Below are 263,129 nucleotides of genomic sequence, written 5' to 3' on the forward strand. Positions count from 1 at the left end.
CCATGGACATCACCAAACGCTGGGTTTCCTCCTTCTTAATGCTTTGCCAGGCCTTTACAGCCGCAGCCTTCAGGTCTTGCTTGTTTGTGGGTCTTTCCGTCTTAAGTCTGGATTTGAGCAAGTGAAATGCATGCTCAATTGGGTTAAGATCTGGTGATTGACTTGGCCATTGCAGAATGTTCCACTTTTTTGCACTCATGAACTCCTGGGTAGCTTTGGCTGTATGCTTGGGGTCATTGTCCATCTGTACTATGAAGCGCCGTCCGATCAACTTTGCGGCATTTGGCTGAATCTGGGCTGAAAGTATATCCCGGTACACTTCAGAATTCATCCGGCTACTCTTGTCTGCTGTTATGTCATCAATAAACACAAATGACCCAGTGCCATTGAAAACCATGCATGCCCATGCCATCACGTTGCCTCCACCATGTTTTACAGAGGATGTGGTGTGCCTTGGATCATGTGCCGTTCCCTTTCTTCTCCAAACTTTTTTCTTCCCATCATTCTGGTATAGGTTGATCTTTGTCTCATCTGTCCATAGAATACTTTTCCAGAACTGAGCTGGCTTCATGAGGTGTTTTTCAGCAAATTTAACTCTGGCCTGTCTATTTTTGGAATTGATGAATGGTTTGCATCTAGATGTGAACCCTTTGTATTTACTTTCATGGAGTCTTCTCTTTACTGTTGACTTAGAGACAGATACACCTACTTCACTGAGAGTGTTCTGGACTTCAGTTGATGTTGTGAACGGGTTCTTCTTCACCAAAGAAAGTATGCGGCGATCATCCACCACTGTTGTCATCCGTGGACGCCCAGGCCTTTTTGAGTTCCCAAGCTCATCAGTCAATTCCTTTTTTCTCAGAATGTACCCGACTGTTGATTTTGCTACTCCAAGCATGTCTGCTATCTCTCTGATGGATTTTTTCTTTTTTTTCAGCCTCAGGATGTTCTGCTTCACCTCAATTGAAAGTTCCTTAGACCGCATGTTGTCTGGTCACAGCAACAACTTCCAAATGCAAAACCACACACCTGTAATCAACCCCAGACCTTTTAACTACTTCATTGATTACAGGTTAACGAGGGAGACGCCTTCAGAGTTAATTGCAGCCCTTAGAGTCCCTTGTCCAATTACTTTTGGTCCCTTGAAAAAGAGGAGGCTATGCATTACAGAGCTAGGATTCCTAAACCCTTTCTCCGATTTGGATGTGAAAACTCTCATATTGCAGCTGGGAGTGTGCACTTTCAGCCCATATTATATATATAATTGTATTTCTGAACATGTTTTTGTAAACAGCTAAAATAACAAAACTTGTGTCACTGTCCAAATATTTCTGGCCCTGACTGTAGTTTCTTGTACTCCGTATATTTGGGGTGTGTGCTGCGCACCATTCAGCTTTCTGTAGACAAGTTCCAACATGGTCAGACCCCTGTTTATTTTGACGTCTGATGGCGCGTAGCGAGATTCAGTCAGTAGAGTATGGACCATCCTGATTGGGTGCACCTTGTCGCGCAGGGGGTGGGATTTTACGCTTTTTATTTTATTAAAAAATATAAACAAAGTACCCGTTATTTTTTCCACGTGTTAGTATTTATTTCACTGCAGTGTACCTACGCATTATGTTTTTATTTTAGGTTTTGCTTGTTCATGGACAGAGCATACATGAGCATATTACACTTAAACTAACAATTGTGTTTGACCTTATTAGTAGGGTTTTCTCCAAGAGTTTTCCACAGTTAAAAAGTTGGGAAAAATGGATTAGTGAAGAGCACTGAGTGCAATTCCTTTTTGTATCAATTGAAGAGGTGGAAATTCAGGTTATATTTTGGTAATTGCACAATACAACCTTTACTTCTGTGTACGCTATGTAGTCTATATAAAACATACCCCCTCCATGTACATAGTGTTACTCAGATCTAAAAATATACATTGAAAAATAGCCACAAACTAAAGTCATAATTTAAAGACAACATCGACACCGGTTATCTGACTCTTCAAAGAGTCGAATGTTACCTAGGTCACCCACACACCTATGAACAGATGTAATACTAAAGTCAGCGCAACGCTGCACCAACAGCTAAAAGTCTTGTTGAATGTCACAGAATGCACTGGTGAGACGCTTCATCTTCTCTTCCATGGCTTTCTTACTGTTTGCTGTTTCTTGTAGCAGCTGACGCATTTCTTCCTCTACTTGATAAATCTATAACAAAAGGGTAGGAAAAACATAAGTATGAATATTGAAATGAAGGCCATGTGTGAAAATGTGTACTGCCGGTAGATATAGGGAACAGATCGCGGTAGTATGAAATACATCCTTTAATTCTGAAGTCAAGGACAAACATTTGAGACTGACACTCAGGGTAGGATTCCACTTGCGAGAGACTCGAGCGTATCTCGCATCGCATCTCCCGGCTTGGCTTGCCCCTCTCCCGACAGAAGCGGGTCAGCTGCATCTATTTCTATACAACTGAGACGCTCCCGTTGGGAGAGAGGCAGGCCGTGCCGGGTGATGCAATGCAAGATACGCTCGAGTCTCCCGCAAGTGGAATCCTACCCTCATTTTGGTTTTCCCAAAGCTGGCTGCTTTGGTGTATTAAGATCTTTTAGTTGGATGTTTCGTTGGTTACTGAAATACAATTATTGCCATTTCATAAGTTTTTACTCTTATTGACAAACACATCAGGTTTATCCACAGTCTCAGTATTTACAGGGTTATCCCTTATTTTTCAAGACTTCTGCAATTCACCGACCACTCGATATTGGCTTCTGTGCCAAATCCTGACTGATGACCCATTCTTGTGTAATCAGTATTTATCACAGTTTCTGTAGAGGCAGAGCGCTCTCACTGCTATGCACAGAGTAAATCGGGAGACTGGCAGGAAGTCTGTAGGGTAACGCCTCAGCCAATTGCTGATGAGCAGGAAGTGATGTCATAGGTGGTGTTATTGTATTATCAGGGTGATTTCGGAATTATAAGGGGCATCCGGTGCATTCTGGCAGAGCGAGCCAGGATGGCGTGAAAAATCGCAACATTTTTGCACAATATCGAGTTGCACAGAAGTTCTGTGACTTTTTAAAGCATTTTATGCTACAGAACTAATGTAAACACTTTGATGTACAAAGCATGTGACAAACCAGAGTGAAAGAATTATCACTCCTGGCAGGTTACATACTCTTCATATGAAGAGCGCTGCTTTATATCAGCGCTGGGGTACAAATCCCACCAAAGACAACATCTGCAAGAACTCTGCATGTTTGGCTTGGGTTTTCTTGGGTTTCCTCCCACATTCCAAAGACACTGATAGGCAAGTTAGATTTTGAGCCCCAATGGGGACAGTGATAGTCATGTCTGTAAAGCGCTGGAGAAGATGATAGCGATATATAAGAATGCACAATAAATTAAATATCCATGTTACCTAGGTAATATACTTAGAAATACATAAAGTTTATAACCTGACAAAGTATAAGGTTGACAAACGTAATAACTTCCCCGTTTCACATAAATAAAAAATAATTGCTAAAAGCGATTTACATAGTATTTTGCTATTGGACCTTAAATGTTTTCCTTTGAACCACGAGAAGGTTCGCTCACAGCGGGAGGGCAGAGTTATAATTATTAATCTCAGGGAAAAAGGAAGAAAATTCTTGGCTGCATTTACTCCTTGATGACCAAGCTTGCTTGATCGTTCTTGAACTTGTAATTTTTTTCATCTTCACATTCGAAGAGCCATAATTTTTTTTTCCCTGTTCACATTGCTTTACAAGAGATTTTTTTCTGCGGAAGAAGCCGTAGCTTTTCCATAGCATTATTTTGGGGTATAAGTTTCTAGAAAATCACACCTGCTAAGGTAACCCATCGGTCCCCTAAGATTACAATGCAGGGTGCTGATGGCCAGATAGTAGCGTCCATCCTTCCCCCTAAAAATCGCTTTAGCTGCCGTATTTACTACTAAGGGTGGCATCTAAAGAAGTAAACTGCTGGATTTAGTGATAACGCCAATGTCGGCACTTGCAGCATGTGTGCCCAGCTTGGTATTACAGCCACGCTTCCGCTGGTGTCTTGTGAGGACAGTGAGAAGTAGGCAAGATCATCTAATCATTTTTAAAGGGAATCTGTCAGGTGAGTTTGTAGTACAATACTAATGTTACCGTTAAATAGGGCTTAAGGAGACCTTTCAGGATCAGTAAGTTTTATTGCTCTACCTTATCCTGTTATCTTGCTGTAAGCTCCAGAGAATTCAGTGGCTTCTGCACACTAGTCAAGTGTAAGTAAATTCAATTTGCATATTCACTGCTCCCCACCTCCCAGTGCATTCACTATCACTGCAGAGAGGTGGGAGGGAGTATGGGTGGGGGCAGCAGTGCAAATTCAGTTCAGATTTACTATCACTGATGCCAGCACTGAGCGGTGGGAGGGGGGAGCAGGCTTTTGCGGTTTGTATTTACATACACTTGACTATGTCACACTGAATTCTTGGAAACTTAAGCTGGGTTCACACTAAACGACAGCGACAACGACGTCGCTGTTACGTCACCATTTTCGGTGACGTAACAGCGACCTTGTAAGTCGCTGTTATGATCGCTGCTTAGCTGTCAAACACAGCAGAAGCAGCGATCATAAGGTCGCTGTGCTACATGTTCAGAGAGCAGGGAGCCGCGCTTAGCGCTGGCTCCTTGCTCTCCTGCAGCACACATCGGGTTAATTAACCCGATGTGTGCTGCAGCTACATGTCACAGTTCAGAGAGCAGGGAGCCGCGCTTAGCGCTGGCTCCTTGCTCTCCTGCAGCACACATCGGGTTAATTAACCCGATGTGTGCTGCAGCTACATGTCACAGTTCAGAGAGCAGGGAGCCGCGCTTAGCGCTGGCTCCTTGCTCTCCTGCAGCACACATCGGGTTAATTAACCCGATGTGTGCTGCAGCTACATGTCACAGTTCAGAGAGCAGGGAGCCGCGCGCACTGCTTAGCGCTGGCTCCTTGCTCTCCTTGCTACAGTATACATCGGGTTAATTACCCGATGCATACTGCAGCCACATGTCACAGTGCAGGAGCCGGCACTGGCAGCAAGAGCGGAGGCTGGTAACCAGCGTAAACATCGGGTAACCAGGGAAAGGTCTTCCCTTGGTTACCCGATGTTTACGCTGGTTACAGCTTACCGCAGCTGCCAGTGCCGGCTCCTGCTCGCTTCATTTCGTCGCTCTCTCGCTGTCACACACAGCGATGTGTGTGTCACAGCGGGAGAGTGACGACCAAAAAATGAAGCTGGACATTCAGCAACGACCGGCGACCTCACAGCAGGGGCCAGGTCGTTGCTGGATGTCACACACAGCGACAGCGACGGGACGTCGCTGCAACGTCACAGAAAATGGTGACGTAGCAGCGACGTCGTTGTCGTTGTCGCTGTGTGTGACACCAGCTTTACAAGATAACAGGAAGAGGGAAAGCTATAAATTACTGATCTTCAAAGGTCTCCTTAAATCCCATTTAAGGATAACAGTGTTGTACTGGAAAATCACCTGACAGATTCCCTTTGTTAAATAACAATCTATAGTGTACCAGCACTCTCCAATCTAGAGCATGCACTTCTCTGCATTTATAATCATGAACACTGACCTACATAAGCTGCCAGAATGTGAGAATAGTTAAATGTGAAAAAGGTCATTGACCTCTAATCTTTTGCATCAGCCAGAACCTGTCTTCGAGTACGATCACCAGTAATTTACATGTAAAACTGAAGACTCTGCTTGCATCTCATTAATGGGAACCTGTCGGGTCAATTGTACTCCAGAAACAAATGCTAAAGCTGTATAGGTCCTGATACACCCATGAAAATGATACACATTTTGTAGTAATCTGATGTGCCAGGGCTAACATACCAAACTTTGATGCCACTTGCAAATTAGCCTCAACTATGTTCATGTACTCCAGTGGACTGCCATACCACCAATGCACTTCCAGGCTAAATTTCATGGATCTGCAAAGATTGATTTTGTAGCACAGGCCACTGCATTACTAAAAAAAAAAAAAAAAGAAAAAAAAAAAAAAGAAGGTGTAATTCACTTTGTTACATTGGGACCTATATAGCTGTATCACTAGTTTTATTAGTGAAATCGTACTGACAGGATCCCTTTAAGTAAACATATCCAGTATGTGGAGCAAGAACAGCTACTACCAGTGCATAATGTTCAAATGTAGCCATAAGCCCCTATGCAACCAAATCCCAGCATCTGTAGAGGAAGTTTACAATACAGGGTGTCTGCAAAAAAAAAAAAAAAACAAACAACAAAATCCACAACATATACTGCACAGTATACATTTTTTTCTACCATTTTGGAGAATTAATAATGTACACCAGTGAATGGCTGTGCCTTGGCATGCACTGGAGCTTTTTTTTTTTACAGATGTGTAAGGCCTGGAAATGCTTCCAAAGTAAATACCATAATATAAAAGAACTACACCTTTGCCACTTTTTTTTTTTAATATATTTGTACAATTGTCTCCACAAAGTATAATGTGCCGTGTCACATGACACCCGCAGTCCGTCAAGACGGGATTTGAACAGTTAGGCCGGGACCACACAGGGACTACTGCGATCCTTGCATGACACTCGGCTCACGCTGGCAGCACAGTGGGAACCGAGTGTCATTGCGACTGAGGTCCGATCATTCGATCGGACCTCAGCTGCGGGGGGCGGGCCGGCACTGAGGAGGGGAGGGAGGGATTTCTCTCCTCCGTTGCCAGCTATTGCCATTCTCACCCTGCACTTGCGGTACACCTATGTAATGTGAGTGCAGTGCGATGTTTCTTTCGCCCCATAGACTTCAATGGGTGTGAGAGATAAAGGATCACATTACACCCGCAGCATGCTGCGACTGTTTTCTCGGCCCGATTAGGGCTAAGAAAATAATCGCTCATGGGTGCTGGCACATAGGCTAATATTGGTCCGAGTGGAATGCGATGTTTTATCGCATTCCACTTGCTCAGATATTCGCACCGTGTGTCTTAGGCCTTAACTGGATAAGTTCAAGAAACAGGAGGGAGGGGAAGAAGAGTCTCAGAAGTGGAGATAGAAGCAGAATTCTGTTCTATTAACAAAGTTCCTTATATTTGTGTATGATATTTGTTTATGCACGTTTGATGAAAGACAGTTCAATTTTAGGCTTCACCAAACCAAGATACTATGGACAATTGTAGCTTACAACTTCGTGGGAACATTTTGGGGGGAAGGGGGGGTTGGAGACCGTTTGCTGATTCAGCGTGACTGTACTCCAGTTCCTAAAGCCCCAATGTAAGGGCATGGTTGGAGGAGTTTGGTGTGGAAGAACTTGACTGCCACAAGGTCAGACCTTAATCCCATCAAACTTCGTGAATGAACCGGAATGGAGATTGCAAGCTTGACCTCTCCCCAGCATCAGTATCTGACCTCACAATTGCTCTTCTGGACGAGTGGACAAAAATGTCTACACACCCCAAAATCTTGTAAAACGCCTGCCCAGGAGAGCTGTTATAGGTTCATATAAGAGCTCTCATGGTAAGGCTTTTTACAAGATAAAGGGTCATAAAGGGAGCAATGCCATATTAATGTCTATGAATTTAGGATGGGCATAAAGAAGGGAATTTTGTTTACTTACCGTAAATTCCTTTTCTTCTAGCTCCTATTGGGAGACCCAGACAATTGGGTGTATAGCTACTGCCTCCGGAGGCCACACAAAGTATTACACTTTAAAAAGTGTAACCCCTCCCCTCTGCCTATACACCCTCCCGTGCATCACGGGCCCATCAGTTTTGGTGCCAAAGCAGGAAGGAGGAAACTATATAAATTGGTCTAAGGTAAATTCAAACCGAAGGATGTTCGGAGAACTGAAACCATGAACCAAAAGAACCCTTCAACATGTACAACATGTGTACACAAAAGAACAACAGCCCGAAGGGAACAGGGGCGGGTGCTGGGTCTCCCAATAGGAGCTAGAAGAAAAGGAATTTACGGTAAGTAAACAAAATTCCCTTCTTCTTTGTCGCTCCATTGGGAGATCCAGACAATTGGGATGTCCAAAAGCAGTCCCTGGGTGGGTAAAAGAATACCTCGATAAAAAGAGCCGGAAAAAACGGCCCTCTCTTACAGGTGAGCAACCGCCTCCTGAAGGACTCGCCTACCTAGGCTGGCATCTGCCACAGCATAGGCATGAACCTGATAGTGTTTCGTGAAAGTGTGCAAACTCGACCAGGTAGTGCTGCCACACGTGCTGAGCCGTAGCCTGGTGACGCAATGCCCAGGATGCCCCTGCGGCTCTGGTAGAATGGGCTTTCAGCTCCAAAGGAATCGGAAGCCCAGAAGAACGGTAGGCTTCAAGGATCAGTTCCTTGATCCACCGAGCCAAGGTTGACTTGGAAGCCTGCGACCCCTTACTCTGGCCAGTGACACGGACAAAGAGCGCATCAGAACGGCGCGGGGGCGCAGTGTGCGAAAAGAAGAGCCGGAGTGCTCTCCCGAGATCTAACAAGTGCCATCCTTTTCACAACTGTGAACTGGATGAGAGCCAAAAGAAGGTAAGGAGATATCCTGATTGAGAAGAAAAGGGGGATACCACCTTAAGAAGGCATTCCGGGACCGGACGCAGAACCACCTCATGCTGGCGAAACACCAGGAAGGGGGCTTTGCATGACAGCGCTGCTAGCTCAGACACTCTCCGAAGTGATGTGCCTGCCACTAGGAAGACCACCTTCTGCGAAAGGCGTGATAGATATAACTCTAAGAACGCTAAGAGCCATGACTCAATGGCCACCCAGTCAGGGTGAAGACCGCAGAATTCAGATGGAAAATGGCCCTTGGGACAGCAAGTCTGGTCGGTCCTGGGAGTGCCCACGGTCGACCCACCGTGAGGTGCGGCCAGTCTGGAGCGACGAGGATGGCGCGGCGTCAGTCGGACCCGATCTTGAGTAACACCCTGGGCAGCAGCGCCAGAGGAGGAAATACATAAGGCAGTCGAAATTGCGACCAGTCCTGGACTGATGCGTCCGCCGCCAGCGCTCTGTGCTGGTGGTTGATGTACGCGACCGCCGTGGCGTCGTCCGACTGTATCCGGATCTGCCTGCCGTCCAGCCACCGCTGGAACGACTTTAGGGCTAGCTACACTGCCCTTATCTCCAGAACATTGATCTGAAGGGAGGACTCTGTCAGAGTCCAGGTTCCCTGAGCCCTGTGGTGGCGGAAGACCGCTGTCCACCCTGACAGACTCTCGTCCGTCGTGACCATAGCCCAGGATGGGAGCAGGAAGGATTTTTCTTTCGACCAAGAAGTGGGAAGAAGCCACCCCTGAGGAGAGGCTTTGTCTGCCAGTGAAAGAGAGACGTTCCTGTCTAGGGACGTCGACCTCCTGTCCCATTTGCGGAGAATGTGCCATTGGAGTGGACGCAGATGAAACTGCGCAAAGGGAACTGCCTCCATTGCTGCCACCATCTTCCCTGGGAAGCGCGTGAGGCGCCTCAAGGGGTGAGACTGGGCCCGAAGGAGAAAGTGCACCCCTGTCTGCAGCAAACTCTGTTTGTCCAGCAGTAGCTTCACTATCTCTGAGGGAGAATGAAACTCCATCCCGAGGAAAGTCAGTGATTGGGTCGGTGTCAATTTTTACTTTGGGAAATTGATGATCCACCCGAACCTCTGGAGAGTCTCCAGAGCAATGTTCAGGCTGTGTTGACATGCCACCCGGGAGGGTGCCTTGACTTAGGATCGTCTAAGTAAGGGATCACCGAGTGTCCCTGAGAGTGTAGGCCCATCGCCACTGATGCCATGACCTTGGTGAAGACCCGTGGGACTGTCGCCCGGCAGAGTCACGAGCTGAAAGTGTTCGACCCGGAGGCGAAACACCGGAAGCGTTGATGCTCTGGTGTAATCGGCACATGGAGATAAGCATCCCTGATGTCGATTGATGCTAGGAAGACTCCCTGGGACATCGAAGCGATTACTGAGCGGAGAGATTCCATCCGAAACCGTCTGGTTCTCACGTGTCTGTTGAGCAGAATGAGACCCGGAACGGACCGGAATGATCCGTCCTTTTTTGGTACCCCAAAAAAGTTGGAGTAAAGACCGCGACCACGTTCGTGAAGCGGAACGGGGATCACAACTCCATCTGCAGAAACGAGTCGGAGGACGAGAGCTGAGCTCTATCCTGTAACCGTGAGACGGAATGTCTCTCACCCATCGGTTTTTCATCCAATTGCTCGCCACACAGACGGTCGCCAGAAAATGGCAAACCGGTTAAGAACTTCTTGGACGCAGAGTCTGCCTTCCATTCGCGTAGCCACATGGCCCTGCGGACTGCCACCGAATTGGCGGATGCAACCGCTGTACGGCTCGCAGAGTCCAGGACGGCGTTCATGGCGTAGGACGAAAAAACCGACGCCTGAGAAGTCAAAGACACATCCTGCGGGGCAGAGGTACTTGCGACCTCATTAGTCTCGGACAGACAAGCTGATAGCTTGGAATGCCCCCACGACTGCGAAGGCCGGAGCAAAAGACGCGTCTATGGCTTCATAGATGGATTTCATCATGAGCTCTATTTGCCTGTCAGTGGCATCCTTGAGCGATGAACCATCTGCCACTAATACTACGGATCTAGCCGCCAGTCTGGAGACTGGAGGATCCACCTTGGGACACTGAGCCCAACCCTTAACTACGTCAGGGGGGAAAGGGTAACGTGTGTCATTAAGGCGCTTAGTAAAGCGCTTGTCCGTAAATGCTCTGTGCTTCTGGACAGCATCTCTGAAGTTAGAGTGATCGAAAAAAGGACTCCGGGTACGTTTGGGAAATCTAAACTGGTGTTTCTCCTGCTGTGAAGCCGACTCCTCTATAGGTGGAGTTGGGGGAGAAGGACTAGCACCTGGTAGATGGACGTTATAAGGTCATTTACTATGGCGTCCCCTTCAGGTGTATCCAGATTGAGAGCAACGTCAGGATCAGAGCCCTGAGCTGCGACCTCAGTTTCATCCTCCAGAGAGTCCTCATGCTGAGACCCTGAACCGCGTGATGAAGTCGGGGAAGGTTCCCAGCAAGCCCGCTTAGCCTGTCTGAGGCTGCGGTCCGTGTCGGAGTTCTCACCGTGGGATCTGGGTGCCACCCCAGGAGCCCTTTGCTGTACCGACCGAGAGGGGCCTGGGGGCGATGAACTCACCGTGCCCTAGCCCTGTGTTACCGGTCTGGACTGCCAAGCTTCTAGTATCTTAGCCGACCATCTGTCCATAGACTGAGCCATGGAATGTGAGGCGACTCAGAGAGTTTCTCAGTCAAAAATGTAAACTCTGTCCCTTCCATCTGTGCAGTGGAAACCGGCGGTACCACCTGAGCCGAGGGTCCCACCAGTTCCGGAGGCTCCGGCTGAGTGAGTGCCACAGGGGCCGAGCATTGTCACAATGAGGGTAGGTGGAACCTGCAGGTAACATAGCCGCACAAGAGGTACAGGTTGCAAAATAAGTCTGTGCCTTGGCCCCCTTGCTTTCTGCGGACGACATGCTGTTGTCTCCTCTTGGAGATATAGCCAAAAGCAAATAATGCTGCCGAATAGAGAAAATGTATACAAAAAAGAGAATTTTGTTACTTACCGTAAATTCTTTTTCTTATAGTTCCGTCATGGGAGACCCAGACCATGGGTGTATAGCTACTGCCCCCGGAGGACACACAAAGTTACTACACTCAAAACGTGTAGCTCCTCCCTCCTAGCATATACACCCCCTGCTAGCCAGTCCTAGCCAGTTTAGTGCAAAAGCTGAAGGAGGACATCCACCCACAAGAAGAGACAGAGTAAAATCCGGAAGAACCGGAACCTCTGTCTACAACAATAACAGCCGGTGAAGACACACGGAACAAGAAACCTGCCAACAGGCAATAGGGAGGGTGCTGGGTCTCCCATGACGGAACTATAAGATAAAGAATTTACGGTAAGTAACAAAATTCTTTTTCTTTATCAATCCTATGGGAGACCCAGACCATGGGACGTTCTAAAGCAGTCCATGGGTGGGAATAAACAGACAACTGAGAAGCAGGCAAAACCTAACTTCACAAATGGGCGACAGACGCCGGAAAGATGCGTCTGCCCAAGCCCGCGTCTGCCAAAGCATGAGCATGCCTTGGGTAGTGCTTCGAAAAAGTATGCAGACTAATTCGAGCTGCAGTCTGACAGACCTACTGAGCCGCAGCCTGGTGCCTGAAAGCCCAAAAGGCGCCGACAGGTCTGATCAAATGTGCTCTGATCCCCGGCGGGGAAGGCACTTGAGTACACTTGTAGGTCTCGGAAATGGCCGACCTAAGCCAACGAACCAGGGTCGGCTTAGATGCCGAGAGACCGCTACGCTGACTAGCAGTCAGCACCAGAGAGAGGTGCACCGCCTAATAACGGCGGTGCGAGACACATAGATCCGGAGCGCCCGCACCAGATCCAGGATATGCAACGCTTCCTCAAAGCGATGAACAGGAGCCGGACAAAAGGAAGGCAGGAAAATTGCCCCGGATAAGGTGGAAGCAGTAACCACCTTAGGGAAAAAAGTCCGGAGTCGGACGGAGACCACCTTGTCTTGTTGCAAAAGACCAAAAAGGGGGGTGACTCCAAGAGAGCCAGAACTCTCTGACGGGAAATTATAGCCACTAGAAAGACTACTTTCTGTGAAAGATGAAACAAAGAAACCTCTCTAAGAGGCGCAAAGGGGGGTTTCCGGGAACCGGGAGGACCGGATTAAGGTCCCAGGGCTCCATAGGCCGCCGGAAAGGCGGAATGATGTGAGATGCGCCCTTAAAGGAGCGCACCGGAGCCAGCCGGACGATACGCCGCTGGCACATACTGACAGAGCCGACACCTGTCCCTTAATGAGGGATAGTCCTAGCTGTAGACCGGACTGTGGAAGGGACAGGAGGGTCGGCAAGGCCAAAAAGGTCAAAGGACACTTTGGAGCTCGAGTCATAGCGGAGATGACTTCAGGAAGGATACCAGAAGTCGCCTAGATCCAGGACTCAAGAGCTACGCCGTCAATCTGAGAATCCAGAATTCTGACGGAAAAAACGGACCTTTTGAGAAAGAAGGGAATTTTGTTACTTACCGTAAATTCCTTTTCTTCTAGCTCCTATTGGGAGACCCAGACGATTGGGTGTATAGCACTGCCTCCGGAGGCCACACAAAGCATTACACTAAAAAGTGTAAGGCCCCTCCCCTTCTGGTTATACACCCCCAGTGGGATCACTGGCTCACCAGTTTTAGTGCAAAAGCAAGAAGGAGGAAAGCCAATAACTGGTTTAAACAAATTCACTCCGAAGTAACATCGGAGAACTGAAAACCATTCAACATGAACAACATGTGGACCCGAAAAACAACCAAAAATCCCGAAGGACAACAGGGCGGGTGCTGGGTCTCCCAATAGGAGCTAGAAGAAAAGGAATTTACGGTAAGTAACAAAATTCCCTTCTTCTTCGGCGCTCCATTGGGAGACCCAGACGATTGGGACGTCCAAAAGCTGTCCCTGGGTGGGTAAAGAAATACCTCATGTTAGAGCTGCAAAGACAGCCCTCCCCTACGGGGAGGCAACTGCCGCCTGCAGTACTCTTCTACCTAGGCTGGCGTCCGCCGAAGCATAGGTATGCACCTGATAATGTTTGGTGAAAGTGTGCAGACTCGACCAGGTAGCTGCCTGGCACACCTGTTGAGCCGTAGCCTGGTGTCGTAATGCCCAGGACGCACCCACGGCTCTGGTAGAATGGGCCTTCAGCCCTGATGGAACCGGAAGCCCAGCAGAACGGTAGGCTTCAAGAATTGGTTCCTTGATCCATCGAGCCAGGGTGGATTTGGAAGCCTGCGATCCTTTGCGCTTACCAGCGACAAGGACAAAGAGTGCATCCGAGCGGCGCAGGGGCGCCGTGCGGGAAATGTAGATTCTGAGTGCTCTCACCAGATCCAACAAATGCAAATCCTTTTCATACCGATGAACTGGATGAGGACAAAAGGAAGGTAAGGAGATATCCTGATTGAGATGAAAAGAGGATACCACCTTAGGGAGAAACTCCTGAATCGGGCGCAGCACTACCTTGTCCTGGTGGAAGACCAGGAAAGGAGCCTTGGATGACAGCGCTGCTAGCTCAGACACTCTTCGAAGAGATGTGATCGCTACCAGAAAAGCCACTTTCTGTGATAGTCGAGAAAGTGAAACATCCCTCAGAGGCTCGAAAGGCGGCTTCTGGAGGGCAACTAGTACCCTGTTCAGATCCCATGGATCTAACGGCCGCTTGTACGGGGGTACGATATGACAAACCCCCTGCAGGAACGTGCGCACCTTAGAAAGTCGTGCTAGACGCTTCTGAAAAAAGACGGATAACGCCGAGACTTGCCCTTTAAGGGAGCCGAGCGACAAACCTTTTTCTAACCCAGATTGCAGGAAAGAAAGAAAAGTCGGCAATGCAAATGGCCAGGGAGACACTCCCTGAGCAGAGCACCAGGATAAGAATATCTTCCACGTTCTGTGGTAGATCTTAGCAGACGCGGGCTTCCTAGCCTGTCTCATGGTGGCCACGACCCCTTGGGATAATCCTGAAGACGCTAGGATCCAGGACTCAATGGCCACACAGTCAGGTTCAGGGCCGCAGAATTCCGATGGAAAAATGGCCCTTGGGACAGTAAGTCTGGTCGGTCTGGTAGTGCCCACGGTTGGCCGACCGTGAGATGCCACAGATCCGGGTACCACGACCTCCTCGGCCAGTCTGGAGCGACGAGTATGACGCGGCTGCAATCGGATCTGATCTTGCGTAGCACTCTGGGCAGGAGTGCCAGAGGTGGAAACACATAAGGGAGCCGGAACTGCGACCAATCTTGCACCAAAGCGTCTACCGCCAGAGCACTTTGATCGCGAGACCGCGCCATGAAAGTCGGGACCTTGTTGTTGTGCCGAGACGCCATTAAGTCGACGTCCGGCACCCCCCAGCGGCAACAGATTTCCTGAAACACGTCCGGGTGAAGGGACCACTCCCCTGCGTCCATACCCTGGCGACTGAGGAAGTCTGCTTCCCAGTTTTCCACGCCCGGGATGTGAACCGCGGATATGGTGGATGCTCTGTCCTCCACCCACATCAGAATCCGCCGGACTTCCTGGAAGGCTTGCCGACTGCGTGTCCCTCCCTGGTGGTTGATGTATGCCACCGCTGTGGAGTTGTCCGACTGAATTCGGATCTGCTTTCCTTCCAGCCACTGCTGGAAAGCTAGTAGGGCCAGATACACTGCCCTGATTTCCAGAACATTGATCTGAAGGGTGGACTCCTGCTGAGTCCACGTACCCTGAGCCCTGTGGTGGAGAAAAACTGCTCCCCACCCTGACAGACTCGCGTCTGTCGTGACTACTGCCCAGGATGGGGGTAGGAAGGATCTTCCCTGTGATAATGAGGTGGGAAGAAGCCACCATTGCAGAGAGTCCTTGGCCGTCTGGGAAAGGGAGACTTCCCTGTCCAGGGATGTTGACTTCCCGTCCCATTGGCGGAGAATGTCCCACTGAAGTGGGCGCAGATGAAACTGCGCAAACGGGACTGCCTCCATTGCTGCCACCATCTTCCCCAGGAAGTGCATGAGGCGCCTTAAGGGGTGCGACTGACCTTGAAGGAGAGACTGCACCCCTGTCTGTAGTGACCGCTGCTTGTCCAGCGGAAGCTTCACTATCGCTGAGAGAGTATGAAACTCCATGCCAAGATACGTTAGTGATTGGGTCGGTGCCAGATTGGACTTTGAAAAGTTGATGATCCACCCGAAAGTCTGGAGAGTCTCCAGCGCAACATTCAGGCTGAGTTGGCATGCCTCTTGAGAGGGTGCTTTTACAAGCAGATCGTCTAAGTAAGGGATCACCGAGTGTCCCTGAGAGTGCAAGATTGCTACCACTGCCGCCATGACCTTGGTGAAAACCCGTGGGGCTGTCGCCAGACCAAATGGCAGAGCTACGAATTGAAGATGGTCGTCTCCTATCACGAAACGTAGAAAGCGTTGGTGCTCTGTAGCAATCGGCACGTGGAGATAAGCATCTTTGATGTCTATCGATGCAAGGAAATCTCCTTGAGACATTGAGGCAATGACGGAGCGGAGGGATTCCATCCGGAACCGCCTGGCGTTCACATGCTTGTTGAGCAGCTTTAGGTCCAGAACAGGACGGAATGAGCCGTCCTTTTTTGGCACCACAAAGAGATTGGAGTAAAAACCTTGCCCTTGTTCCGGAAGAGGAACAGGGATCACCACTCCTTCTGCTCTTAGAGAGCCCACCGCCTGCAGAAGGGCATCTGCGCGGTCGGGATGTGGGGAAGTTCTGAAGAACCGAGGCGGAGGACGAGAACTGAACTCTATCCTGTACCCGTGAGACAAAATGTCTGTTACCCACCGGTCCTTGACCTGTGGCAGCCAAATGTCGCAAAAGTGGGAGAGCCTGCCACCGACCGAGGATGCGGAGAGAGGAGGCCGAAAGTCATGAGGCAGCCGGCTTGGAAACTGTTCCTCCGGTTGCTTTCTTGGGGCGTGAGTGAGCCCGCCAGGCATCTGAGCTCCTTTGCTCCTTCTGAGTCCCTTTGGACGAGGAGAATTGGGGCTTGCCCGAGCCTCGAAAGGACCGAAACCTCGACTGCCACTTCCTCTGTTGAGGTTTGCTTGATCTGGGCTGGGGTAAGGAGGAGTCCTTACCCTTGGACTGTTTAATGATCTCAGCCAATTGCTCACCAAACAGTCTGTCTCCAGATAGTGGCAAGCTGGTTAAACATTTCTTGGAAGCAGAATCTGCTTTCCATTCCTTTAACCACAAGGCTCTGCGCAAAACCACAGAGTTGGCAGACGCCATTGAGGTACGGCTCGTAGAGTCCAGGACAGCGTTGATAGCGTAAGTCGCAAACGCAGACATTTGCGAGGTTAGGGACGCTACTCGCGGCACTGCTGGACGTATGATAGAGTCCACCTGTGCCAGACCAGCTGAAATAGCTTGGAGTGCCCACACGGCCGCGAATGCTGGAGCAAACGACGCGCCGATAGCTTCATAGACAGACTTTAACCAAAGGTCCATCTGTCTGTCATTGGCATCTTTAAGTGAAGCCCCATCTTCCACTGCAACTATGGATCTAGCCGCAAGCCTGGAGATTGGGGGGTCCACCTTTGGACACTGGGTCCAGCGTTTGACCACGTCAGGGGGAAAGGGATAACGTGTATCCTTAAGACGTTTGGAGAAACGCTTGTCTGGATAAACATGATGTTTCTGGACTGATTCTCTGAAGTCAGAGTGGTCCAGAAAAGTACTCAATTTACGCTTGGGATACCGAAATGGAACTTCTCCTGCTGTGCAGCTGCCTCCTCTGCTGAAGGGGCTGGGGGAGAAATATCCAACAGTCTATTGATGGCCGCTATAAGGTCATTTACCATAGCGTCACCATCAGGGGTATCTAGATTGAGAGCGGTGTCAGGATTAGATTCCTGATCACCCACCTCTGTCTCCTCATACAGAGCCTCGTCTCGCTGAGACCCTGACCAGTGTGATGACGTCGAGGGTCTTTCCCAGCGAGCCCGCTTAGGCTGCCTGGGACTGTCATCCGAGTCAGAGTCTTCAGCCTGTGATGCCTGGGACCCCCCTGAAGTACGGATTAGTTCCAACTGAGGGGGACCGGGGGGCATAGACACAGCAGTGTCCATGGTCTGAGTAACTGGCCTGGACTGCAAGGTTTCCAGGATTTTTGTCATAGTCACAGACATCTTATCAGCAAAAACTGCAAATTCTGTCCCCGTCACCGGGGCAGGGTTCACAGGCGTCTCTGCCTGGGCCACTACTACCATAGACTCTGGCTGCCGAAGTGGCACAGGGATTGAACATTGCACACAATGGGGGTCATTGGAACCTGCCGGTAGATTAGCCCCACATGCGGCACAAGCAGTGCATACCGCCTGTGCCTTGGCACCCTTGCGTTTTGCGGATGACATGTTGTTGTCTCCTCAGAGCAATGTAGGGTATAAGCCAAGAAGCGACTGTACAGTGCAATATAAATATATATGGTACAGGGAAAAAATGCACCAAATAACACTGTGGCACTAGTGGGGCCAGCACTTATGTGCAGCTTACCGCCCGCATAAACGCGGGTGTGTGGTCGCCAGAGTCCCTTGTCTGAGTCCCCCAGAGCCTGTGTCCGTTCTCCAGCCAGACTGCATGCAGGAATGGCTGCCGGCGTCCTGTGGAGAGGGGCGGGCCCTGGGCGTGTTGAGACCAAGAGCGGGAAACTTGCGTCCCCACTGTGCTCAGTGAGAGGGCTGGAGTATGTAAATAAGACTCCAGCCCTCGGCGCTGACTATAGAACAGCGTCTCTCCCTTTCCCTGATTGACAGGGTGGGGGCGGGAACGAAGCAGAGCTAGGCCGCAAAAGCCGGGGACTGGATTTATGAGCGCTGCCGCCGTAAAAGCGCGGGCAGCGCGAGTCCCCGGCGCACTACAAGTCCCAGCCGCGCCGCCGCTCCCGGAGCGGCCGGCGCGGTAGTTCCCAAGACATACAATCACTCAGCTAAGCTGCAGTGACTCTAACCCGAGCGCGCAGCGCTAATGCCCCCGGCGCACTAGCACACCCAGCAAGCCTGAAGTGTGCGTGGCCTGTGCGGGGACACAGAGTACCTGAACGTTGCAGGGCCTTGTCCCTGACTGTACTCAGCTCCTCCAGCAGGGTCTCTGGGTCTGTGGATGGAGCCCGGCCTCAGGGTTTGGGGGCCGGTAAGATCCCACTTCCACAGAGCCCCTCAGGGGGATGGGGAAGGAAAGCAGCATGTGGGCTCCAGCCTCCGTACCCGCAATGGGTACCTCAACCTTACAAACCGCAAGTGGGGTGAGAAGGGAGCATGCTGGGGACCCTATATGGGCCCTCTTTTCTTCCATCCGATATAGTCAGCAGCTACTGCTGACTAAACAGTGGAGCTATGCGTGGATGTCTGACCTCCTTCGCACAAAGCTTGAAAACTGGTGAGCCAGTGATCCCACTGGGGGTGTATAGCCAGAAGGGGAGGGGCCTTACACTTTTTAGTGTAATGCTTTGTGTGGCCTCCGGAGGCAGTGCTATACACCCAATCGTCTGGGTCTCCCAATGGAGCGCCGAAGAAAGGTCTGGACGGTCCGGAAGATGCCATGGCAATCCAACGGACAGAAGGAGCAGGTCAGAGTACCAAGCCTGCCTGGGTCAGTCTGGAGTATGAGAATGACCCGACGGCCCCCCTTTACTGATCTTGCGCAGGACTCTGGACAAGAGGTAGAGGGTGAAATACGTAAAGAGACGAAGCTGGGATCAAACATGAACCAGTGTGTCTACCGCAAAACCTGAGGATTGTGGACCACGGTTGGACAGCTGAAATAGTCTGCCTCGCAGTTTTCACATCTGGGATGTGGGCCGCGGATATGGTGGACTAGGAGTCCCTTGTCCCCTGAAGAATGTTGAGCCGCCAAGATTGCCAGGCGGCTGAGTGTCCCGCCCTGGAAGCTGATGTAGGAAAACGCTGTCACGTTGTCCGACTGGACTCGAATGTGCCTAGCCGCCAACAGATGGTGAAGGCTTAGAGAGCTAGAAATACAGCTCTGATTTCCAGCACATTGATCCAGAGGACTGATTCGGACAGAGTCCAAGCGCCCTGCGCTCCACGGTGGAGGTATACTGCTCCCAAGGCGGATAGACTAGCATCCTGGTGAGGATCACCCGGGACGGGGCCAGGAAGGAGCGTCCCTGAGACAGAGTGGCCGAAGCCACCACTGAAATGAGCCCCTGGTCAGTGGCGAAGCCACCACCCCGTGGAAGGAGGGAGTTCGCTTGTACAGCGGAAAACATCCAGTCTCAGAGGACGCAGGAGAAACTGGGCAAGGAATCGCTTCCATTGACGCCACCGTCTGAGCAGCACCTGTATATGGTGTCTGATAGAACGACGTCGACCGCCAGCGGAGGGACTACTGATCGACTAAGAGCAGCTTCACAAGTGCCGACAGAGTCTCGAATTGCGTCCCTGAGAACCTCTGGTTCGAAGTCAGAGTGGACTTGGACAGAATGACAAGCCACCCGAATAGGTGAGAGTGGCGAGAGTGAGCGAAGCACTCTGCTAAGAGTCAGCACTGGATGAAGCCCCGACAAGAAGGCCGTCCAGGGCAAAAGATCACTGCCAATCCCTAGGGGTGCAGGACCCTAATCACAGCTGCCCCAATGAGAATACTCGAGGGGCCGTGGCTAACCCCAAGGGAAGAGCCACGAATTGGACCACTCCGATTGTCAAAACGTAGTCAACGCTGGTGTGAAACTGCGATTGACCCCTGCAGATAGGCATCTCTGATGCCGATGGCTGCTAGGGAATCTCCTTGGGTTCTTGATTGATCCGGTGAAAAAACACATGGAACAAGACCGAGACTCCATGTGAAAACGCCACACCTGACTATGCTTGAAAAGCTAAAGATCCAGGTCGGAAGGCACCGCCCTCTTCGGGGACTAGGAGTAGATTTAAACAAAAATCTCAGAACCGTTCCCAGTCGGGAACCGGTACACTTACTCCATTGGCCTGCAAGAAATGCCACGGCCTGTGAGAAGGCGGCGGCCTTGGAGCCGGGAGGAGTTGACAGAAAAAATCTGTTTGGCGGGTGGTACAGAATTCCATCCTGTAGCCATGGGAGATATAATCCCGCCCCCACTGAACAGAGACGTGTTAGAACCATACGTCGCCAAGTGGAGAGAGCCTGCCACCGACCAAGGAGGTTGTTGGCGTGGCTAGATAGCTCGGAGGAAGCTGACTCAGTGGCAGCATCTCCTGCGGTCTTCTGAAGACGCAGCTTCGAGCCATTTGGTTCTATGAACCTAGGCCGAGCTAGAGGACGATCAGATGGAGGAACGGAAACCACCGAAACCTCAACTGATTCCTGCCCTGGACAGGTTCCCTGGTTTAGGTTTGTGGCAAGGAAGAACACTCCCCGCCAAGAGCTTCCTTAATTTCATCCAGTTGGTTCCGAAGAAACTGGTCCCACCAAAGGGGAGCCCAGCAAGGAACCTCTATAGAGGCATCTGCCTTCCATTTCCGAAGCCACAGGAGCCTGCGGATAGCGAGGAAAGTAGCCAAGACCACCGCCGTGCGGTGTCCAGCATGGCAGACCTGGCATAGGATGAAAAGACTGAAGTCTGGAAGTGCAGGCAACCGTTTTGGGCATAGAGTCCCTGTGAGGGAATGCATCTCCTCCAGAGAAGAAGAGAAGGTACAAAAAAACCGCACTGCTGTAAAGCTGAGGAGAACGAAGCTCCTGCCGCCCCCATACCGACTTGGCCAAAAGGACAACCGGGCGGACCGCAAAACCTTAAGTGAGGAGCCATCAGCCACTGACATAACGGTCCGGGCTGAGCCACCTGAGGTGAATGAGCCCACTTCTTGACCACCATTGGTGGACAGGGGAAACACAGTCCTCAGAATCACGCTTCATGGGAAGCGACTGTCAGAGCGGACCCTGGGCTTGGTCACAGGGGCCTGAAAACTGGAGTGGTTAAGGAACACACGTTGTGTTCTCTTAGGTAAAGTAACTCCGGCGGATTGAGGTCCAGTACAAAATTAATGTACCGTGGGATCCTTATAGAGGTGCCGTCAGCCACTGATACAACTATCCGGGCTGAAAGTCTAGACACCGGAGTGGCCACCCTTGGCGAATGAGTACACTCCTTGACCACCTCTGATGGGAGTGGGAAACAGGCAGCAGAACCCCGCTGTGGGGTCTGCAGGACAGGCTGTGGGCTTGGACGCAGCGGGTTGAAAACTGGAGTGGTTAAGGAACACACTCCTCGTCCTGTTAAAGGTATACTGATGCCTTTCTGCCAACGGGGAATACTCCCCTGATACAGGCGGATGGAGGTCCAGTACAAGTATAATGGACGCAATCCAGTCATTCGCCTCTGCGTCACCTACGGACGGATCAATGTACATAAAGTAGCGTCCGAGCCCCTGGTAGAGACATCCTCCTCGTCCAGTGAGTCAGCTCGTAATCGGAGCTGCGGGACGGGGAGGACAGGGGACCCTGCGTCTCCCTGTCAGGAGGACGGGGTCTGAGCCCAGAAGGAGAGTCCCTTGTGAGCTTTGCTGAGCGAGCTGAAGCAGAAAACGCCCTGAGAAGGGGGCTGCATGCTCAGCAGATGCCGGGACAGCCGACCCCTGGAAATAGGATTCCCCCAGGGGTCAGCCACCGAAACCGGAGCAGCTGGAGGGACCACTAATGAGCCTCCAAGCTGAGGGGCCACAGTGGTTATGAGCTCGGTACAGCCGTACGAGACTACCTGCAGTGGAATAATAAAAACAGCCTGCAGCCTCGCTCTGTGAGACATGCTGCAGAGGTGGGGGCTCTGTCTAGAATGGCCCCCAGCATATATAAACGGATAAAATAAGCAGCTGCACAAACCGGAGGTCGTGGCTGCAGATCGTTTAAACAGACATGTCTGTGCCCTCTAGTCCCTCAGCCCCGGCCCCCACCTGTCACAATGTGGAATCTCTGTGCCTATGCAGGCACAGAGAACGCTGAGAAAATGGCGACCGGAGCGAGGAGAGGGGGCGGGGCCTACTCTGAGAGCGGCAAATGAGGTAGCCAGGGGAGGGAATCTTTCCTCAGTGAGGAGTGTCCCTTCCCTTGTGCTGCACAGCCGCTGGGCGGAGCCACACTGTCCCTCTGCCTGACTGACATGCAGAGACAGTGGAAACCGAAACTAGGCCTCAGGCGAAGCCGGGGCCTAGAGTAAAACATGCGGCCGGCGTGCAGGCACCATCGGCGCGGTTCTCCAGTGAAAACTGGAGGACCGGCCGGAAATGTTAACACCAAACAGAAAACACACTCCCCCAATAATAAACAAAGGACCCCTGGAAAGACCACTTTCTGTGGTAATAACGTCTCATATACTTAGCTTGTGAGACGCAGGTGCCAGGTTCCTGGGGGGGTGATAGCTCCGTCCAGCAGGATCCTGCAAAAGGGCTGCGGATGGAGACCGGTCTCCTGCAAAGCAGTGAGAACCGTGTTGGCTCCCACTTCAAGCCAGAGCCCCAGCATGGGATGGTGAAGGAGCGCGGCATGAGAAGGCTCCAGCCTTGGAAAATCAACCTTAACAGCACCGCCGACACAGTGGGGTGAGAAGGGACATGCCGGGAGTCCAGCTGGACCCGCTTTTCTTCCAAATCTTTGATCCAGAAGGAAAAAAATCAAAAATCAAAATCAGAGATGCATGTGTGTGTGATCCTCCTGAAACACAAAGCATTGAACTGGCTAGGACTGGCTAGCAGGGGGTGTATATGCTAGGAGGGAGGAGCTAAACGTTTTGAGTGTAGTAACTTTGTGTGTCCTCCGGGGTCAGTAGCTATACACCCATGGTCTGGGTCTCCCATAGGAACGATAAAGAAAATATATATATATATATATATATATATATATATATATATACAAGGGGGGCCAGCACCTGACAACTGGTGTGGCTTACCAACCGCCCCAAGCGGTGGTGCGTCCACCAGATTCCCTGCCTGGGACTCCCAGAGCTGCAGAGCTCATTCTGAAATCCTCCACCGGCAGAAGAGATTATAACAATGGCTGCCAGCGTTCTGAGGGGAGGAGGGAGCCATGGGAGTGCCTAATAAAGTGCGGTCATCTGGTGCCCCACAGTGCTCAGTGAGGGGGGAGGAGGATACCAAAGCATGCTCCAGCCCTCACTGCCGACGTCCAGTCGGCCGTCCCGCCCCCACCCCTGACTGGCAGGCCCGGGGGCGGGAGTACATGGTACTAGGCCGCAAAAGCCGGGGACTAAAGTTAAAAGCGCGGCCGGCCAACAGGCGCGGTCGGCGCGGTAGTCCCGGCTCACAAACCACACAGCAGCCGCTGCGGCGTCTGTAACACCGACGCTGCCTGCACCGTCCCTAAGGGGACACAGAGTACCTCATGGATGCAGGGCCCTGTCCCTGATGATATCCAGCCTCCTGTCCATCAGATTCCCCCAGGGGCTGCGGAGGGAGCCCGGTCCCAGTGAACGGCGACCGGTTAGGATCCCACTTCTCCCAGAACTGCGGAGCTCGTTCTGAAATCCCCCACCGGCAGCAGTGATTATAACAATGGCTGCCAGCGTTCTGAGGGGAGGATGGAGCCGTGGGCGTGCCTAATAAAGTGCGGGAAACTGGTGCCCCACAGTGCTCAGTGAGGGGGGAGGAGGATACCAAAGTATGCTCCAGCCCTCACTGCCGACGTCCAGTCGGCCGTCCCGCCCTTACCCCTGACTGGCAGGCCCGGGGGCGGGAGTATATGGTACTAGGCCGCAAAAGCCGAGGACTAAAGTTAACAACGCGGCCGGCAAACAGGCGCGGTCGGCGCGGTAGTCCCGGTCTCACAAACCACACAGGAGCCGCTGCGGCGTCTGCAACACAGGCGCTGCATGCCCCGTCCCTCAGGGGACACAGAGTACCTTATGGATGCAGGGCCCTGTCCCTGATGATATCCAGGCTCCTGTCCATCAGATTCCCCCAGGGGCTGCGGATGGAGCTCGGTCCCAGTGAATGGTGACCGGTTAGGATCCCACTTCTCCCAGAGCCTCTAAGGGATGGGGAAGGAAAACGGCATGTGGGCTCCAGCCTCTATACCCGCAATGGGTACCTCAACCTTAACAGCACCGCCGACCAGAGTGGGGTGAGAAGGGAGCATGCCGAGGGCCCTGTGGGGGGCCCTCTTTTCTTCCATCCGATATAATCAGCAGCTGCTGCTGACTAAAATGTGGAGCTTGTGTGCATGTGTGCCTCCTTCAACACAAAGCTAAAAACTGATGGGCCCGTGATGCACGGGAGGGTGTATAGGCAGAGGGGAGGGGTTACACTTTTTAAAGTGTAATACTTTGTGTGGCCTCCGGAGGCAGTAGCTATACACCCAATTGTCTGGGTCTCCCAATGGAGCGACAAAGAAAGCTTCTGTAGATGTAACATGTAGGTGCCTCAATACTTTTGTCCACGTGGTGTACCTTTATACACATATACATGAGATCATACAGTAAACACAAATTGAGACTTAGAAAATTAAGGTAACATCCTCCGTGGATCTGTAATTGCAGGCTCAGTAGTTGTCTCAAAACTGTTCCTGACCTGAAGCCAACAATGGCTGTATACATGATAGTAGAGCCCGATACACTTGCATGTTGTGATTTGCTAAAAATGAGAACAATCACCTAGAAAACATTACTACACCAGACAAGTTCACAGCAACAGGGCATATACACTGTATATACTTACTTTCTCATTGGCTTCTTCTATGTTCTTTTGCTTCTCGCTTGCTACTTTAACGAGCTCGGCCTGGTGACCAGTCAGAATGGACTCCAATTGTCTCCGAAATGCATCATCCACAGAATGAAGCTTCTCCATCAGAACCCTGTGCACACAGAAATCAGTGGTGAAAGGTGCACTGTGCGCACTCTAAGTTCGGACAATTATCTGTGTCATTAGTATGTAGGAAATGTTTGACTGATCAAGGAAGTGAAAACGTGTAACAATCTACTACCTTCTGGATATGAGCTCTTGGGATTGATGGATGCCTGTCACGCGGTGATCAGGTCCAGACTCATTAGGTGTTTCAGCAGCATCAGGCTCTGTTCACACTGCAGAGCCTTGAGAGGCCACTTGATGTCTCCTAGCTGTTCAACCTGAGTTGGTGTAAGCTTTTTCATGTACTCTGTTCCTGAGTCCTAAAGGAGTTAATCCCTGCTGACCTGGAGAACTCTGCTAGGAGCTCAGGTTGCCAATCAAAATCATCTACTTCCTATCTCACTACTCAGCGCCGATTATAGTTTCCGCATTCGCTCCAGCGCTCCCAGTCTTTGTGGTGATCCTGTTTATGGTGATCTTTGTTGCGATATGGTGTGAGTGGTGTGAACATTCTGTTGCGATATGGTGTGAGTGGTGTGAACATTCTGTTGCGATATGGTGTGAGTGGTGTGAACATTTCCCTATTGTATGTTACTTCATTCTCTTTTTCGTTGTTTCCCTGTACACATATTGTCTCTCCTGTGTATTTGAGTGCTGTGTGTACGAGTTTCCGTTCTCCCTTGTCAGTGTCATTTTGTGGGGTTTTGTTATTGTGTTTTCCTGCCCACCCATAGAATGGGGGAGAGGGGGAGTAAAATCAAGGCTCGGACAGGAGTCAGGGTCACGCTGGGGGCTTGGACCTGGCTACCATCAAGCCTACTTCTGACAAAAAAAAAAAGACTGTGCAGGGTCTCGAATCTGAGGGCTAGCCTAGGGGTCCCTGTCCTGTCTTTACATACCTCATGATAATACTCCAATATTAGATGATAGCAGACTTGTCTACACGGGTCCCATATGTCTGCGTCGACATGCAGAAATTCATGGCTTATGCATTGAAACTAAATACATTTTCAATTGCAGCAGGAAAAACTGCAAAAAATCTCTACATTGAACTAAAGAAAGAAAAAACCTGAGAAACAAAAACTTAATTGTGTAATAAACATACAAAGCCGGATATTCTCTCTCTGGCGCCCTGTGAAGCCATGTTGCTGTGGTCCTCTTTTAGAGTATAAATTATATGGATACACGATTGACAGTCATTAAACATCAAACAAGGTTACTAACCATTTTGATAAAAAGGTGGGCTTCACTGCCGCTTTACAAAGTTTCTTTAAAACCAAAATAGCTTTCTACTTACTTATGGTTTTGGAGGCTTTTGTCTCGCTCTTCAATCAGCTTCTTCTCCTTGGCATCAAAATTCTCTTTCATCTGCCTGACTTGTGTTTCAAGCTGGCTTAGTAATTCTGCTTTATCCTGCCACTTCTTATTCATTGCACTATGAATAGAAAGAGCAAATGCCTGAAATGAGCCAAGATTCCACATCAAACAGCACAAGCTACATTTAGTAAAACCTCTGCTCTGCCGGCTGCCTAATCACCTGTAAGCTTTCTTCACATCCAGCAGCTCGGCCTCCTTTTCTTCCAGCTGAAACTTGATTTCTTCTTTTCTCTCAGTCTGCCTCTCCAGCTTTTCTTTCACTTCTTGCAATTGTGTTGCTGTCTCATCGTTTTGCTCTCTTAACGTTTTTTCCGTCTCCAGATTTTCCGCACGTAATTTTCTTATTCGTTCATCCCTTTCCTGCAAGCCCTGACAAAAGAAAATGGAGATCATGTACCAATCAATTTAACCAAGATGGTAGAAGCCTGCAAACCATGTCGTATGAAGAACGGCTAAAAGAACAAGGAATGCTTAGTTTGCAAAAGAGAATGAGAGGAGACTTCATAGCGGTCTACAAATATCTGAAAGGTGGTCACAGTGAAGAGGGAACTACCCTATTCTCATTAGCACAAGAAGTACAAGAAGCAATGGGATGAAACTTAAAGGAAGAAGATTCAGATTAGACATTAGGAAAAAACCTTCTGACAGTGAGAGCAGTCAGAGTGGAACAGGAGACCACGGGAGGTGGTGAGCTCTCGATCAATGGAAATCTTCAAGTGTAACCTGGATAAACATATGGCTGGGATGATTTAAGAAAACCTGCACTGCAGTGTAGGGTTTGACCTTGATGGCCCTTGGGGTCGCTTCCAACTCTACCATTCTATGATTCAATCCATATTCTACATTTTGAAACTTTTTGTCTGGCTCATAAAGGGACGCTGGCAGCAGTACGGTGGACAGGTGGGGTCCAGTACTGATGATTATTTAATAATGATGGGCGGGCAGTACAATGCTCGGCGCTCGGAATAATGATTGAACACTATGATGATCGAACGCTCCTTACTCAGGTTGAGCTGGTGAGACACTCGGACGGCTTCAATCCTAGTAACGAGTATAATGGAAGTTAATGATTGGGCAGTTCAGCCCTCCGCCTACATACAGCAAAACATAGTGGTGATATTATGTGAAGATAGAAAGGGTTAATCCAAGATACCAGAGGAAGGAGAAGCACTGAAGATCAGTAGAATTAGGGCATATGATTTTTATTATTCTACGAGTTTCGGAGTCATTGTAACACCTTCTTCAGGAACAATGTACATTATTGATTTTTGTTCCTGAAGGAGTTACGACTCCGAAATGTGTTAAACAATAAAAATCATATGCCCTTATTCTTCTGATCTTCAGCAATTGTCCTTCTTCTGGCAGTGCAGATTAACCCTTTCTATCGTCCCATAATATCACCATTTATCTTGGGTTCTGCGGGAGCCAGCATGGATTATGTGCTTTGTAGTGGTTGTGTCTCACACATGGAATTGCTAAATTATTTATCTGGCACCGCCAGGTAAGACACCATCTGCACCTTTTTTGTCTTTTCAGTTTCATATTACTATAGCCAGCCATAAACAGAGCATCTCCAGGATGAAGGTGGGGTGAGGAGGGGATGGAGGGCGGATTTTTTTTTTGGACACAATATCCTAAGTGAGAGCCTTTCAGAGACTGCATGATTAACTATGGTGAAATAAGACTAAATTATGGACGAATGACGCTCTTCAATAGAAGCTACCCAAATGAAATGCAATCAATACTGCCCAATAGGTGGTGACCGCGTAGCACAGGGCAGGTCTGGTGCCATCCATACAAACAAAAAAAGAGAATTTTGTTTACTTACCGTAAATTCTTTTTCTTATAGTTCCGTATTGGGAGACCCAGACCATGGGTGTATACCTTCTGCCTCCGGAGGACACGCAAAGTACTACACTAAAAAGTGTAGCTCCTCCCTCTGAGCATATACACCCCCTGGATAACCAAATATAGCCAGTTTAGTGCAAAAGCTGAAGGAGAACAGCCACCCACAAGTAGAGATAGAGCAAGAACCGGAACAACCGGAGCCTCTGTCTACAACAACAGCCGGTGATAACACGCGGAACAAGAAACTGCCAACAGGCAACAGGGAGGGAGCTGGGTCTCCCAATACGGAACTATAAGAAAAAGAATTTACGGTAAGTAAACAAAATTCTCTTTTTCTTTATCGTTCCTATGGGAGACCGAGACCATGGGACGTCTCAAAGCAGTCCATGGGTGGGAATAAACAGAAAACTGAGAAGTAGGCGAAACCTAACTTCACAAATGGGCGACAGCCGCCTGAAGGATGCGTCTGCCCAAGCTCGCATCTGCCGAAGCATGAGCATGCACTTGGTAGTGCTTCGAAAAGGTATGCAGACTGGTCCAAGTGGCAGCCTGACAGACCTGCTGAGCCGTAGCCTGGTGCCTGAAAGCCCAAGAGGCACCGACAGCTCTGGTCGAGTGTGCCTTGATCCCCAGCGGGGGAGGCACCTGAGTACACTGGTAGGCATCGGAAATGGCCGACCTAATCCAACGAGCTAGGGTCGGCTTAGAAGCCGAGAGACCCTTACGCCGACCTGTGGTCAGCACAAAAAGAGAGGTGCACCGCCTAAGAACAGCGGTGCGAGACACATAGATCCGGAGCGCCCGCGCCAGATCCAGAGTATGCAACGCTTTTTCAAAGCGATGAACAGGAGCCGGACAAAAGGAAGGCAGGGAAATGTCCTCGTTAAGGTGGAAAGGAGAAACCACCTTAGGGAGAAAGTCCGGAGTCGGACGGAGAACCACCTTGTCTTGATGAAAAACCAAAAAAGGTGACTCCGAAGAGAGCGCAGCCAAATCAGAGACTCTCCTGAGGGAAGTTATGGCCACTAGAAAGACCACTTTCTGTGAAAGACGAGACAAAGAAACCTCCCTAAGAGGCTCAAAGGGGGGTTTCTGCAAAGCCGTGAGGACCAGATTAAGGTCCCAGGGATCCAAAGGCCGCCGGTAAGGCGGAATGATGTGAGATGCGCCCTGCATGAAGGTGCGCACCTGAACCAGCCGGGCGATACGCCGCTGGAACAACACTGACAGAGCCGAGACCTGTCCCTTGAGGGAATTGAGGGATAGTCCTAGCTGCAGACCGGACTGTAGAAAGAACAGGAGGGTCGGCAAGGAAAAAGGCCAAGGAAGACTTCCGAGCCCGAGTCATAGTGGAGATGACTTCAGGAGGGATACCAGAAGTCGTCAAGATCCAGGACTCAAGAGCCACGCCGTCAATCTGAGAGCCGCAGAATTCTGGCGGAAAAACGGACCTTGTGAGAGAAGGTCTGGACGGTCCGGGAGATACCACGGCACCTCTACGGACAGATGGAGCAGGTCTGGGTACCAAGCTCGCCTGGGCCAGTCTGGAGCAATGAGGATGACCCGACGGCCCTCCATTCTGATCTTGCGCAGGACTCTGGGCAAGAGAGCTAGAGGGGGAAACACGTAAGACAGACGAAACTGGGATCAATCTTGAACCAGCGCGTCCGCTGCAAAGGCCTGAGGATCATGGGAGCGAGCCACGTAAACCGGAACCTTGTTGTTGTGCCGGGATGCCATTAGATCCACTTCCGGAGTGCCCCACTTGCGGCAGATTGACCGAAACACTGCCGGATGCAGAGCCCACTCGCCGCTGTCCACGGTTTGACGGCTGAGATAATCTGCCTCCCAGTTTTCCACGCCTGGGATGTGGACTGCGGATATGGTGGACTTGGAGTCCTCCGTCCACTTAAGGATGCGTTGAACTCCAACATTGCCAGGCGGCTGCGTGTCCCGCCCTGGTGATTGATGTAGGAAACCGCTGTCGCGTTGTCTGACTGGACTCGAATATGCTTGCCCGCCAACAGGTGGTGAAAGGCTAAGAGAGCTAGAAGCACAGCTCTGATTTCCAGCACATTGATCGAGAGGGCTGATTCGGACGGAGTCCAAGTGCCCTGCGCTCTGTGGTGGAGATATACTGCTCCCCAGCCGGATAGACTGGCATCCGTGGTGAGGATCACCCAGGACGGGGCCAGGAAGGAGCGTCCCTGAGACAGAGAGAGGGGCCGAAGCCACCACTGAAGGGAGCCCCTGGTCTGTGGCGACAGAGCCACTAACCTGTGCAAGGAGGAAGTCCGCTTGTCCCAACAGCGGAGAATGTCCAGCTGCAGAGGACGCAGATGGAACTGGGCAAAGGGAACCGCTTCCATTGACGCCACCATCTGACCCAGCACCTGCATTAGGTGCCTGATGGAATGACGGCGGGGCCTCCACAAAGAGCGCACCGCCAGATGGAGGGACTGCTGTTTGACTAAGGGCAGCTTCACAAGTGCAGGCAGAGTCTCGAATTGCATCCCTAGGTACATGAGCTTCTGGGTCGGAGTCAGAGTGGACTTGGGCAGATTGACAAGCCACCCGAATTGGACTAGAGTGGCGAGAGTGAGCGAGACACTCCGCTGACAGTCTGCACTGGATGAAGCCTTGACTAGAAGGTCGTCCAGGTAAGGAATCACTGCCAACCCTTGGAGGTGCAGAACCGCAACCACTGCTGCCATGACCTTGGTGAATACTCGAGGGGCCGTGGCTAACCGGAAGGGGAGAGCCACAAATTGGAAATGTTCCTCTCCGATTGCAAAACGTAGCCAACGCTGGTGTGAAACTGCAATTGGCACATGCAGATAGGCATCTCTGATGTCGATGGATGCCAGGAAATCTCCTTGGGTCATTGAGGCAATGACTGATCGCAGAGACTCCATGCGAAAATGCCGCACCTGAACATGCTTGTTGAGAAGCTTGAGATCCAGGATGGGCCGGAAGGAACCGTCCTCTTTGGGGACTAGGAAGAGATTTGAGTAGAAACCTCTGAACCGTTCCCAGGCGGGAACCGGTACAATTACTCCGTTGGCCTGCAAGGATGCCACGGCCTGAGAGAAGGCGGCGGTCTTGGAGCAGGGGGGAGTTGAGAGAAAAAATCTGTTTGGCGGGCTGGAAGAGAATTCTATCCTGTAGCCGTGGGAGATGATATCCCGCACCCACTGATCGGAGACGTGTTGAAACCACACGTCGCCAAAGTGGGAGAGCCTGCCACCGACCAAGGACGTTGCTGGCGCGGCCAGATAGTCAAGAGGAGGCTGCCTTAGTGGCAGCAGCTCCTGCGGTCTTCTGAGGACGCGGCTTCGTGCGCCAGTTGGGTTTTTGGTCCTTGGCTAAGTTAGTGGACGAGGCCGAGGGCTTAGAGGACGACCAGTTGGAGGAACGAAAGGAACGAAACCTCGACTGGTTCCTGCCCTGGACAGGTTTCCTGGTTTTAGTTTGTGGCAAGGAAGTACTCTTCCCGCCAGTAGCTTCCTTAATAATTTCATCCAGTTGTTCACCGAACAGCCTGGACCCAGCAAATGGGAGCCCAGCAAGGTACTTCTTTGAAGAAGCGTCTGCCTTCCACTCTCGAAGCCACAAGATCCTGCGGATAGCGAGGGAATTAGCCGAAGCCACCGCAGTGCGGTGAGAAGCCTCCAGCATGGCAGACATGGCAAAGGATGAAAAGGCTGAAGCCTGAGAAGTTAAGGCAACCATTTCGGGCATAGAGTCCCTGGTGAGGGAATGCATCTCCTCTAGAGAAGCAGAGATGGCTTTGAGAGCCCACACTGCTGCAAAAGATGGGGAGAACGAGGCCCCTGCCGCCTCATATACAGATTTGGCCAGAAGGTCAACCTGGCGGTCAGTGGAATCTTTAAGAGAGGTGCCATCAGCCACTGATACAACTGTCTGGGCTGAGAGTCTAGACACCGGAGGGTCTACCTTTGGTGAATGAGCCCACTCCTTGACCATCTCTGGTGGAAAGGGAAAACGGTCATCAGAACCACGCTTTGGGAAGCGTTTGTCAGGACAGGCCCTAGGCTTGGTCACAGTGGCCTGAAAACTGGAGTGGTTAAAGAACACACTCCTCGTTCTCTTAGGCAAGGTAAACTGGTGCTTTTCTGCCAGAGAGGGTTGCTCCTCTAAAACTGGCGGATTGAGGTCCAGTACAGAATTAATGGACGCAATCAAATCACTAACATCTGCGTCACCTTCGGACAGATCAATGGGGCACATGGAGGTAGCGTCCGAGCCCCCAGTAAAGGCATCCTCCTCGTCCTGCGAGTCAGCTCGTGAATCAGAGCCGCGGGACGAGGAAGGAGAGGGGACCCTGCGTCTCCTTTTAGGAGGACGGGGTCTGGGACCAGATGAAGAATCCTCTGTGGGCTCTGCTGAGCGAGCCGTAGCAGCAGAGGCGCCCTGAGAAGGGGGCTGATGCATGCTCAGCAGAGTCCGGGACAACTGTCCATTGGAGTCGGCAAAAGACTGGGAGATAGACTTCGAGAAGGATTCTACCCAAGCCGGGGGTTCAGCCACCGGAGCCGGAGCAGCCGGAGGGACCACTGGGGATGAGACTCCAGGCTGAGGCACCACCATGTTAGAGCAGGCATCACAATGTGGATATGTGCTCGCTTCAGGCAGTACGAGCCTACATGCAGTGCATATTGAGTACAGCCTTGCTCCTCGTGTGAGACATGCTGCTGAAGTGGGGGCTCTGAGCCAGAATGACCCCCAGAGAGTATATAAGCAGGTCCACAACCAGAGGTTGTGGCTTACCAGACCATTTGTGTGCCCTCCAGATCCCACAGCCCGGACCCCCAGAGACATGCTGCAGCCAGCGCCGATCGCTGTGAGAACGCTGATAAAATGGCGCCGGAGCGAGGAGAGGGGACGGGGCCTACTCTAAGAGCGGGATCCAGAGGGCCAAGGAGATATACAGGGGAGGGAATATTTACTCAAAGAGGAGTGTCCCTCCCCTGTGCCGAACGGCCGCTGGGCGGAGCAGCACTGTCCCTCTGCATGATTGACAAGCAGGGGCAGTGAAATCGAAACTAGTCCTCAGGCGAAGCCGGGGCCTAAATTTAACGATGCGGCCGGCGTGCAGGCACCATCGGCGCGGTTCTCAGGTGAAAACTGGAGAACCGGCCGGAAATGTCAGAATAGATACACAGCCCACTCTCCACAACAATAAAGTACAAGGGACCCCCCGACAATAACGTCTCAGATACTTAGCTTGTGAGACGCAGGGCCAGGTCCCTGAGGGATGAGTGCTCCGTCCGGCAGGATCCTGAAGGGCTGCGGATGGAGACCGGTCTCCTGCAAGGCAGGGAGAACTGTGCTGGCTCCCACTTCAAGCCAGAGCCCGAGGGATGGTGAAGGAGCGTGGCATGTAAGGCTCCAGCCCTGAAATCAACCTTAACAACACCGCCGACACAGTGGGGTGAGAAGGGACATGCCGGGAGTCCAGGCTTGGACCCGCTTTTCTTCAAACTCTTTCCAAAAATCAAAAATCAGATGAGAATGCATGTGTGGATGTGTGCCTCCTGAACACAAAGCATTGAACTGGCTATATTTGGTTATCCAGGGGGTGTATATGCTTAGAGGGAGGAGCTACACTTTTTAGTGTAGTACTTTGTGTGTCCTCCGGAGGCAGAAGCTATACACCCATGGTCTGGGTCTCCCATAGGAACGATAAAGAAATACTTGTGCACTCACTTCTTTTAGTTTCCGGATGGTTTCAGTTTGATCATCCACCATTTTGCTTTTGATTCTTAGTGCATCGTTATCTCTTTCATTTTGCTTTTTCAATGTCTCTATCTCGGTGGAAAGGACTTCAATTCTTGCTTCCAGCCTTCCTCTGTCCTGGGCCAACGCCACACCTAGGTAAATAGGTTGATATTTTCAAGGGGAATTATCTCTATACAAACTTTCTAATATACTTTCGGTATTCATTTTTTGATATCTTAAGTTATAAGTGAATGTTGGCTCTCAACCGTTGGATCTGGTTGTCAATGACTTCAATTGTATTTAAGAAATAAAAAAATGCATGTCTGAAGGTCGTACATTGACTGGGCAGAAAATTGCAGCCTGCTCCGTCTGTCGAAAAAAATATCCAGACGTACTGTTTTTTTAAGTTAATAGCAAAAGGATTTGCCTGTATAGGCATCGTCTCGCACCCTGTTCTACCAGTATGAGTAGTACCAGGATAAGTCATCAATGTCTGATCGGCCGGGGTCCGACACCTCCCACCCCCACCAATCAGCTGTTCCAAGTCCCGGCAGTGGCAGCTGGAAATGATCAGTTCCGGCGCTGCTCTGTCTTTAGATAGTGGCCGGGTACAGCACATCCGCCTCCCACTCTAATCAGTAGGAGGCACATGTACAGTACCTGGTCTTGCCCACTATCAGAAGATGGAGCAGCGCCGAAACTGAGCATTTACGGCTGCCACCGCCGGGAACAGCTGATCATTGGGATGTGGAGTGTTGGACCCCGGCCTATCAGACATTGATAACCTATCCTAAGGATATGCTATCAATGTAAAAGTAGTAGATATCCCCTTTAAATACATATGCCACTGTTCACATTGCATTTTTCTATCCATTCAGCACATGCACAAAACCCAGATGCACCTGTTTCCACTTGGAGGCGGATACTATTATTGCATATAAATAAAAAAATTGTTCCTTCCCGGCAGACTATACCTCGCCAGGATCCTCAGTTCCTAGTAGTGCAAGTTGGAGGCAAGGTCTGTTCCAGACCCATCTTAGGTTGGGCGCTTTCTTTTGCCTTGTGTCTTTCAGATGGATATCTTATGGGCAACAGAGTGTAATTGCGCACTCCATTTCACTCGCATGGCGATGAACAGTACAGGCGGTAATTGTTCAGTCCATATTCTCTCCCGTCGCTATGGTCAGACCTTTTGTACCTTTTCACAGTTGGTAGTAGGGTACTAGATCGGAGATCTGTAAGTCCGGCATACATACATGTGTTATGATTACCAGCCCTAGTCACAATATGTGTGCACTTTCTATGGCCTGATCTCCCCCTCAATGCTAATGAAGGCCAAATATGTCTAGTTTGAGAAGCAAAGCCTCCGGTCTACAGTACAGCAATTTAGGGCTTCATTCTAAAATAAAAAACGGATTTTTTTGTACTCACCGTAAAATCGTTTTCTCTTAGCCATCATTGGGGGACACAGGACCATAAGTGTTATGCTGCCTATCCGTAGGAGGACACCAAGTAGATGCAAAAGCATAGCTCCGCCTCTGCAGTATACACCCCCTGGCCGGGCCAGGCAACCTCAGTTTTAGTACACAAGCAGTAGGAGAAAAAAAAAACAGTAAAAACTTCTCAACAGAGGAACATGAGAAAAAAAAAAAAAAAAAAAGAGTCATAACCAAATAAGGTACTGAGAGAACCAAGGCCCAACAGGGCAACAGGGTGGGTGCTGTGTCCCCCAATGATGGCTAAGAGAAAACGATTTTACGGTGAGTACACAAAAATCCATTTTTCTCTGACGCCTCATTGGGGGACACAGGACCATGGGACAACCTAAAGCAGTCCATGGGTGGGAAGACAACACAACCCAAGGACTAGGAACCAGTCCCAGACAGCCTGGAGCGCCTACTGAGAGAGGTGCTCTACTGCCGTTTGCAGAATTTTCCTACCCAGATTTGCCTCAGTTGAAACCTGGGTATGGACTCTGTAATGCTTTGAAAACGTATGTAGGCTAGACCAGGTCGCAGCCTTACACACCCGTTCCACTGAAGCCTGATGCCGAATGGCCCACGAAGCGCCAACTGCTCGCGTGGAATGAGCCCACAGCCCACTAGGAATGGGCTTGAGTTGCAAGCGGTAGACTTCCTGGATCGCAGAGCGAATCCAGCGAGCCAGAGTTGCCTTTGAAGCTGCCTGTCCCTTCTTAGGCCCCTCAGGAATGACGAACAAAGAGTCCGTTTTCCTAAAGGGGGCTGTCCTGGACATGTAATATCTCAGAGCTCTGACGAGGTCTAACAAATGTAGAGACCTTTCCACCCTATGAACCGGGTATGGACAAAAGGAAGGCAGAACAATGTCCTCGTTCAAATGAAACGGGGTAAGAACCTTTGGAAGGAAATCCGGAAGGGGGCGCAGAACCACCTTGTCCTGGTGAAAGATCAGAAAAGGCTCGCGGCAAGAGTGCTGCTAGCTCCGAAACCAGTCTGATGGACGTAATTGCCACCAGGAATGTTACCTTCCAGGACAGAAGAGCAAGGGAGGATTCCTTGAGGGGTTCAAAGGGAGACCTCTGGAGACCGTCCAGAACGAGGTTGAGGTCCCATGGTTCCAGTGGCCGTTTGTACGGGGGAACTAGATGGGAAACGCCCTGGAGGAAGGTCTTGACTTGCGGTTTTTGAGCCAGGCGGCATTGGTACAAGATTGAGAGCGCTGAGACCTGCCCTTTATAGGAACTGAGATCAAACCCAGCTTGCAAGCCAGACTGTAGAAAGTCGAGACTTCTGGGGATGGCCAGAGGCATAGGCTGGACGTTACTTTCCCTGCACCATGAAAGGAAGATTTTCCACGTACAGCGGTAAATGCGGGATGAAGCAGGCTTTCGGGCGCTGATCATGGTGGAAATAACCGCGGGGGATATGGCCATGCCGTCAGCTTCAGGGCTCTGGAGTTCTGATGGGAAATGGGCCCTTGAATCAGCAAGTCTGGGGTGTCTGGAAGGCGCCACGGTGCGTCTGTGAGCATTTGTACTAATTCGGCGTACCAGGCGCGCCTGGGCAGTCCGGTGCTATCATTATCTCCGGGACTCCCTCTGCCTTGATCTTCCTGATTACCCACGGCAGCAGGGGTAGAGGTGGAAATATGTAAGGCAGGCGGAAGTGGTGCCACGAGCAGACTAGAGCATCCGCGCCGATGGACTGCGGGTCGCGTGACCTGGCTATGAACGCGGGTACCTTTGCATTCAACCTTGAGGCCATTAGGTCCACGTCTGGTGTGTCCCAGCGAGTGCAGATGTGTAGAAACACATCTGGGTGGAGAGACCATTCTCCGGCGGCCAGGCCTTGGCGACTTAGAAAGTCTGCTGCCCAGTTCTCTACCCCCGGTATGTGTACCGCTGATATCACTGATCCCGACGATTCGGCCCAGCTGAGGATCTTGTGGGCCTCGAGATAAGCCGCTTTGCTGCGGGTGCCCCCCTGCCGATTGATATAGGCTACAGCCGTCGCATTGTCTGATTGGATTCGAATCTGACGACCCGCTAGCAGAGGGCAGAATGCCCTGAGCGCGAGGAAGATCGCGTGGAGTTCCAGGATGTTTATGGGTAGGAAAGACTCCTGGGGCGTCCAACGTCCTTGAGCAGTGTGGTGCCGGTACACTGCTCCCCAGCCTAGGAGGCTGGCGTCTGTGGTCAGGACCAGCCAGTTCACTGGGAGAAAAGATCTCCCCTTCGATAGGGATGAGGACCGAAGCCACCAGCGGAGTGCGTACCTGACTGAAGGCGTCAGGTGAAGATGTCTGTCCAGGGAGAAGGGGCTCTTGTCCCAGGCCGCTAGAAGGGCTAGCTGCAGTGGGCGGAGGTGCAGTTGAGCAAAGGGTACTTCTTCCAAAGCCGCCACCATCCTGCCGAGTAACTTCATGCTGAATCGAATGGAGCGAGACAGAGGACGTAGAAAGCAGCGTACCGCTCGTTGAAGAGCGATCGCCTTGTCCACGGGGAGGTAGATCAAGCCCCGACGGGGGTCCAGGGACATGCCCAAGAAGGTGATGGATCGTGATGGGATCGGGGATGATTTGTCCAGATTCACTAGCCACCCTAGGCGGGATAGTGTGTCCACAGTGATCTGTACGCTAGTTGAGCAGTCGCGGAAGGAGGGGGCCTTGATGAGGAGGTCGTCCAAGTAAGGGAGAACGACTACTCCCCTGGCGTGAAGGACGCTCATGGCGGCTGCCATGACTTTGGTGAAGACCCTTGGTGCGGTGGCATGGCCGGAGGGTAGAGCTACGAATTGAAAGTGGGAGTCCTGAATTGTGAAGCGGAGGAACTTTTGGTGATCTGGGGCGATGGGTATGTGCAGGTACGCGTCCTTGATGTCTATGGAGGCGAGGAATTCCCCTTCGACCATGGATGCAATAATGGACCTTAGGGACTCCATTCTGAATCTCCGTACGTGCACATGTTTGTTTAGGTGTTTGAGGTCCAGGATGGGTCGAACTGACCCATCCTTTTTGGGGGACCACAAAGAGGTTGGAATAAAAACCCCCGAACTTCTCGTCGTCTGGGACAGGTATTATCACTCCTGCTGTTTGGAGCGAGTGGATTGCTGAGAAAAAAGCTTCGCGTCGTTTTCGAGTCTTTGGGGGGTTTGAGAGAAAGAACCGACTCGGGGGTCGGGTCCGAAATTCTATGTGGTAACCGGAAGACACAAGGTCTCGCACCCATTTGTCGTCTGAGGTGGCAGCCCAGATGTGATGAAAGAGCCGCAGTCGACCTCCTACAATGAGTGTGTCTTCCGGGGCGCCGAAGGAGTCATGAGGGGGGAAAACGTCGTGGCCGAGTCTCCCTAGTCCTGGACTGTTTCGGTCTAGGCTGCCATGACGAAGTGGGTTTCGGGGAGAGCTGAGGTCGGTCGGTCCCTGCGTAGTCCGCGGCTGGTGGCGGGGACAGCACGGGATCTCGACCAACCAAATGAGTTCCGAAAGGAGCGGAACGAGGACTGTGGACGTCTGGTGAAGGACGTCCTGGACTTCAGCTGGGGGAGGGAGGTACTCTTTCCTCCCGTGGCGTCAAAAATGAGCTTGTCCAGACGTTCGCCAAACAATCGGTCTGGAAAAAAGGGAAGGCCCGTGAGAGACTTCTTGGAGGCAGAGTCCGCTCGCCATTGTCGGAGCCAGAGAGGTCTACGGATGGCTATGGTATTTGAGGCGGCAAACGCTGCGCAGGTAGCAGTGTCCATGGACGCCTGCATGAGGTACTCCGCCGCAACGGCAATTTGAGCTGTTACCTCTGTGAAGGTATGAGTGAACTGGGATTCCTCAAGCGAAGTGTTAAGGGATTCTGCCCAGACCGAGATCGCCTTTGCGACCCACAGAGCGGCAAAGGAGGGCGAGAGGGAGGAACCCGAAGCCTCAAAAGCAGAGCGGGCAAGGTGCTCCACCTGTCTGTCGGGTCCTTGATGGAGGAACCATCGGGTAAAGACAGGAGCGTCTTTGTGGTAAAGCGGGAGACCGGGGGGTCGACCGAATGCGGATCGGCCCAGCCCTTAGAGGCAGGTGAGGCAAAAGGGTACCGGGACTCCATGAGTTTTCGGTTACCGAAGCGCCTGTCAGGCTTCTCCCTTTGCTTTGTGAGGATATCCTGGAACTCTGGGTGATCAGCGAAAAACTTTTGGGGTTTCCTTGCCCTCTTAAAGGAGACCACATGGTCAGTGGTAGTGGATGGGGGATCCTCCACATGCAGAGTTTGGTTGATTGCTGCTATAAGGGAGTCTATTGCAGTTTGATCATCTGGGGAGGCTGAAACCAAGGAATCCTCTTGGTATAAACAGCATTCTCCCTCCTCCAGCTCTTCAGAAGCCGTGGAGCGTGTGGGAGAGCCTGCCCTGTGTGCTCCCGAGGGAGAGGCCGCTGGAGACACCCGGCCGTGTGCGCTTTTCCTGATCCCTGCAACCGGTGAAGCATGTGCCCGGATTACCTCAGAAGGATCCTCCATAGGGGTATCCTCAGGCTGCGTTCCGTCCAGGGACCCAGAAGGGTGTGGAGGATGACATTGCATAGCCAGCACCTGGATCTGTGACAGTTTTTCCATGGATTGGGGCAGAATCTGTGCCCATTCCGGTGGGCTGGGAGCCCTAGGATCTGGGCTGACTGTTGCGGCGGTGGTGGCAGGGGGGTCTTGGGGGGCTATAGGGGCACAGGACTCACAGAGAGAAGAGGTGTGTTTACGTGGTAGCTCAGCGTGGCAGGCAGTGCAGGCTGAATAATAGACTATGTGGGCCTTAGCACTCTTAGTGCCTTTAGAATTCTGCATGTTCCTAATAGGAGAATGCCAGGAGGGGGAGCAATGCTCAGCAGAGCTACAAGTGAAGCAAGCAGCTCCCCAGAATCAGCCGATGGAGCTGTCCTCAGGAAGGATTAAGCTCTATGAAGATCTTCGCATGCTTTCCTAGGGGGGCGGGACTTATCGTGGCCGCGGGGGGCGGGGCTTAGCGCTAAAAGAGCGCGAAGATGAAGTCAGCTTCTGATAGTTTTCCTCCCTCTCCCTCCAGTCAGCACACAGCTTGTCACTGGTGGTTATCAGCCGGCTTGTCTGCTAGAGCAAATAAACAGATCAGATAAACAGCGTGAGTCCCTGAGCCCTGGGCCCTCCCCCTGCCACCGGGAAATTATCTGCAGGACTTTCTGCAAACAGGAGTGACTTCCCCCCTCCTCCAGCCAGCAAGCTAGAGAAAAGTTAACACTGTGTGTGCAGGAACCTTGGGGCTCTCCTCCCTGCACTCAGCAAGGGACTTTCTCATAATAAATACTGTAAATGTCCTGGGAGCCTTCCCTGCAGCGTCTTTTCCCCTTTTGTCTGGGAAACCAGTCAGGGGGGATCTCACCTTAAAACACGGCTTCCGTCCAGGCAGTGAAAATAGCAGAGTCAGCTAGCTGTGTCCGGTCACACCGGTGCCATATTCAACTCAGAGCCTGCAAAGAGGGGCTGAGTAAATGGTGCCATATTCAACTCAGAGCCTGCAAAGAGGGGCTGAGGAATTGGGCTATAGGGGCACAGGTCTCTACCCTGGGCTTTGGAAAATCGGTGTCTGTGGAACCCGTCGTCCAGCCCATGATCCAGCATCGCAGGAGGGGGTACATGGAGGCGACACTCCACGCTCCCGCCCGTTGATGGTAGTGGGAGATCGGTCCCAAAAAGAAACCGTCGCCCTCAAAAAATAACAAACCTTGAAAGGAAGTGCCTTCTACAGACACTAAGCTAAAACTGAGGTTGCCTGGCCCGGCCAGGGGGTGTATACTGCAGAGGAGGAGCTATGCTTTTGCATCTACTTAGTGTCCTCCTATGGATAGGCAGCATAACACCCATGGTCCTGTGTCCCCCAATGAGGCGTCAGAGAAATGGCTTTTACAGAACAATTGGAGCCATAACACCAACCCCTTTAGGGTGGGCTGACATCATAGTCCGGGACTTATGCTTGGATTCCCTTCAATATTCTAGATTTACGCTGTCTAAATTTGTCTCCATGTGATAGTATAAGCCCAGGCACACGGCTTCACCAGTGATCCCATCTGATCTTTAGAGATTGAAGCCAGACCAGAGTCCATAAACAGATTACTGAAATAGCTTCCACATATACAGAGGCCCTGTTTGTGAGATCCTTTTTAGATAAAATAACAATACAAGTTCTGTCAATGATAGGATTGCATGGTTTCACCTTGCTGCGTTAATTCTTGTCCCCAGATTTTCCTTTCGGCTTTTAAGCCATCGATCAGGGACTCCTGGGCTGTGAGCTGGGATATTAGTTTGGATTTCTCTTGCTTCAGTAACTCAATCTGAACAGTTTTTCGTTTTTCTTCATCTGCCACCATTTCCATGCTGCGTATTCTGCTCTACAGTAAGAGAAGTATCAATATCAGTCAACTGTATAGGTGCTGTGTACATGAAGCGATCAAAGGAACACGGGGGGCATGCAGCTCTGTGCTGTCTACACAGATATCTCTTTACATAACGTATATAGATCATCTACACTGAGCAAAAATATCACAGCAAGCCCTTTGTTTTTGCTTCCATTTTTCATGAGCTGAACTTAAAGAGCTAACACTTTTTTCCATGTACATACTTTTACTCTAAAACATTGTTCACAAATTTTGACTAAATCTGTGTTGGTGAGCGCTTCACCATTACCGAAAATAATCCACCCACCTCACAGGTGTGAAATATAAAGATGCTGATTACACAGCAGGATTATTGCACAGGTGTGCCTTAGACTGGCCACAAAAAAGGCCACTCTAATATGTGCAGTTTTACAATATTGGGCGGTCTGCAGGGGCCACAGGGTTAGAAAGCCAGTCAGTATCTAGTGCGACCATCATTTGCCTCACGCAGTGCAACACATCTACTTCACAGAGTTGATCAGGTTGGTGATTGTGGCCTGTGGGATTGTTGCTCCACTCCTCGTCAACGGCTGTTAAGTTGCTGGATATTGGCAGGAGCATGAACACACTGTCGTATACACGACACTGTGTGCAGAATTATTAGGCAAATGAGTATTTTGATCACATGATAATTTTTATACATGTTGTCCTACGCCAACCTGTATAGGCTTGAGAGCCAACTACCAATTAAGTAAATCAGGTGATGTGCATCTTTGTAATGAGGAGGGGTGCGGTGTAATAAAATCAACACCCTATATAAGGTGTACTTTAAGGGAACCTGTCAGCAGAAATTTTGCACTAAACCTAAAAGATTCCCCCTCTGCAGCTCCTGGGCTGCATTCTAGCAAGGTTCCTGTTATTGTGCCCCCTTTTAGACCAAAATAAATACTTTATAAAGCGGTACCTTTTTGTATGCAAATCTTGTTAATCGTACACGGGGGTGGGCTGTCTGGTGTCCTTTATTCTGCCTCCTGCTGCTTTATGCAGTCCCCCATCGCTCAATTTCATACTTCAGGACGCCGCTCAGTGCGCCCGAGGTCTCGCGCATGTACCATGCCACTCTAGCGGGACTGTGCACAGTGTGACCACTGGTGATGTGTTGCGCAGGCATGAGATTATGGGCGGTGCTGTGATTTTCATCAGCAAGTACCTGCCCATAATCTTGTGCCCGCGCTTTCCTCTCTGCCTCCACCGTTCTGCTCAAGCGCTGGCCAGATGACCCCCACGTCACCTCTATCCCATCTTGGTAAGAGGGGACGTGGATTCATCTGGCCAGCGCTTGCGCAGAACGGTGTAAACAGAGGGGAAAACGCGGGCACGAGATTATGGGCGGGTACTTGCTGATGAAAATCACAGCGCCGCCCATAATCTCACACCTGCGCAACACGTCACCAGCATCAACACTGTGCAGTTCCGCTAGAGTGGCACGGCGCATGCGCGAGACCTCGGGCGCACTGGGCGGCGTCCTGAAGTATGAAATTGAGCGATGGGGGACAGCGTAAAGCAGCAGGAGGCATTGTGCTGTATGATAAAACTGCACATTTAAAGTGGCCATTTATTGTGGCCAGCCTACGGCACACCTGTGCAATAATCATCCTGTCTAATCAGTATCTTGGCCTGCCTCCCCCGTGAATTGGGTGGATTATTTCGTAAAAAACGAGTGCCACTAACACACAATTAGACAAATTTGTGAACAATATTTAAGAGTAAAAGGCCTTCTGTGTACAAAGAAAAAGTCTTAGATCTAGAGTTCAGCGCATGGAAAATGGGAGCAAAAACAAAAGTGTTGTGTTTAGATTTTTGTTCAGTGCAGATTATAAAACACAAATGTAAATTGTTCTAAGCAATTGTGTGATCCACAGCCATCCAAAAGGACCATGCTCTTAGCATGTGTGGCACGCGCTCCTGCATACACTACAGCTCAGTGTCCTCCACACGTTTTGCAGTGATATCTTAGGGTACCTAGGCAGTGACAGCCCCTACACATTTACCATTGGTGAGATCTGGGGGTTAGATAACGAAAAATGACAAAACCCGTCCAAATGATTAAAATTCCCAATCTTTCTGAAATGTGCGGTTAGGAATTTCCTGCCTAAAATAAGAGACCAGTATGTGAAATACTTGAAAGGGAATCTGGTCAGCAGGATTTCTCCCCCCAAAAATAAAAAATAACTTACTTTAAGGGAAGTTATGTTTTCTTGCTTTGCTTTTGTGACGTCGGCTATCCTGGTCTTCTGCTCCTTTACCATGGTGGTGAGCTCCTGAATTAAACTGGCAGATTGCTTCTCTTTCTGGCGGCTGTGAGACAGCGCCTCTTTATGTTCCGCCAGCTCTGACGTCACGGTATCAAAGCCATCTTTGACCTATCACATTGAAAACTACAATTATGTTCTAGAAATGCTGTGTTCATGGTAATTACCAACACATTATAAATTTGCTTTGTATGATAAATTCTCCTTGAAGACGATGTAATTGACATTTCCCCTTACTGTACAGAAAACCATATCCTCGATAACATGAAAACAATTAGAACACTAAAGAAACTACAACATTATATATATATATGTTCAAAAATTAAGGTTTAAATAGCGTTATAAAGGGTCGCTCTAAATAGTATCATGTACAAATATATGGAGGGTCAAAGCAGTGGGCACAAAGAGCAAAAACTTCAATTTAAGAGCTGGACATGTTTTTGCTTAAAAGGGGTATGGTATGCCCACCTTGTATATTTATGGCATATCCATTCCCAAAGGATATGCCATAGATGTATAACAGATGCAGGTGCCATCAGTGGGAAGGCAGTCCATACAAAACCAACTACTGATGTGTGCATCCGGGTCCCAGTTCTCCCAGTCCCATTGTTGTGATCCACATCTACTACAGATTTATGGATAAGCCGTAATAGTACAAGATGGGAATACCCTTATGAATAGTGAATAAATGCAAGGACATTGTGAGGGAATAAGTTGGGACAAACGTTGTGGTCTCATCACAAACAACTGTGCTAATCTGAGTGCAGCCATGTGCTCAGCTCGAGACCCCCAGGAGGTATCTACAAGATTCAGATATCTACAAGATTCAGACACAGAGTATTACATGGTTAAGTTAGCCAAAGTGAGATCCACTCCTTGTGATGAGTGGAGACCCTCCTCTGTGAGACAACCCCTTTATAAAGCGGTTGTATGTCACAGTAAGGAAGTGAGCCCAATTTCCCACCCCCCTTTCACCCCAGTGCTGTGTTTCTCATGCAGACCCTGCTTTTTGTTCACATGATGGTGTTGTGAAGGTAGCCTAGGCTATAGATTGTTTGTTCAAACGTAATAAGATTATCTGTGTATGTAAATAATCAAAATACAGATGTAGTTGTATAATTATCTGTGTGTCTATATGGCAATCGCACAGACGCTATAATATGATTCTAAGCTGTATAGTCAAGAAAGGGTTAAACCAAGGATGAGTGAACAGATGTACAACCAATAAACAGAGAAAGTATTTATGCTTATCAGTGGTTTCACACAAAGAAGGAATGTATCTGTGGGATGAAATGTGTGTACCTACACTCCCTAACCCTCCCTATGCAGCTTCGATGTATGAGAAAAGACAGATTTTGATACTTTTGTACATGTCTGAAGCTTGAAATGCAATACTGAAATCTGAGCTATAGAATACACGAGTTCAGACGCAAGCCTGGGCTCAGAGAACATGTCTTGTGTTCATTATTGAGTCTCATTATATCTGCGCAGATACCTAATTTGGCCCCGTGCCTCTGTGCCCTGAACAAAGACTCCATTAGCAGTCTTACCCAAATTTCTCCCTTGACAGTGTCAAGACTACAGCATGTCACTGCTGCAGTCAATCACTGGGCACAGCGGTTGCTACTCAATGTAGTTGGTACAACACCACTGAGCCCAGTGATTAACTACAAATGCCAAGTGCCATAGTAATGACATTATCGTGGCTGTCAACTCAATCGGAAGTGGAACAGGGGACTTTATTTATTCCTTTTTTTGGGGGGGGGGGGGTGAGGGGGTAAAGTACCTCTGAAACAATAAAAAAATAAACCTGCAAACCCCCCTTTTAATAATATTTTAAATAGTAATCGAGAGATATATTGCATGGACATAAGTATTGGGTCGCGTGTCTTATTGAAACTAGGCTCTTCCTTCAGTCCCATTGCCCCTCTATTTTTAACATCTGGCCCCTCTTCATGCAGTGTGACAGAACGGCTCGTAAAGAGCTCACTGATCCCAGCGTGGGCCTGTCATAGCCGTCACCAACGTAACAAGTCAGTTGATAAAAATTCTTCCATCATAAATATTCCACGATCAATGGGAGTGGTATTATTGAAAAAAAGAGAATTTTGTTACTTACCGTAAATTCTTTTTCTTATAGTTCCGTATTGGGAGACCCAGACCATGGGTGTTTAGCTTCTGCCTCCGGAGGACACACAAAGTACTACACTTAAAAGTGTAGCTCCTCCCTCTGAGCTTATACACTCCCTGGTAGCCAGTCCTAGCCAGTTTAGTGCAAAAGCTGAAGGAGAATAGCCACCCACAAGTAGAACCGAGTAAGAACCGGAACAACCGGAGACTCTGTCCACGACAACAGCCGGTGATAACACACGGAACAAGTAAATTGCCAACAGGCAACAGGGAGGGAGCTGGGTCTCCCAATACGGAACTATAAGAAAAAGAAATTACGGTAAGTAACAAAATTCTCTTTTTCTTTATCGTTCCTTTGGGAGACCCAGACCATGGGACGTTCCAAAGCTGTCCCTGGGTGGGAATAAACAGAAAAAAAGAGAATTTTGGTTACTTACCGTAAATTCTTTTTCTTATAGTTCCGTATTGGGAGACCCAGACATTGGGTGTATAGCTTCTGCCTCCGGAGGACACACAAAGTACTACACTAAAAAAGTGTAGCTCCTCCCTCTGAGCATATACACCCCCTGGATAAGCAAATCTAGCCAGTTTAGTGCAAAAGCTGAAGGAGAATAGCCACCCACAAGTAGAGATAGAGCAAGAACCGGAACAACCGGAGCCTCTGTCTACAACAACAGCCGGTGATAACACGCGGAACAAGAAACTGCCAACAGGCAACAGGGAGGGTGCTGGGTCTCCCAATACGGAACTATAAGAAAAAGAATTTACGGTAAGTAAACAAAATTCTCTTTTTCTTTATCGTTCCTATGGGAGACAAAGACATTGGGACGTCTCAAAGCAGTCCATGGGTGGGAATAAACAGAAAACTGGGAAGTAGGCGGAACCTAACTTCACAAATGGGCGACAGCCGCCTGAAGGATGCGTCTGCCCAAGCTCGCATCTGCCGAAGCATGAGCATGCACTTGGTAGTGCTTTGAAAAGGTATGCAGACCAGTCCAAGTGGCAGCCTGACAGACCTGCTGAGCCGTAGCCTGGTGCCTGAAAGCCCAAGAGGCACCGACAGCTCTGGTCGAGTGTGCCTTGATCCCCAGCGGGGGAGGCACCTGAGTACACTGGTAGGCATCGGAAATGGCCGACCTAATCCAACGAGCTAAGGTCGGTTTAGAAGCCGAGAGACCCTTACGCCGACCGGAGGTTAGCACAAAAAGAGAGGTGCACCGCCTAAGAACAGCGGTGCGAGACACATAGATCCGGAGCGCCCGCACCAGATCCAGAGTATGCAACGCTTTTTCAAAGCGATGAACAGGAGCCGGACAAAAGGGAGGCAGGGAAATGTCCTGGTTAAGGTGGAAAGGAGAAACCACCTTAGGGAGAAAGTCCGGAGTCGGACGGAGAACCACCTTGTCTTGATGAAAAACCAAAAAAGGTGACTCCGAAGAGAGCGCAGCCAAATCAGAGACTCTCCTGAAGGAAGTTATGGCCACTAGAAAGACCACTTTCTGTGAAAGACGAGACAAAGAAACCTCCCTAAGAGGCTCAAAGGGGGGGTTTCTGCAAGGCCGTGAGGACCAGATTGAGGTCCCAGGGATCCAAGGGCCGCCGGTAAGGCGGAATGATGTGAGACGCGCCCTGCATGAAGGTGCGCACCTGAGCCAGCCGGGCGATACGCCGCTGGAACAACACTGACAGAGCCGAGACCTGTCCCTTGAGGGAATTGAGGGATAGTCCTAGCTGCAGACCGGACTGTAGAAAGGACAGGAGGGTCGGCAAGGAAAAAGGCCAAGGAAGACTTCCGAGCCCGAGTCATAGTGGAGATGACTTCAGGAGGAATACCAGAAGTCGTCAAGATCCAGGACTCAAGAGCCACGCCGTCAATCTGAGAGCCGCAGAATTCTGGCAGAAAAACGGACCTTGTGAGAGAAGGTCTGGACGGTCCGGGAGATGCCACGGCACCTCTACGGACAGATGGAGCAGGTCAGGGTACCAAGCTCGCCTGGGCCAGTCCGGAGCAATGAGGATGACCCGAAGGCCCTCCATTCTGATCTTGCGCAGGACTCTGGGCAAGAGAGCTAGAGGGGGAAACACGTAGGACAGACGAAACTGGGACCAATCTTGAACCAGAGCGTCCGCTGCAAAGGCCTGAGGATCGTGGGAGCGAGCCACGTAAACCGGAACCTTGTTGTTGTGCCGGGATGCCATTAGATCCACTTCCGGAGTGCCCCACTTGCGGCAGATTGACCGAAACACTGCCGGATGCAGGGACCACTCGCCACTGTCCACAGTTTGACGGCTGAGATAATCTGCTTCCCAGTTTTCCACGCCTGGGATGTGGACTGCGGATATGGTGGACTTGGAGTCCTCCGTCCACTGAAGGATGCGTTGAACCTCCAACATTGCCAGGCGGCTGCGTGTCCCGCCTTGGTGATTGATGTAGGCAACCGCTGTCGCGTTGTCTGACTGGACTCGGATGTGCTTGCCCGCCAACAGGTGGTGAAAGGCTAAGAGAGCTAGAAGCACAGCTCTGGTTTCCAGCACATTGATCGAGAGGGCTGATTCGGACGGAGTCCAAGTGCCCTGCGCTCTGTTGTGGAGATATACCGCTCCCCAGCCGGATAGACTGGCATCCGTGGTGAGGATCACCCAGGACGGGGCCAGGAAGGAGCGTCCCTGAGACAGAGAGAGGGGCCGAAGCCACCACTGAAGGGAGCCCCTGGTCTATGGCGACAGAGCCACTTACCTGTGCAAGGAGGAAGTCCGCTTGTCCCAACAGCGGAGAATGTCCAGCTGCAGAGGACGCAGATGGAACTGGGCAAAGGGAACCGCCTCCATTGCCACCATCTGACCCAGCACCTGCATTAGGTGCCTGATGGAATGACGGCGGGGCCTCAGCAAAGAGCGCACCGCCAGATGGAGGGACTGCTGTTTGACTAAGGGCAGCTTCACAAGTGCCGGCAGAGTCTCGAATTGCATCCCTAGGTACGTGAGCTTCTGGGTCGGAGTCAGAGTGGATTTGGGCAGATAGACAAGCCACCCGAATTGGACTAGAGTGGCGAGAGTGAGCGAGACACTCCGCTGACAGTCTGCACTGGATGAAGCCTTGACTAGAAGGTCGTCCAGGTAAGGAATCACTGCCAACCCTTGGAGGTGCAGAACCGCAACCACTGCTGCCATGACCTTGGTGAATACTCGAGGGGCCGTGGCTAACCCGAAGGGGAGAGCCACGAATTGGAAATGTTCCTCTCCGATTGCAAAACGTAGCCAACGCTGGTGTGAAACTGCTATTGGCACATGCAGATAGGCATCTCTGATGTCGATGGATGCCAGGAAATCTCCTTGGGTCATTGAGGCAATGACTGATCGCAGAGACTCCATGCGAAAATGCCGCACCTGAACATGCTTGTTGAGAAGCTTGAGATCCAGGATGGGCCGGAAGGAACCGTCCTTTTTGGGGACTAGGAAGAGATTTGAGTAGAAACCTCTGAACCGTTCCCGGGCGGGAACCGGTACAATTACTCCGTTGGCCTGCAAGGATGCCACGGCCTGAGAGAAGGCGGCGGCCTTGGAGCAGGGGGGAGTTGAGAGAAAAAATCTGTTTGGCGGGCTGGAAGAGAATTCTATCCTGTAGCCGTGGGAGACGATATCCCGCACCCACTGATCGGAGACGTGTTGAAACCACACGTCGCCAAAGTGGGAGAGCCTGCCACCGACCAAGGACGTTGCTGGCGCGGCCAGATAGTCAATAGGAGGCTGCCTTAGTGGCAGCAGCTCCTGCGGTCTTCTGAGGACGCGGCTTCGTGCGCCAGTTGGGTTTTTGGTCCTTGGCTGAGTTAGTGGACGAGGCCGAGGGCTTAGAGGACGACCAGTTGGAGGAACGAAAGGAACGAAACCTCGACTGGTTCCTGCCCTGGACAGGTTTCCTGGTTTTAGTTTGTGGCATGGAAGTACTCTTCCCGCCAGTAGCTTCCTTAATTATTTCATCCAGTTGTTCACCGAACAGCCTGGACCCAGCAAAAGGGAGCCCAGCAAGGTACTTCTTTGAAGAAGCGTCTGCCTTCCACTCTCGAAGCCACAAGATCCTGCGGATAGCGAGGGAATTAGCCGAAGCCACCGCAGTGCGGTGAGAAGCCTCCAGCATGGCAGACATGGCATAGGATGAAAAAGCTGAAGCTTGGGAAGTTAAGGCAACCATTTCGGGCATAGATTCCCTGGTGAAGGAATGCATCTCCTCTAGAGAAGCAGAGATGGCTTTGAGAGCCCACACTGCTGCAAAAGATGGGGAGAACGAAGCCCCTGCCGCCTCATATACAGATTTGGCCAGAAGGTCAACCTGGCGATCAGTGGAATCTTTAAGAGAGGTGCCATCAGCCACTGATACAACTGTCTGGGCTGAGAGTCTAGACACCGGAGGGTCTACCTTTGGTGAATGAGCCCACTCCTTGACCACTTCAGGTGGAAAGGGAAAACGGTCATCAGAACCACGCTTTGGGAAGCGTTTGTCAGGACAGGCCCTAGGCTTGGTCACAGTGGCCTGAAAGAAGGGAATTTTGTTTACTTACCGTAAATTCCTTTTCTTCTAGCTCCAATTGGGAGACCCAGACAATTGGGTGTATAGCTACTGCCTCCGGAGGCCACACAAAGTATTACACTTAAAAGTGTAAACCCCTCCCCTCTGCTATACACCCTCCCGTGCATCACGGGCTCCTCAGTTTTGGTGCAAAAGCAGGAAGGAGGAAACTTATAAATTGGTCTAAGGTAAATTCAATCCGAAGGATGTTCGGAGAACTGAAACCATGACCAAGAACAGTTCAATCTGAACAACATGTGTACACAAAAGAACAAACAGCCCGAAGGGAACAGGGGCGGGTGCTGGGTCTCCCAATTGGAGCTAGAAGAAAAGGAATTTACGGTAAGTAAACAAAATTCCCTTCTTCTTTGTCGCTCCATTGGGAGACCCAGACAATTGGGACGTCCAAAAGCAGTCCCTGGGTGGGTAAAAGAATACCTCGGTAAAAGAGCCGTAAAACGGCTCCTTCCTACAGGTGGGCAACCGCCGCCTGAAGGACTCGCCTACCTAAGCTGGCATCTGCCGAGCGTAGGTATGCACTAGATAGTGCTCCGTGAAAGCGTGCAGACTCAACCAGGTAGTCGCCTGACACACCTGCTGAGCCGTAGTCTGGTGCAGCAACGCCCAGGACGCACCCACGGCTCTGGGAGAATGGGCCTTCAGCCTTGAAGGAACCGGAAGCCCAGCAGAACGGTAGGCTTCAAGAATTGGTTCCTTGATCCACCGAGCCAAGTTGACTTGGGAGCTTGCGACCCTTTACTCTGGCCAGCGACAAGGACAAAGAGCGCATCCGAGCGGCGCAGGAGCGCCGTACTAGAAATGTAGAGTCTGAGTGCTCTCACCAGACCTAACAAGTGCAAATCCTTTTCACGTTGGTGAACCGGATGAGAACAAAAGGAAGGTAAGAAGGTATCCTGATTGAGATGAACAGAGGATACCACCTTCGGGAGAAATTCCAGAACCGAGTGCAGAACCAGCTTGTCCTGGTGAAACACCAGGAAGGGGGACTTGCATGACAGCGCTGCTATGTCAGACACTCTGCGGAGTGACGTGACTGCACTAGGAAGACCACCTTCTGCGAAAGGCGTGAAAGAGAATATCCCTCATTGGCTCGAAGGGTGGTTTCTGAAGAGCCGGTATCACCCTGTTCCGATCCCAGGGTTCTAGCCGACGCTTGTAAGGAGGGACTATGTGGCAAACCCCCTGCAGGAATGTGCGTACCTGAGGGAGTTTGGCTAGACGCTTTTGAAAAAAAAAAAAAAACACAGAAAGCGCCGAAACTTGTCCCTTAAGGGAACCGAGAGACAACCCCCTTTTCCATTCCGGATTGAAGGAAGGACAGAAAGTGGGCAAGGCGAATGGCCAGAGAGTAAAACTCTGATCAGAGCACCAGGATAAGAAGATCTTCCACGTCCTGTGGTAGATCTTGGCGGACGTTGGTTTCCTGGCCTGTCTCATAGTGGCAATGACCTCTTGAGATAACCCTGAAGACGCTAGGATCCGGGACACAATGGCCACGCAGTCAGATTGAGGGCCGCCGAATTCAGATGGAAAAAACGGCCCTTGAGACAGCAAGTCTGGCCGGTCTAGTAGTGTCCACGGTTGGCCTACCGTGAGATGCCACAGATCCGGGTACCACGACCTCCTCGGCCAGTCTGGAGCGACGAGGATGGCGCGGTGGCTGTCGGATCTGATCCTGCGTAACACTCTGGGCAGCGGTGCCAGAGGAGGAATACGTGAGGCAGGGAAACTGCGACCAATCCTGCACTAATGCGTCTGCCGCCAGAGCTTTGTGATCTTGAGAACGTGCCATGAATGCCGTGACTTTGTTGTTGTGCCGGGACGCCAATAGGTCGACGTCCGGCTTCCCCCAGCGGCAACAAATCTCTTGAAACACGTCCGGTCGAAGAGACCATTCCCCTGCGTCCATGCCCTGGCGACTGAGAAAGTCTGCTTCCCAGTTTTCTACGCCCGGGATGTGAACTGCGGAGATGGTGGAGGCTGTGGCTTCCACCCACAGCAGAATCCGCCGGACTTGCTGGAAGGCTTGCCGACTGCTTGTGCCGCCTTGGTGGTTGATGTATGCCATCGCCTTGGCGTTGTCCGACTGAATTCGGATCTGCCTGCCTTCCAGCCATGGCTGGAACGCTTTTAGGGCTAGAACACTGCCCTTATCTCCAGAACATTGATCTGGAGGGAAGACTCTGCTGAGTCCATGTACCCTGAGCCCTGTGGCGGAGGAAGACTCCCTGACAGACTCGCGTCCGCCGTGACCACAGGCCAGGATGTGGGCAGGAAGGACTTTTTCCTTTGACAAGAGTGGGAAGAAGCCACCACTGAAGGGAGGCCATGGCTGCCCGAGAAGGAGCAACGTCCTTGTCGAGGGACGTCGATTTGCTGTCCCATTTGCGGAGAAAGTCCCATTAAAGTGGGCGCAGATGAATCAGCGCAAACGGAGCTGCCTCTATTGCTGCCACCAACTTCTCTAGGAAGTGCATGAGGCGCCTCAAAGGGTGTGACTGGGCTCGAAGGAACGATTGCACCCCTGTCTGTAGTGAACGCTGTTTGTCCAGCGGAAGCTTCACTATCGCTGAGAGAGTATGAAACTCCATGCCGAGATATGTCAGTGATTGGGCCGGTGTCAATTTTGACTTTAGGAAAAATTGATGAACCACCCGAATCTCTGGAGAGTCTCTAGAGCCATGTTCAGGCTGTGCTGGCATGCCACCCGAGAGGGGGCCTTGACCAGCAGATTGCCTGAGAGAGTAGGACCGCTACCACAGTTGTCATGACCTTGGTGAAGGCCCGTAGGGCTGTCACCAGGCCGAAAGTTAGTGCCACGAACTGAAGGTGTTCGTTCCCTATGTCGAAGCGCAGGAAGTGCTGATATCCTGATACAATCGGCACGTGGAGATAAGCATCCCTGATGTCGATTGATGCTAGGAAGCCTCCTTGGGCCATCAAAGGCGATGGCAAGCGGAGAGATTCCATCCGGAACCGTCAGGTTCTCTGTCCGTTGAGCAGTGTGAAGTCCAGAACGGGGCGGGGTGATCCGTCCTCTCTGGTACCACGAACAAGCTGGAGTAAAAAAACGCGACTACGTTCTTGAAGGGGAACGAGGATCGCAACAACTCCTGCCTTCGGAGTGTTCACCGCCTGGAAACGTGCATCGGCTCGCTCGGGGGACGGAGATGCTGTGAAGCAACGAGTCGGAGGACGAGAACTGAGCTCTATCCTGTGACCGTAAGACAGAATGTCTCCTACATCGGTCTTGGACATGTGGGGACCACTCCCCTGACCTGGACCGCCATGCAGAAAAGGTTCTCTGTGCCCTGCGGAGGATGAAAATACCCTCGCCTGAGACGTCAAAGACGCTAATTGCGGAGCACAGGATGACCGCATTGATCTGAGACAGAGCAGCTGAGATAGCCTGGAGTGCCCACCCCTGCAAAGGCCGGGGCAACGGACGCGCCTATGGCTTCGTAGATGGATCCCATTAGGAGTTCTATCTGTCTGTCCGTGGCATTCTTGAGCGTGGACCCGCCAGCCACTGCTACTACTGATCTAGCCGCCAGTCCAGAGACTGGAGGGCACCTTATGACACTGAGCCGAAACCTTAACAACGTCAGAGAGGAAGGGACAACGTGTGTTATAAGGCGTTCAGTAAAACGCTTGTCCGGGAAGGTGTGCTTCTGGACAGTATCTGTGCATTAGCTGGACTGGGACTGCGGTTCGTGCTGGAGTTTACCACGTAATAACTAGAGGCCACCCCAGGAACACGCTTCGTCGCAGACAGATAGAGGCCTGGGGCGATCCCGCAGTGCCCGGGCCTGTGTAAGGGGCCGGTCTGGACTGCAAACTCCTAGTCTCTTAGCCGACCATTTGTCCATAGCCTGAGACATGGATAGTGAAAATGACCCAGAGAGTTTCTCAGCAAGGCTGTAACTCTGTCCCTGCCGCCTGGACAGGGAACGCCGGCGAAGTTTTCATCATGCAAACTCTGTCGCTGTCATCTGTGCAGTGCCCGTAATATAGGCGCACAAGAGGTTAAAATAAGCCAGTGTCTTGGCACCCTTACTCTTTAAGAGCAGACAACAGCCTGTCGTCCGCAGAGTAATCAGTGAGGGTATACAGCCAAAAACAAATAATGCTGCCGAACAGTGAAATCATATACCATATAAATAAACACATATAAATAAACACATATATATATATATATATATATATATATATATATATATATATATATATATATATATATATATATATATATATATATATATATATATATATATATATATATATATATATATATATATATATATATATATATATATATATATATACACTGCGGCACCAAAGGGGGGACAACACCCTAGGAAGACCACCTTTGAAAAACTGGTGCCCCCCAGTGCTCAGTGAGGGGGAAGGGGGATAGCAACGTATGCTCCAGCCCTCCCTACGTTATGATGCAGGGCTCTGTCTGCGGGAATCCGGTGGTCTATAGTGATCAGTGAGGGGGGGCGGAGGACAGCGAGGTATGCTCCAGCCCTCACTGTCGGCAACATACCGACCATCCCGCCCTTCTCCCTGACTGGCAGGCTCAGGGGCGGGAGTTTAACACACTAGGCCGCAAAAGCCGGGGACTAAAGTAAAAACCGCGGCTGGCAAACAGGCACGGTCGGCGCGGTAGTCCCGGACAAAAAATACACACCGCAGTCGCAGCTGCGTCTGAGGCCAAGGTGCTTCATGCACCGTGCCAACGGGGACACAGAGTACCTGTAGCTGCAGGGTGTCCCTGACGATACTCCGTCTCCTGTCCGGCAGGGGCTGCGGATGTGGCTTGTAGCCACCAGATTCTCTGCCCCGGGTCTCCCTCAGCTGCAGCCAGAAGTTGCTGAAAAACATGGCTGACGGCGTTCTCTGAGGAGGAGGGAGGCGTGGGCGTAGTCACAAAAAAGTGCGGGAATCTGGTGCCTCAGCGTGTGTAGTGAGGGGGGCGGAGGACAGCTCAATGTACTACAGCCCTCACTGTCGGCGTCATACCGACCGTCCCGCCCTTTTCCCTGCCTGGCAGGTCTGGGGGCGGGAGAATCCCATACTAGGCCGCAAAAGCCAAGGATTAAAGTTGAAATCGCGGCCGGCCGGCAGTGCACGGTCGGCGCGGTAGTCCCGGACCCACACGCACGCCGCAGTCGCTGCAGCGTCTGGGCCAACGGTGCTTTATGCGCCGTCCCAACGGGGACACAGAGCACCTGGAATATGCGGTACTAGGCCGCAGAAGCCGGGGACTAGAGTATAAGCGCGGCCGGCAACAAGCGCAGTCAGCGCGGTAGTCCCGGCGCACTAACACGCCCAGCAGTGCTGCAGCGTGTATGACACAAGCGCTCCATGCGCCGTCCCCAAGGGGACACAGAGTACCTCACAGTAGCAGGGCCATGTCCCTGAGGATACCCAGCTCCTGTCCAGCAGATTCCCAGGGGCTGTGGAGGGAGCACGGTCCCAGTGTCTGGAGACCGATTATGGATCCCACTTCACCCAGAGCCCTGCAGGGATGGGGAAGGAAAACAGCATGTTGGCTCCTGCCTATGTACCCGCAATGGGCACCTCAACCTTAACAACACCGCCGACCAGAGTGGGGTGAGAAGGGAGCATGCTGGGGGCCCTATATGGGCCCACTTTTCTTCCATCCGAAATAGTCAGCAGCTGCTGCTGACTAAGTTGTGGAGCTATGCGTGGATGTGTGCCTCCTTCGCACAAAGCTTAAAAACTGAGGAGCCCGTGATGCACGGGAGGGTGTATAGCAGAGGGGAGGGGTTTACACTTTTAAGTGTAATACTTTGTGTGGCCTCCGGAGGCAGTAGCTATACACCAAATTGTCTGGGTCTCCCAATGAAGCGACAAAGAAAACTGGAGTGGTTAAAGAACACACTCCTTGTCCTCTTAGGCAAGGTAAACTGGTGCTTTTCTGCCAGAGAGGGTTGCTCCTCTGATACTGGCGGATTGAGGTCCAGTACAGAATTAATGGACGCAATCAAATCACTAACATCTGAGTCACTTTCGGACAGATCAATGGGGCACATGGAGGCCGCCTCCGAGCCCCCAGTAACGGCATCCTCCTCGTCCTGCGAGTCAGCTCTTGAATCAGAGCCGCGGGACGAGGAAAGCGAGGGAGCCCTGCGTCTCCACTTAGGAGGACGGGGTCTGGGACCAGATGAAGAATCCTCTGTGAGCTCCGCTGAAAGAGCCCTAGCAGCAGAGGCGCCCTGAGAAGGGGGCTGATGCATGTTCAGCAAAGTCCGGGACAGCTGTCCCATGGAGTCGGCAAAAGACTGGGAGATTGACCTAGAGAAGGATTCTACCCAAGCCGGGGGTTCAGCCACCGGAGCCGGAGCAGCCGGAGGGACCACTGTGGGTGCGATTCCAGGCTGAGGCATTGTCAGGTTAGAGCAGGCATCACAATGTGGATATGTGCTCGGTTCAGGCAGCACGAGCTTACATGCAGTGCATATTGCGTACAGCCTTGCAGCCTTGCTCATAGTGTGAGACATGCTGCTGAAGTGGGGGCTCTGAGCCAGAATGACCCCCAGAGAGTATATAAGCAGGTCCACAACCGGAGGTTGTGGCTTACCAGACCGTTTGTGTGCCCTCCAGATCCCACAGCCCGGACCCCCAGACAGATTAGCAGGGATGCTGCAGCCAGCGCCGATCGCTGAGAGAACGCTGATAAAATGGCGCCGGAGCGAGGAGAGGGGGCGGGACCTGCTCTGAGAGCGGGATCTGGAGGGCCAAGGAGATTTACAGGGGAGGGAACATTTACTCAGAGAGGAGTGTCCCTCCCCTGTGCCGAACGGCCGCTGGGCGGAGCCGCACTGTCCCTCTGCATGAGTGACATGCAAGGGCAGTGAAATGGAAACTAGGCCTCAGGCAAAGCCGGGGCCTAAATTTAAGCGATGCGGCCGGCGCGCAGGCACCATCGGCGCGGTTCTCTAGGTGACAACCAGAGAACCGGCCGGAAATGTCAGAACAGTTACACAGCACACTCTCCCCAACAATAAAGTACAAGGGACCCCCCGAATATAAACGTCTCAGATACTTAGCTTGTGAGACGCAGGGTTTCAAGTCCCTGGGGATGAGTGCTCCGTCCAGCAGGATCCTGAAGGGCTGCGGATGGAGACCGGCCTCCTGCAAAGCAGGGATAACCGTGCTGGCTCCCACTTCAAGCCAGAGCCCGAGGGATGGTGAAGGAGCGCGTCATGTAAGGCTCCAGCCCTGGAATCAACCTTAACAACACCGCCGACACAGTGGGGTGAGAAGGGACATGCCGGGAGTCCAGGCTTGGACCTGCTTTTCTTCAAAAACTTTCCAAAATGAAAAATCAGATGAGAATGCATGTGTGGATGTATGCCTCCTGAACACAAAGCAATGAACTGGCTAGATTTGGTTATCCAGGGGGTGTATATGCTCAGAGGGAGGAGCTACACTTTTTTAGTGTAGTACTTTGTGTGTCCTCCGGAGGAAGAAGCTATACACCCAATGTCTGGGTCTCCCATAGGAACGATAAAGAAAAAAATTATGACTCTTGGAAAAAGAAGAGGGGAAAACAAAAAAAAATGGAAAATCGCCAGGTAATGAAGGGGTTTAAGGTTTAAGTGTCCCAATACGTTTGTTTTGGCCCCCTTCACACGTCTGTGAAATCACGTACGTTTTTCACGGACGTGTCAAAGGTGTGTATTGCCCTCCGTGTGCTGTGTTTATGGCACACGTGGGTTCACTGTGTGTTATCCATGATAACACACGGAGAACGGGAATTTTCTGCTCACCTGTCGCTGGCGTTGCTCTCTGTGGTGCGGATCTCGGTCTCCGGTCCTCCCGACTCCCTGATGCTGCTACTTCTGGCCGCAGTGGAGTGAATATGCAATGAGCATAAGGAGCGGCGGTCGGAAGCAAATGACAGCAGCGGCAGAGACAGAAGGAGAAGGAGAGTATAGAAATTCATTTTAATTCACAGATACGTTGTGTTTTCTCCGGTATGTGTCACACGGATTACATCCATGCGGTCCATGTGACAATCGTGATGCTGGAGAAAAACGGACATGTTTACATGTGGAGCACACGTATGCTCCATACGGACACATGGTCCATGGCAAAACACGCATGTGAGCGCAGACCCATTGATTTTAATGGGTCATCGTGGGCCCGTGTCTCCGGCACTTGAGGAAACTGACCAAACATGTGTATATTACTAAGGTCACAGGACTCCATTTTTTTTTTTTTTGCCATACTTCCGTGAGATGTAACTTTTTTTTATTTTTCAGTCAATATGGTCATGTGAGAGCTCGTTTTTTTTGCGAAACGAGCTGTACTTTTAAATGAAACCATGCGTTTTACCATATACAGTTCTGGAAAACGGCACAAAAATTCTAAATGTGCAAAAATTGCAAAAAAAAGTGCGATAGCACTACGGTTTTTGAGATATTTTATGCACGGTGTTCACTATAAGGTAAAACTGATGTGTTGCTGTGATGCCTGAGGTCGGTACAAGTTCATAGACACCAAACATGAATGGGTTTACTTGTACCTAAGAGGTTAAAAATAAAAAATCAAATGTTTGTCCGAAAAAAGTGGCGTACGTTTTACGCAATATTCCGTGTCCCGTAGCGTTCGCATTTTTTGGGCTCTATGGCTCAGTGATTGCTTATTTTTTTGCGTTTAGAGCTGATGTTTTTAATGGTACCATTTTTGCGCAGATACTACGTTTTCATCGCCTATTATTCCATTTAGCACAAAATTTGTGGCGACCAAAAATCGTAATTTTGGCGTCTGGTAAACGGCATAGCAGCAAAAAAATTCCAATCAGATTAATTGATTTTATATTTTGATAGATCGGGCGTTTCTGAACGCGGCGATACCAAATGTGTGTATATTATTATTTTTTTTTTTACCCTTTAATTTTCAATGAGACGAAAGGGGGGTGATTTGAACTTTTAGGTTTTATTTAATTTTTTAAAACTTTTTTTTTTTTTTTTTAATTTCACTAGGTTCCCTAGGGGACTATATGGATTAGCAATCTGATCGCTCTGCCATATCTTCTGATCACAGCTACACAGCTGTGAATAGCAGATATGCTCCTTTTCTGTCTCACCCAGCTCGGGGCCTGGTGAAACAGTAAGTGAGTCATGTGAGCTACAGGAGTCATCGCATGACCCTGTGCTACTATGACAACCACCGGATGTCACGTGATCGCGTCACGTGACTTCCGGTATCGGCGGTATGTAAACGTTCACCGCAGTCGCGATTATAATGGCGCTGTCACTTTTCGACAGCGCCATTTAAGGGGTTAAACGGCGCGGGCGGATAACGATTTCGCTCGTGCCTAGCAGGCACACATCTCAGCTGTATAAATCAGCTGAGACGTGCGCCGATCTCCAGTCGGCAGCAGCAGGAGATTAACCCTATGACCGCTAGGACGTAATTTTACTGCCCGCGGTCGTTAAGGGGTTAATAGATGTGTCCCATTCAATGACTTGTATACACCATCATCATACGTTTCTATGTACAGATACAACGTGTGTAAGGCACCTAATACATTGGCGTGTGGAGGGCAGGTAAACTGTGACAGACGTCTGAAGTGATCACCTTTCCTTGACTTTATACAAGACGCTGATCAGAGTGGCCAGTATCACAGCCCGTGCAATGAATGATTCCGGCTGTGTGACATTATCCACAGATCCCTCACAAGTCTTACTTTTCAACTTTAGAAATGGCAGTATTCACGGTAAGACCTGCCTGATTTAAGCCAACTAGTCTCAAAAATAGCAGTTAAGTCAATAGGACGATGACTTTAATGGAGACGTATGGATGAAGTGACGGGCAGATAATCATTGCAGCATTTATTGTCTCGTCACAATGTACAGAGATTCATTAGGAAATATGTTCGAACAAAATCCATAGTCACAAGGACGTAATATAGACACAAGATACCTGCATACAATGTCAGCTCTTGTGTCCAGGCATGAAAGAATGGACAGATCATTTTCATGCCGCGCTAGGAAGGATTGTTAAAAAATTCTGTCCCAAAATAAAAGATTCATGGACGTTCCTTTCAGCAGCAAAACATTGTAAGTAAAGTTGTTTAACTTTATATAAGAAAGGAGTAAAAAATACCCTAGATTTGATTTATTTTTATTTTTTTAAGACGTCCTCAAATACCGATCTGATGGTTGTTTGGTGGGTAAACACTTTTTCACTCACTCTGAGCCTATTTTTAAAGAAGGGAATTTTGTTTACTTACCGTAAATTCCTTTTCTTCTAGCTCCTATTGGGAGACCCAGACAATTGGGTGTATAGCTTCTGCCTCCGGAGGCCACACAAAGTATTACACTTTAAAAAGTGTAACCCCTCCCCTCTGCCTATACACCCTCCCGTGCATCACGGGCTCCTCAGTTTTGGTGCAAAAGCAGGAAGGAGGAAACTTATAAATTGGTCTAAGGCAAATTCAATCCGAAGGATGTTCGGAGAACTGAACCATGAAACAAAAGAACAATTCAGCATGAACAACATGTGTACACAAAAGAACAACAGCCCGAAGGGAACAGGGGCGGGTGCTGGGTCTCCCAATAGGAGCTAGAAGAAAAGGAATTTACGGTAAGTAAACAAAATTCCCTTCTTTGTCGCTCCATTGGGAGACCCAGACAATTGGGACGTCCAAAAGCAGTCCCTGGGTGGGTAAAAGAATACCTTGATAAAAAGAGCCGAAAAACGGCCCCCTCTTACAGGTGGGCAACCGCCACCTGAAGGACTCGCCTACCTAGGCTGGCATCTGCCGAAGCATAGGCATGCACCTGATAGTGTTTCGTGAAAGTGTGCAGACTCGACCAGGTAGCCGCCTGACACACCTGATGAGCCGTAGCCTGGTGCCGCAATGCCCAGGATGCACCCACGGCTCTGGTAGAATGGGCTTTTAGCCCTGAAGGAATCGGAAGCCCAGAAGAACGGTAAGCTTCAAGAATCGGTTCCTTGATCCACCGAGCCAAAGTTGACTTGGAAGCCTGCGACCCCTTACGCTGGCCAGCGACAAGGACAAAAAGCGCATCAGTACGGCGCAGGGGCGTCGTGCGAGAAATGTAGAGCCGGAGTGCTCTCACTAGATCTAACAAGTGCAAATCCTTTTCACATTGGTGAACTGGATGAGGGCAAAATGAAGGTAAGGAGATATTCTGATTGAGATGAAAAGGGGATACCACCTTAGGGAGAAATTCCGGGACCGGACGCAGAACCACCTTATCCTGGTGAAAAACCAGGAAGGGGGCTTTGCATGACAGCGCTGCCAACTCCGACACTCTACGGAGCGATGTAACAGCCACTAGAAATGCCACCTTCTGCGAAAGACGTGATAGAGAGACATCCTACAGTGGCTCGAAAGGTGGTTTCTGAAGAGCCTTTAGCACTCTGTTAAGATCCCATGGTTCCAGCGGCCTCTTGTAAGGTGGGACTATGTGGCAAACTCCCTGCAGGAACGTGCGGACCTGCGGAAGCCTGGCTAGACGCTTTTGAAAAAACACGGAAAGCGCCGATACTTGTCCCTTGAGAGAACCGAGAGACAAACCCTTGTCCATTCCTGATTGAAGGAAGGAAAGAAAAGTGGGCAAGGCAAACGGCCAGGGGGTAAAACCCTGATCAGAGCACCAGGATAAGAAGATCCTCCAAGTCCTGTGATAGATCTTGGCGGACGTTGGTTTCCTGGCCTGTCTCATAGTGGCAATGACATCTTGAGATAACCCTGAGGACGCTAGGAGCCAGGACTCAATGGCCACACAGTCAGGTTGAGGGCCGCAGAATTCAGATGGAAAAATGGCCCTTGAGACAGCAAGTCTGGTCGGTCTGGGAGTGCCCACGGTTGACCCACCGTGAGGTGCCACAGATCCGGGTACCACGACCTCCTCGGCCAGTCCGGAGCGACGAGGATGGCGCGGCGGCAGTCGGACCTGATCTTGCGTAACACTCTGGGCAGCAGTGCCAGAGGAGGAAATACATAAGGCAGTCGAAACTGCGACCACTCCTGAACTAATGCGTCCGCCGCCAGAGCTCTGTGATCTTGAGACCGTGCCATGAATGCCGGGACTTTGTTGTTGTGCCGAGACGCCATGAGGTCGACGTCCGGCGTTCCCCAGCGGCAACAGATCTCTTGAAACACGTCCGGGTGAAGAGACCATTCCCCTGCGTCCATGCCCTGGCGACTGAGAAAGTCTGCTTCCCAGTTTTCTACGCCCGGGATGTGAACTGCGGAGATGGTGGAGGCTGTGGCCTCCGCCCACAGCAGAATCCGCCGAACTTCTTGGAAGGCTTGACGACTGCGTGTGCCGCCCTGGTGGTTGATGTACGCGACCGCCGTGGCGTTGTCCGACTGTATGCGGATCTGCCTGCCCTCCGGCCACCGATGGAACGCCTTTAGGGCTACACTGCCCTCATCTCCAGAACATTGATCTGAAGAGAGGACTCTGTCGGATTCCAGGTTCCCTGAGCCCTGTGGTGGAGAAAAACCGCTCCCCACCCTGACAGACTCGTGTCCGTCGTGACCACAGCCCAGGATGGGGGCAGGAAGGATTTTCCCCTCGACAAAGAAGTGGGAAGAAGCCACCACTGAAGAGAGGTTTTGGCTGCCAGTGAAAGAGAGACGATCCTGTCTAGGGACGTCGACCTCCTGTCCCATTTGCGGAGAATGTCCCATTGAAGTGGACGCAGATGAAACTGCGCAAAGGGAACTGCCTCCATAGCTGCCACCATCTTCCCTAGGAAGTGCATGAGGCGCCGCAAGGGGTGTGACTGGGCCCGAAGAAGAGAGTGCACCCCTGTCTGCAGCGAACGCTGTTTGTCCAGCGGAAGCTTGACTATCGCTGAGAGAGTATGAAACTCCATCCCGAGGTAAGTCAGTGATTGGGTCGGTGTCAATTTTGACTTTGGGAAATTGATGATCCACCCGAACCTCTGGAGAGTCTCCAGAGCAATGGTCAGGCTGTGTTGGCATGCCGCCCGGGAGGGAGAATTGACTAGGAGATCGTCTAAGTAAGGGATCACCGAGTGGCCCTGAGAGTGTAGGACCGCCAGCACGGATGCCATGACCTTGGTGAAGACCCGTGGGGCTGTCGCCAGGCCGAAAGGCAGTGCCACAAACTGAAGGTGTTCGTCCCCGATGGCGAAACGCAGGAAGCGTTGATGCTCTGGTGCAATCGGCACATGGAGATAAGCATCCCTGATGTCGATTGATGCTAGGAAGTCTCCTTGGGACATCGAAGCGATGACAGAACGGAGAGATTCCATCCGAAACCGTCTGGTTCTCACGTGTCTGTTGAGCAGTTTGAGGTCCAGAACGGGACGGAATGATCCGTCCTTTTTTGGCACCACGAACAAGTTGGAGTAAAAACCGCGACCACGTTCTTGAAGGGGAACGGGGATCACAACTCCTTCTGTCTTCAGAGTGTTCACTGCCTGAAAAAGTGCATCGGCTCGCTCGGGGGGCGGAGATGTTCTGAAGAAACGAGTCGGAGGACGAGAGCTGAGCTCTATCCTGTAACCGTGAGACAGAATGTCTCTCACCCATCGGTCTTGGACATGTGGCCACCAGGCGTCGCAAAAGCGGGAGAGCCTGCCACCGACCGAGGATGCGGTTTGGGGAGGCCGAAAGTCATGAGGAGGCCGCCTTGGAGACGGTGCCTCCGGCGGTCTTTGGAGGACGTGACTTAGACCGCCATGCATAAGAGTTCCTCTGGCCCTTCTGAGGCCTGTTGGACGTGGAGGATTGGGACTTGGCTGAGGGCCGAAAGGACCGAAACCTCGACTGAATCTTTCGTTGCTGCGGTCTGTTTGGTTTGGACTGGGGTAAGGACGAGTCCTTTCCCTTGGATTGCTTAATAATTTCATCCAATTGCTCGCCAAACAAACGGTCGCCAGAAAATGGCAAACCGGTTAGGAATTTCTTGGAAGCAGAGTTTGCCTTCCATTCGCGTAGCCACATGGCCCTGCGGACTGCCACCGAATTGGCGGACGCTACCGCTGTACGGCTCGCAGAGTCCAGGACGGCATTCATGGCGTAGGATGAAAATACCGATGCCTGAGAAGTCAAAGACGCAACTTGCGGAGCAGAGGTACGTGTGACCGCATTAATCTCAGACAGACAAGCTGAGATAGCCTGGAGTGCCCACACTGCTGCAAAGGCTGGGGCAAAAGACGCGCCTATGGCTTCATAGATGGATTTCATCAGGAGTTCTATCTGCCTGTCAGTGGCATCCTTGAGCGATGAACCATCTGCCACTGATACTACGGATCTAGCCGCCAGTCTAGAGACTGGAGGATCCACCTTGGGACATTGAGCCCAACCCCTAACTACGTCAGCGGGAAAAGGGTAACGTGTGTCATTAAGACGCTTAGAAAAGCGCTTGTCCGGAAATGCTCTGTGCTTCTGGACAGCATCTCTGAAGTTAGGTGGAGTTGGGGGAGAAAGATCTAGCACCTGGTTGATGGACGCTATAAGGTCATTTACTATGGCGTCCCCTTCCGGTGTATCAAGATTGAGAGCAACGTCAGGGTCAGAGCCCTGAGCTGCGACCTCCGCTTCATCCTCCAGAGAGTCCTCAAGCTGAGACCCCGAACAGCGTGATGAAGTCGGGGAAGGTTCCCAGCGAGCCCGCTTAGCCGGTCTGGGACTGCGGTCCGTGTCGGAGTCCTCCCCGTGAGACTCAGGTGTCACCCCAGGAGCACGCTGCTGCGCAGACCAAGAGGGGCCTGGGGGCGATGAACTCACAGTGCCCGAGGCCTGTGTAAGGACCGATCTGGACTGCAAAGCTTCTAGTATCTTAGCAGACCATCTGTCCATAGACTGAGCCATGGATTGTGACAGCGACTCAGAGAGTTTCTCAGCCAAAGCTGCAAACTCTGTCCCTGCCACCTGGACAGTGGAAGCCGGGGGTTCTACCTGAGCCGAGGGTCCCACCAGTGCCCGAGGCTCCGGCTGAGCGAGTGCAACAGGGGCCGAGCATTGCTCACAGTGCGGGTAGGTGGAACCTGCAGGTAACATAGCCGCACAAGAGGTACAGGTTGCAAAATAACCCTGTGTCTTGGCACCCTTGCTCTTTGCGGACGACATGCTGTTGTCTCCTCGGAGAGTGATCACTGAGGGTATATAGCCAAAAGCAAAACAATGCGGCCGAACAGAGAAAATGTATACAAATATATATATATATACACTTCGGCACCCCAGGGGGACCAGCACCGGGTAACCGGTGTGGCTTACCGACCGCCCCAAGCGGTTGTGTGTCCACCAGATTCCCTGCCTTGGGCCTCCCAGAACTGCAGAGCTCGTTCTGAAATCCTCCACCGGCAGAAGTGATTGTAAAAATGGCTGCCGGAGCTCTCAGGGGAGGAGGGAGCCGTGGGCGGCGACTAATAAAGTGCGGGAATCTGGTGCCCCACAGTGATCAGTGAGGGGGGAGGAGGACACCTAAGTATGCTCCAGCCCTCACTGCCGACATCCAGACGACCGTCCCGCCCTTACCCCTGACTGGCAGGCCCGGGGGCGGGAGTTATGGTACTAGGCCGCATGAAGCCGGGGACTAAATTTAATAACGCGGCCGGCAAACAGGCGCGGTCGGCGCGGTAGTCCCGGTCGTCACAAAAAAACAGCAGCCGCTGCAGCGTCTGTGACACAGGCGCTCCATGCACCGTCCCCAAGGGGACACAGAATACCTTTAGTTGCAGGGCCTGTCCCTGATGATACCAAGTCTCCTGTCCGGCAGATTCCCCCAGGGGCTGCGGAGGGAGCCCGGTCCCAGTGAATGGTGACCGGTTAGGATCCCACTTCTCCCAGAGCCTCTAAGGGATGGGGAAGGAAAACGGCATGTGACTCCAGCCTCTGTACCCGCAATGGGTACCTCAACCTTAACAGCACCGCCGACTTAGTGGGGTGAGAAGGGAGCATGCCGGGGGCCCTGTGGGGGCCCTCTTTTCTTCCATCCGATACAATCAGCAGCTGCTGCTGACTAAAATGGGAGCTTGAGTGAATGTGTGCCTCCTTCAACACAAAGCATAAAACTGAGGAGCCCGTGATGCACGGGAGGGTGTATAGGCAGAAGGGAGGGGTTACACTTTTTAAAGTGTAATACTTTGTGTGGCCTCCGGAGGCAGAAGCTATACACCCAATTGTCTGGGTCTCCCAATGGAGCGACAAAGAAAAAGGCAGTACTCCCCTCACTGGTTCTTTCACTAGTCTCTACTTGCTGAAGCAGCGACATGTGACCACTGCAGTCAATCATTAGCTGTAGCGGGTGACTACTGAGGTCCGTGATAGACTACAGTATCTTACGTCCCCAATTCAAGAGGTCACTGCTGAAAGAGGGAGTAGAGACTGCTACAAAACTGGGGAGCAGACAGGCCAGAGCAGAAAACATAGCTGCCCTAGCTCGCGCCGGTGAGCTAAATGCGCAGGCGTGAGATTATGGGCAGCTACAAGCATGGCGCTGGTGAGGTCGGCGCTGTGCATGACCTCACCAGCGCCATGCTTGGTCATAGGCGCGAGCTAGGGCAGCTATGTTTTCTGCTCTGGCCGTGATATGGCAGAGCGAACTGTGCCTGCGCGAGCCGACATAACTGCACAGGCGCGAGATTATAAAATGAGACGAGGAGGATGACGGAGGACATCATCCCATCAATCAAGGAAGGAGGACGGAGATCAGCGGCAGGAGGGGGGACAGGAGCAGAAAATGAGCCCGCCCATCTCATCCACACAGGTAATTAGCATACCTAACGGCCAAGTTTTATAAAGTTATTTTTGGGCTCTGGAAGGGGAGTCAGGGCCAAGGTGCACCTTCATAGAATGCAGCCCAGGAGCTGCAGAAGGGGATTCTTTTAGTTGAATAGGGAAGAATCTGGTGACAGGTTCCCTTTAAGGGGTACTTTGCACACTACGACATCGCAAGCCGATGGTAGCGATGCCGAGCGCGATAGTCCCCGCCCCTGTTGCAGCTGCGATATCTTGTGATAGCTGCCGTAGCGAACATTATCGCTACGGCAGCTTCACACGCACTTACCTGCCCTGCGACGCCGCTCTGGCCGGCAACTCGCCTCCTTCCTAAAGGGGCGGGTCGTGCGGCATCACAGCGACGTCACACGGCAGGCGGCCAATAGAAATAGAGGGGCGGAAATGAGCGGGACGTAAACATCCCGCCCACCTCCGTCCTTCCGCATAGCCGGCGTGAGCCGCAGGACGCAGGTAAGGAGATGTTCCTCGCTCCTGCGGCTTCTCACACAGCGATGTGTGCTGCCGCAGGAACAAGGAACAACATCGTACCTGTCGCTGCCGAGACATTATGGAAATGAACGACACTACACCGATGATACGATTTCGACGCTTTTGCGCTCGTTAAATCGTATCAAAAACGATTCACATACTTCGATGTCGACAGAGACGTCGGATGTGCGTCACTTTCGATTTGACCCCACCGACATCGCAGCTGCGATGTTGTAGTGTGCAAAGTACCCCTAAGACATCTCCACGTTCATCATCCAGAAATACCTCTTTAAATCGTCCTGATTCAATAATGAGAGCAGTTCGAAATTCATCTTCTAGATCCGTATATTGCTGAGACAGCACATTCATTTTCTCCTGAAACTCCTTCATCTGTTGATTATGGAGGCGTTCTGCTCTAGACGCCTCCTTGGCCACAGCTTCTTGGAACTCCGGCCCATGTAACGACACTCTTGTATCAAGCTCCTTTCTAGATGCAGAACACACATTGTGATGTGGAGATAATCCAGAAAATGATAATGTATAAAAGGATTCACGGTCAGCAAAAAATTCATCTGAATCACACCATTAGGAGAAGCTCACGCCATACAGGCCTGGTCAAAAAGAGGACCTGTCACTTACCATAAATAAAATAGGTTAGTATTTCTAACCTGATCTAGTTGCGGTGTTTTTCCTGCATATGGACTTTTTATTTTTAATTCTGCACCTCTCAGTGTCTACACTATGGCCCCTTCACCTTGTATGTATATCGAGACCATATAGATAACTTGGGCATGGGCCTTTAAGAAGACACCTCCAAAGAATAGTTGGGGAAGGGGGGGGGGGGTCACACCCCCTTTGACTGACAAGGCTAAGTTACATATTGGGAGCAAAAAAGAATAGCATGTATCAGGAACGTAGAGGCACAAGAGGAAAATAGCAGAATTAGGGGAACAGAGGCACTTACACCAGGTAAAAAACTACATTTAAGGCAAGTGACACAGCCCCTATAAAAGGGAACCTGTCAGCAGGTTTTTACTACCCCATCTGAGAGAAGCATGATGTAGAGACAGAGACCTTGATTCCAGAGATATTTCCCTAAGGCTAGGTTCACATTTCCGTCAATTTGTATCAGTCACAATCCACGGCTCTGGTAAACAACGGAATCTGTTTGGCGGATTCGTTGTTCCCATATACTTGTATGAGCGGCGGATTGTGACTGATGATGCTGCATTGCATACTCCGCACGACTGATCAGTTGTGGAACGACTGACAGTCGGGCGGCAGGAACGCAGCATGTAGCGTTTTTTGAGCAGCAGAATCCTTTTGATTTCGCTGCGCATGCTCTCTCTTGGCGGCCGAACGATCAGCTGATCGCCCGGTGGCCGTGAGCGATCAGCTGATCGCCCGGCGGCCGGCTTCTATGAGCGATCAGCTGTTCACCCGGCGGCCGGCTGCTGTGAGCGATCAGCTGATCACCCGGCTGCTGTGAGCGATCAGCTGATCACCCGGCTGCTGTGAGCGATCAGCTGATCACCCGGCTGCTGTGAGCGATCAGCTGATCACCCGGCGGATGGCTAATGAGAGCGATCAGCTGATCACCCGGCGGCTGGCTAATGAGAGCGATCAGCTGATCACCCGGCGGCTGGCTAATGAGAGCGATCAGCTGATCGCTCTCTCTCTCACGTTTTACAACGGAGTCCGACAATGAATTCTTATTCTTGTCATCCGTTGTACAACGCATCAGTCACAAGCGTCAAGCAACACGTGACTGATGAAAAACAATGGAAATGTGAACCTAGCCTTATTGAGCTACTTGCTGCAGTTTTTATTAAATCAGCTTTCTCTGCTGTAGATCTACCAGTTCTCTGAATACTGAGCCTTCTATATACCTACCCACACCACTGACTACCAGCTGTGTACACTGTGCATAGGCAGAAAGATGAAAAATCAGTTGTAGAAAGGCTATGCAGAGATCATGAATATAGAGTGCTAATTGGTAGAAGGTTTATTGGTGCTCCAATGATAATCTCCTGCTAATAAAACTGCACAAAGCAGTCCAATAAGTGACACGTCGCTGGACTCAAAGTCTGTTTCTAGATCATGCTACTCATAGATTAAGTGGCAATAACTTAAGAGACTCACTTTTTCAAAAGAAGCTGTATAAATGCAGTTAGCGCCCCTTAGTGGTGGCTAAAGTCAGGCAGAATTAGATAACTTAGCAAGCCAGAAATCAAAGGACGTCACAAACATGCTGTGCAAAAGTCACCGCACCACTGACAGGTACCTGTGTGCTTGTATATGTATAGTTTACAGTGCTGCTGACACTTACAGGTACCTGTGTGCTAGTATATGTATAGTTCACAGTGCTGCTGACAGTCACATGTACCTGTGTGCTTGTATATGTATAGTTCACAGTGTTGCGGACAGTGACATGTACCTGTGTGCTTGTATATGTATAGTTTACAGTGCTGCTGACACTTACAGGTACCTGTGTGATAGTATATGTAGAGTTCACAGTGCTGCTGACAGTCACATGTACCTGTGTGCTAGTATATGTATAGTTCACAGTGTTGCGGACAGTGACATGTACCTGTGTGCTTGTATATGTATAGTTTACAGTGCTGCTGACACTTACAGGTACCTGTGTGCTAGTATATGTATAGTTCACAGTGCTGCTGACAGTCACATGTACCTGTGTGCTTGTATATGTATAGTTCACAGTGTTGCGGACAGTGACATGTACCTGTGTGCTTGTATATGTATAGTTTACAGTGCTGCTGACACTTACAGGTACCTGTGTGCTAGTATATGTATAGTTCACAGTGCTGCTGACAGTCACAAGTACCTGTGTGCTAGTATATGTATAGTTCACAGTGTTGCGGACATTGGCATGTACTTGTGTGCTTGTATATGTATAGTTCACAGTGCTGGTGACAGTAACATGTACCTGTGTGCTTGTATATGTATAGTTCAGAGTGCTGCTGACAGTCACAAGTACCTGTATGCTTGTATATGTATAGTTAACAGTGCTGCTGACAGTCACATGTACCTGTATGCTTGTATATGGATAGTTCACAGTGCTGCTGACAGTCACATGTACCTGTATGCTTGTATATGTATAGTTAACAGTGCTGCTGACAGTCACATGTACCTGTATGCTTGTATATGGATAGTTCACAGTGCTGCTGACAGTCACATGTACCTGTATGCTTGTATATGTATAGTTAACAGTGCTGCTGACAGTCACATGTACCTGTATGCTTGTATATGGATAGTTCACAGTGCTGCTGACAGTCACATGTACCTGTATGCTTGTATATGGATAGTTCACAGTGCTGCTGACAGTCACATGTACCTATGTGCTTGCTCCCTGGAGGTTAGCAGCTCATGGAGTTGCTGGATTTTTTCTTTGTGCTGACGTGCATTAGATCGTAGTAACTCGTTTTCCCTCTGGGAGGCAGACACTTTACGTTCAGCTTCTTGCATGCGTTTCATCTGTTCTCAAGAGGAAATATAAAAATTTAATTTATGTGATTTATTAAAAAAAATATACAGTAGAAAGCATTCTCCAGTAATTAATAGAATATAAAGTGGACCAAGAATAAAGCAACTCAATGGAAGCTATCTCAGGAGATGACCTATTAGTTAAACCACCTTTTTGTGTTAAATGCATTTCCTTGGGCAATGGTTTTCTTTTCCATCATCACAATTTGTACTGAAAAAAATTAAATCTTGCAATTTTCACAGCAACCACTGGGACTTTATTTTTTTTTTTTTTTTTTTTAGACTCCACCTTACAAATGCTCAGATCCTGACCCTATGCTTTGTATTGAAGCATCTAATGAGCATGTGAAAAGATTATTGTGAAGAGAAGGGGCAGAGTCCGCTGTGATATCACCTATTGTGAATAGTGGACTAAGTGTTATCAGCTGTGCAGGGGTGTTAACCGTCACTGTAATCCTGTCTCTGATGATAAGGAGGCTGTTGAAAATTCTTCCTAAAAAGGACAGGAAGTAGGAGTCTATCTTTTTTTGAAAGATCTTGATACATAAATTCCTAATTTTTGCCATTTTTATTTCATAACACAAAAGTCTGATTTAAGGTGTATGGTCATCTTAAAGTTGTTTCCTACTATCTGAACAATAAAGCTCCAGATGCCCTAAAAAATAAAGGAAAAAAATGACTAACTTCCTGGACTACAAATACAGTGGAACCTTGGTTTACGAGAACAATCCATTCTGGGAGTGTGCTTGTAAACCACGTTACTCATCTAGCAAAGCAAAATTTCCCATAGGAAATAAAGAGAATTTTGTTTACTTACCGTAAATTCTTTTTCTTATAGTTCCGTCTTGGGAGACCCAGACCATGGGTGTTTAGCTTCTGCCTCCGGAGGACACACAAAGTACTACACTTAAAAGTGTAGCTCCTCCCTCTGAGCTTATATACCCCCTGGTGAGCCAGTCCCAGCCAGTTTAGTGCAAAAGCTGAAGGAGAATAGCCACCCACAAGTAGAACAGAGCAAGAGCCGGAACAACCGGAAACTCTGTCCACGACAACAGCCGGTGAAAACACGCGGAACAAGGAAATTGCCAACAGGCAACAGGGAGGGTGCTGGGTCTCCCAAGACGGAACTATAAGAAAAAGAATTTACGGTAAGTAAACAAAATTCTCTTTCTTTATCGTTCCTTTGGGAGACCCAGACCTTGGGACGTTCCAAAGCAGTCCCTGGGTGGGAAATAAACAGAAAAACTAAGAAGTAGGCAAAAAAAAACTTCACAAATGGGCGACCGCCGCCTGAAGGATGCGTCTGCCCAAGCTCGCATCTGCCGAAGCATGAGCATGCACTTGGTAGTGCTTCGAGAAGGTATGCAGGCTAGCCCAAGTGGCAGCCTGACAGACTTGTTGAGCTGTAGCCTGGTGCCTAAAAGCCCAAGAGGCACCGACAGCTCTGGTCGAGTGTGCTTTGATCCCCGGCGGGGGAGGCGCCTGCGTACTCTGGTAGGCGTCCGAAATGGTCGACCTAATCCAACGGGCTAAGGTCAGCTTAGAAGCAGGGAGGCCCTTGCGCCGACCTGTGGTTAGCACAAAAAGAGAGGTGCACCGCCTAAGCGCAGCGGTGCGAGACACATAGATCCGGAGAGCACGCACCAGATATAGAGTATGTAGAGCTTTTTCAAAGCGATGAACAGGGGCCGGACAGAAGGAAGGTAAAGTAAAGTAATGTCCTGGTTAAGGTGGAAGGGAGAGACCACCTTAGGAAGAAAGTCCGGAGTCGGACGGAGAACCACCTTGTCTTGATGAAAAACTAAAAAGGGAGACTCCGAGGAGAGCGCAGCCAAATCAGAGACTCTCCTGAGAGAGGTTATGGCAACCGCCACTTTCTGTGAAAGACGATACAAAGAAACCTCCCTAAGAGGCTCAAAGGGGGGTTTCTGTAAGACCGTGAGCACCAAGTTAAGGTCCCAGGGGTCCAAGGGCCGCCGGTAAGGCGGAATGATGTGAGACGCGCCATGCATGAAGGTGCGGACCTGAGCCAGCCGAGCGAGACGCCGCTGGAACAGAACTGACAGAGCCGAAACTTGTCCCTTGAGGGAGTTGAGGGACAGTCCTAGCTGCAGAGCGGACTGTAGAAAAGACAGAAGAGTCGGCAAGGAGAATGGCCAAGGAGGATGGCCGGTAGACCGACACCAGGACAGGAAAATTTTCCAAGTCCTGTGATAGATCTTAGCGGAGGAAGACTTGCGCGCCCGAGTCATAGTGGAGATGACTTCAGGGGGAATACCAGAAGCCGTCAAAATCCAGGACTCAAGAGCCACGCCGTCAATTTGAGTGCCGCAGAATTCGGGCGGAAAAACGGACCTTACGAGAGTAGGTCTGGACGGTCCGGGAGATGCCACGGCATCTCTACGGACAGATAGAGCAGGTCCGGATACCAAGCTCGCCTGGGCCAGTCCGGTGCAATGAGGATGACCCGACGACCCTCCATTCTGATCTTGCACAGAACTCTGGGCAAGAGAGCTAGAGGGGGAAACACGTAGGACAGACGAAACTGGGACCAGTCCTGAACCAGAGCGTCCGCGGCAAAGGCCTGAGGATCGTGGGAGCGAGCCACGTAAACAGGAACTTTGTTGTTGTGACGGGATGCCATTAGGTCCACGTCCGGAGTGCCCCATTTGCGGCAGATCGACTGAAATACTGCCGGGTGCAGGGACCACTCGCCACCGTCCATGCTTTGACGGCTGAGGTAATCTGCCTCCCAGTTGTCCACGCCTGGGATGTGGACTGCGGATATGGTGGACCTGGAGTCTTCCGCCCATTGAAGGATGCATTGTACCTCCATCATTGCCAGGTAGCTGCGTGTCCCGCCTTGATGATTGATGTAGGCAACCGCTGTCGCGTTGTCTGACTGGACTCGAATGTGCCTGCCCGGGAGCAGGTGGTGAAATGCTAGGAGAGCTAGAAGCACAGCTCTGGTTTCCAGCACATTGATTGAAAGGGCTGACTCGGACGGAGTCCAAGTGCCCTGTGCTCTGTGGTGGAGACACACCGCTCCCCAGCCGGAGAGACTGGCATCCGTGGTGAGAATCACCCAGGACGGAGCCAGAAAGGAGCGCCCTTGGGACAGGGACAGGGGCCGAAGCCACCACTGAAGACAGCTCCTGGGGGCGTGGCCTGGACGGCAGTGTGAAGAGACGTGTTTGTGGAGCTCTCCTGCAAACTCCCTTGATAAATCCCTGAATACTGCTGTTATCACTGCCTCAGCCGGCTGTCAGGAAGATAAGGTGGTGAGGACTTATCTGGAGTGAGTCTGGTGGATGCAGAGAGGTGCCATGGTCCGTCACAGGCAAAAAGATAATGGAGGCGGGAAAGTCCCCAGCTCTCAGGATGGTGCCATGATAAGGCAGGAAGCTGAGAAAGTTAATGCAGCCTGTCAGGAGAGGATGCAGATCGCTGCAAGGCTGGAGAAATTTGCCCGGACTTCAGAGAAATCACATCAGCATACAGATAACAGAGGTGAGGAGGGAGAAGACAATGCCAGCTCTGATGAGATGGGGGATGGTGAAAAGCAGCAAGATAAGACAGGAGAAGTGGAGAAAGCACATAGTGCACAGGAGACTCCAGAAAACCCCACTTTAAAGGACGTTTTTGCAGTGGTGTCTTTTTGTAAAGAGGCTCTGACTTCCCTGAGGAAGCAAGTTAAGGGATTACAGGCAGAGGTTGCTGACATTAAGAAAGACCTCAAGAAAGCCGATCTGAGAACAACGGCTGTAGAGGAGAGAGTGGGGATAACAGAGGATCATATTACAAAACTACAAAAGTCTGAAAAAACATCTGCACAGCAGATAGCTGAAATCATGGCAAAAAATGATGATTTAGAGAACCGCTCTAGAAGAAATAACATCCGAATTGTCGGCATCCCTGAGAAAGCGGAAGGAAGAAACCCCACTGAATATGTAGAAGACTGGCTCAGGGGGAAAATGGGTGCTAATGTCTTATCCAAGCTCTATGCCGTGGAACGTGCACACAGAGTCCCGATGCAGCCACAAACAGCAGGCAGGGGCCCTCGCACTATGCTAGCCAAGCTCCTCAACTACAGGGACAGGGACACTATACTGCGAAAGGCAAGAGACATGGAGGATCTTATGATTGACGGCCAGAGAATTTCCATATACCCGGACTACTCCATTTCTGTTCAAAAGCTACGTATGACTTTTACAGGAGTAAAGAGGCGCCTGCGAGAGATGGGGGTGCAATACTCAATGATGTTCCCGGCAAAGCTAAGAGTGACGGCGTTGGAGCGGGTGCACTTTTTTACAACTCCAGAGGAAGCCATGCAGTGGTTGGACGCAAACGAAAAGCGGATCCGTTTGAAGGAATGAGCTGACTGTCTGAATCTGCAGTGTGTTGGAGAAGGCCGGCTGAGGCTCTACAACATCCTTAGGAACTTACAGGGGACCCTTCTTGTTTTTTCTTTTTTTTTTTTTTTCTCCTTCCCTTTGGGATTGAGGTAGTATGCAGGGGGAATGCGAAGGGTTTGATGTGAGCTTTGCAGGACATGGGGACTGCCTAATTTGGCGCGGTGGTGGTATTTACAATTTGAGATTCCAGTTTAATTACTGTTCGCCATTTTACTGTTATATTGGTTGAGTGGAATATGATTATACATAGAAAGGGGGGGAGTGGAGAATTGTTGGAAAAGGGACGAGTTTTAAAATGTGTCTAAGAGGGGAAGGCGAGGGAGGTAGGGGGGAATTTAGTAGGGATTATGGACCAGGTTTGGAAAACCCGATGCTTCACGGGAGTACTCGAAAACAGGAAGTGGTGGGGAGTAGGAGGGGAGGGGAGCAGGGGGGGAGGGGGGAAAGGGGTAGGGTAGAGGCAGCATGGGGAGATACTACAAGGTTTGATGGTTTTACTGGGTGGGATAATGGGGGATAGAATTAAGGTGTTGAGTTGGAATATTAGAGGGTTATCAGATAGGTCTAGGAGAGCGGCAATAATTAAATATGTTCAAGACCAGAACCCGTCAGTAATATGTCTACTAGAAACGCATCTAACAAAGGAGACAACACATGTTTTAAATAGGAGATGGGTGCAGAAGGCCTATCACTCCACCTTTTCCAACTATGCAAGGGGTGTATCACTGCTGATCCATAACTCTGTGCAATATGAAGAGATAGAAGTGTATGTGGATAAAGAGGGACAGTGTGTGGCCGTCAAGTGTAAAATATTTGGCAGACTCATGTGTATAGCTGCAATAAAGAGAATTTTGTTTACTTACCGTAAATTCTTTTTCTTATAGTTCCGACATGGGAGACCCAGACCATGGGGTGTATGCTACTGCCCCCCGGAGGACACACAAAGTTACTACACTCAAAAACGTGTAGCTCCTCCCTCCTAGCATATACACCCCCTGCCAGCCAGATCTAGCCAGTTTAGTGCAAAAGCTGAAGGAGGACATCCACCCACAAGAAGAGACGGAGTAAAAACCGGCAGAACCGGAACCTCTGTCTACAACAATAACAGCCGGTGAAGACACACGGAACAAGAAACCTGCCAACAGGCAATAGGGAGGGTGCTGGGTCTCCCATGTCGGAACTATAAGAAAAAGAATTTACGGTAAGTAAACAAAATTCTCTTTTTCTTTATCGTTCCTCTATGGGAGACCCAGACCATGGGACGTTCCAAAGCAGTCCATGGGTGGGAATAAACAGACACTGAGAAGCAGGCAAACCTAACTTCACAAATGGGCGACAGACGCCGGAAAAATGCGTCTGCCCAAGCCCGCGTCTGCCAAAGCATGAGCATGCCTTGGGTAGTGCTTCGAAAAAGTATGCAGACTAATTCGAGCTGGAGTCTGACAGACCTACTGAGCCGTAACCTGGTGCCTGAAAGCCCAAAAAGGCGCCGACAGGTCTGATCAAATGTGCTCTGATCCCCGGCGGGGAAGGCACTTGAGTACACTTGTAGGTCTCGGAAATGGCCGACCTAAGCCAACGAACCAGGGTCGGCATAGATGCCGAGAGACCGCTACGCTGACGAACAGTCAGCACCAGAGAGGTGCACCGCCTAATAACGGCGGTGCGAGACACATAGATCCGGAGCGGCCGCACCAGATCCAGGATATGCAGCGCTTCCTTAAGCGATGAATAGGAGCCGGACAAAAGGAAGGCAGGAAAATTGCCCCGAATAAGGTGGGAGCAGTAACCGCCTTAGGGAAAAAGTCCGGAGTCGGATGAAGACCACCTTGTCTTGATGCAAGAGACCAAAAAAAGGGGGTGACTCCGAGGGAGTGCAGCCAGAACTCTCTGGCGGGAAATTATAGCCACTAGAAAGAGTACTTTCTGTGAAAGACACAACAAAGAAACCTCCCGAAGATGGCGCAAAAGGGGGGTTTCCGGGAACCGGGAGGACCGGATTAAGGTCCGAGGTCTCCATAGGCCGCCGGAAGGCGGAATGATGTGGGATGCGCCCTTAAAGGAGCGCACCGGAGCCAGCCGGACGATTCGCCGCTGGCACATACTGACAGAGCCGAGACCTGTCCCTTAAAGAGGGATAGTCCTAGCTGTAGACCGGACTGTGGAAGGGACAGGAGGGTCGGCAAGGCCAAAAAAAAAAAAAAAAGTCAAAGGACACTTTGGAGCTCGAGTCATAATGGAGATGACTTCAGGAAGGATATCAGAAGTCGCTAAGATCCAGGACTCAAGAGCTACGCCGTCATTCTGAGAATCCAGAATTCTGACGGGGAAAAAACGGACCTTTTGAGAAAAGGTCTGAACGGTCCGGAAGATGCGAAGGCAACCCAACGGACAGAAGGAGCAGGTCAGAGTACGAAGCCTGCTTGGGTCAATCTGGAGAATGACCCGACGGCCCCCGTTACCGATCTTGCGCAGGACTCTGGACAAGAGGTAGGGGGGGGAATTCGTAAAGAGACAAAGCTGGGATCAAACATGAACCAGTGTGGCTACCGCAAAACCTGAGGATTGTGGACCACGGTAGGACAGCTGAAATAGCCTGCCTCGTAGTTTTCACATCTAGCATGTGGACTGCGGATACGGTGGACTAGGAGTCCCTTGTCCACTGAAGGATGTTGAGCCGCCATGATTGCCAGGCGGCTGAGTGTCCCGCCTTGGAAGCTGGTGTAGGAAAACGCTGTCACGTTGTCCGACTGGACTCGAATGTGCCTAGCCGCCCACAGATGGTGAAGGCTTAGAGGGCAAGAAATACAGCCCTGATTTCCAGCACATTGATCCAGAGGGCTGATTCGGACAGAGTCCAAGCGCCCTGCGCTCCACGGTGGAGATATACTGTTCCCAAGGCGGATAGGCTAGCATCCTGGTGAGGATCACCCGGAACGGACCAGAAAAAGGAGCGCCCCTGAGACAGAGTGGCCGAAGCCACCACTGAAACGAGCCCCTGGTCAGTGGCGAAGCCACCACCCCGTGGGAGGAGTGAGTTCGCTAGTACCGCGGAAAATATCCAGTCTCAGAGGACGCAGGAAAAGCTGGGCAAGGAACCGCTTCCATTGACGCCCTGAGAACCTCTGGTTCGAGGTCAGAGTGGACTTGGACAGAAAGACAAGCCACCCGATAGGTCAGAGTGGCGAGAGTGAACGAAGCACTCTGCTAAGAGTCAGCACTGGATGAAAACCCAACAAGAAAACCGTCCAGGGCCAAAGATCACTGCCAAACCCTAGGGGGGCAGGACCCTGATCACAGCTGCCCCAATGAGGATACTCGAGGAGCCTTGGCTGACCCCAAGGGAAGAGCCACGAATTGGACCACTCCGATTGTCAAAACGCAGTCAACGCTGGTGTGAAACTGCGATTGACTCCTGCCGATAGGCATCTCTGATGCCGATGGTTGCTAGGGAATCTCCATGGGGTCTTGATTGATCCGGTGAAGAAAACACACGGAACAAAACCAAGACTCAATGAGAAAACGCCACACCTGGCTATGCTTGAAAGCTAAAGATCCAGGTCGGAAGCACCGCCCTCTTCGGGGACTAGGAATAGATTTAAGCAAAAATCTCAGAACCGTTCCCAGACGGGAACCGGTACAATTACTCCATTGGCCTGCCAGAAATGCCACGGCCTGTGAGAAGGCGGCGGCCTTGGAGCAGGGAGGAGATGACAGAGAAAAACTGTTTGGCGGGTGGACAGAAGTCCATCCTGTAGCCAAGGGAGATAAAGTCTCGCCCCAACTGAACGGAGACGTGTTAGAACCCTACGTCGCCAGTGGAGAGAGCCTGCCACCGACCAAGGAGGTTGTTGGCGTGGCTAAATAGCTCGGAGGAAGCTGACTCAGTGACAGCATCTCCTGCGGCCTTCTGAAGACGCAGCTTCGAGCTATTTGGTTCTATGGACCTAGGCTGAGCTAGAGGACGATCAGACGGAGGAACGGAAACCACCGAAACCTCAACTGATTCCTGTCCTGGACAGGTGCCCTGGTTTAGGTTTGTGGCAAGGAAGAACACTTCCCGCCAAGAGCTTCCTTAATTTCACTCAGTTGGTCCCGAGGAAACTGGTCTCACCAAGTGGGAGCCCAGCAGGGAACCTCCATGGAGGCATCTGCCTTCCAAATCCGAAGCCACAGGAGCCTGCGGATAGCGAGGAAGGGAGCCCAGATCACCGCCGTGCGGCGTCCAGCATGGCAGACCTGGTATAGGATGAAAGAACTGAAGTCTGTAAGTTCAGGCAACCGTTTTGGCATAGAGTCCCTGTGGGAGGATGCATCTCCTCCAGAGAAGCAGAGAAGGTACAACAAAACCGCACTGCTGTAAGCTGAGGGGAACAAAGCTCCTGCCGTCCCCATACCGACTTGGCCCAAAGGACAACCGGGCGGACCGCAGAACCGTAAGTGAGGAGCCATCAGGCACTGACATAACGGCCCGGGCTGAGCCACCTGAGGTGAATGAGCCCACTACTTGACCACCGTGAAATCCAGTCCTCAGAATCACGCTTCATGGGAAGCGATCAGAGCGGACCCTGGCTGGTCCCAGGGGCCTGAAAACTGGAGAGGTTAAGGAACACACGTTGTGTTCACCTAGATAAGGTAACACCGGCGGATTGAGGTCCAGTACAAAATTAATGTACCGTAGGATCCATATAGAGGTGCCGTCCGCCACTGATACAACTATCCGGGCTGAAAGTCTAGACACCGGAGTGGCTACCCTTGGCGGATGAGTACACTCCTTGACCACCTCAGATGGGAGGGGGAGACAGGCAGCAGAACTCCGCTGTGGAGTCTGCAGGATAGCTGTGGGCTTGGACGCAGCGGGCTGAAAACTGGAGTGGTGAAAGAACACACTCCTCGTCATGTTTAAAGCATACTGATGCATTTCTGCCAGCGGGGAACACTTCCCTGATCAGGCGGATGGAGGTCCAGTACAAGAATAATGGACGTAATCTAATCATTCGCACCTGCGTCACCTACGGACGGATCGTCCGAGCCCGTGGTAGAGACATCCTCCTCGTCCAGCGAGTCAGCTCGTAATCGGAGCTGCGGGACGGGGAGGACAGGGGACCCTGCGTCTCCCTGTCAGGAGGACGGGGTCTGAGTCCAGAAGGAGAGTCCCTTGTGAGCTTTGCTGAGCGAAGCAGAAAACGCCCTGAGAAGGGGGCTGCATGCTCAGCAGATGCCGGGACAGCCGACCCCTGGAGATTCCTACGGGGGTCAGCCACCGAACCGGAGCAGCTGGAGGGACCATTATTGAGCTCCCATGTATAGCCGTACGAGACTACCTGCAGGGGATAATAAAAACAGCCTGCAGTCTCGCTCTGTGACATGCTGCAGAGGTGGGGGCTCTGTCTGGAATGGCTAGAATACCCAAGACAGAGGTTCAGCCTGGGGAGAATCCCGGCTGAGGCAACTTGCCACTATCCACCACATAAGAACCGTTACAGTGTGTCGGTTCAGGCATATAAGGTTACATGCAGAACATGTAGAGCTTTGCTGCTAGAGTGAGACATGCTGCTGAGGAGGAGATTCTATGATAAAGAATTAGCTCCTTCATGCCCTGAGAGTGAATAAAAGTGCACAACCAGAGGTTGTGACTTATCAGGCCGCTATATGTGTGCCCTCCAGATTCCAAGCCTGGACCCCTAGCCAGATATTCCCTCCCTCTGCTGCAGAGCAGCCAGCGCCGTCCAGTGTACTAAGACGCTGAGAAAATGGCGCCAGAGCGAGGGGGGGGGGGCGGGGGTTAACCCAGAAGCGGGAATCGGAGGGCGAAGGAGATGTACAGGGGAGGGAATCACCTCCTCAGATAGGAGTGTCCTCCCCTGTGCAGAGCGGCCGGCGGGCGGCTCTGCAGCGTCCCCCTGCATGTCTGACATGCAGGGGAACGAAACGAAACTAGGCCGCGGCTGAAGCCGGGGCCTAGAGTTATACATGCGGCCGAGAATCAGGCAACATCGGCGCGGTTCCCAGTAAAAACCGTGGAACCGGCCGGAAGCACAGTAAAAGCAGCATTATCAAACATCACTGTCCCCCACATTAAAAGTGCCCCACATTGCAGAAAGGACCCTCTGAATAACGTCTCTATACTTAGCTTTGAGACGCAGGGTCCAGTCCCTGGTGGGGTGGGGGTCCAGTGCTCCTTCCAGCAGGGTCCTGCACAAGGGCTGCGGATGGAGGCCGGTCTCCTGCAAGGCAGAGAGAACCGTGTTGGCTCCAACTTCAAGCCAGAGCCACTAGGGATGGTGAAGGAGCGCGGCATGAAGGGCTCCTGCCCTGAATCAACCTTAACAGCACTGCCGCCAGGGGAGTGTGAAGGGACATGCCGGGAGTCCAGTGGACCCGCTTTTCTTCCAAATCTTTTGAAGAAAAAAAAAAAAAAAAAAAAAGAAAATGAAAAATCAAAGAGAAAGCATGTGTGTGCCTCCTGACACAAAGCAAAAAACTGGCTAGATCTGGCTGGCAGGGGGTGTATATGCTAGGAGGGAGGAGCTACACGTTTTTGAGTGTAGTAACTTTGTGTGTCCTCCGGGGGGCAGTAGCATACACCCCATGGTCTGGGTCTCCCATAAAGGAACGATAAAGAAATATATACCACCTCCATATAAGTGCACCAAACTAAGGGAGATAAGGGAGTTCTCTGAGAAGGGGGGAGTAATCCCTTTTTTACTGGTGGGGGACTTCAATAATGTGATAGATCTGTACTGGGATAGGAGTAGTAGACCTCCAGGTATCCAGGATAGTTGTATGACTTCGTTTGGCACTCTTATTGGGGAACTTGGAATGGTGGATGCCTGGCGAGTGAGGAATGGGAGGGTATCCTGCTTCTCTTGTTATTCGGCTTCACATAACACTCTGTCCCGCATTGACATGGCTCTAGCTAGTGATCTGATGGATGCAATGATAAGCGACGTGCAATATCTGACAAGAGTGATTTCGGATCATAGCCCAATTCTAGTGTCCATACGACGGGGGACCCTGACAGGGGGAAGGAGGGGAGAGTGGAAGCTTCATCCAGCATGGATCCGTCATATTAATATGGGGAATATAGAACGGGATCTTGGGGATTTCTTTATCCACAACGAGGGTAGCACTGGGCCGCTGGTGGTATGGGATGCGATGAAGGCATACCTCAGGGGACTCCTGTTCAGGGATATCTGTAAACGTAAAACACAGACGAGGCAGGATGAGAAAGATAGGCTGGAGGCCTTAGATAAGGCAGAGCTGGAAGCAATCCGGAGTACTACTACGGACGCGAAGCAAAATCTTAGGCAGGCGCATGAACAGGTTAATAAGATGCTTTTGGAGAAGGCGGTAAGGAAGCAGGCATTCCAAAAATTGCATTTTTATGAGGAGGGGGAAAAAGTTGGTCATCTATTATCGGTCATAGCTGCAGCTCAAAGGAGTAGTTCATTTGTGCATGATATGGACACAGTGGAGGGGACACAGGTCACTGAGGTTGAGGAGATCCTTGGGGTCTTTAAAGGTTTCTATCGCACGCTATATTCTTCTATTGGAGAGATGAGGGTGGAAGAGGTGGACTCATTTCTTGAGCGAGGTGAGCTTCCGGTGTTGTCTGTGGCGGATAGAGATAAACTGGAGTCACCTATTACTATTGATGAACTGGAGGGCGCTCTGCATGGCATGAGCAATGACAAGGCACCGGGAGCAGACGGGCTACCAGTTGAAATTTATAAACAGAAGAAATCCTATTACCCAAACTATTGAAAGTCTTTGAGGTGGCGGAGGGGGAAGGTGTATTGCCTGAATATATGAGAGAAGCAATAATAGTAGTAATTCCTAAGGAGGATAAAAATCCGAGGCTTCCAGACTCATATAGACCCATCTCGTTATTAACAGCGGACGTGAAGCTTCTGGCTAAGGTGTTGTCAAACCGGCTGACTGGAGTTATATCTAACCTAATCCATATGGACCAATCAGGGTTCATGGCCAATAGGTCGACAGCTGCTAATATCAGGAGATTGTACCTTAATCTACAGTTGCCGCCTGACAACCCTGGCCGGAGGGTGATCGCTTCGCTAGATGCCCAGAAAGCGTTCGATAGTGTTGAGTGGGGGTATCTGTGGAAAGTGTTGCAGCATATGGGTTTTGGCCCACGGTTTGTAAAGTGGGTGCAGCTGTTGTATAATAGGCCTACTGCTAAAGTTAGAGTTAACGGTATGACCTCCTCAGCGTTTGAGTTGCACCGGGGAACGAGGCAGGGCTGCCCACTATCGCCGCTCCTATTTGCTATTGCAATAGAGCCTCTGGCGGCGGCCATTAGGAAAACAAAGGAGATCCATGGATTTAAGTATGGGCATTTAGAGGAGAAAATAGCTCTTTATGCTGACGATTTATTACTTTTCTTGGGGGATCCATCAGCCTCATTGGATCATGCCATGCAGATAATAGAGAAATTTGGAGAAGTTTCGGGACTGACCATTAATTGGTCTAAATCGAGCCTCTTTAAGGTGGATGGGGAAGTAGCCTGGACAAATGAGGATACTGGGGCTAACAAATTGAAGAATGTGGACGAATTTAAATATCTAGGTATCCAGATATCTCTGCCAGTAGAAAAATACATACAGGTGAACTTATGGCCACTCCTTAAAAAATTGAGAACCAAGGTGGATGCCTGGAACAAGCTACATTTGTCAGTTGTTGGAAGGGTTAATTTACTAAAGATGGTAGTAATGCCTAAACTCCTATACATACTGCACAATGCCCCTGTTTGTATTTCAAGGAAAAGATTTAAAGGGATAAACTCGCTGTTTAGGGACCTGGTGTGGGGTAAAAAGCAGCCTAGGGTGCGATTAGAGACTTTACAAAGGCCGAAGGATGAGGGGGGTCTAGCAATCCCAAATCCGAAATTGTATTATATAGCGGCGCAATGTCAACACCTCAGGGGTTGGTCTGATCGAGAGAAAGATGGGGGCATTAAAGAAGTACTGGAATACATAGTGGGTAGAAGTCCATTGGTAATGGGACTAGAGGATGGTGCGGTGGGGCTCCTGGGTAGAACATCTCCTACAATGGCACTTATAAATAAGACCTGGGATAGGCTGAAAAGGGTGAGAGGGGTGACCCGGTTAACTAAGTTTACACCTATCTGGGATAACAGTAATCTCCCGGAGATTCAGAAAATGGGGAATATTGAGGAGTGGAGACGCAAGGGTGTGATATACATGCATCAGATATTGGACGGAGGAATTGTGAAATCGTTCCCGCAGTTACAGAGTGAGTTTCAGTTACCGGCGTCCGGCTGGCTCCACTACAGACAATTAAAACATGCGATTGCAGCCCAAGCGGCTAAACAAAGTGTGGCCATACAGACTGACCTGGTACTGGAGTATGTGTGTAAGGGCGGAGGAAGCACTAAAGGGATCATTTCTGGCACGTATAAAGATATACTACATACCTTTCTTTTAGAATACCCAATTAAAACTAAATCTAAATGGGAGGAGGAAGTTGGGCCGATAACGGAGGAGGTGTGGGAGAGTATCCTGGAGTATGTCCCTAAACTTTCCATGAGCGAACCGGCCAGACTGTCTCACCTATACGTGATTCACCGGGTATATAGGTCTCCCTTACTGATGTTTAAAATGGGGTTGAAAAGGAATTCGGAGTGTCCAAGGTGTCAGGGATCTGACGCAGGTATTTTTCACATGATGTGGTCTTGTCCGAGACTGGTCTCCTTTTGGACTAAGGTTATCCACAAGATAGGAAGAACATATGGGTGTGTCCTCCCCAGGGAACCAGTGCTATGCCTATTGGGATATGTTGAGGAGCTTGGGGTGGAAAATACTATGAAAATTGTCATTGCTAGGCTGCTGTATGCGGCAAGAAGAAGGGAATTTTGTTACTTACCGTAAATTCCTTTTCTTCTAGCTCCTATTGGGAGACCCAGACGATTGGGTGTATAGCACTGCCTCCGGAGGCCACACAAAGCATTACACTAAAAAGTGTAAGGCCCCTCCCCTTCTGGCTATACACCCCCAGTGGGATCACTGGCTCACCAGTTTTAGTGCAAAAGCAAGAAGGAGGAAAGCCAATAACTGGTTTAAACAAATTCACTCCGAAGTAACATCGGAGAACTGAAAACCATTCAACATGAACAACATGTGTACCCGAAAAACAACCAAAAATCCCGAAGGACAACAGGGCGGGTGCTGGGTCTCCCAATAGGAGCTAGAAGAAAAGGAATTTACGGTAAGTAACAAAATTCCCTTCTTCTTCGGCGCTCCATTGGGAGACCCAGACGATTGGGACGTCCAAAAGCTGTCCCTGGGTGGGTAAAGAATACCTCATGTTAGAGCTGCGAAGACAGCCCTCCCCTACGGGGAGGCAACTGCCGCCTGCAGGACTCTTCTACCTAGGCTGGCGTCCGCCGAAGCATAGGTATGCACCTGATAATGTTTGGTGAAAGTGTGCAGACTCGACCAGGTAGCTGCCTGGCACACCTGTTGAGCCGTAGCCTGGTGACGCAATGCCCAGGACGCACCCACGGCTCTGGTAGAATGGGCCTTCAGCCCTGATGGAACCGGAAGCCCAGCAGAACGGTAGGCCTCAAGAATTGGTTCTTTGATCCATCGAGCCAGGGTGGCCTTAGAAGCCTGCGACCCCTTGCGCTTACCAGCGACAAGGACAAAGAGTGCATCCGAACGGCGCAGGGGCGCCGTGCGGGAAATGTAGATTCTGAGTGCTCGCACCAGATCTAACAAATGTAAATCCTTCTCATACCGATGAACTGCATGAGGACAAAAAGAAGGCAAAGAGATATCCTGATTAAGATGAAAAGAGGATACCACCTTCGGGAGAAACTCCTGAATGGGGCGCAGCACTACCTTGTCCTGGTGGAAGACCAGGAAGGGAGCCTTGGATGACAGCGCTGCTAGCTCAGACACTCTCCGAAGAGATGTGATCGCTACCAGAAAAGCCACTTTCTGTGACAGTCTAGAAAGTGAAACCTCCCTCAGAGGCTCGAAGGGCGGCTTCTGGAGGGCAACTAGCACCTTGTTCAGATCCCATGGATCTAACGGTCGCTTGTAAGGGGGTACGATATGACAAACCCCCTGCAGGAACGTGCGCACCTTAGAGAGTCGTGCTAGACGCTTCTGAAAAAAGACGGATAGCGCCGAGACTTGCCCTTTAAGGGAGCCGAGCGACAAACCTTTTTCTAACCCAGATTGCAGGAAAGAAAGAAAGGTAGGCAATGCAAATGGCCAGGGAGACACTCCCTGAGCAGAGCACCAGGATAAGAATATCCTCCACGTTCTGTGGTAGATCTTAGCGGACGTGTGCTTCCTAGCCTGTCTCATGGTGGCAACGACCCCTTGGGATAATCCTGAAGACGCTAGGATCCAGGACTCAATGGCCACACAGTCAGGTTCAGGGCCGCAGAATTCCGATGGAAAAACGGCCCTTGGGACAGTAAGTCTGGTCGGTCTGGTAGTGCCCACGGTTGGCCGACCGTGAGATGCCACAGATCCGGATACCACGCCCTCCTTGGCCAGTCTGGGGCGACAAGTATGACGCGGCTGCAGTCGGATCTGATCTTGCGTAGCACTCTGGGCAAGAGTGCCAGAGGTGGAAACACATAAGGGAGCCGGAACTGCGACCAATCTTGCACTAAGGCGTCTGCCGCCAGAGCTCTGTGATCGCGAGACCGTGCCATGAAGGTTGGGACCTTGTTGTTGTGCCGGGACGCCATTAGGTCGACGTCCGGCCTTCCCCAGCGGCGACAGATTTCCTGAAACACGTCCGGGTGAAGGGACCATTCCCCTGCGTCCATGCCCTGGCGACTGAGGAAGTCTGCTTCCCAGTTTTCTACGCCGGGGATGTGAACTGCGGATATGGTGGAGGCCGTGGCTTCCACCCACATCAGAATCCGCCGGACTTCCTGGAAGGCTTGCCGACTGCGTGTCCCCCCTTGGTGGTTGATGTATGCCACCGCTGTGGAGTTGTCCGACTGAATTCGGATCTGCTTTCCTTCCAGCCACTGCTGGAAGGCTAGTAGGGCAAGATACACTGCTCTGATCTCCAGAACATTGATCTGAAGGGTGGACTCCTGCTGAGTCCACGTACCCTGAGCCCTGTGGTGGAGAAAAACTGCTCCCCACCCTGACAGACTCGCGTCTGTCGTGACCACCGCCCAGGACGGTGGTAGGAAGGATCTTCCCTGTGATAATGAGGTGGGAAGAAGCCACCACTGCAGAGAGTCTTTGGCCGTCTGGGAAAGGGAGACTTTCCTGTCCAGGGATGTTGACTTCCCGTCCCATTGGCGGAGAATGTCCCATTGAAGTGGGCGCAGATGAAACTGCGCAAACGGAACCGCCTCCATTGCCGCCACCATCTTCCCGAGGAAGTGCATGAGGCGTCTTAAGGAGTGCGACTGACTTTGAAGGAGAGCCTGCACCCCAGTCTGTAGTGACCTCTGCTTGTCCAGCGGAAGCTTCACTATCGCTGAGAGAGTATGAAACTCCATGCCAAGATACGTTAGTGATTGGGTCGGTGACAGATTTGACTTTGAGAAGTTGATGATCCACCCGAACGTCTGGAGAGTCTCCAGTGCAACATTCAGGCTGAGTTGGCATGCCTCCTGAGAGGGTGCCTTGACAAGTAGATCGTCCAAGTAAGGGATCACAGAGTGTCCCTGAGAGTGCAAGACTGCTACCACTGCCGCCATGACCTTGGTGAACACCCGTGGGGCTGTCGCCAGACCAAATGGCAGAGCTACGAACTGAAGATGGTCGTCTCCTATCACGAAGCGTAGAAAGCGTTGGTGCTCTGTAGCAATCGGCACGTGGAGATAAGCATCTTTGATGTCTATTGATGCTAGGAAATCTCCTTGAGACATTGAGGCAATGACTGAGCGGAGGGATTCCATCCGGAACCGCCTGGCGTTCACATGCTTGTTGAGCAGCTTTAGGTCCAGAACAGGACGGAATGAGCCGTCCTTTTTTGGCACCACAAAGAGATTGGAGTAAAAACCTTGTCCTTGTTCCTGAAGAGGAACAGGGACCACCACTCCTTCTGCTCTTAGAGAATTCACCGCCTGTAGAAGGGCATCTGCTCGGTCGGGATGTGGGGAAGTTCTGAAGAACCGAGGCGGAGGACGAGAACTGAACTCTATCCTGTACCCGTGAGACAAAATGTCTGTTACCCACCGGTCTTTGACCTGTGGCAGCCAAATGTCGCAAAAGCGGGAGAGCCTGCCACCGACCGAGGATGCGGAGGGAGGCGGCCGAAAGTCATGAGGCAGCCGCCTTGGAAGCGGTACCTCCGGTTGCTTTCTTGGGGCGTGAGTGAGCCCGCCAGGAATCGGAGCTCCTTTGCTCTTTCTGAGTCCCTTTGGACGAGGAGAATTGGGGCTTGCCCGAGCCTCGAAAGGACCGAAACTTTGACTGCCACTTCCTCTGTTGAGGTTTGCTTGATCTGGGCTGGGGTAAGGAAGAGTCCTTACCTTTGGACTGTTTAATGATTTCCGCCAATTGCTCACCAAACAGTCTGTCTCCAGATAATGGCAAGCTGGTTAAACATTTTTTAGAAGCAGAATCTGCTTTCCATTCTTTTAACCACAAGGCTCTGCGCAAAACTACAGAGTTGGCGGATGCCATTGCGGTACGGCTCGTAGAGTCCAGTACCGCATTAATAGCGTAGGTCGCAAACGCAGTCATTTGCGTAGTTAAGGACGCCACTTGCGGCACTGCTGGACGTATGAAAGAGTCCACCTGTGCCAAACCAGCTGAAATAGCTTGGAGCGCCCACACGGCCGCGAATGCTGGAGCAAACGACGCGCCAATAGCTTCATAGACAGATTTCAACCAAAGGTCCATCTGTCTGTCATTGGCATCTTTAAGTGAAGCCCCATCCTCCACTGCAACTATGGATCTAGCTGCAAGCCTGGATATTGGAGGGTCCACTTTTGGACACTGGGTCCAGCGTTTGACCACGTCAGGGGGAAAGGGATAACGTGTATCCTTAAGACGTTTGGAAAAACGCTTGTCCGGATAAGCATGGTGTTTCTGGATTGATGCTCTGAAGTCAGAGTGGTCCAGAAAAGTGCTCAATTTACGCTTGGGATACAGGAAATGGAATTTCTCCTGCTGGGCAGCTGCCTCCTCTGCTGAAGGGGCTGGGGGAGAAATATCCAACAGCCTATTGATGGCCGCTATAAGGTCATTTACCATGGCGTCACCATCCGGCGTATCCAAATTGAGTGCGGTGTCAGGACTAGACTCCTGATCACCCACCTCTGTCTCATCATATAGAGACCCTTCTCGCTGAGACCCTGACCCGCGTGATGACGTGGAGGGTCTCTCCCAGCGAGCTCGCTTAGGTGGTCTGGGACTGTCATCGGAGTCAGAGCCCTCAGCCTGTGATGCCTGGGACCCCCTTGAAGTACGGATTAGTTCCAACTGAGGGGGACCGGGGAACATAGGCACAGCAGTGTCCATGGTCTGAGCAACTGGCCTGGACTGCAAGGTCTCCAGGATTTTTGTCATAGTCACAGACATTTTATCAGCAAAGACTGCAAATTCTGTCCCCATCACCGGGGCAGGGTTCACAGGCGTCTCTGCCTGGGCTACCACCACCATAGGCTCTGGCTGACGAAGTGCCACTGGGACTGAACATTTCGTTGGAGCCTGCTGGTAGATTAGCCCCACATGCTGTACAAGCAGTGTATACAGCCCGTGCCTTGGCACCCTTGCGTTTTGTGGATGACATGTTGTTGTCTTCCCAGAGCAATATAGGGTATACAGCCAAGAAGCGACCGTACAGTGCAGTATATATATATATATATCTGGTACAGGAAAAAGTACACCAATACACACTGTGGCACTAGTGGGGCCAGCACTAATGTGCTGCTTACCGCCCGCTAAACGCGGGTGTGTGGTCGCCAGAAATCCCTAGTCTGGGTCTCCCAGAGCCTGTGTCCGTCCTCCAGCCAGACTGCATGCAGGAATGGCTGCCGGCGTCCTGTGGAGGGGGGGGCGGGCCCTGGGCGTGCCAGACCAAAAGCGGGAAACCTGCGTCCCACTGTGCCTAGTGAGAGGGCTGGAGCATGTAAATAAGGCTCCAGCCCTCGGCGCTGAGTAATCGTACAGCGTCTCTCCCCTTCCCTGATTGACAGGGAGGGGGCGGGAACGAAGCGGAGCTAGGCCGCAAAAGCCGGGGACTAAATTTATAAGCGCCGCCGCCGTAAAAGCGCGGTCGGCGCTAAGTCCCCGGCGCACTACAAGTCCCAGCCACGCCGCCGCTCCGAGAGTGGCCGGCGCGGTAGTTCCCAGCACATGAAGTCACACAGCTAAGCTGCTGTGACTCAAACCCCAGCGTACAGCGCTACTGTCCCCGGCGCACTAACACACCCAGCAAGTCTGGTGTGTGCGTGCCCGCCTGTACGGGGACACAGAGTACCTGAAAGTTGCAGGGCCTTGTCCCTGAACGGTACACAGCTCCGTATCCATCAGGTTCACTGGGTCTGTGGATGGAGCCCGGCCTCAGGGCTTGGGGGCCGGTAAGATCCCACTTCCACAGAGCCCCTCAGGGGGATGGGGAAGGAAAGCAGCATGTGGGCTCCAGCCTCCGTACCCGCAATGGGTACCTCAACCTTACAAACCACAAGTGGGGTAAGAAGGGAGCATGCTGGGGGCCCTATATGGGCCCTCTTTTCTTCCATCCGACATAGTCAGCAGCTACTGCTGACTAAACAGTGGAGCTATGCGTGGATGTCTGACCTCCTTCGCACAAAGCAGAAAACTGGTGAGCCAGTGATCCCACTGGGGGTGTATAGCCAGAAGGGGAGGGGCCTTACACTTTTTAGTGTAATGCTTTGTGTGGCCTCCGGAGGCAGTGCTATACACCCAATCGTCTGGGTCTCCCAATGGAGCGCCGAAGAAAGCTAATCGCCAGGTCCTGGATTAAAAAAGACCCCCCGACCAGGGGAGAGTACATTAAAAGGGTGGAATGTATTCTTCAGCTGGAACGGGGAGTGTATGAAAGAAGGGGGAATGTTAAAATGTTTGAGAAGCTCTGGTCTCCTTGGCTGCAATGCGAATAAGACGAGTGATGGACCAGTAAACTGGTCTGGGACCGGGATAGCCGTCTGAGACCTCTGATGTGTATGTTTTGTTTTATTTGTGTTACTAGTTGTTCCTCCTGCACAACGGGATGGTTGCTATACTACAGTTGAAGGGTATCCTAAGTGTGTACTAAATGGGATGTAGTATCGGGGAGAAGTGTTGCTGCCAGGGTGGGGGAGGGGGCGGGAGGGGGAGTTAAAGGGGTAATAGATGTGATAAATTTAATTTGGATGCAGATTTGTTATTCTGTTGTATGTACTCTGTTTTAATAAAAAAGTATCTGATTTAAAAAAAAAAGAAGAGAGCTCCTGGTCCGTGGCGACAGAGCCACTAACCTGTGTAAGGAGGAAGGCCGCTTGTCCCAACAGCGGAGAATGTCCAGCTGCAGGGGGCGTAGATGGAACTGGGCAAAGGGAACAGCCTCCATGGACGCCACCATTTTACCCAGCACCTGCATCAGACGCCTGAGGGTATAACGTGGGGGCCTCAGGAGAGAGCGCACCACCAACTGGAGTGACAGCTGTTTGTTTAAAGGGCAACTTCACAAGTGCCGGCAAAGTCTCGAACTGCATCCCTAGGTACGTGAGACTCTGGGTCGGAGTCAGAGTGGATTTGGGAAGATTGACAAGCCACCCGAATTGGGCTAGAGTGGCGAGAGTGAGCGAGACACTCTGCTGACAGTCTGCGCTGGATGGAGCCTTGACTAGAAGGTCGTCCAGGTAAGGAAGCACTGCCAACCCCTGGAGGTGCAGAACCGCAATCACTGCTGCCATGACCTTGGTGAATACCCGAGGGGCCGTGGCTAACCCGAAGGGGAGAGCCACGAATTGGAAATGATCTTCTCCTATTGCAAAGCATAGCCAACGCTGGTGTGAAACTGCAATTGGCACATGTAGATAGGCATCTCTGATGTCGATGGACGCTAGGAAATCCCCTTGGGTCATTGAGGCAATGACTGATCGCAGAGACTCCATGCGAAAATGCCGCACCCGAACATGCTTGTTGAGAAGCTTGAGATCCAGGATGGGCCGGAAGGTACCGTCCTTTTTGGGAACTAGGAAGAGGTTTGAGTAAAAACCTCTGAACCGTTCCCGGGCGGGAACTGGTACAATTACTCCGTTGGCCTGCAAGGCTGCCACGGCCTGTGCGGCGACCTTGGAGCAGGGGGGAGTTGAGAGAAAAAAATCTGTTTGGCGGGCTGGAAGAGAATTCGATCCTGTAGCCGTGAGAGATGATCTCCCTCACCCACTGATCGGAGACTTGTTGAAACCAAGCGTCGCCAAAGTGGGAGAGCCTGCCACCGACTAAGGACGTTGCTGGAGCGGGCAGAGAGTCACGAGGAGGCTGCCTTAGTGGCAGGACCTCCTGCGGTCTTCTGTGGACGCGCTTTTGGGCGCCAGTTGGATTTCTGGTCCTAAGCTGAGTTAGCGGACGAGGCGGAGGGCTTAGAGGACGACCAGTTGGAGGAACGAAAGGAGCGAAACCTCGACTGATTCCTACCCTGGGCAGGTTTTCTGGTCTTGGTTTGTGGCATGGAAGTACTCTTCCCGCCAGTAGCTTCTTTAATAATTTCATCCAGCTGTTCACCGAACAGCCGGGAACCAGCAAAGGGGAGCCCAGCAAGGTACTTCTTGGAAGAAGCATCTGCCTTCCACTCTCGAAGCCACAAGATCCTGCAGATAACGAGGGAATTAGCCGAAGCCACCGCAGTGCGGTGAGCAGCCTCTAGCATTGCAGACATGGCATAAGATGAAAAAGCTGAAGCCTGAGAAGTTAAGGCAACCATCTCGGGCATAGATTCCCTGGTGAGGGAACACATCTCCTCTAGAGAAGCATAGATGGCTTTGAGAGCCCACACTGCTGCAAAAGTTGGGGAAAACGCGGCCCCCGCCGCTTCATACACGGATTTGGCCAGAAGGTCAATCTGACGGTCAGTGGCATCCCTAAGGGAAGTGCCATCAGCCACCGACAACGGTCCGGGCTGAGAGCCTAGACACCGGAGGGTCTACCTTTGGGGAGTGAGCCCACTCCTTGACCACCTCAGGTGGAAAGGGAAAACGGTCATCAGAACCACGCTCTGGAAAGCGTTTGTCAGGACAGGCCCTGGGTTTGGTCACAGCGGTCTGAAAACTGGAGTGGTTAAAGAACACACTCTTTACTCTCTTAGGCGAGGTAAACTGGTGCTTTTCTGCCAGAGAGGGTTGCTCCTCTGATACTGGTGGATTGAGATCCAGTACAGAATTAATGGAAGCAATCAAGTCACTAAGTTCTGAGTCACCCTCGGAAAGATCAATGGGGCACATGGAGTTAGCCTCCGAGTCCCCTGTAAAGGCATCCTCCTCATCTTGCGAGTCATCTCTTGAATCAGAACCGCGGGATGAGGAGGGAGGGGAAACCCTGCGGCGCCTCTTAGGAGGACGGGGTCTGTGCCCTGATGATGAATCCTCTGTGAGCTCCGGTGGACGGAGGTCAGATGATAGGGATCCTAAAGGACCCTTAGCAAGAGCATTAGAGGCACCCTGTGAAGGGGGCTGATGCATATTCATCAAAGTCCTGGACAGAAGTCCCATGGACTCAGCAAATGACTGAGATAGACCTAGAAAAGGACTCTACCCAGGCCGGAGGTTCAGCCACAGGTGCAGAAGCAGCCTGAGAAACCACTGGGGGTGAGACTCCAGGCTGTGGCACCTCCAAGTTAGAGCAGACATCACAATGTGGATAGGTGCTCGGTTCAGGCAGCAGGAGCTTACATGCAGCGCATACAGTATAAAGCTTTGGAGCCTTGCTCCTCGTGTGAGACATGCTGCTGGAGTGGGGACAACTTCTACAAGAGAATGAACCCCAGGGAGTATATACAGAGGTCCACAGCCAGAGACCGGCTGTGGCTTACCAGACCGCTGGAAGCGGAGTTGTGTGCCCTCCAGATCCCGAAGCCCGGACCCCCAATGCACAGCACCTCAGCAGGGATGCAGAGTGCAGGATGGCCCAGCGCAGAGTGAACGCTGTCCAAGAAAATGGCCGCCGGAGCGAAAGAGGGGGCGGGACAGGGGGCGTTCCTGTAGGAAGGCGGGATCTGGGGGGCCATAGAGACCTGCAGGGGAGGAGTCACTCACAAGCAGTGGGGAGTGTCCCTCCCCTGTGCAGGACGGCCGCCGGGAGGAGCCGTGCCTGTCCCTCTGCATGAGTGACATGCAAGGGCAGGTTACAGAAACTAGGCCTCCGGCGAAGCCAGGGCCTAAATTTGAGCAGCGAGGCCGACGCGCAGGCACCATCGGCGCGGTCTCGGGCGAAAGCCAGAGAACCCGCCGGAAATGCCAAAAACAAGTACAGCAAACACACTCTCCCCATACAATAAAGGACAGAGACCCCCAACATATGAACGTCTCAGGTACTTAGCTGCTGAGACGCAGGGCCAGGTCCCTGGGGATGAGTGCTCCGGTCCAGCAGAGTCCTGAAGGGGCTGTGGACGGAGACCGGTCTCCTGCCAGGCATGAAGACCGCGCTGGCTCCCACTTCAATCCAGAGCCCAGGAGGGATGGTGAAGGAGCACGGCATGTAAGGCTCCAGCCTTGGAAATCAACCTTACAACACCGCCGACACAGTGGGGTGAGAAGGGACATGCCGGGAGTCCAGACGTGGACCTGCATTTCTTCAATCTCTTTCCAAAAAGTAAAAAATCATATGAGAATGCATGTGTGGATGTATGCCTCCTGAACACAAAGCGATAAACTGGCTGGGACTGGCTCACCAGGGAGTGTATAAGCTCAGAGGGAGGAGCTACACTTTTAAGTGTAGTACTTTGTGTGTCCTCCGGAGGCAGAAGCTAAACACCCAAGGTCTGGGTCTCCCAAAGGAACGATAAAGAAAATGCAAGCTCAGACAATTCATTCCACAACTTGTTCAATGTCCCATCCTGGTCCCCTATTGTGCCATTCCACACACGCGTACACACGTACACACACACACACATGTACACACACACACACACACACACACGTACACACACACACACACTCTATACTGACCTTACCTTCCATCGCCGGTCTCCTGGATCTTGCAGTTCGCCGGTACAGGATGTATATCGGGTAACCATCATGACCAATGCTGGAGCTTCCGCTGCCAGAGCGCTGACATCAAAGGCAGGAGCCCCTTGCCTCTAATTGGCCAGCGCGCTGCCTTTGAGAAGCGGCAGACAGCGGAAGTTCCTCCATCGTCGTGATGGTTATCCGATACACATCCTGTACCGGCGAACTACAAGTACCATGAGGCCGGCGATGGAACGGAAGGTAAGGTGAGCATAATGTGTGTGTGTGTGTTTGTGCGGACTGCAAGAGCGGGTCAGAGTACGTTGAAAGTACGGACCCAGAAGTGTGTGCGGTATTTGCTCGTACAGCAAAGCTTGTTTGTAAACTGAGCGACAAATTTACAGCAGGCTTTGCTCATATAGCGAAATACTTGCAAACCGGGTTACTCATAAACCGAGGTTCCACTGTATGTCAACAAAGACTGATCTGCACATTCAACAGGTGTGAACAGGTGCCAGCAGAAAACACTATTTAAACTACAAAAATACATACAGTTGCACTGTAGAATGCTAACAATAGGAATATTGGAAAAAAGAGATACTTCGCTTATGTATTGGCCCATGCATGTGAGCCTGGTCACCACGACAAGGTGATCTCTACATATCAGGACCCTAATGTGAAATGCCATTTATTCATTGTTAGCATTCTAGAGTGCAGTTATATGTATTTTTGTAGTCGACTGCCTGAACTATTGCCTCTTCTCCACTCTTAGTGGTATCCACCCACCCCCACTGGCATCAGTTGCTGCCGACCAGCTGCAGCGTTTTCATTCCATACAATCAGGAAATCTACCTCCACACATGATCTTGGAAATAATTTAATATCATTATGCCATGGTCGGGCACTCAGTACCTCCAGGGCTTCTTGCTGTATTCTTTGAGTCTCTAGTTTGGACACTGCATCTTCCATCTTTTTGAAGCTTCTTTGGTAGTCGTCTTCTCTACTAGCAAATTGTTTTATCTCATTTGTCAGCCTTTCATTTTCCGCTTTTAATTGGTGAACAAGGGCTTGCAATGTAGTTTTAGCATTTTTCTCCTTTAAAAGTAATTCTTTAATCCTGCAAAAAAAAAAAAAAAAAAACAAACAAAGCAATAAAAACCCAATGAGAATAAGATGTAACTATTTTCCCTCTGATTGCAACACTAGGGAAATCATTAAGAAAAATGAAAAGTTGTGATGCAGCTTTTAAACAGTCGTAGAGCGCTCTTGTGAGAAGGGTGTATGTATCTGTAATATTACACACACACACATATATATATATATATATATACATACACACACACACACATACACACACACACATATATACATACACATACACACACACACACACACATATATACATACACACACACACACACATATATACATACACACACACACACACACACACACACACACTCTGGCAAAAATTAAGAGACCACTGCACAATTGTCAGTTTTTCTGATTTTTCTCTTTATAGGTATATTTTTGAGTAAAGAAGGGAATTTAGTTTACTTACCGCAAATTCCTTTTCTTCTAGCTCCTATTGGGAGACCCAGACAATTGGGTGTATAGCTTCTGCCTCCGGAGGCCACACAAAGTATTACACTTTAAAAAGTGTAACCCCTCCCCTCTGCCTATACACCCTCCCGTGCATCACGGGCTCCTCAGTTTTGGTGCAAAAGCAGGAAGGAGGAAACTTATAAATTGGTCTAAGGTAAATTCAATCCGAAGGATGTTCGGAGAACTGAAAACCATGAACCAAAAGAACAATTCAACATGAACAACATGTGTACACAAAAGAACAAACAGCCCGAAGGGAACAGGGGCGGGTGCTGGGTCTCCCAATAGGAGCTAGAAGAAAAGGAATTTACGGTAAGTAAACAAAATTCCCTTCTTCTTTGTCGCTCCATTGGGAGACCCAGACAATTGGGACGTCCAAAAGCAGTCCCTGGGTGGGTAAAAGAATACCTCGATAAAAAGAGCTGAAAACGACCCCCTCTTACAGGTGGGCAACCGCCGCCTGAAGGACTCGCCTACCTAGACTGGCGTCTGCCGAAGCATAGGTATGCACCTGATAGTGTTTCGTGAAAGTGTGCAGACTAGACCAGGTAGCTGCCTGACACACCTGCTGAGCCGTAGCCCGGTGCCGCAATGCCCAGGACGCACCCACGGCTCCGGTAGAATGGGCTTTCAGCCCCAAAGGAAGCGGAAGCCCAGAAGAACGGTAGGCTTCAAGAATCGGTTCCTTGATCCACCGAGCCAAGGTTGACTTGGAAGCCTGCGAACCCTTACGCTGGCCAGCGACAAAGACAAAGAGCGCATCAGAACGGCGCAGGGGCGCCGTGCGAGACACGTAGAGCCGGAGAGCTCTCACCAGATCTAACGAGTGCAAATCCTTTTCACATTGGTGAACTGGATGAGGGCAAAATGAAGGTAAGGAGATATCCTGATTTAGATGAAAGAAGGGAATTTTGTTTACTTACCGTAAATTCCTTTTCTTCTAGCTCTAATTGGGAGACCCAGACAATTGGGTGTATAGGCTATGCCTCCGGAGGCCGCACAAAGTATTACACTTAAAAGTGTTAAGCCCCTCCCCTTCTGCCTATACACCCCCCGTGCTCCCACGGGCTCCTCAGTTTTGGTGCAAAAGCAAGAAGGAGGAAAAAGAATTATAAACTGGTTTAAAGTAACTTCAATCCGAAGGAATATCGGAAAACTGAAACCATTCAACATGAACAACATGTGTACACAAAAAAACAGGGGCGGGTGCTGGGTCTCCCAATTAGAGCTAGAAGAAAAGGAATTTACGGTAAGTAAACAAAATTCCCTTCTTTGTCGCTCTATTGGGAGACCCAGACAATTGGGACGTCCAAAAGCAGTCCCTGGGTGGGTAAAATAATACCTCGTAAGAGAGCCGTAAAAACGGCCTCTTCCTACAGGTGGGCAACCGCCGCCTGAAGGACTCGTCTACCTAGGCTGGCATCCGCCGAAGCATAGGTATGCACCTGATAGTGTTTCGTGAAAGTGTGCAGGCTCGACCAGGTAGCCGCCTGACACACCTGCTGAGCCGTAGCCTGGTGCCTCAAAGCCCAGGGCGCGCCCACGGCTCTGGTAGAATGGGCCTTCAGCCCTGAGGGAACCGGAAGCCCAGCCGAACGGTAAGCTTCGATAATTGGCTCCTTGATCCACCGAGCCAGGGTTGATTTGGAAGCCTGTGACCCTTTACGCTGGCCAGCGACAAGGACAAAGAGTGCATCCGAGCGGCGCAGGGGCGCCGTACGAGAAATGTAGAGTCTGAGTGCTCTCACCAGATCTAACAAGTGCAAATCCTTTTCACATTGGTGAACTGGATGAGGACAAAAAGAGGGTAAGGAGATATCCTGATTGAGATGAAAGGGGGATACCACCTTAGGGAGAAATTCCGGAACCGGACGCAGAACCACCTTGTCCTGGTGAAACACCAGGAAGGGAGCTTTGCATGACAGTGCAGCTAGCTCAGACACTCTGCGAAGTGAAGTGACTGCTACTAGAAAAACCACTTTCTGCGAAAGGCGTGAGAGAGAAATATCCCTCATTGGCTCGAATGGTGGTTTCTGAAGAACCATCAGCACCCTGTTCAGATCCCAGGGTTCTAACGGCCGCTTGTAAGGAGGAACGATGTGACGAACCCCCTGCAGGAACGTGCGTACCTGTGGAAGTCTGGCTAGGCGCTTCTGGAAACAACACAGAGAGCGCTGAGACTTGTCCCTTAAGGGAGCCGAGCGACAAACCCTTTTCCAGTCCAGATTGAAGGAAGGACAGAAAAGTGGGCAAGGCCAAAGGCCAGGGAGAAAAACCCCCAGCAGAGCATCATGACAGGAACATTTTCCACGTCCTGTGGTAGATCTTGGTGGACGTTGGTTTCCTAACCTGTCTCATAGTGGCAATGACCTCTTGAGATAATCCTGAAGACGCTAAGATCCAGGACTCAATGGCCACAGTGTCAGGTTGAGGGCCGCAGAATTCAAATGGAAAAACGGCCCTTGAGACAGCAAGTCTGGTCGGTCTGGTAGTGCCCACGTTTGGCCGACCGTGAGATGCCACAGATCCGGGTACCACGACCTCCTCGGCCAGTCTGGAGTGACGAGGATGGCGCGGCGGCAGTCGGCCCTGATCGTGCGTAACACTCTGGGCAACAGTGCCAGCGGAGGAAACACATGAGAGTTGAAACTGCGACCAATCCCGAACTAAGGCGTCTGCCGCCAGAGCTCTGTGATCGTGAGATCGTGCCATGAATGCCGTGACCTTGTTGTTGTGCCGGGACGCCATTAGGTCGACTTCCGGCCTCCCCCAGCGGCAACAGATCTCCTGAAACACGTCCGGGTGAAGGGACCATTCCCCTGCGTCCATGCCCTGGCGACTGAGAAAGTCTGCTTCCCAGTTTTCGACGCCCGGGATGTGAACTGCGGAGATGGTGGAGGCCGTGGCTTCCACCCACATCAAAATCCGCCGGACTTCCTGGAAGGCTTGCCGACTGCGTGTTCCGCCTTGGTGGTTGATGTAAGCCACCACTGTGGAGTTGTCCGACTGAATTCGGATCTGCTTGCCTTCCAGCCACTGCTGGAACACGTTTAGGGCAAGATACACTGCCCTGATCTCCAGAACATTGATCTGAAGCGAGGACTCTTGCTGAGTCCACGTACCCTGAGCCCTGTGGCGGAGAAAGACTGCTCCCCACCCTGACAGACTCGCGTCCGTCGTGACCACCTCCCAGGATGGGGGTAGGAAGGATTTCCCATGCGATAAAGAAGTGGGAAGAAAGCCACCCCCGAAGGGAAGCTTTGGTTAGGATGTCCCAATGAAGAGGACGCAGGTGAAACTGCGCGAAAGGGACTGCCTCCATTGCTGCCACCATCTTCCCCAGGAAGTGCATGAGGCCCCTCAAGGTGTGTGCCTGACCTTGAAGGAGAGATTGCACCCCTTTCTGTAGTGAACGCTGCTTGATCAGCGGAAGCTTCACTATCGCTGATAGGGTATGAAACTACATGCCAAGATATGTCAGCGATTGGGCTGGTGTCAGATTTGACTTTGGAAAATTGATGATCCACCCGAAACTCTGGAGAGCCTCCAGAGAAGCGTCGGGGCTGTGTTGGCATGCCTCTTGAGAGGGTGCCTTGATCAGCAGATCGTCCAAGTAAGGGATCACCGAGTGACCCTGAGAGTGGAGGACCGCTACTACGGGAGCCCTAACCTTGGTGAAAACCCGTGGGGCTGTAGCCAGGCCGAACTGCAGTGCCACGAACTGCAGGTGTTCGTCTCCTATGGTGAAGCGCAAGAAGCGTTGGTGCTCTGGAGCAACCGGTACGTGGAGATAAGCATCTTCGATATCGATCGATGCAAGGAAATCTCCTGGGGACATTGAGGCGATGACGGAGCGGAGGGATTCCATCCGGAACCACCTGGTCTTTACGTGTTTGTTGAGCAGTTACGGGTCCAGGACAGGACGGAAAGACCCGTCCTTCTTTGTAACCACAAACAGGTTGGTGGAAAAAACCTTGACCCTGTTGCTGAAGAGGAACAGGGACCACCACTCCTTCTGCCTTCAGAGTGCCCAGCGCCTGCAGAAGAGCCTTGGCTCGCTCGGGAGGCGGGGATGACCTGAAGAATCGAGTCGGGGGACGAGAGGCGAACTCTAACTTGTAACCGTGAGACAGAATGTCTCTCGCCCAACGGTCTTTTACCCTTGGCAGCCAGGTGTCGCAAAAGCGGGAGAGCCTGCCACCGACCGAGGATGCGGATTGAGGAGACCGAAAGCCATGAAGAAGCCGCTTTGGTAGCGGCACCTCCGGTGGTCTTTCAGGACGTGACTTAGACCGCCATGAATCGGAGTGCCCTTGATCTTTCTGAGGCCTTTTGGACGAGGAGAATTGGGACCTGCCCGCGCCCCGAAAGGACCGAAACCTTGACTGCCCCTTCCTCTGTTGGGGTATGTTCGGTTTGGGCTGGGGTAAGGATGTATCCTTTCCCTTGGATTGTTTGACGATTTCATCCAAACGTTCGCCAAACAATCGGTCGCCAGAAATTGGCAAACTGGTTAAGCGCTTTTTGGAAGCAGAATCTGCCTTCCATTTCCGTAGCCACAAGGCCCTGTGGAGTACCACCGAATTGGCGGATGCAACCGCCGTGCGGCTCACAGAGACCAGGACAGCATTAATAGCGTAAGACGCAAATGCCGACGTCTGTGTGGCTGCGTCAATTTGCGCTTGACCTGCTGATAGCTTGTAGCACCCATACGGCTGCAAATGCTGGGGCAAAAGAAGCGCCGATAGCTTCATAGCTGGATTTCAACCAGATCTCCATCTGCCTGTGAGTGGCATCTTTGAGTGAAGCCCCATCTTCCACTGCAAGTATGGATCTAGCCGCCAGGCTAGGATCCACCTTGGGACACTGAGTCCAACCTTTGACCACGTCAGGGGAACAGGATAACGTGTATCCTTAAGGCGCTTAGAAAAAAAAAAAAAAAACGCTTATCAGGACAGGCACGGTGATTCTGGACTGCCTCTCTGAAATCAGAGTGGTCCAGAAACATGCTCAGTGTACGCTTGGGAAACCTGAAACGGAATTTCTCCTGCTGAGAAGCTGACTCCTCCACCCGAGGAACTGAGGGAGAAATATCCAGCATTTGATTGATGGACGCAATAAGATCGTTCAATATGGCGTCCCCGTCAGGCGTATCAAGATTGAGAGCGGCCTCAGGATCAGAATCCTGATCAACTGTCTCCGCTTCATCAACCAGAGGTTCCCCCGCTGAGACCCTGACCAATATGAAGATGTCGAGGGGATTTCCGGGCGAGCTCGCTTAGTCGGTCAGGGGCTGGGGTCTGTATCAGAGACCTCACTCTGGGATCTATGAGACACCCCGGGGGGACCTTGCTGGTCCAACTGAGGGGGGCCAGGGAGCAATGATTCAACAGTGCCCCTGTGCTGAGATACCGGTCTGGATTGCTCAGTGGATCCTGCCGGTAGCGGGGTCATACATGCGGCGCAGGCAGCATAGTAAGCCTGTGTTTGGCACTCCTGCCTTTTATGGGCGCCATGCTGTTGTCTTCCCTGAGCAACACAATATATATATCCAGAATCAACTGTGCACCATAAAGTGTAAAGTATATCTTATAAACATATAATTTAAAATTACACTCCTGCAGAAATGTGGCTAGCACCACAGATGCTGCATGCCCCCCGCTTAAAGCGGTTGTGAGGCCACCAGGGTCCCTGCCTGGGTCTGTCAGAATTTGTCCCCCTCTGCAGCGTTCAAGGAGCTGACAGGAATGTCCTGAGGAGAGGAGGGAGCCGTGGGCGTGACCCAGAAAGTGCGGGAACTGGTGCCTGCACTGTGCACAGTGAGAGGGGTGGAGTATGCAAAGCATGCTCCAGCCCTCAGTGCTGCTCGTTCTGTGCAGCGTCCCGCCCTTCCCCTGCTTGTCAGGGCTGTGGGCGGGAGGAAGAAAGACTAGGCCGCAAAAAGCCGGGGACTCAAGTAATAAATGCGGCCGCCGTAAAAGCGCGGCCGAGTGGAAGTCCCCGGCGCACTACAAGTCCCAGCCGTGCCTCAGTGTTAAACATGGCGGCGGCGGTCAGCGCGGTAGTCTCCCTACATAAACACACTCAGCGATGCTGAGTGTGTAATGGCACATTAACCCGGTCAGCGCCGCGGTCCCCGGTGCACTAGCACACCCAGCAATGCTGGAGTGTTGCTGTGCTCGGTCCCCACGGGGACACAGAGTACCTCCAAGTAGCAGGGCCATGTCCCTGAACGATACCCGGCTCCTATCCAGCAGGCTCCACAGGAGTTGTGGATGAAGCCCGGTCTCAGTGCCTGGAGACCGATAGGATCCCACTTCACCCAGAGCCCTGAGGGGGATGGGGAAGGAAAACAGCATGTGGGCTCCAGCCTCCGTACCCGCAATGGATACCTCAACCTTACAACACCGCCGACAAGAGTGGGGTGAGAAGGGAGCATGCTGGGGGCCCTATATGGGCCCACTTTTCTTCCATCCGACATAGTCAGCAGCTGCTGCTGACCAAACTGTGGAGCTGTGCGTGCATGTCTGACCTCCTTCGCACAAAGCAAAAAACTGAGGAGCCCGTGGGAGCACGGGGGGTGTATAGGCAGAAGGGGAGGGGCTTAACACTTTTAAGTGTAATACTTTGTGCGGCCTCCGGAGGCATAGCCTATACACCCAATTGTCTGGGTCTCCCAATAGAGCGACAAAGAAAGGGGATACCACCTTAGGGAGAAATTCCGGGACCGGACGCAGAACCACCTTATCCTGGTGAAAAACCAGGAAGGGGGCTTTGCATGACAGCGCTGCCAGCTCCGACACTCTACGGGGCGATGTAACTGCCACTAGAAATGCCACCTTCTGCGAAAGACGTGATAAAGAGACATCCCGCAGCGGCTCGAAAGGTGGTTTCTGAAGAGCCGTTAGCACCCTGTTAAGATCCCAGGGTTCCAGCGGACGCTTGTAAGGTGGGACTATGTGGCAAACTCCCTGCAGGAACGTGCGGACCTGCAGAAGCCTGGCTAGACGCTTTTGAAAAAATACGGATAGCGCCGATACTTGTCCCTTGAGAGAGCCGAGAGACAAACCCTTGTCCATTCCGGATTGAAGGAATGAAAGAAAAGTGGGTAAGGCAAAGGGCCAGGGAGAAAAACCCTTATCAGAGCACCAGGATAAGAAGATCCTCCAAGACCTGTGATAGATCTTGGCGGACGTTGGTTTCCTGGCCTGTCTCATAGTGGCAATGACATCTTGAGATAACCCTGAGGACGCTAGGAGCCAGGACTCAAATTGCCACACAGTCAGGTTGAGGGCCGCAGAATTCAGATGGAAAAACGGCCTTTGAGACAGCAAGTCTGGGCGGTCTGGGAGCACCCACGGTTGACCCACCGTGAGATGCCACAGATCCGGGTACCACGACCGCCTCGGCCAATCTGGGGCGACGAGAATGGCGCGACGACAGTCGGACCTGATCTTGCGCAGCACTCTGGGCAGCATCGCCAGAGGAGGAAATACATAGGGCAGTCGAAACTGCGACCAATCCTGAACTAATGCGTCCGCCGCCAGAGCTCTGTGATCTTGAGACCGGGCCATGAATGCCGGGACTTTGTTGTTGTGCCGTGACGCCATGAGATCGACGTCCGGCGTTCCCCAGCGGCGACAGATCTCTCGAAACACGTCTGGGTGAAGAGACCATTCCCCCGCGTCCATGCCCTGTCGGCTGAGAAAATCTGCTTCCCAGTTTTCTACGCCCGGGATGTGAACTGCGGAGATGGTGGAAGCTGTGGCTTCCACCCACTGCAGAATTCATCGGACTTCCTGGAAGGCTTGACGACTGCGAGTGCCGCCTTGGTGGTTGATGTATGCGACGGCAGTGGCGTTGTCCGACTGGATCCGGATCTGCCTGCCCTCCAGCCACCGATGAAAGGCCAATAGGGCTAGATACACTGCCCTTATCTCCAGAATATTGATCTGAAGGGATGACTCTATCGGAGTCCAGGTTCCCTGAGCCCTGTGGTGGAGAAAAACCGCCCCCCACCCTGACAGGCTCGCGTCCGTCGTGACCACAGCGCAGGTGGGGGGGTAGGAAGGATTTTCCCTGCGATAGAGAGTTGGGAAGGAGCCACCACTGAAGTGACGTCTTGGTTGCAAGGGAAAGAGAGACGTTCCTGTCGAGTGAAGTCGACCTCCTGTCCCATTTGCGGAGAATGTCCCACTGGAGTGGCCGCAGATGGAATTGCGCGAAGGGCACTGCCTCCATCGCTGCCACCATCTTCCCCAGGAAGTGCATGAGGCGCCTCAAGGGGTGTGACTGACCCCGAAGAAGAGATTGCACCCCTGCCTGCAGCGAAAGCTGCTTGTCCAGCGGTAGCATGACTACTGCTGACTGAGTATGAAACTCCATCCCAAGGTACGTCAGTGATTGGGTCGGTGTCAACTTGGATTTTGGGAAGTTGATGATCCACCCGAACTGCTGGAGAGTCGCCAGAGCGACGGAAAGGCTGTTTTGACACGCCATCTGAGAGGGTGCCCTGACCAGAAGATCGTCTAAGTAGGGAATCACCGAGTGGCCCTGAGAGTGTAGGACCGCCACAACAGATACCATGACCTTGGTGAACACCCGTGGGGCTGTCGCCAGGCCGAAAGGCAATGCCACGAACTGAAGGTGTTCGTCCCCGATGGCGAAACGCAAAAAGCGTTGATGTTCGGGTGCGATCGGCACATGGAGATAAGCATCCTTGATGTCGATCGATGCTAGGAAGTCTCCTTGTGACATCGAAGCGATGACAGAGCGGAGAGACTCCATCCGAAACCGTCTGGTGCTCACATGTCTGTTGAGCAGTTTGAGGTCCAGAACGGGACGGAACGAGCCGTCCTTCTTTGGCACCACAAACAAGTTGGAGTAAAAGCCGCGACCATGCTCCTGGAGGGGAACAGGGATCACAACTCCTCCTGTCTTCAGAGCGTTCACCGCCTGAAAAAGTGCATCGGCTCGCTCGGGGGGCGGAGATGTTCTGAAGAAACGAGTCGGGGGACGAGAGCTGAACTCTATCCTGTAACCGTGAGACAGAATGTCTCTCACCCATCGGTCTTGAACATGTGGCCACCAGGCGTCGCAAAAGCGGGAGAGTCTGCCACCGACCGAGGATGTGGTTCGGGGATGCCGAGAGTCATGAGGAGGCCGCCTTGGAAGCAGTGCCTCCTGCGGCCTTTTGGGGTCGTGACTTGGACCGCCACGCATAGGAGTTCCTCTGGCCTTTCTCCGGCCTGCTGGACGAAGAGGATTGGGGCTTGGCGGAGGGACGAAAGGACCGAAACCTCGATTGTATTTTACGTCGCTGAGGTCTCTTTGGTTTGGACTGGGGTAAGGAGGAGTCCTTTCCCTTGGATTCCTTAATAATCTCATCCGATCGTTCACCAAACAAGCGGTCACCAGCAAACGGCAAACCGGTTAAGAACCTCTTGGAAGCAGAGTCTGCCTTCCATTCGCGCAGCCACATGGCCCTGCGGACTGCCACAGAGTTAGCGGATGCCACCGCTGTACGGCTAGCAGAGTCTAAAACTGCGTTCATGGCGTAGGAAGAAAAAGCTGACGCCTGAGAAGTCAAAGACGCAACCTGCGGAGCAGAATTACGTGTGAGTGGATGTGTGCCTCCTTCCACACAAAGCATAAAACTGAGGAGCCCGTGATGCACGGGAGGGTGTATAGGCAGAGGGGAGGGGTTACACTTTTTAAAGTGTAATACTTTGTGTGGCCTCCGGAGGCAGAAGCTATACACCCAATTGTCTGGGTCTCCCAATGGAGCGACAAAGAAATGTGAATTGTTTTTTATCTTATAAACTGACAACGTCTCCGAATTTCCAAGCAATACATTTTGTATTTTATTTTCTGAAAATGAGAAATGGTCAAAATAACAAAACAATGCATTGCTTTCAGACCTCAAATAATGCAAAGAAAACAAGTTCATAATCATTTAGAAACAACAATACTAATGTTTTACCTCAGGAAGAGTTCAGAAATCAATATTTTGTGGAATAACTATGACTTTTAATCACAGCTGTCATGCGTTTTGGCTGCTTTGACCAGTCTGTCACACTGGTTTTGGGTGACCTTATGCCACTCCTGGTGCAAAAATGTAATTAGTTCTTCTTTGTTTGATGGCTTGTGACTATCCATCTTCCTCTTGATTACATTCCAGAGGTTTTCAATGGGGTTCAGGTCTGGAGATTGGGCTGGCCATGACAGGGTTTTGATGTGGTGGTCCTTCATCCACACATTTATTGACCTAGCTCTGTGGCATTGACGCACTGTGTGTGTGTGGCGCTGTGTGTGTGTCTAATCTATATGTATGTATGTATGTATGTATGTATGTATGTATGTATGTATATATATATATAGATAGATAGATAGATAGATAGAGAGAGAGAGAGAGAGATCTATATGTAATTATAAGATCTCTTGCCTTTATTCTGTTAGGTTACATAGGAGAATCTTATATCCTTGTTCATTTTGCCCTAAAAATTCCCTCAAAAGCACCACTCCAGTGTTTTGTTTTTTTTGTTTTGTTTTTAAGTTCCCAACTAGACTTGCACCTTAAAGGGAAACTGTCACTTACTCCCTACGGGTTGGGTCTCTGATGGGCGTCAGTTGACTTGATCCGGTGCGATCTTACCCTGCTTCGTGTGGATGATGCATCCTACGTCAGCCACATTGTCCTCCATTGTGTTCCTGCGCAAGCTTCCCGGGTAAGACTTGTGATGGTATAAAATGTATAAGGACTACAGGGAGGCGATTTCTTGCAGCAATGAGGTGTCAGCTTGCCACAGTCCAGCAGAGATAATACTAAAAGCCGTGACATGGTTTCTGCCCCAATATTTGTCGGCATTAGCTTTTACTGAAGTGGCCCTTACTGATTTCATAACATTAAGACACTTATTTTTGGCACCAGACAGACACATTGAAAAGTACATACCTATGATGATGATAATAATAATAATAATAATAATAATAATAACAAAAGAATAGACTCATTTAAGCCACCTCTTAAAAAGGGGATGTCTCGTAAAGGGAGATTCCGCCTCTATGATGGATGGGAGTGCTGACGTTGGTGGGCCTAGTCCATCCATTCACTGATTGGTTAGTCATTTAAATGCCCGACGTCTATTGCTCAGGCACAAATAAGCATATTCAGAACATGAAGTCTGATACCAGACTAATCAGTGACTTTGATGTCACTTTGTAATTATAATCTACATTTAACACCTTTCTACTCCTAAAAATGCCAGTGAATGGACCCATCCTGTCATCTCCTATATTTCTCGGCACAGGATACTGAGGGTTACCCACCGATCAGTGGTGTACATGGCCACGCTGTTTATGTCTTTCTCCTCCTTTGCCTGGCTTTGTAATCCTTTGATGTTTTCCGTTAACTTCATCACTAGTTGTTCGGCCTTCCACCGCCGCTCTCGCTCCTGATCCAATTCCTGAACGAGCGCCTGCAGCGGAAGAGTAAATGTGAGTGGATTTATAATTAACAGTTTGTGGTACTTGTAGGACATCAGCTTACCCTGTACGTGGATTCTTCTACAGGTTGAGTAGTGGATCCTAGTGGAGCCTTTATACTTATTGAAGGTCTAGAAGTTCCTGACAGTTTGGCCTTGACGCGATCTGCGCTCTGCAATCTTTCTGAAGACAAGCTGCTTAGACTTTCAGCTTTCTTGAGAGGGCTAGGGTTTTTTTCTTTCCTTGTGCTTGGCCTTGGTACACTACAAGACAGTGAAATACCATTATGTAGCCTTACTATTAAAGGGTCTCTTCTTATCGCTCAGTGGCTAAAAAGTCTAGTGGGGGACAGAAAATGGCCACCGGCGTAAGCACATGAAATATGCTGTACCATAAACCACTTGTGGCTACAAATCTCTATAGGAAACATTGGACTTGTTTTGTTGCCAATGAAAGAAAACGTGAAGGGGATCTCCCTCTCGCTAGCATATATCTATAATTGGATATTTCTCTCTGTAATATATATACCGTATATACTCAAGTTTGTCGACTTTTTCAGCACATTTTTTTATGTTGAAAAAGACCCCCTTGGCTTAAACTCGGTGGAAAATGTGGCCGAGTCTTATATTTCTGATAAAAATTTCCGGGTCGGCGGGGCGGAGCGGGGTAATAGGGCGGAAGGTCGGCGATACTGTGGCTCAGGGGTATTGTGGTGGTGTCACGGATCAATAGGGTCAGCGATACTGGGGGCTCAGGGGTGTCACGGCGGGTGCCATTGAGCACACCCCACTGAACCTGCCAAAGGGCTGCGAGCTCTGTTGAGCCAGCCGGCAGTTGACGCGATAGACTGCTAGAATATGGCCTCCTGAGCAGTGACACCCCCGAGCCCAAAGTATTGCCGACCTTGCATCCTGTGACCCTCCTGAGCCACGGACACCCTCATCCTCCAAACACGCAGCATCGCCGACCCTGCCTCCTGAACTGCTGTACCACCACTGCCCTGCCGCCCTGGTGAGACACTCTAGCATTATAAGAAAGACCCTCATTTTAACACTAAAAATTATTTTTTTTCCAATTTTCCTCCTCTACATTTGGGTGTGTCTTTTTGTAGGCTTATACCCGAATCAATAGGTTTTCACAGTTTTTGTGGTAAAATTAGGGGCCTCGGCTTATATTCAGGTTGGCTTATATTTAAGTATATACGGTATATTACAGAGATAAATGGATTGTTATCTGTCCGTATTTCATATATATTATATACACTATATATTAGAGACAGATGTCAAGCAATATATCGTCATAATAATCTCAATTATGTATATATATATGTACATTATATATATTATATAAATATATAAATATAAATAAGCCTCAGCAGTATTAATTTGGGTGGCCTTGCTCTTTCTCCCTCCAATTTTTACCCCCCCCCATTGACTTTTATAGGCAGATGTGATTTAGTCCTTCACTGCAGACAGATCAGTAGACATATTTGAGCAGTTTATATAGATTATTGCTCATTGCAGGAGAAAACAACTAACATTTCTGTTTCCTAGAATACAGTAGGTGACATTAATAGCTAGATTTGACTGAGTAGTGGTCCCTATTCTTTGTACTGTGTAACAATATATCCAGGTATCAAGGGTTAGAAATGCCAAAAATAATCACCAAAAGAAGGATTTTTGTGTACTCACCGTAAAATCTCTTTCTCTGAGTCTTCATTGGGGGACACAGGACCATGGGTGTATGCTGCTGTGACTAGGAGGCGGACACTAAGTGAACATAAAAAGAGTTAGCTCCTCCCTGGCAGTGTACACCCCGAGCCGGAGGCGGGACTAAGCCAGTTTTGTGCAAAAGCAGTAGTAGGAGAGACCTGAACAACCATAACTAAACAATGTAATACAAGAGAAAATGTGTGGTGAAAAAACACAGTGCCTTATGGGCACGTAAATATATAGTAGCCGAATGGAAACAAAGGTGACCCGCAAACAACATCGGGAAACATCCGGTAAATGAAGACCTCACAATCCAAACAGGGTGGGTGCTGTGTCCCCCAATGAAGACTCAGAAAGAGATTTTATGGTGAGTACACAAAAATCCTTCTTTCTCTATCGCTTTCATTGGGGGACACAGGACCACGGGACGTCCAAAAGTCCCTGGGTGGGTACATAAGCCGTCCTACAGATCCAAAACAAACGCACAAATTCTGTAGGAACGCTCTGTACAAATGTTTGCTACCTTTTTTAGAGGTGTGCGACGGCCGTCTGCAACACCTTTCTCCCAAGGCAGGCATCTGCTGATGCCTGGGTGTGGACCTTGTAAAACCTGGTGAAGGTATGAAGACTGGACCACGTTGCGGCTTTGCAGACTTGCTCGGCTGAAGCCTGGTGCCTGATTGCCCAAGACGCCCCAACTGCACGGGTGGAATGGGCTCTTACTCCCCTCGGAGGGGACTTGTCCCTAATTCGGTAGGACTCCAAAATGGCTGACCTGATCCATCTGGCAATGGTAGCCTTGGACGCCGGCATGCCCTTCTTGGAACCAGAAGGCAAGACGAACAGGTTGTCTCATTTGCGGAAAGGCGCAGTTCTCGAGACGTAAGTCCTGAGCACTCGTACTAAGTCCAGAGTGTGTAGTGACCTTTCCAAGGAGCGAGTGGGTGCCGGACAAAAAGATGGAAGCACGATATCCTCATTCAGGTGAAAAGGAGACACCACCTTCGGCAGGAACTCCGGAGACGGACGCAGGACAACCTTGTCCTGGTGAAAAACAAGAAAAGGTGAACGGCACGAAAGAGCTGCCAGTTCAGACGTTCTCCTGATTGAAGTGACTGCCACCAAAAAGATCACTTTCCAGGATAAGTGTGAGAATGAAGATTCTTTGAGCGGTTCAAATGGAGCCAGTTGGAGGGATCCTAAAAACAGATTAAGATCCCATGGTTCTAGCGGGGCCCGATAGGGCGGATTCAGATGAGGGCGGATTCAGATGAGCGACACCTTGGATGAACGTCTTGACCTGCGGACATGATGCTAGATTTCTTTGGAAAAGAACAGACAAAGCCGACACCTGCCCCTTGATGGTTGCCAGCGAGAGACCCGCTTGCAACCCTGCCTGAAGGAACGCTAGAAGCGTCGGTATTGACAGAACTAGCGGGGAGAGATTTCCATTGACCTCGCACCACTGAAAAAAAGGCCCTCCAGGTGCGGTAGTAGATCTTTGAAGATGAAGGCTTTCGAGCCCTAATCATAGTCTGAATCACTTCTGGAGCAAATCCTGACTGGGCTAACAGCCAGGATTCAAGAGCCATGCCGTCAAATTGAGAACCCCTGAATTTTGATGGAAGAGCGGACCTTGAGACAGCAGGTCTGGCCGATCTGGAAGCCGCCATGGGGTGTCTGCGACGAGCTGTGCGAGTTCTGCGAACCATGCTCGCCTGGGCCATTCTGGAGCGATGAGAATCCCCGGAATGCCCTCTGCCTTGATTTTCTTGAGGACTCTTGGGATCAGTGGCAGCGGCGGAAAGATGAACGGTAGTCTGAACTGATTCCACGGAAGAATGAGGGCGTCGACTCCTAGCGCCTGCTGGTTGTGGTAGCGGGATATAAACTGTGGGACTTGATTGTTGAACCGCGAGGCCATCAGGTCCACATCCGGAGTCCCCCACCTGTGGCAAATCTGCTCGAAAACCTCTCTGTTGAGAGACCATTCGCCCGACGCCAGACCCGGTCTGCTGAGGTAGTCGGCCGCCCAGTTTTCCGCGCCGGGGATATGTACCGCGGAGATCCTGGCGTTGTGAGACTGTCCACTGTATGATCCTCTTCACCTCTCTCATCGCCATGACGCTCCTTGTGCCGCCCTGATGATTGATGTATGCCACCGCCGTGGCGTTGTCCGATGGTATCCTGATCGGAGACCCTTGGAGAAGGCGTTGAAAAACTTGCAGGGCTCGTAGGACTGCTCTGATCTTCAAAACATTGATCGGGAGCCGGCTTTCCTGGTAGGACCACTGACAGTGGGCCGTGTGTTGACGGAAGACCGCTCCCCAGCCCAGGAGGCTGGCATCGGTGGTGACTGTCTTCCAGTGCATCGGTAAGAACGACGTTCCTTTGACAAGATTCTGGCTGTTGGTCCACCAGCGCAGCGAGTGGCGGACTTTCGGGGACAAATGTATCTTGCGATCCAAGGTGAATAGAGACTTGTCCCAATTATGCAGCAGGAATAGCTGAAGAGGGCGAAGGTGGAAGCGGGCAAACGGAACCGCCTCTATTGCCGCCACCATCCGACCGAGGGCCCTCATACCAAATCGTATGGACACCGCTCTGGAGTGGTGGAGGGTCTGGACGTCTTTCCGGAGGGAGACAATCTTTTCCTGTGGAAGGAACACGCGTCCTTGGATGGTATTGAACTCCATGCCTAGGAAGGTAATCCGGCGAGCCGGGGTCAACGAGGACTTCTTCCGATTGATGAGCCAACCGAGACGGGATAGTGTCGATGGTGACCTGGACACTTAGACGACAGTCGTTGAAAGAGGACCCTTTGATCAGTAAGTCGTCCAGGTATGGAATTACCAAAACACCTCTGGAGTGTAGGATCGACATGGCAGCAGCCATGACTTTCGTGAACACTCGAGGCGCAGACGCAAGACCAAACGGTAGGGCAGTGAACTGATAATGATCGTGTGCTACGGCAAAGCGTAGGAATCTTTGATGCTGGTGTGCAATCGGGATATGGAGATATGCGTCCTGTATGTCCAGAGAGGCGAAGAATTTGCCGACCTCCATAGAGGCAATCACCGATCGGAGGGACTCCATGCAAAATCTTCGGGTTCTGACGTACCTGTTGAGGATCTTGAGGTCGAGAACAGGGCGCACAGTGCCATCCTTCTTGGGGACAACGAAGAGGTTGGAGTAAACTCCCCTGAACCGTTCCGAATCTGGAACCGGAATCACGACCCCTGAGCGGTGCAGAGATTCGATGGCGCGAAAAAAGGGGCGAGCTCGCGCGTCCGACTCGGGAGGATGGGAAAGGAAAAAACGGCTTGGAGGAATTGACGTAAACTCTATCTTGTAACCCGAGAGTAGGATTTCTCTGACCCAAGCGTCTGTGATCAAGGGGAGCCAGACGTGTTGGAACAGAGAAAGGCGCCCCCCCACCTGGTCTGCGCTGATGCGCGAAGACCAGGAGTCATTTGGAGGAGTATCGCTGAGATCTAGATGCTGGTTTGGTAGGCTGGCGTGGTCTGGAACGCCAGGAGGGATTTGTTTTGAAAGACGGGTTCTTCCTGCTTCTCTGCGGGGATCTGTTCCTCCTAGGCTGTGCCGGGAAACTGAAGCTGCGAAAGGGGCGAAAACCTGAGGTCGGCTGGCGGCGTGGGAAACGCCTTGGCCTCAGCTGTGGAAGGGAGGTGCTCTTTCCTCCCGTAGCCTCGGCGATAATCTGATTGAGCCTGTCCCCAAACAGTCGGCCTCCTGCAAACGGGAGGGCGGTAAGTGATTTCTTTGAAGCCGTGTCTGCATTCCAGGCACTGAGCCAGACCGCTCAACGGATTGCCACCGTGTTGCTGGCCGCTTGTGCTGCGCAATTGGCTGTAGACAGAGATGCGTTAATGATGTACTCACCCCCCAGGGCAATCTGTGCAGCCATGTTGATGAGCTCGGGATCGCCAGACTGCGAGCGAAGTCTTCTGCGGAGGGTGTCGGCCCAGGTCACCTTGGCCTTAGCTACCCATACGGCGGCGAAGGCCGGAGACAGGGCCGCGCCTGCCGCCTCAAAAGCCGAACGGGCGAATCTCTCGATGTTCTGGTCCGTGGCATCATGGAGCGATGTTCCCTGCGGCAGGGATAGAACTGTATGCGAGGCCAGACGGGAGACCGGAGGGTCGACCACCGGTGAGCCCGCCCATTCCTTCCTGAGATCCTCGGGGAAGGGATAGTGTAAATCAATCGACTTACTATTGTTGAACGTCTTGTCCGGTTGCTGTCTGTGCTTGCTTAAGATCTCGGCGAACTCCGGATGATCGCAGAAATACCTGTGAACACGCTTAAGTCGTTTGAAAGATACCTGTGAGCTCTGGGTGGTGGCAGAGTCAGGTTGTAGCTTCAGCGTCGTATTCACCGCGTCGACCAGGCTGTCTACCATGCGCCTGACATCGGCTGCCTGATCCGAATCCATACGAGAGGCTGCATCCGACTCTTCCCCTGAATCATCACACGGTCTCGGAGACGAGTGGCCCTCGGGCCTTGGAGGGGAGAGGGACCTCTGGAAGGAATTGGAAGACGAGACCGTGCGGGTCCGCTTCCGCGCTCTAGTAGTCGGTTCTGGGTCAGACCGACTGTCATCCTGCGACGGCTGGACCTGCGGGGCCTGGCTGAGCGTAGGGAGCGACTGCAAAGCCTGCGCGATGGTCAGAGACGCCCTCGACAGGGAATCCACCGACTGGGAGAAAGAAGTCAGCCACTCCGGGGGAGGGAGCGCGTTGGGGGTCGGTGCATCCTGTACTGCTGTAGTAGCGAGTGGGATGGGGGTGCCGGCGGCATCTGGGGCAATTTGCGTGGTCTGTGGGTCAGGGACGCAAGCTGCGCAGAGGGGGGTAGCCTGGCCTTGGGAGAATTTTACATTGCAGGACGAGCACGCAAAATGCATTATGAAAGGGACCTGTTTGGATCGGGAAGGCTTAGAGTTAGGCATGGCTGCTCAGGGGGCTCCTACTACAGACACTAGGGAGGAGACAGGAGATAGGAGGAAAAAAGTGAGGAGAAAAAAGTGTAAGAAAAGTTGCTGGTCCTAATCAGAAACAGCACTCACCCAGGCCTGTGTCCTCCCCGGGTCAGCAGGAGGCTCAGAGTAGCAGGGGGCAGCCACCGGAAAATAGATGCTGTTGCTCAGTGGCCTGCCTGTGCTGAGGTGGGCCGTTTGCAAGAAAACGCGGGCTTTTGCCTCTTTTTTTTTTCTTTTTTTTTACTGAGGGGGCGTGCTAGGGATGAGCTCTGCTGTTGCTGGGCAGAAAAGGCGAGGGGCGGGCCAGGAAGGCGCGCGCGCAAACGGGGGGGGGGGGGGGGGGGCGCTCCGGCCTAAGGCCCGAAGCCGGGGACTAAATTTGTGAGCAGCGGCCGCCGGGAGCGCAGCGCTGCGCGCGGAGCACAGCTTATCTGCATCCCTGCGCGGTGTCCAGAGCCCTGGGTCCCATCCTGGCTGCTGAGGCCCCCGGTGAGTGCAGGCTGATGCTGGCAAGTGCCAGGGGAGGCTGCTAGAGGGTTGTGGGGGAGACTGCAGAGCGCTCCTGCGCTGCAGTGTGTGATCCTTTGCCTGGGCCCAGTGAAACAGGGGAAAACGCTGGGGGAGGCCTGGTGCTGTGAGCGCTCCTGCGCTTGCGATGTTTCCTCGCCGTCTCCACCCGAAACACCCCTTGGGACGGTACCATAGGGGTCGACGGGGAGTGAGCCCATAAACCATAAATGTGTGGGACCCCAATCAGCCCCTGGGGTGGTACCATGGGGCCGGAGGGAGATAAAGGCTGGTGTCTTGAGCCTCAAGGAACCCTGGGGACGATACCCTGTAGGGAAGGAGCAGGCGAGGATACTCTCTGATGCAGGATCTTTAACCCTGCAGAAGAGATAAAAAGCGTAAAAAAGGATGAGAACGCTGAGCGGCGCCGTATAGGATGAAAAAACGGAAAAAAAAGGAATAGCCTAGGCTGAGGTTGGCCCACAGAGATATGGGCCCACATCAGCCTCCTACGACACTAAGCAAAAAACTGGCTTAGTCCCGCCTCCGGCTCGGGGTGTACACTGCCAGGGAGGAGCTAACTCTTTATGTTCACTTAGTGTCAGCCTCCTAGTTACAGCAGCATACACCCATGGTCCTGTGTCCCCCAATGAAAGCGATAGAGAAAAAAAAACAACCTACATAAACTTACTAGTATACCTGCTTAAAGATTTTGTCTTGCTTTTTTGAAGACTGTGGGACTTTGGGGTATGGCTGTTCTTTCGAGCGCTGGGGATTTTGCTCCTTTTTGCTATAGAGTTTTTCACATTCTCTTTGCTGCTTTCACAGTCGCTCTCTGTTGTGAGGTCAGTGTCTCTCTTCGGTTTCAATATTATTTCTTCCCTCTCAGTTTTGGCATTGGAAGTCTGTAATATATAAATGAAAAGTCTCAAAATATGAACAGAAGAAAGATCTGTGTGTGTTGTCCATCATAATGAATTCTGCTCTCAAACCTTCAGAAGCTCCGATATCTGATCTTCTAACTTCTTAATCCTCATTTCTCGCAGCATGTTGTTGGCATCTTGATTTTTCATAAATTCTTGCTCAGAAGAAGAAGTAATATCCGTATAGCTACTTTTATATCCTGAGCCAGAGGTAACAGGTCGCTTTCGGTACTGAGATAAAACCTTATCAATTTGCGGAGTTACGACTGGAACATTTGTAGAATCCTAATGAAATAAATGAAAATATTAATACAAGGAAAGTTAACTGCTTGTGGACAGTCTAACAACTTAAAACGCCATGCTGGTCCGTGTATAACTCACAAATTACTTTTGGAGATTGTGCAGCTTCAGAAACGGGATGTCTGTTACCAATCCAGACTCCTCATAGGGAAAGCAGAAATTGCTCATTACCATCCCTGCCTTATGGATCACTGTATACACACACAGCGCTGAACAAGAGCTGTGTATACAATTTAGGAAACACTCACATTGCTTCCTTCTCCAGACCCCACAGCCAAACTGGTTTGTCAGTCTCCGCAAGGAGAAAAGTTTCCCCCTTAGACCCCTTCTCCAGACCCAACATTTATGTGTGGAGCAAGAGCCTATTGGCCTAACAGTCTTAGATCAGCTTTGGAGCGCAGGCATGAAGCAAACTGTCATGTAACTGGGTTTAATATGCTGGACCAAGTTACAGGGGAACTCCGAAATAGAGATGAGCAGACCTGTGGAAGTTTGGTTCAGCTGGACTTTAAATCAAGTTCAGTTAGGGACTAGAACTTGATCTGAACTTCAATGTAAGTCAATGATTGGGCAGTTTGGCTCTTCACCCACATGAAGGCAGCCATAAACAGATCACTTGCAGGGGTACGAAGGAAAGAAAAATAAAAACAAAAAAGAAAACATGTCTGATACATAAAAGTAATTGCTACGGAAAGGTAAAATGTGACAAATATACATTAAGACAGTACAAATAAAAATGACACATATTATGGCCACAGTTACCACAAAAATAAAGGCAAAATTTATTTGAATGTGAGGAAAAAAACGGATTTTTGTGTACTCACCGTAAAATCGTTTTCTCTTAGCCATCATTGGGGGACTCAGGACCATGGGTGTTATGCTGCCTATCCATAGGAAGACACTAAGTAGATGCAAAGAGGTTAGCTCCTCCCCTGCAGTATACACGCCCTGGCTCAGCCAGGCTACTTCAGTTTTAGTACACAAGCAGTAGGAGAACAAGTAACAAAAAACTTGAGTGAATACTCATAACATAAAAGTACTGAGAGAGAAAAAAGCTAAGGCCCAACAGGGCAACAGGGAGGGTGCTGTGTCCCCCAATGATGGCTAAGAGAAAACGATTTTACGGTGAGTACACAAAAATCCGTTTTTCTCTGACGCCTCATTGGGGGACACAGGACCATGGGACGTCCTAAAGCAGTCCCTGGGTGGGTAAGCAAACAACGCAACCCAAGGACTAAGAACCAGTCCCAGATAGCCAGGAGCGCCTACTGAGATAGGTGCTCCACGATCGTTTGCAGAATTTTCCTACCTAGGTTCGCCTCAGCCAAAGCCTGGGTATGGACTCGGTAATGCTTTGAAACAGTATGTAGGCAAGACCAGGTCGCAGCCTTACACCCCTGTTCCACTGAAGCCTGATGCCCAAGAGGCGCCAACTGCTCGCATGGAATAAGTCCGCAGCCCACTAGGAATGGGCTTGAGTTTCAAGTGGTAGACCTCCTGGATCGCAGAGCGAATCCAGCGAGCCAGCGTTGCCTATGAAGCTGCCTCTCCTTTCTTAGGCCTTTCAGGAATGACGAACAAGGAGTCCATGTTCCTAAAGGGGCTGTCCTGGGTACGTAATATCTGAGAGCCCTCAAGGTCTAGCGAATATAGGAACCTTTCCACCCTATGGACTGGGTGTGGACAAAGAAGGGAATTTTGTTACTTACCGTAAATTCCTTTTCTTCTAGCTCCTATTGGGAGACCCAGACGATTGGGTGTATAGCTACTGCCTCCGGAGGCCACACAAAGCATTACACTAAAAAGTGTAAGGCCCCTCCCCTTCTGGCTATACACCCCCAGTGGGATCACTGGCTCACCAGTTTTAGTGCAAAAGCAAGAAGGAGGAAAGCCAATAACTTGGTTAAACAAATTCACTCCGAGTAACATCGGAGAACTGAAAAACCGTTCAACATGAACAACATGTGTACCCGAAAAAACCCAAAAATCCCGAAGGACAACAGGGCGGGTGCTGGGTCTCCCAATAGGAGCTAGAAGAAAAGGAATTTACGGTAAGTAACAAAATTCCCTTCTTCTTCGGCGCTCCATTGGGAGACCCAGACGATTGGGACGTCCAAAAGCTGTCCCTGGGTGGGTAAAGAAATACCTCATGTTAGAGCTGCGAAGACAGCCCTCCCCTACGGGGAGGCAACTGCCGCCTGCAGGACTCTACTACCTAGGCTGGCGTTCGCCGAAGCATAGGTATGCACCTGATAATGTTTGGTGAAAGTGTGCAGACTCGACCAGGTAGCTGCCTGGCACACCTGTTGAGCCGTAGCCTGGTGTCGCAATGCCCAGGACGCACCCACGGCTCTGGTAGAATGGGCCTTCAGCCCTGATGGAACCGGAAGCCCAGCAGAACGGTAGGCTTCAAGAATTGGTTCTTTGATCCATCGAGCCAGGGTGGCCTTAGAAGCCTGCGACCCTTTGCGCTTACCAGCGACAAGGACAAAGAGTGCATCCGAACGGCGCAGGGGCGCCGTGCGGGAAATGTAGATTCTGAGTGCTCTCACCAGATCTAACAAATGTAAATCCTTCTCATACCGATGAACTGCATGAGGACAAAACGAAGGCAAAGAGATATCCTGATTAAGATGAAAAGAGGATACCACCTTCGGTAGAAACTCCTGAATGGGGCGCAGCACTACCTTGTCCTGGTGGAAGACCAGGAAGGGAGCCTTGGAAGACAGCGCTGCTAGCTCAGACACTCTCCGAAGAGATGTGATCGCTACCAGAAAAGCCACTTTCTGTGATAGTCTAGAAAGTGAAACCTCCCTCAGAGGCTCGAAGGGCGGCTTCTGGAGGGCAACTAGTACCCTGTTCAGATCCCATGGATCTAACGGCCGCTTGTACGGGGGTACAATATGACAAACCCCCTGCAGGAACGTGCGCACCTTAGGAAGTCGTGCTAGACGCTTCTGAAAAAAGACGGATAGCGCCGAGACTTGCCCTTTAAGGGAGCCGAGCGACAAACCTTTTTCTAACCCAGATTGCAGGAAAGAAAGAAAGGTAGGCAATGCAAATGGCCAGGGAGACACTCCCTGAGCAGAGCACCAGGATAAGAATATCCTCCACGTTCTGTGGTAGATCTTAGCGGACGTGGGCTTCCTAGCCTGTCTCATGGTGGCAACGACCCCTTGGGATAATCCTGAAGACCCTAGGATCCAGGACTCAATGGCCACACAGTCAGGTTCAGGGCCGCAGAATTCCGATGGAAAAACGGCCCTTGGGACAGTAAGTCTGGTCGGTCTGGTAGTGCCCACGGTTGGCCGACCGTGAGATGCCACAGATCCGGATACCACGCCCTCCTTGGCCAGTCTGGGGCGACGAGTATGACGCGGCTGCAGTCGGATCTCATCTTGCGTAGCACTCTGGGCAAGAGTGCCAGAGGTGGAAACACATAAGGGAGCCGGAACTGCGACCAATCTTGCACTAAGGCGTCTGCCACCAGAGCTCTGTGATCGCGGGACCGTGCTATGAAGGTTGGGACCATGTTGTTGTGCCTGGACGCCATTAGGTCGACGTCCGGCCTTCCCCAGCGGCTACAGATTTCCTGAACCACGTCCGGGTGAAGGGACCATTCCCCTGCGTCCATGCCCTGGCGGCTGAGGAAGTCTGCTTCCCAGTTTTCTACGCCGGGGATGTGAACTGCGGATACGGTGGAGGCCGTGGCTTCCACCCACATCATAATCCGCCGGACTTCCTGGAAGGCTTGCCGACTGCGTGTCCCCCCTGGTGATTGATGTATGCCACCGCTGTGGAGTTGTCCGATTGAATTCGGATCTGCTTTCCTTCCAGCCACTGTTGGAAGGCTAGTAGGGCAAGATACACTGCTCTGATTTTCAGAACATTGATCTGAAGGGTGGACTCCTGCTGAGTCCACGTACCCTGAGCCCTGTGGTGGAGAAACACTGCTCCCCACCCTGACAGACTCGCGTCTGTCGTGACTACCGCCCAAGACGGTGGTAGGAAGGATCTTCCCTGTGATAATGAGGTGGGAAGAAGCCACCATTGCAGAGAGTCCTTGGCCGTCTGTGAAAGGGATACTTTCCTGTTCAGGGATGTTGACTTCCCGTCCCATTGGCGGAGAATGTCCCAATAAAGAGGACGCAGATGAAACTGCGCAAACGGAACCGCCTCCATTGCCGCCACCATCTTCCCGAGGAAGTGCATGAGGCGTCTTAAGGAGTGCGACTGACCGTGACGGAGAGTCTGCACCCCGGTCTGTAGTGACCGCCGCTTGTCCAGCGGAAGCTTCACTAGCGCTGAGAGGGTATGAAACTCCATGCCAAGATACGTTAGTGATTGGGTCGGTGACAGGTTTGACTTTGAGAAGTTGATGATCCACCCGAACGTCTGGAGAGTCTCCAGCGCAACATTCAGGCTGAGTTGGCATGCCTCTTGAGAGGGTGCCTTGACAAGTAGATCGTCCAAGTAAGGGATCACAGAGTGTCCCTGTGAGTGCAAGACTGCTACCACTGCCGCCATGACCTTGGTGAACACCCGTGGGGCTGTCGCCAGACCAAATGGCAGAGCTACGAACTGGAGATGTTCGTCTCCTATCACAAAACGTAGAAAACGTTGGTGCTCTGTAGCAATCGGCACGTGGAGATAAGCATCTTTGATGTCTATTGATGCTAGGAAATTTCCTTGAGACATTGAGGCAATGACGGAGCGGAGGGTTTCATCCGGAACCGCCTGGCCTCCACGTGCTTGTTGAGCAGTTTTGGGTCCAGAACGGAACGGAAAGAGCCGTCCTTTTTTGGCACCACAACCAGATTGGAGGAAAACCGTGTCTTGTTCCTGAAGAGGAACAGGGATTACCACTCCTTCTGCCTGCAGAAGAGCATCGGCTCGGTGGGGAGGTGGGGACGTTCTGAAGAATCGAGTCGGAGGACGAGAACAGAACTCTGTCCTGTGCACGTGGGCACAATGTCCCTCACCCACCGGTCTGTGACCTGTGGCAGCTAAATGTCGCCAAAGGCGAGCGAGTCTGCCATCAACCGCGGATGCGGAGAGATGAGAGAGCTGAGAGTCATGAGGAGACCGCCTTGGTAGCGGTTCCTCCGGCTGCCTTCCTTGGGCGTGATTGAGCCCCCGGAAGCTGAGCCCCTCTGAGGCTTTTCAGCTCTTTTGGACGAGGACAATTGGGACCTGCCCGAGCTTGGGAAGGACCGAAACCTCGACTGTCCTTCCAGGACAGCATTAATAGGGTAAGTCGCAATGCAGACATTGCGAGGTTACGGACGCCCCTGCGGCACAAATGTACATATGCTCAAGACCAGCTGTGCAAGAACAGCTGAAAAGCTTAGGGTGCCCATACGGCTGTAAATGCCGGAGCAACCGACACGCCGATAGCCTCATAGACAGATTTCAACCAGAGTCCATCTGTCTAGCATCTTTAAGTGAAGTCCCATCTCCACTGCAACTATGCTCTAGCCGCAAGCCTGGAGATTGGAGAATCCACCTTTGGACCCTGGGTCCCGCGCTTGACCACGTCAGGGGGAAAAGGATAACGTGTATCCTTAATACGTTTGGGGAAAACGCTTATCTGGTAAGCGTGGTGTTCCTGGACTGCTTCTCTGAAGTCAGCGTGGCCAGAAAAATACTCAATATACGTTTGAGCTACTGAAATGGGACTTCTCCTGCTGTGAAGCTGACTCCTCCGCTGGGGGAGCTGAGGGAGAAAGATCCAACATTCCATTGATGGACGCTATAGGATCATTCCTTATGGCGTCACCATCCGGTGTATCCGGATTGAGAGCGGTGTCAGGATCAAAGTCCTGATGAGCTACGTCTGCCTCATCATACAGAGAGCCTCCTGGGACCCCCCCGGAGCACCGATTTTATTCCAAATGAGGGTGGCCAGGGAGCAATGATCCAGATTGCCCATGGCCTGTCCGGACTGCAAGTCTCTATCCCATTGCAACTCCATCCCTGTCCTTGGACAGGGTTGACAGGTGGTTCCTTTGGCCACGTCTAGTAGAGACCCCGGCTGACCAAGTGCTACAGGGGAGCATTGCACACAATGGGGTTCAGTGCCATGGAACAGTATCACATGCAGTAAAAACAGCATCGAAAGCCTGTGTTGCTTATATGCTGCTGCCGGCTAGCCATCTAGGATATAGAGCCAAGAATGGCGACCGTACAGTGCAATGTATAGCATACAAGCATAAAGTACAAATGAACACTGCAGCACATGCAATACAAGCAGCATAGAAAGCCTGTGCCTTGGCACCCCTGCTTTTCTGCTGCTATAGACTAGCCATCTAGGGGAATATAGCCCAGAATAGCGACCATACAGTGCAATGTATAGCATACAAGCATAAGTACAAATGAACACTGCAACCCCTGCAATACAAGCAGCATAGAAAAAAACCTGTGCCTCAGCACCCTTGCTTTTCTGCTGCTGTAGTCTAGTCATTCTAGGCGAAAATAGCCCAGACTAGCGACCGTACAGTGCAGTGTATAGCATACAAGCATAAATACACATGAACACTTCAGTACATGCAATACAAGCAGCATAGAAAGCCTGTGCCTTAGCACCCCTGCTTTCCTGCTGCTGATGTGTCGCCATCTAAGAGGGCATATAGCCAAAAATAGCGACCTATGCAGTGTAAGCATAAAATACAAATGGACAACTGCGGTATTTAGTGGGGTCAGCACTTCAGGTGCCGCTTACCGCCCGCCTATAAGCGGGTGTGTGGTCGCCCTAGTCCTGTGCCTGGTTGCCCAGAGTCCGATCTCTCAGCTCGGACTCCAGGAATGGCTGCCGGCGTCCTTCTCCAGCTCGTGTGGGTAGGGGCGGGCCGTGGGCGTGCCCCCAAGTCAGAGCGGGAAACCGGCGTCCCACAGTGTCCAGTGAGAGGGCTGGAGCATGTAAATAAGGCTCCAGCCCTCGGCGCTGCTGATTGTACAGCGTCTCTCCCCTACCCTGATTGACAGGGTGGGGGCGGGAACGAAGCGGAGCTAGGCCGCAAAAGCCGGGGACTGGATTTATAAGCGCCGCCGCCGTAAAAGCGCGGTCGGCGCTAAGTCCCCGGCGCACTACAAGTCCCAGCCGCGCCGCCGCTCCCGGAGCGTCCTGCGCGGTAGTTCCCAATACATAAAGTCACTCAGCTAGGCTGCAGTGACTGTAACCCTTTACTGTCCCCGGCGCACTAGCACACCCAGCAAGTCTGGAGTGTGCTGTGCCTGTGTGTACGGGGACACAGAGTACCTGAATGGTGCAGGGCCATGTCCCTGAACGGTACCCAGCTCCGTATCCAGCAGGTTCAATGGGTCTGTGGATGGAGCCCGGCCTAAGGGCTTTGGGGCCGGTAAGATCCCACTTCCTCAGAGCCCCTCAGGGGGATGGGGAAGGAAAACAGCATGTGGGCTCCAGCCGCCGTACCAGCAATAGGTACCTCAACCTTACAAACCACAAGCGGGGTGAGAAGGGAGCATGCTGGGGGCCCTATATGGGCCCTCTTTTCTTCCATCCGATATAGTCAGCAGCTACTGCTGACTAAACAGTGGAGCTATGCGTGGATGTCTGACCTCCTTCGCACAAAGCAGAAAACTGGTGAGCCAGTGATCCCACTGGGGGTGTATAGCCAGAAGGGGAGGGGCCTTACACTTTTTAGTGTAATGCTTTGTGTGGCCTCCGGAGGCAGTAGCTATACACCCAATCGTCTGGGTCTCCCAATGGAGCGCCGAAGAAAGGAAGGCAGAACAATGTCCTCGTTCATATGAAACAGGGAAGTAACCTTCGGAAGAAAAACCGGAAGGGGGCGTAGAACCACCTTGTCCTGATGAAAGATCAGAAAGAGTTCGCGGCAAGAGTGCTGCCAGTTCCGAAACTTGTCTGATGGACGTAATCGCCACTAAGAATGTTACCTTCCAGGATAGAAGAGCAAGAGAAGATTCCTTAAGAGGTTCAAAGGAGGACCTCTGGATACCGTCCAAAACGAGATTGAGGTCCCATGGGTCCAGCGACCGTTTGTACGGGGGAACTAGATGGGAAACGCCCCTGAGGAAAGTCTTGACTTGCGGATTGCAAGCTAGGTGGTATTGATGAAATATTGAGAGAGATGAAACCTGCCCCTTAAGGGAGCTGAGGGCCAACCCCTTTTGCAACCTGACTGCAAAAAAAAAAAATAAATAAATAAATCAAGAATTCTAGGGATCGCCAGAGGCATAGGTTGGACATTAGATTCCCTGCACTGGGAAAGGAAAGTTTTCCACGTACGGTGGTAAATACAGGATGAAGGCCGGCTTTCGGGCACTGTACATGGTGGAGATGACCACGGGAGAGAATCTCGCTCTTGTTAAAGTCCAGGTCTCAATGGCCAGGCCGTCAGCTTCAGGGCTCTTGGGTCAACAGGTCTGGGATGCTTACGAGGCGCCATGAGCAACTGTACTAATTCGGCATACCAGGCGCACCTGGGCTAGTCCGGTGCTATTAGTATCACCGGGACTCCTTCTGCCTTGATCTTCCTGATTACTCACGGCAGCAGGGGCAGAGGCGAAAAACATGTAAGGTAGACGGAAACGACTTCAGGAGACTAGAGCATCCACGCCGATGGACTGTGGATCACGTGACCTGGCTAAGAACGCATTCAACCTTGAGGCCATTAGATCCACGTCTGGTGTACCCCAGCGAGTGCAGATGTGTAGGAACACTTCTGGGTGGAGAAACCACTCTCCGGCGGCCAGCCCTTGGCGACTTAGAAGGTCCGCCGCCCAGTTCTCTACTCCCGGTATGTGTAACGCTGAAAACACAGACCCCCGCCGATTCAGCCCAGGTGAGGATCCTGAGGACCTCGAGATAAGCTGTCTTGCTGCTGGTACCTCCCTGCAGATTGACCTAGGCCACAGCTGTTGCATTGTCCAATTGGACCCGAATCAAACGACCTGCTAGCAGAAGGGGGGAATGACCTGAGCGCGAGAAAGATTGCGCTGATTTTCAGGATGATTTCTGGGAAGGGAAGACTCCTGGGGTGTCTAACATCCCCAAGCAGTGTGGAGCCAGTACGCTGCTCCCCAGACTAAAAGGCTGGCGTCCGTGGTCAGGAGTAGCCAGTCCACTTGGGGGAGAAAAACTCCCTCTCGATATGGAAGAGGACTGAAGCCACCAGCAAAGCGCATACCTGACTGAAGGTGTCAGGTGAAAAGTTCGTCCAAGGAAAAGGGGCCCTTTTCCCAGGCAGCTAGAAGCGCAAGCTGCAGTGGGCGGTGGTGTGGCTAAGCGAGCAACACTGCCTCTATAGCCGCCGGTATCCTACCTAGCACTCATACTGAAATCGTATGGAGCGAGAGGAGTATGTAGAAGGCAGTGTACCGCTTGTTGTAGAGCGGTCACCTTGTCTTGAGGGAGAAATATCAAGCCCCGAAGGGTGTCCAGGGACATGCCCAGGGAGGTGACGGATTTTGACGGGACCGGGGATGATTTGACAGGAGTCAGAAGCCGCCCTAAGTGGGATAGGGTGCCCACAGAGATCTGCACGCTGGTTGAGCCCTTGATGAGGAAGTTATCCAAGCAAGGCAGAACAGCCACTCTCCTGGCATGAAGGGCACTCATGGCGGCCGCCATGACCTTTGTTAAGACCCTTGGTGCCGTGGCAGAGCCGAGGGAAGAGCCACAAATGAAAAAAAGAAGTCCTGAACACCGAAGCGGAGGAACTTTTGGTGAGCTGGAGTGATGGGTATGTGCAGGTACGCGTCCCTGATAGCCAGGGAGGTAAGGAATTCTCCTTCGACCATAAAGGTAAAAACGGACCCTAGGAATTCCATTCTGAATCTCCTTACGTGCACGTTTGCTCACGTGTTAGAGGTCCAGGATGGATCGAACTGACCCGTCCTTTTTTGGGGACCACGAGAGGTTGGAATAGAAGGCCTTGAACCTCTCACCGTCCGGAACAGGTACCATCACCCCCGCCGTTTGGAGGGAGTGGATCGCTGAGGAGAAGGCCTCACGGTGTTTTGGAGCCTTTGGGGGGGTTTGAGAGAAAAGACTGACCAGGGGATCGGGTCAGGAGTTCAATGTGGTAATCAGAAGACACAAGGTATCAAACCCATTTTTGGTCTGAGGTGGCAGCCCAGATGGAGGAGGACGAGACTCCACGGTCTTTGTCTAGGCTGCCAGGACGAGGTGGACTCGGGGAGGGCTGAGAAGGTCGGGCACTGCATGTCTAGTTAAAAACATCCTGGGCTAGAGTTGGGGGAGGGAGGTACTCTTTTCCTCCGGTGGCGTCAGACAAAAAAAAGAGCCTGTCCAGACGATCGGCAAACCATAGGTCTAGAAAGGAGTACTATGAGAGGCTTCTTAGAGACAGAGTCCGCTCTCTATTATAGGAACCAGAGGGCCTTACAGATGGCTATGGTATTTGAGGCGGCAATAACTGCGCAGGTAGCAGCGTCGAGGGAGGCCTGCATGAGGTACTCTGCCGCCGCAGCAATGTGAACTGTTACATCTGTGAGGGTCTGAGGGAAACTGTTAGTCCTGTGCGACCCACACGGAAGAGGAGAGGGACCCGCAGCCTCAAGGCGGAGCGATCGAGCTGCTCCACTTGTCTGTCTGTCGGGTCCTTGAAGGAGGATCCATCAAGACAGGAGGGTCCTTCAGGCAGGCGGAAGGCGGGTGAGGGTCCACCAAGGCCGGATCGGCCCAGCCCTTAGAGACAGCTGAGCCAAAGGGGTACCGGGACTCCATGGGTTTACGGATACCGAAGTGGCGTCAAAAGAAGGGAATTTTGTTTACTTACCGTAAATTCCTTTTCTTCTAGCTCCAATTGGGATACCCAGACAATTGGGTGTATAGGCTATGCCTCCGGAGGCCGCACAAAGTATTACACTAAAAGTGTAAAGCCCCTCCCCTTCTGCCTATACACCCCCCGTGCTCCCACGGGCTCCTCAGTTTTGGTGCAAAAGCAAGAAGGAGGAAAAAAATTATAAACTGGTTTAAAGTAAATTCAATCCGAAGGAATATCGGAGAACTGAAACCATTCAACATGAACAACATGTGTATACAAAAAAACAGGGGCGGGTGCTGGGTCTCCCAATTGGAGCTAGAAGAAAAGGAATTTACGGTAAGTAAACAAAATTCCCTTCTTCTTTGTCGCTCCATTGGGAGACCCAGACAATTGGGACGTCCAAAAGCAGTCCCTGGGTGGGTAAATAATACCTCATAATAGAGCCGTAGCGGCTCCGTCCTACAGGTGGGCAACCGCCGCCTGAAGGACTCGCCTACCTAGGCTGGCATCTGCCGAAGTATAGGTATGCACCTGATAGTGTTTCGTGAAAGTGTGCAGGCTCGACCAGGTAGCCGCCTGACACACCTGCTGAGCCGTAGCCTGGTGCCTCAAAGCCCAGGACGCACCCACGGCTCTGGTAGAATGGGCCTTCAGCCCTGAGGGAACCGGAAGCCCAGCAGAACGGTAAGCTTCGAGAATTGGTTCCTTGATCCACCGAGCCAGGGTTGATTTGGACGCCTGTGACCCTTTACGCTGGCCAGCGACAAGGACAAAGAGTGCATCCGAGCGGCGCAGGGGCGCCGTACGAGAAATGTAGAGTCTGAGTGCTCTCACCAGATCTAACAAGTGCAAATCCTTTTCACATTGGTGAACTGGATGAGGACAAAAAGAGGGTAAGGAGATATCCTGATTTCCCTCATTGGCTCGAACGGTGGTTTCTGAAGAACCATCAGCACCCTGTTCAGATCCCAGGGTTCCAACGGACGTTTGTAAGGAGGAACGATGTGACAAACCCCCTGCAGGAACGTGCGTACCTGTGGAAGTCTGGCCAGGCGCTTCTGAAAAAAACACAGAGAGCGCAGAGACTTGTCCCTTAAGGGAGCCGAGTGACAAACCCTTTTCTAATCCGGACTGAAGAAAGGACAGAAAAGTGGGCAAGACAAATGGCCAGGGAGAAAAGAAGGGAATTTTGTTACTTACCGTAAATTCCTTTTCTTCTAGCTCTTATTGGGAGACCCAGCCGATTGGGTGTATAGCACTGCCTCCGGAGGCCACACAAAGCAATTACACTAAAAAGTGTAAGGCCCCTCCCCTTCTGGCTATACACCCCCAGTGGGATCACTGGCTCACCAGTTTTAGTGCAAAAGCAAGAAGGAGGAAAGCCAATAACTGGTTTAAACAAATTCTCTCCGAGTAACATCGGAGAACTGAAAACCGTTCAACATGAACAACATGTGTACCCGCAAACAAACCAACAATCCCGAAGGACAACAGGGCGGGTGCTGGGTCTCCCAATATGAGCTAGAAGAAAAGGAATTTACGGTAAGTAACAAAATTCCCTTCTTCTTCGTCGCTCTATTGGGAGACCCAGACGATTGGGACGTCCAAAAGCTGTCCCTGGGTGGGTAAAGAAATACCTCATGTTAGAGCTGCAAGACAGCCCTCCCCTACGGGGAGGCAACTGCCGCCTGCAGGACTCTTCTACCTAGGCTGGCGTCCGCCGAAGCATAGGTATGCACCTGATAATGTTTGGTGAAAGTGTGCAGACTCGACCAGGTAGCTGCCTGGCACACCTGTTGAGCCGTAGCCTGGTGTCGTAATGCCCAGGATGCACCCACGGCTCTGGTAGAATGGGCCTTCAGCCCTGATGGAACCGGAAGCCCAGCAGAACGGTAGGCTTCAAGAATTGGTTCTTTGATCCATCGAGCCAGGGTGGCTTTAGAAGCCTGCGACCCTTTGCGCTTACCAGCGACAAGGACAAAGAGTGCATCCGAACGGCGCAAGGGCGCCATGCGGGAAATGTAGATTCTGAGTGCTCTCACCAGATCTAACAAATGTAAATCCTTCTCATACCGATGAACTGCATGAGGACAAAACGAAGGCAAAGAGATATCCTGATTAAGATGAAAAGAGGATACCACCTTCGGGAGAAACTCCTGAATAGGACGCAGCACAACCTTGTCCTGGTGGAAGACCAGGAAGGGAGCCTTGGATGATAGTGCTGCCAGCTCAGACACTCTCCGGAGAGATGTGATCGCTACCAGAAAAGCCACTTTCTGTGATAGTCTAGAAAGTGAAACCTCCTTCAGAGGCTCGAAAGGCGGCTTCTGGAGGGCAACTAGTACCCTGTTCAGATCCCATGGATCTAACGGCCGCTTGTACGGGGGTACAATATGGCAAACCCCCTGTAGGAACGTGCGCACCTTAGGAAGGCGTGCCAAACGCCTCTGAAAAAAGACGGATAGCGCCGAGACCTGACCTTTAAGGGAGCCGAGCGACAAACCTTTTTCTAACCCAGATTGCAGGAAAGAAAGAAAGGTAGGCAATGCAAATGGCCAGGGAGACACTCCCTGAGCAGAGCACCAGGATAAAAATATCCTCCACGTTCTGTGGTAGATCTTAGCAGACGTGGGCTTCCTAGCCTGTCTCATGGTGGCAATGACCCCTTGGGACAATCCTGAAGACGTTAGGATCCAGGACTCAATGGCCACACAGTCAGGTTCAGGGCCGCAGAATTCCGATGGAAAAACGGCCCTTGGGACAGTAAGTCTGGTCGGTCTGGGAGTGCCCACGGTTGGCCGACCGTGAGCTGCCACAGATCCGGATACCACGCCCTCCTCGGCCAGTCTGGGGCGACAAGTATGACGCGGCTGCAATCGGATCTGATTTTGCGTAGCACTCTGGGCAGGAGTGCCAGAGGTGGAAACACATAAGGGAGCCGGAACTGCGACCAATCTTGCACTAGGGCGTCTGCCGCCAGCGCTCTTTGATCGCGAGACCGTGCCATGAAGGTTGGGACCTTGTTGTTGTGCCGTGACGCCATTAGGTCGACGTCCGGCACCCCCCAGCGGCGACAGATTTCCTGAAACACGTCTGGGTGAAGGGACCATTCCCCTGCGTCCATGCCCTGGCGACTGAGGAAGTCTGCTTCCCAGTTTTCTACGCCGGGGATGTGAACCGCGGATATGGTGGAGGCTGTGGCTTCCACCCATATCAGAATCCTCCGGACTTCCTGGAAGGCTTGCCGACTGCGTGTCCCCCCTTGGTGGTTGATGTATGCCACCGCTGTGGAGTTGTCCGACTGAATTCGGATCTGCCTTCCTTCCAGCCACTGCTGGAAGGCTAGTAGGGCAAGATACACTGCTCTGATTTCCAGAACATTGATCTGAAGGGTGGACTCCTGCTGAGACCACGTACCCTGAGCCCTGTGGTGGAGAAAGACTGCTCCCCACCCTGACAGACTCGCATCTGTCGTGACCACCGCCCAAGACGGTGGTAGGAAGGATCTTCCCTGTGATAATGAGGTGGGAAGAAGCCACCACTGCAGAGAGTCTTTGGCTGTCTGGGAAAGGGAGACCTTCCTGTCCAGGGATGTTGACTTCCCGTCCCATTGGCGGAGAATGTCCCATTGAAGTGGACGCAGATGAAACTGCGCAAACGGAACCGCCTCTATTGCCGCCACCATCTTCCAGAGGAAGTGCATGAGGCGTCTTAAGGAGTGCGGCTGACTTTGAAGGAGAGCCTGCACCCCAGTCTGTAGAGACCGCTGCTTGTCCAGCGGAAGTTTCACTATCGCTGAGAGAGTATGAAACTCCATGCCAAGATACGTTAGTGATTGGGCCGGTGACAGATTTGACTTTGGGAAGTTGATGATCCACCCGAACGCCTGGAGAGTCTCCAGTGCAACATTCAGTCTGAGTCGGCATGCCTCTTGAGAGGGTGCCTTGACCAGTAGATCGTCCAAGTAAGGGATCACAGAGTGTCCCTGAGAGTGCAAGACTGCTACCACTGCCGCCATGACCTTGGTGAACACCCGAGGGGCTGTCGCCAGACCAAATGGCAGAGCTACGAACTGAAGATGGTCGTCTCCTATCACGAAGCGTAGGAAGCATTGGTGCTCTGTAGCAATCGGCACGTGGAGATAAGCATCCTTGATGTCTATTGATGCTAGGAAATCTCCTTGAGACATAGAGGCAATGACTGAGCGGAGGGATTCCATCCGGAACCGCCTGGCGTTCACATGCTTGTTGAGTAGTTTTAGGTCCAGAACAGGACGGAAGGAGCCGTCCTTTTTTGGAACCACAAAGAGATTGGAGTAAAATCCTCGCCCCCGTTCGAGAGGGGGGACAGGGATCACGACTCCTTCTGCTCTTAGAGAGTCCACCGCCTGCAGCAGGGCATCTGCTCGGTTGGGGTGTGGGGAGGTTCTGAAGAACCGAAGTGGAGGCCGAGAACTGAACTCGATTCTGTACCCGCGAGACAGAGTGTCTGTTACCCACCGGTCTTTGACCTGAGACAGCCAAATGTCGCAAAAGCGGGAGAGCCTGCCACCGACCGAGGATGCGGAGGGAGGAGGCCGAAAGTCATGAGGTAGCCGCTTTGGAAGCGGTTCCTCCATTTGCTTTCCTGGGGCGTGAGTGAGCCCGCCAGGAATCTGAGTTCCCTTGTTCTTTCTGAGTCCTTTTGGACGAGGAGAATTGGGCCTTGCCCGAGCCACGAAAGGACCGAAACCTCGACTGCCACTTTTTCTGTTGAGGTTTACTTGCTCTGGGCTGTGGTAAGGACGAGTCCTTACCCTTAGACTGTTTTATGATTTCAGCCAATGGCTCACCAAACAGTCTGTCTCTAGATAATGGCAAGCTGGTTAAGCATTTTTTGGAACCAGCATCTGCTTTCCAGTCCTTTAACCACAAGGCTCTGCGCAAAACCACAGAATTGGCGGACGCCATAGCGGTACGGCTCGTAGATTCTAGGACAGCATTGATAGCATAGGTCGCAAACGCAGACATTTGCGAAGTTAGGGACGCCACTTGCGGCACTGCTGGATGTATGAAAGCATCCACCTGTGCTAAACCAGCTGAAATAGCTTGGAGTGCCCACACGGCCGCGAATGCTGGAGCAAACGACGCGCCGATAGCTTCATAGACAGATTTCAACCAAAGGTCCATCTGTCTGTCGTTGGCATCTTTAAGTGAAGCGCCATCCTCTACTGCGACTATGGATCTAGCCGCAAGCTTGGAAATTGGGGGATCCACCTTTGGACACTGGGTCCAGCGTTTGGCTACCTCAGAGGGAAAAGGATAACGGGTATCCTTAGAACGTTTAGAGAAACGCTTGTCTGGATGAGCGTCGTGTTTCTGGATCGATTCTCTGAAATCAGAGTGGTCCAAAAAAGCACTTAATTTACGCTTGGGATATAGGAAATGGAACTTCTCCTGCTGTGCAGCTGCCTCCTCTGCAGAAGGGGCTGGGGGAGAAATATCCAACAGCCTATTAATTGCCGATATAAGGTCATTAACCATGGCGTCACCATCAGGGGCATCCAGATTGAGAGGGGCCTCAGGATTAGAATCCTGGTCACCTTCCTCAGTCTCATCACAGAGAGACTCTTGTCGCTGAGACCCTGAACAGTGTGAGGACGTGGAGGGTCTTTCCCAGCGAGCTCGCTTAGGCTGCCTGGGACTGTCATCTGAGTCAGAGACTTCAGCCTGTGATGCTTGAGACCCCCCTGAAGTACGGATTAGTTCCAACTGAGGGGGACCGGGGAGCATAGACACAGCAGTGTCCATGGCCTGAGCAACTGGCCTGGACTGCAAGGTCTCCAGGATTTTTGCCATAGTCACAGACATTTTATCAGCAAAAACTGCAAAGTCTGTCCCCGTCACCGGGGCAGGGTTCACAGGCGCCTCAGCCTGGGCTACCACCACATTAGGCTCTGGCTGACGAAGTGCCACTGGGATTGAACATTGAACACAATGTGAGTCTTTGGAGCCTGCCGGTAGATCAGCCCCACATGCAGTACAAACAGTGTACACAGCCTGTGCCTTGGCACCCTTGCGTTTTGCGGATGACATGTTGCTGCCTCCTCAGAGCAGTACAGGGTGTCCAGCCAAGAAGCGACCTTACAGTGCACTATATAAATATATATATATATATATATATATGGTACCAAGAAAAAAGTACACTAATATAACACTGAGGCACTAGAGGGGCCAGCACTACTGTGCTGCTTACCACCCGCTTAGGAGCGGTGTGTGGACGCCAGAAATCCCTCTAGTCTGGGTCTCCCAGAGCCTGCTGCCTTTCCCCAGCCAGCCGCATGTGTAATGGCTGCCGGCGTCCTTGTGGAGAGGGGGGGCGGGCCCTGGGCGTACACCGACGAAGAGCGGGAAGTCTGCTTCCCCCTGTGCCTAGTGAGAGGGCTGGAGCATGTAAATAAAGCTCCAGCCCTCGGCGCTGTTAATTGAGCAGCGTCTCTCCCCTACCCTGATTGACAGGGTGGGGGCGGGAACGAAGCGGCACTAGGCCGCAGAAGCCGGGGGCTAAAGTTAGAAGCGCCGCCGCAGTAAAAGCGCGGTCGGCGCAAAGTCCCCGGCGCACTACAAGTCGCAGCTGCGCCGCCGCTCCAGGAGCGGTCGGCGCAGTAGTTCCCAACATGAAACGTCACTCAGCAAAGCTGCAGTGACCTAACCCCGGCGCACAGCGCTACTGTCCCCGGCGCACTATAACGCTCAGCAAGCCTGAGAGTGTCCGTGCCTGCCGGGGACACAGAGTACCTGAAAGTTGCAGGGCCTTGTCCCTGAACGGCACTCCCGCTCCAAATCCAGCAGGTTCTATGGGTCTGTGGATGGAGCCCGGCCCCAGGGCTTGGGGGCCGGCAAGATCCCACTTCCACAGAGCCCCAGGGGATGTGGAAGGAAAACAGCATGTGGGCTCCAGCCTCTGTACCAGCAATAGGTACCTCAACCTTACAAGCACCACCGCGGGTGAGAAGGGAGCATGCTGGGGGCCCCATATGGGCCCTCTTTTCTTCCATCCGATATAGCCAGCAGCTACTGCTGACTACCAACAGTGGAGCTATGCGTGGATGTCTGACCTCCTTCGCACAAAGCAGAAAACTGGTGAGCCAGTGATCCCACTGGGGGTGTATAGCCAGAAGGGGAGGGGCCTTACACTTTTTAGTGTAATTGCTTTGTGTGGCCTCCGGAGGCAGTGCTATACACCCAATCGGCTGGGTCTCCCAATAGAGCGACGAAGAAAACCCCGAGCAGCGCACCACGACAGGAATATTTTCCACGTCCTGTGGTAGATCTTGGCGGACGTTGGTTTCCTAGCCTGTCTCATAGTGGCAATGACCTCTTGAGATAACCCTGAAGACGCTAGGATCCAGGACTCAATGGCCACAGTGTCAGGTTGAGGGCCGCAGAATTCAGATGGAAAAACGGCCCTTGAGACAGCAAGTCTGGTCGGTCTGGTAGTGCCCACGGTTGGCCGACCGTGAGATACCACAGATCCGGGTACCACGACCTCCTCGGGCAGTCTGGAGCGACGAGGATGGCGCGGCGGCAGTCTGCCCTGATCTTGCGTAACACTCTGGGCAACAGTGCCAGCGGAGGAAACACATAAGGGAGTTGAAACTGCGACCAATCTTGAACTAAGGCGTCTGCCGCCAGAGCTCTGTGATCGTGAGAACGTGCCATGAATGCCGTGACCTTGTTGTTGTGCCGGGACGCCCTTAGGTCGACGTCCGGCATCCCCCAGCGGCAACAGATCTCCTGAAACACGTCCGGGTGAAGGGACCATTCCCCTGCGTCCATGCCCTGGCGACTGAGAAAATCTGCTTCCCAGTTGTCCACGCCTGGGATGTGAACTGCGGAGATGGTGGAGGCCGTGGCTTCCACCCACATCAAAATCCGCCGGACTTCCTGGAAGGCTTGCCGACTGCGTGTTCCTCCTTGGTGGTTGATGTAAGCCACCGCTGTGGAGTTGTCCGACTGAATTCGGATCTGCTTGCCTTCCAGCCACTGCTGGAACGCTTTCAGGGCAAGATACACTGCCCTGATCTCCAGAACATTGATCTGAAGTGAGGACTCTTGCTGGGTCCACGTACCCTGAGCCCTGTGGTGGAGAAAGACTGCTCCCCACCCTGACAGACTCGCGTCCGTCGTGACCACCGCCCAGGATGGGGGTAGGAAGGATTTCCCCTTCGATAATGAAGTGGGAAGAAGCCACCACCGAAGGGAAGCTTTGGTTGCCTGAGAGAGGGAGACGTTCCTGTCGAGGGACGTCGGCTTCCTGTCCCATTTGCGTAGGATGTCCCATTGAAGAGGACGCAGGTGAAACTGCGCGAAAGGGACTGCCTCCATTGCTGCCACCATCTTCCCCAGGAAGTGCATGAGGCGCCTCAAGGGGTGTGACTGACCTTGAAGGAGAGATTGCACCCCCGCCTGTAGTGAACGCTGCTTTGTCAGCGGAAGCTTCACTATCGCTGAGAGGGTATGAAACTCCATGCCAAGATATGTCAGTGATTGGGCCGGTGTCATATTTGACTTTGGAAAATTGATGATCCACCCGAAACTCTGGAGAGTCTCCAGAGTAGCGTTGAGGCTGTGCTGGCATGCCTCTTGAGAGGGTGCCTTGACCAGCAGATCGTCTAAGTAAGGGATCACCGAGTGACCCTGAGAGTGGAGGACCGCAACTACTGCAGCCATGACCTTGGTGAAAACCCGTGGGGCTGTCGCCAGGCCGAACGGCAGTGCCACGAACTGAAGGTGTTCGTCTCCTATGGCGAAGCGCAGGAAGCGCTGATGCTCTGGAGCAATCGGTACGTGGAGATAGGCATCTTTGATATCGATCGATGCAAGGAAATCTCCTTGGGACATTGAGGCGATGACGGAGCGGAGGGATTCCATCCGGAACCGCCTGGTCTTTACGTGTTTGTTGAGCAGTTTTAGGTCCAGGACAGGACGGAAAGACCCATCCTTCTTTGGAACCACAAACAGGTTGGAGTAAAAATCGTGACCCTGTTGCTGAAGAGGAACAGGGACCACCACTCCTTCTGCCTTCAGAGTGCCCAGTGCCTGCAGAAGAGCATCGGCTCGCTCGGGAGGCGGAGATGTTCTGAAGAATCGAGTCGGAGGACGAGAGCTGAACTCTATCCTGTAACCGTGAGACAGAATGTCTCTCACCCAACGGTCTTTTACCTGTGGCAGCCAGGTGTCGCAAAAGCGGGAGAGCCTGCCACCGACCGAGGATGCGGTGTGAGGATGCCGAAAGTCATGAGGAAGCCGCCTTGGTAGCGGCACCTCCGGCGGTCTTTTTAGGGCGTGACTTAGACCGCCATGGATCGGAGTTCCTCTGATCCTTCTGAGGCCTTTTGGACGAGGAGAATTGGGACCTGCCCGCACCCCGAAAGGACCGAAACCTCGACTGTCCCCTCCTCTGTTGGGGAAATTTTGGTTTGGCTGGGGTAAGGATGTTTCCTTTCCCTTGGATTGTTTGATGATTTCATCCAACCTCTCACCAAACAAACGGTCGCCAGAAAATGGCAAACCGGTTAAGCACTTTTTGGAAGCCGAATCTGCCTTCCATTCCCGTAGCCACAAGGCCCTGCGTATTGCCACCGAATTGTCGGCTGCAACCGCCGTACGGCTCGTAGAGTCCAGGACAGCATTAATAGCGTAGGACGCAAATGCCGACGTCTGAGAGGTTATGGATGCCACTTGCGGCGCAGACGTACGTGTGAGTGCGTCAATTTGCGCTTGACCCGCTGAAATAGCTTGGAGTGCCCATACGGCTGCGAATGCTGGAGCAAAAGACGCGCCGATAGCTTCATAGATGGATTTCAACCAGAGCTCCATCTGTCTGTCAGTGGCATCCTTGAGCGAAGCCCCATCTTCAACTGCAACTATGGATCTAGCCGCCAGTCTGGAGATTGGAGGGTCCACCTTGGGACACTGAGTCCAGCCCTTGACCACGTCAGGGGGGAAGGGATAACGTGTATCCTTAAGGCGCTTGGAAAAACGCTTATCTGGACAAACTCGGTGTTTCTGGACTGCCTCTCTGAAGTCGGAGTGATCCAGAAACATACTCGTTGTACGCTTGGGGAACCTGAAACGGAATTTCTCCTGCTGAGAAGCTGACTCCTCCACTGGAGGAGCTGAGGGAGAAATATCCAACATTTGATTTATGGACGCGATAAGATCATTCACTATGGCGTCACCATCAGGAGTATCAAGGTTGAGAGCGGCCTCAGGATCAGAATCCTGATCGGCTACCTCCGCTTCCTCATACAGAGAGTCCTCCCTCTGAGACCCTGAACAATGTGATGAGGTCGAGGGGATTTCCCAGCGAGCTCGCTTAGGCGGTTTGGGGCTGCGGTCCGTGTCAGAGACCTCACCCTGGGATCTATGAGACACCCCGGGGGAACATTCCAACTGAGGGGAACCAGGGGGCAATGATTCCACAGTGCCCATGGTCTGAGATACCGGTCTGGACTGCAAAGCTTCTAGTATCTTAGCCATAGTCTCAGAAAGTCTTTCAGTAAAAACTGTAAACTCCGTCCCTGTCACCTGGACAGTGTTAGCAGGTGGATCCCCCTGGGCCACCCCTAGCAGAGGCTCCGGCTGAGTAAGTGCCACAGGGGCCAAGCAGTGCACACAATGAGGGTCAGTGGAACCTGCCGGCAGTGAAGTCGTACATGCGGCGCAGGCAGCATAGTAAGCCTGTGTTTTGGCACCCCTGCTTCTTGTGGGCGCCATGCTGTTGTCTCCCCTGAGCAACACAGGAGGGTATATAGCCACAAATCAGCCGTGCACCATACAGTGTAAAGTATAGCCTATAAACATATAATCTATAAGTACACTTCTGCACAAGTGGGGCCAGCACCTCAGGTGCTGCTTACCGCCCGCTTAAAGCGGTTGTGTGGTCACCAGAATCCCTGCCTGGGTCTCCCAGAGCTTGTCTCCCCTCTCCAGCGTCAGAGGAGCTGACAGGAATGGCTGCCGGCGTCCTGAGGAGAGGAGGGAGCCGTGGGCGTGACCCAGAAGTGCGGGAAACTGGTGCCCCACTGTGCACAGTGAGGGGGGTGGAGTATGCAAAGCATGCTCCAGCCCTCAGTGCTGCCGTCCTGTACAGCGTCCCGCCCTTCCCCTGACTGGCAGGCCTGGGGGCGGGAAGAAAATGAGACTAGGCCGCAAAAGCCGGGGACTCGAGTTATAAGCGCGGCCGCCGTATAAGCGCGGTCGGCGTGGAAGTCCCCGGCGCACTAACAGTCCCAGCCGCGCCGCAGTGATAACAATGGCAGCGGCGGTCAGCGCGGTAGTCCCTATACACTAACACACTCAGCGACGCTGCAGTGTGTAATGGCACAAACGCGGTCAGCGCCGCGGTCCCCGGTGCACTAGCACACCCAGCAATGCTGGAGTGTTGCTGTGCGCTGTCCCCACGGGGACACAGAGTACCTCAAAGTAGCAGGGCCATGTCCCTGACGATACTCGGCTCCTTATCCAGCAGAGTCCTCTGGAGCTGTGGATGGAGCACGGTCTCAGTGCCTGGAGACCGATTAGGATCCCACTTCACCCAAAGCCCTAAGGGGGATGGGGAAGGAAAACAGCATGTGGGCTCCAGCCTCCGTACCCGCAATGGATACCTCAACCTTAACAACACCGCCGACAAGAGTGGGGTGAGAAGGGAGCATGCTGGGGGCCCTGTTAAGGGCCCTCTTTTCTTCCATCCGACATAGTCAGCAGCTGCTGCTGACTAATCTGTGGAGCTATGCGTGCATGTCTGCCTCCTTCGCACAAAGCAAAAAACTGAGGAGCCCGTGGGAGCACGGGGGGTGTATAGGCAGAAGGGGAGGGGCTTTACACTTTTAGTGTAATACTTTGTGCGGCCTCCGGAGGCATAGCCTATACACCCAATTGTCTGGGTCTCCCAATGGAGCGACAAAGAAATTTTTTTTTTTTCCTTTAGGTTTCTTCACCCTTTTAAAAGGAGACCGCATAGTCAGTAGTAGTGGATGGGAGATCTTCCACATGCAGAGTTTTGGTTGATTGCTGCAATAAGGGAGTCCATCGCAGCTTGATCGCTCGGGGAGGTTGAAACCAAGGAATCATCCCAGTACAAACATCATTCCCCTTCCTCCGGCTCCTCAGAGACCACGGAACATGTGGGAGAACCCCATCTGTGTACCCCAGAGGGAGAACCATGGGGGTCATGCCCTTTTTCTGATCTGCAACCGGTGAAGCAGAGGGCTGATTCTTATCAGACGGACCCTCTATAGAGGTGTCATCAGGCTGCGTTCTGTCCAGGGGCCCCCAGGGGTGTGAGGACGATGTTGCATAGCCAGCACCAGGTTCTGGGAACTGTGCCCATTCCGGGGGACTGGGAGCCGTAGGCTCTGGACTGGCAGCGGTTGCTGCGGCGGTGGTGGGGTGGGGGTGGGGGAAAGGGGGAGCTACAAGGGCACCGGACTCACAGAAGGAAGAGGTGCTATCATCCCCTAGTAGCTCAGCGTGGCAGGATACATTAAAAGTCTTATAGTTGTTGCTGTAGTTGTGCAGGGCATAAAACATGTGACTGCAGCCTCTGGCTGATGAGCCACAAACTCTGATTGTAATGAGGGAGCAATGCTCTGCAGAGCTAATGTGAGAAAACAATTGAGGCCATAACTCACCCAGAACGCTGATGGCCCCTCCCCCCTGCTCCTGTGTCCCAGTTCCTGTGGGAAGGAGGAAGCCAGCTCTGAGAGGCGCGAACAGGCTTTGATCACAACAAGAGAGAGCAATGCTCTGCAGGGCTCCTGTGTGAGGAGAGGTACGCGCGCTTTTGTGAGGGGGCGTGGCTTATCGAGTGTTGGAGGGGACGGGGCTTAGCTCTGACAAGAAGGCATGAGAAAATATAATATAAAGAATATGGTAGGAAGGGATTCCCCTTCCCCCCTCCAGCCCTGCACAACAATGGTGAACAAAAAAAAACTCTAAGTGTACCGCAGCTGCACTGAGTCCTGGGAGCTCTCCCCTCCCCCCACCACAGGTGGAGTGCTGTGCAGGAGTCTGCAATCAGCCCAATCCAGTCAGTGTGACCTTTGCTCCAATTCTTGTCAGGGAGCCAGTGTGGAGATTCTGACGCCTGCTGTGCCCGGTCAGAGTGTGTATCAACTGAGAGCCTGCCAGAGGGAGTGAGGAAGTTTTTCATCTGCTCTGGAAAAATCGGAAGGATCTCACCTCAGGCTCCTGTGGAGATGGCGGTCTGACGCTTGCTGGTGCGGAGCATGTACAGTCATATGTAAAAGTTTGGGCACCCCTATTAATGTTAACCTTTTTTCTTTATAACAATTTGGGTTTTTGCAACAGCTATTTCAGTTTCATATATCTAATAACTGATGGACTGAGTAATATTTCTGAATTGAAATGAGGTTTATTGTACTAACAGAAAATGTGCAATCTGCATTTAAACTAAATTTGACAGGTGCATAAGTATGGGCTCCCTTATCAATTTCTTGTTTTGAACACTCCTAACTACTTTTTACAGACTTACTGAAGCACTAAATTGGTTTTGTAACATCATTGAGCTTTGAACTTCATAGGCAGGTGTACCCAATAATGAGAAAAGGTATTTAAGGTGGCCACTTGCAAGTAGTTCTCCTATTTGAATCTCCTATAAAGAGTGTCATCATGGGCTCCTCAAAACAACTCTCAAATGATCTGAAAACAAAGATTATTCAACATAGTTGTTCAGGGGAAGGATACAAAAAGTTGTCTCAGAGATTTAAACTGTCAGTTTCCACTGTGAGGAACATAGTAAGGAAATGGAAGAACACAGGTACATTTCTTGTTAAGCCCAGAAGTGGCAGGCCAAGAAAAATATCAGAAAGCCAGAGAAGAAGAATGGTGAGAACAGTCAAGGACAATCTACAGACCACCTCCAAAGACCTGCAGCATCTTCTTGCTGCAGATGGTGTCACTGTGCATCGGTCAACAATACAGTGCACTTTGCACAAGGAGAAGCTGTATGGGAGAGTGATGCGAAAGAAGCAGTTTCTGCAAGCACGCCACAAAGAGTCGCCTGAGGTATGCAAAAGCACATTTGGACAAGCCAGTAAAATTTTGGAAGAAGGTCCTGGACTGATGAAACAAAGATTGAGTTGTTTGGTCATACAAAAACGAGTTATGCATGGAGGCAAAAAAACACGGCATTAGAAGAAAAGCACTTGCTACCCACAGTAAGATTTGGTGGAGGTTCCATCATGCTTTGGGGCTGTGTGGCCAATGCCGGCACCGGGAATCTTGTTAAAGTTGAGGGTCGCATGGATTCAACTCAGTATCAGCAGATTCTTGACAATAATGTGCAAGAATCAGTGACGAAGTTGAAGTTACGCAGGGGATGGATATTTCAGCAAGACAATGATCCAAAACACCGCTCCAAATCTACCCAGGCATTCATGCAGAGGAACAATTACAATGTTCTGGAATGGCTATCCCAGTCCCCAGACCTGATCATCATTGAACATCTGTGGGATGATTTGAAGCGGGCTGTCCATGCTCGGCGACCATCAAACTTAACTGAACTGGAATTGTTTTGTAAACAGGAATGGTCAAAAATACCTTCATCCAGGAACTCATTAAAAGCTACAGAAAGCGACTAGAGGCTGTGATTTTTGCAAAAGGAGGATGTACAAAATATTAATGTCACTTTTATGTTGAGGTGCCAATACTTATGCACCTGTCAAATTTAGTTTAAATGCAGATTGCACATTTTCTGTTAGTACAATAAACCTCATTTCAATCCAGAAATATTACTCAGTCCATCATTTATTAGATTAGACATATGAAACTGAAATAGCTGTTGCAAATGGTTATAAAAAAAAAAAAAGGTTAACATTAATAGGGGTGCCCAAACTTTTTCATATGACTGTATCAACTCAGAGCCTGCAAGAGGGACTGAGGAAGTTTTTATCTGCTCTGCGCTCTGGAAAATCGGTGCCATGAGACCCGTCGTCCAGTGAGTAACAGCCCAGAATCCAGCGTCGCAGGAGGGGGGACGGGGAGGCGACACTCTGCATTCCCGCCTGTTCATGGTTTTGGGAAATCGGTCCCTGAAGGAAACCATCGCCCTCTAAAAACAAAAAGTTCTTGCTGCAGTAGTCTGCAGAGATGTGCCTCCTATAGACACTAAGCTAAAACTGAAGTAGCCTGGCTGGGCCAGGGGGTGTATACTGCAGGGGAGGAGCTAACATCTTTGCATCTACTTAGTGTCCTCCTATAGATAAGCAGCATAACACCCATGGTCCTGTGTCCCCCAATGAGGCGTCAGAGAAACACAATTTTTGCCTCTAAAAAGAAAAAAAAAAAAATCACATGTATGAAAAGAAAGAGGGAAAAAATAATGCCTTAAGAACAGGGGAAAATGGGCAGAAATTGAACTGGTTAAAGGGGTTCTATGCTGCTTTTTATACAACATGGTTTTTAGAAGCTCTTAATGGACTAAGGCCTTTTGGACCATGGCCTCTTTATGGCCATGTTTTAGTTGTGGTCACATGACCTTGTCTGCCACGTTTCTATCCTGCACCCATCCTGTGTAATTATATAGTAACTCCCCTTATGTACAGCACATCCTCATTACGTGCCATGCGTCGGGTTACTATTTCTCGCTACATAGCAAGCACCATATGTCAAGTAAGTTGACAACTGTAATGCTTCACATGCGCTGGAGCTGGCACTGCTATAGCTGTGAAGGGACAGGAGGCATCATGGGATATGTAGTTTCACGTGACGCGGGGTGGCAGTCGTGGGCGAGGTAATTGTCTGCCGCACCCAGCTCGCTACATGAAAATGCGGGTCCTGGCTGGGTGTGTGGTGCACTACAGTGGTGATACACCTTTGCAGGCCGCATGTTGCCGATGGCTTTGGCCGGCCAGGACCAGATGGTACACCGTTCCAGAGAGGAAAACACAACTTCTTTATAAACACAAAGTCTTAACTGAACAGATGACTGATGATACCACTATACACACGATAGCGGGCACATTGCTTCTTGGACGTTTCATATGCATTAAAGAGTAACTCCAGACATATTCCTGCAGCGTGTTCATTCTCATATGTCCTTAATGTCCTGACACTTCCACATAGGCCTGAGCAATTCACCACCACCCGGCTCCACCTGACATCACTGTCCTCTCGAGTCGCTCCGTCCTCTCTGCGGCTTCACGACATATTCCTCTCTTATAGAGATTGTGCCAATATGGCCGGACCAGGCTAATCGCCCTCTGACGCTTCTGGATCTGCCACCCAGGACAATCTATTCGACTCACGCACTGTTTCTTCTAGGCCCGTGCCTTTTTGAGCTATAAGCCATTAAGGGCCTTACTGCTGAGTGTCTCTCGGACACTCACTCAGTGGATACAGACTCGGCTCCAGTCACTCTGTATTGTAGATGGCTCTTTTCTCTGCTCAGAATCTCATTTTCGTGGCTCTTGGTCTCCTCTCCTGTTACAGGTCACCCATAGCATGCGGCTCTGCTGCTCCTCAGACCTGACGTCTGTCTCTGTCACAGGCTGAGCCCTAACTGACGTTCCACAGCAACCGTTTCTCTCCCTCAGCAGTAGCTCCTCCCCTACTGGCTAATCCTAGAATCCCAACTGTCACCGGGCAGATTTAACTTTTCCCTTGCATACCTATAACACTAATAATACCTTATTAAGCATCCTACATTATATACATAACATTACACCTTATCACATATACATTATAATATATATATATATATATATATATATATATATATACACACATACTTAAGAACATATTTGGTGTCTTCAGGGGTAGGAACTCGACCACCATCTTCCAGGTGCTTTAAATCTATGTCCCAAGCCCTGTCTTCTACTCACTTTCCACCGCCTTCATGCTTTTCCAGCGTCGCTCCGGTTGTTCTGCGCTGAGAGGTGACCTGCCGCCAGCTCCAGTGTTTCATGGAGAGCTCCTGAAGTCACTTTTCAATGCATCTCTACGAGAGCCTCGCTCTAGCCTTATAGAGATGCATTCAGAGCTTATGAGGTAGCTTCTGATTTCCATTGAACCAGAAGCTACGTGCATAAGATGGCTGCGTGGGACCAGAGCGGCGTTGGTGAAATATGATAAATGCTAGAAGATGAATATAAGACACGGGCCGGGGGGATGGGGCACTTACATTTAAAGCGCTACTACAGCGGTGGTTTTCAACACTGTCTGAATCCTTTTGGGCGTGCTTTCGAACAGATTCAAGCATTTCTTTACTGAAATCTGATCCCAGGTCTCTTCTACACGTTCCCAATGTTGGTGCATACTGGTTGACTCATTTGGATATGTGTGTCAGTCTGCAGAAAGCGTATATGCCCGAAAATGGCGCAAAACAGAGCACACGGTGACTCCGCCTGCATCATTATAGTGAATGGCCCAGTCGGCACATGCGTCCGAAACCCGTTTTACGGGAGGGTTCGAATGGAAGCTCCGACGGGACCAGTGAATGTAGAAATAACACAATGTGATAGCGGCCATAACGTGTTACTTTGTGTTGCTTGCAGTGGATTACGTTGGTGCTATATAAAATTATTATGACACATTACTAAAGCGTACTGGATGAAAGCCATTTCTCTTCCAATAAATAAAAGGTACTGATGAGCCGATATAGAACTCAGAATAGTCACCTTTACATCAGTGTCCGCTATGTCACTGTCACATGTAATCAGATATTCCAGGAACTCCAGATTCGGCAGATCTGCTGAGTCTATATCAAATCCAATACCAGATTCACCCGATCTACTTAATCCATCAAGGGCTTTTAACTGCGATAAGTTTCCAAGAATTAAATCTCTGTATCCTAAAAAGAAAATAAGCACCATACTTTAATGAAGCCACAGAAATAAAAAGGAATACTTATCTTGTACAGCATAGGAGTCGTCAATATATTATTAATGACATTATATATATATCGTATTTTTATATGTATAAGTATATGAGCCTCCTGAATTGTAAAGCGCTGCGGAATATGTTGGCGCTATAGAAATAAAGATTATTATTATTATATATTTTTTTACATATATTTTTCTCAGAATTGGACTTGGACCACAAGACATATCATAGGTTTAGACAGCAGGGAATAGCAAAAATGTTTTTAGTAGAGGGGTCATTAGCACCAATTTTAATGTACAAGGGTAAAATAGGGAGGTAATATTTATTCTTAGTGTCTCTGCAGAGTGTACAACACACACACACACACACACACACTACATACAGATAGACACACACAGCACTTCTACATGCACATAGACACACACATTTCTGCTACATGTACATATAAATACACAGCTCTGATATATGCACAAATAGACAAGCATACAGCTATGCCTCATACAAACTATGTGCACATATAGACGCACAGCTCTGCTACATGCACATATAAACAGACATACAGCTTTGCTACATGCACACAGGCACATACAGCTCTAATACATGAACATATAAACACACAGCTCTGCTACATGCAAGCTACATGCATGTATAGACACACATACGGCTCTGTTACATGCACACAGACTTTACATTACCACATCTTACTTACATGCACAGATATATACAGACACACACCTTGCAGTCTCACAACACCACACACTATACATTACCACATCTTGCACTTCCAGAATGGAGGCTGTAGGAGCTGAGCAGCTGAAGGACCTTCCATATTGTTAATTATCTCTGTGACCTTTAAGGCCATGTAATCAGTCACATGACAAGGTCCTAGATTTAAACGGTTAGAAGGTCCTTCAGCTGTTCAGCTCCTGCAACCTCCATTCAGCTGCAGGTAGCTTCCTCTCCTGCTCTGCATCGAGCACATAGATCAGTGTAGATGGGTGTAGAAAGCGCATTTCTCTCTGTGATCAGGAAGGACGTGGTGTCATTGTTCTCCTCCATCACAGGAAGTTGCCTCCGGGCTATTAGACGCACATGCTTTTTAACACTAATTTTCCTTGTTAAGAAATTAAACTTACAATCTTAAAAATCTGCTATATATATTTTATGATGATATATGTTATTTTATTTATGACATCAGATTGGTGGGGGTTTCCTACTTGGCACCCCCACTGATAATCTGTTAACTCTGGTGGGGGCCAGATTATAAATATACAGAGTTAAATTCCTCCTTTCAATGTGTAGCAGCCGCTGCCAGATAATGCAGGTTAAGTTGTTTTAATCCCTGCAGCTACTGCTACACATTGAACAGAGCGGTGCTGTTTGGTTCCATTCAATGTCTGTATCCAGAAGTCTTTACACATTACATGGTGCATATATAGTTGCTCAATCCAAGTGAAAATCATAAAGTATACATTTGGGTCCAGAAATATTTGGATAGTGACTGAATCAATGTCATTTGTCCTCGGTCACCATTTTTTATTAAAAATTAAACACCTGAGATACAATTGAAGTGGAGACTTTCAGGTTGTAAAGGGTTGAACAAAAATATCCTATGAAACATTTAGGAATTGCAACCATTTTTGTACAAAGAATTCTCATTTCAGGGACTCACAAGTAATTTGAAAAAAAAAATGTAGTAACCATAAATAAAATGTTTATTTTTAATACTTTGTAGAGAATCCTTTGCAGGTAATGACCGCCTGAAGTCTGGAAGCCATGGACGTCACCAAGTGCTGGGTTTCCTCCTTTGTGATGCTTTCTCAGACGGTTACTGCATTTGACCTCAGTTGTAGCTTGTTTCTGGGTTTTTCTGCCTCAAGATTTGTCTTACGCATGTGAAGTACATGCTCGATGGGGATGCGTTCTGGTGACTGACTCGGCCATTGCAGAATATTCCCCTTCTTTCTCTTAAAAAACTCCTGGGTTGCTTTCATAGTATCTTTTGCATCATTGTCCATCTGAAGTGTGAAGCGACGGCCAATCAATGTTGCTACTTTTAGTTGAATCTTGAGTCGAAAGTATCTGCTTCTGTATTCAGTCACATCATCAATAAACGGTGACCCAGGGCCATTAGAAGCTATGCATGCCCAGCCATCACATTGCCTCCACCATGCGTTACACATGAGCGTTCTGGATCATGAGCTGCTCAAAGCCTTTTCCATACTTTCTTCTTCCCATTATTCTAGGAATGTTCTTAGTTTCATCTGTCCAAAGAATGCTTTTCCAGAACTGGATTCTTTAGATTTTTTTGGCAAGGTCTAGTACAGCCTTTTATATTTTTAAGGCTGATTAATGGTTTACACCTTGTGGTGAACCCTCTTGTATTTGCTTTCATAGTCTTCTTTTTATGGTAGATTTAGATACTGAAATACCAACTTCCTGGAGAGTGTTCTTCACTTGGGTGAATGTTGAGAGGGGGTTTTTCTTCAACATGGAAAGGATTCTGCGATCATTCACAACACTGCTGGCTTTCATGGAAATGCTTCCAAATGCAAATGTTGTGCATGGAATCAGCTCCAGATCTGCTTAGTTGATGGATTAATGAGAGAAAAACCCATGAAGCTCATTAAAATGCTTTTGAGATAATTATTAGGGATGATCGAATATCACAAATATTCGGCAATATTCGGCTTTGCGAATATCTGACGAATAGTTCGCCGCTATGCGATTATTCGATGTACAATGTAAGTCTATGGGAAGCCCCTGAATAGTTGCTATTCGGCAACTATTCAGGTTTCCCATAGACTTACATTGCGCATCGAATATTTGCAAATAGTCGAATAGCGGCGACCTATTCGGCGAATATGGGCGTTGACGAATATTTGCGATATTCGATCATCCCTAATAATTATCCAACTACCTTGGTCTCTTGAAAAAGAGGCAGCTTCATATTAAATAATTGTAATTCCTAAACACTTACTTTAATTAGGATGTGAAGACCCTCAAATTAAAGTGTATAGTCTACACCTTAAGCCCATAATGATTATATAACTATATCTTGAGTATGTTTTTGTAACCAGCTAAAATGTCAAAACTTGTGTCACTGTCAAATTTATGTGCCTGACTGTATAAAATAAAACCTATACAGTGCTATATAAGAGAATTAGTGCCCAGTCTGATCTGGTCCACCAGGATCATGTTCGTGACAGGTTTCTGTAATGTACAAAAAAAAATTAAAATACTACAGAAAAATTGAGGAGAGGGTGTGACAAAGTGCAGCCAGTGGTCACAAAAATTACTCAAGAGAAACAGGTTTGTAAGACCATTGATAATGTGCAATAGCTGCACAAAACTTGGATTGGCAGAGGAGAAAGGACACATAGGAGAATGATAGAGGCCGAGCTCAGCACCTCTGTACACAGTGATCCCCAGCAATGCTCACTGACGCTGCTGAGAATATGATTAGAAGTGAAGGTGAAGGTCTAGAGCTTAGCATAGTATGTGTTGGATCGGGAAAAAGAAGGGAATTTTGTTTACTTACCGTAAATTCCTTTTCTTCTAGCTCCAATTGGGAGACCCAGACAATTGGGTGTATAGCTACTGCCTCCGGAGGCCACACAAAGTATTACACTTTAAAAAGTGTAACCCCTCCCCTCTGCCTATACACCCTCCCGTGCATCACGGGCCCATCAGTTTTGGTGCCAAAGTAGGAAGGAGGAAACTTAAAAATTGGTCTAAGGTAAAACTCAATCCGAAGGATGTTCGGAGAACTGAAACCATGAACCAAATAACAATTCAACATGAACAACATGTGTACACAAAAGAACAACAGCCCGAAGGGAACAGGGGCGGGTGCTGGGTCTCCCAATTGGAGCTAGAAGAAAAGGAATTTACGGTAAGTAAACAAAATTCCCTTCTTTGTCGCTCCATTGGGAGACCCAGACAATTGGGATGTCCAAAAGCAGTCCCTGGGTGGGTAAAAGAATACCTCGAAAAAAAGAGCCGAAAAAAACGGCCCTCTCTTACAGGTGAGCAACCTCCTCCTGAAGGACTCGCCTACCTAGGCTGGCATCTGCCGCCGCATAGGTATGAACCTGATAGTGTTTCGTGAAAGTGTGCAGACTCGCCCAAGTAGTGCTGACACACCTGCTGAGCCGTAGCCTGGTGACGCAATGCCCAGGATGCCCCTACGGCTCTGGTAGAATGGGCTTTCAGCCCTAAAGGACTCGGAAGCCCCGAAGACGGTAGACTTCAAGAATCCGTTCCTTGATCCACCGAGCCAAGGTTGACTTGGAAGCCTGCGACCCCTTACGCTGGCTAGCGACAAGGACAAGGAGCACATCAGAACGGCGCAGGGGCGCAGTGTGCGAAATGTAGAGCCGGAGTGCTCTCACAAAATCTAAGAAGTGCAAATCCTTTTCACACTGGTGAACTGGATGAGCCAAGAGAAGGTAAGGAGATATCCTGATTGAGAAGAAAAAGGGGGATACCACCTTAAGTAGGAATTCCGGGACCGGACGCAGGGCCACCTCGTCCTGGCGTAACACCAGGGAGGGGGCTTTGCATGATAGCGCTGCTAGCACCGACACTCTCCGAAGTGATGCGCCTGCCACTAGGAAGACCACCTTCTGCGAAAGGCGTGATAGAGATAACTCCGAGGACACTAAGAGCCAGGCCACAATGGCCACGCAGTGAGGTTGAAGGCCGCAGAATTCAGATGGAAAATGGCCCTTGAGACAGCAAGTCTGGTCGTTCCGGGAGTGCCCACGGTCGACCCACCGTAAGGTGCCACAGATCCAGGTATCACGACCTCCTCGGCCAGTGTAGAGCAACGAGGATGGCGCGGCGGCAGTCGGACCCGATTTAGAATGACACTCTGGGCAGCAGTGCCAGAGGGGGAAATACATAAGGCAGTCGAAATTGCGACCAGTTCTGAACTGATGCGTCCGCCGCCAGCGCTCTGTGCTGGTGGTTGATGTACGCGACCGCCGTGGCGTCGTCCGACTGTATCCGGATCTGCCTGCCGTCCAGCCACCGCTGGAACGCCTGTAGGGCTAGCTACACTGCCCTTAATTCCAGAACATTGATCTGAAGGGAGGACTCTGTCGGAGTCCAGGTTCCCTGAGCCCTGTGGTGGAGGAAGACCGCTGTCCACCCTGACACTCTCGTCTGCCCAGGATGGGAGCAGGAAGGATTTTTCTTTCAACAAGAAGATAAGGAGCAACCACTGAAGAGAGGTTTTGGCTGCCAGAGAAAGAGAGACGTTCCTGTCTAGGGACGTCGACCTCCTGTCCCATTTGCGGAGAATGTGCCATTGGAGTGGACGCAGCTGAATACTGCGCAAAGGGAACTGCCTCCATTGCTGCCACCATCTTCCCTAGGAAGCGCGTGGGGCGCCTCAAGGGGTGTGACTGAGCCCGAAGGAGAGAGTGCACCCCTGTCTGCAACGAACGCTGTTTGTCCAGCGGGAGCTTCACTATCTCTGAGAGAGAATGAAACTCCATCAAGAGGTAAGTCAGTGATTGGGTCGGCGTCAATTTTTACTTTGGGAAATTGATGATCCAACCTAACCTCTGGAGAGTCTCCAGAGCAATGTTCGGACCGTGTTGACATGCCACCCGAGAGGGTGTCTTGACTTAGGAGATCGTCTAAGACAGGGATCACCGAGTGTCCCTGAGAGTGTAGGCCCGCCACCACTGATGCCATGACCTTGGTGAAGCCCCGTGGGGCTGTCGCCAGGCCGAAAGGCAGAGCCACAAGCTGAAAGTGTTCGTCCCGGATGGCGAAACACAAGGCGCGTTGATGCTCTGGTGCAATCGGAACATGGAGATAAGCATCCCTGATGTCGATTGATGCTAGGAAGTCTCCTTGGGATCGGGACGATGACAGAGCGGAGAGATTTCATCCGAAAAAGTCTGGTTCTCACGTGTCTGTTGAGCAGAATGAGGCCCAGAACTGAACGGAATGATCCGTCCTTTTTTGGTACCCCGAACAAGTTGGAGTAAAGCCGCGACCACGTTCTTGAAGCGGAACGGAGATCACAACTCCATCTGCCGTCAGAGTTCACCGGCTGAAAAAATGCACCGGTTCGCTCGGGGGGCGGAGATGTTCTGAAGAAACGAGTCGGAGGACGAGAGCTGATCTCTATCCTGTAACCGTGAGACAGAATGTCTCTCACCCATCGGTTTTGGACATGTGCCCGCCAGGCGTCGCAAAAGCGGGAGAGCCTGCCACCGACCGAGGACGCGGTCTTGGTGAGGCCGAAGCCATGAGGAAGCCGCCTTGGAGGCGGTTCCTCCGGCGGTCTTTGTAAGACGTGACTTAGACCGCCATGCAGAAGAGTTCCTCTGGCCCTCCTCTGACCTGTTGGACATGGAGGAACGGAACTTGGCTGAGTACCGAAAGGACCGAAACCTCGATTGTATTTTTCGTTGCTGAGGTCTGTTTGGTTTGGACTGGGGTAAGGACGAGTCCTTTCCCTTGGACTGTTTAATAATTTCATCCAATTGCCCGTCAAACAAACGGTCGCCAGAAAATGGCAAACCGGTTAAGAACTTCTTGGAAGCAGAGTTTGCCTTCCATTCACGTAGCCACATGGCCCTGCGGGCTGCCACCGAATTGGTGGATGCTACCGCTGTACGGCTCGCAGAGTCCAGGAACGGCGTTCATGGCGTAGGACGAAAATACCTACGCTTGAGAAGCCAAGGACACAACCTGCGGGGCAAAGGTACGTGCGACCGCATTAATCTCAGCCAGAGAAGCTGAGATAGCTTGGAGTGCCCTCACGGCTGCGAAGGCCGGAGCAAAAGATGCGCCTATGGCTTCATAGATGGATCTCATCATAAGCTTTATTTGCCTGTCAGTGGCATCCATGAGAGATGAACCATCTGCCACTAATACTACGGATCTAGCCGCCAGTCTGGAGACTGGAGGATCCACTTTGGGACACTGAGCCCAACCCTTAACTACGTCAGGGGAGAAAGGGTAACGTGTGTCATTAAGGCGCTTAGTAAAGCGCTTGTCCGGAAAGTTCTGTGCTTCTGGACAGCCTCTCTGGAGTTAGTGATCGAAAAACGCACTCCGTGTACGTTTGGGAAACCTAAACTGGTGTTTCTCCCGCCGTGAAGCCGACTCCTCCATGGGAGAAGATGGGGGAGAGAGGTCTAGCACCTGGTTGATGGACGCTATAAGGACATTTACTATGGCGTCCCCTTCAGGTGTATCCAGATTGAGAGCAACGTCAGGGTCAGAGCCCTGAGCTGCGACCTCTGCTTCATTCTCCTCAAGCTGAGACCCCGAACAGCGTGATGAAGTCGTGGAAGGTTCCCAGCGAGCCCGCTTAGCCTGTCTGAGGCCGCGGTCCGTGTCGGAGTTCTCACCGTGGGATCTGGGTGTTACCCCAGGAGCCCCTTGTTGTACCGACCCAGAGGGGCCTGGGAGCGATGAACTCACAGCGCCCTGGCCCTGTGTTACCGGTCTGGACTGCAAGCTTCCAGAATCTTAGCAGCCCCTCTGTCCATAGACTGTGCCATGGAATGTGAAAGCGACTCAGAGAGTTGCTCCGTCAAAACGTGCAAACTCTGTCTCTGCCATCTGTGCAGTGAAAACCGGTGGTACCACCTGAGCCGAGGGTCCCACCAGTGCCGGAGGCTCCGGCTGAGTGAGTGCCCCAGGGGCCAAGCATTGCACACAATGATAGGTGGAACCTGCCGGCAATATAGATGCACAAAAGGTACAGGTTGCAAAGAAAGCCTGTGCCTTGGCACCCTTACTGTTTGCGGACGACCTGCTGTTGTCACCTCTTAGAGTAATCAGTGAGGGTATATAGCCAAAAGCAAATAGTGCTGCCGAACAGTGAAATCATATAAATATATATATATATATTATATATATATTATATATATATATATATATATATATATATATATATATATATATATATATATATACACACACACACATATACATATATATATATATATGCTTCGGCACCCAAGGGGGGCCAGCACCTGCTTGGGAAACTGGTGCCCCACAGGGCTCAGTGAGGGGGGAGGAGGATACCAAGTATGCTCCCTCTCACTGCCGACGTCCAGTCGGCCGTCCCGTCGTTACCCCTGACTGGCAGGCCCGGGAACGGGAGTATATGGTACTAGCCCGCAAGAGCCGGGGACTAAAATTAAAAACGCGGCCGGCAAACAAGCGCGGTCGGCGCGGTAGTCCCGGTCTCACAAAGTACACAGCAACCGCTGCGGCGTTTGTAACCCAGGTGCTGCATGCAGCGTCCCAAGGGGGACACAGAGTACCTTATGGATGCAGGGCTCTGTCCCTGATGATGTCCAGTCTCCTGTCCGTCAGAATCCCCCAGGGGCTGCGGATGGAGCCCGGTCCCAGTGCATGGCGACCGGTTAGGAACCCCCTCTCCCAGAGCTGCAGAGCACAATCTGAGATCCTCCACCGGCAGCATCCTACTGAGACCCATATAACAATGGCTGCCGGCGTTCCGAGGGGAGGAGGGAGCCATGGGCGGAAACACAAAAGTGCGGGAATCTTGCCCCATAGTGATCAGTGAGGGGGGAGGAGGACAGCGAAGTGTGCTCCAGCCCTCACTGTCGGCGTCCTACCGACCGTCCCGCCCTTCCCCCTGACTGGCAGGGCCAGGGGCGGGAGTTTAATACACTAGGCCGCAAAAGCCGGGGACTAAAGTAAAAACCGCGGCCGGCAAACAGGCACGGTCGGTGCGGTAGTCCCGGGCAAAAAAACCACACCGCAGTCGCTGCAGCGTCTGAGGCCAAGGTGCTTCATGCACCGTCCCAAAGGGGACACAGAGTACCTGTAGATGCAGGGCCATGTCCCTGACGATACTCAGTCTCCTGTCCAGCAGATTCCCCCAGGGGCTGCGGAGGGAGCCCGGTCCCAGTGCCTGGATGACCGGTTAGGATCCCACTTCACCCAGAGCCCCTAAGGGATGGGGAAGGAAAGCGGCATGTGGGCTCCAGCCTCTGTACCCGCAATGGGTACATCAACCTTAACAGCACCGCCGACTCAGTGGGGTGAGAAGGGAGCATGCCGGGGGCCCTGTTAGGGGCCCTTTTCTTCCATCCGATATAATCAGCAGCTGCTGCTGACTAAAATGTGGAGCATTGTGTGAATGTCAGCCTCCTTCAACACAAAGCATAAAACTGATGGGCCAGTGATGCACGGGAGGGTGTATAGGCAGAGGGGAGGGGTTACACTTTTTAAAGTGTAATACTTTGTGTGGCCTCCGGAGGCAGTAGCTATACACCCAATTGTCTGGGTCTCCCAATGGAGCGACAAAGAAAATGGAAATCACAAGGATAGTCCACTATTCGCTATGGCACAACAAAGTTACTCATAAGCTAAGTCCCCACCAAGGAATAAAAATGAAAAAAAGGGACCAATTTGCATTCAGAAAAAGCGGATGATCATCTGTATTGTAACTTGTATGGCATCTATGTTATACAATAGCAATGAATAAAATGTACTAGACCAAAATACAGTTTTCAATGTTGCCATTTGCAATTTTTCCCTATGCTGTACTTAGGACCTGTTTGTGATCCAATTTTTTTTGTACACCCATAGACTTCAGTTTCTATCATTCAGTTAAAGTCCAGAATAGATGCAAGCTGATTCTTTTTTTTATCATGCGAACATTCGATCTGTGTAAAAAAAAAAAAAAAAAAACAACAACAGTCATCCAAACAGCCCAACTGAATTACACTGTGTGAACATGTGCCAAAGTCGAGCTCACTGCTAGTGTGTTGAAGAGTAACAGCTTCCACGGACATCTGCCTGGATCCACAGACTTCTCAATACCAAACTTCGAGTCCAGCAATGCAGAGATGATCCCATAAGACTTACTCTTTATTTTATCTTGGTTAAAACTAGGTATCAAGAAACACAGAAGCCCATGAAGTGGCCTATATGTTTTGGCAGGTTATGCCTTATTCATAACTGTTGGCCATGAATAACAGCCATAAATAACCCGTGATCCCGGGGCCCACGTCACATTGTTATGACAAGTGGGCCCCGTGACCAATCAGCACCCGGTGTCCGTCTCCACCTTCGGACATTTGAACAGCATGTGAGCGCTGTGCTGACCTCCTGCTTAGACAGATGCCGGGCACTGATTAGTTGAGGGGCTCGCGGATCAGAACAATAGTTAATAGGACTGACAAGGGCCAGGTTTATAAGCAGTCAGAGATGAGTAGGACTGGCTGTTCATATATCCCCACCCCAGGGCATGGTATGGTGGACGTAAAGTCCAGGTGCATTCATTAGCTGTCTGTGTGAGGAGGTAAGAAGGCCTCCATGTTTGGATTTGAGTGCTTAACTCACACTGTATTGCCTTTACTATGACAGTGTATATTCTGTTGTGCAGCTGTGTATTTTCCTTGTTTGTGACCTTCTTTATGGAGCTTTAATAAAACAGCCTGGAAGTTTTGTTTAAAGTTGTCTCCCGTGCTACCTCAAACACCATCGAGTGAGCCACATCCTTACAGTACTATAAGCAGTGAATGATTTTCATTACTACTATACCTTCTGTATAACAAACAGGGTTGCCTTTTCCATCCTGCTCCAGTGTCAGGTGCACTAAAGAGTGCAATCCCACCATGGCGTGCAATACTTGGTCTATACTGCTAATGCAGTTGCTGTGGAGATACAAGTGGCTAAGTCTGGGATTTCGTCCATGAAGGGCAAATAAACCTGAAAAGAAAAATATAAGAAAAAAAAAACAAAAACTTTTTATACATATAACCTGAAAAGATTTCCTCTACTGCAACATGAGAAGAATTTCTACTTTTGTAATGAAAAATATCTTTGGCAAAGAAATCCGCTTTGTGGTTCTTCATTAATCACTCTTTGAAGTTTGTTGCTCGTTAGGTTTGGGCGCACAGGGGCCAGACTGTACACTGGGTCTTCTCCTCCCAGTCTGTGATTCCCCAGCCCCTTCGTCTGCCTCCAGTCTGTGAACAACCTGATTCCTCTGTTTTTAATCTCAGCAGTGACCTGCCACTCACAAACCAGAGGCGTCAGGGGGCCGGGGAATCACAGACGGGGAGGAGAGGACCCAGTGTACAGTCCGGCCTCCGTGCACTCGAACCTAATCAGCAAGAAACTGCAAAGGGTGATTAATGAAAAACCACAAAGTGCATTTCTTCACCAAAGATATCAATGTAATAAGTATTAGTATCATTACAGTCATGTACCCACTTGAAAAGGAAAGAAACAAAAAAATTGGGCTAACAGGTTCTCTTTAACCCCTTTACGACTTCAGACGTACTGGTGCATCAAATGTTGTGTCCCTGACATTGATGCATGTTCGCACACCGAACGGGCTTTACTCCCTCCAAAACGCTGTGATGTACAGTACAAGCACAGTGGATGGGATTTATAGAAATCCCATGCCCACTGCACGTGTACTGTCCACAGCATAAACTGACCTGTGGTGCAGGTTACAAGCGTTCTCCGCAGGAAAAACACAGCAAGAGAACGCAGCGCCCCAAACCCTGAACTCTGGGCATGAGCAGCTGTGGTCTCCTGCAGAAGAGACTTGCGGCCCCGCAGGTCCTGAGGACCCATCACGTCCAGGACGCATCGGGTCCTGATCGTGGGCATGTACCCTTAAAAGCAGGGTTTTTTTGTTACCTGAATCTAAATTTGCAGTTTTCCAGTAACCTTTTTTGGCTGATACGTCAAAGTGTTTACACCACAAGACTGGCGTGACAATCTGAATAGTTGCTAAACTTTTTGCGCAAAGCAGAATTGTGCTAACAGTTTGCGAATTTTGGATTTTCCATGCCTCTTTCAAGCAACTCTGACAAAATAGGCAGAGTTGGCGAGGAGCTGGGTGGGATTGGGTTTCGCTATGTATGGCCATCAAATTCATAGAGAATGTCCGCATTTCTTGCAGCAGAAATGCTACTTCTCCAGTCCCTGACCAAAGCAACAATTTAGAGGGGATGCATATCAAAATTATTCCAGCGCGCCCCTCATTAGGACTGGCATACCAGTCATTCACTGGAAAGCCGTAAGGCCTAAATCATTAAGACCTGTGTTGTTTAATCTGGTAGTAAGGGTAATTAATGGATTTCTCTCTTAAAAGGGTGGTTCACCCATATTTTTTATTGTCTAGTTCGATATTATATTGAGAAATAATGTTTCTCTCAAATACCTTATGTTGGCAATAGTCCCTGTGAGAGGCGCTATTGCAGACCGCTGTTCTCCGCTCCGGTGACGTCACGTCAAATTCCGCACATGTCACATCCCTGCAGCCGGCTGTAATCTTCCTGACTCACTGGGCTGTGGGCGGTGTTTCACCACTGTCACAGCACAGCGCGTCTCCTGCTTGCAGTGTTCTGCTGTGAGGGAGGAGGGAGCAGGGAGCAGATGGGCTGTGACCAGTGGTGAAACACCGCTCACAGCTCAGTGAGTCAGGAAGACTGCAGCCGGCCGCACGGTTGTGACGTGTGCGGAACTTGATGTGATGTCACCGGAGTGAGGAACAGCGGTCTGCAATAGCGCCTCTCACAGGCACTATTGCCAACACAAGGTATTTGAGATAAACATTGTTTCTCAATATAATATCGAACTAGACAATAAAAAATATGGGTGAACCTCCCCTTTAAGGTCTCATTTGGAATTCTGTGGAACATATCAGTATGGACCTCAATGCATGGACCGGCCATGGGTCTCGGGACCTGAACTTGCATATGAGATGTCATGCTCAGTTCGTACATGGACTGTGATACACAATTGATATCTTGTAGGTGCTGACTAGTGATGAGTGAGCACTACCATGCTCAGGTGCTCGGTACTCGAAATGAGCAGATTGGACGTATGGACAGGCTCAAATCGAGTAAATAGGAAGACAATGGAAAACTCTAGCATTGTTTTTCAGAAAATCTTCTGGAAAAATGCTCGAGTTGCCTATTGACTTCCGTTATACTCGGTATTTGAGAAGAGCCCATCCAAGCGTCCGATCTGCTCGCTTCGAGTACCGAGCATCTAGGCATGGTAGTGTTCGCTCATCACTAGTGCTGAAACGTCCTGCACTTCATTCACTCAAAAGACTCTTCCGCAGCGATAGTCCCCCACTTTATATTTCGGCTAGTATCACTTTATTTGCTGTTCCTTTCTATCTGGAAATATTCTTCCCTTCCATTTGGTTATCATGTGATCACATGACCTGTGACGCTGGCATGGTTTTCTATCCTGTGAACGGGGTCACCATCTCAGACCCCAAAACTCAGTGTGATGAAATTGCATAGCCTGTATCCTTGAAGTTATGATCCCCCGGGTATAATGTAGGGGATCATAGTTCCGTTTTCTATATTAGAGAAGCACAGATTGTGTGAGACAATCATTGTGGGGTGTGCAGCTAAAGAACAAAAAAATACGTCACTTGCTGCAGTTTTGATAAAAATCAGTTTTTCAGCAGTAAATCTCTGAATGCTCAGCACTGTATAACTCCGCCCCAACCACTGATTGGCAGATTTCTGTGTACACTGTGCATAGGCAGAAAGCGGCCAATCAATAGTGGGGGCGGTATTATACAGAGCTCTTCAATATAGAGGAAAACCTAGCAGCAGGTTTACTAATCCTTGAATGATAATCTCCTGCTGATAAAACACTGCTTTTATCAAAACTACAGCGAGCAGCCCAGTAATTTGGATGACAGACGGCCTTTAAAGACAATCTGTCCAAGGAGAACATCTGTGCTTGACCATTTGCGTGCTGGGCCGTAGGAGAATAAAGGTACGATGATTGGAGCCTTCCTGACAGACTGTCTTTAATGGAAATGCCGGTCTGTGTATAAGTGCTCCTGTCTGTGTCAAGAGCTGGATCGCATTAATAGCAGACGCAGGAGAATATGAATTTATGCATCCACTTTCCTATTCAGGAGGTCTCGGATTTCAGAGGCCAATAAACTGAAATGTTAATATGTTAAACAATTTGAAAAGCAATCTGCGGTTCTTCATTGTGTACAAAGCGATATTATCATAAAGATGTTACTGTCACAATCCATTACACCAACCGGGAAGATGAAGCCATCGGACGCATTACCATGTCTCGCTAGAAATGTCTGCTCATTAATAAAACCTCTTCATTGGCAATGCAACGGCTAACCGCGGAAATGAGGAGACGGGGGTTATATATCCACTTACCACGCAGGTCATGTATACGATTGTAGGAGAAGTTCACTTTCCTCAGATGTAATAAGTTCTGCAGCCCTGAAGAAAACACAATGTATCAATCATGTGTAATACTAACACATGCAAATTAGTAACTCCACCATCCGCCAAATAAAGTTATCCCATACTGTGCCTCCAAAAAGTATTCACACCCCGAGAACTTTTCCACATTTTTTTCATGTTATCTCACAAACTTAATTGTATCTCATTTGAGTTACCAACACGAAATAACCAGTTTTTGTGAATTGTAAAGGAAATAATGGTTTTCTAAATGTTTTAAAAATAGATATCTGAAATTTGTGACATGCATTTGTATTCAGCCCCCTTTAGTCTGATACCCCTAAATAAAATGCTGAGTAACCAATTACCTCCATATGTCCACGTGTGTCTCATTTATTCTCAGTATAACTACAGCTGTTCTGTGAAAGCCTCAAGGTTTGTTTGAGAACATTAGGGATCAAACAGCATCATAAAAACCAAGGAACACACCAGACAGGTCAGGGATACAGTTGTGGAAAAAAGTAAAGCAGTGTTAGATAAAAAAAAAATTAACCCAAGCTCTGACCATCTCATGGAACACTACTCAATCTATCATCCAAAAATGGAAAAAAGGTATGGCACAACTCAGGTGGAAGAATCAGTCCCCATAACAACTATTCGTCGTATACTCCACAAACCTGGCCTTTATGGAAGACTGCCAAGAAGAAAGCCATTTTTGAAAGCAAGACATAAGAAGTAGATTGCAAAAAGTCATGTAGGAGACCTAGCTAGCATGTGGAAGAAGGTGCTAAGGTCAGATGAGACAAAAAGTAGAACATTTTAAGCTAAATGCAAAGTGTTATCTGTGCTGGAAAACTATCAGCACATCACTCTGAAAACACCCTCCCTACCATCACACATGGTGGTGGCAGAATCATGCTGTGTGGAGGCTTTTCTTCAGCAGGGACAGGGAAGCTGGTCAGAGTTGATGGGAAGATAGAGGGAGCTAAATACAGGACAATACTGGAGGAAAACCTTTTATGGGCTGTGAAAGACTAGAGTCTGCGGTGTAGGCTCACCTCCCAACAAAACAAAGACCCTAAACATTCTGCCAGAGCTACAATGGATGGTTTAGATTAAAGCATATTCATGTGTGTGAATGGCCCAGTCACAGTCCAGACCAAAATCCCACTGAAAATCTGTGATAAGACTTGAAAATTGCTGTTCAGACGTCTCCATCCGATCTCACTGAGCTACAGCTAGTGTGCAAAGAAGAAAAAATGTCAGCCTCTAGATGTGTAAAGCTGGTAGAGACAAGACTTGCACCAGTAACTGCAGCAAAAGGTGGTCTTACCAAGTATTGACTTGGGGGGAGAGGGGCTGCATACAAATACATGTCCCAAGTTTAAGATTTATCATTTTAAAATGTTTAGAAAACATTTCCTTTACATTTCACAAATACTTGCTACTTAGTGTTGGTATATCACATAAAATACATTTATATTTGTGGGTGGAAGGTGAAGGAAAAGTTCACGGAGCACGAGTGCTTTTTCAAGGCACTGTAAGTGTGAACTTTTTTTTTTTTTTAATGTATTTCATGTGCAACCAAAAAACTGAAAGTCACTGATTTAATCTTTTTTTTAGTATCAACCAGTACAATATCGAAGGTCTAAGGGGTACAAAGGCACCGGCCAACTGATGGTCAGGAGAGATTTTGATTGCGCCCATCCAATTTCCGACTGCTGACTGCATTGTTCTCCCAGAGATAAGCCACCGGCCGACTTATCAGTTGGCATCTAAAGGTACCGTCACACTAAGCGACGCTCCAGCGATCCCACCAGCAACCTGACCTGGCAGGCATCGCTGGAGCGTCGCTATATGGGTTGCTGGTGAGCTGTCACACAGGCAGATCTCACCAGCAACCAGTGACCAGCCCCCAGCCAGCAGCGACGCGTGGAAGCGATGCTGCACTTGGTAACTAAGGTAAATATCGCGTAACCAACCCGATATTTACCTTGGTTACCAGCGCACACAGCTTAGCGCTGGCTCCCTGCACTCCTAGCCAGAGTACACATCGGGTTAATTACCAGATGTGTACTGCAGCTACATGTGCAGGGAGCCGGGAGCCGGCACTGACAGCGTGAGAGCGGCGGACGCTGGTAACGAAGGTAACTATCGTGTAACCAAGGTAAGGGCTTCTTGGTTACCCGATATTTACCGTGGTTACCAGAGTCCGCAGAAGCCGGCTCCCTGCACATTTAGTTGTTGCTGTCTCGCTGTCACACACAGCGATGTGTGCTTCACAGCAGGAGAGCAACAACTTAAAAATGGTGCAGGACATTCAGCAACAACCAACGACCTCACAGCAGGGGCCAGGTTGTTACTGGATGTCACACACAGCAACATCACTAGCAACATCGCTGCTACGTCACAAAAGTCGTGCCTCAGCAGCGATGTTGCTAGCGATGTTGCTTAGTGAGACGTGGCCTTTACTCAAGGAGAAACCAGCAACGCTCGGCAAAAGAAGAAAAAAAAAAAAAAGTTCACAAACTGTGTTGGGATCCACAAGATCGGAATACCCTTTAATTTTTAACTTCAGCCACTTATTAGGGATTTGTTTTATTTAAGGAGTTCAGAGTAAAGTAAAGGATATTTCTGACTCCATTCTATGGGCAAACAACAATCTGATCTTTAGAAGCCGTGTCATGTGGCCAATACAAGAATGGTGTCTTTGAATTACAGCTATAAGATGAATCATAAGTCATATATAATATTTTTAAGACCTTTCAGCCCTCAGTAGGTGACAAATTGGATTTAAGTGTCAAACATTTACATTTTGTTTTTCAAATAAACTCATGGATCTCAGGTGTCTCACAATTTTCTGGATCTCTGAAATCAATCGAAAACACGTGATAATTAGTTTTCACATTGAGCCCAATTAAAGGAAAATGATGTAAGGCCCCTTCACACGTACTAGATGGAGACACTTTCACAGGCACACGCAGTAAAATCTATGTTGATCTTTACACCTCCGTGTTTTCACACGGACCATGTGTCGACTCCCTTTGTCTAGCAGGACCTGTAGTGAGGTCATACCCATGTGACCAGAAGGGGCGGGGCCTCAGCCACCAAAGCTGTATACCAGGTCACACGGGTATGACCTCACCACAGGTCCTGCTAGACAAAGTGAGTCGTTTGTATAATACTTATGCGAATTCTAACAGGGGGAGGGGATAACTATGAATATATTATCTGCTCCAGTGAAAGTGTCACTCAAGAAGCTGCTCATTTTACAAACTTCACTTTCTTTGATTTCAAAACCTAAACATCCGAGCTGACCACTACAGGTACAGTCGTATGAAAAAGTTTGGGCACCCCTATTAATGTTAACCTTTTTTCTTTATAACAATTTGGGGTTTTGCAACAGCTATTTCGGTTTCATATATCTAATAACTGATGACTGAGTAATATTTCTGGATTGAAATGAGGTTTAATGTACTAACAGAAAATGTGCAATCCGCATTTAAACAAAATTTGACCGGTGCAAAAGTATGGGCACCCTTATCAATTTCTTGATTGAACACTCCTAACTATTTACTGACTTACTAAAGCACTAAATTGGTTTTGTAACCTCATTGAGCTTTGAACCTCATAGGCAGGTGTATCCAATCATGAGAAAAAGAGAATTTTGTTTACTTACCGTAAATTCTTTTTCTTATAGTTCCGTCTTGGGAGACCCAGACATTGGGTGTTTAGCTTCTGCCTCCGGAGGACACACAAAGTACTACACCTAAAAGTGTAGCTCCTCCCTCTGAGCCTATACACCCCCTGGTGAGCCAGTCCCAGCCAGTTTAGTGCAAAAGCTGAAGGAGAATAGCCACCCACAAGTAGAACAGAGCAAGAGCCGGAACAACCAGAGACTCTGTCCACGACAACAGCCGGTGAAAACACGCGGAACAAGGAAATTGCCAACAGGCAACAGGGAGGGTGCTGGGTCTCCCAAGACGGAACTAAAAGAAAAAGAATTTACGGTAAGTAAACAAAATTCTCTTTTTCTTTATCGTTCCTTTGGGAGACCCAGACCTTGGGACGTTCCAAAGCAGTCCCTGGGTGGGAAATAAAACAGAAAAACTAAGAAGTAGGCAGAACCTAACTTCACAAATGGGCGACCGCCGCCTGAAGGATGCGTCTGCCCAAGCTCGCATCTGCCGAAGCATGAGCATGCACTTGGTAGTGCTTCGAGAAGGTATGCAGGCTAGCCCTAGTCGCAGCCTGACAGACTTGTTGAGCCGCAGCCTGGTGCCTAAAATCCCAAGAGGCACCGACAGCTCTGGTCGAGTGTGCTTTGATCCCCGGCGGGGGAGGCGCCTGCGTACTCTGGTAGGCGTCCGAAATGGTGCGAGACACATAGATCCGGAGAGCACATACCAGATCTAGAGTATGTAGAGCTTTTTCAAAGCGATGAACAGGGGCCGGACAGAAGGAAGGTAAGGTAATGTCCTGGTTAAGGTGGAAGGGAGAGACCACCTTAGGAAGAAAGTCCGGAGTCGGACGGAGAACCACCTTGTCTTGATGAAAGACTAAAAAAGGTGACTCCGAGGAGAGCGCAGCCAAATCAGAGACTCTCCTGAGAGAAGTTATGGCAACCAGAAAGACCACTTTCTGTGAAAGACGGTACAAAGAAACCTCCCTAAGAGGCTCAAAGGGGGGTTTCTGCAAAACCGTGAGAACCAAGTTAAGGTCCCAGGGGTCCAAGGGCCGCCGGTAAGGCGGAATGATGTGAGACGCGCCCTGCATGAAGGTGCGGACCTGAGCCAGCCGAGAGAGACGCCGCTGGAACAGAACTGACAGAGCCGAAACTTGACCCTTGAGAGAGTTGAGGGACAGTCCTAGCTGCAGACCGGACTGTAGAAAAGACAGAAGGGTTGGCAAGGAGAATGGCCAAGGAGGATGGCCGGTAGAGCGACACCAGGACAGGAAAATCTTCCAAGTCCTGTGATAGATCTTAGCGGAGGAAGACTTACGGGCCCGAGCCATAGTGGAGATGACTTCAGGGGGAATACCAGAAGTCGTCAAAATCCAGGACTCAAGAGCCACGGCGTCAATTTGAGGGCCGCAGAATTCGGGCGGAAAAACGGACCTTGCGAGAGTAGGTCTGGACGGTCCGGGAGATGCCACGGCCTCTCTACAGACAGTTGGAGCAGGTCCGGATACCAAGCTCGCCTGGGCCAGTCCGGTGCAATGAGGATGACTCGACGACCCTCCATTCTGATCTTGCGCAGGACTCTGGGCAAGAGAGCTAGAGGGGGAAACACGTAGGACAGACGAAACTGGGACCAGTCCTGAAGCAGAGCGTCCGTGGCGAAGGCCTGAGGATCGTGGGAGCGAGCCACGTAAACAGGAACATTGTTGTTGTGACGGGATGCCATTAGGTCCACGTCCGGAGTGCCCCATTTGCGGCAGATCGACTGAAATACTGCCGGGTGCAGAGACCACTCGCCACCGTCCACGCTTTGACGGCTGAGATAATCTGCCTCCCAGTTGTCCACGCCTGGGATGTGGACTGCGGATATGGTGGACCTGGAGTCCTCCGCCCATTGAAGAATGTGTTGTACCTCCATCATTGCCAGGCGGCTGCGTGTCCCGCCTTGATGGTTGATGTAGGCAACCGCTGTCGCGTTGTCTGACTGAACTCGAATGTGCCTGCCCACCAGCAGGTGGTGAAAAGCTAAAAGAGCTAGAAACACGGCTCTGGTTTCCAGCACATTGATTGAAAGGGCTGACTCGGACGGAGTCCAAGTGCCCTGAGCTCTGTGGTGGAGATATACCGCTCCCCATCCGGATAGACTGGCATCCGTGGTGAGAATCACCCAGGACGGGGCCAGGAAGGAGCGCCCTTGGGACAGGGAGAGGAGCCGAAGCCACCACTGAAGAGAGCTCTTGGTCCGTGGCGACATAGCCACTGACTTGTGTAAGGAGGAAGGCCGCTTGCGCCAACAGCGGAGAATGTCCAGCTGCAGGGGGAGCAGATGGAACTGGGCAAAGGGAAAAGCCTCCATGGACGCCACCATTTGACCCAGCACCTGCATCAGACGCCTGAGGGTATAACGGCGGGGCCTCAGGAGAGAGCGCACCGCCAACTGGAGTGACAGCTGTTTGTCTAAGGGCAACTTCACAAGTGCCGGCAGAGTCTCGAACTGCATCCCTAGGTACGTGAGACTCTGGGTCGGAGTCAGAGTGGATTTGGGAAGATTGACAAGCCACCCGAATTGGGCTAGAGTGGCGAGAGTGAGCGAGACACTCTGCTGACAGTCTGCGCTGGATGGAGCCTTGACTAGAAGGTCGTCCAGGTAAGGGAGCACTGCCAACCCCTGGAGGTGCAGAACCGCAATCACTGCTGCCATGACCTTGGTGAATACCCGAGGGGCCGTGGCTAACCCGAAGGGGAGAGCCACGAATTGGAAATGATCTTCTCCTATTGCAAAGCGTAGCCAACGCTGGTGTGAAACTGCAATTGGCACATGTAGATAGGCATCTCTGATGTCGATGGATGCCAGGAAATCCCCTTGGGTCATTGAGGCAATGACTGATCGCAGAGACTCCATGCGAAAGTGCCGCACCTGAACATGCTTGTTGAGAAGCTTCAGATCCAGGATGGGTCGGAAGGTACCGTCCTTTTTGGGAACTAGGAAGAGGTTTGAGTAAAAACCTCTGAACCGTTCCCGGGCGGGAACTGGTACAATTACTCCGTTGGCCTGCAAGGCTGCCACAGCCTGTGAGAAGGCGGCGGCCTTGGAGCAGGGGGGAGTTGAGAGAAAAAATGTTTGGCGGGCTGGAAGAGAATTCTATCCTGTAGCCGTGAGAGATGATCTCCCTCACCCACTGATCGGAGACTTGTTGAAACCAAGCGTCGCCAAAGTGGGAGAGCCTGCCACCGACTAAGGACGTTGCTGGAGCGGGCAGAGAGTCACGAGGAGGCTGCCTTAGTGGCAGGACCTCCTGCGGTCTTCTGTGGACGCGCTTTTGAGCGCCAGTTGGATTTCTGGTCCTTAGCCGAGTTAGCGGACGAGGCGGAGGGCTTAGAGGACGACCAGTTGGAGGAACGAAAGGAGCGAAACCTCGACTGAATCCTACCCTGGGCAGGTTTCCTGGTCTTGGTTTGTGGCATGGAAGTACTCTTTCCGCCAGTAGCCTCTTTAATAATTTCATCCAGCGAACAGCCGGGAACCAGCAAACGGGAGCCCAGCAAGGTACTTCTTTGAAGAAGCATCTGCCTTCCACTCTCGAAGCCACAAGATCCTGCGGATAACGAGGGAATTCGCCGAAGCCACCGCAGTGCGATGAGAAGCCTCTAGCATGGCAGACATGGCATAAGAAGAAAAGGCTGAAGCTTGAGAAGTTAAGGCAACCATCTCGGGCAGAGATTCCCTGGTGAGGGAACACATCTCCTCTAGAGAAGCATAGATGGCTTTGAGGGCCCACACTGCTGCAAAAGTTGGGGAAAACGCGCCCCCCGCCGCTTCATACACGGATTTAGCCAGAAGGTCAATCTGACGGTCAGTGGCATCCCTAAGGGAAGTGCCATCAGCCACCGACACAACGGTCCGGGCTGAAAGCCTAGACACCGGAGGGTCTACCTTTGGGGAGTGAGCCCACTCCTTGACCAACTCAGGTGGAAAGGGAAAACGGTCATCAGAACTACGCTTTGGGAAGCGTTTGTCAGGACCGGGGTTTGGTCACAGCGGTCTGAAAACTGGAGTGGTTAAAGAACACACTCTTTGCTCTCTTAGGCGAGGTAAACTGGTGCTTTTCTGCCAGAGAGGGTTGCTCCTCTGATACTGGCGGATTGAGATCCAGTACAGAATTAATGGAAGCAATCAAGTCACTAAGTTCTGAGTCACCCTCGGAAAGAGCAATGGGGCACATGGAGTTAGCCTCCGAGTCCCCTGTAAAGGCATCCTCCTCATCCTGCGAGTCAGCTCTTGAATCAGAGCCGCGGGATGAGGAGGGAGAGGAAACCCTGCGGCGCCTCTTAGGAGGACGGGGTTTGTGCCCTGATGATGAATCCTCTGTGAGCTCCAGTGGACGGAGGTCAGAGGATAGGGATCCTAAAGGACCCTTAGCAAGAGCATTAGAGGCACCCTGTGAAGGGGGCTGATGCATATTCATCAAGGTCCTGGACAGAAGTCCCATGGACTCAGCAAATGACTGGGAGATAGACCGAGATAAGGACTCTACCCAGGCCGGGGGTTCAGCCACAGGTGCAGAAGCAGCCTGAGAGACCACTGGGGGTGAGACTCCAGCCTGTGGCACCTCCAAGTTAGAGCAGACCTCACAATGTGGATAGGTGCTCGGTTCAGGCAACAGGAGCTTACATGCAGCGCATGCAGTATAAAGCTTTGGAGCCTTGCTCCTCGTGTGAGACATGCTGCTGGAGTGGGGAAAACAGCTTCTACAAAGAGAATGAACCCCAGGGAGTATATTCAGAGGTCCACAACCAGAGACCGGCTGTGGCTTACCAGAGCGCTGGAAGCGGTGTTGTGTGACCTCCAGATCCCGAAGCCCGGACCCCCAATGCACAGCACCTCAGCAGGAATGCAGAGTGCAGGATGGCCCAGTGCAGAGTGAACCCTGTCCAAGAAAATGGCCGCCGGAGCGAAGAGAGGGGTCGGGACGGGGGCGTCCCTTTAGGAAAGCGGGATCTGGAGGGCCATAGAGACCTGCAGGGGGAAAGTCACGCACAAGCAGTGGGGAGTGTCCCTCCCCTGTGCAGGACGGCCGCCGGGCGGAGCCGTGCCTGTCCCCGTGCATGAGGGACATCCAAGGGCAGGTAACAGAAACTAGGCCTCCGGCGAAGCCGGGGCCTAAATTAGAGCAGTGAGGTCGACGCGCAGGCTCAATCGGCGCGGTTCTCGGGCGAAAAGCCAGAGAACCAGCCAGAAATGCCAAAACAAATATAGCAAACACACTCTCCCCACACAATAAAGGACAGGAACCCCCAACATATGAACTTCTCAGGTACTTAGCTGCTGAGACGCAGGGCCAGGTCCCTGGGGATGAGTGCTCCGGTCCAGCAGGGTCCTGAAGGGGCTGTGGACGGAGACCGGACTCCTGCCAGGCATGGAGACCGCGCTGGCTCCCACTTCAATCCAGAGCCCAGGAGGGATGGTGAAGGAGCACGGCATGTAAGGCTCCAGCCTTGGAAATCAACCTTACAACCCCACCGACACAGTGGGGTGAGAAGGGATATGCCGGGAGTCCAGAGGTGGACCCGCACTTTTCAATCTTTTTCCAAAAAAAAAAAATATCATATGTGTGGATGTATGCCTCCTGAACACAAAGCGATAAACTGGCTGGGACTGGCTCACCAGGGGGTGTATAGGCTCAGAGGGAGGAGCTACACTTTTAGGTGTAGTACTTTGTGTGTCCTCCGGAGGCAGAAGCTAAACACCCAAGGTCTGGGTCTCCCAAAGGAACGATAAAGAAGAAGGGAATTTTGTTACTTCCCGTAAATTCCTTTTCTTCTAGCTCTTATTGGGAGACCCAGACGATTGGGATATAGCTACTGCCTCCGGAGGCCACACAAAGCACTACACTAAAAAGTGCAAGGCCCCTCCCCTTCTGGCTATACCCCCCCGTGGTATCACGGGTTCTCCAGTTTTAGTGCCAAAGCAAGAAGGAGGAAAGCCAATAACTGGTTTAAACAAATTAACTCCGAGTAACATCGGAGAACTGAAAAACCGTTCAACATGAACAACATGTGTACCCGCAAACAACAAAAACATCCCGAAGGACAACAGGGCGGGTGCTGGGTCTCCCAATAAGAGCTAGAAGAAAAGGAATTTACGGTAAGTAACAAAATTCCCTTCTTCTTCAGCGCTCTATTGGGAGACCCAGACGATTGGGACGTCCAAAAGCTGTCCCTGGGTGGGTAAAGAAATACCTCATGTTAGGGCTGCAAAACAGCCCTCCCCTACGGGGGTGTCACTGCCGCCTGCAGGACTCTTCTACCTAAGCTGGCATCCGCCGAAGCATAGGTATGCACCTGATAATGCTTGGTGAAAGTGTGCAGACTGGACCAGGTAGCTGCCTGGTACACTTGTTGAGCCGAAGCCTGGTTTCGTAATGCCCAGGACGCACCCACGGCTCTGGTTGAGTGGGCTTTTAGCCCTGAAGGAACCGGAAGCCCCGCAGAACGGTAGGCCTCTAGAATTGGTTCTTTGATCCATCGAGCCAGGGTGGCTTTAGAAGCCTGCAACCCCTTGCGCGGACCAGCGACAAGGACAAAAAGTGCATCGGAACGGCGCATGGGCGCCGTGCGGGAAATGTAGAGTCTGAGTGCTCTCACCAGATCTAACAAACGTAAGTCCTTTTCATACCGGTGAACCGGATGAGGACAAAAGGAAGGCAAGGATATATCCTGATTACGATGAAATGAGGATACGACCTTAGGGAGAAACTCCGGAATGGGGCGCAGCACTACCTTGTCCTGGTGGAACACCAGGAAGGGAGCCTTGGATGACAGAGCTGCCAGCTCAGACACTCGCCGAAGCGATGTGATCGCAACGAGAAACGCCACCTTCTGTGACAGGCGAGAAAGGAAACTTCCTTCAGAGGCTCGAAAGGCGGCTTCTGGAGAGCAACTAATACCCTGTTGAGATCCCATGGATCTAACGGCCGCTTGTACGGGGGTACGATATGACAGACCCCCTGTAGGAACGTGCGCACCTTAGAAAGACGTGCTAGACGCTTCTGAAAAAACATGGATAGTGCCGAGACTTCCACCTTAAGGAAGCCGAGCGACAAGCCCTTTTCTAACCCCGATTGCAGGAAGGAAAGAAAAGTAGGCAATGCAAATGGCCAGGGAGACACTCCCTGAGCCGAGCACCAGGTTAAGAAAATCTTCCACGTTCTGTGGTAGATCTTAGCAGAGGTGGACTTCCTAGCCTGTTTCATGGTGGCAACGACCCCTTGGGATAATCCTGAAGACGCTAGGATCCAGGACTCAATGGCCACACAGTCAGGTTCAGGGCCGCAGAATTCCGATGGAAAAACGGCCCTTGGTACAGTAAGTCTGGCCAGCCTGGTAGTGACCACGGTCGGCCGACCGTGAGATGCCACAGATCCGGGTACCACGATCTCCTCGGCCAGTCTGGAGCGACGAGTATGACGCGGCTGCAATCGGATCTGATTTTTTGCGCAGTACTCTGGGCAAGAGTGCCAGAGGTGGAAACACATATGTGAGCCGGAACTGCGACCAATCTTGCACTAAGGCGTCTGCCGCCAGAGCTCTGTGATCGCGCGATCGTGCCATAAATGCCGGGACCTTGTTGTTGTGCCGAGACGCCATTAGGTCGACGTCCGGCACCCCCCAGCGGCGACAGATTTCCTGAAACACGTCCGGGTGAAGGGACCATTCCCCTGCGTCCATACCCTGGCGACTGAGGAAGTCTGCTTCCCAGTTTTCTACGCCCGGGATGTGAATTGCGGATATGGTGGATGATGTGTCCTCCACCCACATGAGGATTCGCCGGACTTCCTGGAAGGCCTGCCGACTGCGCGTCCCTCCTTGGTGGTTGATGTATGCCACCGCTGTGGAGTTGTCCGACTGGATTCGGATCTGCTCTCTTTCTAGCCACTGCTGGAAAGCTAGTAGGGTAAGATACCCTGCCCCGATTTCCAGAACATTGATCTGAAGGGTGGACTCCTGCTGAGTCCACGTCCCCTGAGCCCTGTGGCGGAGACAAACTGCTCCCCACCCTGACAGACTCGTATCTGTCGTGACCACTGCCCAGGATGGGGGTAGGAAGGATCTTCACTGTGACAATGAGGTGGGAATAAGCCACCATTGCAGAGAGTCCTTGGCCGTCTGGGAAAGGGAGACTTTCCTGTCCAGGGAGGTTGACTGCCCGTCCCATTGGCGGAGAATGTCCCCTTGCAGTTGGCGCAGATGAAACTGCGCAAAGGGAACTGCCTCCATGGCTGCCACCATCTTCCCTAGGAAGTGCATGAGGCGCCTTAAGGGGTGCGACTGGCCTTGAAGGAGAGACTGCACCTCTGTTTGCAGTGAACGCTGCTTGTTCAGCGGAAGCTTCACTATCGCTGATAGAGTGTGAACTCCATGCCGAGATACGTTAGTGAATTGAGTCGGTGACCGATTTGACCTTGCCAAATTGATGATCCACCCGAAAGTCTGGAGAGTCTCCAGCGCAACATTCAGGCTGCGTTGTCATGCCTCGAGGGAGGGTGCTTTGACGAGTAGATCGTCCAAGTAAGGGATCACCGGGTGTCCCTGAGAGTGCAAGACTGCTACCACTGCTGCCATGACCTTGGTGAACACCCGTGGGGTTGTCGCCAGACCGAATGGCAGAGCTACGAACTGAAGATGGTCGTCTCCTATCACAAAACGTAGAAAACGTTGGTGCTCCGTAGCAATTGGCACGTGGATATAGGCATCTTTGATGTCTGTTGAGGCAAGGAAGTCTCCTCGAGACATTGAGGTAATGACGGATCGGAGGGATTCCATCCGGAACCGCCTGGCGTTCGCATGCTTATTGAGCAGTTTTAGGTCCAGAACAGGACGGAAGGAGCCGTCCTTTTTTGGAGCCACAAAGAGATTGGAGTACAAACCCTCGCCCTCGTTCCTGAGGGGGGACAGGGATCACCACTCCTTCTGCTCTTAGAGCGTCCACCGCCTGCAGCAGGGCATCTGCTCGGTGGGGAGGTGGGGCCGTTCTGAAGAATGGAGTCGGAGGACGAGAACAGAACACTGTCCTGTGCACGTGAGCACAATGTCCGTCACCCACCGGTCTGTGACCTGTGGCAGCTAAATGTCGCCAAAGGCGGGGGAGTCTGCCATCAACCGCGGATGCGGAGAGAGAGAGAGAGAGCTGAGAGTCATGAGGAGACCGCCTTGGTAGCGGTTCCTCCGGCTGCCTTCCTTGGGCGTGATTGAGCCCGGCCGGAATCTGAGCCCATCTGAGGTTTTGTAGCCCTTTTGCACGAGGACAATTGGGACCTGCCCGAGCTTGGGAAGGACCGAAACCTCGACTGTACTCTTAGGACAGCATTAATAGGGTAAGTCGCAGTGCAGACATTGCGGAGTTACGGACGCCTCTGCGGTACAGATGTACATGTGCACAAGGCCAGCTGCGCAAGAACAGCTGAAAAGGTTAGGTTGCCTATACGGCTGTGAATGCCGGAGCAACCGACACGCCGATAGCCTCCTAGACAGATTTCAACCAGAGTCCATCTGTCTGTGAATGGCATCTTTAAGTGAAGCCCCATCTCCAGTGCAACTGTGGCTCTAGACGCAAGCCTGGAGATTGGAGAATCCACCTTTGGACCCTGGGTCCAGCGCTTGACCACGTCAGGGGAAAAGGGATAACGTGTATCTTAAAAACGTTTGGAGAAGACGCTTATCTGGTAAGCGTGGTGTTTCTGGACTGCTTCTCTGAAGTCAGCGTGGCCAGAAAAATACTCAATATCCGTTTGAGATACTGAAAAGGGACTTCTCCTGCTGTGAAGCTGACTCCTCCACTGGGGGAGCTGAGGGAGAAAAATCCAACCTTCCATTGATGGACGCTATAGGATCATTCCGTATGGCGTTACCATCCGGTGTATCCGGATTGATAGCGATGTCAGGATCAAAGTCCTGGAGAGCTGCCTTATCATACAGAGAGTCCTCCTGGGACCCCCCCGTTCCAAATGAGGTTGGTCAGGAAGATTGCCCATGGCCTGTCTGGACTGCAAGTCTCTATCTTATGACAATATATCTGTCGAAACTGCAACTCCGTCCCTGTCCTTGGACAGGGATGACAGGTGGTTTCTTTGGCCACGACTAGTAGAGACCCCGGCAGACGAAGTGCTAGAGACCCCGGCAGACGAAGTGCTACAGGGGAGCATGCACACAATGGGACGGTGTCATGAACAGCATCCCATGTAGTAAAAAACAGCACTGAAAATCTGTGTTGCTTTTTTTTTTTTTTTTTTTTTTTTTTTTTGCCGCTGCCGACTAGCCATCTAGAAGTATATAGCCAAGATTGGTGACCGTACAGTGCAATGTATAGCATACAAGCATAAAGTACAAATGAACACTGCAGCACAAGCAATACAAGCAGCATAGAAGCCTGTGCCCTGGCACCTCTGCTCTTCTGCTGCTGTAGACTAGTCATCTAGGGGAATATAGCCCAGAAGAGTGACCATACAGTGCAATGTATAGCATACAAGCACAAGTACAAATGCACACTGCAGCCCATGCAATACAAGCAGCATAGAAAAAAACCTGTGCCCCAGCACCCTTGGTTTTCTGCTGCTGTAGTCTAGCCATTCCAGGAGAATATAGCTAAGACTAGCGACTGTACAGTGCAGTGTATAGCATACAAGCATAAACACAAATGAACACTTCAGTACGTGCAATACAAGCAGCCTAGAAAGCCTGTGCCTTAGCACACCTGCTTTCCTGCTGCTGATGTGTCGCTCTCCAAGCGGGCATATAGCGACCTATGCAGTTAAAATACACATGTACACACTGCAGTATATATTGGGGTCAGCACTATGTGTGCCGCTTACCGCCCGCCTATAAGCGGGTGTATGGTCGCCACCGTCCTGCCTGGTTGCCGAAAGTCCGAGCTCGGACTGCAGTAATGGCTGCCGGCGTCTTCCCCAGCTCGTGTGAGGAGGGGCGGGCCGTGGGCGTGCCCCAAGTCAGAGCGGGAATCCGGCGTCCGACAGTGTGCAGTGAGAGGGCTGGAGCATGTAAAAAGGCTCCAGCCCTCGGCGCTGCTGATTGCTCAGCGTCTGTCCCCTTCCCTGAGTGACAGGGAGGGGGCGGGAACGAAGCGGCACTAGGCCGCAGAAGCCGGGGACTGGATTTATAAGCGCCGCCGCCGTAAAAGCGCGGTCGGCGCCCAGTCCCCGGCGAACTACAAGTCCCAGCCGCGCCGCCGCTCCCGGAGCGTCCGGCGCGGTAGTTCCCAATACACAAAGTCACTCAGCAAAGCTGCAGTGACTGTAACCCTTTACTGTCCCCGGCGCACTAGCACACCCAGCAAGTCTGGAGTGTGCTGTGCCTGTGTGTACGGGGACACAGAGTACCTGTAATGGTGCAGGGCCATGTCCCTGAACGGTACTCCAGCTCCGTATCCAGCAGGTTCAAATGGGTCTGTGGATGGAGCCCGGCGTCAGAGCTTTGAGGCCGGCAGGATCCCACTTCCTCAGAGCCCCCCAGGGGGATGTGGAAGGAAAGCAGCATGTGGGCTCCAGCCTCCGTACCAGCAATAGGTACCTCAACCTTACAACACCATCAACGGGTGAGAAGGGAGCATGCTGGGGGCCCTATATGGGCCCTCTTTTCTTCCATCCGAAATAGTCAGCAGCTACTGCTGACTAAAATCTGTGGAGCTATGCATGGATGTCTGACCTCGCACAAAGCTTGAAAACTGGAGAACCCGTGATACCACGGGGGGGTATAGCCAGAAGGGGAGGGGCCTTGCACTTTTTAGTGTAGTGCTTTGTGTGGCCTCCGGAGGCAGTAGCTATACCCCAATCGTCTGGGTCTCCCAATAGAGCGCTGAAGAAAAGGTATTTAAGGTGGCCACTTGCAAGTTGTTTTCCTATTTGAATCTCCTATGAAGAGTGGCATCATAGGCTCCTCAAAACAACTCTCAAATTATCTGAAAACAAAGATTATTCAACATAGTTGTTCAGGGGAAGGATACAAAAAGTTGTCTCAGAGATTTAAACTGTCAGTTTCCACTGTGAGGAACATAGTAAGGAAATGGAAGAACACAGGTACAGTTCTTGTTAAGCCCAGAAGTGGCAGGCCAAGAAAAATATCAGAAAGGCAGAGAAGAAGAATGGTGAGAACAGTCAAGGACAATCCACAGACCACCTCCAAAAACCTGCAGCATCATCTTGCTGCAGATGGTGTCAATGTGCATCGGTCAACAATACAGCGCAATTTGCACAAGGAGAAGCTGTATGGGAGAGTGATGCGAAAGAAGCAGTTTCTGCAAGCACGGCATAAAGAGAGTCGCCTGAGGTATGCAAAAGCACATTTGGACAAGCCAGTTACATTTTGGAAGAAGGTCCTGTGGACTGATGAAACAAAGATTGAGTTGTTTGGTCATACAAAAAGGCGTTATGCATGGAGGCAAAAAAACACAGCATTCCAAGAAAAGCACTTACTACCCACAGTAAAATTTGGTGGAGGTTCCATCATGCTTTGGGGCTGTGTGGCCAATGCCGACACCGGGAATCTTGTTAAAGTTGAGGGTCGCATGGATTCAACTCAGTATCAGCAGATTCTTGACAATAATGTGCAAGAATCAGTGACGAAGTTGAAGTTACGCAGGGGATGGATATTTCAGCAAGACAATGATCCAAAACACCGCTCCAAATCTACTCAGGCATTCATGCAGAGGAACAATTACAATGTTCTGGAATGGTCATCCCAGTCCCCAGACCTGAATATCATTGAACATCTGTGGGATGATTTGAAGCGTGCTGTCCATGCTCGGCGACCATCAAACGTAACTGAACTGGAATGGTTTTGTAAACAGGAATGGTCAAATATACCTTCATCCAGGATCCAGGAACGCATTAAAAGCTACAGGAAGCGACTAGAGGCTGTGATTTTTGCAAAAGGAGGATCTACAAAATATTAATGTCACTTTTATGTTGAGGTGCCCATACTTTTTCACCGCTCAAATTTTGTTTAAATGCGGATTGCACATTTTCTGTTAGTACAATAAACCTCATTTCAATCCAGAAATATTACTCAGTCCATCAGTCATTAGATATATGAAACTGAAATAGCTGTTGCAAAAACCCAAATTGTTATAAAGAAAAAAGGTTAACATTAATAGGGGTGCCCAAACGTTTTCATATGCTCTAGAATCACTGCGTTGAGAAACACGTGATGGTGTCTCCGCAGTGGATATGTTGATCTCCCTAAGGTCAACAATGCTTGCTCAAACGTTTTCATATGACTGTATGTATAGAATTAGTCTGATAGTGCAAGTATAGCACTGGCTATCGGTTATATACGAAAATCCTGGTGATTGGTTCCCTTTAAGTGGACTTATGCCTTAAAGGGAAGCAGTCCAGTCACCAATGCTCTCCAACCCAGCAGCATTGATACCTGTATGCTAATATTCCCTGCCTAACCAGCCCTGTATAACGCTATTCATTAATATGAAGGTTTAAAAAAAAAAAAAAGTCTTATAAACCTCGCTTTCCCTATGCTAGTTAGGCCTTGACTACTTGAAGGGGCAATTGTGTTCCCAGACTAGTTGGTCCTCTTTCCATGTTATCACGCCCCGTGGGTGCGATAATATGATTTGCACGAGTCGGCGTCACAGACAGGTAATGGAAATCTTACCAATCCATTTCAGCTGTGTCAGTGCCCCTCAGAGGCAGGGTGGACGCTTCCCCGCCTCATTAGGTGAACTGTGCATCACCCCAAGTTTAGATGACGGCTCATGTACACATCTTCTGAACTTCCAGTCATGCGCAGTACACCTAATGAGGCGGGGAAGCGTCCACCCTGCTTCTGAGGCGCACTGACAGACAAAATGATGCCGGCTCGTAGAAATCATTTTATCAAATGTTTCGGTGTAGTTTTACTTTTGGCAGCATTATAGAATTGCTAACACCGTACAAACAGCCCGGGGGACACATGGTGGCGATCGTTCAGATCACAGCTTCCCCATCATGGAAGACAGGAAAAAACAATCAAAGTAAAATCCTTCTGTTTCATGAGCATTGAAATAACAGATAAAGCTAAACTTACCAATTGCCAGCTCTGCACCACTGACTTCAGTATTTGACAACATTGCTAGACCATTGACCGCTGCAGCCAATTACTGGGCTCAGTGGTGATGCTGATAAAGAGGGCACCATACTGCTGAGCCAACTGATTGGCTGCAGCGGTCATGTGACATCTACATGACGTCATGAAGTCGTCATCACTGCAGCCACAGTAATGTCCCTTCACACATCCGTTTTTTCCCGTCAGTCACAATCCGTCGAATTTTGAAAAAAAACTAATTCAGCGCTGGATCCGTTTTTTTCTTATTGACTTGTATTAGCGACGGATCTCCTCACATTTCCTCCGTCGTTCGACAAATCCGTCGGAAAATGTGTGTCTGGCAGACGGAGATGATGTCCACAGTAATGTTTTTTTTCTATACGTTGAAAAAACGGATGTTGAAAAAAAGGACAGCGACGGATCCGGCGCTGCCTATCGTTTGGTAGAATGGAAGCCTATGGGCGCAGGATCCGTCGTAATCCGTCAAGTGACGGAATCCGGCGACAAGTCAGTCTCTCTCAGTTTTTCCACAATCTGCGATGGATCCGTCGTTCTGACGGATTGTGACTGATGGAAAAAAAAACGATTTGTGAATGGGGCCTAACAAAAATGAGAGGCAGCGGTATGGAGCCGCCAGTGGGAAATTACAGCTGTCTTTGTTATTGCCATTGTCATTGCCGGGACAGTAACAGTCTCTCTTCTCTCTCTCTGAGTCCCTCTCCCACAGTCAGCCCCTCTCCCACAGTCAGCCCCTCTCCCACAGTCAGCCCCTCTCCCACAGTCAGCCCCTCTCCCACAGTCAGCCCCTCTCCCACAGTCAGCCCCTCTCCCACAGTCAGCCCCTCTCCCACAGTCAGCCCCTCTCCCACAGTCAGCCCCTCTCCCACAGTCAGCCCCTCTCCCACAGTCAGCCCCTCTCCCACAGTCAGCCCCTCTCCCACAGTCAGCCCCTCTCCCACAGTCAGCCCCTCTCCCACAGTCAGCCCCTCTCCCACAGTCAGCCCCTCTCCCACAGTCAGCCCCTCTCCCACAGTCAGCCCCTCTCCCACAGTCAGCCCCTCTCCCACAGTCAGCCCCTCTCCCACAGTCAGCCCCTCTCCCACAGTCAGCCCCTCTCCCACAGTCAGCCCCTCTCCCACAGTCAGCCCCTCTCCCACAGTCAGCCCCTCTCCCACAGTCAGCCCCTCTCCCACAGTCAGCCCCTCTCCCAGTCAGCCCCTCTCCCACAGTCAGCCCCTCTCCCACAGTCAGCCCCTCTCCCACAGTCAGCCCCTCTCCCACAGTCAGCCCCTCTCCCAGTCACTCTTCCCCAAAATCATTCTGACACATAAGCTGTCTTATACTAAGAATGTTCTTTGTTGTCTAGATCAACCAATCAGAGCTCCTATTAATGACCTGTAGCAAAATAGAAGCAGAGCTGTGATTGCTTGCTATAGGCCACCTGATAAATATCCAGTCTAACTGTCAAAACAGCCAATATATTGCCTCACACATCCAAACAGGAAGCAAGCATTTTAGGGGGTGAATAACTAAAGCACAGGGTTAAAATTTCCCCTAAAAACATAGTCTGTGACATTCCCTGAATCAATTGAGGCGGCTGTGCAAATTGTTGTGTTTGTAAATTCAACGGTGCGGATTCCCTTAGCTGACACACACACACACACCTTTATATATTAGCTAGAGAAAGCCAAAGTATTAAAATATGAAAAGGGACAACCCCTTATATTAGGGGCTTTCAGTGCTTGACTAACAGTACGATCTTGCAGGGTTAAGAGATGATAAAGATTTTTCACAGTCCGATACACAGGCCATAACTCACCTTCTATTGCTGTGAGCCGGTTGCAGGACAGATTCAGGCTTTGTAGACTTATCAGGGAGTCCAGACCTTCAATTCTGGAGATGAGATTGGACGACAAGTCCAGGTGCTGTAAAGTACGAAGATACGAGAGGCCTTCAATCCTGGAGATCTGATTGCAGTGCAGATTGAGTGACAGGAGGTTTGTATTCAAGGTGATGTCCAACAAACTAAGAGGATAAAAAAGGGACACTCAGATCTAGTGGTTGGCGAACCTGCATAAATCTGGGATCAGCAGGTCTAACTGAATTTATAAAAACTGAGCTCACAGACCTGCATTTCCTGGTAGAAAACTGCGGTGAAGGGGGAAGGGGGGGTTGCCAAAAGATGCAGATTGGGGGCAGAAATTTAGACACTATATTTCTGCAACCAATCTACATCTCTCCGCAAAAGAAAAAAAAAAAAATCACATCAAAACCGCATCATAACTCATGTGTTTTTGGTGGGATTTTCTGCCAGGAGATGCAAATTTGGTGCAGAAATCTGGTGTAGACATTTCAGCACCAAATTTGCACCTCCTGGCAGAAAACCGCACCGAATCGGCATCAAAACCATTTTAGTTAGGTTTTCTGCCAAGAGATGCAGATCTGTGAACTCAGTGAGGTCAGTTTACTGAGGTCAGCTTACCTCAGGTTACAAGTGGCGTACCGTGGGAACCTCCAGCTGTGACTGCAAATAAAAAGAGTGACATCACCGCTCATCGCTGCGGGCAGTCAGTCTCTCCCTGAAGCCACAGCATGTGTACTGTACATGTTTTGTGCCCCTGCGCTGTGACCTCAGTACGTATGTAGCAGTGCTGCAAGCATCGTGAAAACTTGTGTGGATTACATCGGAACTGGGTGTTTGACGTTAATAAAGAAGGGAATTTTGTTAATTACCGTAAATTCCTTTTCTTCTAGCTCCTATTGGGAGACCCAGACGATTGGGTGTATAGTACTGCCTCCGGAGGCCACACAAAGCATTACACTAAAAAGTGTAAGGCCCCTCCCCTTCTGGCTATACACCCCCAGTGGGATCACTGGCTCACCAGTTTTAGTGCAAAAGCAAGAAGGAGGAAAGCCAATAACTGGTTTAAACAAATTCACTCCGAAGTAACATCGGAGAACTGAAAACCATTCAACATGAACAACATGTGTACCCGAAAAAACCAAAAATCCCGAAGGACAACAGGGCGGGTGCTGGGTCTCCCAATAGGAGCTAGAAGAAAAGGAATTTACGGTAAGTAACAAAATTCCCTTCTTCTTCGGCGCTCCATTGGGAGACCCAGACGATTGGGACGTCCAAAAGCTGTCCCTGGGTGGGTAAAGAAATACCTCATGTTAGAGCTGCAAAGACAGCCCTCCCCTACGGGGAGGCAACTGCCGCCTGCAGGACTCTTCTACCTAGGCTGGCGTCCGCCGAAGCATAGGTATGCACCTGATAATGTTTGGTGAAAGTGTGCAGACTCGACCAGGTAGCTGCCTGGCACACCTGTTGAGCCGTAGCCTGGTGTCGTAATGCCCAGGACGCACCCACGGCTCTGGTAGAATAGGCCTTCAGCCCTGATGGAACCGGAAGCCCAGCAGAACGGTAGGCTTCAAGAATTGGTTCTTTGATCCATCGAGCCAGGGTGGCTTTGGAAGCCTGCGACCCTTTGCGCTTACCAGCGACAAGGACAAAGAGTGCATCCGAGCGGCGCAGGGGCGCCGTGCGGGAAATGTAGATTCTGAGTGCTCTCACCAGATCCAACAAATGTAAATCCTTTTCATACCGATGCACTGCATGCGGATAAAAGGAAGGCAAGGAGATATCCTGATTAAGATGAAAAGAGGATACCACCTTAGGGAGAAACTCCTGAATGGGGCGCAGCACTACCTTGTCCTGGTGGAACACCAGGAAAGGAGCTTTGGATGACAGCGCTGCTAGTTCAGACACTCTCCGAAGAGACGTGACCGCTACCAGAAAGGCCACTTTCTGTGAGAGTCGAGAAAGTGACACATCCCTCAGAGGCTCGAAGGGCGGCTTCTGGAGAGCAACAAGGACCTTGTTTAGATCCCACGGATCTAACGGCCGCCTGTACGGAGGTACGATATGACAAACCCCCTGCAGGAACGTGCGCACCTGAGAAAGTCGTGCTAGACGCTTCTGAAAAAACACGGATAGTGCCGAGACTTGCCCTTTAAGGGAGCCGAGCGACAAGCCCTTTTCCAACCCAGATTGCAGGAAGGAAAGAACGACAGGTAACGCGAATGGCCAGGGGGATACTCCTTGTGCAGAGCACCAGGATAAGAAAATCTTCCACGTTCTGTGGTAGATCTTAGCAGAAGTGGACTTCCTAGCCTGTCTCATGGTGGCCACGACCCCTTGGGGTAATCCTGAAGACGCTAGGATCCAGGACTCAATGGCCACACAGTCAGGTTCAGGGCCGCAGAATTCCGATGGAAAAACGGCCCTTGGGACAGTAAGTCTGGACGGTCTGGTAGTGCCCACGGTTGGCCGACCGTGAGATGCCACAGATCCGGGTACCACGACCTCCTCGGCCAGTCTGGGGCGACGAGTATGACGCGGCCGCAATCGGATCTGATCTTGCGTAACACTCTGGGCAAGAGTGCCAGAGGTGGAAACACATAAGGGAGCCGGAACTGCGACCAATCTTGCACTAAGGCGTCTGCCGCCAGAGCTCTTTGATCGCGAGACCGCGCTATGAAGGTCGGAACCTTGTTGTTGTGCCGAGACGCCATTAGATCGACGTCCGGCACCCCCCAGCGGCGGCAGATTTCCTGAAACACGTCCGGGTGAAGGGACCATTCCCCTGCGTCCATGCCCTGGCGACTGAGGAAGTCTGCTTCCCAGTGTTCTACGCCCGGGATGTGAACTGCTGATATGGTGGATGCTTTTTCCTCCACCCACATCAGAATCCGCCTGACTTCCTGGAAGGCTTGCCGACTGCGTGTCCCTCCTTGGTGGTTGATGTATGCCACCGCTGTGGAGTTGTCCGACTGAATTCGGATCTGCTTTCCTTCCAGCCACTGCTGGAAGGCTAATAGGGCAAGATACACTGCCCTGATTTCCAGAACATTGATCTGAAGGGTGGACTCCTGCTGAGTCCACGTCCCTTGAGCCCTGTGGTGGAGAAAAACTGCTCCCCACCCTGACAGACTCGCGTCTGTTGTGACCACTGCCCAGGATGGGGGCAGGAATGATCTTCCCTGTGATAATGAGGTGGGAAGAAGCCACCATTGCAGAGTCCTTGGCCGTCTGAGAAAGGGAGACTTTCCTGTCTAGGGAAGTTGTCTTCCCGTCCCATTGGCGGAGAATGTCCCATTGAAGTGGGCGCAGATGAAACTGCGCGAACGGGACTGCCTCCATTGCTGCCACCATCTTCCCTAGGAAGTGCATGAGGCGCCTTAAGGGGTGCGACTGACCCTGAAGGAGAGACTGCACCCCTGTCTGTAGTGACCGCTGCTTGTCCAGCGGAAGCTTCACTATCGCTGAGAGAGTATGAAACTCCATGCCAAGATACGTTAGTGATTGAGTCGGTGCCAGGTTTGACTTTGAAAAGTTGATGATCCACCCGAAAGTCTGGAGAGTCTCCAGCGCAACATTCAGGCTGTGTTGGCATGCCTCTTGAGAGGGTGCTTTGACAAGTAGATCGTCTAAGTAAGGGATCACCGAATGTCCCTGAGAATGCAAGACTGCTACCACTGCCGCCATGACCTTGGTGAAAACCCGTGGGGCTGTCGCCAGACCAAATGGCAGAGCTACGAACTGGAGATGGTCGTCTCCTATCACGAAACGTAGAAAACGTTGGTGCTCTGTAGCAATCGGCACGTGGAGATAAGCATCTTTGATGTCTATTGATGCAAGGAAATCTCCTTGAGACATTGAGGCAATGACTGAGCGGAGGGATTCCATCCGGAACCGTCTGGCGTTCACATGCTTGTTGAGCAGCTTTAGGTCCAGAACAGGACGAAACGAGCCGTCCTTTTTTGGAACCACAAAGAGATTGGAGTAAAAACCTTGCCCTTGTTCCTGCAGAGGAACAGGGATCACCACTCCTTCTGCTTTTAGTGAGCACACCGCCTGCAGAAGGGCATCTGCTCGGTCGGGATGTGGGGAGGTTCTGAAGAACCGAGGCGGAGGACGAGAACTGAACTCTATCCTGTACCCGTGAGACAAAATGTCTGTTACCCACCGGTCTTTGACCTGTGGCAGCCAAATGTCGCAAAAGCGGGAGAGCCTGCCACCGACCGAGGATGCGGAGGGATGAGGCCGAAAGTCATGAGGCAGCCGCCTTGGAAGCGGTTCCTCCGGTTGCTTTCTTGGGGCGTGAGTGAGCCCGCCAGGAATCTGAGCTCCTTTGCTCCTTCTGAGTCCCTTTGGACGAGGAGAATTGGGTCTTGCAGGAGCCTCGAAAGGACCGAAACCTCGACTGCCACTTCCTCTGTTGAGGTTTGCTTGATCTGGGCTGGGGTAAGGAGGAGTCTTTACCCTTGGATTGTTTAATGATTTCAGCCAATTGTTCACCAAACAGTCTATCTACAGATAGTGGCAAGCTGGTTAAACATTTTTTGGAAGCAGAATCCGCTTTCCATTCCTTTAACCACAAGGCTCTGCGCAAAACCACAGAGTTGGCAGACGCCATTGAGGTACGGCTTGTAGAGTCCAGGACAGCGTTGATAGCGTAAGTCGCAAACGCAGACATTTGCGAGGTTAGGGACGCTACTCGCGGCACTGCTGGACGTATGATAGAGTCCACCTGTGCCAGACCAGCTGAAATAGCTTGGAGTGCCCACACGGCCGCGAATGCTGGAGCAAACGACGCGCCGATAGCTTCATAGACAGACTTTAACCAAAGGTCCATCTGTCTGTCATTGGCATCTTTAAGTGAAGCTCCATCCTCCACTGCAACTATGGATCTAGCCGCAAGCCTGGAGATTGGGGGGTCCACCTTTGGACACTGGGTCCAGCGTTTGACCACGTCAGGGGGAAAGGGATAACGTGTATCCTTAAGACGTTTGGAGAAACGCTTGTCTGGGTAAGCATGGTGTTTCTGGACTGATTCTCTGAAGTCAGCGTGGTCCAGAAAAGTACTCAGTTTACGCTTGGGATACCTGAAATGGAACTTCTCCTGCTGTGCAGCTGCCTCCTCTGCAGAAGGGGCAGGGGGGGAAATTTCCAATAGACTATTGATGGCCGCTATAAGGTCATTTACCATGGCGTCACCATCAGGAGTATCCAGATTGAGAGCGGTTTCAGGATTAGACTCCTGATCACCCTCCTCTGTCTCATCATGTAGAGACTCTTCTCGCTGAGACCCTGATCCGCGTGATGACGTGGAGGGTCTCTCCCAGCGAGCACGCTTAGGCTGCCTGGGACTGTCATCTGAATCAGAGCCGTCAGGCTGAGATGCCTGGGACCCCCCTGAAGCACGGATTAACTCCAACTGAGGGGGACCGGGGAACGTTGCCGCAGCAGTGTCCATGGTCTGAGTAACTGGCCTGGCCTGCAAGGTCTCTAGGATCTTTGTCATAGTGACAGACATCTTGTCAGCAAAAACTGCAAACTCTGTCCCCGTCACCGGGACAGGGTTCACCGGCGACTCTGCCTGGGCCACTACCACCATAGACTCCGGCTGACGAAGTGGCACAGGGACCGAACATTGCACACAATGGGGGTCATTGTAACCTGCCGGTAGATCAGCCCCACAAGCGGCACAAGCAGCGCTTACAGCCTGTGTCTTGGCACCCTTGCGTTTTGCGGATGACATGTTGTCGTCTCCTCAGAGCAAGATAGGGTACACAGCCAAGAAGCGACCTTACAGTGCAATATATATATATACATATATATATATGGTATAGAGAAAAAAAGGTACACCAAAATAACACTGTGGCACTAGTGGGGCCAGCACTAAAGTGCTGCTTACCGCCCGCTTAACGCGGGTGTGTGGTCGCCAGAAATCCCTTGTCTGGGTCTCCCAGAGCCTGTGTCCGTTCTCCAGCCAGACTGCATGTAGGAATGGCTGCCGGCGTCCTGTGGAGAGGGGCGGGCCCTGGGCGTGTGCAGACAAAGAGCGGGAAACCTGCGTCCCACTGTGCTCAGTGAGAGGGCTGGAGCATGTAAATAAGACTCCAGCCCTCGGCGCTGATTAATCGTACAGCGTCTCTCCCTTGCCCTGATTGACAGGGTGGGGGCGGGAACGAAGCGGAGCTAGGCCGCAGAAGCCGGGGACTAAATTTATAAGCGACGCCGTCGTAAAAGCACGGTCGGCGCTAAGTCCCCGGCGCACTACAAGTCGCAGCCGCGCCGCCGCTCCAGGGGCGGCCGGCGCGGCAGTCCCCAACACATAAAGTCACTCAGAAAAACTGTAGTGACTGTAACCCCAGCGCGCAGCGCTACTGTCCCCGGCGCACTAGCACACCCAGCAAGTCTGGAATGTGCGTGGCCTGTTTGGGACACAGAGTACCTGAATGTCGCAGGGCCTTGTCCCTGAACGGTACCCAGCTCCGTATCCAGCAGGTTCCATGGGTCTGTGGATGGAGCCCGGCCTCAGGGCTTGGGGGCCGGTAAGATCCCACTTCCTCAGAGCCCCTCAGGGGGATGGGGAAGGAAAACAGCATGTGGGCTCCAGCCTCCGTACCCACAATGGGTACCTCAACCTTAACAAACACCGCCGACATAAAGTGGGGTGAGAAGGGAGCATGCTGGGGGCCCTAGTATGGGCCCTCTTTTCTTCCATCCGACATAGTCAGCAGCTGCTGCTGACTAAACAGTGGAGCTATGCGTGGATGTCTGACCTCCTTCGCACAAAGCAGAAAACTGGTGAGCCAGTGATCCCACTGGGGGTGTATAGCCAGAAGGGGAGGGGCCTTACACTTTTTAGTGTAATGCTTTGTGTGGCCTCCGGAGGCAGTACTATACACCCAATCGTCTGGGTCTCCCAATGGAGCGCCGAAGAAAAACTGAAATAGGGTGTTTGGTTTCTTGTATTTTATTTCAAATAAAAGGATTTTTTCGGCGTTTCTGTTTATTTCTTTTCACCTACCTATTAGCAATGGTGAGGGGTCTCATAGTCTCTCCCAATTAATAGGGCTTAGTGGCATCTGTGAGTTGTCATTTACCCCTTATTACCCAGATTGCCACCACACCAGGGCAATCAGGGCGAGCTGTGTAATGTTTCAGGACGGTTGCATCTAATGGATGCGACAATTCTGCAGGCTGCAGGCTCCTATTTTTAGACTGGGGGACCCAACAACCGTGAGCCTACCAGCCTGAGAATACCAGCCCCCAGCTGTTCGCTTTATCATAGCTGAATAACAAAATTGAGGACCGCACGCATTTTTTTTAAAAAATTACTTATCGCAATAATTTAAAAAAAAAAATAAAAAGCTGCAAGAAGTCCCTTATTTTGATACACAGTCAATATAGGGGGACGCTATGCCGATCTTAATATATACGTGCACACAGCGTCTGTGATTGCAAGCAGTCAAGACACGTTGTTACACAGGGTGGGGGCGCAGCCTGACTGCAACCAATCACAGATGCTGGAAATGCCAGTGGGCGGGGAAAGCAGTGCATATCTATGAAGAATGATGAGCGGTCTCGGAAGCAGTGTTACCGCTGCTTTCTTATTATTATTTTCTTTTTTCTTAATCCCCGGTGGCTAAATCCGGATAATTACCTGGAGTTCCCTGAAAATTCCAGGCATGAGATCAGTCCATGGGTACTAGATAACCCACGCAAATCCAGGCTTTTACAGTCTAAGTCTGCAGGCTGCCATCATGGCTTTACTGCAGTTGAATGCTTACGGCGGCGGTGCATTTAACTGCTGTAAAGCGCTGACAGCAGCGGCGGCTCCGTGCTCCGGACGTGATCATCAACGGGTACTTCTTGTGGACCACAGGCACATAGACCCTTCCATGATCGCGTCCAATACACAGGGTCGCCGCCAATGCTGTGCTCCGGACGTGATCATCAACGGGTACTTCTTGTGGACCACAGGCACATAGACCCTTCCATGATCGCGTCCAATACACAGGGTCGCCGCCAATGCTGTCAGCAGGGTCGCCGCCAATGCTGTCAGCGCTTTACTGCATTTGAATGCTTTGCGCCACCGTCGTAAAGCATTCAACTGCAGTAAAGCCATGATGGCAGCCTGCAACAGCGGCTCCGTGCACCGGACGACTTCACCAAGAGGTCTAAGAGCCTGCGGTCTGCAAGATGCAGCTGAGTACACCGTGGGAACGGAAGACAGGTGAGAATATTTTTTTGTAGGAACCTCACTGCGAGATCTGAGAGGCAGTCTTGGAGACAGGGAGGGCTTATAAATTACCTAATTATATACTGTATAAGACGACCCCCAGCGTATAAGATGACCCCCGACTTTTGAGAAAATTTCCAGGCGTTAAAAAGTAGTCTTATACGCAAGAAAATATACATATATATTATACATATAGGTGGTCATAAAGGGGTCGTCCAAGCGTTTCATGAATCCTTACGTTGTGAGAATTGTGTGCTATTAGCAGGGCTGTGGAGTCAGTAAGACAAACCTCTGACTCCTCAGTTTTCCTGATTCCGACTCCCTCATAAGACTTATGTTTGTGATATATTTACTGTAGTAAAGTGGTAACATCAGGCTTTTAATCATTATGATGATGCAATAATCAAGCTGTTATATAAAATTATTTATTGGAATATAAGTTTAGAACACAAAAAAATAATGCACTGTAAATATGCAATACACTATGCAGTATGTGGGAAAAGGACAGTTTTCAATGTATGGAATGACATTTGTGTAGTCTATGAATTTGTTCTGAGAAATAGTATCGCCTCAATCATAGATGACCTCAAATCTGGCCTAATTATTTTAAGGCCAGAGAACAACCTCTCTACACTAACTTGGGTTGGTGGCAAAGCTGTAACCACATCGGCAACATCTCTAACAATCTCAGGGTATAAAGGAATTACCTCATGCACAGTTATTTTGATGAACGGTTGAACTCTTCTACTCAATCTGTTTGCTATGAGGGTGGAATCTTTTTCCCTGCTACAACACTTTGCTGCTCTATGTCATCCAAATTAAACTCCTCATCTGATGAGGCCGAAGATATGGCAGCAGTAGCACTGGCAGGATCCAAGTGCTCTTGCTCTTGGCAGTCCTGTAGCCACTCATCCTGCTACCTCTGTCACAGCTTTTTTTTTCCTTTAGTAAGCTGTTGATCATCCAGCAATATACGAGGACTTAGATCCCCATACACAGCTGCCAAAAGAACTTTATCTTCTAATAGCAGTGTCTCTCTCTATTACATTGAAGCAGCAATGCCATATGCGATGAAACCTCCTCTTTAGGACAAGCAAAACAGCAAGTTCTTCCACTCCCTTATCAAAATGCCAGGAGTTAAATCCTCAGCTTGTAATTTTTTTAATCACTGTAAATGAGTGATGAAGCAATTCCTTCAATTCATCCTGAAGTGTCCATTGACCCTCATTTAGTGTTACCTGATGGTTGGCCATGTTTCAGCTCAAGCAATCACTCAATCATTAAATAAAAGCTGCCCCACCGAGTGGCTTGATCGACAATTGCCTCTTTTCCAGCACGTCTTTTCAAGATAGAATCAATTTTAGGGGTTCTGGCGGCAATAACCAAGCTCCTCACTTTGCCAGAGTTCCTGAGATGGTGATAACAGGCGAGGGGAAGTGATAGTGATAATGGTTGGGGTGGGGGTGGGGAGTGATGGTGACAATGGTGGGGGTGGGGAGTGATGGTGACAATGGTGGGGGTGGGGAGTGATGGTGACAATGGTGGGGGTGGGGAGTGATGGTGATAATGGTGGGGGTGGGGAGTGATGGTGATAATGGTGGGGGTGGGGAGTGATGGTGATAATGGTGGGGGTGTGGAGTGATGGTGATAATGGTGGGGGTGTGGAGTGATGGTGACAATGGTGGGGGTGGGGAGTGATGGTGACAATGGTGGGGGTGGGGAGTGATGGTGACAATGGTGGGGGTGGGGAGTGATGGTGACAATGGTGGGGGTGGGGAGTGAAGGTGACAATGGTGGGGGTGGGGAGTGAAGGTGACAATGGTGGGGGTGGGGAGTGATGGAGATAATGGCGGGGGTGGGGAGTGGTGGTGATAATGGGGGGGGTGGGGAGTGGTGGTGATGAGTGTTGAACCAGCACTAATCTGATATTGATGATCTATTGTAGATTAGGTCATCAAAATTACATATCCAAACAACCCCATTAAGCTGCAGATACTCTTACCTTGTGATCTGTTTATCCATCAAGCTCAGTTCCTTGCCATCTTGATCCCAGGCCGCCATCTTTATTATGGCTGGAGCCTAAACACAAAGGATTTAATTAACAAACATTTAGACATGTTGGTCCAGCAGTCACATGGTGGTAGTGGGGCAGCCAGCACTAAAGAATTATTACCATCTGAGTGCACTAAGCGTTGGTTGCTCCTCGGTTTTCTACAACTCGTTGGCTGCAGCCAATGGACAACTGACTACACATATGTGTAACCCCCCCGAAGATGAGCAGTCCCCCATCAATAATGTGGGCACAGTGCGCATCCATAGAATGAGTCTACCGAGTCTAACTCCGAAAAACACAGACCCCTGTCATACTGTCAGATCAGATCACCGGTATTTGGGGCGATACTTGTGGTTGTAATACATGTGCTAAAATGTTCCTCCATTACCGCCAAGGAACATCAGAATATTACACCCCACAATAACAACACGTATGGAAATGGTGACTGAATCCTTCCCTTTCTAGTAGAAATTCTTTTTTTGTTGCTGTAGAGAAATCCATAGTCTAAATCTTATGTCTGGCTCTGTGGACAAAGCCTCGGCCGCTCCCGTGTGACTGACCGGTCACACTTCTTGACCCCAGTGAGATCTCCCACCAGCACTATCATTGCCCAGGGCAGCACAGCGAGGGCCTGAGGACATTGTGAGAGCCGGACCATCAATGTGCACACAGGCACACGCAGGTAGTGATGGAGCAGGAGGAAGAACTCACCAGATCAAGAAGAGCCAGAGACAGGAGGCTGCAGCAGAGCAGGGGAGGCCGGGGCACCGTCCCCACAAGATCTGCAGAAGATGCGCACAGCACCGATACATAGACAGCTATAGTTCAGGTATAAAATCCTGATGATGTGAAGTTTTCTGGTGATAAGTTATCCTTTATCTTGAGTATAGCGGATAACTTATAGCCCTGTGGCACTGACGGACACAAACAGCAGAGGCCCCTGTGCAGAGCAGTATATGGGCCCTCCACAGTCCAGCACCTCATCATCCTGCACAAGCCACCTCTTCTGGTGGAACCTTTTGGACCATACCAAGTTCTGTCTCCCCCCCAGGTCCCACCATGGTCCTCCCTGTACTTCAATGCTTACTGACACTTCTTCTGAAGCACTGTCACTGCGCAGAATGGCCATAATAAAGATGGCGTCGCTCCTGCTGCAGCGGAGTGCTGCCCTGTCACTGCAGTGAAAACCAAAATATAGGAAAATTGGGCACAACTTAACCATTTATACACTGGAAAATCCAGAAATATGGAAAGAGGACAATCAGAAACCATGTTGTATGCAAAAAAGTAATCAAATTTTAATAAGTGCAGAATTAAAAAACACCATTTCAAAATGAGGAAGACTCTGTAGTGAGCGGTTGTCACTGCTGTGGGAAATTGTCGCAACCGGCTGTCACTGGTGAGCGGCTCTGGGGTAGCGGAGGGCGACGCTGGCTCTGCGGAGCGCTCTGTGGAGGGCGGCTGTCCCTGCGGAGGACGGCGCTGTCCCGGCGGAACGCTCTGTGGAAAATGGCTGTCCCTGCGGAGGGCAGCGCTGTCCCTGCGGAACGCTCTGTGGAAAGCGGCTGTCCCTGCGGAGGGTGGCGCTCTCCCTGCGGAACGCTCTGTGGAAAGCGGCTGTCCCTGCGGAGGGCGGCGCTGTCCCTGCGGAAAGCTCTGTGGAAAGCGTCTGTCCCTGCGGAGGGCGGCGCTGTCCCTGCGGAACGCTCTGTGGAAAGCGGCTGTCCCTGCGGAGGGCGGCGCTCTCACTGCGGAACGCTCTGTGGAAAATGGCTGTCCCTGCGGAGGCCGGCGCAGTCCCTGCGGAACGCTCTTTGGAAAGCGTCTGTCCCTGCGGAGGGCGGCGCTGTCCCTGCGGAACGCTCTGTGGAAAGCGGCTGTCCCTGCGGAGGGCGGCGCTCTCACTGCGGAACGCTCTGTGGAAAATGGCTGTCCCTGCGGAGGCCGGCGCAGTCCCTGCGGAACGCTCTTTGGAAAGCGTCTGTCCCTGCGGAGGGCGGCGCTGTCCCTGCGGAGGGCGGCGCTGTCCCTGCGGAGGGTGGCGCTGTCCCTGCGGAGTGCTCTGCGGAGGGCGGCACTGTCCCTGCGGAGGGCGGCACTGTCCCTGCGGAGGGCGGCGCTGTCCCTGCGGAGGGTGGCGCTGTCCCTGCGGAGTGCTCTGCGGAGGGCGGCACTGTCCCTGCGGAGGGCGGCACTGTCCCTGCGGAGGGCGGCGCTGTCCCTGCGGAGGGCGGCGCTGTCCCTGCGGAGGGTGGCGCTGTCCCTGCGGAGTGCTCTGCGGAGGGCAGCACTGTCCCTGCGGAGGGCGGCACTGTCCCTGCGGAGGGCGGCACTGTCCCTGCGGAGGGCGGCGCTGTCCCTGCGGAGGGCGGCGCTGTCCCTGCGGAGGGCGGCGCTGTCCCTGCGGAGGGCGGCGCTGTCCCTGCGGAGGGCGGCGCTGTCCCTGCGGAGTGCTCTGCGGAGGGAGGCTGGTACTGGCAGCCATGATCAAGTGGTCAGTCAGGATGACATGTCATGATCAGATCCAGGACTGCAGGGTGAGTCAGGGCAATATGTCCGCAGCATTGATATTTCTACACTGCGGGGATCACGATGACTTGTGAGACGCAGGGAAATTCCTCTAAATAAAGCTCATGTCTCAAGGAAGGAAACAGAACAGCTATAAAGAGATTTCCTACCTCTCTCTGGCTGCACGGAGCGCAGTGCACGGGGCTGCTCTACAGCTGCCGCTCATTACTGAGGCAGCACAAGCCCCAGGAGAACCTGCGGGGACGGGGTGTGAATTAGAGCCAGCGGGTGACAGAAGCAAAACAGCACTCACCCGAGTCTGCACAGGACGTAGCTCCCGCCGCACGAGGGCGGCACGTTACACAAACCGGAAGCTGTTAGCGTCATGGCAACCACACGCGTCCACCACATAGCCCCGCCCACCACAAGCCTTACAACCAATCACCGAACCGCGCTGCAGAACCGGAAAGGACGCAATTGTTTGTTTACAAATTGAGATTTGTGAAAAGTGAGACGGTCGGGCGCGAAAGTGACAGGACAATAAGAGGGCGGATCTGCGGAGCTGATTGGCTGCGGCTCTTCATGTGGGCGGGGTCAGGAAACGGGACTTGTAGGGAGCTAAATGTCACTTCCTTTAACCTCTTCAGTGCTGGCGATTTTCCGGCTGACTGTTTTCTTCCGCAGTCAGACACGTGTGTGGGTGACGGTTTTTCTTGCGGGACGAGATGTAAATAGGGTAATACTGATTTCACATCTTGAGTGCACGGACCTCACTGAATAACATCAATTATTTCTGGGGGATAAAGCAAAAAAATCTGGCAATTATTTATTTAGTTTTTTGTTCTGCGTCTGTCGTTTTCTTTCAATTCTCACCTTTTGTTTTTCCTAATATTGTGATTCATTCGGGGGACGGGAGTGACGGGCACAGCGCCAGGGCACACTTTATTATGTGGTGACACTTTCACTGCCGGAGGGTCGGACTGCAGATATATTGGCGCCTGAAAGACGCGGGTACAAGTGATTGCTGGGAGTTACGTTCTCTGAGGCGGTGGACAGCTTGACCGCCGTTGCAGAGAATGGCCAAATTCCATTATGGGGGGGCAGCAAATTGCAGCTGCTGGGAAGACAGCTAAGGCTATGTGCACAATGAGAGTTTTTCGGGTGCGTTTTTAGCCTCAAAACTGCATGACTTTGTGTCCCCAGCAGAGTCTATGACTTCTCATTTTTGCTGTCCGCACACAACTTTTTTTTCGGCTGCGTTTTTGATCTAAAAAAAAATGGACATATCAATTCTTTCCTACATTTTACAAAAAAACCGCTGTGCGCACATAGCTATCAGCGTTTTTTTGAACGACATAAAAAAAACGCAAACTGCATATGACTGGATCCTGTTGAACGCATGCGCAAGTGTTATTTTCCAGGATCCTTTCACTTGCAGTTTGTGGACAGGCATTGGAGTCATGTGATCGGGAGTCAGTGGAACTCGACCTGACAGCCTGCAAATGCACGCGCTGTGGAAGGGTGAGAGGAGAGAGTACTGATGTGTCGGCTGCGAACGATCCGACACAAAGATCCAGCTCCCTGCTGTGACCGACAAGAGCCGGATCACTAGTGTGAGCCACTAAAATCTCGAAACGGCTCTTTACGCCGCTGAAGCCATGCCCACCTGCGGCTAAACTCCGCCTACTCAACAATATAATTGGTCACTTGCAAATGGGCGGGGTTTCAGCGGCGTCACTATAATCTTAAATATGTGTTCACCTGGGGTGAACACACATTTAATAAGGAGCCGAGAACAATCCAAATGAGCCGGCTCTTTTTCGTCAGCGGAGCCATAGGAACCGGATCACCAAAAAGAGCCGGACTGCCCATCACTAGGAGAGAAGAGATGTGATCACACAGGCTGGTTTCTGGGCATGCTCAGTAGAGCTAACAGGATCCTGTCTATCAACATACCCCGTTCACATGCAGTTGCGTGCAGTATAGTCAGGATCCAGCGACTTGCAGTATTTGGACGCAGCTCAAAAACGCTACAAGTAGCGTTTTAGAAAAAGTTAAAATACTGCAAGTCGCTGGATCCTGACTGTACAGCACGCAACCGCATGTGTACGCATCTAACCGCGATTCCATTGAAAATGCATTGAAATGAGAACACATTTGTCAAAGATCCACTCAGATGCATTTTGCGTTTTTTTGACGTCCGTCAAAAAAACGGTGATGTGAAAGCAGCCTTATTTAACAGGATCCTTTCACTTGCACTTTATATGTGGGCATTGGAGAAGAAAGAGAGAGGGAGAGTGCTCAGCATATAGGGCATCACAGCATTGAGAAATTAAGCAGTATGGTTTAGGTTTCAGGTTCTCCGTTTATCTAACAAATTTGTAGCAGGAGATGGCGCGTGCACAGATTAAGCTCTGTCAGTGACAGCCGAGAGCTCATCTGCGCACCCGCCACTTCCTGCCCATTGATCTCCCAGAAGTGGTGCGTGGCAGATGAGATGCTCCTTGAGCCAAGAGCACAATCTGCACATGCACTGACTGCGGGCACCGTTTCTTTGAAGTCCACCGCTGCTGCAGACCCCCCCACCGGTAAGATACAGCCGGGTTATAAGACAGACCCCATTTTCACCCCCCAATTTTTTTTTTTTACTTTTTTTTTCTTTCTCTTAATTTGGGGTGCGTGTTATACTCTTGTGCGTCTTTACTGGATAAAATGCTTGAGGGGTCTAGATTCCAAAATAGGGTCACTTGTAGGTTGGGTTCTGTTGTTTATTCACCTTAGGGGCCCTGTAAATGCGACATATTTCCCACAATTTAGATCAGTCAAATTTGTGTCCAAAATTCAAATATTACTCCTTCCCTTCCGAGCCATCCCATTTGTCCTAACAGGGGTTTCTGACTGCTTGTGGGGTATCCTAATGCTCAGAATAAACTAGGTAATAAATTATGGGTTCCATTTTGTCATGCTATCAATTGTAAAAGAGGAAAAATTGAGGCTAAAGCAACATTTTAAAGGAAGAAATACATTTTTTTTCCACTGTGCTTTAATTCTTGTGTAGCACCTGAAAGGTTAAAATAATTTCCTGACAGCAGATTTTAAGTATTTGAAGTTTTTATAATGATATCTGTTATGGTCAGGAGACTGCTGACATTCCAGTAGATATCCCATTCAAGGGAAAACAGCATCCCTTATCCAGAGATAGTAGCAACCCAAGAACTAAGATCCACTACCCTAAAAAGGCCAGGAGGAAAAACCTGGAAAACCCAGGAAAAAAAGAGCACAAGAGTGGTTGGTAACTAATAGGCAGCAATTCCCTGACTATTTATACACAACTAGAAATAGCGATAGAGCGTACCTACTCTACCTAGATGCCTCGTCACCGCCTAAGAAACTAGCAAGCCTCAAAAATGAAGAAAGCAATCCTAACATGCCTCAGAGCAGCCCCAAAGGGATAGTTAAAGCTCTCAACATATATTGACGATGATATAAGAAGTAAACAATACACAGTTGGTTAGAAATTGACTTGAGCAAAGAGAGGCCCTGCTAACGAAGGCACCAAAGGATAGGATAGATCAATGGGTGCAGCCAGTAAAACCCTAATACAGTCAGGGCCAGAAATATTTGGACAGTGACACAAGTTTTGTTATTTTAGCTGTTTACAAAAACATGTTCAGAAATACAATTATATATATAATATGGGCTGAAAGTGCACACTCCCAGTTGCAATATGAGAGTTTTCACATCCAAATCGGAGAAAGGGTTTAGGAATCATAGCTCTGTAATGCATAGCCTCCTCTTTTTCAAGGGACCAAAAGTAATTGGACAAGGGACTCTAAGGGCTGCAATTAACTCTGAAGGCGTCTCCCTCGTTAACCTGTAATCAATGAAGTAGTTAAAAGGTCAGGGGTTGATTATAGGTGTGTGGTTTTGCATTTGGAAGCTGTTGCTGTGACCAGACAACATGCGGTCTAAGGAACTCTCAATTGAGGTGAAGCAGAACATCCTGAGGCTGAAAAAAAAAAAAAATCCATCAGAGAGAAAGCAGACATGCTTGGAGTAGCAAAATCAACAGTCGGGTACATTCTGAGAAAAAAGGAATTGACTGGTGAGCTTGGGAACTCAAAAAGGCCTGGGCGTCCACGGATGACAACAGTGGTGGATGATCGCCGCATACTTTCTTTGGTGAAGAAGAACCCGTTCACAACATCAACTGAAGGCCAGAACACTCTCAGTGAAGTAGGTGACTTAGAGACAGATACAACAGTAAAGAGAAGACTCCATGAAAGTAAATACAAAAGGTTCACATCTAGATGCAAACCATTCATCAATTCCAAAAATAGACAGGCCAGAGTTAAATTTGCTGAAAAACACCTCATGAAGCCAGCTCAGTTCTGGAAAAGTATTCTATGGACAGATGAGACAAAGATCAACCTGTACCAGAATGATGGGAAGAAAAAAGTTTGGAGAAGAAAGGGAACGGCACATGATCCAAGGCACACCACATCCTCTGTAAAACATGGTGGAGGCAACCTGATGGCATGGGCATGCATGGCTTTCAATGGCACTGGGTCACTTGTGTTTATTGATGACATAACAGAAGACAAGAGTAGCCGGAGGAATTCTGAAGTGTACCGGGATATACTTTCAGCCCAGATTCAGCCAAATGCTGCAAAGTTGATCGGACGGCGCTTCATAGTACAGATGGACAATGACCCCAAGCATACAGCCAAAGCTACCCAGGAGTTCATGAGTGCAAAAAATTGGAACATTCTGCAATGGCCAAGTCAATCACCAGATCTTAACCCAATTAAGCATGCATTTCACTTGCTCAAATCCAGACTTAAGACGGAAAGACCCACAAACAAGCAAGACCTGAAGGCTGCGGCTGTAAAGGCCTGGCAAAGCATTAAGAAGGAGGAAACCCAGCGTTTGGTGATGTCCATGGGTTCCAGACTTAAGGCAGTGATTGCCTCCAAAGGATTCGCAACAAAATATTGAAAATAAAAATATTTTGTTTGGGTTTGGTTTATTTGTCCAATTACTTTTGACCTCCTAAAATTTGGAGTGTTTGTAAAGAAATGTGTACAATTCCTACAATTTCTATCAGATATTTTTGTTCAAACCTTCAAATTAAACGTTACAATCTGCACTTGAATTCTGTTATAGAGGTTTCATTTCAAATCCAATGTGGTGGCATGCAGAGCCCAACTCGCGAAAATTGTGTCACTGTCCAAATATTTCTGGACCTAACTGTATATGCCAACTCCTGATGATCAAAATTCCCTTAGGACCACAAGATCCTCCACCTACTACATCAAGGAACTCTTGTGCAGGGCACCAGACATGATTAGCATCCAATAGAGGTTGTCTCAAAAAACGGCTAAGTAGCAACTGCCATAAGCAGAAAAAAATTCAATGTGCAACAAGACTAATAGTGAGCAGTCCATTATTGTGGTCTAATAAGCTGTATACTAAGTACAACAAAAGTATATATGCAAAAATAATTGAGAAGGTCTTCACTGGATTCTCAGCAATGTCCCTTTGTTAAAGTTCATCAGTGGGAATACAATGGAGCACAAAACACATGTATGACCAAAAAACGCAGGACCATGTTCTGACAGAGAAAAAACTCCACTATGCTTTTTTTCACTGTGAATGAACAGTCTTTATAGCACTTCAAGACTAATTGAAACAGAATCAAAATAAACATTGCATATAAGAGAAAAATGCATGAAAACTGTTCAGTCACAGGCTAGAAAACAAAGTACTTATCCAAGGCTCCAAAGGCGAGGTCAAGATGACTAGGAAAAAAGGCAAAAATGGAATCCACAGAAGCAGACGAACTGTAGCAGACACACTGAAGATCTCCAAGAATAAAAGAATACTGGAGCGCACTGGAGAAGTGTCCAGCAGGTCACAGGCACACGGCCGACATAACAGGAGGATGTAAAAAGTTCACACTTATCAAATAATTTATAATATATAATACATCCAGATAATAGATCTATACATAGCAGAACTTACTAATAACAGAATTTATAGAATAATTAAAGGGAACCTGTCAGCAGAAAATTAGCACTAAACATAAGATTCCCCCTCTGCAGCTCGTGGGCTGCATTCCAGCAAGGTTCCTGTTATTATTGTGCCCTCTTTTAGACCAAAAGAAATACTTTATAAAGTGGTACCTTTTTGAAAGGAAAAACTGTAAATGGGACACGGGGGCGGGCTGCCTGGTGTCCGTTATTCTGCCTCCTGCCGCTTTAGGCCCTCCCCCATCGCTCATTTCCATAGTTGTGGACGCCGCCCAGTGATCCAGAGGTCCCCGCGCATGCCCAGTGCCTATCTCTCGTGAATGAGCACTGTGCCCAGTGTCACTGCTGGTGACATGTGCGCAGGCTTTAGATTATGGGCGGTGCTGTGATTTTCCTCAGCAAGTAACCGCCCATAATCGCGTGACCGCGCGTTCCCCTCTGCCTCCACTGTTCTGCGCAAGCGCGGGCCTGCTGACCCCACGTTACCTCTTTCCCATCTTGCCCTGAGGCAGGAAATAGATGGGAGGAGCGCGGAGCAGGACACCACAGATCAGGAGGAGACGCGGGGAGAAGCTTACCGACGTACACAGTTAAAAAAAAAACAAAAAACGTTTAGTGCTTTTCACTATACAGAACACAATGTGTGACTGTTTGTTTTTACATGTTTTTTTTTTTACTGTGTACGTCGGTAGCTCCTCTCCGCGCGTGGTCACGCGATTATGGGCGGTTACTTGCTGAGGAAAATCACAGCACCGCCCATAATCTAAAGCCTGCGCACACGTCACCAGCGGTGACACTGGGCACAGTGCTCATTCATGAGAGATAGGCACTGGGTATGCGCGGGGACCTCTGGAGCACTGGGCGGCGTCCACAGCTATGGAAATGAGCAATGGGGGAGGGTCTAAAGTGGCAGGAGGCAGAATAACGGACACCAGGCAGCCCGCCCCCGTGTCCCATTTCCAGTTTTTCCTTTCAAAAAGGTACCACTTTATAAAGTATTTCTTTTGGTCTAAAAGGGGGCACAATAATAACAGGAACCTTGCTGGAATGCAGCCCAGGAGCTGCAGAAGGGGAATCTTTTATGTTTAGTGCTAATTTTCTGCTGACAGGTTCCCTTTAATATTTTGAGTCCGTATTAAATATAGATAAATGCTGTATGAGTTGTCTATATATAGACAAGTCTGGAAACTTCTAGTGAATTACCACATGTGTTCAGCAGAGTCTACCTATATGGTTTTGAATAGCTGCATTGGGCATATATATATATATACACAGTGCTGGCCAAAAGTATTGGCACCCCTGCAACTCTGTCAGATAATACTCAGTTTCTTCTTGAAAATGATTGCAATCACAAATTCTTTGGTATTATTATCTTCATTTAATTTGTCTTCAATGAAAAAAAAAAAAATTGTCATAAAGCCAAATTGGATATAATTCCACACCAAACATAAAAAAGAGGGTGGACAAAAGTATTGGCACTGTTTGAAAAATCATGGGATGCTTCTCTAATTTGTGTAATTAACAGCACCTGTAACTTACCTGTGGCACCTAACAGGTGTTGGCAATAACTAAATCACACTTGCAGCCAGTTAACATGGATTAAAGTTGACTCAACCTCTGTCCTGTGTCCTTGCGTGTACCACATTGAGCATGGAGAAAAGAAAGAAGACCAAAGAACTGTCTGAGGACTTGAGAATCCAAATTGTGAGGAAGCATGAGCAATCTCAAGGCTACAAGTCCATCTCCAAAGACCTGAAAGTTCCTGTGTCTATGGTGCGCAGTGTCATCAAGAGGTTTAAAGCCCATGGCTCTGTGGCTAACCTCCCTCCCTCCTAACCTTGTGAAAGGAAAAGAAAAATTGACGAGAGATTTCAACACAAGATTCTGCAGATGGTGGATAAAGACCCTCGACTAACATCCAAACAACTTCAAACTGCCCTGCAGTCCGAGGGTACAACAGTGTCAACCCATACTATCCGTCGGCGTCTGAATAAAAAGGGACTGTACGGTAGGATACCCAGGAAGACCCCACTACTTACCCCGAAACATAAAAAAGCCAGGCTGGAGTTTGCCAAAACTTACCTGAGAAAGCCTAAAATGTTTTGGAAGAATGTTCTCTGGTTAGATGAGACAAAAGTAGAGCTTTTTGGGAAAATCCATCAACATAGAGTTTACAGGAAAAAAAAGAGGAAAAGAGGCATTCAAAGAAAAGAACACGGTCCCTACAGTCAAACATGGTGGAGGTTCCCTGATGTTTTGGGGTTGCTTTGCTGCCTCTGGCACTGGACTGCTTGACCGTGTGCATGGCATTATGAAGTCTGAAGACTACCAACAAATTTTGCAGCATAATGTAGGGCCCAGTGTGAGAAAGCTGGGTCTTCCTCAGAGGTCATGGGTCTTCCAGCAGGACAATGACCCAAAAGACACTTAAAAAAGCACTAGAAAATGGTTTCATAGAAAGCACTGGAGACTATTAAAGCGGCCAGCAATGAGTCCAGACCTGAATCCCATAGAACACCTGTGGAGAGATCTCAAAATGGCAGTTTGGAGAATGCACCCTTCAAATCTCAGGAACCTGGAGCAGTTTGCCAAAGAAGAATGGTCTAAAATTCCAGCAGAGCATTGTAAGAAACTCATTGATGGTTACCGGAAGCGGTTGTTCACAGTTATTTTGGCTAAAGGTTGTGCAACCAAGTATTAGGCTAAGGGTGCGAATACTTATGTCTGGCCCATTTTTGGGGTTTTGTGTGAAATGATCAATGATTTGATTTTTGTTTCATTCTCTTTAGTGTTTTTTCATTGCAAGCAAAATAAATGAAGATAATAATACCAAAGAATTTGTGATTGCAAACATTTTCAAGAAGAAACTGAGTATTATCTGACAGAATTGCAGGGCTGCCAGCACTGTGTATATATATATATATATATATACAGTTAGGTCCAGAAATATTTGGACAGTGACACAATTTTCGCGAGTTGGGCTCTGCATGCCACCACATTGGATTTGAAATGAAACCTCTACAACAGAATTCAAGTGCAGATTGTAACGTTTAATTTGAAGGTTTGAACAAAAATATCTGATAGAAATTGTAGGAATTGTACACATTGTACAAACACTCCACATTTTAGGAGGTCAAAAGTAATTGGACAAATAAACCAAACCCAAACAAAATATTTTTATTTTCAATATTTTGTTGCGAATCCTTTGGAGGCAATCACTGCCTTAAGTCTGGAACCCATGGACATCACCAAACGCTGGGTTTCCTCCTTCTTAATGCTTTGCCAGGCATTTACAGCCGCAGCCTTCAGGTCTTGCTTGTTTGTAGGTCTTTCCGTCTTAAGTCTGGATTTGAGCAAGTGAAATGCATGCTCAATTGGGTTAAGACCTGGTGATTGACTTGGCCATTGCAGAATGTTCCACTTTTTTGCACTCATGAACTCCTGGGTAGCTTTGGCTGTATGCTTGGGGTCATTGTCCATCTGTACTATGAAGCGCCGTCCGATCAACTTTGCGGCATTTGGCTGAATCTGGGCTGAAAGTATATCCCGGTACACTTCAGAATTCATCCGGCTACTCTTGTCTGCTGTTATGTCATCAATAAACACAAGTCACCCAGTGCCATTGAAAGCCATGCATGCCCATGCCATCAGGTTGCCTCCACCATGTTTTACAGAGGATGTGGTGTACCTTGGATCATGTGCCGTTCCCTTTCTTCTCCAAACTTTTTTCTTCCCATCATTCTGGTACAGGTTGATCTTTGTCTCATCTGTCCATAGAATACTTTTCCAGAACTGAGCTGGCTTCATGAGGTGTTTTTCAGCAAATTTAACTCTGGCCTGTCTATTTTTGGAATTGATGAATGGTTTGCATCTAGATGTGAACCCTTTGTATTTACTTTCATGGAGTCTTCTCTTTACTGTTGACTTAGAGACAGATACACCTACTTCACTGAGAGTGTTCTGGACTTCAGTTGATGTTGTGAACGGGTTCTTCTTCACCAAAGAAAGTATGCGGCGATCATCCACCACTGTTGTCATCCGTGGACGCCCAGGCCTTTTTGAGTTCCCAAGCTCACCAGTCAATTCCTTTTTTCTCAGAATGTACCCGACTGTTGATTTTGCTGCTCCAAGCATGTCTGCTATCTCTCTGATGGATTTTTTCTTTTTTTTCAGCCTCAGGATGTTCTGCTTCACCTCAATTGAGAGTTCCTTAGACCGCATGTTGTCTGGTCACAGCAACAGCTTCCAAATGCAAAACTACACACCTGTAATCAACCCCAGACCTTTTAACTACTTCATTGATTACAGGTTAACGAGGAAGACGCCTTCATAGTTAATTGCAGCCCTTAGGGGCACTTTGCACACTGCGACATCGCAGGTGCGATGTCGGTGGGGTCAAATTGAAAATGCCGCACTTCCGGCATCGCATGCGACATCGCAGTGTGTAAAGGCTGGATGATACGATTAACGAGCGCAAAAGCGTCGTAATCGTATCATCGGTATAGCGTCGGCGTAATCCATAATTACGCTGACGCAATGGTCCGATGTTGTTCCTCGCTCCTGCGGCAGCACACATCGCTGTGTGTGAAGTCGCAGGAGCGAGGAACGTCTCCTACCGGCCTCACTGCGGCTTCCGTAGGATATGCGGAAGGAAGGAGGTGGGCAGGATGTTTACATCCTGCTCATCTCCGCCCCTCCGCTCCGATTGGCCGCCTGCCGTGTGACGTCACAATGACGCCGCACGACCCGCCCCCTTAACAAGGAGGCGGGTCGCCGGCCACAGGGACGTCGCACGGCAGGTGAGTGTGTGTGTGAAGCTGGCGTAGCGATAATTTTCGCTACGCCAGCTATCACCACATATCGCTGCTGCGACGGGGGCGGGGACTATCACACTCGGCATCGCAGCATCGGCCTGCGATGTCGTAGTGTGCAAACCCCGCCTTAGAGTCCCTTGTCCAATTACTTTTGGTCCCTTGAAAAAGAGGAGGCTATGCATTACAGAGCTATGATTCCCAAACCCTTTCTCCGATTTGGATGTGAAAACTCTCATATTGCAGCTGGGAGTGTGCACTTTCAGCCCATATTATATATATATATATATATATATATATATATATATATATATATATATATATATATATATATATATATATATATATATATATATATATAATTGTATTTCTCAACATGTTTTTGTAAACATCTAAAATAACAAAAGTTGTGTCACTGTCCAAATATTTCTGGACCTAACTATATATATATATATATATATATATATATATATATATATATGCACACACAGTACAGACCAAAAGTTTGGACACACCTTCTCATCTGTAGAACAACTGTTAAGAGGAGACTTTGTGCAGCAAGCCTTCATGGTAAAATAGCTGCTAGGAAACCACTGCTAAGGACAGGCAACAAGCAGAAGAGACTTGTTTGGGCTAAAGAACACAAGGAATGGACATTAGACCAGTGGAAATCTGTGCTTTGGTTTGATGAGTCCAAATTTGAGATCTTTGGATCCAACCACCGTGTCTTTGTACAAAAGATGAACGGATGGGCTCTACATGGCTGGTTCCCACCGTGAAGCATGGAGGAGGAGGTGTGATGGTGTGGGGGTGCTTTGCTGGTGACACTGTTGGGGATTTATTCACAATTGAAGGCATACTGAACCAGCATGGCTACCACAGCATCTTGCAGTGGCGTGCTATTCCATCCGGATTGCATTTAGTTGGACCGTCATTTATTTTTCAACAGGACAATGACCCCAAACACACCTCCAGGCTGTGTAAGGGCTATTTGACTAAGAAGGAGAGTAATGGGGTGCTACGCTAGATGACCTGGTCTCCACAGTCACCAGACCTGAACCCAATCGAGATGGTTTGGGGTGAGCTGGACCGCAGAGTGAAGGCAAAAGGGCCAACAAGTGCTAAGCATCTCTGGGAACTCATTCAAGACTGTTAGAAAACCATTTCCGGTGACTACCTCTTGAAGCTCATCAAGAGAATGCCAAGAGTGTGCAAAGTAGTAATGAAAGAAAACTCTTTGAATGAGAAGGTGTGTCCAAACCTTTGGTCTGTAGTGTGTGTTATATATTTTTATACATATATATATATATATATATATATACATGACACTTCTCTGGGGGGGGGGACTTGAAGAGAGCTGAGAGAGAGAGGGGGGTCACCCCTGCAGAAGGACACATGTCGAAGCTCTTGCAGCCGGATCCATCCATCCATTCCGGATAAAGTATGGTTAATGAAGAAACTTATCTCTGCTACCGTGTTTTTCCTCTGGAGGAGGTCTTATTTTTGGAGAAACACGGTTGGGGGGGTAAGTTTACCCCCCCAAAATGCAGACCACCCCGCTTCCCAGAAGACTCATACTTACCAGTCCCGGACGTCTGCGTGGCTCCGAGGTCCTCCTTTGATCTTTGGTGGGTGTTGCACACTGTCCTCCCCTGCTGCTGGCTGATACACACACACACACACACAGCAGGTCGCAGACACAGGAGATCACAGACACACAGCAGATCACACACACTGCCGATCGCATACACACACAGCCGATCGCACACACACAAAGCAGATCGCGCACACACAGCAGATCGCGCACACACAGCCGATCACGCACACACAGCCGATCGCACACACACAGCAGATCATACACACCACGTTTAGCGCAAGCGGCCTCAAGGAATGATGGGAGGAAGTCACGTGTCCCGCCGCAGGTCCTGTTCTGCAGGTCCTTCCGCTCCACCGCACTCCCTTTCAGGATTCTGCCGGCGAGAAGAGATCGGTGTAGCTGATTGTGGTGAGTATGTATGCAATCCGATGTATGTGCGATCCGATGTTTGTGTGTGTGATTTGATGTTTGCGTGTGATCCGATGTTTGTGTGTGCGATCGGACGTTTGTGTGTGAGATCTGGTGTGTGTAAGATCTGATTGTGTGTGTGAGATATGATTGTGTGCAGGTGTGCGATCACTGCAGTTCCTGCTGCTCAGCGTCTGGGGAGTATGATTATGGTGCCCGCTGTGTATAATGAAGTGTCCTGCAGTATCTGTATCTTTTGTAGCTGCACGGACACTTCATTATTGATCTGCGACTAGGGCTTATTTTCTGGGGAGGGCTTATATTTAAGCCTTGCTCCGAAAATGCTAAAAATCCCTGCTAGGGCTTATTTTTGGGGGAGGGATTATTTTTGGAAAAAACACGTTAAGTTAGCAGAATAATGGACTCTTATTTCCTATAACCCTAAGACAAACTATCACGTAAGCTTTTCCTTTATGCAACTGATATAATGAACTCTTATATTTTTATCAATCATTTTTACTCAATATGAAATACATCTATTTATTTTTTCAATTTTTGAAGTCTGTTTTTCATGCATCTCATCACGTATATATGCAGGACATTTATTTGTTTACAGAGGACTTGGTATTTAAGACATGTTCACTGGAGAAAAACTGACACAGGAAACAATATCACCGGCATCAGCTTGATGCAGAATCTCTTCCTTTATACACCAAGGGTTGGACATGATTGGCGCACTGGAATTAGAGCCAAGCCCCGCCCTTGTCTCACTGACAAGCACAGAACTAACTCACTTCCAGCACTGACCACTAGAGGGAGCCCAGAAACATCCTCAGGAATAATCTTAAGCCCTTCACAACCGGCAAAGACCAAACCAACAGAAACACCATCCATAACAGGTATCACTTTTGGGGAGTTTCTAATATATTGGCCCCTCAAAGTCCATTTACAGGTGAACAGATCCGTGAAGAAACAGCTTTTGTAAATTTCTTAAAAAAATGAGAAATTGCTGCTACTTTTAACCCTTCTAACATCCTAACAAAATCAATTGACTTCTTCATTTAGCAAAGTGCAAACCCCTTTATACTACCCACACAGGCCTCAGTGTTGCAGCCAACCATGTGAAAATGCCACAGCGTCTCCTGTTTGAATCACCTGTGTATGAACAACAGCAATGGATGCATCTATCCTCACCACAAGGGATAATTTTTAGACCATTTATACAATTTAGGTAGCCTAAAATATCTGTTACTGTAATGTGTTGTTTTTGTCTAGCCAAATAGCTGAAGTCATTTGGAAATTAAAAAGGCTGTGTTTGCATTACAAAGCTTAGAATATGTTTAATTGACGCCAAGTGGACCTCACACTGTTCTATACATATCAAAACTCTGGGAAATTCGATTTTCAGAAGAATTACCCATCTCTAGAGATATAAGGTTTCTCAATTGTATTTTTCCACTTGTATACTGATTTTCACTGCTTATTTAATAAGATAGGTCTTTACGCTTCAATGGATTTTTAGGTTAATGATTATGTACGTGTTCCTATTTGGTGTCATGGGGTTAACATTTGGATAATGTATGTTTATAATTACCTTTTTTCTGTTTATTTGAACTTGTGCCTGATGATTATTGCACACAGCACTTTGTGTTTTGTTGGACGTTTAATTTTATCCCCTTAAGGACAAATTCAATTTTGTACTTAATGACCAGGCCATTTTTTGCAATTCTGTCTCGTGTCACATTAACAGGTTATAACTCTAGAATGCTTCAATGGATCCTGGTGAATCTGACATTGTTTTTGTTTTTAGTGACATATTGTATGTACTTCATGGGATTCTTTGTCATTGCTGGATGTCCTGAGGAAGGGGGCTGCAACCTCCAAAACGCGTTGAACTTAACCTGGCAATCTAATAAACAAATGGAGTAATTTTTATCTTATCTGTGTATTGGTGATAGCGCGGCAAGACACCCGGTTTCCTCCATATATATTCACTTGTATTTTATTTAGGGGTATAGTGTGAAGTTTGAATCCACAGGTACGTCACAAAAATGCTGCTGTAGTGCAACATTTCTCACTTTTAGGCTACGTGCCCACGATCCGGCGACACTACGTCTAGGATGCAGTGCCAGCTTTCCGGTAGAGATGCAAGTGTTTTCCACGGGAGAACCCAGCTGCCTGTGCCCATGATCAGGGTTTGGGCAACTGCAGACTTTAGCTCTATTTTCTCTGCAGAGAACACTCTCATCTCCACAGCATAAATTGACATGCTGCGGCTCAGGAAGCCGTGCCACCGGTCAGTTTATGCTACGGAAAAAACAAGTTCAGTGGGCATGAGACTTCTAAAAATCCTTCCACTGCGCTTGTGTTGCACAATGCAGCATTTTGGACACAGCGAAAACACTCTGCGTCCAATACACTTCAAACCCTGATCGTGGGCTCAGAGCCTAAAAAGCTAGGATAGAGAGAAAGAAAGATGTCAAACACATATAATGTCCCACCCCCCTGCATATTATAAGCTGGTACCCTTTAGTGACTTTGATGTGACACTAAAGGGTGTTTAGCCTTGTATTTAGTAAAAAATATAAATAAATAATTAAAAAAATGACATGTGGTCCCCCACTTTTTTCATAGCTAGGGTAAAGCAGATGACTGCAGCCTGCAGACCACAGCTGGCAGCTAGCTTTACCTTAGCTGGTAATCTAACACGGAGGTCACCCCATGCTGTTTTTTCTTTTTTTAATTATTTATAAATAAATAATTTTTAAAAAATGTGGGGTCCCACACATATTGCATTACCAGCCAAGGTAAAGCAGACAGCTGTGGGCTGGTATTTTCAGGGTGGGAAGTGCCATGGTTATTTGGCCCTTCCCAGCCTCAAAATAGCAGTCCCCGACTCGTCCCGTTGCCCTGGTGCTGTAGCAAACGGAGTAATGTCACCTGGTGGTAATATCACAGTGTAATGTCACAGTGGTTAGTAATTTTGCGGCGTCTTTCAGAAACCCAACATTACTAACCCAGTCATTAAAAAAAGACAACATTTTTATTTGAAAAAACACTCCCCAACACATTCCCTCTTTCACCAATTTATTGAAAAGAAAAAACAATCCGGCCCGCCTTAATCCATTTTGGAGGTCCCACGAAAATTCTGTCTCATCTGACATGTCAGATGAGACAGAAATCAGAGGAGAATGAGTGCGTCCACCATTTTAGATGATCGGGAGGGAGAACGGGGGGCACTTTGGCCACACAAGGAGACCAAGGGGGACCAGGGGTGGACCTTTATTTTTCATTTGACATGTTTGATCATGCCAGGTAGGATATAAATCAATTTTTCTCGGTAGCTGAAACCCCAGAAATTTTACGACGCTGGGGTGTGCTATTCACTTTTTTCTTGTCCCTTTTTTAAAATGACAGATCAAAATAAATACCCTTTCCTGACGATGTTTGAAAAGCTCCCAATTTTAGATATTCCTGAACATTACCCATAGACCGGGGTGAAACAAGGAGCGCATCACAGCCTACCAACTGGCTGCTGCGTTCCTGACCCGAGTGTGTTAGTTTCATGGATTTCTATGAGCCTCTCGCGCTTTGGTCAGTAAAGCCGCTGTCAAGGGAGGAATTTGCGTTAAAGACTGCTAATGGAGTCCTCATTTGGGATATCCAGAGACGATACCATATTAGCTGTATATCAGTGCCAATATATATATATATCAATGTATATAAGACAAAGAACACAGACATGCTCTCTTTTCAGCCAGCGTCACCAACTGACTCATGTATTCTATTGTTCCAGCATTAAACACATCATTTCAGCCTGAAAGATATTTACAAATACTTTTCCATTTGCTCACACATGCTGATAAAGAATAATTAGGGGGGAGTGCATATGGGCAGCATTGGGAGAATGCATGAGATCATACATCATCCCAAATAATACACTTTGAAGGCAGTAAGCGACGATGAGTTTCTGTAGAAATAATACATGGGAGTATGGGATCACCCGCCTCATCCCACAAATACTACATTCCTTCTCCTGTGAATTTCACTGATAAGGCTACCAATTAACTTAATGAATATCTCCTTTGTTCATTTATACTTTGGCTAACTTTTTCAATATACAGCTTAGAATTATATTATGGGTCCATGCGATGGCTACATAGACAGACAGATAATTTTGCATCTAAATCTACATTTTGATTATTTACATACACAGATATTCTTATTACGTTTAAACAAATATACTACAGCTCAGGTGACCTCCACACCGCCAGAGAGTCTGGGCATTTTGATGCGATTGTTGTCCATGCCATACAACTGTTTGACCATGGCCCTAGTGTTGTTATTGCTCACTGACAAAATTTCTAGTTTTCGGTGTTTAGTTCTGGGAAGAATAATTTCTAGTGCGCAGACTCCTATTTGTTCATCTGCACAATAAGAGGACTCACTGTGTCACCCAAAAACAAAAGAATCCAAGTGTTCTCAGTTACTGAGCATGTGCAACTACTGGCACTGAACACAGTAGCTGAAAAGTCTGAAATGCAATACAAACAGCAGAGAGTGTCATATAAATGTGTTACACTAATAGCAAGAGGAAGGTGGGTTTTTTCCCTTTTTTCAAGCATAGGTAACTGGGCAGAGGTGCTGGAGCCTCAACTAATCTCAAACGCTTCATGAATGTTCATTTACATCTTAAAGAGAAGGTGGATTTCCAGAAAAAGTAGGCAAATCTCATGAAAAATAGTACTTTAGGAAGGTTCCTTGTGCCTGGGATGCTCCATTCTAACACTGTCATCCAAGTGCACTTATAGCAGACATGGGAGGAACATGAGGAGGGTGAAGCATTTCTTAGACACATCTGTGTCTTCTTTGTGGAATAAATTAAATTCTGCCTTGTTTGTTTTGTTTTTTTCTTTCAGTGTTCATTGTGGGGTACAAATGACAAACTTCTTCATAAAATCCACCTAAGCAAAGAACACTCTCCATAAAGAGACTTCATGAGAGCAAATACAGTGGGTTCACCACAAGGTTCAAAGCATTAACCCCTTCACGACCGGCCGATTTTTCACTTTTTCGGGGGGGTTTTTTGCCAGTCTTCTTCTGAGAGACGTAACTTTATTATTTTTCAGTCAATATGGTCATGTAAGGGCTCATTTTTTGTGGCACGAGCTGTACTTTTAAATGAAACCATAAGTATTACCATATAGTGTACTGGAAGACGGCAAAAAATCCAAATGCAGAAAAATTGTAAAAAAAATGCGATAGCACTATTGTTTTTGAGATATTTTATTCACTGTGCTCACTATATGGTAAAACTGATGTATGGGTGTGATGCCTCAGGTCAGTGCGAGTTCGTAGACACCAAACATGTATAGGTTTACTTTTATATAAGGGGTTAAAAATAATCGGAAGTTTGTCTTAAAAAAGTGGCGCATATTTTACGCCATATTCCTTGACCCATAGCGTTCTCGTTTTTCGGATCTATGGCTCAGTGATGGCTTATTTTTTGCGTCTCGAGCTGACGTTTTTAATGGTACCATTTTTGCGCAGATCCTACATTTTGATCGCCTGTTATTTCATTTTGTGCAAAAGTTGTGGTGACAAAAAAACGTAATTTTTGCGTTTGGAATTTTGTTTGCTGCTACGCCGTTTACTGATCAGATTAATTGATTTTATATTTTGATAGATCGGGCGTTTCTGAACGCGACAATACTAAATGTGTGTATATTTTTTATTTTTTTAACCCTTTAATTTTCAATGTAGCGAAAGGGGGGGATTTGAACTTTTAGGTTTTTGGTTTTTTTTTAAATTTTTTAAAACTTTGTTTTTAATTTTTTTTACTTTATTTTACTAGTCCCCCTAGGGGGCTATATAGATCAGCAATCTGATCGCTCTGCCATATCTGCTGATCACAGCTACACAGCTGTAAACAACAGATACGCTCACTTTCTGATTCACTCGGCTCCCTGCCGAGTGCAACCGAAAGTGACTCATTATAACTACGGGCATCATCACATGACCCTGTGCTACCATGGCAATCACCGAAAGTCACGTGATCACGTCACGTGACTTCCGGTATCGGATGCTGTTTAAATGGCGCTGTCACATATTGACAGCGGCATTCAAGGGGTTAAACGGCGCAAGCAGATAACGATTCTGCTCGTGCCTAGCAGGCACACATCTCAGCTGTGAAAATCAGCTGAGATGTGCGCCAATCGTGGCAAGCTGCCGGCGTCAGACCACGGGCAGTAATACTATGACCGCTAGTACGTAATATTACTGCCCCCGGTCGTTAAGGGGTTAATAAGCTTTGAAAATAAAAAGGCCAAATTAGACTTTGCCCAAAAAAAATCTAAAGAAGCTGCCTAGTTCAGGAAAAGCATTCTTTAGACAGATGAAACTAAGATAAAGCTGTACCAGAATGATGGGAAGAAGAATGTATGGAGGAGGCTTGGAACGTCTTATGATCCAAAGCACAGAACATCCACTGTAAAACATGGTGGAGGCAGTGTGATGACTGGGCATCCATGGCTCTCAGTGGCCCTAGGGCACTAGTTTTTATTGATGATGTGACTGAAGACAGAAGCAGCTGGATGAATTCTGAAGTGTAAAGGGCGATTTTTATTCTGCTCAGATTCACAATAAAGATGAACAATGACCCAAAACATACTGCAAAAGTAACCCAGAAGTTTTTTAAGTCAATGAAATGAATTATGCTGCAATGGCCGAATCAGTCACCAGATCTCAAACCCACTAAACTGCATTTCTCATGCTTAAGACAAAACTTAAGCCAGAAAGACTTACAAACAAGCAACAATTGAAGTTAGCTCCAGTAAATGTCATCAAAGCATCACATATAAGGAAGCAAACAAATAAGCGTTTGGTGATGTCCATGGCTTCCAGACTTCAGACAGTCATTGCCTGCAAAGGATTCTCTACAAAGTATTAAAAATTAACATTTTATTTATGGTAAAGCAAATTTATCCAATTACTTTTGAGACCCTGAAATGTGGAGGCTTTGTAGAAAAATAGTAGCAAACACATTTCACATTTCATTTCTAAACATTTCACAGGATGTTTTTGATCAATCCCTTTAATTAAACCCGAAAAACTACACTTCAGTTGCATCTCAGATGTTTCATTTGAAACAAAAAATAAATGGCATGCAGGGCGCAAATCATTGAGATTAAGTCACCTAACTGTGTGTGTGTGTGTGTATATATATATATATATATATATATATATATATATATATAAAATGTTTTTTTACGATCTAACAGAAAAATATACTATTTGAAAGGAACCTGTTAGCAGGTTTTAGAACCCCAATTGATTGATTCTATGTTGAGTTGCTGTAATCTAGATGAAATCCGTACCTTTTTTTTCAGTCCTTGACCCCATTGTTTTTCCAATCTGCCTTTATTTCCCTTTCACCACCATTCTCTAGTAACTGAATGACAAGTACCTATTGTCTTAGTGACCTGCTTTCCCAGAGATCTTTCGCAGGCGCCTTCGCTCCGTAGGATGCCGCATGTGTACGTGGGTGGACTGAGTGTTGGCGCGTTCTTTTCCCTGAAGGAACCAATCCTGTTGCTGTATTGTCTTGCAGTGTAATGTGAATTGTGTTTATAAGTCTTTTGTAAATAATGTGATGTATTTTAATGTATTTCTGTATAATGTACAGCAAGGGTATATATGGTAATGTTGTAATGTATATTGCCTATCACTATCTAGTTTCCAGACCATAGGGTAAGAGATAGTTAAGCATTGGTACTAGCCCACAATGGGACAGGTTAGTTCATAGGGAAAGAGACGGTTCCTTCTAGAAAGTTAGTGAAGACCTAGTGTTCAATAGATACAGATGAATAATCTATAGGTTAAGGTCGCATCCAGTGGGTGACTTGCGCAAAAGAAGGAGAGAGGAGACTGGAGTTGAGATAGCAAGATCCTTATATGTTGACCGAGACACAGAAATGCTGAAGCCAGCCTTCAAACGGAGTTGGCACAGTCTGGAGGAGGGAACTTTAGCGACATGGTACCCAAGCCTAAAGTGAAAGGATCAGGACGGACTAGTATGTGAGCGAAGTTGGCTTTCCCAGGTGGAATCTCCCCAAACGTCTGGGAGTGCAAGGTTCGACTCTGGCACTACTGACTACACCCTACTCCCATCCTCTACAAAGAGAAAAGACAGATCCTGAAGCATCTAGGAGCACAAGTCTCTTTTCTAGCCATAGTGGAAAACCCCCTAACCTTCTCTAAAAGGAGAAGAGACTGAGAACCGTGGAAAGGGAAAGTGAGTGTCATGATTTGGACTGTAGCGTTAGGTTGACTTGTGCTGGGACTCACAGGACCAATAAGAACCAAAACAGCCCAGTGAGAAGAGCAAATATGTCTGAACATGCTTTGTGAAACTGAAATGTTCTGGAAAATGTGTGCTTGCTATCTTGTGTATGAAGTTGATGAAGATGAACAGTTACATAAAGAGTTGTTGAGAAAACTGAACTGATGGTCTCCTTGTGAAAGTGAGTTATCATTTAAACCTGGCTAGCAAACACCAACGGTATCATGTTGCCTATACTGCCGTACAGTCCACAGAAGTGCACACACCCAGGCAGGACCATGTCTTGTATGTAGCGTGCCAGGGTGTCTGGAGTCAGTCCTTCATCCATGACAACTGGTCAACGCTTCTCTGCAAGTGCTCAGATTCATAGTCTGGCTTTTAAAACGCCACCAGGGCTTGTCTGCATATGAGCCAGTCCAGGAAACGATGCTGCCTGCAAGAGGTCTAATGCCATGGGAGAAGAGTGACCCGTCAGTCAATGATGAGAGCTGAAAGTGCAGATGTGATGCCCCTGGACTATCAGGTCGTCACAGGGTACTGTGCAAGCTGCCCTTCTGTGCAGTATTCCACCTCCCTCTTGGTTCTGGGTCCCTATCTAATGGTGTTGTCTCCAACAGTAAATCAAATCCTAGATACACCCTGCACCACACCCACCAGGCACACCAGTGGACGACTTGAGTGGAATAGAGTCTCCGACTTGGGGGGTCAGGGAGGGGAGGTGAAGTGTGTCAGTGAGTTGAGTTGAGTGGAGTTGAGTGGAGTGGAGAGAGAGGAAGTCGGGAGCAGTGGCTCCTGGAGAAGCTATCTAGGTTGCAGACGGTGGTCTGGGCCTAGAGGAGTCAGACTCCTAGTTGCAGGGGATTGTGGCAAGGTGCCTGGACCTGTCGAGGAGGATAGCCGGCAGCCTAGCACTGTCACTGGTCCGGGTCGAAGGCATGACGGGGTACACGGACCCTAGGTCGGGGAGTAGCTTCAGGCAACCCGACAAATCACCTGAGGAGAATGGAGCCTTTATGATCTGTTCCCACCCGCTCCAGAATCGGGGCACTAGCGCAACGAGGGGGATAGGACTTTCCAACCCAAAACGGTCCAGACAATCCCAAGCGTGTGCCCTGAGAGCAAGCTCCCACACTTAGCCACAGTGGGGAGCAGGGCCCAGTAAGTTCCATACTTCTGGGCCACCACGTTGAAGTTAAACTTAGTGCCAGGAAGCAGGTCACGGATCACCAGGCAACAATATAGGGGACGGGACCCGGACGAGCTCCCCTCAACGGCAGCGGTACCCAGAGAATTTGTTTACCCGGTTGTCAGCATCTGCTTATGAACTGAGTGAGTACGAGAGTGACCCCTGCATCCCACGGCACCCCACACTGAGTCCCGGGGCAACCTCCCTACCCGTGGAGAGCTACGACAACTTGCTGCCCCACTTCATAACCCCGGGTACTCCCAACGGTAGCGGCGGTACTCCCAAATTATCATACACCACGGGTGGCTTTACGAACTATACATCAACTCCCCTGTAAATACCCCCTTTCATTTGAGTGGCCGTACGACCCCGGGTCCGGAGACCCTCGAGCCACAGTGAACCCAGATCTGAGCAGCTCGGCTGCTCCCACGGGGACGGCACACAGAGACTAGCCCTGTGCACTTCTGGCTCATTTACATAAAAATTGGAAAACCAATGACTCAAATTGGAATTAAAGATTGAAAAAGTAAAGTACGGATTAAGTCTTCATTATGGTGACCAAAACAGATTAGATCACTTGGGGGTACTACAGCCTGCCATCAGGTTCCTATTAATCATGGAACCTCTATCCATATTATTTTGTAGGTGTCTATTTTCTTTATATGAGAAAAGGAAAAAGGATATTAGAAACAAGAAAGAAATCATTATTAGCCATTCACCTGGACATCACACTGAGCACAGAGTGGTGCAGTAAATTTCACACAAAAAAGCCTAAAATATATAAATTACACATAAGTAAAATGCATATTCATGGCCGTATCATTATGAATAGAAACGGTAAATCACAAGCCCTGATATGTCCTTGTATAATGTATGAGAGCCAGAATCCAGAATACTGCACAAACGTGAACAATCATTACTACATCTTCCGAGTCCGCCGCGGAACACTTTCATCTTTAATTTATGAATGGCAATTATTTATTTGCCAGAAATTTAAAGAAATTAAATCTCCCAGTGGAAACCGAGTGTAATCTCCATGTTTCATAATACAGTAGGTTGATAAATGAATGTTTTGTGATTAATTCATCAGAATAGGTGTAAATACCCTGGGACAATATTAATCATTGGATTTTACTGCATTCATCTTCTACAGGCGAGTACAGAACATCGCTGCTCATCCCACTGTTCATGGTGTATATATCCAACTGCAATGCCGAGTGGTTGGTTTCTTTCATTTGTGTTCTGGGTTCTACAAAAATAGGTTCTTCTTTGTATGACGAAAAGTTATATATTAAGGTGGAACCTTGGTTAATGAGAACAATCTGTTCTGGGAGTGTACTTGTTAACCAAGTTACTTGTTTAGCAAAGCAAGATTTCCCATAGGAAATCATTGCAATGCAGACGATTCGTTCCACAACTTGTTAAATGTCCCATCCTGGTGCCCTATTGTGCCATTCCACATACGTACAAACATGCACAAGCACGCACAAACACACACGTACAAACACAGATTATGCTCACCTTACCTTCCGTTCCCTCGCTGGTCTCCTGGAACTTGCAGTTCGCCCGTACAAGATGTGTATCGGGTAACCAAGGCGACCGATGTCGGATCTTCCGCACCCAGAGCGCTGACGTCAAAGGCAGAAGCCGCTTGCCTCTGATTGGCCAGCGCGCTGCATTTAAGTAGCGCCTGACGGGAAGTTCCTCCCTTGTCGCGATGGTTACCGAATACACATCCTGTGGAGGGAGGACCTTCCCCTGTCAGCCGCTACTCAAAGGCAGCGCGCTGGCCAATCAGCGGCAAGCGGCTCCTGCCTTTGACGTCAGCACGCTGGAAGCAAAAGGTCCGGCATCGGTCGTGATGGTTACTCGATACATGCAAGTCCCAGGAGGCTGGCGAGGGAACGGAAGGTAAGGTGAGCATATTATGTGTGTGCGTGCGTGTTTGTGTGTGTTTGTGCGTGCTTGTGTGCGTTTGTGTGGACTGCAAGAGCAGGTTACAGCGCGGTGGATGTACGGAACCGGAAGTGTGTGCGGTGAGTATTTTGCTCGTACAGCAAAGCTTTCTCGTAAACCGAGTTACAAATTTACAGAAAGCTTTGCTCATTAGGCGAAATACTCGCTAACTGGGTTACTCGTTAAGCGAGGTTCCACTGTATATTCTTTTTATGTCAATATACAATGAAATTCAAATTCTCTTCTTAGTCATTGAATGGGAAATATTAATGTTAACTATCAGGAGAGAAAACGTCTGTGCTGGTCATAGGAGGATCACATTCATTCTCTTCTACGTAACGGGTTTGTCCTTTACCTGTTATGGTTTTTATTAAGCCCTAACCACTTTTGTAATTAGCATTATTTATAACATTCCCTCTTCTTTCCCCTATTCTATAGTTCCATATATGTGTTTTTTTCTTCACTTCCTATGATGTTTCATTTGAGGGGAGTCTCAAACAGGATGTCACAGGAAGATGGCACTGCAGTCACTTCCACATAGCTTGTATCAACCCTCCCAAAACAAGATGTCATCAGCGGATGGTGCTGCAGTCACCATAGCGGCTGTCAATGCCATCCACTGATGATATCCTGTTTCAGGGGAGGTGATGTAGAACTGACCACAGCTTGAGTAGCCACACACGAATTCTGTCCTTACTGCCCACATCTTCAGTCTCTGACGCCACAGTCCTTGCTTTTCACACCACTGCCTCATTCACTTAAATGAGACATCATCAGAGGACAATTATAGAAGCATGGTGAATGGCACCACCAGCCGGGGCTGCTGACATTCACCCTTGTTCTATTGCTGCCTCCTGATGAGGTCTCATTTCTGGGAAAGAGACGATGATGGGAGAAGAAGGGGCAGCAGCCACCTAAGATGCAGGCGGCAAGCACAGGAAAAGTGTGGCGAAGGCTAGAAGTTGTGGTCACTTCTCCATCACCCCCCGAAATAGGACCTCATCATTTGACGGCGATGACAGAAGCTTGTATAAGTGACTGTCGTGCCACCCTGTGTTGATTGCCTGTTTTAGGTGGTGATAGAAGCTGCGGGGAAGTGACTGCACGACCATCTCCCCTTGACTTTCTGTTTGAGACTCCCCTCAAATTAAACATCACATGAAGAAAAAAAAGGGTTTAGCAGGATAGGGATAATGGTAGGAAATGTTATAATAAAGCAAATTACAAAAGTGGTTAGGACTTAAAAATGGATATTATCAATATTAGACAAACAACTTCGACTCACTCAAAAAAAAAAAAAAAAACCTCAGAAATAATTCTAAAAATACATGTATAGTAAATTTCATGAAGATCAAGGTGCATATTTTTTTACTGGTTATTGTTCCTGTTACACTTTGCCTCTGATCCTGATCCCGACCTTTGGTTGTATGCTGGTTCTGGTCATTGCATTCTTCACAGACTACTGCTGTTACATTCCTGACTTTGCTACTAGTTCTACGTATTAGTTCTATGCATCAGTGCATCTGTCACCCATCAATGACTTATTTATGGCTAACGACCTAGAAAATGGACCTCCTTGCAAGGGTTAAAGTGAGTCTGACTGCATTATTGCAGTTGAGTATGGGACAATATAGGTCAGGTAACTAATCTAAGACGCTGGTGCCAGGCAGCTCTCACACCACAGAACCTCTTGAATAACTGGACTCTCTGTATACATTCACTCTTACTCACTGGAGATTGGCTTCTTGAACTAGTCACTAGTGATAAGCGAGCACTAAACTGCTCAAGTGCTTGTTACTCGGATCGAGCAGATTGGATGCTCAGATGGGCTTGATTCGAGTAACAAGTATAATGGAAATCAATTGGAACACAATCATTTTTCCAGCAGATTTCCCTAGGAGGGCTGGGGAGGCCGGAAAATTGATTAAATGGATGGAAACAGCGCTCAAATGTAATGGGAACAGCAATGGGAAGACCCCTGGATGCATTTCTGACTTCCAGATCTCTGCTGGCAATTCATTAAAATAAATAACTTTAAAAAAGGTGTGGCTTCCCTCCTATTTTTGATAACGAGCCAAGGTAAAGCAGACAACTGTGGTGGTATGATCAGGCTGAGAAGATCCATGGTTATTTGACCCTTCCCAGCCTAAAAATAGCAGCCCGCAGATGCCCTAGAATTGGTGCATCCATTAGATAACCCAATTTTGACGTTTTGACTCGCCTCTTTCTGATTGCCCTGATGCAGTTGTGGCGCCCTGGACAAGCCAGGGGCCACAGGTAACAACACACCCCCACCCCCAGCAGTTCACAGCAGTAATCCCCAGTGAGACCTGATTTCTTCCCTCGGGGTTCAGACAGACACACCAGGTGGGCGGAGTCAAGCAGATAGGCACGCCCACCGAGGAGTCTAGCTGGCCTGAGGCAAAAACCAGCTCAGACAAGTCCAGGCAGAGGAAGAGAGAGGAGGTCTGCAGAGAGGCAGACTCAGACAGGGGCCTAGGTTGGAGCCTAGGGCCCTCGTGTAGCTAGTCAGGCAGACGGTAGTGGCCGTCTGCGGGAGCCGGGAAGACAGTCTTGGTGGAACCGTAGGTAGCCGGGGCTGGGCGGTGGCCCACCGGTACCGAACCGGGGAGCCAGCTGGAAACCGGAGTGCAGGAGGAGCGTACACGAAGGTGAAGGAAAGGACTTTCACTACCAACCTGGGGTCAGGGGAAAAACACCGCAGCCGTCTGTGGGACCCGTCCATCCAGCCGTTTGTTTTACCGGAGACTTTGCATTATTCATTGGCTGAGTGAGTACCACCGTGCCGTGCGGCACCGCGCTGCCCCCGTGACCCTGCACCTCACCAGGCCCCGTAACCCGCCTGCCATCCCTAACCCTCACCGGGGCCCCGGGACAATGAACCCCCCCCTACCCACGGAGGGGAGAACCAACATCCAAGCTGCTCCCTGTCATCGCTCCCGGGATCCCCGTCCAGAGCAGTGGTGGTGACACAACCTCACCACAACCGTGGGTGGTGTCACGGACAATATCCCCAAACCACACCACCCCCTTTCACTCACGGGCGAGGAACGCCGCTCGAGTCCCCGGGATCCGGCCCACCGCTCTAGCCACCACCGAGCAGCAGCAGCAGCCGGACCCGAGCAGTGGGTGAGCTCCCCTCCTCCGCCCGCGACACAGTCACAATTAGGGTAATATCTATTTGGGGTTGATTTCCTAAACAGAAAAAAATGGCTTACTTTTACTTTTTTTCAAATGTGGAGCCGATCTTGCGAGTATGCACATAAATCCACCAGTTTCTTTTCAAATATTAACAATAGCACTTTTGCCATCTATATCTTTGAGTGTAGTATATGTATTTACATTTTTTGTCATGTCTTTTCCTTAGGCTGTTAATTCTAATATCGGTATGTTACATCTCAATTTGTTCCTTTTTTAATTCAGATGTACTAGACCATTCAGATTTCTGATTAGCTTCCTCTGTACAACTCTTGTAGCAAAAGGCCCTGTAACGACGAAATCCTTGTATTTATATGTAGGGTTTAGCTATCAGTATGGAGACCATGAATATGGCTCTATACCCGAAATATGTAGGTCTGAGTAACTACCTTTATAAAATATACTCCCAGATAAAGCTCTGTGGACTACTAAAGCCTGCTTTACACTCTGCAATATATCTTACAATGTGTCGGCGGGGTCACGTCGTAAGTGACGCACATCCAGCATCGTAAGGTACATTGCAGTGTGTGACAGGTACGTGCGATTGCGATTGAACGTTAAAATGTTCATCGTATACACATCGTATCTGTCTCTAGAATTGAACGTGTGGTTGTTCAATGTTCCCGTGGCAGTACACATCGCAGTGTGTGACACCCCGGGTACATTGAACAAAACTTACCTGCCTCCCACGGCTTCCGCTGATAATGCGGAAGGAAGGAGGTGGGCGGGATGTTTACGTCCCTCTCAGCTCCGCCCCTCCGCTTCTTTTGGCCGCTGCCGCGTGACGTCGCTGTGATGCCGAACGTCCCTCCCATTCCAGGAAGTGGACGTTCGCCGCCCACAGCGAGGTCGTATGGACGGGTAAGTGCGTGTGACGGGGTTTAATCGTGTGTGTGGCACGTTCAACAAATTGAACGTGTCGCACATACGATGGGGGCGTTGCAAATCGCATATGCTATCGTATGCGAAATTGCAACGCGTAAAGCGGGCTTTAGCATCGCACTTCTGATTGTATTACCAAGTAAATGTTCACCTAGGTGATCACCAGATGATCACCAGGTTTGTTATCTGTGATAATTTTTTTTGTATTTCTTTGATGCTAGTCAGAGCTTCATTTTTGTGATCCAGAACTCCAGATCCTGTGCATATTTATAGATTTAGGGTCATCTGTCCTTTAGGTTCATTTTGCTTTAGACTTATGTTCTTGTGGACTTGTGTTCTTAGTCCACTAGAGGGGTTCCCTAATATATGTATAAACTATCGCTGTTAAACTAACTTATGGAACCTAAGGCCACATGCACACATTGAGTATTTGGTGACTTTTTTGCCTCAGTATTTGTAAAGGTGCTCTCACACTGTGTCCCTCTCCCTGTTCAGTGGTCCTGTCAGGGCTTCCATCTGAACCCCTCGCAAAACAGGACTCAGACGTATGCGCCGACGGGGCACTGACTATACTGGTACAGATGGAGTCACCGTGTGCTCTGTCGTGCACCATTTTCGGGCATATACACTTATTGGAGGCGGACAGCAAGCGTATGTTTCCTAAAATAGTACACGACAGAGCACACGATGACTCTGTCTGCACCATTATAATCAGTGACCCCCATCGGTGCATACGTCCTAGTCCTGTTTTGATGGGAGTTTGGATGGAAGCCCCGACAGGACCACTGAACAGGGAGAGGAACGCAGTGTGAAAGTGGTCTAAGCCAAAACCAGGAGTGGGTAAAAAAAATGCAGAAGGGGTACCCATGTTTCTATTATGATTTTCCTCTGATTGTTCCACTCCTGGTTTTGGCTACAAATAGTGAGGTAAAGAACTCCCCAAATGCTCAACGTGTGAATGTGGCCTAAAGCGGGCTTTACGCACTGAAATCTCGCTAGCGAGATCGCAAACGATCGTACCCGCCTCCGTCGGTTGTGCGACACGGGCAAATCGCTGCCTGTGCCGCACAACCTCGCTTACCTCGGTCACATGGACTTACCTGCCCTGCGACGTCACTCTGGCCGGCGAACTGCCTCCTTTCTAAGGGGGCGGTTCGTGCGGCGTCACAGCGACGTCACATGGCAGGCGTCCAATAGAAGCGGAGGGGCGGAGATGAGCGGGACGTAACATCTCGCCCACCTCCTTCCTTCCGCATTGCCAGTGGAGGCAGGTAAGGAAATGTTCGTCGCTCCTGCGGTGTCACACATAGCGATGTGTGGTGCCGCAGGAGCGATGAACAACATCGCTAATAAGCAGACAACGATTTTTTGTTTCAGGATGACCTATCCGTGGCAAACGTTTTTGACCGCTTTTGCGATCATTTAAGGTCGCTCATATGTCACACACTGCGATATCGTTAATGACGCCGGATGTACGTCACAAACACCGTGACCCCAACGATAATTCATTAACGATATCGTAGTGTGTAAAGCCTGGTTTACAGTTTGTAATATACTTACTGTTAGGATTCCGCTGTATTGCCAAGTTTGCAGAGCACGAGACATGACTTCCTTTTTCCAAAGTTTCTCTCTTTTCAGTTATGTGCTGATGGCTTTGTGCCTTGTCTTCCTATTTTTTCAGTGGTCGTTATGTATAGAAGCTGAAGGTAGGTGCACGTGATGAGTATTTGTAGTTGTTTTACGGCACCAAACATATAATATGCATTTCTTAAATGTGTTTTTAAGGGTTCCCTCTCCCCCATTTTTTTTAAATGGGTGAAAAATGCTGCAAAAACACAAAAAAATTGACATGCTGCAAATTTGAAAAACACACATTGGTGGTCAAAATCCCTCCTAAAGATACATAAATAAAGAAGCAGCATGTGCATGTCATTTTCAGAAATTTCATTTATTTATCTGGTTGTGTAAAATGTAGCATTCTTACCCATAAAAAATGTAAGGAAATAAATATGGTGGAAAAACGCAATGAGTGAAAAAGCCCTTAGGGTCAGAAAACACGTTTAATCCCTTTCCGACCTAGGACATATCTATACATTCTAGGTCATACCTGTCTCTTTAATGTGGGCTCGCATTATTCCCCACACATGTATGCTGATCTGATCAGCCGACATTTAGCTAACAGGCAAGAGTGGATCGGAGATCCACCCATGTCTGGTAACTAGTTAGATGGCGCTCTCAAACTCTTAACAGTGATACCTAACGCACTCCGGCCATCGGCAACCCGTGTTGCGAACATGGGGTTCCAATGGGTTGACATGACAGCCAGGGGCCATCTGATGACCCTTATTGCTTTCATGATGTGTTTCCTATGAATACTAGCTGTGCCTCGGAACTCACAGGAGAAGAGCATTTCTGCTGATTAGAGCGATACTGATGCATCGCTGTGATCAGGAGAAGTGATTGGACTGTGCAGGTATAAAGTCCCCTGAGGGGACAAGTAAAATCAATAAAAAGTGTAACAAAAAAAGGTTTTTAAAAATATGAAAAAATAAAAACCCTAAAAGTTCAACTCACCCCCCTGTTGCCCCATTGAAAATAAAACAATAATATTAAAAAATTATTACACATATTTGCTATCGCCAAATTCAGAAATAGCCGATCTATCTATATATATAATTGCCTTATTCTGTCTGTCTGTCTGTCTGTCTGTCTGTCTTGCTCCAAAATTGTGTCCTTACGGTGACACAAAGCTGATTGGCCGCTGGGCTCGCCATGGCCCCGCCCCCCCCGCACGGATTGGCCGCTCGCCCAGGCTGCGCCCCCACACGGATTGGCCGGCCGCTCGCCCAGGCTCCGCCCCCCCACAGATTGGCCTCTCGCCCCGGCACCCTGCAGGCATTGGCAACTCGGCCACGCCCCGCCCCCCTCACGCAATGCACGCTAGCTCTGGCCCCGCCCCCCCCACGCATTCCCCGAACCGACACGGTCACGGAGCCACGATTACCAGGTGAGTACTGTACCCCTGGAAGCCCACATCAGCGTACGCCGCCAAACCAGCCGACACATACCCTCGCATTGCTGGGGCTGGCCGGCGTATGCTGGTGTGGGCTCCCGTGCGAGCGTGGGACGAGATATGCTGGTAACCATGGTAGCATAGTTACCAGCGCATCAAGGTCCTGCAGCGGCGGAACATACACACACGCACACACATAACAGCACACACATAACAGCACACACACATCAGATCACACTCACTCTCACACACACCTCACACACACATCACATCGCATCCACATACTCACAACATCCTGAGATATCGCTTGCTTCTCGGCGGCGATACTGTGCTGTGAGCTTCCAGGACCTGCCGGAGGATCACATGGCCAGAAGCATGTGGTATCTCCAGATGTTGTGAGTATGAGCGCGTATGTGCAATATCGTCAATGTGTGTGTGCGTGAGTGTATGCGATCGGGTGTGTGTGAGTGTATGCGATCGTGTGTGCGTGAGTGTATGCGATCGGGTGTGTGTGAGTGTATGCGATCGGGTGTGTGTGAGTGTATGCGATCGGGTGTGTGTGTGTGTGTGTGTGTGAGTGTATGCGATCGGGGATGTGAGTGTCGGCAGAGGAGCACGGCGTGCTGGAGGAAGCTGGGAGGAGAGAGGCTGATCCTGGGGAAGGCTGGGATGGGGAGGCTGAGAGAAGAGAGGCTGATGCTGGGGGAGGCTGAGGCTGGGGTAGGCTGGGAGGAGAGAGGCTGATGCTGGGGACCGAAAAGGCTGATGCTGGGAGGAGAGAGGCTGATGCTGGGGGAGGCTGAGGCTGGGGTAGGCTGGGAGGAGAGAGGCTGATGCTGGGAGGAGAGAGGCTGATGCTGGGAGGAGAGAGGCTGATGCTGGGGGAGGCTGAGGCTGGGGTAGGCTGGGAGGAGAGAGGCTGATGCTGGGAAGAGAGAGGCTGATGCTGGGAGGAGAGAGGCTGATGCTGGGGGAGGCTGAGGCTGGGGGAGGCTGAGGCTGGGGTAGGCTGGGAGGAGAGAGGCTGATGCTGGGGACAGAAAAGGCTGATGCTGGGAGGAGAGAGGCTGATGCTGGGAGGAGAGAGGCTGATGCTGGGGGAGGCTGAGGCTGGGGTAGGCTGGGAGGAGAGAGGCTGATGCTGGGAGGAGAGAGGCTGATGCTGGGAGGAGAGAGGCTGATGCTAGGGACAGAAAAGGCTGATGCTGGGAGGAGAGAGGCTGATGCTGGGGACAGAAAAAGCTGATGCTGGGAGGAGAGAGGCTGATGCTGGGATGAGAGAGGCTGATGCTGGGAGGAGAGAGGCTGATGCTGGGGACAGAGAGGCTGATGCTGCGGGTAGAGAGGCTGATGCTGCGGGTAGAGAGGCTGATGCTGCGGGTAGAGAGGCTGATGCTGTGGACAGAGAGGCTGATGCTGGGGACAGAGAGGCTGATGCTGGGATGAGAGAGGCTGATGCTGGGAGGAGAGAGGCTGATGCTGCGGGCAGAGAGGCTGATGCTGCGGGCAGAGAGGCTGATGCTGCGGGCAGAGAGGCTGATGCTGCGGGTAGAGAGGCTGATGCTGGTGCAGCATGGGGGATGGAGCACGATGGGGGGTGCGCAGCATGGGGAATGGAGCACATTTGGGAGTGCGCAGCATGGCGGATGGAGCACGTTTGGGAGTGCGCAGCATGGCGGATGGAGCACGTTTGGGAGTGCGCAGCATGGCGGATGGACCACGTTTGGGAGTGCGCAGCATGGCGGATGGAGCACGTTTGGGAGTGCGCAGCATGGCGGATAGAGCACGTTTGGGAGTGCGCAGCATGACGGATGGACCACGTTTGGGAGTGCGCAGCATGGCGGATGGAGCACGTTTGGGAGTGCGCAGCATGGCGGATGGAGCACGTTTGGGAGTGCGCAGCATGGCGGATGGAGCACGTTTGGGAGTGCGCAGCATGGGGGATGCAGCACGATGGGGAGTGCGGAGTATGGCTGATGGAGCACGTTTGGGAGTGCGCAGCATGGCGGATGGACCACGTTTGGGAGTGCGCAGCATGGCGGATGGAGCATGTTTGGGAGTGCGCAGCATGGCGGATGGAGCACGTTTGGGAGTGCGCAGCATGGGAGATGGAGCACGATGGGGGGTGCGCAGCATAGGGGATGGAGCACGATGGGGAGTGCGCTGCATGGGGGATGGAGCACGATGGGGAGTGCGGAGTATGGCGGATGGAGCACGTTTGGGAGTGCGCATCATGGCGGATGGAGCACGTTTGGGAGTGCGCAGCATGGCGGATGGAGCACGTTTGGGAGTGCGCAGCATGGGAGATGGAGCACGATGGGGGGTGCGCAGCATAGGGGATGGAGCACGATGGGGAGTGCGCTGCATGGGGGATGGAGCACGATGGGAAGTGCACACCTCCCCCCAACACACACACACACACGCGCGCGCACTGCACAACACACCACACACACACACTGGGAACCACAAACAACTGCCCTACACAGACACTCACACACACAGACAATGCTGCACACACACAACACCCAACACACAAACACCGCGGCACACACAAATATACGCACATACCGCACAACACACACATTGCACAAAACATACCTCCCCCCAAAACACACCACACACACACAAACCGCGCAACACACACACAACGCTACAGACACACAGCGCTCCACAAACAACGCAACACACGCAACACACATACAACACCGCTCTCACCCCCCGCCACACCCAGACAACACCCAGAACATGTACAGCGCCCTACACAAACACTTGGTAACTACACACAACAACATCTATATATATATATATATATATATATAACAAAAATCATACATGAACTACACAATACGTAAATTCTAGAATACCTGATGCGTAGAATCGGGCCACCTTCTAGTCAAAATATAAAATCAATTAATCTGATTGGTAAAGAACGTAACAATAAAAAATCAAAATGCCAGAATTACATTTTTTGGGTCACTGCACCATTGCATTAAAATGCAATAACAGGCGATCAAAACATTGCACCTATCCAAAAATTATATGATTAAAAATTGTGGCTCAATGATGCAAAAAAATAAGCCATTACTGAGCCCCAGATTCTGAAAAATGATAACGCTACAGGTCTTGGAAAATCGCGACAAAAGTGTGATTATTTTTTTATTTTATTTTTTTTACAAACATCTGAATTTTTCACCACTTAGATAACAGTAAAACTAAACATGTTTGGTATCTACAACCTTGTACTGTCCTGGGGAATCATAATGCTAGGTCATTTTTACCAAATAGTGAACATGGTAAACAAAAAACTATCGTTAAATTGTACTTTTTTGGAATTTCACAGTACTTGGATTTTTTTTGGCTGTTTTCCAGTACAATCTGTGGCAGAATAAATGGTGTCATTCGAAAGTGCAACACGTCCTGCAAAACAAGCTCTTATACGGCTAAATGGCTATATTGATAGAAAAATAAAAAACCTATGGCTCTTGGAAGAAGGGGAGGAAAAACCAAAAATGCAAAACGGAAAATTGCCAGGTGGTGAAAGGGTTAAAGTTTACATGTCATTAGCTAGAAATTTTCTGGAGAAAAAGGACTTCTACAAAAATAGGGGTTTGAAACACCAAAAAGGAAAACCAAAGCAGACACCCATAAAAAGAAAAAATTTATTTAATACATGAAAAGAACAAGGTACAGGAATAGTGTTGAAGGCTCTGTAGCTGAAACACGCGTTGGGAACTTGGCGCCAGCACTGGCAGGAGAAGATGCCACTTGGTATGTTGAACTCTTTATTGCTTCAATTATTGATACTTTGTTGATAGCACTGCATCACTTAATTACCACATTTTACCTTATTCTATGTCTCTGTAGCATGGGGAGCATTTGATTTACATGTATAATTAACTTAGCCTACCCTTTGGTGTTAGAGGCATGGGGCTACTTGGAGCCTATGTACAGTTGCAATCTTAATCTCTTCTGCTGTGTTGTGTTGTCCTTTATTCACTATTCCTGTATCTTGTTCTTTTAATTTATTAAATAAAATTTACATTTTTCTGGCTATCTGCTTTGGTTTTCGTTTTTGGTGTTTCAATTGAATGTACTGCACTTAGCCTGGCTGGATTTATTTTCCGCTATTGTTAGTATCATGCTTGGGTATATTATATTTTATATCTACTGACTTTTTAAGCCTTGTTGTTTTGGCAATTTTGGTCATTTTTAATAATAGGGGTTTGTTGCTTTTGCTTCTTTTATAGTTTCCATTTAATAAGGTTTTGTTATTACCTATCCTTCACTAGTTCTTTTCACAGTTTTTTTTATGTGGGTTATAGAGCAGACTTGGCTGCAAAATTTCATATAAAACCGTTGCAAATAGCCCTTGAATAAGCTTCCTATTCACTTCCAAGATTTCACATGGTGCTGTTTTTATCCACAAGTAGTGATGGGCGAACCCGAACTGTAAAGTTTGGGGTCTATACCGACCACATAGTGTTCGTGCACACGTCCCGAACACGAGCTTTCCTGGTAAGCTCGTGTTACAGTTTTGGGTCCAGTTTGGGTCCATGGGCTATAAAAAAAGCACATTATTATTAAACATTCTGATACAGAGCAACAAGCAGAGAGAGCCATGTCAGCTCTGCTTCATCGATCTGTACAAACATATACAGAACTAGAAGCAGAGAGCCATATCAGCTCTGCTTCATCGCTCTGTACAGAGCGAGAAGCAGGCTGACACTGAAGCTATGATTCCACTTGCATATGACTTGTGCATTCTCACATTGCATCACCCCGCACGGCCTGACACTCTCCGGACAAGGGCGGCTCAGCTGCATGGAAATAAAGGCAGCCAACCCGCTCCTGCCGGGAGAGTGTGTGCCGTGCTGGGTGATGCAATGCGACACTCGCACAGTGACAGTCAAAGTTCACCATAGTCCATGAGCCATGGACTTGGGTGAACCCTGACGTCACCGTGAACACGGCTGAAAACAGCCGAAGATTGCCAAGTCACGAGCAGTGCAATGAATACCCCTGGAAGTTAACAGGACCTTCAATGATGTCATAGCCATGTGACCAGTCTGTAAGCCCATGTCTGTACAACATTCACACCAGACTGGTCACATGGCTCTGATGTCATTGAAGGTCCTGTAACCCGGGGGGGCACAGAAAATGATCGTACACGGAAGCAGACGCAGCTGGGAGACAGAGTCTGAAGGACGCTTTGCACGACCTGTAAGTATAATGACCATGGTTATTATTAACTATATTCTTTATTTTACACTCCCCCCTATTCCATAACTGTAAAGTCCAAGTTCAGTGGTCGGACGCAAGTTAGCGTTATCTGAGAACCCAAACTCAATCTTTACAAAATGTTCGGGCGAGGCTCACAAACGCGAACATCGGGTGGTTCACCCATCACTATCCACAAGAGGAAAAGAAGCAACATGTCAATTTTTGGGGCTTGTCTGCATGAAAAAATGCTCCAAATTTGACAATTGAATCAAAAGAAGAAAGCAACAATGCCAAATGCAGAAAAATCTTTTTTGAACATTTTTTATGTGGACTTTTTAAGCTACAAAAATCCACTTAAAAAAAACTTTGTGACCATTCTGTACCTTTTAGGATGATTTGATTTTACATTTTGTGAACCCATGAAGAGCCGTTTTCCCACATTTCAACTTTTTTCCATCCATATAACTCAATGTTCTGTTCCTTTTTAAGAGCGTTGTGGAAAATTTTGTTACCACTTGTGTGATATAATTCCCTATAGTAGATATATCTGAAATTCAGAAACTGGAAATAGTGTTTATCGTTAATGATTATATCAAAAACGAAGAAACTTCAGCTCTCCCCTCTTCACTCCCAAATCTTACCTCCGGTGCACGGAAACACCCTGACCTGGGTGGGAACACATGAAGAAAGGAAGAAATTCCAGCAACTTCAGGAGAAAGTAGAATTTTCTTAAAAAACAGTTTCTTTATTAGTAATAAAAATATTAATATTCCATCCAAGCAAGACAAAAATAGAGAGGCAAGACAGAGGAGCTGTTTCCTACGCGTTTCAACCTGAATAGGTCTTAATCATGGAATATTAATATTGGATGGAATATTAATATTTTTATTACTAATAAAGAAACTGTTTTTTAAGAAAATTCTACTTTCTCCTGAAGTTGCTGGAATTTCTTCCTTTCTTCATATCGTTAATGATTGACACATTTGTTGGAGACAGTTGTCGTATCTGTGACAAAATGGCTATTACCAAGTTGCCAACCAGCAATAGAATCATCATCAATTCCCATTGTCTCAAAGGATAAGAAAATCGCCTGCAGCAGCGGAGAAGCGTTTGATTAATTTAAAAGTGACAACTCATTCTGTGTGATTGATCTGTTATTTTAGAAGCTTACACTGGATCCATTTACTGGAGAGTGTCGAAAAATGGATAATATCTAGAATGCATCAGCGTGTATTGCTTTCTGGTGCTCAAAGTCATTGAGCCTGTGACTTTATATCATCAGAATCTTTGTAGCATCTTCAAGTTGCTTCTACGACAGCGCTCAGAAAATGTCATCGGATGATTAATTATTCATACTCTCTAAATACTATTTGCCGAGTAGGTGTTTAGGACAAAAGATGTATTTGTAGATGACGAGCCTGATGAATTGTTTCTGATATACGCATTCATAAGATCACTTCATAATGCAGAGTATTTTCTAAGTAGAAAAACATACATCAAAGCCAGCACCTATAGTATTAAATTAATGTACAGATGTACTTACGTTGTAGCCAATTAATACAACATACAGCAGGTGAAATAAGTATTCAACACGTCACCAATTTTCTAATATATATAGTAAATATAGATGCTACTGAAATTAATTTCTCACCAGATGTCGGTAACAATCCATCCAATCCACACAGGTTAAAAACCAAACCATAGGTGTCTATAAAATAATTTACAGTGGCATGCAAAAATTTGGGCAACCCTGGTCAAACTTGCTGATATTGTGAACAGTTAAACAAGTTGAAGATTAAATGATCTCTGAAAGGCATAAAGTTAAAGGTGACACATTTTCTTTGTATTTTAGAGAAAAATAATTTTAAAATATTTTCATCTTTTACATTTTTAAATTAACAAAACAGAAAAATGGGCTGATGCAAAAGTTTGGGCACCCTGAGTGTTTAGTACCTAGCAGCAGCCCCTTTGGCAAGTATCACAGCTTGGAAACGCTTTTTGTAGCCCGCCAAGAGTCTTTCAATTCTTCTTTGAAGGATTTTGATCCATTCTTCCTTGGAAAAGTGTTATGATCCGGTAACCGTGGAAGATTACAAAAAAATGCCGTTAGAAAAACACCAGGAAAAACAAGAGTAGTTGGAACCTGAGCTGACTGCAATCCCCTAACTATCATACCACACTAGAAGTAGCCGTGGAGCGTTCCTAAACACCTAGATGCCTCCTCACAGCCGGAGAAACTAGCAACACCTCACAGAAAGAAATGAGGAAATCTACCTTGCCTCAGAGAAGTTCCCAAAGGAATAGCCAGCTCCCGAAAAATAGAGATTACGGTGATGTAGGAAAACATGATACACAGATAGGAAAAATAGATTTAGCAAAGGTGAGGCCTGACTACCTAGATACAAAGGAAAGAATAGGAAACTTATTGCTGTCAGTACAATACCCTGCAGAAAAATACCAATCTCCTGATAGTAAAAATGGCCCTGGTGGTCAAACGACCTCACCTCCACTATATTAGGTACTCTTGTAAGTAATGGGAGAAACAAAATTCCAAAAAGAACACAAAAAATACAAAAGTGCAAATAATCAAGTTTGACAATGAGAATCTCCTTTCCAGAAGAGCTAGCAAAGGGAGAACCCCAATGCTCACCAAACTAGAAAAGCAAATCTTCACCTGCAAGAAAACAGATTCCAAACAAAACAAAAAGAAAAACAAACACCCTAAGGTGTAAACCAGGAATCAAAGCAAAAGCTTGCAAACTATCTGCAGTGGTCTTGCACAGGAAAACAGGGAAGGACAGAACTGTCTGCAATAGGACTTCCTTAATTCCCAATTAACGCCGACACCTCTCTGAGTCACAGACTCAGACACAGCTTCACTACCATTCCTGGCCACCAGAGGGAGCTCCAAAACAGCACCCACACAGATGACATTCACAACAGAAAAGCCTTCCAGTTCTGTGAGACTCCTTGGTCATCTTGCATGCACTGCTCTTTAGAGGTCTAGCCTCAGATTTTTGTTTGCGGGATTGTCATGTATTATTCCTTGGAAAAGTCTTCCAGTTTTGTGAGACTCCTTGGTCATCTTGCATGCACTGCTCTTTTAAGGTCTAGCCACAGATTTTTAATGATCTGCAGATTAGGGGACTGTGATGGCCATTGTAAAACCTTCAGCTTGCGCCTTTTGAGGTAGTTTATTGTGGCTTTTGATGTGAGTATAGGATCATTATCCGTTAGTAGAAGTGCATCAATTTTTTTATCTATTTAAGTGATGAAAAGAAAATCTTAATATTGTAAAATAACGTCACTAAATTTATGCACAACTATGATTTGACTGTGCCTGTATGGATTGGATGGGTTGTTACCAACATCTGGTTGTCATGGCTTAGGGGCACTTTGCACACCACTACGACATCGCAGGTGCGATGTCGGAGGGGTCATGTCGAAAGTGATGCACTTCCGGCATCGCACTCGACGTCGTAGTGTGTAAATTCTAGATGATACGATTAACAAGCGCAAAATCGGCGTAATCGTATCATCGGTGTAGTGTCTGGAAATTCCATAATTACGCGACTGCGACAGGTACGATGTTGTTCCTCGTTCCTGCGGCAGCACACATCGCTGTGTGTGAAGTTGCAGGAGCGAGGAACATCTCCTACCTGCGTCCTGCAGCTCACGCCGGCTATGTGGAAGGAGAGAGGTGGGCGGGATGTTTACGTCCCGCTCATCTCCGCCCCTCCGCTTCTATTGGCCGCCAGCCGTGTGACGTCGCTATGACGCCGCACGACCCGTCCCCTTAATAAGGAGGCGGGTCGCCGGCCAGATCGACGTCGCAAGGCAGGTGAGTCCATGTGAAGCTGCCGTAGCGATAATGTTCGCTACGGCTGCTATCACAAGATATCGCTGCTGCGACGGGGGTGGGGACTATCGTGCTCGGCATCGCAAGCATCGGCTTGCGATGTTGTTGTGTGCAAAGTGCCCCTTAGTTTGAGGATTCAATATGTTGACTTGTTGTTGCTTGGTAGGTTCCTTTGTCTGCTGAGCTATTGCTTTTTCTTGCCTGTCTGATGGTTCTAATTTGTCTTTGATCTCCCTTCTTGGTTTGCTCCTCTCCAGGTGTTTCTCATTTTCTCAGTTTGGTCTTCCCTATCATATTTTTGGTTGAGTTATATATGTGCAACTTTCACTGCACTTTCTTGCTGGCTATACCTCTATGTGGACTTGTGTTTATGATTTCCTGCTAAAAACACAAATTTAATTCCTGCAGTAAGTCAGTTTGTTTTCCTACCTAAGTTTCTGGGTGGTTTTACTTGTTCCGCTTATCAGCAGTTCTCTTTAGTATTTCTCTATCTACCTTATACGAATGTGCTTTTGTTTTTTCACTTTATGTACACCTTCTTCTCCCCTTTTTGGCAGTGTATTGCGACCTCCGCTCTGGTCCTTCTGGAGGTATGAGAAACCTCTCGACAGCTTTTTAGGGAGTCAGGTTTGAGGTGGTGTTTTGAGTTTGTGGTTTGTGTCTTTCTAGTCTGTACAAGCACCAGTTGTGTACAAGTGTGGCATTTCCATGTAGTAGGTCTTCCCTCTTTCTGTTACCCGTGTATGAGAGTGTTTACATTCATAACACCGATGAGATGTTCATGTCATATTTTACAGTGGTATTTTATTGTGGCCAGCCTAAGGCACATGATCATGCTGTTTAATCAGCAGCTTGGTATGCCACACCTGTGAGGTGGATGGGTTATCTCGGCAAAGGAGAAGTGTCACTAACACAGATTTAGACAAATTTGTGAACAATATTTGAGAAAAAGAGCCCTTTTATGTACATGAAAAAAGTATTTTCAATGTTAGAATTCAGCTCATGAAAATTGGGAGCAAAATCAAAAGTGCTGCGTTTATATTTTTGTTCAATGTAGCTTTTTGGAAGTTGCATTTCATAATCAAGGATATCTCTCAGAGCAATAAAATAAGTACTTCTAGGGAAGAAATTGGTCTGATATTTAATTCAATGAAACAAAAAACTGACAAGCACCTCCTAACAAAATCAAGCAAGTGTGAACAGGTGTACGCTGCTATGACTGCTTTATATACAAAGCACAATTGTTCAATGTTTGCATATATCCAAGTGCTAACAGTGTGCTGCTGCTGCTGCACATTTTTAGTCTGATGTATATAGTATTTATTGATGTGGGTTGATTATTGTTTTTTTACTTTTGTAAAAACATTTTCTTCCAAAATACAAGTGCATCTCAATAAAATAGAATATCATCAAAACGTTAATTTATTTCAGTAATTCAATATAAAAAGGGAAATGCATATATTATATAGAGTCATTACAGAGTGATCTATTTCAAGTGTTTATTTCTGTTAATGTTGATGATCATGGTTTACAGCCAATGAAAACACAAAAGTCATTATCTCATAAAATTAGAATAATTACCACAAAACACCTGCAAAGGCTTCCTAAGCATTTAAAATTATCCCTTAGTCTGGTTCAATAGGCTACACAATCATGGGGAAGACTGCTGACTTGACAGATGTCCAGAAGGAGGGTAAGCCATAAAAGGTTATTGCTAAAGAAGCTGGCTGTTCATAGAGTGCTGTATCCAAGCATATTAATGGTAAATTGAGTGGAAGAAAAAAGTGTGGTAGAAAAAGGTGCACAAGCAACCGGGATAACCGCAGCCTTCATAGGATTGTTAAGAAAAGGCCATTCAAAACTTTGAGGAGATTCACAAGGAGTAGACTGCTGCTGGAGTCAGTGCTTCAAGAGCCATCACACACAGACGTATCCAGGACATGGGCTACATGTGTCTCATTCCTTGTGTCAAGCCACTCATGACCAATAGACAATGCCTGAAGTGTCTTACCTGGGCCAAGGCGAAAAAGAACTGGACTGTTGCTCAGTGATCAAAGGTGTTTTCAGATGAATGTAAATTTTGCATTTGGAAATTGTGGTCCCAGAGTCTGGAGGAAGAGTGGAGAGGCCACAATCCAAGCTGCTTGAGGTCTAGTGTGAAGTTTCCACAATCAGTGATGGGTTGGGGAGCCATGTCATCTGCTGGTGTAGGTCTACTGTGTTTTATCAAGACCAAAGTCAGCGCAGCCGTCTACCAGGAAATTTTAGAGCACTTCATGCTTCCCTTTGCCGACAAGCTTTTTAGAGATGGGAAGTTCATTTCCAGCAGGACTTGGCACCTGTCCACACTGCCAAAAGTACCAATACCTGGTTTACTAACCACAGTATCACTGTGCTTGATTGGCCAGCAAACTTGCCTGATCTAAACCCCATAGAGAATCTATGAGAGACACCAGACCCAACAATGCAGACGAGCGGAAGGCTACTATCAAAGCAACCTGGGCTTCCATAACACCTCAGCAGTGCCACAGGCTGATCACCTCCATGCCACGCCGCATTGATGCAATCATTTATGCAAAAGGAGCTTCGACGAAGTATTGAGGCATTTACTGTACAGACTTTTCAGTAGACACCAACATTTCTGAGTTTTAAATCATTTTTCAGTTGGTTTTATATCATATTCTAATTTTCTGAGATAATGACTTTTGGGTTTTCATTAGCTATAATGCATAATCATCAATATTAACAGAAATAAACACTTGCTATAGATCCCTCTGTGTGTAATGACTCTATATAGCATATAGAAATAGATCCCTCTGTGTGAAATGACTCTATATAATATATAGGAATAGATCCCTCTGTGTATAATGACTCTATATAATATATAGAAATAGATCACTCTGTGTGTATTTACTCTATATAATATATAGAAATAGATCACTCTGTGTGTAATGACTCTATATAATATATAGAAATAGATCCCTCTGTGTCTAATGACTATATAATATATAGAAATAGATCCCTCTGTGTGTAATGACTCTATATAATATATAGAAATAGATCCCTCTGTGTCTAATGACTATATAATATATAGGAATAGATCCCTCTGTGTGTAATGACTCTATATAATATATAGAAATAGATCCCTCTGTGTGTAATGACTCTATATAATATATAGAAATAGATCACTCTGTGTGTAATGACTCTATATAATATATAAAAATAGATCACTCTGTGTGTATTTACTCTATATAATATATAGAAATAGATCACTCTGTGTGTAATGACTCTATATAATATATAGAAATAGATCACTCTGTGTGTAATGACTCTATATAATATATAGAAATAGATCACTCTGTGTGTAATGACTCTATATAATATATGTGTTTCACTTTTTGTATTAAATTACTGAAATAATTTAACTTTTTGATGATATTCTAATTTATTGAGATGCACTTGTAGTACCTCACCTATCCTTTGGTTGTATAGGCGGATACAACTCAGTCCCATTCACTTCAAACAAGCTGCTTAGAAATAACAAATACAATTCAAGAAAAGAAAGGGGACTCTTTTGGAAGAAAGCAGCCATGTTTTTTGAATCCTGTACAACCTCCTACAAATCCCAACCATGCTGCATACTCTACAATGAGAGTCAATCTTGTCGATGATCTGTAATACAGTAGAAGTCAATGATAAGGCTCAAAAGCCGCCTAGAAGATGCCCAGATGTCTTTTTGAGTGTTTTGACAGCGTATTTGTTTGAACTAACACTAGTGGTATCTTTATTGCTGAGTGGAGTTAAAAGAAATATTTAGAAAATGACAGAAAAAAAAAGCAAAAAAAATGGAAAAACACACAGATCTTAAAAAGGTGTTTTAGAAGTACGGACATATCTGAGAGCGGACGTTCTCTTTAATGCTATAGACACGGAATACCAATGCTAGTCACTGAGAATTATCCGATCCCCGTTGTGTCGAGCTTTGTTTCTAGTACGGCTTGCATTATGAAAACATTGCATTTTTCTGGACTGAACAATATCAAAAATTGCTTTCTTCTTCTCCAATGAAACCTCATTACACTGATCTGTGATTTTTTATATTAAATTAAAAGTGCAACTTGATTGCATAGTTCTGTCATTTTAATTGAGCTGTCGGCTTTCATTTTTCTAGAATATTAATAGTCACTTTCCGTCGTTGATAGCACTGGCTTTTAATTTCCCCAGGTGAATGTAAATATAGATACAGCGAGCTTTGATGCCATTCAGCTTGCTCATTCACCATGAAGAGAGAGAATGCAAATGACAAAACACATAAGCAATAAATGAGAATAAAGATTTTACATTCATCAAAATGAACATCTGGAGAACAATGAGAATAATTTGCTTGGCAGTCCCCCTATACCGGCATTGTGCGGTGTAGCCTGGTGGAAAAGTGAATTTCACAATAAAATATCAGCTTGTTATATTCTATAGTAGAGAAGCCGACGCCACATAATATGACAGAAGCACAGATTATCTATCCTCTATCCATCTATCTATCTGTCTGTCTATCTGTCTGTCTGTCTGTCTGTCTGTCTGTCTGTCTGTCTATCTATCTATCTGTCTGTCTGTCTGTCATCCATCCATCCAGCCATCCAATCTATCTAATCTATATATCATCTATCTAATCTCTATCTAATCTATGTATCATCTATCTATTCTCTATCTAATCTATCTATCTATCTGTCTGTCTGTCTATCTGTCTGTCTATCATCCATCCATCCATCCACCCATCCATCCAATCTATCTAATCTATGTATCATTTATCTATTCTCTATATAATCTATGTATCTTCTATCTATTCTCTATCTAATCTATGTATCATTTATCTATTCTCTATCTAATCTATGTATCATCTATCTATTCTCTATCTAATCTATGTATCATTTATCTATTCTCTATATAATCTATGTATCTTCTATCTATTCTCTATCTAATCTATGTATCATTTATCTATTCTCTATCTAATCTATGTATCATCTATCTATTCTCTATCTAATCTATGTATCTTCTATCTATTCTCTATCTAATCTATGTATCATCTATCTATTCTCTATCTAATCTATGTATCATCTATCTATTCTCTATCTAATCTATGTATCATTTATCTATTCTCTATATAATCTATGTATCTTCTATCTATTCTCTATCTAATCTATGTATCATTTATCTATTCTCTATCTAATCTATGTATCATCTATCTATTCTCTATCTAATCTATGTATCATCTATCTATTCTCTATCTAATCTATGTATCATCTTTATTTCTATCTATCTAATTATCTTTCCTTTATCTATCTATCCATCTAATTATGTATCTATTCTTTTTCTATCTTTTCTCTATCTATCTATCTATCAAAAAAAGAGAAGACTGTCAGCAATTCCAATAGTGTGAACAGGTGCGTATCTGTTCATAATGAATAATATGACTAATAACATTTTTTTAGAGGTGTTTTGCATATTAGAATGGCCATTGTAATACCAGCCCAGCAGCCATGTCACAACAACCTCCATTGCTGGGTCCTTCCCTATACTGCATCTGTCTGGATCATGGATGTTAAAAACAAATTAGGCTAATGGGTAAGGGGGATGGAGTGAAAAACCTGTCTAAAGGACATCACTCCTTTCTATATAGACAGGCCTTGTACTCCTTCCCCCCCATTTTACCCATTAGCCTCATGTGTATTTACCTTCCATGGTCACTCACTGACGTTATGTGAAGGTTTTCAGGAGCCCAGACAGATGCAATATAGCGTAGGACCCAACAATAGAGGTTACTGTGACGTGGCTGCTGGCCAGATATTACAATGGCCATTCTAATATACCAAACACCTCTAAAAAATGCTTTATTAGTCTTTATTAGTTTGCTTTTACAGTGTGTGACTGTTTTTCTCTTTGTCATATCTATCTATCTATCTATCTTTCCTTTATCTATCTAGCTATCTAACTTTCTATCTACCTATCTTTCTTTCCTTCCTCTATCTATCTGAAGAGGGATGCTGGGTGTGCAGGCCAGACCCCAACGTAGTCACAGGTGAGAGGCTCCCTCTACTTTGGCTCGGCCGCTCTCTCATCTTGATTTGCACCCTGGTCCCCACCACAGAGCAAACGGAAAGGGATTTGTGTTGGCAGGGTTCCTGGTGGGAAGTGTGGACTTTGTGTGTGCAAGTCATACCTCTGTTCAGGTCCTCGTTTGAACCAGGAATTTCCTGCTGAGGATTAATGGACACAGATGCATTGTTTTCATTCGGCAGTCTTTTACTAACAGTTATGCACAGTATTTCTTTCACATCATCACCGTGGGTACAACACTTTAACATTGTAGGTACGGAACATTACACTTATAAACACACTTCTACTGCAAACTGTTCCATTGTTCTTGGTTCTACCGCTGTTGTTCCAGTGTCTTCTCCCTCACTATCTGATACCATGGTTTCACTCAGTAAAGTCATGGAGTTCCACACGGATATGGTTGCCTTTAACTCTTGAGGTCCTGCTCCGGTAGCGGTTTCTGATCTCCATTGGACAAAGCTCGTCTACTGGGTTTCTCTGTGCTGACCTGTTCACCCAAGTATATGACAGGCCTCTGTTATAGGACTAGTATCGCTGGAAAAAATAGTCGCAACCCAAGTTGCCCAGGTTGGGGTCTGGTACTCACTATGGTGGAAAAGGCATAGTCTGTTGTTCCGTCCTGCGTTTGAGTCTCTAATACTGGTTTTGGGCCTTGCCACTACCACCCTGTCGCTGGACATCCGTTGTCCAGCCGGCTTGTACACAACTTTTCTCAACTGAACTCTAACTGTGCTCTCCTGTGTAATGTCTCTGCACGACTATATCTTATAGCTAACTCCTCCCATTATTCATAACTGTTTACTGTTTCACTGTCCCTGTCACTAGGCAACCTGCAATACCTTGCTAAAGAGCAGTACCTAAAACCAGCCACTAGATGGCTACATAGATAAAATAAGCATTAACACATTATTCACATCAACACTACATAATTTCTTGCGGCGATAATTGACGTCTTCAGGGCAGGGCTCATAGAGTCCAGCACCCCCTTACATACTATTATCTATTTATCTATCTATCAATCTATCATGTATCAATTAGAGTCATATGAAAAAGTTTGGGCACCCCTATTAATGTTAACCTTTTTTCTTTATAACAATTTGGGTTTTTGCAACAGCTATTTCAGTTTCATGTATCTAATAACTGATGGACTGAGTAATATTTCTGGATTGAAATGAGGTTTATTGTACTAACAGAAAATGTGCAATCCGCATTTAAACAAAAATTGACCGGTGCAAAAGTATGGGCACCTCAACATAAAAGTGACATTAATATTTTGTAGATCCTCATTTTGCAAAAATAACAGCCTTTAGTCGCTTCCTGTAGCTTTTAATGAGTTTCTGGATGAAGGTATATTTGACCATTCCTGTTTACAAAACAATTCCAGTTCAGTTAAGTTTGATGGTCGCCGAGCATGGAAAGCACGCTTCAAATCATCCCACAGATGTTCAATTATATTCAGGTCTGGGGACTGGGATGGCCATTCCAGAACATTGTAATTGTTCCTCTGCATGAATGCCTGAGTAGATTTGGAGCGGTATTTTGGATCATTGTCGTGCTGAAATATCCATCCCCTGCGTAACTTCAACTTCATCACTGACTTTACGAATGTTGTCTTGTTACTCTGTATCATTCTGTATATTCCCCATCTTGTCTAGAGTTTTAATCACATTACAGAAGGTCCGATAAGGGAATAAGCTAAAGGCCACGTCTCACTAAGTGACATCGCTAGTGACATTGCTGCTCAGTCACGTTTTTTTGTGATGCAACAGCGATCTTGCTAGCGATGTCGCTGTGTGTGACATCCAGCAACGACCTGGCCCCTGCTGTGAGGTCGCTGGTCGTTGCTGAATGTCCAGGACCATTTTTTGGTCTTTGCTCTCCCGCTGTGAAGCACACATCGCTGTGTTTGACAGCGAGAGAGCAATGATCTGAATGTGCAGGGAGCAGGAAGCCGGCTTCTGCGGACGCTGGTAACCAAGGTACACATCGGGTAACCAAGCAAATTGCTTGGTTACCCGATATTTATCTTGGTAACCAGCGTCCGCAGCTTCTAGAAGCCGACTCCCTGCTCCCTGCACACGTAGCCAAGGTACATATCGGGTAACTATAAGCAAGCGTTTTGCTTAGTAACCCGATGTGTACTATTGTTACCAAGCACAGCGTCGTTACACGGGTCGCTGGTGGCTGATCTCTGATCGCTGTGGAGATCTGCCTGATTGACAGCTCACCAGTGACCATGTAGCGACGCTCCAGCGATCCCTGCCAGGTCAGATCGCTGGTGGGATCGCTGGAGCGTCGCTAAGTGTGACGGTACCTTAAGGTACCATCTACAGTAGGATGTGTCCATGCCTCTTGATGAATCCCTGCTGACTTTTCTTGACAGTCTATTCATGACCCCTCTGCTTTCTAAATGCTGCAAATCACCCCCTGTAGCGCCTTGATCACTGAGGCATTGTTCCTAGGTTTGTGGGAACTTATAACCATACAACCTGTCTGCCTACCCTGGGATATATGGAGGAGGCCTGAGCAGAACAATGAGAGCAGTAAGATACATCCTTTGTGCGAAGCTGATGCTAAGGTCAGTAACCTAGATACTTGAATAAACCCTAATTAAGCAGGAAAAGACTGCTGGAGGCACCTATACAGAGACTGATCTCTAAAGGCTACTTTACAAGCTGTGATATCGGTCCCGATATCGCTATCGTAGGTACCCGCCCCCATCTGTTGTGCGACTCGGGCAAATCGCTGCCCGTGCCGCACAACATCGCGCAGACCCATCACACATACTTACTTGCCCGGCGACGTCGCTGTGACCGGTGAACCGCCTCCTTTCTAAGGGGGCAGTCCGTGCGGCGTCACAGCGACGTCACTGAGCGGCCGCCCAATAGAAGCGGAGGGGCGAAGATGAGCGGGACGTAACATCCCGCCCACCTTCTTCCTTCCTCTTAGCGGCCGGGAGGCAGGTAAGGAGAGGTTCCTCTTTCCTGCGGTGTCACACGGAGCGATGTGTGCTGCCGCAGGAGCGATGAACTACATCGTTACTGCTGCAGTAACGATAATCGAGAATGGACCCCCATGTCACCGATGAGCGATTTTGCACGTTTGTGCAACGATGCAAAATCGCTCATCGGTGTCACACGCAGCAACATTGCTAATGCGGCCGGATGTGCGTCACAAATTCTGTGACCCCAACGACTCTGCATTAGCGATGTCGCAGCGTGTAAAGCCCCCTTAAGTGGAGGATTGTGACTCGCATCTCCCGGGCATTTATCCCGTTACTGGACTATACCCTGAATTGGGATGACAGGCATGACTTTTAACTGGACCGTGTTCCTGGACTATATCTGTGTGGTGGATTGTTTTATGGACCCTTCGGTTTGCGTGTAATAAAAGTTCTTGGGACTCTTCACCCATCTCTCGCTCTGTTGATGGTGTGATACCGGAGCAGGACCCCATGACACAAGTTGAGCTAAATTTAAAATGGTTGACTTATAAATCTTTGTACTAGGCATCACAATTTATAGAGTTGTTTAGTATTTTAAAGAAATTGGCTTTGCGCTGCCTGTTTGAGCGAACATCATATATCTATATATATAATTGCCTTATTCTGTCTGTCTGTCTGTCTGTCTGTCTGTCTATCTGTCTGTCTGTCATGCTCCAAAATTGTGTCCTTACGGTGACACAAAGCTGATTGGCCGCTGGGCTCGCCATGGCCCCGCCCCCCCACACCGATTGGCCGCTCGCCCAGGCTGCGCCCCCACACGGATTGGCCAGCCGCTCGCCCAGGCTCCGCCCCCCCACAGATTGGCCTCTCGCCCCGGCACCCTGCAGGCATTGGCAATTCGGCCACGCCACGCCCCGCCCCCCTCACGCAATGCACGCTAGCTCTGGCCCCGCCCCCTCCCTCACCCCGCGCATTCCCCGAAGTGACACGGCTGTCACGGAGGTGAGTACTGTACTCCCCCCTCCTCCCCCCCCCCCCCGCGCATTCCCCGAACTGACACGGCTGTCACGGAGGTGAGTACTGTACTCCCACCCCCACCCCCACCTCCCCCCCGGCCCCCGCTCGCACGGGAGTGGTGTGGATACGTTGGTAACCATGCTCGCATGGTTACAAGCGTATCAAGGTCCTGCTGCGGCGGAAGATCCACGCGCACACACAAACATACACACACATCAGATCACACACACCTCACATCGCATCCACACACTCACAACATCCTGGGATATCGCTTGCTTCTCGGCCTCGATACTGTGCTGTTGTGATCTTCCAGGACCTGCCGGAGGATCACATGGCCAGAAGCATGTGGTATCTCTGGATGTTGTGAGTATCAGCGCGTATGTGCGATATCGTCAGTGTCTGTGTGTGTGAGTGTATGTCGGGTGTGTGTGAGTGGATGCGATCGGGTGTGTGTGAGTGGATGCGATCGGGTGTGTGTGAGTGGATGCGATCGGGTGTGTGTGAGTGGATGCGATCGGGTGTGTGTGAGTGGATGCGATCGGGTGTGTGAGTGTCGGCAGAGGAGCACGGCGTGCTGGAGGAGGCTGGGAGCAGAGAGGCTGATCATGGGGAAGGCAGGGAGGAGAGAGGCTGATGCTGGGGGAGGCTGATGCTGGGGGAGGCTGGGACGAGGGAGGCTGATGCTGGTGGAGGCTGATGCTTGGGGAGGCTGATGCTGGGGGAGGCTGGAAGGAGAGAGGCTAATGCTGGTGGAGGCTGATGCTTGGGGAGGCTGATGCTGGGGGAGACTGGGAGGGGAAGGCTGAAGCTGAGGGAGGCTGGGAGGAAGGAGGCTGGGAGGAGAGAGGCTGATCTGGGGAAGGCTGGGAACGGGAGGCTGCTGAGGGAGGCTGGAAGGAGAGAGGCTGATGCTGGGGGAGGCTGGAAGGAGAGAGGCTGATGCTGGTGGAGGCTGATGCTTGGGGAGGCTGATGCTGGGGGAGACTGGGAGCGGAAGGCTGATGCTGAGGGAGGCTGGGAGGGGGAGGCTGGGAGGAAGGAGGCTGGGAGGAGAGAGGCTGATCCTGGGGAAGGCTGGGAAAGGGAGGCTGATGCTGAGGGAGGCTGGAAGGAGAGAGGCTGATGCTGGGGGAGGCTGGAAGGAGAGAGGCTGAGGCTGGGAGGAGAGAGGCTGATGCTGGGGAAGGCTGATGCTGAGGGAGGCTGGGAGGGGAAAGCTGATGCTGGGGAAGGCTGGGAGGACGGAGGCTGGGAGGAGAGAGGCTGGGGAAGGCTGGGAGAGGGAGGCTGATGCTGGAGGAGGCTGGAAGGAGAGAGGCTGATGCTGGCGGAGGCTGATGCTGGGGGAGGCTGGAAGGGGAGAGGCTGATGCTGGTGGAGGCTGATGCTTGGGGAGGCTGGGAGAGGGAGGCTGATGCTGAGGGAGGCTGGGAGGAGGGAGGCTGGGAGACGTAGGCTGAGAGAAGAGAGGCTGATGCACACACACACACACACACGCGCGCACTGCACAACACACCACACACACACACACACACTGGGAACCACAAACAACTGCCCTACACAGACACCCACACACACAGACAACGCTGGACACACACAACACCCAAACACCGCGGCACACACAAATATACGCACATACCGCACAACACACACATTGCACAAAACATACCTCCCCCCAAAACACACCACACACACACAAACCGCGCAACACACACACAATGCTACAGACACACAGCGCTCCACAAACAACGCAACACACGCAACACACATACAACACCGCTCTCACCCCCCGTCACACCCAGACAACACCCAGAACATGTACAGCCCCTACACAAACACTTGGTAACTACACACAACAACATCTCTCTATATATATATATATATATATATATATATATATATATATATATATATATATATATATAACAAAAATCATACATGAACTACACAATACGTAAATTCTAGAATACCCGATGCGTAGAATCGGGCCACCTTCTAGTATTTAATATTTTGCCAGAAAATAATCCATCCCATGTCCAAGTGACATGAATTGTCAAATTTAGAAATTTCAAATTACGTTTGAGTGTCAGGCAGATGTATGTGAAATAAATGTGTGGAGTAGCTCATGCAATTCACTGCACTTATGTCAGCAATGTAAGTGTTTATCTGAGAGTGAAACCCAGCGGTGTGTACAGCATTTACCTCCAACATAAGAAGCTCTGCTGCCTTTGATCCACAAAATTGCTTCATCTATATACAAAACTGCAGGCTAAAATCATTTAAGTCACAGAGTGACTTGTATATTATTACTGAGAATTGAGTGCCTTAGTTTGCTGTTGAGATTGATTGATGATGGATGTTTTGGTCTTACATTGATCCGTACTCTCCGAGGTGCAAAAAAAAAAAAAAAAGAAATAACGCTTAATGAAAAATCACTACTGCTGTACTATTGAAAAAACCTCTGTATGAGGAATATATCTTATTTGGCGAAAAATTGCTATTTTTGTTATGTCATTTACTGTAGACACATGGCACATCCCCCCAAAAAACAACACAGATAGCACCCAATGCCCATGTTATGGACTTCTATGATGGCCTGTTTTCTGGACATTCCTCCTGCCTTCTGATTTTGTACCTTGCTGACTTTCTGGTTTTGATCCTAACGGCGACTATCCCCATCTGTAGACTACAGCCTTTCCATAGGCAGGTGTCGCAGGCGGAGGGGACGCCGCTGCTGCGCTCTCGCTAACGCTCAGGTCTGCCACTGCTGCGGCTGCTGCTTGGTTTCTCGAGCGGTGGGCTAGATCCAGGGACTCGAGCGGCGCTCCTCGCCCGTGAGTGAAAAGGGTGGTTGGATTGAGGGATTTAGTCCGTGACGCCATCCACGGGTTGTGGTGAAGGTGGGCACCACCACTGCTGGTGACGGGGATCCCGGGAGCGATGGTAGGGAGCAGCTGGGATGTTGTTTTCCCCCTCCGTGGGTAGGGATCGGTGGTCCCGGGGCCCGATGGTGTGAATGGGAGGCAGGGTTGGTGAGGTGCAGGGTTGCAGGGACAGCGCGGCGCGGTGCCGGATGGCACGGGTGTACTCACTCAGCAAGAGATGCCCAAAGTCTCCGGTAAACCAAACTGCTGGATGGACGGGTCCCGCAGCCGGCTGCAGTGTCTCTCTTCCCGGACAGGTGATGGCGGCTGTCTTTCCCTGCACCTGTGTGTACTGTTTTGACTACGATGGATCCCCAATGGTAGTCCGCTCCCCGGTGAATGGATGCCGGAGGAGCCCGTTTGCCCGCAGGCACTGGCCCTTGGGTCTCTAGCCTTAGGTGGTAGCTGTATACCCTCATGGTGCGGGCTGTTGCCTTCTAACGGGTCTTTGGCTGTTAGGAAACCCCTGGGGTTCCTGTCACACTCGGAGTTGACTGTTGACGGCGGCTCCAAGCCTAGTCGGGGTCCGATGGCCCTGCCTGTGTGTGCTGGCTTCTCTTTGCTCCCCGGTCGGTACCGGTGGGCCACCGCCCAACCCCGGTCCCAAGGCTCCGCGTCGATCCACCACTCCTGCAGACGGCCACCACCGTCTGCCAACCTTGTTGTCAGTGCCTGGGCCCCAAACCCAGACACTCTCTACTTCACTCCTCTCACTTCAACTTCCTCCACTGAACTCTCTAACTCAACTGACACTTTTCCCGCCTCCAGGCCTGTGAACTCCTTGGTGGGTGGGGCCAACCGCTTGGCTCCGCCCCACCTGGTGTGAACATCAGACCCTGGAGGGAGGCAACAAGGGTTTTGTGTTTGGCTAATATTACTGTCTAGTGGGGGTGGGGGTGTGTGTGTGTTACCTGTGACGACCTGGCTAGTCCAGGGCGCCACACAGGGAACATCTGGACCTTGCAGTAAATCCAGATCCCTGTATAGGGTTTAAAGGGTTTCAGGGTACCTCGGGATCCTGCTTAGTGGGCGACTTGTCCTAGTTGTTTCGGGTTCACCATTTTCTTTTAAACTCAATTTTTATTAGTTTTCCTTTATCCAGGATATAGAAACCAAAACATGGGAAGGAAAGCGCACATAATACTCATGTTACATTCTTTGAAAGGGAAGGCCTCTCAGTTTTAAATGTACGGCAAAAAAGAGGAAATATCCAGCTCACCTGTCATTGAAGTCCATTCTATCCTCCAAGGTGCACGAGTCCCGCCGGTCAGTCCATACCGATGCGAATAGCAAACAATTGGAAAAAAGGGGAGTGGGCTCAGCACCAATATAATAAAATATACAAAAACTTTATTGATATTTTATTAAAATAGTCATGTCTGGGAACACACTGTACAAAAATAACACAGGTGAAACTTTACACGTTTCGGACCCAAGAATTAAAAACAGAAGCGTTTTGACTTATGACTAAGGATGCTTCTGTTTTTAATTCTTGGGTACGAAACGCGTAAAGTTTCACCTGTGTTATTTTTGTACAGTATGTTCCCAGACATGACTATTTTAATAAGATATCAATAAAGTTTTTTTTATATTTTATTATATTGGTGCTGAGCCCACTCCCCTTTCTTCCAATTGTTTGCTCTCAGTTTTAAAACATTGTTCCCCATAACAAGATATCTCAACCCTCTGTCCTTGGCTGTATAGCCCATGCCGCCCTCCCCCACAATACGAAAACAACAAGAACTGTTCCCCACCCTCCCCTGCCTGCGACTTAAACGAGCCCTCTCACACTCTCACCCCAATGGCCTATGACCTGTTCCCCCCCATCATGGTTGTATCTTTAATCTACCCACGGAACCCTGTAGGTCTTCAGTAAGGTACGTTTCGCTGTTTGTAAATGGGAACATAATCCGCCTTATCTCGTCCTCCGAGCATTTCCACGCAATAAAGACTCTCCACTTTCTGAAGAATTTCTCTTTTTGTTTATCGGTATTCCTCTCCGCCTCCAATTTTTCCAGGTTAAGTATGGCTTTCAGTTGGGTAATTAGTTGTCCTTGAGACGGTACTTCTTTCACCAACCATTTCTTCTTCAGTATTGCCCTTTCACCCAACATTGCCTTACAATGGAACAAAGGTGGAAGACTCTCCCCCTTATCACCCCTATCCTCCCTCTCCCCTTGCTTTGAATAATGGAATCACCACAGAAGCGGCTCCAGTAACACCCTTACCTTCCAAACTTCCCACACTAATGACTTAGCCCGAAATCATATTTTCCATGTGTGCACTATAGTGCGCATAACTTGTGACGCCCTGGGCAAGCCAGGGGTCACAGGTCATGACACCACCACACCCTACACCCCGGATAGGTACACCGAAGCTACACCAAAAATCCTTGTTGCCTTCCTCCAGGGGCTGATGTCCACACCAGGGGGTGGGCCAGGCGGTTGGCTCCACCCACCGAGGAGTTCACAGCCCTGGAGGCGGGAAAACCAGGCAGTTAAGTTAATCTAGGGAAGTGAAGGAGTGTAGAGATCAGTTTAGGAAGAGTGAGAGGAGTTAAAGTGGAAGAGAAAGTGACAGTTGAGGAAGCCTGAAGTTGGTCCGGGTGTGTGCCCCGGACTGAGAACAGCAAGGTTAGCAGACGGCGGTGACCGTCTGCAGGGAGGCTGCTTGGAGGTTGCCGAAAGGACCGTGGACGGGTGGTGGCCCGGCGGTACCGGAGCGGTATACGAAGAGAAGCCAGCACCATTGGCAGGGGCCTTTCGGATCCCGGCAAGGCTAGGAGTCGCCGTGAATTTGCCAAATCCGTCAGTGAAGGGGACCTCTGGGTCTCCCAGCAACCAAGTCCCGATTGAAGGCAACAGTCCAACCATTAGAGAGAGACACCGCCACCGCCAAGGCACCAGTTTCTCAGGGCCAGCGCCTGCGGGCAAAGAGGGGCTCCTCCGGCACATATCCAAGCCGGGGAGCGGGTTACCGGTGGGAACCCATCGCTACCAACATAGACTTAGGTGCAGGAAAAGGGACCGTCACCGTCAACTACTGGGAAAAAGTAACAGCAGCCGTCCGTGGGGACCGTCTTTCCAGCCGTGTGTTTTACCGAGAACTGTGTCCCCGTCTCAGGCTGAGTGAGTACCACAGTGCCGTGAGGCACAGCGCTGCCCCCGTGTCCCTGCACCCCACCAAGCCCTGCACCGGCCCCGCCATCCCTCATCCTCATCACTGGGCCCCGGGAAGACCACCCCCTACCCACGGAGGGGAGAACCAACAACTTTGCTGCTCCCCGTCACCGCTCCCGGGATCCCCATACAGAGCAGCGGTGGTGTCCATACAATCACCACAACCGTGGGTGACGTCACGGACAATAAACAATCCCAAAAACCAATTCCCTTTCACTCACGGGCGAGGAGCGCTGCTCGAGTCCCCGGGATCCGGCCCATCGCTCGAGCCACCGAACAGCAGCAGGCCGCAGCAGCAGCGGCAGCCAGACCCGAGCAGTGGGAGAGCGCAGCGTCCCCTCCTCAGCCCGCGACAACTTGGTGTCACGAACAGGATCTTACCGCTCTGCCGTTGGCTAGAGGTGCGCTTTGTGACCGCCGGAGGTGTCCGGCCGGAAAATTTCAGAAGTCGCCATCTTTGGCGCGAAGAGTTCCCGCTTGAGCGTCTTCTCGAGTAGCGGAGGCGCGAAGGCCAAAACCCCGCCCCGATAGAGGAGGGGCCGGAAAGAGGCTAAGGGGGACGAAATGGCGACTGGTCGCATGTAGCCGCGGCTATACAGATAAGGACGCTGGGACCCCACGATCCGCCGACCCCTGCAAAGAATGTCCGCTCCCCCTAGCTATGCGGAGGCTACCGAACCGGTACCCGGGACAGCGGCATGGCTGAGGGCCCAGACGGCAGGGATCTGCTGACACTACCGGAGCCAGATCTGCCGGCTGATGGAACAGTGGACCGCGGAGGTGGAGGATGCAGCTGCAGTTGCACGAGTGTATGGAATGGAGGCCATGATGGAGGAGCTGGTGAGTGACCCACGCCCCTATGTCCCCGAGGGACCGGCCGCTGCGGCTGAGGGACCCGGTCTACCCCTGGCCCCCATGCCACCTCTGTCCTCCTTGCCCGTGCACCGCACTGCACCTGGTCCGTCGGGCGTATATTCCCCCGTGACAGGGGCGGAGAGAGTGGCAAGCCTGGAAGCTGTGGCAGCTGGCAGCAACCCGCCTGACGCAGGGACAGACGATAGTGATTCCGGGCCTGATACCGAGCCCGTTTCGGGAGAGGATGAAGCAGTCGTCGCCCTGCATGGCATGGAGGCCACATATATTCCCCGAAGTGGAAATAACGGGTATCGGGCGGCCCTTCCTCGCCGTGCTTGCTATGCACTGGAGAGGCTGGTGCCCGTGTTCTTCCACCCAGAGCCGGGTGAGGAGGACGAAAGTGCACAGTAAAGGCAGCAGAGCACCGTTGCACAGTCCCCGTTGGGACCACCTATGTGTGTTTAAAGTTTAAAAGTTTTGAAAGAGAAAAGTGAAAGTGATCAACTGATAGAGTAACCTGATTGTCAGCACCGTGATTGGAACCGGCCGTTGCCGGCATTGTTGTCCCCGTGGGACCGCTTGAACAGTTTTGCATAGGAACTCCTATGAACAGGCCCGAGAACTTGCAGGGCAACCACAAACGTTAGTGGCTTGTAAATAAAAATTTTGTTGTTGCAGCTTACCGTTACAGCCTCCGGAGAGGCAGGTTGGAGGGAGGGCCTGCAGTGGAGCAGGCTGGGGCCCAGCCACCACAAGAACCGGTGGCTACCCTCTGGAGGGGAAGGACAGATCCCGCTCGGGTAACTGGTTCAGGACTGGGGTCAAGGGGTGCTGCCTGTTTCTTAGAGGCAGCATCAGGGCCAGGTTACTTGGGTGGGAGAGAGCGACAGCAGCAACCGTTAAAATGTTACCGTAACGTTTAAGAAAAGTGCCTCCCGCTGTGGGATGAAGTTATTATACTTGTCTTCTGTTTTTTTTTATCTTTTCAGAAAAATAAAACCGGTGTTGGACGGGCAGCCCGCGGACGGGATGGTCTGCATTTTGCTAAGGGGGAATGTGACGCCCTGGGCAAGCCAGGGGTCACAGGTCATGACACCACCACACCCTACACCCCGGATAGGTACACCGAAGCTACACCAAAAATCCTTGTTGCCTTCCTCCAGGGGCTGATGTCCACACCAGGGGGTGGGCCAGGCGGTTGGAGGAGTTCACAGCCCTGGAGGCGGGAAAACCAGGCAGTTAAGTTAAGCTAGGGAAGTGAAGGAGTGTAGAGATCAGTTTAGGAAGAGTGAGAGGAGTTAAAGTGGAAGAGAAAGTGACAGTTGAGGAAGCCTGAAGTTGGTCCGGTGTGTGCCCCGAACTGAGAACAGCAAGGTTAGCAGACAGCGGTGACCGTCTGCAGGAGAGGCTGCTTGGAGGTTGCCGAAAGGACCGTGGACGGGTGGTGGCCCGGCGGTACCGGAGCGGTATACGAAGAGAAGCCAGCACCATTGGCAGGGGCCTTTCGGATCCCGGCAAGGCTAGGAGTCGCCGTGAATTTGCCAAATCCGTCAGTGAAGGGGACATCTGGGTCTCCCAGCAACCAAGTCCCGATTGAAGGCAACAGTCCAACCATTAGAGAGAGACACCACCACCGCCAAGGCACCAGTTTCTCAGGGCCAGCGCCTGCGGGCAAAGAGGGGCTCCTCCGGCACATATCCAAACCGGGGAGCGGGTTACCGGTTGGAACCCATCGCTACCAACATAGACTTAGGTGCAGGAAAAGGGACCGTCACCGTCAACTACTGGGGAAAAGCAACAGCAGCCGTCCGTGGGAACTGTCTTTCCAGCCGTCTGTTTTACCGAGAACTGTGTCCCTGTCTCAGGCTGAGTGAGTACCACAGTGCCGTGAGGCACAGCGCTGCCCCCGCGTCCCTGCACCCCACCAAGCCCTGCACCGGCCCCGCCATCCCTCATCCCCCAACTCATCACTGGGCCCCGGGAAGACCACCCCCTACCCACGGAGGGGAGAACCAACAACTTTGCTGCTCCCTGTCACCGCTCCTGGGATCCCCATACAGAGCAACGGTGGTGTCCATACAATCACCACAACCGTGGGTGGCGTCACGGACAATAAACAATCCCAAAAACCAATCCCCTTTCACTCACGGGCGAGGAGCGCCGCTCGAGTCCCCGGGATCCGGCCCATCGCTCGAGCCACCGAGCAGCAGCCGCAGCAGCAGCGGCAGCCGGACCCGAGCAGTGGGAGAGCACAGCGTCCCCTCCTCCGCCCGCGACAAACTCACAGCTACATTGCTCCGTTAAAACTATCCTTTATGCTAAAGCTGCATCTGTCTAAATCAGAGAAAGGTAAAAAAAATCTATTTATCACTGTTTTATGCATGGAAAACATTGTAGCAACCTCTACCTACTAGCTCAGAGAGAGAACTGACAACTAGAGATAGCGCCTGTAATGAAAAATACAAGACATATAATGGCTAGGAATAGTATTTTCCTTATGCACACACGAAAGCTTATCATGAAAAGTTACCTGAAATAACAGGTACTCTTTAATAGTTTCATTATATTGTTTGAAGGTGTAAAAGCGAAAATGTTCCTTGGAACTACTTTTAGTAAGCCCCTAGATTTATCATCAATATCATGTGGGTAAAGGTCTGAACACTGATGTGACGCCCTGGACTAGTCAGGTCGTCCTAGGTAGTCCTATGCACACACACTCCCCTCCCTAAAAAGGTGACAGCAGCCAAACTTCAAAACCTTGTCACCACCCTCCAGGTTTGATGTGCACACCAGGGGGCGGAGCCAGGCGGTTGGTTCTGCCCACCGAGGAGTTCACAGGCCTGGAGGTGGGAAAAAGCAGTAGTTGGAGAGAGTAGTTTGACAGTGGAGGAGAGAAGTCAAGTTCAAGGGCAGACCTGTGACCAGGCCTGCCAATTGTAGCGCCTGGTCCCACCAGACCCCGTGGGGGGTCGCTCCCTCACATGTGCCCAGTCCCAGCATGGCTCCCACTTGCACTCCCAGTCATAGCCCCAGGCAGCGACGGCCTTCCTCTTACCGGTCTCATGACTCTGCTCCTGCTCACTCCCGGGTCAGACATCATGCTCCTGGGGCTGCTTCAGCCTCTTCCTGTCTGCAGAGCACACACAGTTCTGCAGTGTCTGATTCTAGGCTGCGCGCGAGACCACTCCCCCTTTCTTAAAGTGGTAGCGCCCAATTACCTGGAAGTGACCTCAGAGGTCACCTGTTGCCATATGGTATTTAAGTTCACCTCCCCTAGCAGCAGGCGCCCGAGCAACGCCTCTATTAGTGCATTGCCAGTGTCCAGAGCCGTTTGTGCTATTATTTGATATCCGTGCATTTGATACCTGGTTCTAATCTTTTGTCTCACCGTAGTGCCTTCTATACCATTCCGGCTGGGGACGTCACCGCTTATACCTACCGTGGACGTCACCGTGCCATACCTGCCGCAAACACTATCTATACATACCCGCAGTGGACGTCACCGGCCATACCCGCAGTGGACGTCACCGCTCATACCTACAGTGGACGTCACCGGGTCCTACCTGTCGTGGACATTATCTGTACCGTACCTGCTGTGCACGTCACCTGCTGTGAACATCTCCGGTGCCGTTTCCGTGTTCTGCCGGCTGTGGACGTCACAACCTTGCTACACCTGGTCCTACAGAGACTCCTACTACCGGTTCCTGGCTGCCGTGCATTTAGGCCTTCTGGGGAGGCGCCGCACAGTCCCTGTATAGGGGTTCACTGCTGGTCGCCTTCTCGGGGGAGTCCGGTGCACAGTCCAGTGGGTCCACCTCCGGACGCTCGCCGCTCCTCGGTGAGCGTAACAGTTTGCTCGGGCCATGGACTCCGCCGGGATCAAGGTTAACCCGCTGACTGACCTGCAACAGGAGCTCTCCCACCAACGCGAGACCCAAGCAAGATTAGTGGCTCACATGAAGTCTGTGGAATCCCGTCTGGCATCAATGCAAACCTCCGGATCCTCCGACGGCTCCTAATTAATTGAACTACAGAAGGAAATGTCCCGCCAGCATGAGGCCCAGAGACGCATGGTCGAATATATGGCGTCCGTGGATTCCCGTCTATACGCCCTGCAGAATCCGGCCTCCTCAACAACCCCCGACTCTGCTGGATTATCAACATGCATGTCTCCTTCCCGCCTGGCCTCCCCACCCATGTATGGAGGGGATCTCCGTTTGTGTCGCGGTTTCTTAAACCAGTGCTCCCTGCACTTTGAGCTGTCGCCGCTGCAGCGAGCGACTGATCGCTCGAAAATCGCATTTATCATGTCTCATCTGACTGGTCAGGCTCTTGCTTGGATGAAGCCGCTCTGGGAGAGGAATGACCCGACCGTTCAAGTCCTGTCCGTCTTTCTGACCACCTTCCGTAAGGTGTTCGATGAGCCAGGCCGTCTCTCGTCTATTGCCTCTTCGCTCATGAGAATCCACCAGGGGAATCTCACCGTGGGACAGTATGCAATCGAATTCCGCACTCTGTCCTCCGAACTCAAGTGGAACAATGACGCATTGGTAGCTGCCTTCTGGGAAGGGTTATCCGGTAAAATCAAGGATGAACTGGCCGGCCGGGATGTACCTACCACCCTGGAAGGGCTGATCTCTCTGGCTACCCGTATTGATCTCCGCTTCCAAGAGCGTGCCAGAGAAGTCACCCGGGCGAGAAGAACCCCGCACCGTGCGCCCACCTTCCAAAGGCCGATGTCACCTCCCTCCACCCGGTCTACTGCTCCGCACGAGCCCATGGAGGTCAATCGCGTCAGTGAGTCCAGACTGCGACAGAGGAATCGGAGAATGGCAGGAGAGTGCTCCATCGGAGAGGCCATCCTAGGTCATGCCAAGTCCTCTCCTTTTCTCCATGTACCTGTATCCCTGTTCTGTGGTTCCATCCGGTTGTCAGAGCATGCGTTCCTGGATTCAGGCTCTGCCGGGAACTTTATCCAACAATCCGTGGTGGACCTACACCAGCTTCCCGTCCGATGTCTTGCTACCCCCATCAGTCTTTCTTCCGTGGATGGAAAACCGCTATCCGAACCCATCCGGTACATCACGGAGAACTGTACTATGCAAGTGGGGTTGCTACACTCTGAGACCATCGCCTTCCACGTACTCCCTGGCATGACGCATGCCTTACTACTGGGAATACCCTGGCTTCGGTCGCACAAGCCAGTACTGGACTGGGATTCTGGAGACATCCTGCAATGGGGTGCGTCTTGCCACGGCAACTGCCTGAAACCAGTGCATCCTCCGCACCGACCCGTTGAACCGGTCACCCTTCCCGGGTTACCCCCTGCCTATTGGACCTATGCCGATGTCTTTGACAAGAAGGAGGCTGAGACGTTGCCGCTACACAGACCCTACGATTGTCCCATCGACCTGCTCCCCGGGACAACCTTTCCGCGTGGGCGCATCTACCCTCTGTCTCGAGAAGAGACCCAAGCCATGTCTGACTACATAAAGGAGAATCTAGCACGAGGCTTCATCCAAAAATCCTCCTCTCCTGCCGGAGCGGGCTTCTTCTTTGTGGGGAAAAAGGACGGGGGTCTACGGCCTTGCATTGACTACCGCGGATTGAATAAGATCACGGTGAAGAACAGATACCCGCTACCCCTGATACTGGAACTGTTTGACCGCTTTCAAGGTGCCAAGATCTTCTCCAAATTAGATCTCCGGGGTGCGTACAATCTGGTCCGCATTCGGTCGGGGGACGAATGGAAGACTGCGTTCAACACTCGGGATGGGCACTATGAATATCGAGTGATGCCCTTTGGGCTCAGTGACGCTCCGGCGGTCTTCCAGGAGTTTGTGAACGACGTCTTCCGTGATCTTCTATACACCTGTGTGGTTGTGTATTTGGACGACATCCTTATCTTCTCTCCGGACTTGCATACCCATCGAAGACAAGTTCGTCTTGTCCTGTGGAGATTGAGAGAGAATCGCCTTTACGCCAAACTCGAGAAATGCCTGTTTGAACAGACCTCGCTACCCTTCCTTGGCCACATAGTCTCTGATACCGGCCTGAAGATGGACCCTGATAAGGTATCAGCCGTACTGAATTGGTCCCGTCCGGAAGGGTTGAAGGCTATCCAGCGATTCCTGGGATTCGCCAACTATTACCGGCAATTCATTCCACACTTTTCGTCTCTGGTGCGTCCCATAACCTCTCTCACTCGCAAAGGGGAGAACCCAAAGAAATGGACCCTGGAAGCTGAAGAATTGTTCCTGTCCCTTAAACGAGCCTTCGCTTCTGCTCCAGCCTTACACAGACCTGACACGAACAAGCCGTTTATCCTTGAGGTAGATGCCTCCTCATCCGGAGCCGGTGCGGTTCTTACACAGAAAACGTCAGAGGGTAAGACAGTAACCTGTGGCTTCTTTTCTAAGGCTTTCTCCCCAGCAGAACGAAACTACTCAATCGGAGACTGTAAGTTGCTGGCAATCAAGCTGGCCCTGGAAGAGTGGCGATACCTGCTGGAAGGGTCATTGCATCCAGTTACCATCTATACTGACTACAAGAATCTGGCATATCTCCAGACAGCCCACAGGCTAAACCCCCGACAGGCCCGATGGTCATTGTTCTTCGCCCGCTTTGATTTTGTTCTGCATTTCCGTCCAGCTGAGAAGAACCTGAAGGCCGATGCGCTGTCTCGATCATTCCTGTTAGAGGATCAGGAAGATGAACCTCGGCACATAATTTAACCTTCCAAGCTAATGGCGGCACCAGTTGACATGCACCACCTTCCTCCCGATAAGACGTTTGTTGCTGAGGTCGATAGAGAACGTGTACTCCGGTGGGGACACTCTTCCCGAATAGCAGGTCACGTGGGCCAAAAGAAATCTCTGCAATTGATATCCCGATATTACTGGTGGCCAGGGCTACGTCGAGACGTCCAGGACTTTGTTTCATCCTGTTCCTCCTGTGCCCGGAACAAGGTCCCGAAGACTCTTCCGGCGGGCCCTTTACTTCCTTTACCCGTACCATCCGCTCCATGGCAACATATCGGCATGGATTTCATCACGGACCTGCCAAAATCGTCTGGCTGCACAGTCATCTGGGTAGTGGTGGACCGGTTCTCCAAGATGGCCCACTTCACACCACTCTCCGGGCTACCGTCCGCTCCGGTTCTTGCTGAATTATTCATTCAACATATCTTCCGGCTTCACGGCTTGCCTCTTCATATCGTATCCGACAGAGGGGTCCAGTTCACCGCTCGGTTTTGGAAAGCAGTCTGCAAAATGATGGATGTTCAATTGGACTTTTCTTCTGCCTACCACCCTCAGTGCAATGGGCAAGTAGAGCGCATTAACCAAGTCTTGACTAACTATCTCCGCCACTTCGTGGACGAACACCACAGCAACTGGGTCAAACTGCTTCCATGGGCCGAGTTTTCCTATAACAACCATGAAAGTGAGTCCTCTGCTAAATCTCCATTCCATGTAATTTATGGACAGCGACCTAAAGTGCCGTGCCCTGTGACATGTTCTTCAGGCAACCCTGTAGCTGATGACCTCGTGAGGTCCTTCTCCGCCATCTGGGCTGAGACCAAGTCGACTCTGGAACGTTCCTCCGTCCGCATGAAGAAACACGCCGACAAGAACCGTCTGGATGTTCCTTTCTTTCATCCCGGAGATAAAGTCTGGCTCTCGTCCAAGTATGTCCGCCTGAAACTGACGTCTTACAAGCTGGGTCCCCGCTTTATTGGTCCCTTTGAAGTGCTCTGGCGGATCAATGAGGTGTCCTACAAGTTGAAACTGCCGTGTACACTTCGCATCCCGAACTCCTTCCATGTATCCCTCCTCAAGCCGGTGGTCCTGAGCCGTTTCCACAGTGATCCTGGGGCTTCACCTCCTCCTGTTGGTGATGACGACGTCTATGAGGTAAAAGCCATCCTTGCGGCTAAGGAGGTCCGAGGTAGAACCTACTATCTGGTGGACTGGAAGGGGTTCGGTCCTGAGGAGAGGACGTGGGTACCTGCGGAGGACGTGGATGCTCCTCATCTCCTCCGGAGCTTCCTGAGGAGGGGGGTCTTCAGGGGGTGGTACTGTAGCGCATGGTGCCACCAGACCCCGTGGGGGGCGCGCTCCCTCACATGTGCCCAGTCCCAGCATGGCTCCCACTTGCACTCCCAGTCATAGCCCCAGGCAGCGACGGCCTTCCTCTTACCGGTCTCATGACTCTGCTCCTGCTCACTCCCGGGTCAGACATCATGCTCCTGGGGCTGCTTCAGCCTCTTCCTGTCTGCAGAGCACACACAGTTCTGCAGTGTCTGATTCTAGGCTGCGTGCGAGGCCACTCCCCCTTTCTTAAAGTGGTAGCGCCCAATTACCTGGAAGTGACCTCAGAGGTCACCTGTTGCCATATGGTATTTAAGTTCACCTCCCCTGGCAGCAGGCTCCCGAGCAACGTCTCTATTAGTGCATTGCCAGTGTCCAGAGCCGTTTGTGCTATTATTTGATATCCGTGCATTTGATACCTGGTTCTAATCCTTTGTCTCACAGTAGTGCCATCTATACCATTCCGGCTGGGGACGTCACCGCTTATACCTACTGTGGACGTCACCGTGCCATACCTGCCGCGGACACTATCTATACATACCCGCAGTGGACATCACCGGCCATACCCGCAGTGGACGTCACCGCTCATACCTACAGTGGACGTCACTGGGTCCTACCTGCCGTGGACATTATCTGTACCGTACCTGCTGTGGACGTCACCTGCTGTGAACATCTCCGGTGCCGTTTCCGTGTTCTGCCGGCTGTGGACGTTACAACCTTGCTACACCTAGCCCTACAGAGACTCCTACTACCGGTTCCTGGCTGCCGTGCATTTAGGCCTTTTGGGGAGGCGCCGCACAGTCCCTGTATAGGGGTTCGCTGCTGGTCGCCTTCTCGGGGGAGTCCGGTGCACGGTCCAGTGGGTCCACCTCCGGACGCTCGCCGCTCCTCGGTGAGCGTAACACCAATAGTCTACTCAAGTGTCTGGGTTGGAGCCCAGTCACCTCTGGCAAGGAGGTAGACGGTGGTGGCTGCCTGCAGGAGCTGGGATTACAGCCGGTGGAACCGTAGGGACCGGGGTCGGGCGGTGGCCCGCCGGTACCGAACCGGGGAGCCGATTGGAAACCGGAGCACCAGGAGGGGTACTCAGACCCAGTACAAAGCCCAGAATCCACAGGGCTGAGTCAAATCAACTGATTGAGGACTGGACTAAAGGACCCTTCCCACACAAGACCCGACTGAAGACAACAGCCCAACCATTAGGGTAAAGCCACCGCCAAGGCATAGAGACCCGACGGGCCAGCGTCTGCGGGCAAACAGGGCTCTCCCGACACCCAGCAAGCCGGGGAGCAGACTACCGTTGCTTAGGCATAGGAGTCAAGAGATTCACATAAAGAGGTGCAGGAGAAAGGCGGAAACCACCAACCTGTTAAGGGAGAAGCTGCATCGGCTGCGGGCACCGTTCATCACCCCATTTGGTTTACCAGAGACTCCAGTGTGTTGTATCATAGTGAGTACACAAGTGCCTTCGGGCCGCGCACCGCACCAGCACCCAGCACACACCCGCTCTCCCGCCTCAGCACTTCCCTCGGGCCCCCGGGACCATCACTCCCCTACCCACGGAGGGGTCAACACCAAGCTATGCAACACCGTCCCCGGGAGGCCTAATCAACGGCAGCGGTGGTGTCCATCCATTCACCAGAACCCGTGGGTGGCGTCACAAACTTATATCCCTTACAAACAACCGCGGCCCTGGCCGTGGAACTCTCCACCGAAGTCTCTGCGTGTAGCGCCAACCCCCTTGCAGAGCGATGTGACCCCCGGGTCCGTGAGGAGCTCGAGCCACCCACCGTACGAGCACGGATCCGAGCGGTTCGGCAGCCGGCCGAGCCCACGGGGCGGTACACTGATATATATAAATGCCTCTTGTGATTTGGATGCAGTATGTATCCCCAACCAGCACTGTCACTGTTAAAGTGTGGGGCCATGCCCTGCACCCCTCCAACCCTTTTTCACTGAAAGTGCTGGCCGGGGGTCGGGGAGTGTGGGTCAATGCCTCACCCCCCCCGCCCCCGGCCGCCACTGTCACTGTTAAAATGCGGGGCCTATTCCCCGCACCCCACCAGTTCTTTAACACTGATAGTGCAAGCCAGGAGGAGGGGAGTGCGGGGCAACTACCCAGATTACCACCACACCAGGACAGATGGGAAGAGCCGGGTAAAGCGCCAGTATTGTCACATGTAATGGATTCGACAATTTTGGTCGGCTGTAGGCTGCTATTCTTAGCCTGGGGGGTCTGGATAACCATGGCACTCCCCAGGCTGAGAATACCATCCCCCAGCTGTTGGGCTTTATCATGGATGGTCAAGAAAATTTAAGGGGGGGAGACCGCTTGCCATTTTTAAAATTATTTATTTACATGATTAAAAAAAAAAAAAAAGCATGCAGTACCTCGTATTTTGATACACAGCCAAGGTAGGCGCACGGCTGGCAGCTGCAGCCTCTAGCTGTGGGCTTTATCTGTTCTGGAAATCAATATACAGGGGACCCTACGACACATGTTTTATACATTTTTACTGTACGATACTGACCTGCAGATAGAGCCTGTGATTGGAAGTGTCAGCTGACACGCTGTCACTCAGCTTGGGGGTGCATCTGACTGCAACCAATCACAGGTGCCAGTGGGTGGGGAAAGCAGTGCATATGCAATGAAAATAAATTATTTGCCCAGAAGTGAATGCACCGCCTGGAAGCAGTGTACAGCCGACCCGGGGCCTCCGTAAGAGTAGCGTGCTTGCTCCTATCCCCCTATCCCTTCTACCAATATTTTTAATCACCGGATTTTTGTCCCCGTAGACTCATATGGGGACCGGAATCCGGCCCAGAACTGTATTTTATAAAACAGATAACACGGACCCACCGGTCCCGGTTGTCTACGAGTTTGCTCATCACTAATAATGACCAAACCAGTCACTGTAGGAATACTCACCCCCAGGAACAAGAAAGTGAAGAGGCTGGAAATCTATGTGTTCCTGATGACAAATATTGAGAATAAAGCTTAAATATTATACCTATTATTTGTGGGTTTTACTCCCCTCTAGTATGTTTCTTATCACAGATTGTACACAGAGGCTTAACACTTTATATTTTTTACCGTGTTTTCTAGTTAGTTATTAATTAGGCCCTAGTTTCTTCTATTTGATAATTGATATTATTTTTATTATTGTCAGCTTGGAGAATTCTATAATATTTGTTCTGTGTGGCATAATATTCATAATATTTTAGATTTGTTCTTACAGCATTTTAATCCTCTTTAATGTTTTGTTACTCTATCAATAAAGTACTGTAGTTAATTTTTAATTTTTATGAAATTCATAATATGTGAAATATTTTTTTCAGATCAATTCCTAACTAATGCTTCAATACTCTACATTATTCCTTTCCAAGCTCCAACAATAATTTACTCAGTGATGGAAAATCCATTTGCGACCAGGAAGGTATGTTTAAACTTGTCCTTTAGAACCTACCCAGCATTGTAAGCAGTTTGATGACCATTAAATGTCAGATTTGTTCCCTTTTACATTCAGTGGTCCTGTTGGAGCTTCCGTTTGAATACCCCCACAAAACGGGTTTCTGACGCATGCACCGATGGGGCCATTGACTGTAATGGAGTGGACGGAGTCAGTGTGTGCTCTGTCTTGCACCATTTTTGGGTGTATACGCTTTCTGTAGGCGGACACCCAGACAGAGTTTATTTTAGCTTGAAGCATTTCCCCCACTGGTATATTAATTTTATGATGTCTAGGATGACAAGAATCTACTCATAAAATAGTGCTACCAGATGTTTCTTTAAGGTAGGTATGTGTTTTTATTTTTTTCTATTTTTTATTCAGCTGCAATCCAAATCCAAAATAGTATTTCTCTGTGTCCCAAGAATAAGTACAAAACAAATTGCAAGAATTCTGAATAGCGTGTGTGGTATGGCAAATACATTCAAAACCAGATGATAATAATGTCATCTATGTATCTACCATAACACACCAATGAATCAAAAAAATGAATTCTTCTCAGTAGAAATATATCTTTATTGCCATCAAGAGACAAAGATTAGCAAAAAAGAATGAGAA

At 49.8% G+C, this 263,129-nt stretch overlaps 1 protein-coding gene across 3 annotated transcripts; it reads right to left on the reverse strand.

Annotated features, from left to right (window-relative positions):
* Nucleotides 1-1,566: 1,566 nt before the first annotated feature.
* On the reverse strand, nucleotides 1,567-193,818 carry LRRCC1 (leucine rich repeat and coiled-coil centrosomal protein 1). Of its 3 annotated transcripts, XR_012754666.1 has the most exons (21): nucleotides 193,732-193,818; nucleotides 190,860-190,936; nucleotides 180,583-180,788; nucleotides 160,946-161,011; nucleotides 157,317-157,484; nucleotides 146,555-146,727; nucleotides 117,869-118,084; nucleotides 117,576-117,781; nucleotides 109,720-109,918; nucleotides 109,500-109,648; nucleotides 97,479-97,683; nucleotides 71,857-71,996; nucleotides 68,787-68,988; nucleotides 44,452-44,637; nucleotides 42,055-42,229; nucleotides 34,346-34,509; nucleotides 26,928-27,136; nucleotides 26,688-26,825; nucleotides 25,262-25,397; nucleotides 5,876-6,011; nucleotides 2,115-2,198 (listed from the first exon to the last, which is right to left on the reverse strand). XR_012754666.1 is itself a non-coding variant. In XM_075353129.1 (20 exons), exons 2-20 carry the CDS (start codon nucleotides 190,916-190,918, stop codon nucleotides 2,076-2,078), a joined length of 3,120 nt encoding a protein of 1,039 aa, XP_075209244.1. In that variant the 5' UTR covers nucleotides 190,919-190,936; nucleotides 193,732-193,818; the 3' UTR covers nucleotides 1,567-2,075. The 3 variants fall into 3 exon arrangements, 2 of the variants coding, with proteins under 2 accessions (XP_075209244.1, XP_075209245.1); XM_075353129.1 differs by lacking the exon at nucleotides 5,876-6,011 and having other exon boundaries at nucleotides 1,567-2,198; XM_075353130.1 differs by lacking the exons at nucleotides 5,876-6,011; nucleotides 193,732-193,818 and adding an exon at nucleotides 193,589-193,671 and having other exon boundaries at nucleotides 1,567-2,198.
* Nucleotides 193,819-263,129: the final 69,311 nt, after the last annotated feature.

The sequence above is a fragment of the Anomaloglossus baeobatrachus genome, chromosome 6 (genome assembly GCF_048569485.1).
Source record: "Anomaloglossus baeobatrachus isolate aAnoBae1 chromosome 6, aAnoBae1.hap1, whole genome shotgun sequence".
NCBI lineage: Eukaryota > Metazoa > Chordata > Amphibia > Anura > Aromobatidae > Anomaloglossus > Anomaloglossus baeobatrachus.

What these genes read in the sequence shown, in the direction of transcription:
- LRRCC1 (XM_075353129.1), bottom strand. Translation starts at nt 190,918, where the DNA reads ATGGCGGCCTGGGATCAAGATGGCAAGGAACTGAGCTTGATGGATAAA. An exon ending in AATCAGGACGATTTAAAGAG is followed by an intron (nt 44,638 to 68,786) that starts GTATTTCTGGAT and finishes TCAATGTGATAG; the next exon opens with GTCAAAGATGGCTTTGATAC. An exon ending in GATGTGAAGAAAGCTTACAG is followed by an intron (nt 26,826 to 26,927) that starts GTGATTAGGCAG and finishes TTCTATTCATAG; the next exon opens with TGCAATGAATAAGAAGTGGC.